The following is a 252,400-nucleotide window of genomic DNA, read 5'->3' as shown; positions in this document are numbered from 1 at the left end:
TACCGCCAGCGACGGGGAGTCAGGCCGAGAGGACACTCAGCGAACAGACTCGTTAACGTGACTCTCACCTCCCTTCGCCTCCCAGACAGTTAGTTACTCCCCATGATGGTCTCTCTCTACCAGGTAGGAAGGTGTTTTGGTTCTGCTGTGCCTTTGGGTCTTCCCCTCCTTATGCGGCTCCCGTGTCCCGTAAAATTTGTCTTAAATAAATCTACTGTTGGTCTGTCTCAGTCAGTCAGTCCCCGGGCCCAGCCGGGCACCCTCAGCAGGAGGTAACAGACCGACCGCTTTCAGGGCCGGACCCCCCTCGGACTCCGCGGTGTTTGCCTGGGAGCAGCTCCTGGTGGCCCCATCCTGTCCCCTCTCTCCTGCAGGTGATGTGGCCCCAGCAGGTGGCCAAGGGCTTAGCTGACGTGGCCACTGCCCGCTCAGCCCAGCTGTGGTCCAGCCGCTGCGGCTCAGTGTGACCTGCTCCAGGCCAGGAGGGAGGGAGGGAGGCGAGAAGGGAGGCCACCCCTGGCCTCTGCCACCGTGTGGTCCAGGCTGTGGCTGGGTGAGGACAGTCTCTTCCGGGTCTGCAAGTCCACACTCGTGGGGCTGGTGTCTGTATTTCTGCCAGATGTGTCTTATTCTCCTCTTGGAACGTGAGGGAGAGACCTTCTGGGACGTTATTTCACACAGACTCACGTCTTTCCGTCCACAGAGCCGGCTTGGGGCTTGAGAATAGAAAGTTCTCAAAGCAAGTTTGTGACAAGTTGAATTATCCTAATGAAGCTGCTCACAGGGCTGCAGGGAAGCCCACCTTGTCACCCCCAGGTGGCCAGGCCTCCCCACCACCGTGCTAGATAAAAGTACAATATAGAAACTCTATTGCTAAGAACGTTAAAGAAATGTAATTTTAAGAGCTATCCTATATGTTAGCAGCAACATGTACAAGTACCCAGGGACATACATGACAAAATGAAAGATGCAAATAAAGAAAATTTTAAATGTGACTGAGATATTAAAGAAGACCTAAAGGAGAGAGGAACTCAACATGCACAGGGAGACTCAAAATCCTAAAGCCGTTTGAAGAGTCAAGGCGATTCTAACCAAAATCCCGTCATGACTCTTAAATGTAGGAGGAAAACACCTGGGCAAGAACATCAGATGCCCCTAAAGGAGAATAAAACCAGGGGCTCTGGCCTCCAGAATCAAGGATTGCGGTGAATCTGTGCTTGTGCACACAGTCTGGTACCTGGAAGCAGATGCGAGTGAAAACCGAGCTGCTTCACAAAGGAGACCCCCCTCTCGGCAAGGGTAGGTCCAGTTCCAGAAGGATGAGCCCTTACATGTCAGAACCAAATGGAAAACTTTGGGGAGAAAATGTCAGAAGATATTGATATGACCCCTGGGTAAGAAAGGAATTTGTCAAACAAGACTCAGAATTCACAGGCCACGAAGAAGAGATTGATAAATTTGACTCATTGAGATAAACATAAAAAGACACTGAAACTTTCCGGAACAAGCCACAGACTGGAGGTATAATTTCAGCACACACGACTAACGAACATGTGTGAAGAGCTCCTAAAGTACAGCGAGAACGACTAAGGGGCCAACGGGAAGATGGCAAGAACCAGGAACAGGCATCCCATGAAGACGAAACATGACTGGGGTTCGAACGTAGGGAAGGAGCTCAGCCATATTAGGAATCGGGGGAGCGCAATTAAAACCACAAGTGCTTGCACCCCCAGAGAAGACTGCGGAGGTGCCCCCCTCCCGAGGACGCCCGTCCACTGCCAGTGGGAGCAGAGTTTGGTGCAGCCGCCTGGGCACGTGACTTGGCAGGATCTGGCCGACTGCATTGTGTCTGTGCGTGGAGGGTCCCCCAGCAGGGGTGCAGCACCCTGGCAGCAGGTGTACCCCGGCGGGGCCTCCCTCAGGCCTCAGTCAAGCCCTGCCGCCTCTGGCCGCGAGTGTCTTCATTCACTGTGAGCGGGCGCCGTCCAAATACGAGTGTTTCCCATGAAATGCAAACCCCTGTGCCAGGAGACCCCAGAAGAATGTTTACACCAGCGATCTCTATAACAGCAAAAAACAAACAGAACTGCAGACAACCCCGATTCCCCCTGCAATGACCGGACACGTGTGACCAGATGCTGTTTGGCCCTAAAACGGTCTGGGCTACAGCCTCAGCAGCTGCACCCAAAGCTGCGTGCAAAACGCTTGTCGTAGAAAACGCATTCAGTACAATTCCACTTATTGGCCTTAAAAACAGTACAGAACTAAACAATGCAGTGTGTAGGGAGGAGACAAAATGTAAACGGCAATAAAATGGGCAAAGTCCAGGTGTGGGGCAGAGGAGGGGAGCTGGGAGGCGGGGCCCCGCCTTCAGAGGACACATAGGAAGCAAATACACGTTTACTGACTTTTTTATATTTACCCATCTGTTTATTATTATTAATTTTCTCTGTTTCTTTCTGTGGATTTGAGGTTTCATCTGCTGTCATTTCCAACAGGGCACCAGTGCCACTCCTCTGCCTGTGCCTTTATTATCAAGTATCGTACCATCATGGGTTAAAGGCCCAACGGTACAATTTTATAGATATTGTTTTCTGCAATTGTTTCTTAAGTCAGTTAGGGGAAAAAAGAAGAAATGTGTAATTATACTGTCTCTGTAATTAACTAAATACTTACTTTACTGGTGCTCTTGATTCGTAGGCATGTGTGGACTTGAATTACTGTCTGGGGTTGTGTGCTTTTAGCTCAAAGAAATTCCTGCAGTATTTCTTGGGCGGCAGGTCTACTAGCAACAAACCTTCTCAGTTTTTGTTTACCTGCAAGAATCTTTATTTTATCTTCATTTCTGAGTGATGGTTTTGCTGGATATAAGACTCTTGGTTGACAGTTTTTTACTTTCAGTTATTTTGAACGTGTCACCTGTTGGATCCTGCCAACTCACTGTTTCTGATGAGAAGTCAGCTGTCGCTATGATGGGGGCTCCCTGTGCGGGGCAAGTCATTGTTCTCTCACTGCTTTCAAACCTCTCTCTTTGCCTTTGGGCTTCCTGCCCACCTCCAGCCTCTGCAGAACGTGATTCCGGCACTTGGACAGCTTCCTCTTTCCTAGAATCTGCTTATCTTGTCATCTTGTGACACTCTAGCCCCCGTCTGGGGACTGAGGGCCTGTCCTGCGGGGTGGCACCAGGAACACAGCTTCTGCTCGAAGAATCAGGTTTCTGGCCCCTGGACATAGCCCGTCCCTCCCTTCCCTCAAGCTAGTTTTACAATTAAAACATTTTCTTAAAAAAATTGAAGCCCAAAATATTGGACTTCAGTATTTTGACTGTGATGTGTCTAGATGTGCATCTCTCTGTGTTTATCCTCTTAGGGACTGTGGAGCTTCTTGGATATGCAGATTATCGTTTTTCATCAAATTGGAGACGTTTTCAGCCATTATTCCTTTGGATATTTTTTCTGCTCTGTCTCCTCCCCTTCTGGCCGACGTTCACTGGCTGCCCAGAACCTGGGGACACAGGCGTTGCCACCAGAGTGGCTGCTCCCTGTCCCAGAGCTGGGCGGCTGTACCCTGACCTCGAAGGCCAGGGCCTCTGCTGTCTCTGAGTTTCCACAGTTTTTGTGGAATAAATGCTTCTTTTAGTGGCTCCTTTGCTAATTCTGACCAATGTGCTGGGGGTTTCCTTGGGGGAGAGGTTCTGCCGGGCTCTTCACATTTGACTTTTAAAATGAACATGTGATTGGGATTGACATGTATACACTGATGTGTATAAAAATGATGCCTAATAAGAACCTGCAGTATAAAAAAACAAACAAAACAACTAATACTAAACTTTCATTGGGTTATTTGTATGGAAATATGTTAATATAAATGTTTCAGACATTACATGAAATTTCTAAAAATCTTATATTTGTATTTGTATGGAAATATGTACGGAAATATGTTAATATAAATGTTTCAGACATTACATGAAATTTCTAAAAAAAAAATAAATAAATAAAACGAACATGTGCTTAAGTAATAGAAAATAAACAATAACATCTCCCTTGTAAATGTGGGAGCACGCGACGCGGAGCCGCCCTGGACCACCCGCCCCCGCGTGTAACTGCTGGCAGAGGATCCTGCCCCCGACGGCCGCTCCCCGCTCTGGCCCCGCTGACTGCGAGACGACAAGCCTCTGCTCGTGATTCTTACCCTCCGAGCTCCTGTGTCTCCTTGGGGACCTAGGCATCAGAAGGCGGGTCTCTGGCTGCCCTCCTCCTCCCTGCTGGACCCGAGGCCAGGTTGAGCATCTCTACAGCTCGAGGCCGCGGCTGTCCGGGTGTTTTCAGTTGCGTGGCTGGTGCTGGGATGCGAGGCCCCTGCAGGAGGCTCCCCGCCTTCCGGGCTCCGCTGAGGCGGCGGCAGGGCCCCCCAGCCCCCCGGGCGGGGCTCTCAGACTGGAGCGTTGGCCTCTCTGACCGCGTGTGCGGACATGCCCCGGCGGGTCCAGATGTTCCCTCTGCAGACACCCCCCTCTCCCTCCAGGGGAACAAAGGGGCCTCCGGGTCCTCGGTTGACAGGCTGCCTGGCTTGGAGCCGCCGGAAATAGGACTCAGCCCCCATGGGAGGAAGCTGCTGGCTCAGGCCCGGGCCCCCACCCTGTGGCCGGTGGGTGTCCCAGCCGTCCGAGGAGAGGCTCTCGTCTGTCTTCAGTCCGCCTCTCACTGGGTTATTTGTAAAGTGGTGTTTTCCTTCCCCGTCCTCCCCACATGCCCCTCAGACCTTGCTTGTCCGAAGGTCAGAAGCCCGCGCAGGAGACGGGGCTGGGCGGCGTCCTTCCTGGTGTCGGCTCACACGCTCCCCTGTGAGCTACGCAGCTGAAAGGGGCCGGCTGGGTTTTGCCACATTTTCCGACAAAGTCGGGCCCAGTTTCACAAGCTGGCTGGACCTCGTTTTGAATGGTCCTTAGGGCATAAATAGAAACTAACAGAGCCAGGAAAGCTTGTGAAAAAGGAACATAGATGATCCTGGAATGAAACAACTTGTAAAATTCTTTGCTCGTGACCTCTGTGAATTAACCAGAAGGACACGGGCAGGAGCGTTTACAGCCAGGAGCCTGATAGAACCTTCCGGGCGCCAGTGACCAAACTGGAAACCAGAAGCAGGCTGGACCCTGGAGGGGCCCCGCGGTGTGTACCGTTCTGCGTCTGGGGAGCTGGCCCTGCCCACGGCCAGGAGCAGATTTCCTGGGAGAGCGTCTGACCCCGAAGCAGAGAACATTCCACTCACGTGGGCAAGCAGGAGGCCACGCCCACCCACCCAGCGGCCCTCCCTCGTGGGGGGGTCCCTGCCCCTGCTCGGTCACCACTGGGGTCCCTGTGTTCCTCCCGGCAGCTGACAGAGCGCGGAAGTCTCCTCGACGGGACACGGCGCGACACTACGTGGTGGCCGCTGAGTCAGCCTGAGCCCAGGGCAGGAGCCGCGGATGCCACCAGGCAGGTCCCAACCCCGCATAGCAAAGCCCACCCGGACCCGGTGCTCCTGGTGGGCAGCTGGGGGGCCCCGGTGGTGAAGCGGGTGGGTGGGCTCTCATCCCTGGGCTTCTCTGGCCTCAGCGTATGGCTTGTTCGTGTCTGAAAGGGGGTGGGCACGAGCTGGGGGGCGCAGGGTCCACTCGGAGGGCCCAGCCAGCAGGCCCAGCACACGGCCTGGGGCCAACGGAGCAGAGGCCAGCCAGCGCCCTGCCCCCTCGTGCATCCGGAGGGGCCCCGCAGGTGACAAAGACCAGCCACCCAAGCCCCAGGGAAGCAGGGAGGAGCTGCCCGCCCAGGAGCCGCACTGGGGTGGGCACGGCGGCCGGAGGTGGCAGGACTGCGGCCTCGGCCTGACGCAGCGCGTTTGGGCAGAATCCCCGCCCCTCCACCTGCCCCAGATTTCCCATCAGATCCCCCAAGACTGGGCCTCACCCTGAGCAGTTGGGTGGCTTGGCCGGGCTTGGGCACCTGCCTGCCCAGAGGGTGGCGGGGGCCACGTCCCTGCGCCTCTGCCCACCTGGGCCGGCTCGCCTGCCTCGGTGCCAGCCCCTCCCGCCATTGCCACCTGGGAGAGAGCCAGGCCTCCTCGGCGGCTCTGTGTCCCCTCCCCGTCCCTCCCTGGGAGCCCTGGCCGCACTGCCCGGCCGCTCTTCTCTGGTGTCAGGCTTGGGCTGGACCCCGGGTCCTCTCCAGAGGCCCTGCCAGGTGGAGGTGCTCACGGGCACCTCCGGGGGCAAAGCCCCCTCACAACCACCCGAGGGGACACCGTGGCCTGTGGGGCTCCCCGGCCTCCAGCCGCACGCTGCCCCTTCCCACCCGCCTCACTCACCCCGCCCCCCGGGAGAGCCCGCGGGGACATGGGCCCGGCCTCACCTCGCATGGAGGGGCCGCCTCCACACTTTCAGGTGAGCCCCTGGGGGCCCGGTGCACCTCAGGCCCCTGTCTCGAGGGGGCGTGTGCAGCCTTTAGGACAGACATAGCCCCCAGGTGGCCCGGCCTGGTGGTAAAAATGTTCGATTAGGAACCAGTGAGTTTCACATAAAAGTCCAGTCTCCAAGAAGAGGCGCTGCATGGCCCCTGCCCTGTGAACGCGGGTGTTCCTGACACCCCAGGGCCCACCTGCCGCCGGCACCCGAGCCTCCCCTGGGCTAGGATGTCCGGGTCGGCCTCACATCCTCCGCGCGGGCTCTCTCTGCAGTAGACTTTGTCCCTGAGTGTGTGCAGCCTGAGGGTCCCCCTACAGGACCCTGGGCCCCTCCAGAGGTACAGGGCCCTCCAGGAGAGTCCCCTGGGGTCTGCCTGCCGGGCACTCTCGCTGTCCGGGGTGGATAAGCTGCTGTCAGGTGGGTCTGTGTGTGGTGTCGATGAAAGTAATCCAACAATCTGTTAATAGGAATAGAAAAGAGTTTTATCTGAGCCAGACTGAGGAGTAGTCTGGAAGACAGCCTCTCAGATAACTCTGAGCAACTTCTCCAGAGAAGCAGGGTTTTCAGCACAGTTTTATGTCTTCTCAGAACAAAGAATATCGAACAAGTCAGGGATACCTTCCTTCAAGGTTTGCAAAAAACCAGGCCAGCACGTACACAGCAAGTCAGCGCGGCCTTGACACCTGGGAGGGAGGCTTATTGTCAAAGGACCAGCATTGGCGTCGCAAGGAGGGAGGCATTTCATCCTTTTTTTTAACATGGACATTCTTTACTTCTGGACAATGTGCCCTTTTCTTTAATAATTAAAGCAGATGTACAGTGTATGTTTGACAGGCCATAAACAGGCTGTTTTAAGTTAGCATAGAATTCAAGTTAACTCGTGTATAAGCCAGAATGACCTCCCCAGACCTCAGTGTGTGAAGTTTCCTTTCCTGAGTGGCCTCAGGCAGAGGCTGAGGGTCCAGGGCCCTGGGGACCGGCCTTTGGCTGAGCCACCCGGCCACTTTTGGAGGGATGGGAGGCCAGGGCACCTGCAGAGGGGCCACTGTCGGGGGCTGGGCAGACAGAGCAGAAACGTCAGGGGGCTGGGAAAGGGCCCAAGCCGGCTCCGTGGACCCGGGCCACCCACCTGCCGACCTGTCTCGCCCAGCCCGGCAGCTTCAGAACCGCAGACGCTGAGAGCGTCCAGGCAGCGTGGCTATGACCAGGCCGCGGCTTCAGGTCCGGGGTGTGCGCTCTGGTGACCGTCACTGGGACGTGGACGGTGCCCATCCGACCCACAGCTGGAGCCGGTGACCCCACGGAGCGGGGGGACAGGCGATGCCAAGCAAACTGGTCCATGGATGGCAAGTTCCTGCTGAAGACACTGGGGGTGAGACAGAGAGAAACCCCCTTCCCCAGGACACGGAGTGGCTCGGGAGGCGTGAATTCCACGATAATCCAGCTTGTTTTTCCCAAAGAGGGCCGGCGCCAGGGTGGGGTTCCCAAAAGGGAGGGTGTGCCAGGAGGGGGCAGGGCCCTCCCACGAAGCCTCACGCGGCGGGGGGCCGGCGAAGGCCGGAGGGCAGAGGCAGAGAGTGGAGGGCCTGGGGGCGACGCGACCACTGGCGGCCACACCGAGAGAGGCTCACCCCTGGCCCGGGTCCCCAGCCAGGAAGGACCCTGCCTGCCTGTGTTTGGGGGGGTCCTGTCACACACCCCGAGGCTCCCGGTTTATTCCATAAAGGACTCACTAGCCACACCCGCCCATCGTTGGGCCCCTGAGCCGAGCTGTGAGGACGGATGTGGTGAAAGGACCCAGGCTGGCCCTCCGGCCACTTGAGCTGGGCTGGCGTGGCCCATCTCCCCGCTGCGGACGCAGGAGGACAGGACAAGCTGGAAGGGAAGCGGTGGCTCCTCTGAGCTCGCAGGGGTCCCGGCTGGGCGGCCCTGACTTCCTCAGCGAGGACCCCCAGGCCCACCTGGCTAATGCCTCCTGGGCTGCAGGGCGGGGGCGACACCCCAGGCCTCCCAGGCTCCGCTAAGGGCCTGCGTCCGAGGGGCTCAGCCCGGCACTGGCTGACAGGGGGCGCCAGGAAGCTTCATCCAGGTGGTCAAGCGGGGATGATGGCCCAGCTCCCGCCAGCTGCTCGCCGCCTGCACGTCCTGGGGTCTGAGGACACGCCTGAAGCCTCAGATGCCCCGGTATAAGGACGAGGTACCCCGACCCCACCCCCTGTGCTTCAGATGCCCCGGTATAAGGACGAGGTACCCCGACCCCACCCCCTGTGCTTCAGATGCCCCGGTATAAGGACGAGGTACCCCGACCCCACCCCCTGTGCTTCAGATGCCCCGGTATAAGGACGAGGTACCCCGACCCCACCCCCTGTGCTTCAGATGCCCCGGTATAAGGACGAGGTACCCCGACCCCACCCCCTGTGCTTCAGATGCCCCGGTATAAGGACGAGGTACCCCGACCCCACCCGCTGTGCTCCATGCCCTGTACCCCCCCCCCCTTGGGCCTGGGAGGCAGGACAGGACAAGATGGTGACCAAGTTTGAGGCCACAGGGACGTGTGTGGGTCTTGTCTGCGGGCTATCCTCGGCAGTTCAAGGGCTGCCTGGAACCTTGGTCCTGGAGGGGTGCCCACCCCGCCCCACACTACCCCCCTCTCACATCGAGGGGACAGAACACAGGTCTGACAAAGCCAAGAGAGGACCAGCATGCTGAATTTCTCTTGTCCTCTGTGCAGGGACAACAGCCAGGTTTGGGCATTTGTCCACAACCAAGAGCTACTGGCACTGAAACCCTCATGACCAACAGCACGCGGCAGAACTTGTGAGGACACCCTGGCTGGGGCATCACTGGGAGAACGAGGCACCCACGGTCCTCCCCGAGCAGGAAGCTGGAGCCGGAGGGTGGGAGAGCTGCCTCAGAGGACGTCACTGGTCTGCAGCAGGGGGTTGTAGGGACGGGTGGGCACAGGCCTGGGGCTGGTGGGGGCCAGGTGGGAACAGGTGAGGCCAGGTAAGAATAGGTGAGGCCAGGTGGGGTCAAGTGGGGTCAGGTGGAAATAGGTGGGGCCAGGTGGGGCCAGGTGGGAACAGGTGGGGCCAGGTAAGAATAGGTGAGGCCAGGTGGGGTCAGGTGGGGTCAGGTGGAAATAGGTGGGGTCAGGTGGGAACAGGTGAGGCCAGGTGGGGTAGGTGGGGTCAGGTGGGGGCCAGGTGGGGTCAGGTAAGAATAGGTGGGGCCAGGTGAGGTCAGGTGATGCCAGGTGTGGTCAGGTGGGGTCAGGTGGAAATAGGTGGGGCCAGGTCGGGTCAGGTGGAGGCCAGGCTCAGTAGTGAATATAATTCTCATGCGGTTGGGGACCCCCCCAGAACTCCTTTCAGACACTAGCCACTGATGGGGATTGAGGGTGTCCTGGTCTGGACACTGGGGTGTGCCCAGTCCAGTGGGACTGAGGCCCTGTGGTGAGGTCTGGGTTCCAGATGCCTCATCCATCCCTCTGGGTCCTTCTCAGGCTGTGAGGTCCCCACCTTGCTGGTGTCCCTCTTCCCGTTCAACACTCGATAGAGAAAAACATGCCTCAGGGTGTACGGAGAAGCACGTGTTTCTATAGGAAGCACGGCTCCAAGGAGGCAACAGGTGGAGGTTGGACACGACAGGACAGCACACCCAGGAGGAAAGAACAGGTCACAGTAGCCGGGTCCCGTCAAGGAGCCACCTACCTGGTCAGGGGGCAGCCTCAGCGGAAACAGCCCCAGAACAGCAGTGCCCCAGGGAACAGTGTCAAAACGCACGAAACAAGAGCAGAGTGAAGAGGAGACAGAAACACAGAAGTAACGAAAGACCCCATTCTCTCCTCTCAGTCCAGGGCAAGTGCAGGTGAAAAACAAGGCAAAGTTCTAAACTGTGACCTGGTGGATCTTTCTCGGTAGTGGTGTCCTTACCAAGAGCAACGGAACCTTGTGCTCTTATGTTAATGGCTCCATCAGACCTTTGTGATTAATGGTTTCACCCGAGAATTCCTCACTCTGAGAAAAAGGGTACATTTTCCGCTGGAGTGTTTGAGGAGACAAAGAAAACCTCAGTAAATTTAGAGAACATATTCTCTAGTTGAAGTGCAAAGTTCCTTAAAAGCATTCATAATGAAAATAGGGAAACAAATTCTACCAGGAAAAAAACCCCCAAACTCTCCAAGAGTTACTGCTTCTAAAATGAAACAAAGCCTCAAAGATAGGCTATTTAGAAAATAATATATAATAAAACACTAGAGCCTATGGGATATGGTTAAAATACGAACTATGGTTAAAAATAAAATATATATTTAAAAAGCATATTTAAAAATATCTACATTACTAAATGTGAAAAAAATGGACATAAACAAAACTGGTTTTTAATGTGATATGTAAGAAAACAAATTTTAAAACAGAAAAAAGAATTAATAAAAGTAAACATGGAGTAATTGAAATAGAAAAGTAATAGAATAATAAATAAACCCACCAGCAGGTCTTTGGGAAAAAAACAATAGAATAGATAAGAACACTGGATGACTCCATTAAGAAAAATAGAAAGAGAAAGGAAACACAGAATTTTAAAAAGAGAAAAGGAAATAAGCACAGAAGTAGGAGAAATGAAAGGATTTGCTCAATCCAATACAAATAAATGGATGAAGTGGATAATCTTGCAGGAAAACACAAATGGCCGAAACCAGCCCAGAGAGTAGCATCTAAACGGGGCAGCATCCACAGGAGGCCCAAGCCCTGCGCCTCTGGCCCCTCCCCACACCCAGCTTCCTCTCTGCAGGGGCCAAGGTCCTGAGTCTTCAGTCGGTGGAGGTGCCAGCCTTCACCGCAGGGTCAGGGTCGACCGTGGCAACACAAGGACCAGGACATGAACCATGGTGAGTCTGGCAAGGGATGCTGACCAGGCCTTTAGAATGAAGGGGAGGAGCTGGGAGGGTCAGGGGTCCATGTAGTGGGAAGACTGTCTTTCATTCTATGTCCTTTTGTTTTACCTAAATGTTTAAAAATCTAAGTACGTGGTCCATCCACACACAGTGGAATATTATTCAGCCTCAACAAGGAAGGGCATTCTGACAGGTGCTACCACATGGATGAATCTTGAGGACATTATGCTCAGTGACATAAGCCAGTCACCAAAGGACAAACACTGTGTGATTCCATTTATACGAGGTCCCTGGAGGGGTCAGATTCATAGAGACAGAAAGCAGGCTGGTGGGGGTCAGGGGCTGGGGGGGATGGGAGTGAGTGTTTCATGGGGGCGGAGCTTCAGTTCGGGAGATGAAAAGGGTCTGGAAGTGGTGGTGGTGATGTCTGCACAGCAATGTGAATGTGCTTCATGCCACTGAGCTGTGCTCTTAAAATGGTTACGATGGTCAATTTTATGCTATACTACACATATTTTACCATAAAAAGATCACTTAAAAACTTCTGTAATGAAAAATAAACTGAGTGCCAGTGCAGCCTGGATGGTGACTCTCCCAGGAGCAGTGCTGGGCCCTCTGGTGGCCACGGCACTGTGGTCTGGCCACCTCTCCTGGCGTGACTGGACCCCCATGGCGAGGGTCCGCGTGGCCCCGGGGACATTCACACTGGTGGTACACTGGTCACTGCTTGAAAACCGGCTCTCTGGGGGACAAGCCCTGATGGGGAGCATTTCCCAGCTTCTGTGATGTAAATGCCCCCTGGGAGAACGTCAAGCTAATCACGTGAGCTCGCCGGGCGTGGGGCTGGGGGAGAGTCACTGAGCTGGACTGACCAGCCCTGCTGCCCAGTGCCCACATGCAACCGGTTGCGTCCTTCACCCTTCGTCCAGCGAGCAGTGACGGAGACGCCACCACCCACACCGGAAGCAGCTCCCCACCCAGCTTGCCACCATCCCCAGGGAGCGAAGCCACTCTTCCCACTGCGTTAGGGACCAAAACACACAAATACAACATTTTTGAATATGAATTCTTTTATCATCTTTTTGGCTTCAATGTCTGCATTTTAACCGTATGGAAACGATCAGATTGTGAAAGGAAAAGAAAAATGGAGTCAGTGATGCCCAGAGGGTCTCTCAAATGGAGCCGGGAGGCCACCGAAGATGAGACTTTCGCTTGTCCCAGCCCGGACGGACTCTGACCCTGTGACCTGATGAAGTCAGTCTACTTGCCGGACCCCTGCCCTAAAGCAACTCGTGGTCCCTTAAGGACAAGTGTTTTCCAGCTCCTGTCAGGACCAATTAGTTCTCACCAGGCAACTTTTAACAAAAAGGCCTCTTGGCTTTTTGTCTTCAGAAGCCCCTGACTCTTTCTCTTCCCTGGACACTTTCGGGGTTATCCGCATCTGGGTCTCCTGAATTGCAGACCCCAAGTAAACTCTTTTCTTACGTGCAGCCGCTTGCGTTATTGTTTTGGTTGATAAGATCTGGGATATGGGATATTCTACAAGATACTTGTCCTGGAGTCAAAGTTACAGAATTCCACACGAATCACCAAAAAGAACAGAATTCTACGTGAACCACTACCCCAGCCCGAGACCAACCCTGGAGCTGCACCTTTGCTGGGGAAACTCAAACAGCAGAGCAAAGGCTTTGAAAACTGGGCTGACGTTGGATCGACCACACACAGCAGGTAAGACGGGACTTCATCAGGTCACAGGGTCAGAGTCCGTCAGGCTGGGAGAAGCCTAAGTCCCGTCCTTGGTGGCCGCCCGGCTCCATTTGAGAGACTCTCTGAACCGACTCCAGTTTTCTTCTCCTTTCCATCAGGTAAAAGTGAACACTTGAAATGAATGGAAAGACAGAAGCTCTCAGCAGAGAAAAAGAAATCATAAAAAGAACCTAATGGAAATTTTAGAATTCAAAAATACAATGTCTGAAAAAGATTTGCAAATCACCTATCTGACAAAGGACTTGCACCCAGAATGTATAAAGAACTGTTCACACTCAACAATAAGAAAACCACCCAGTGAAAAATGGGCAAAATATTCTAACAATCACCGAAGAAGATGTATGCATGGCAAATAAGCACATGCAAAGATGCTCATCAGTAGTCACGACGGATTTACAAATTAAAGTTTAAGCTACGCTAGGAATCCTCTAGAATGACTACACACAAGGGCTGTAGCTGCCGACTGGGGTGCTGGGTGCCCCCCTGCAGTGTCATGGGAACAGCACAGACACTCTGGAAATCTGCCCGTAATTTCTTTAAAAATTGAAACTATACCTACCATAAACCTGAAAGTTATGCCCTGGGCATTTACCCTAAAGAAGTGAAAACTTACCTACACACAAAACCCGCACGTGGGTGTTCATAACACCTTTACTTGTACCACCAAAGGCTAGAAACAACCCAGTGTCCAGTGTATGTTTGAACAGACGGGTCCACACAGGCCCAGAATGGAAAGAACAAACCGTGAACAGGCACTGCGGCTCGGCTGGGTCCCGGTGGTTTCACGCCAAGGAGACCTTCCGCGGTCACATGTTGTCTGGCCCCACACCTCCCCTAACTGCACTTGGCTTCACTGAGCTTCCCAGACACTGCGTATTTTACAGATTGAAGGTTTACGGCAGCCCCGTGCTGTCAGATGACGGTTAGCATTTTTAGCAATGAAGTAGTTGTTAGTTAAGGTATGTAGGTTGTTTTTTAGACATCATGTTACCGAACCAAACTCAGGTCTGCTGGTCCGACCTGCAGCAAACCCATCTACTGACCCGGGCTGAGGTGAAGGAGAGGGCGGTGTTCACTGCAAGGTGCCCAGCGTGGGGCTGAGCAAGGAGGACGGAACTCACGCTCTAGAGACCCGAACTCCCCGACGGCTTTCGGGGAAGAGTTTTTAAAGGCAGGGTGAGTGAGAGGGTCGCAGGGCGTGATCAGGTCCTGGACATTCTTATGACTGGCTGGTAGTGAGGTAATTGGGAGTCAACATCACCAGCCTCCTGGTTCCATCCGCTCTGGGGTCTCCGTGCTTGAGGGCAGCATACAGTTAACTTCTCCACCTGGTGGGAGTTTCAGTCTCTGCAAAAGAGCTCAAAGGACATGACTCAGAATATCATCTACAGTCCATGAGGAGGAACTAAAGGCCCTTGACTTAGTTTTATGGCTAAACTATTATTTTTATGTCTTGCTTGACTGTTTTCCTTTGTTTCTGCATTTGCTCTCTTCTCTGATTAAATGTGCTCTTTGGAAGTCAGGGGATCCCCGGGAGGCTAAGACTTTTCTACAAACGAGAGGTGGGGAACACGGGGGCAGTGGGGTGTCCCCGGGAAGGCCCCGCAGAGTCCTGCTGGGTTTCAGTAAAGCTCCTGCACAATTCATAGACTACAGTATGGTATAAACATGACTTTACATGCACCGGGAAACCAAAAAATTCCTGTCTCACTTTATTGCGAGTTTTGCTTCATTGCTATGGTATGCAACCAAACCCACAGCATCTCCGAGGTCCGCCTGTAGGTGACTTTCCGGCAAAGACAGGACCATAAAGACGGATCACAGATTCCTGGTTTCCGTGGACTGAGACCAGGGGACGGGCTGGACTGAAGGGGCAGCGGGAGGGGGTTTGTGGGGGTGATGATCTGGCTTGAATCTTGTGTGACGGTGAATTTGTCCAAACTCACAGAACTGAACATCACAGAGGGTGGATTTTAGAGTCCTAAACTAAATATAAAAATTTAGAGAGTCACTGTTGTCGAGGAACCGTCGGGAGAGCTGCTCCAGACTGAAGGAGACCAGGAAACATGAGACCATGTGGTGGGTGGACCCAGAAACACAGCTACACGTGACGTCCTCGGGGTGACCAGGGAAGGGGGACGTGGACTAGGGGCTGTGTGGGCTACACGCTTCTCGGCCACGACGACCATCCTGTGGTTTTGTACGAGGTCGCCCTTGTTATTAGGAGAAAAGGAGACTCACGCTGACACAGTTGGGGAGCAAATCCTTTCAGATACTGGGAGAGAGAGAGATTCAGGGACAGAGACAGAGGCTGGCATGATGGTACATGGGTTTTCACTGCATATTTTTTCAAATTTTCTGTGCATTTTAAATTTTATAATAGAAAGTGTATATTTTTAATGCCATGGGGAAAATAACTCTAGACACACCTTATCATCTGGGACTGAAGTTAAATTCTGAACTCCTAGGCCAAAATAATTCAACAGCATTTTCCAGTCACACGCTCCAAGCTGGAGGGACGTGTTTCTTGTTGATAGGCTCAGCATCGGTTTGGAAAGTTCTAGAAACCAAACCAAGAATGCATTTTGCTCACAGACTTGCTCTTGTCCTTTGCAAGGAAGGCTGCAAGGCTCTGAGCAGGAAGCTTCTGCAGGTGCAGATGTGATCTGGGCGGCTCCTGGTCCCAGGGGGAGGGCTGGTGGGCAGTCCCAGAGGCAGGGCCCGCCGAGGTCAGTGGCCCCAACCACAAAGCAGGCATGTCACCCTCTCCCCCGCAGAGGGGAACCCAGGGGCTCACGGGAAGTAAGCAAGTAGGAGCTGTTGGTTTCCCCCACTGAGTTGACCTCCAGACACCAGCCTCTCACTTGGCTTCACCTTCACTTTTAAATGCGCTGGAAAGATCAATGATTTTACTGTTTGATTTAAATTTCACCAGTGATTCCAAAACCATGAACATATAAACTCCTATGGTCATCTCAAGTGTGCAATTTGGAAGATTTCTTTTTCTTGCAAATCACAATTATCCATAAGAAAATACGGTGCCTTTTCTTTAAATGACCTCCTTTAAATCTCCCCCCCACACAGGACTCCTGGAGGCATATGTATCAATAAATGGACACTAGTCATCTGAGCATCACGGTTTGTATAATCGGAGCTGCACACTTACAGTGCTGGAGGCTCTGCCCAGATGGCCGAGAACTTGCTTTCTGGGCTGACTAGACTCTCGAAGCCCAGACACACCTTAACTTGGCTCCCAGAGTAAACTCCACGGGGTGAAATAAACTCACTTTCACTGACTCTCTTCTTTGGATTCTGTGTCGCTCTTTTTGTTTCTGGTTCTTGGCCAAGTTTGGCTGGTGAGGGTGCCAGGTGGGGTCAGCTGAAACACGGTGCAGCACCTAGGGCCCTTAGGTGGCCGGGGGGAGGCGGTGGGGGGCCCGTGGGAAAAGGGTGAGGGAAAATTTTAAACAAATGAGTGAGGAATGGGACCCAGCAGGCACCACGCTGACCCCAGAGGCCCTGTCCCTCTGAGCAGCCCAGGCCTTTCCAGCGCTTGGCTGGCGGCCCGTGGCTCCTTCTCAGGTTGTGCTCTGGGAGAGAACCTGACGGAGGACCCCTGCCTGCTGCTGCTGCACAAGGGGGTGGCCAGGGCGTGACCTCCCTCCTCCAGGGTGGCCCCACAAATCCCTTGGGAGTAGCAGTTCCCTCCAAGGCTGCTGTGCATTGCCCGCCCAGGTCGCTGCCCCTGGAGCACTGTGGCCGGGTCACCAGCAGGACTAGGGCATCGGACACTCTCCCTTCCGCCACGGGCTCGGCCCCACGGTGCACCCAGCCGTGCTGCCAGGCCATCCATCCAGCCGTGAGGACGTGAGGCCATTTGTCCAGCCGTGAGGACGTGAGGCCATTTGTCCAGCTGTGAGGACGTGAGGCCATCTATCCAGCCGTGAGGACGTGAGGCCATTCCGTCCAGCTGCACGGACACGTCCCTCCCGGGGCCCCACCTAGCGCCAGGCGCCTCCCTCTCCCCTTGGGACCCTGCCCACCCCTCGGAGAGCCTCCTGCTCCGCTAACTTGTCCTGTGAGGGGCGCGAGGTTCCTCAGCCTGGGGGCGGGGGGAGACACTGGTCGCATTCAGCATAAATCCGGGCAATTCTGGAAATTCATAAGGAACAGGGTTGCTCTACAGCAAAGTGTAAAATCTGAGTGATAAGTGCATTAACACGTTTTTCAGTTTGACATGGAATTATTTTCTCTGATAAGTAACTATTAAAAGGCCGACTGGAGCAGGACCCCGTTGGTTGCAGACCTGGTTCTTACACCGCTTGCAAAGACGCTTGCTTTCCTTTAACTTTCCACAGCGCCTCCTGTATCCGAATTCATTTACTTTCGCAGGAAACCGAGCAGGCGCTGTGTCACGAGCAATACATTTTTGGGGAGTGCCTCATGCTTTGCTCTCATGTAGATCAAAACGCAGCTAGATTCACTCCACAAAGTTCTAGAGAGCCCCAGAAACTAACGCAACGTGAAGATAGGGGCAGGCCTGTAATTACAAGCATGTTCACGGGAAGATTCATTCATCCCTTACACAATTGAAGCAGTAGCCCGTGATCTCCTAGTTGGTCTTCTTCTGCTTTCTCAGTTCTTCTGATGCAACAGAAAGTCTGGACCGGGGCTCTGCTCTGGCCAGGAGTGGATCTCGCCCTGTGAGAGGGACGGGCTGCGGCCGTGGGGGACACGCGTCACACAGGTTGACACACTGTGTCCTGAAGCTCTGGCCCTGCAGACACACCTGCGCCTCCTGACAGGCATTTGCTGGGTGTCTGCCGGGATGGGGGCAGGGTGGGGGGCGTGTGGGCAGGGGCTGCCAAGGCCCCCACACTGTTGGCAGGGCCCTCCGGAGTCGCTGCTCCTAGGGTCACAGCCCTTCAGAGCCTCCAGCTTCCCTGCAAATATTCTTCCTGCCCACTCTTCACTCAGCGGCAAAAGAACAAAGTGAATCCCCTCATGATGTGGGGAACGGAGCCCCGGGCTAGGACCAAGCCACCCACCAGGGTTCTTCTGGAAGGGCTGGCCCGGGGCCCAGGTCTGCAACACCAATGTCCCTTTCCTCTTCTGCCCGCCCGTCTTCGGGGGACACCCAGTGGAGGAGTTTGCCCCCCACACTGACCATGATGTTGGGAGAGGTCAGGGCGGCTGAGGCTGAGTCATCCTGGGAGGGGCCTGCTTGCTCCTGGACTTATTTCCTGATCTGGGATGGGCTGGACTGGACCCTTCTGGGATCTCGAGGTCCTATAAGTGTGAGAAAAAGAAATACACCTAAAACTTAAGGGGGTTCCTTAACGACGTGAAATAAGAGCAAGAAACCATGAGAAGTGGCTGCATATTAGCCATCCCAAGTGTGATGGCTGAAGAGCGGACAGACGGGACCCAGAATAGGGCGGTGTCGGCTGAAGAACTGACCAGAGTGCCGGGGGATCGGATGCAGGCCCCGGAGACAGAACGCTGGGGAAGAGCTAGAAGGAGAAGAAAAAGCCACTAAGAGGGGTGCCGAGTGGAGGAGACAATCAATTCCAGAAGATAGAAGTTACAGAATGAGAGAAACACACAGACAGAGGAATTATCTAATGAAATAATGAAAATACATTTTCTAGAGCTACAGAAAGGTGAACGCCCTGCCCTGAACAGTGCACGTAGAGGTGCCAGTGGCATGTAGAATGGAGGAGTGGAATGTGGGGCGCTTGGGCCTGGATATTTTGGGGTGAAGTATGGACATTCCAGAGGGAGAGCACAGATTCTCCAAAGAAACAAGAACCAGGTTCACACAGCTGACACACAGCACAGTCAAGTTTAGGGGGTGCAGCACAGTGATGTGACTTCCATGCATCATGAAATGATCATCACAGCAAGTGTAGTGAACAGCACCATCTCATATAGACACGACATTAAAGAAAGAGAAAACATTTTTCCTTGTGATGAGAACTCTTAACAACTCTCATAACAGCACACAGCAGTGTTAATTATGCTCATCACGTTGTGCATTACAACCCTAGGACTTATTTATCTTATAACCGGAAGTTTGTACCTTTTGACCACCTTCATCCAATCCCTCCTCCTCCCACCCCCACCTTTGGTAACCACAAGCTTCATCTTTTTCTATGAGTTTGTTTTTGAGGTATAGTTGACCTAAAACACTATATTAGTTCCTGTTACACAGCATAGTCATTCAAGATTTCTATACATTTCAAAATGATCACCATAATAAGTCTAATTCTGATCTGTCACCACATAAAGGTATTCTGTAGGAATTGACTATATTCCCCACACTGCACATTTCATACCTGTGACTCATTAGTTTTGCAACTGGAAGTTTGTACCTCTTAATCTCCCTCACTATTTCTCTCCTCTGCCTACCTCCCTACCCTCTGGCAACCACCTATTTGTTCTCTGTGTCTATAACTCTGTTTCTGTTTTGTTATGTTTGTTCATTTGTTTTGTTTTATAGATTCCACATATAAGCAAAATTATACAGTATTTGTCTTTCTCTGTCTGACTTGTTTCACTTAGCAAAATATCCTTTTGGCAAATGGCAAGATTTCATTCTTTTTTATGGCTGAGTAATATTCCATTATATTTATACACATACACACACACACCCTCACCCACACACCACATCTTATTTATCCATTCATCTATTGATGACCACTTGGGTTTCTTCCATAACTTGACTATTGTAAATAATGCTGCAATAAACATTGGGGTGCATATATCTTTTCTAATTAGTGTTCTTTTTCTTTAGATAAATACCCAGGAGTTGAATTCCTGGATCGTATGGATCATATTTAATTTTTAAAGGAATCTCCATACTGTTTTCCTTAGTGGCTGCACCAATTTACATCCCTACCAACAGTGTAGGAGGGTTCCCTTTTCTTCACATTCTCACCCACACTTGATAGTTGTTGTATTTTTGATAATAGCCATTCTGACAGGTGTGAGGTGATATCTCATTGTGGCTTTTAAATAAAAATCTCATTCTGGTTTTGATTTGCATTTCTCTGATGATTAGTGATGTTGAGCATCTTTTCATGTGTCTCTTGACCATCTACATGTCTTCTTTGGGAAAGTGTCTACTCAGATCCCTTGCCCGTTTTTCAATTGGGTTGTTTGTTTTTTTGCTATTGAGTTGTATAAGTTCTTTGTATATTTTGGATATGAACCCCTTATTGTATATTTTGTTTGCAAATATCTTCTCCCCATCAGTAGGCAGTCTTTTCCTTTTGTTGATAGTTTTCTTTGTTGTGCACAAGCTTTTTAGTTTGATGTGGCCCCAATCCGTCTCTTTTTGCTTTTATTTCTCTTGCCTGAGGAGACATACCCCAAAAAAATTACTAAGACCGATATCAAGGCGCATACTGCCTATGTTTTCTTTTAGAATTTTTATGTTTTTAAGTCTTACACTTAAGTCTTTAATCCATTTTGAGTTTATTTTTGTATATGGTGTAAGAAAGTGCTCCAACTTGATTCTTTTGCATGTATTGAATAGCTGTCCAGTTTTCCCAAGACCATTTATTGAAGAGGTTATCTTTTCTCCATTGTATATTCTTGCCTCCTTTGTCAAAGATTGATTGCCCATATAGGGTTTATTTCTGGGCTCTGTACTCTGTTCCATTGATCTATATCTCTTTTTGTGCCAGTACCATACTGTTTTGATTACTGTAGCTTTGTAGTATAGTTTGAAATCAGGGCGTGTGATACCTCCAGCTTTGTTTTTCTTTCTCAAGATTGTTTTGGCTATTTGGGGTCTTTCATGTTTCCATAGAGATTTCAGGATTATTTGTTCTAGTTCTGTGAAAAATGTCATTGGTATTTTGATAGGGATTGCACTGAATCTGTAGATATCTTTGGGTAGAATGGACATTTTAATAATGTTAATTCTTCCAATCCATGAACACAGTGTACCTTTCCATCTGTTTGTGCTGTCTTCTGAAATTCTTTTATTAGTGTCTTCTAGTTTTCCAAGTAGAGGTGTTGTTACATCCTTAGTTAGATTTATTCCTAGGTATTTTATTCTTTTTGATGTAATTGTAAATAGGATCGTTTCCTTAATTTCTTTTTCTGATAGTTTGTTGTTAGAATATAGAAATGCAACAAATTTCTGTATATTAATTTTGTATTCTGCAACATCACTGAATTTATTGATGAGCTCTGCTAGTTTTTTGGTGGCATCTTTAGGATTTTCTATGTATAGTATCATGTCATCTGCAAGCAGTGATAGTTTTACTTCTTCCTTTCCAATTTGGATTCCTTTTCTTTCTTTTTCTCGTCTGATTGCTCTGGCTAGGACTTCCAATACCATGTTGAATAAAAGTGGTGAGATTGGGCATCCTCGAATTGTTCCTGATCTTGGAGGAAATGTTTTCATTTGAGTATGATGGTAGCTGTGGGTTTGTCATATATGGCTTTTATTATGTTGAGATATGTTCCCTCTATACCCACTTTGGTGAGGGTAATGAGGCTTCACCTTACACTGGTCAGAATGGCCATTATCAAAAAATTTAGAAACAAAAATGCTGGAAAGGGTGTGGTGAAAAGGGAATCCTCTTGCACTGTTGGTGGGAATGTAAATTGATACAGCCACTATGGAGAACAGTATGGAGGTTCCTTAAAAAACTAAAAATAGAGCTACCATATGACCTAGCAATCCCACTACTGGGCATATACCCTGAGAAAACCATAATTCAAAAAGAGTCATGTACCACAATGTTCATTGCAGCGCTATTTACAATAGCCAGGACATGGAAGCAACCTAACTGTCCATCGACAGACGAATGGATAAAGAAGATGTGGCACATATATACAATGGAATATTACTCAGACATAAACAGAAAAGAAATTGAGTTATTCGTAGTGAGGTGGATGGACCTAGAGTCTGTCATGCAGAGTAAAGTAAGTCAGAAAGAGAAAAACAAATACCATATGCTAACATATATATATTGAATCTTAAAAAAAAAAAATGGTACTGATGAACCTAGTTGCAGGGCAGGAATAAAGAGGTAGACGTAGAGAATGGACTTGAGGACACGGGGAGGGGGAAGGGTAAGCTGGCACGAAGTGAGAGAGTGGCATTGACATATATACACTACCAAATGTAAAATAGCTAGCTAGTGGGAAGCAGCTGTACAGCACAGGGAGATTGGCTTGGTGCTTTGTGACCACCTAGAGGGGTGGGATAGGGAGGGTGGGAGGGAGGCTCAAGAGGGAAGGGATACGGGGATATATGTATATGTATAGCTGATTCACTTTGTTGTACAACAGAAACTAACACAGCATTGTGAAGCAATTATACTCCAATAAAGATGTGTTAAAAAAAATGCCCATGGACTCTCAAAAAATGAATAAATAAAACTCAATAGTAAGAGAACCAAATTAAGAAACGGGCAAAAGGTTTGAATAAACACCTCAGCAGAGAAGGATAGAGGGCAAATGAGCACATGAAAAGATGCTCAACATCATGTTATAAGGGAAATGATACTTAAAAGCACAGTGAGTTGCCACTGCATACCCACTTGAACGGCTAACATTAAAAAGACTGAGCACCCCACATGCCGCTGCGGATGCGGAGCGACTGGAACTTCCCTGCAATGTGGAGAGAACATAAAATGGCACAGCCACTGTAGAAACCAGGTGAGCAGATTCTTAAGAGTTAAAGATACACCCGTCATGTGCCCCAGTCACTTCGCTCCTAGGTATTCACCTCCAACAGAGACTTGTACACGCAGCTCACAGCAGTCGTATCTGTGGACACGGAAGGGTGGGCAGCTCCGTAGGGGCCCCGCTCCTCCGGGTGCCGGGCATCAGCCAGGGCTGGTGATGTGCCTGGAACACGAGCATCTCCTCTGGGCCCCACGCCGGGCCCCACGCCGGGTGGCACGAGTGAGGCCCCTCTTCTTGACTCTGGGGGCATCCCGCGTGGCGCCCTCGGGGCTCCTCCAATGGCGCCTGGCCTCTCCCGCCTGGACCGTGGGGCTGGCATATCTCCACTGACACGTCCAGAACCGAGCGCCTGTCTCCCCAACCCTCGTCCGCAGCCTCCCCGTTCATGGAGGGCAAACCGCCTTTCCCGGGCTCAGAGCGTGAGCTTTCGTTCACGTGGCCTGGACCCTCTTTCTTCCACAGCACACTTCGGATCCGAAGGGAATCCTGCTCGTTTTTCCTTCGGAAGCCTCCAGAACCAAGGCACCTGGCTGAGCCCCACCTCTGTCAGTCCCGCAGCCTCCAGGGCTCCCCTGGCCCCCGTCACTCCTGTGCCCTCCTGCCCTCCTGCCCTCCTGCCCCAGCTCCAGCTGCTCCGGCCCCGGCCGCCCCTCCACCGGCTCTTCCCCTCCAGATGCGTGCGCAGCGGGGCCCGCACCTCAGCCCCCCCAGCCTGCACCTCCCGGGGCCCCACGGTTACCGCTGCACTTCCCACGTCCTCCTCACGGCCGGCTCTGCCCACGGCCGCTCTGGCTCTCTAAGGCACTTCCTCACCCTGCCTACCGGCCACCCGCTGCCCCAAAGCTGACCGAGGTGCCCAGAGGAAGGCCCGCGTCCACCTCGTCCCCGCCACCTCCCGGGCCCTGAGCGAGGCCGGCACGTGGCTGACGTGTCCGGTGGGTGCGTGAGTGAACCGCAGCCCTGAACCCTGGGCTTGCGGTGTGGCCGGCGCCGCTATGCTGTGCACCCAGCCTCGACCAGGGGACTCCAGGGAGGGCGGGGGAGTGTGCCTGGGCGGCCCGAGCACCGGAGGCCTGGCCGGAGCCCGGGGAGCGGGGCAGACGAGGAGGGCCTCCTGCCAAGGGGCGGGCACCAGGGCAGGCCCTCTGGCCACGCGGACTCCCAGCGATGCGGGGAGGGTGATGCCCCCTGCGGGGCTGGCCCGGCCTCACCGCCCGGCCGCCCACCTGCTCGGGGCCTGTGAGCCCGCATCTGACACGAGCAGGCAGAGCTGTCTGCCCCGGGCCTGGGCCCCCCAGGGCTTCAGCGCCAAGAGGGGTGCAGCGGGCTCCCGGGGTGAGTGCAGGCGAACTGAGCCGGGAGGAGGGCGCGTGCGGGCTCCCGCTGGGGAGCGCAGGGCCACCGTGCCCGGGGCGCGGCGGGGCAGCAGCCTTCCTCCCCGACGCTGGACTGGGATTGGCATCGCTGCCCCCCACGCAGTTTTGTAAAAGTAAAACCAGAAGAGTCGTGGAAGGCAGACAATGACTTGTTTAAAGGTGGGAGAGGGTGGGAGCGCGATTTGGGTGAGAAGGAGCTGCTCCTTGGGCGGCAGGCGGCCGCACGAGCATCGGGGGGGTCTGAGCGCAGGGGGCACAGAGAGGAGCCAGAACCGAGGGGCAGCGCACAACGTTTATTGAGCTGGGACGCGGTGCGGAGGCACCTCCGGCCGGTCCCCACTCTCAGCCCCGAAGACGCCCGGGGCCCAGCACCCCCGCTTCGCCCCGCACCCCGGGTCAGGACCCTGAGCCTTCCTTTCTCCTGCCCTCGGACAAAGGGAGACGTGCACCCTGCCTGGCGCTGACCCACGTGGCCACGGGAGCCGAGGCCGAGGGATCAGGGAGGGGCAGCTCCCTGCGGCCACAGCTCCTGGGGCTTGGAGGGGACGGCTGCCGGAAGCGCCGTCCAAACGTCAAACCAAGTCTTAAAACAGTTACACGGACACTAAGGAACAACGTTTCTAAAACGTCACAGATGGGAGTGGCCCCAAAGCATTTAAAATAATGAACACGGCATGCCAACGCGTGAGGAGACGGGCGTCAGTGAACTTGAAGCAGTGTCGGGGCGGAGCCGGGGGCTCACAGACACAGATAGAGCGCTGTGGGTGCATCTCTAGGGCACAGACACCTTCTGTAGTAAAGAAACCTCTATATCTGCAAGGGGGTGAGCGGTCTGCACAGGTGGCGAGCGGTGGGGACGTCGGCGGGGTTAGAGCGCGCCCATCCCGGTGACCTCGGACGTCAGCCTGGAAGAGACAAGGGCACAGGGCACAGGTCACCACGTCCTCACAGACGGAGGAGTCCTTAGAGCCTTGCCCCTCCCTCTTCATTGCCATGGACGGTCCTGGCTCACAGCGCAGTGGCCACTAACTGAGGATCAGGGACCAGAGCCACGGGGCCTTCCTTCCCGGCCACAGGGGCCCGTGTACCTGTCACCACATGGTGGGGTGACGACAGCCACCAGGACAGGCCCAGGCTGCCACAACCGTTTCTACGGCCACTGCCGGGAGGGGCATGGGAGTGACACTGCCGGGGAGAGGGACGCAGGGCCCTTGTGCCGCGCGGCTCTGGAGGCTTCCTGGGTGTGGTCGCCCTCAGCAGGGAGGCCGAGGGTGGGGCCCGCTATGCCCAGGAGCTCCGCCCTGGCTCTCGGGCCACAGGACCTCCGTCTGCCCCAGCGCGTGACTTCAGATCCTTGCACGGTTCCCTGACAGCCGCCCACCAAGCGTCTGGGTGGGGGGATCTTTACAACCACAGATGTGTGAGAGCAGAGAAATGCAGTGACCTGTTCCCTGAAACTACGGAGCCTTTTATGCTGACCTTCAATGACCCCAGACCCAGGCCTCTGCCGAGCAGAGAACGTGGGGTGGGCACAGGGCAGGTGCTGGCCAGGCCACCCCCAGCTTGTCCCCGTGGGCAGAAGGCCAGAGGTCCCAGGAAAGGCCAGTGAAGCAGCCCCTCCTCAGCTCCAAAGCCCAGGGACCTCCCCGGGTGTGCGGAGCTGGCAGCACGGCTACGAGGCTGGCGGTGGCATCACAGGGCCCGGACCCTCCCACTGCACAGGGACAGGCAGGAGGCAGGCTGGCCCTCACACCTCCCTGTGGCTGTGAAGAGTGAGGCCCAGAGGCTTGGCTTCAGACGCCCCGAGACGCTGGCCTCCCCACAGTTTGCCGCCTGAGGCGCCAACGCCTAGCGACTTGTCTGGGGCCGTGCGGGCACCACTGGAGGTGAAAGGTCAGGTGTGAGAGTGCAGAGGAGCGTGTGGGCCCGCGTCCACCTGGAGACTCTCCCCGTCACGCTCCACCCCCCGCGCCCCTGCACAGCCGGGAGAGAGAAGCCCCGGGAGGCAGCCCCGTGCAGGCCGCCCCGCGCAGGCCCGAGCGGGCTGGCCGGCCTCACCTGGCGTTGATGAGGTACTGGGCAAGGCTGATGTTGGCCGGGGTCCCCGTGATGGTGATCTGCCGCTCTGACGACCCCTCTGTGGCATTGGCGATCTTGATCTGAGCTCCAGACATCTGTCGAATTTCATTGATTTTGGTCCCCTGGCGTCCAATTATGCAGCCTATTAGCTGGAAGAAAGGACGGAGGAGCTTCTTAGAGGAGAATCCACCGCAGCCCGTGTGCGGTGCGGAGCCGCTGGGGAAGTTGCAGGAAGCACTGCTTTGGGCCGCCCACCCCCAGCACATCACAGGCTCCAGAGGGAAGAGGCACGCCCACCCCCCTCCTGCTGGAGGACGGGAGCCGCGGGTGCCTGGCCTCTGCTTGGCCTCGACCGCAAGAAGTCCCGACAAATCAAGACACAGCGGTTATGCGGCCGCATCACCTGGCCCAGCGTCCTCTGTGGGCCTGAGGCCGTGTTAGCCCCTCTAGGCCACGCCCTCGGGCTGGAGGGATGTATGTTTGAGTGGACACGGGAGCTGGAGAGGCAGTGTCCCCAGCCATCACCATGCCTCACCCAGGCAGCTGCCCCTCTAGGACACGTGCCCCACGCCTGCCCTGTTGTCTTGGTTTGGGGATCGGAGTCAACATTCTTAAGATAAACCAGGGATCCAGAGGATGGCTGGGAGATAACTGAGTGTGTGAGAGGAGTGTGTGAGGCCCTCCGAGGGCCCATGGGGCACTTCTGGGCCACCTACTCCCAGGGCTGACCCTGAACCAGGCAGGGCCTTCAGATGGGGGCAGCCGCGGTCCCCAGGCAGCTCCGGCATCTGAATTCCGAGTCAACCCTGAAGCACCACCAGCTCCTTCCTTGGCTGGTATCTCGGGGGTGACATCACCCACCCCCATGGGCACTAAGCTGCTTAACCAGGGCGGGGGGGGGAGGGGCACACACGGGCTCAGGATGGGCAGGGCCGGCATACTCACATCATTGGGAATGGTGAGCTCATGAGTGCTGGCTGGGGGGCTGGCGTCCAGACCTGGGCACAGCGAGGGGAGACGGTTAGGCGGGCAGAAGGCTGCTCCCGCTGCACCCGGCGCTCGGCCCCGCTGGGCCGGCAGGCAGGCAGGGCCGGGGGCTGCCCAGGGGAGGGTCTGCACAGCCGGGGGCCGGGGCCTGTGAGCGCTCAGCCCCAAACTGCCACCGCCCTCCTGACCCCAGCGTCTCTCAAACAAGGAAAAGGAACCCAGCAGGATGCAGGTTCACGTTTTCGTTCTGGGCATGACATGATGTCACTTGTCTGCTGTGTTGTGCAGTCTCTCGAGACACCCTTCACAGACACCCTGGTGGCTCTGCCTGGCGCCCCGGGTACGGGCCGCACTGGTCACGCCAGTCCTGGGTGCCCACCCTCCCTCCCCCAGACCCGACAGCAGGCCTCCTCGGCTGCGCCTGTTCCCTCCCACGCTCTGCGGCCCCCGCCCCCGGGCAGCGCTTCCGGTGGCGGGCAGGGAACCCCAAGAGCCAGGCAGGGGAGGCCGTGCCTTTCCACAGGGCATCCTGGGCTGAGACCCAGGCCCAGCTCATCACACGCCCAGCTTCTGTCTTCACAAATGTCAGCTCAGCACCCACCAAATCAGAGCCAGCCTCTCAGGGTTCAAGGACAAGATCCACACTTACTTTGGAAACAGTGACCACAAAACGCAGGGGGCTGTGAGGGGCCCAGAAGGGAGGGAGGGTCTGCCCTCGCGGGTGAATGCTGGGGCAGACACACTCCTGTGTACGAGGTGCTTCCATCCCGTCAGGAGGCGTCTCAAACTCAAAACCCACAGCCGAGACCCTGCTCTTCCTGCCCCGGACCCGTGTGTCCCAGTGTTGTGGGTCCCGCAGCTCAGCCCAGACCCGGAGCCCCCAGCTCCACCCGCCTTCCCTGTGGCACACTATCGCAGGCCCGGCTCACGCACCTTCGGAATATTCCGGAACCTGAGCCCTCTTCCCACGCCATGCTCCTCCCTCCCTGGCCCCTGCCCCTCAGGCTAATCCCCGCAAGGCCCCGAGGGTTCCCAAGAAAGGCGACTGCCCGGCCCCCGGCCCCACAGGCACCCTCCTCCACGGCATGTGTGTCCCCGGAACCAGATGTGCCGTGGCCATTGGTGTCAAGGACACAGGGACCCGATGAGACCGGGCCTGTTCTGGGGCCCGCGGCGCACAGGGCTCAGCTATGCTGAACGAACTAACTCACCCCAGACCATCCATCATTTTTCTGTTACGCAGCTAAACCTGGAGTTTCTGTTCTTTATCTCTTTTCATAAAGGTATTATCAATAGTTACTTAGTTGTTCAACCATCTATATACATTCAATCTTTAGTGACACTTAAAAATGTCACTTAAGAGATTTCCTTGGTCCCAAGTCCCGTGCGGTGCCTCCTGGTTTGGGTGACACAAGCTGGGGGTCACAGCCGCTCACCTAGCTTATGACTTTTCATCAAGGGGACTTTCTTTCAAAAGGTGCCGAAGTCAAACCCAGCGGTGAGCTTCCCTCTCATGAGTTGTGAACGCTGCTTCCCCAACACAAACCCCAGCTGCCTGGGAAGCGGCGTGGCGTGGCCTTCAGGGTGAGGACGACCAGCAGACACCTCTCGTCACCGCCCAGCCTCCCTGACCCGCGGCTGTGGCGGGAGCGTGCGCGTGCGTGTGCAAGTGTGGTGTGTGAGCGCTCTGGGTCCACGGGGCCTTGGAGAGGGAGGTCGTCACAGGGGCATGTGAACACGGGTCCCACGTCCCCGAGGCCGTGCTGGGAGGGCCGTGTCGGGGTGGGGTGGGGGCCGTGTGTCCCGGGTAAGCCCGGCGCTTGGAGTCCCCAGGTCGTCTCCTGGAGACGATGGCTGGGCAATTATCTGCAATCACGTTATAAACTGTACAGACACCCAAACGTGTGTTATCCCCAGACACACAACTTTGTAAAGGTTGGTATCCAGTTCCATAATCAGAAACACTCTATAAATGTTCTACTCTAGTTTTCACTCATTCAGTTCTGCACTAGCTTAATTAAAGGCTGCGCTGAGAAGAAACCCACAGTGAGAGCACGGAGCACCAGAGCTGGGGTCCCAGCTGGAGAGACGCCTCCTGAGCCCCGTGGCCTCAGCTGGGCCCACGTGGTCCTGAGGGATGGGTGAGGGGCGGACGCACCCTGAGGCCCGGAACACGCCAGCGGGGGTGACAGCTACGACCCCTGCCAACAGTCCTCTCCCGCATTTCCCCTTCAGCCGGCACTCGCTCTTCTGCTCTGACCCAGGCTTTCACGAGGCCCGTGTGGGTGGGGATGGGAGCATGGGGGGCGCCTCCCTCCCAGGGAACCTGGCAGGTCCGGGCCACATGCCTCCAGTGGCTTTGCTCCCCAACGGCCTGTCAGCGGGCCGCGACCACTGCTGCAAGCCTGGGTGACAGGACCTGCGGATCCACGCCCTGCCCCGCCCTGTCCGGGGAGCGTTTTAGTGCAAATCCAGCCCACAGTGATCTCATCTCCCATGAAACACATTTCTGGAAGGCACACAGCGTGGTCAACCCTTCACTCCAGGCCCCCACACGCTGTGCCACTGGGAGAATAAGTGACACACAGGCGGGGCCTCTGGATGACAGGGCAGCTGTGCCCCGAGCCCAGTCAGAGCCGACCCACCACGTTCCCAGCAGGAACGGGGCGGAAGCTGGGAGCCGCGTGTGCAGACCTGGGGCAAGCCACTTGGGCCCCGGCCCTGGGTGGCGCCGGCGTCCCTTCCCCGAGGCGCTTGGCCAGCAGGCCCCTCGCCCCCTCCTCCCGCCAGGTCCCTTCCTGGCCTGCTTGCTCTCCCTTTAGCGTGGTTTTCTTTTACCTGACGACTGGCCCATCAGATTTTGAGCTTCTTCGGAGGAGTGTAAAGGCAGCTTTTCTCCTGGAGAGCAAAGAAGAAACAGATTTAATGTTTTGCCCTCAAGGAGAGAAGCAAGGTCACTTCAACTAGGGAAGCTCAAAGTCTGACTGGTGTGCCGCTCCGAGCTACGGGGGCGCCGTCCCGGGCGAGCCGCCCTGCGGGTGCACCACCTCCTGCAGGAGAGCCCCCCCGATGGCCGGTGGGCAGCACAGAGCAGGGTGGACCCTCGGGGGGGAGTGTCTCCTTCAGGAAGGCCAGCTGTAGGGTGACTGCCCCGTCACGGAGACGCACAGAGATACCCCCGCCCACCCGCGGCAGCGTGCACAGTGCCGCGTCCCTGGCCCTCACTCCAGAGCTGCGCTTGGTCCGCTCACTGCCCTGAACACAGACCGCTCGGAAAGAGAAAGGCCCCAGGTGAGAAGAGAGGAGGTCAGAAAGGGCGGCTGGGTACGTACCGGGGAAAGCGGGGTTGGTCTGTCCGAGGGGAGGAAAGGGGGTTTGCTGCATGGCCAGCTGGTGGAGCTTGGTCAACTGCTGGGGTAGGAGGGACACGAGAGCTAAGAAGGTTATTGTCATTGAGTACAAGTCACACCAAATTAAAAACGCGTAACGGAAGTCTGCACAGATAGATAGAAAGGGGGCCATGCGACACATGGCAGACGCAGCAGCACGCAAGGACTTGGCCTGGGATAACCAATGGGCCGCGGTTGGTTGGCAGGCACATTGAGTCCTTCCCCCCCTCGGCCCCTGGCCAGGCGGGCCCCCGGGCTCCACGGGGAGGGTCTAGAGCCACAGAGCAGGACCCGCTGGGCCCCAAGTGCCTCAACGTCACGCTGTCACTCACGGGACCCACTCACGTCGGTGGGTTGGCTTCCTTCTGCAAACCTGGGCCTGGCCCACTCCACGGCCGGCATCCTCCCCCGCAGGCCCTCGCTCTACCCATGGGGCGACTTGGAGGGGCCACCTGTGGGGCCCACCGCCCGCCCCCTGTGGCCTCCAGGATTACAGGAAGCAGTGCTGGAAGGCTCCACTAAGGGAGCTGCAAGGGCCGCCAAGAGGGTGCAGGGCTCCTACGGGGGGGTCCCACGCCTATACCCCTTCCCCCCACCCCCTATGCCCCATCCGTTGTCACCTGTCCCTTGGCCCCCATCCCCCAGCCACTAGACATTGGTGGGGGCTTTGAAATGCAGTTTCTTTAGTTATTTTATCTGAGCTTCATTTCTTAAATAAACACTACAAATAACAGAAGATAAAGGTAAACGTGGTGCGCCTTGGCCACCTAATAGGGGCTGTCTGAATGCTGGGACCCCCCCCCCCCCCGGCCTTGGAGACTTCTGGGCACATCCTCAGCCCTGGCTCACCCACTGGTCCGGCCCACATCTTCAGCCAAGCGGAGGGAGGGCCAGGACATTCCAGGACGTGCACTCAACTCCCAACCTTCACAAAGGAAGCCCAGCCCGAATGCTTCCAGAGCCCAGAGGCCAGCATGGGGCCTCCACGGAACCCCTGTGGCTAGCAGGTGTGGGCACCCAGGGAGCGTCAAGGGCATCCCCAGGTGAGACGAGGGTCTGACCAGTCACCACGTGGGTCCCATTCTGCAGAACGTGTCGGGGGTGGGGGCAGGTCCGAGCGCTGGGATCTCCACGTCCCTGGCCTTCACGGGCGAGCCCTCGGGCGACAGAGGAGTGGGTATGCTGTTGGCCTCCCAGGGGCCAGGCGCGCTCTCCTAACAAATGCCGAACACCCCTTCCCAGTACGTCGGGGATCACGGCTGCCCCACGGGGGGCCCCTCCCGAGAGCCCGCCACCCTGTCACGTGTCCGGCAGGTGCGGCCGTGGGACAGGGCTGGTGGCACCCTGGCCGGCCAGTCCGGCCTCCTCCTGTATCCACAGGTTGGGGTCCAGGGGCTGAGTCGTGCCCAGCCTGTGGCCTCCGCGCACACCTTCCCGTTACAACCTCCACTGTGCAGCCGCTGGGATGTGGGTGGGCTGTCGCTGTAGCCAAACTTCGGTGTCTCCTGGCCGCTTCTGTAGCATCTGCCAGCGCAGCGCAGGGCTGTCTCTTCCCTCCCTCCCTCCCTGGAAGCGGTAAGCCCATCATAAAAGCAGCCCTCCCCCACCCCAGGCCTCTCCCCACGCTGGGGGTGGGCCTGCTCGGAGAGAACCGGCCTCATCCCAGATTCAGCTGTCATGCCTGGCAGCTCTGGGGAGGGGACGTGGTGACCTGGGGTCAGATTCAGCTCTGAGGGTCCCCAGTGAGGTGGGGCCGGGGGCTGACAGCACACCTGCTGCGCGGCAGGTCGCCCTGTGACTGACACCGCTGGGCTAAGCGTGGCCTGGGCAGACGTGCACAGAAGCCTCCTGAGAAAGGTGTCAGAAGAGCACACCCGGGAAACACCGCTATGGGGACACCAACCCAAGTCTTGGGGACAAGAGGTGTGAGGGGACCTGTACCTGCCAAGCCACGGGTGAGATGACCTGCAGGGAAGGCGCTGAAGGGTGGGAGACCCCGCTGCGCGGCTCGGGCACCCTAGCTCCTCTTTCCAGGGGCCCGTAAGAAAGGTGGCAAGGACCCATGGGCGTCGGGGCATGCGGGTGTGTGTGGGGGGCACCGACTGGGTCCTGCCACCCCGCCTCCCCTGAGCACGTCGTCACCCCGAGTTACGGGGACACCGGGCGGGGTCTGCGCCCCGAGCCCACCCACACGGAGCGCTGGAACCGGGTCTAAGGTCTCCTCACCAGGAGGTAACACAGGTTCCCAGGATGGAGGAGGAAACCCCATCTCTGGAGACAACAAACATCCAGCGGGCTGTCCAGAGCCCAGCCCGGGGCAGGCAGGCCACCTGCTCTGACCGTCACTGGGATTTCGTGCAGACACCGCACTGGTGCAAGAAGCGCCGCCTGGCGCGGGACTGGCGTCCTGGGGGCTCCAGCCCTTCACCCGGGGGCCGGGGGCCAGCGAGGAGCCCGAGGGGCGGCCCTGCGGCACCGGAAGGGCCTAAGGGGCCTTGGCCAGGCTGCTCTCTGCTCCTGGTCTGCGATGTCACCCCCGTCACATGCTTATGTGTCCGATGGCCGGGCTGGCATGGTCCCCATGAGGGCAGGGCCCTCTCCTATCTGTCCCCGAGTCTCCAAGAGTGCACTGCTGTGCATTGGTCAAGATGGCAGGGGAGAGCGGGGCTCTGGGGGCGGGAGAACTGGTCGGAGTCAGCTCCAGCATTGACCAGCTTTGTGGAGATGGGCACATCTGGTCTCCGTGGGCCTCGTGCCCCCGCCTGCGAGGCCCGCTGCCACGTGAGGGATGGGCAGGCTGAAGTGCTGCCCACGTGAGTTGGGGTGAATGAACATCGCAAACTAGCGGGGCATCCCCACCTGGCCACCCACAGCCCCTGCACCCGCGGTGCTCCTCCGGTCCCTCCATCACCTGCTCACGGTTAAACGGATGAGCCCATTGGCCACGCGTGTCACGGGCACAGCCAGATAACCCGCGAGGTGGGCTCCGCTCACACCTGGCGAGTCTGGCACTCAGAAGTTCAGTGATTCAGGCCCTGACCTGTCCCACTGCAATGGATTTGCTGCTTTGTATGAAACAGTGGCCACACCAGCAAATAGATGCCCTCTCAGGCACCCACGAATATAAAGTGACATCTTGGGAAGGACTGACCGGACGGTGGGGCCTGGAGGAGCACCTGTCCCGCGAGTGGGTGGGCGATGGGTGTCAGCTGGCATCTCTCTGTCTTGGCTCTGCCCTTAACTTTGCCTCCATTTCTACATTTGTAAAGGAGGGAGCAGCACAAAGTGCTAAGGGCACTTCCCACTTTTTGAGATATTTCTGCCATAAAACAAAACAAAACAAAACAAGAGAACCAGACTTTCTAATCTGGCCAGTGCCTACAAACCACTGGGAGGGAAGACTGGAGGGGAGGGTGGAGGGCGAAGCCAGCGGGCAGGCGTCACGTCACGGACATTTCTCCATAACTGCCTTTTCCACTTAACTCTGTGTCAGAACATAAAACATAGACAAATACTCAACACGGACAAATACTGAAGTCAGAAGGATTCACAAGCATACAGCTCCACGAGTCAGCACCAGATGGACATGCCACGCACCGGCACTCACATCTAGGGACGCGCCACCTCGTGGTTTAGTCTGCAAGTCCTGTTTCCTCTTCTGTGAAATGCTTATGTCTTTTGCCCATTTTGCTATTGGGTTGTTTTTCGCTGATTCACGTGAACTTATGTATTTCAGATACTAATCCTATTTCAGTTATATGTGCTGAAAAGATCTTTTCCCCACTCTCCTTATGGAGCCTTGAGAGAAACAGAATTTAAAAACTTTAATGTAGTTGAATTCATCACTATTTTCCTTATGGTTTGTGCTTCTGTTTTAGGAAATCCTTCCCTGATCTGTGAACTGAAAGATATTGTTTTCTTCTAAAAGTGTTAAATTTTTCTCTCTCGTGTTGAAGTTCTTGGTACATAAGGAGTGTTTTTTTTTTGTTTACGTTATAAAGACTATCCTATCAGATATTGTCTGCATAACTAGCTTGATGATTCTTGGCTTTTGCTCTTTCACGTAAAATTCAAAACAGCCTGCAGGGATTTTGTGTGCAATTGTACTGCATCTGTACCCCAACCTGGGAAGATCTTTGGTGTCGTTTCCAGGAGGATCGTGTGTCTCTCCATTCACTGTGGTCTTCTGGTCTTCTTTAACTTTCAATAACGACAAGATTTTTTAAAAAAATTCACCTTTTAATTATTGATTTCAATTTACTTGCTTTATGGGGAGAGAGTCATCTATCTGATTCCAATTTTTGAAAGATGGTGAGTCTTCTTTACGGTCTAGTGTGTGATCAAGCTTTGTAAACGTTTTCATGAATTCAGTAGCTGTGCTGGGGGAGTGTTCGGTGCACGTCGGTTAACTCGGGCTCACGTTGTACTGTCAGAATCTCTTTGTACTTGTCTACTTCGCCTTCATTGAAAGAGGTCTGTTAAGGTTTCACTGCAACATCTGTTAAATTCTCTTAATGGTTTGTTAATTTTTTCCTTTATATATGTTTGAGGCTATGTTTTAGGTGCAAACTTAAATTGTTTTATCTTCTAGTGAAGCATTTATCAATAAGTAATGACTAAGTAATTTCCTTTAAAGTTTTTTTTTTCCCCACTAACAATAATAATGGTGTATTGTGTCATTGGGTTAGTATTTTCCTAGAATAGGTTTTCTATTCTTTTAATTATTCTAGGTCCTTATTCTTTAGGTGTGTCTCTTGAAAAAAAAAATGATTTTTTTTGTTTTTGTTTGCTTGTCTCTTTGTTTAGCTTTTCTTAAAAAACTTTCTGATAGCCTTTGTTTTTTAACTGGAAAGTTTCTCCCGCTTTGATCACAATTACCCACAGATGTAGACTAATTTCTGTCATCTTCTTTTAATTGCCCTGATCTTCAAGGGTTTATTTTCTTTTTTTTCATTCCCTTTGTTTTGTACTGATTAATCTTTTCCTGTCACCCACTTTCCCCTCCGTACCTTTATGGAAGTTATGAAAGTGAACATGTTTCTGATAGTCACCACTTTGAAATTTTAACACGTACATTTAGTCTTAATTCAATATCTTTGCCTTCCTCCTGAACGATACAACGACCTACAGGATGTTTTAATCCCCTCAGCCACATCCTAATCTTACGTATGCGATTGGTGCCCATTTAGTTCTGTTATGTTAATCCCAGCAATTAGATAGCATTGATTTTGATTTTACAAAGTTTGTTTTCATTGACCCAAATGTTTAAATTTTAATGTAGTCAAAAATATCAATGTTTTCTTTATGATTTGTGCTTATGTTAAGGAAAGAAATGGTAATTTTTTTTGCTCACCATTCTTTCTTGCATTTATAGTCTTCCTTCTGGGATCATTTTCCTTCTACTGACGGGCATCCCTTAGAAGGTCACAGTTGTTTGTCTGAAAACATCTGTAACTTGGGAGATCCTCTGGAGGTTGAATTTTAGGTTGACAGTTGTTTTCTTTTATTTTGCCACCACAATTGCTCCTTTAGAATATTCCTTCTCTCTCTCCTCTTGGAAGATACACTTTTGGTCTTTGGTGTCATGTGGCTTTACTTGGACACGTCTAAAATGGATTTTGGTTGATCGAGTTGGGGATTTGTTGGGATTCCTGAATGTGAGGATTTTTTTGTTTATTGATTCTGAGAAATTCTCTGTGCTCATCTCTTAGAAGCTTCCCTCCCTCCATCCCATCCGTTAACCCTGGGACTTCAACTGGATCTGTGTTCTTCCTTCTCAGTCCTCCTTATCGGTGTTTCTCAGACTTTCCATGCAAACAAGTTACCCAGGGTCTTGTGAAAATGCAGATTCTGATTCTGGGAGGGGCGGGCTGAAGGCCCGGCCACTGAAGAGCTCAGCTCCGAGGAGAGGGTGTGCAATCCCGGGGAGAGGGGCGGGGGCAAGAGTTAACCTGCCCGTTTCCTGCTCTGCGGCAGGTGGGGCCGGGGCACCTCCCCACCACTCCGAGCTGCGAAAGGAGAGGATTGAAGATCCTCCGATCTTGGAAGAACAAAGAGCCAGAGGTGCGGGCGTCAGCAGGGTGGCCGTGCAGGGCTCTCACTAGACGATGCTAAGAGCAGCCTCAATGGCACCTCCCTGCGGGCTCCCGGAGGGGGACACCGAGGAGGTGGGCGGGGAACGCACTCCATCCCCGGCTGTGTCCACTGTGAGCAGAGACCCAGGGACCACCGTCTGCACGGGATCTAGCTGTGCGCTCCCACTGGTTTCTTCTACTTACTATGACTCACTCGCTTCCAGTTTCCCCACTGCTACCTCTCTAAGTAACGAGCTTCCCGGCTAACATGGCGTCCATCTACCCCCAGATACTCAACACCCTCTGCTGAGACCCAGCGTCGCGGGGACCGACAGCTCTGCTGCTCCTGGCCCCCAGCTCTGGCGAGGGCCCCTCGAAGCCCCATGTCCTCACCAGCCCAGGCTCCAAGGGAGGCCGCCGGCCCAGCTGGCTTCTGGTCTCGATTCTGCTCGCTTCCAGCACCCCTTTAATGAGGGGATGCTAAGTAAGGGAGTGACTTGGAAACTTTGAAGAGTAGAAATAAGATTCACATGGGAGGGCATGCTTGACATTGACTGATTTCTCCCAGAAGAAACCAGTTTCTTCCCGGTGTAATCAGTACAGGGACAGAAAGAGCGGAGGTGGGAGAGAGCGGTGGTGGCCATGCTGTGTCTGTCCAGGCTTCGCATCTGCTCCTGCGTCCTGAGTTGTGGCCACCATGGTCCTTCCTTGTGTCTGAAACTACACCCGACCCCTCGGGCAGGACACATGGGCGGCCGTCCTGGAGCATTCTGGCCGCCAGCCGTGACCAAGGCCTGCAGCTGTGACAGGCCCAGTCATCCAGCAGTCCTTGGCCTCTCCGAATGCCCAAGAGCTATGAGCTTCCAGAAGGATTCTGGTAAAACAAGGGCCGAGGCAGGCAAGAACCTGGAGGGAGACTGGTGAGGGTGGGGCCCTGATTCTTACGTAGGTTAAACCAGAAAGCAGGAAAAACTACGCACATTTTAGCTCTAGATGAAGAAATGCTCAGCTCTAAGAAGTGTATTTTCTCAAAGTCTGTGCCTGATTTAGGAAGGAATTAGCTGCTGAGATGACAGTGGGTTGTGTGTCAGCCACTGGGGTTGAAATATTCAAATGGTGTATTCAGTTACCTTATAAAATAAATTAGTACTTCCTGTAATTATTATATTTGCGTTCTAAGAAATGAAGCTTTTAAAAAATTCCTACTGAATATTAAGCTCAGATAAAACTGCCTTCCTGGCCATGGTCACTCGTCACCATTTAATTTTGTTTTGAACGATTCTTAGTGATGGTCCAAGTCTTCAAGTTTCCATTCCTGCAAGAAAAGCATTTATCAAAGTCCTGCTCTCTTGTCCTAACAGCTGCTCCATCACACGTGCGGCTCTGGAGAACGCAGGGTCCTGCACAAAAGTGCTTTCACGATAAAAAACCAAGTGTTTCAAATCTCTGTCAAACTCAATGAGGCAACCATGTAATAGCTAGCTATAAATTAGTTTAAAATCCGAAAAAAAACTGAAACTACCCATTTTTAAGAGATACCGAGACAATCACATGGAAAGAGCAAAACAACCAATTGATATAAAAACCAATCAACCACGCCAATCAAAGTCCCTCGGCCTCGCTAGGTGCGTGTGCTCTAGCCGAGGGACTTCAGACCAGGAGCTCCAGACCAGGAAGTCGGGCCTGGAGCGCTGAGACCTCGGGCAGCAGGGAAGCACAGGTCTGCCGTGGGCTGCTGGTCTGAGCCTCAGCTCAGACCTGCTCTGGGGTAAACCGTCCCTCACGGCCCAGACCGCCGAGCGTGCTGAGTTCTGAGTCTGCTTTTGCACAGAAGCTTGCACAAGACCACCAGCCATGGGGAGTGAAGGCTGTGCCACCCTGTAAACCGGCTTCTCCTCTGATCTCCGTCACCCCATGCGGGCGCTCTATTGGGGCCCACGGAACCCACACGCCACAGTGCCCGTCCCGACCCCACCAGTGCTATGCTTGCTCACTCCACATGGGTGACGAGCCCCCTCCCCGGGTTCCAGCACCTGCCGTCCCCTGGGTCACAGCCAACTGTCGTCTGGGATGGGCAGGGCAGGCATCCCCCACGTGGCATCAGGACGGCCCCCAGCCCCGTCTCCATCAGCTTTCTCTGACTTTTGATTCATGTGTGTTGCTTAATGAGGATTTTTTTAAAAAGGAAAAGCCGTTGGTTTTCCTTTTCTATTCAACAGAAATGTCCTGCAATGATAGTAAACTGAATCTCTGTACTTCCAATACATACATGTGCTCAGTGTCAGTGAATTCTTACAACTCTCCCTGCCCTGACTTTACGTCTTAAGGCGGCCGGCTCTTCACCTGCCAGTTCAAAAGCGAGAGCGTCTGCACAAGGTGGGCGGGCACTGCTGTCACCTGCAGTCCCTCTGCCTGGACAGAGCCCGCCCCCCACTGGCTCTCCGAGAGCAGCACACGTGGACCCGCCTTCCCAGGACAGAGGACACTTCTCGGGTCGGACCTCAGCTTGCTGTGCCTGCGGCCGTGGCACACAAACCCACCCACCTCTTCCCTCTCTTCCCCGCACCCTGCTGCCCGGGCCAGCAGCGCAGACCTCGCGGCCCAGCCTATCTACAGCCCTGTGGCCTGCGGCCCCCCTGCAGTGTGCTCGGGGCGTCCAGTCCTCCAGCACCAACGCTGCGCTCAGCCTGGAACCCAGTCCGGAGCGGCCCCGGGCGTGGAGCGCGTCCCAACGCTAGACCAGAGCCTCGCCTGCCGCACGGGGCCCCGGCAGCCTGGGTCCCGTGCACGCGTGGACCCTGCCCCGACCGGGGCCTGAAAGGGAGCATGTAGCTTCTCCAGGTGTTCAAACGCCCATCCAGGGTATCCCGGCAGACCTGCTGATGGCACATCACCTGCCTGCTCAGGTGCCCACGGGGCCCAAGCTGTCCCCGCCCACCAGGGCAGGCGCCGGGGACACAGCAGCCCGGTGGCCCCCGCCCGAGGCCCCATGTGCACAGGAATAGCCGGACTGCAGCCACAATCAAAACAATTGGACATCAGGCCAAGTCCTCCACAGGAGCAGAATTAGTGCTAAGAGATTCAAGGTTATTCAGGGCCATATGGATATGACACAGGTCAGGAACACTGAGAACAGTATTAATATTATAGTGTAATATTAATATTAGTAGCGATTGACAGCAGCATGCAGGTAGGAGGGAAGTGGTGACGAGAAGAGAGGTGAAGGGACAGAGTAAAAACTCACATCTGGGTGGGGGATGGCGTACTGTCCCTGGATCGTGTAGGCCTAGAGAGAGAGAGACACCGTCAGCTCGAGAAGCGGCAGCCACGTGTCCCCCACCGCGGCCTCCCCTGCGGGACGAGGGCCCTCCTCAGGGAGGGCTTTCCTGTGAGCAGGCCCCGGGCCCTCTGGTTAAGGCCTTGCCCCTTCACGTAGGAGAGGCGACCCTCCCAGGGCCCGGGGTGCCGAGATGGGGGGCAGGGTCCTGGCATCGAGCCTCCCGGGTCCCTTGGTGGCTGGAGCTACAACCAGACACACGATGGGGCGGGGCGGGGGGGAGGGGAAGGACCAGGCAGATGGCTTCCGACTCTCACCCCCCTTGCTCCCCAACTGACAGTATCTAAGAACGATCCGCTTGACCGTTGCCATAGATTCACTGATTATTAACCTTTTGAGAACTGAATCGGTTATCAGAGTAAACACTTTCAGGAAATATTTACTCCAAGAAACCCAAACAACAAAACAGAAAACTTTAAAAGGTGACTCAAAACCAATTTTGCGAACGCCAGGTTAAGTAAGAAATGCACCCAAGTCAGCCACAGGTTGGCCGATTGTCCTCCAGCCTCAGAGGACCGGGTGGCCGTTGTGACGTGGGGGCAGCGTGCTCGTGGTGGCACAGCTCCCAGAGGGGGCTTGTTCTGCCGTCACCGTGTCACTTGCCTTCAAGACAGTGACTCGGAGCAGCCGCAGCGCATGTGTGGGCCCCGGAGCCTCTCCCACCGCCCGCCCCACCTGCCTCAACAGTCCCTCAGCCGAGATGCTTCCAGAAACTCACAGCCAGAAAACAAACAAACCACACAGAGTCGAGGGAGAGTAAAGACAAAGACCTGCCACTGGGACTCGGAGAGGTGGAACGTGTGGCACCAGCCACGCTGGGCCTGCAGGTGGGGCGGGCGCAGAGCCCCCGTCTCGGGGAGGCCCGGGCACCTCGTGGGGAAGGAAAGGAACCTGATGAGACACAGCACGCGCCGGGGAGGCTGTGCGTGCTCGGGGCCGTGGGACGCCACCAGGCACTGCGCCAACGTGTCCCCGAGTGTGACAGGCCCTGGGACAGTGCTGCCCATGTGCTCCCCGGCTGGCAGTTCTTTAGCCCAGACACTTTCAGTTTCTGACTTATCTTTTCATCTCTCAGGTGTTATGGTTTCTAGTTCTACTGGAAGTGCACGGGCCGCCTACCATCATTTCAGGGCAGAGGTACAGACAGACGACAGGTCACAGGTTCCGCCTGGATGAAATCTTTACGGACCGAACCTGCTGGGACGGCAGGAAGTGCGTCTCGGCAGCGGGGACGTGCGGGCATCTTCACGGGGACAGGGCGAGGCGGGAGGCTCTGAAGCCTGGGTGTGCAGCGCGTCCTGCACACGGGCGGGGAGGGCCCTGGGCCTGGTACAGTGGCCCCTCTGCCCGCTACCTGCAGCGCCGCAGTGACCCTCCTGTGACTCTGTCCCCCGCCAGCGACCAACACTAGTCAGTCACTGGCCACACTACCTGTCCCCAGGGCACAGGCGCTGGGTTAAGGTGCTGAGCCCCTGCGAAGCCCACGGTGGTGGTGACCTCGCCGTCCTGACTGCGGGGTGGGTGACGCCCTGCTTTCCCGGCCGGGGCTGGGCTGGGCCCGGGAGGCTGCCAGGCTCTGGCTCGTGTTAACATGCCTCCCCTCTGAATAAAGCCCGCACTTCTCCATGTGGAATCATCGTGGGCTTGCTTGAATGTTGGGGCTGAGGCCACGCAGGTAACTAACCTGCCGCCGATCACGGATGTGTGGCAGGAAAGGAGCTCTGAACGAGGCGGGCCGTCTGCGGCTGCCCTGAACCACGGGGGCCGCTGGAGCCGCTGCCCCCCTCTCCCCGGGGATTCGCCACAAACGCTGCCGCAGGAGCTCAGACCCTGCCCTCACCTCATGGGGCTCAGCGGGAGAGAAACCGGACGAGGTTCCCTTACAGAGCAGAGAAAAACGTGGAGAGTGTGTATTTGCCTCTTTTCCTTCACGGCCCTCCCGTCCTGGGTCATCTGGGAAGTCTCTGTCTTAACTCTCCCTTGAACAAGGCACACAGCACTGCCGCCTGGACGCAGAGCTTCTCCTGGCACACTGGCCTGGCCTTTTCAAAGTCCCTCGACCGCGGCTGCCGTGACCCTGCTGCGAAGGGACAAAGCGAGCTCCTGGTGGACGCCTCTGAGCCCGGTGCCCAAGGGCAGAAGACAGGGCACGGCCCCCCTGTCGGCCCCTCCAGGTCCCGCTAAGCCAACCACTGGCCTCAGACAGAAATCTCCGTGACCCCTGGTTCCCAGGCCCTCCCTGGCGGGAGAGAAAGCTCAGGGGCACCCACCAAAACAGCAGGTGTGTGAAGTGGCCGTGGCCGGCCTGCGGGGCCTGCAGCCAGGCTGCGGCAGGGAGGAGAGAGAGGGTCGTCCCTGTAACGGGACGCCCAGCTGGCCTCTCCTTCATCCTTGTCTCGTCCCTCACGTGTTCCTGGGGGAAACTCGTGTGTGGGAAGTTGGGAACGTGTATTTCAGGGGAGATGGGGCCAGTTCTTACAGCCGTAGTTGCCTCAACCAGGAGTCATAAAACCCCTGGTAACGCTCCCGGCCCTTCCTGCCTCTGAGCTTCCTAAAAACACCAGGAAGCTAGACTCGGGCGGTGCTGCCCGGCTGAGCAGGCCTGAGCCCGGACCAGAGTCCTCCTGGGCCCAGCCTCCACAGGGCGTCCGCCTCGGCCCTTTCTGTCTGCGGACGCTGCCTGGCGGGTCTCTCTCGCGGTGGCCCGCGTCCACCCCAGGGGCCGGCTGCGGGCCGGGAAAGCTCTGCGTCCAGCGTGCGCGGGGGACACGTGCACGTGAGAAGGGAGAAAACCTGAGTGCACTAACGGGCAGCGGCGGGGGCTGCAGTAAAAGGCTGAGGTTGGCAGTGGAGGCCGAGAGCGGGTCGGCTCTTACCTGACCACCTGCAAAAATGACAGGGGTGGAGGCGGGCTTTGGGCGGTAGGGAATGGTGGCACCTTTCGGTGGGGACTAGGAAAAGGGACAGGAGAGGGAGAGAGAGCGTTAGAGCAGCTTCGCAGCCTGGCAGTCGTGAGGCCTCCTTCCGAGCCCCCCCGCGCCGCCCCGCCCTCCCCAGCCCCCAGGTCCTCCAGGGACCACGGCCCTACACACAGCCCCAGCAGGAGGCGGCGGGTGACGGGTGAGGCGGGCGGACGCGCCCCTGCCCGCGCACGCGACCCTCCCCAGGCGCCAGCACAGGTGCCGCGTTCTGAGAGGGGCGCGCCCCCTCCTTCAGTCCTCGGGAAAGATCCCCCGGGGACTCGGTGCCAGTGCCGGGGCTTCGCGTGGCCTGGGCTGATGTTCAGTCGACATCGTCACAGGAAAGTTAGAAACATCCAACTTTACTATTTTAAAAAAAAGCCATCATTTAATGCACCTTAGAGTCCAAATGAAATAGTCCACAGTTGTGATGAAATTTGCTACAATTTCCTTTCATTATTCTGTGTCCAAAAGTATAGGATTCATATCTTGGGGTGAACGATATTCTCAAGCACCAGAAGTCGGCCAGATTCTGATGATGTCAACCTGACCCCTTGGTCAGAAGCCATCAGGCCCTCCCCTGTCCCCTTGCCTGGGTGGCCGTCTTCCCTGGGAGCAAAGTCCACGGGGCTGGGCCCGGGCTGTTGTCGCGAGTCCTGAGTCAGCAGCACCACCAGCCAGAGACAGAGCTCAGGGACCAGGGCAGCCTGCCTTGCTGGGAGTTCCTGAGGCCATTGCCCACCCAGGCCCAGCCACCAGGCGGTGTGACCTCAGAGTGACCCAACCCAAGACACACACAGGGAGGTGGGGACAGCAGAGGGGTTGGCAGCTTCAACTCTGCAGCCCAGGCCACACCATGCGACCTTGTCCATGCTGCGTGCCCTTGAACACACTGTGTGACCTTAGATGTGTGCTGTGTGACCTTGAACACAGTGTGACCTTGGCCTACTGTGTGACCTGGAACACACCATGTGACCTTGGCCTACTGTGTGACCTTGGATGTTCTGTGTGACCTTGACACGTTGAGTGACCTTGGCCTGCTGCGTGATCTTGTGGAGAGCAAGAGGGGCTGCTTCGAGGGCCAGTGTGCTGACCCCGTGTGGGTGACGCTGGGCTCCCGTCCTCCCGTCTCCGGCTCGTCTGAGGTCGTGTCCAGGTGCCTCTACAGCCGGGTTCTCTGTGGTCTCGGGGCGATTAGGGGTCACCGTGCAGGAAGCGTGACTACCCTGAGTGACCGTTTCCGCTGCGAAAGGAGGACTCGGTCCAGCTGCTGCCCCCACTCCATCCCTGAGCTGGGGGGTGGGCTCCCCGCTTCTCAGCCTCAACTGTCACCTTGCTCCATGGTGCACTCTGACCCCGCTGACGGCAGCGCCTGCCCTCCACTGGCCCTGATGGCCATGACATCCAGTTCCCTTCAAGCTGACCTCTGGTGGAGGGAGGACTTCTGAGCACACGCCCCCAACCCAGGGCTGCAGCCCCGACCCTCGCGTTCTCCACCGACCCGCCACACCTCGAGCAGCCCCTCCCTCCTTCGGTAGTGATTTCATGGGCGGAGCCCCCCACCCCAGAGCCCGAAACTCCAGTCACTCTTCATTTAACATCGGACCAGGGGCTCCTTGCTGCGGTGACGCTTCCTCCCCCATAAGTGGCTGCTCCGGCCTCTGGGGGCTTCGTGACACCAACGGCAGGAGGCCTCGTCCCCGTCCCTCGAGGACCGATCACGCCTGCCCGTGTGCTTCAGCGTTCGCCGTTTCACGGCCCTGGGGGCACCAGCGCCCCACAGCCAACGGGGTCAAGCTCTCCTGTGGGGTCACGTCTGACCACAAACGTGGCACAAGCAAGGCCACGTGGGAGGGGTCCTGAGGAGCCCACATGTCCTGTTCTGACCTCGTCAGGGACATCGGAGGCGGCGTCCCTCCTGGAGTGGTTCACGCCACCCCGCCTCGCCTGGGCACTGCCACCCACCAGGCCGCTTGGGCATCTGCCACACTAGGGGTGCCGGGCCCTGCTCGCTACCCACCCTCACGGCCCCTCACGGTCCCAGCGCCGGGACTGAAGAGAACACTCATCCTCACCGTGACCAGCGTGTGGGGAAAGCTTCAGAACGAAATATCTAGAAAAATAGTTTTGATTTCCCAATATCATACTTCAGGAAAATAAAAACGATACAAATTCTTTTTTAAGGAGTTGGACATGGTGCTTTAACACCATGTCAAGTACAAAAGAGGGAGAACCCACCGCTGCCCCCCCCCAGGCTAATTCCTGGGGGAGACTGCTGTCACCTCAGGCAGACCCTCCGTCAAGAGCTTCGGGCATGGGGGGAGGAGGGCCCAGGTGGCCGGGCCACCAGCACAGGTATTGAAACCTTTCGTCTGAGGCACGATGACTTCATTTTAGCTTAAGAAAGACCAGCAACTGTTATTGATAGCTTCAATTAATCTTGTAGCAGTTTGGGTATTGATTGAAAGTTAAATCTTGGGTTTTTTTCCCTCAGATTTTCAAGAGAGGTTTTTCCTGCTCAGCTGTGCCTTCCTTGCTTCTCCTTTGGTTAATCCTTTTGTTTACTTCTTTCTGTCTTCACAGTTGGGGCATTTTCGTGTGCTTTCCCTAAGTCCTGCCCATTGTACCTCGGCAGCGTCTCTGAAGCCCTCAGGCTGGTCCCATGCAGTGGGGTCCTGTCCATGGCGTGGGCCTCTTCACTCCATCTGCATCTCCAGCCCAGACCTGGCCCCAGGGCACACCTGCACCACTTTTAAGGACTGACCCTTTGCTGAACGCCCCTCACACCATGGGCTACTAACTCTTGATCCAGCTCCAGAAATGAGGGGAGGGGCTCATGCCCCCCACGTTCTCCGTTCTCTCCGCAGATCCCCAGTGAAGACGACCGACCCACCCGAGGCGGCAGGAGCCGGCGGCTGCCCTCCCACGGAGCCTGCACCCAGGCCGTCCCTGAGGCCCGCCCTCACGCGACCCTGACCACCTGAACCCTCAGGGCCCCGAGGCCTCCAGCGCTCAGAAGCCCCGGCTGGCACGGAGTGCGCGGCAGGCTGGCGAGGGGCCCTGGACTTGCTGACCGACTGTACCTCCAGCATGACCACACAGATCTGCTTGACACACTGGATGATGGCGTCGGGGGTCCCCGAGATGGTCACTGCCCGCTCCGTGGAGTTGGGCAGCATGTCCCCGGCCACCTGGACCTGGGCACCTGTGGACTGGAGAGAGCAGACGTTGGAAGGGGCCCCACCGAGGGGGGCAGTGTGCACTGCAGCGGCACTTCCTGGGTGCCCCCGGGGGCGTCGAGGGCACAGCACGCCTCGGGACGCCCCCCGACGCTGCCCCAGGTCAGCCCCCCACGCCCTTCCTCAGCACGCTCCGTCTGGAGCCCCCGGGGCAGCCCCATCCAGCTCAGCCCGCTGCTGCCAGGGCACCGCGGACCTGGAGCAGGGCGGGCGATGCTGGGTGCGGAAGCGGCATCTCAGGAGACAGAGGTTTTTTTTTCAAATATGTGGAATTCTCTCTCTCTGTGGAGTTTGAGGTCACAGAGAAAGCTGGATCCCAGTCATGGGGCCTAAAGCGTGCGGCCGTCTTTCCTGGAAGGAATCAAGCCTGGGGGCTGCCATCCTTTGGGGAAGGAAGGCCTCGGGCTTTCCTTGGGAGATGAGCTTGTGAAGGTAAGGTGGGCACCTCAGGCAAACCCCACCCCAGCTGGGACGGCGCAGCGACTCTCAGGAAACGGGCCCGGCAGTGGGAGCGGCAGCCTCCCGGGGGGCAGAGCCTGGGCCCTGGAGCCCAGGACTGGGTGGGGGAGCCACGGCCGCGTGCCGGGAGTCAGGCCTGGGCTCCTCTGCGCGACGCCCACAGCGGGGGCTCCCACGGTCACTCTGCCTTGTGGCTCGTCCCTCCCCTGCTGCAAGCTCTGTGCTGCAGGGTCTGCAGGGACCCGGCTAGTGCTCTGCCCTAGGGACATCCTGACCCGCCCGGCGCTCGGCTCCCGGGCGGGGAGGGCTCGTTACCTCCCTGATCTCCTTGATCTTGGAGCCGCCTTTGCCGATCAGGGACCCGCACTGGCTGGCGGGGACCACCAACCTCAGCGTCACCGGGGGCTTGCTGGTGGCTGGGCTGTTGCTCATGCAGTTAATGATGTCCTGGGGAGGGAGAGGCACTTGTGTCGGCCGCGAGAGCCTAGCAGGCTCCCTGTCGGGGGTTGGGGAGACGAGGACGAGGGGGAGGCAGAGGCACGATGGCAAACGGCTGAGGGTGAACAGCGGGAGGACACGGTGGCCGGGCTGGGCTGGTCACAGGGGCTGCGAGGCCAGGCCAGGCTCAGGGGACGAGGAGGGGCGGCTGGAGAACACAAGGGGACCCCCAGACGTGCACGTCTGGGCCGTCGCGCTGCTGCCGCAGGGTGGGGCGCAGACCCCCAGGGTGCCTGGACGCAGGGTCTGACCTCTGTCCCTAAGGCCTGGCGGGCAGAGAGGGGCTTGGACAGAGGGTGATCCATTTGACAGAAGGACTTACTCCCCAGCTTGATCACCCTTCAAGTAAATAAAGACACCAAATGCATCTCCAGATAACTTTTAGCAATTTCAAAAATATCAGAAACACATAAAAATCTTAAGGTTGAACTCTGACAGACGTACACAAAAGTGCACAGACACATAAATGCATGTAGATTTCCCAGGCCTGGGTCTCCCTTTGTCCATCCACATCTGAGCCAAGCTAAACACGCTGGGGGTCAGCTGCTGTGGACAGGGCTGAGGCCTGGACGTGGCCGCTTCACTGCCGGCGCCAGGCCTTCCCTGAGGACTCGTGCTCTGGGGGCAGGCCCCGAGGGACCGCTCAGTGAGGGAGGGGGGCCTTGGGGGAGGAGGGACCCTGGCCGGTCACCAGGTGGACCGGAGGGGGCAGTCCCCGGGGAGGCAGAGGAGGCAGAGAGGCTGAGACGTCCCCTCTTCTGGGACAGGGCTTCCCAGGGGCGCCCCTTACCTCCTCAAACTTGTAGGCAATCATGGCAAAGGCCTTGAAGATGGCGTCTGTCGGGCCCGTGATGGTCACGATTCTTTCTGGGCAGTTTCCTTCCGAGATGTTGATCCTTGCCCCGCTCTGGGAGGGAGGTACGCAGACCCCAGAAACTGGATTAAAGCCTTGGGGCCGGCAGTGGGCTGGATCCTACTGACCACCGGGTACTCCTGCCGGCTGGTGGTGCCCGAGCCTCGGCACTGATGGCCGGTCCTGTCCTACTGGGCTGGCTGTGACCCGGTCGTGACCGGGAGGCACCTGAACTGCTGGTGTGCGCTTCGGGGCTCCGCATGGCCACCCCTCGCTCACATCCCTGCCATGCGGGGCTCCCGGCGGGTCCCGGCCGCATGGGGCTGGGCGCAGAGCTGCTAGGAGGCCCTGGCCTCCTCCCTCCCGCCCTCCCAGAAACAGCACGTGGCTCAGGGTGCCAACTCACCTCTTCACGCATCTTCTTCACGGTCTCTCCTTTCTGGAACAGAGGTTCAGACAAGGGAGGGGGTCACTTGGGCTTCCACCACAGGCACGGGAGGCCGGGCGCCCCAGCCCTCGAAGGTGGGCTCTGGGCCCGACATGCGTGACTCCCTGGCCCGCCCGCCACCTCGCCCAGGGCACAGGCTGTGGGCTGGGCAGACCTGGCCCCAGGGACCTGATGCGGCTCCACGCTTGGCCTGGGCACCTGCTCCACGGGGCGGGTTTGCACCCGTCCCCCAGCCTCACAGCCGGCAAAGTGGGGGGACGAGGCCCTCGGGTGATCCCACGAGGAACTTGTGAAAAGAAGCCTGACTCTGAGCTCCGGGGGTTCCCCCACCATTCAGGGACCACGAGGAACCAGCGAAGCCATAGACGGTTGCAAGGCTTCGTCTTGGGGGTGCGGGGTCCTGGCCCACCTCCCTCCTACACGCACCCAGCTTCCAAACCAGCGCTCACTTTCCCCAGGGGAACGTTTCTTTGAGAATGGACTCACCACCACTCAGGCCGGAGGTGGGAGACTGCTCCCAGGAATGCACGTGGGAACTGGTACTGAGCTCCCAAACCCGGGAAGAAGGACTGGCCACCAGGGCGGCAGGGCTCCCTCGGGGGATGACTCCCCAGCTCCCACAGGGCTGGACAACGGGAAGCTCTGCGACCAGCCTCGTGGGGGTGCAGCCTGAAGGCGACGGGGCAGGATTGCAGTGGGATCCTCCCTGCTCACCTGGCACACACCGCGTGCGGCTCACCCCCCGCACAGGAGTGCTCCAGACCTCACTGTCCCTCTGAGATACCCCGGTAGAGGCAGAGTTCACTCAATAATTACCTTCCTGGGACTTCCCTGCTGGCGCAGTGGTTAAGAATCCGCCTGCCAATGCAGGGGACAATGGTTCGAGCCCTGGTCCGGGAAGATCCCATGTGCCGCGGAGCAACTAAGCCCACGCGCCACAACTACTGAGCCTGCGCTCTAGAGCCTGCGAGCCACAACTACTGAGCCCACGTGCCGCAACTACCGAAGCCTGCACGCCTAGAGCCCGTGCCCTGCAACAAGAGAAGCCACCGCTCACCGCAACTAGAGAAAGCCCACGCGTAGCTACGAAGACCCAAGGCAGCCAAAAAAATAAGAATAAAAAAAATAATTACCTTCCCGATGATGCTGCCAACTTCCTGTGGGAAAAGAATCACAGAAAGATGACGTCACAGAGCAGAAGGAGCAAAACCCCTGCGACAGGCGCCACAGGAGCGCCCACCTTCCGGGTCACGCGCGCGGACGGGAGGCTGGGCGGTCGGGAGGGAGCGGGCAGACAAAGAGAAAGAGAATGGCCAGCTGCTGTCCAGATAAGCATGCCAACAGGTATCACCTGTGCACTTAAGCCCTCAAGGAAACCCTGCAAGAAATGGATGAAAGATAAAATCTCCCCCAATGATTTTGTGATGTATAAAAATTTAGCGCTGCTATTGCTGTTTGACTTTTTTAAAAAAATGTAGAACACTGAAAAACTCTGGAGCACACCACCATGGTTCTAAAGCCTGGGGCCCGCAATGGTTCAGACACGCTCCCGGCCAGGACTGCCTGTCGCAGCACTGCCCAGCCTGGGACAGACCCACAGGCTCCGCCACGGCACCTCAGGGAGGCGGGGCCAGCCTGCTTCTAGCTGCAGAGAGCGGCTTCCACAATCAAACTCATCTTCCTCATTACAGTGAAGCCCTCAGCGATCACAGTGTCCTGGGAAACGCCTCAGTTCTGCGAGGCCAGGAGGGCGCGTGTGCAGCAGGGGCTGTGGCAGCAAAGGGCAGCTGGGCACGGGGTGGTGGCCCCTCCGGCAGCCAGGGCGCCTCACCTCCCAGGGGCAGGGTTTGGTACTTGCTGTGGCAGCAGCTGCTGGAGGGGGGGCCGTGCATCTGACCTCAGACTGTCCTCCACGGTATACACCCAGCTTCTGACAACCTTGACCAAATGCTACCCACCCTGGGAGTGGGAAAGGCGGTCAGCATCCCTCCATCACGGAAAGGGAGGCTGTAGGTGTGAGCACCAGTTTCCGGAAATCTAGGGAGAGCAGTGCCCCAGGCACTAACTATGCCAGCCTCTGCCGTCCCCTGGGTTTCTCATGGTACAAACACCAGACAGAGGAGCCAGGATGAACCCTGTGCTATTGGACTGGAATAGGGGGTGTGAACTCGGAGCCCAATTTAGAGATAAATATGGAAATAAATAGTGCGCAAATGTGCACAGACATAGGTGTGTATGATTCTACACACACCCACACCCACACACACAAGCGCGCGCGCACACACACACACACACACACACACACACACACACACACATTCCCTAGCTCTGTCTGGGGCCCACAGCAGCCCAAAAGCCATAAGCACCCCACGTGCCCACCTCTGGGCTCTAACACCATCCCACCATCCTCCACTCAAGGGAGTCGGGTTCTCTAGAGAAACGGCTGATTCCAGGACCAGCGGGAAAGTAAGGATGAGCGACAGCGGTGTGCAGAGAGGACGTGCAGTCAGAACGGTGGTCCCCCAAGAGGACGCGGGCCAGCTCGGTGGGGCGACCATGGCCAAGTCAGGGACAATGTGAGCACCAAAATCAATAATGACAGTGCGGGGACAGCGTGGGGACAGCATGGGGGGTGATGCGAGCAGAACAGCAAACCCTGCGTCTAGGAAGCCACGAATGAAGCAAGGGTGGCACACAGGACGTTCACGCAGCACCTAAGGACCCGCCAGCAAAGACGCCCTGATGACTGTGGAAGAGGAGTTGGGGAGACGCCCAGAAGGTGCCCCCCACCAAGTGACACCCTGAAATCCGGACTACCTGATAGGAAAGCTTCTGTGACACTCCTGCCAACGGTGAGGAAACGTCAGAAAAAGCCAAAGTGAGGGACATTCTTTCTACAGAAGAACTGGGTGGGAACTTTGCTTTCAAAGCAAAAGGCAAAGGAAGCGTGGGGAGCGCCTGTCTGAAGGGCAGCCCTGGGATGACCGGTGTACTTGAGTGGGGCCCTAGCCACCTGGCCGGCACGTGTGCATCAGTGTTAGTGTGCTGGAGGAGAACGCCCTCACATGTAGAAAATACACACTAGGGCATAGGGGATGGGGGCAGCAGGCGGGCAGCTCAGTCGCGAAAGGTTCTGGGAGAAACGTAATCTGGACGGCACTGCAGCTGCTTTGTAAGTCGGAGATTGCTTAGAATTTAAAAAGCCTAATATGAAGCGAAGACCCCTGCGGTGGGCGTGCCCCCCCCCCTCCCGCCCCCGTACCTTTCCGTGCATCAGCAGGCGGATGGTCAGCGTCACGTTCAGGCCACCTTCTGAGACCTTGGACTCCATCTTTCTTCCAAAATGTAGCTGGGGGTGGTGGCTCAAGGTGCCGAGGGTGCCGTGAGGAAGGACAGATGGGGCCCAGATGGTGTCACCTGGCAAGGGAAGGCACACGTCAGGTGACCGGGCCTGGGCGGGCGGGTGGGTCGGTGGGCTGCCGCCTTCAGCATCGCTGCTGGGGAGAGGCAGAGGCTTCCTGGGCACCCCAGTCAGCACGAGGAAGGGTTGGCCCCGGGACTCACGGTGTGGCACCTGTGGGGGCCTGGGGTACATGGCAGGGGGGATGGGCCTCAGGGAAAGCCCGCCAGCGAGTGACCTGGCCTCACTGCTGACTAACGCATGGTCCTGGGCCTCAGTGTCACCTCTGTGATGAGGGACACCGGACCAGCTCCCTCAGCCGCTGGAGGGGAAAAGGGGTGACCAGCAAGCCTGGGGACCCCCGTGTGTCTGCTCTGCTGTCACCTTGGATCTGCCCATTTCCCACCACATTGGTGCCAGAATCCTCCCCTTCACCCTTAAAAAGCCAGGAGATTACAGATCTGTGTTCCCTTTATGTCTAGAGTCGAGGTTCCTTAGTTATCCTCATTCTAAAGTGGACTCAGTCTCTATTAACTAAACTGACAAACAGCTGAGTGTCCCCCTTTATAAAGTTTTCAGAAAATGCTTTACATCCCATATCACGGGTCCGCTTATTGTATGACTTCTGCAGTGTGTCGGTTCAGCACTTCGCCCTCCAGGCAACATTTAGGCTCCGTTTTAAGATTTACAGGCAAGGACTGGTCACAGTAGCGGACCTGAAGGACGGTTGGAGAGCGAGGTGCGCGTGCGGGTGACTCAGCCTGACTGTGTGGAGGACAGAGCCGAGAGGCCCCCGCCCAAGGTCCGCACAGCATCCAGGTCCGAGTTCAAACGATCGGAGTGGCACCAAATAGACACGGCTCCCTGCCACGCAGACACCCTGCAGCAGCCCTGCAAAGCCCTTCCTAAGCTCAGGGTGCGCGCCAAGGCTAAGGTGCCTGCACCGATGAACCAGACGGCTGGGGGTCCAGGCGGGGATGCCACGCCTCCTTTTAATTAGAAACATCTCCGCCAGGGTCTGGGGCCATCTGTTATGTAAATGTCTCCAGCCCACGGTGGAGAAAGTGGGTCAGCGAGCGCCAGAGGTGCTCCAGGCTGCAGGCCGTCAGCCGCCATCAGTCACACGGGCCAGTGAGCGCCGGCCTGCTTCACGTGGCCACGAGTGGGCAGCCCAGGCCTCCGTGGACCCTGGGCATGGAAGCAGCCCCGGGGGCTGTTCAGGTCAACCGGACTCAGTACCCCCGACCCTGAAGAACCCACCCTGAGATGGCAGGCGAGGGGCGCCGGGAAGGCGGGGGCATCCTCTGGCCATCCCACCAGGACCCGGGACACCTCCCATCAGAGGCCACCCCAAGTGTGCTGGGCCCGCTTCCCACCTCTGTGGCGGCCAGGGATGCCCTGCAGGAAGCAGCAGCTGCACTCCTGTGGGTACAGCCGTCCACACCACGCCAGGCGGCCAGTTCATCAGAAAAACCTCTTCCTGTGACTCACTCCTCCCCACACTTGGTGTCCAGAAACCGGCAGATCCCTCTCGCCAGCGAGGACCCCCCCATCTGTCCTCCTCATGCTGGGGATTTAATGTATTTTACTCCACTTGATGAGAGGAAGAGGAGAAGCAGACATGGTCCCCCGATGGGGCCTGGCAGGAGGCCCCCCCCTTCTCGCCTCCCCCCCACCCCCGGAAGCCCGTCTAGTCCGTGGTTCAAATGCCTCTCTGTGCTGACACCATCCTCAGACGCGCCTGAGCCTAGATCTCACCCTGCACCCCACTCCCTGGGCGCCCCGATTTCTGACGGACGCCCCCAGTCCACGTGCGCAGAGATGGGCTGTCATGTCTGTGTTCTGCTCAGGCCCAAGACCTGGCACGATGACCCCTTCTCCGACCCACCCCATTTGTTACCAAATCCTGACACACGGGGGCAGCGCCTGCGATTTATTCCTCTTTTCTAGTGTCTTGAGGAAGAAGCTGGTGGCATGGGTTTAAACTCTTACTTTTGGCCTGATACAATGTTCAGTTCTATAAACTTCTCTCTACACGTGGCTTTTGTTGCGTCCCACACATTTCTATATTTGTGCTTTCTGTCCACTCATTTCAAAAGACTTAATTTCTCTTCTGATTTCTTTTTTGATTCACGGGATATTTTGAAGTGTGTTATCGAGTTTTCAAATATTTGGAGATTTTCTAGATAGCTTTCTTCTGTTGATTTCCAATTTAATTCCATTACAGTTAGACAGCATATTTTGTAATACTTGAGATATTTTAAATTGATTGAGAATTGCTTATGGACCAGAACGTGGTCTATCTTGTGTGACTGGGTGGGATGTTCTACAGATGTCAGTAGAGCAAGATGGCTGGGCATGCTTTTCTGTCTGCTTATCCCAATATTGAGTAGGAATGCTGACGTCTCTGTGATTGTGGATGTGTCTGTTTCTCCTGCAGTTCTACCTTTTTTTTGCTTCATGTATTTTAAGCTCCATCGTTAGCATCGTAACATCTAGCGTTGTTATGTTCTGTGGATGAATTGACCCCTTTACCGTTATGAAAGATCCTTCTTTATCTCTGGTAATATTCTTGACTCTGGAATTTACTTTGACATTAATACAGACACCCGACCTTACTATTGGTTAGTGTTAGCATGGTGTCTCTTCTTCCATCTCTTATTTTTAATTTATTTGTGTCTTTATATTCAAAGTGAATTTCTTGTAGGCAACATATAGTTGCCTACAAGAAACTTTTTAATCTTTTTCGACAATCTGCCTTTTAATTGGGGGTGTTAGGACTATTCACAGTGATTGTTGATGTGGTTGAGTTTAGGTCTATCATTCCACTATTTGTTTTCTGCTTTCACCATCTGTTCTTCGTTCCCCCGTGTCTATGTTTCCTCTGCCACATTTCGGATTAATTGCATACACTTTGTGATTCCACCTTGTCTCCTTCATTCACTAACTAGTCTCCACTCTGGGTTTTGTCACCCAGGCAGTGGCTTCAGGGCTTAGGCACAGACCTCTAACCTGACTCAGCCCGTGAGCTGCGGCCTCGCTGCCTGACGGGTGCAGGACAACCCGACAGCAGGGTGTTCTCCTTTCTCCTCTCGGCCTTTGCCCTGTTACTGCCACACATTTTAGTTCCACCTATGTTATAGATCCTACAGTACTTTATTTTTTAAATTTAATCAGTCAATTCTCTTCTAAAGGGATTTGGATAATAATAAAAGAGTCTTTCATGCTCAACCATGTGGCTCTGCTATCATTTTTCTTCTACCGTAAGAATTTCCCTTAATATTTGTGTAGGGCAGGTCTGCTGGTGATGAGTTCTCTCAGCTTTGGGTGTGTCTGGACAGTCACCTTCTTTTGAAGGCTGTCTCACCTGGTGCAGAATTCCAGGTGGGCCGTGGTGCCCTTCCCTCCTCACCGCACTGTGTCCGGAGGGGTCTACGGCAGTCTCCCCTTTGTCCTCTGAACGTAACCTGCTTTTCTCTAGCATATTTAAAGGTGTTTCTCTTAATCACTGGTTCTGAGCAATTATGTTATTATGCTGTGCCTTGTGTTTTTGTTCTTGGGGCTTCACTGAACTTCTTGGATCTGCAGTCTTAGAATTTTCATCAAATTCGGAAAATTGCAGCCATTGTTTTCTCGAGTATATATTCTGCTCCCATCCCCGCGCGGGGAGGGCCTCCACCTGCAGGCATGGCAGGCTCTGCCCTCTGTCCCTGTGCCTCACTCCGTGAGGTGCCATTCTCCTCTGCCTCACTGGATGGGCCGCTCTGCTGCTGACCAGCCAGCGCCCTCGGCACCTCGGACGCTGCAGTGTCACCCCCAGAAGCCCGGCCCGCGTCCTTCTCTGTGTCATCCACGTCTCCACTGAACACGCTCGACCTTCCTCTTGCTTCCTGAACACAGGCTGTACAGTCACAACGATGACATCAGTGTCTGTGTCCCCTGGTTGTATAACTGTCGTCGTTTCTGGGTCGAGGGCCAGGCAGTGGAATGCAGCCCTGACACCGCGTGACCGTGACGAGAGTGCTTCCTGTGTGGGTTACAGAGTGAGCGCCGGCGGCGCCTGGTCACTTCCGGGGGCAGCACAGCCACCAGCCACCAGCCAAGGGTGGAGGAGACCCAGGCGCTGCCTCAGACGAGCCTGAAGGCCTGGCCCGTCTCTGAGCCGCACGGCTCTTCCCGATTCCTTGGGCGGGATCCTGCACGTGGCCAAGGTGCCCTCCTCGGTTCAGTCCCATCTATAAGGAAATCATCCAAATCTGACCACCCGCTCCCAGTGCACGGGAGACACAAATCCATTTCGACCGCTTTGCTCGGCTCCTCGGCTGGAGGACACGAGTCACCTCGTCCCGCTGACACAAAGCCTGAGGCTAGAGTTAAGGGAAGGGTGGCCGCAGGGACAAGGCCCGGGATGGGAACCCGCAGCCCTTGCCCCGCAACCCAGGTCTCATGTTTGCTCTGATCTCTCCTGTGCAGAAAGCCTGCAGGTGCCCTGCCACAAATCCCAGTGTCCCCGGCCGATGTCGCCCAGCACCGGGAAGGGACACTCAGTCCACGTCTGTGGCGTCCCGAGGAAGGACTCCAGCTGCCCTGGTGTGGGTCCTGCACTGAGGTCACCGGGGGAAGCAGGGCTGGGAGCTGGCCTCAACGCCCAGGCAGGGCGGAAGCAGCCACGTGCTACATCCACGTGTAAGAGCGCCCCCTGGTTTTCAAGGGCATCTGCCCCAGGATGCCAGGCTGGGTAGATCTGGGGGGATGGAGGCAGGTTTTGTGACACTGCAATCCCCTGTGTCTATATGAAACCTCGTGTCCTTCCCTCAGGGACATTGGGGCCACAGATGGGTGTACACTCAGAGCCGAGGGGCACGTCCAGCAACACGTATCTGTGGCCATTTCCAAGTCCTGCCGCCTGCGCTTTGGTGGGGAGACTAAGATCCAGGCGAGCGGCGGGGAGAGCGGGTCTCCCGGCGGCGCTGCGATTCCCTTGGGAGGGAAAACGGGCTGATGTGACACTAGGGGGAGCAGATGCAGCCTCACATTTGCTGCACGGCCGGTCCAGGCTGCGGAGTCCGCCTGCAAAAGAGACCAGCCTGAGTCTGGAGGAGCCCCGCTGAGCCCAGCCGACAGTCCCCCCACTCAGATCTGGGCAGGATGGGGTGGAGGGCAGAATCCTGACGATTTCTAAACATACCCCAGGCTTGCGTGACTGGACTCTTCTCCAGTCACAGGAAACACACACAGAGGGCGTGGCGTCTGTGCTGCTGTCCCTGGCAGTCGAGGGGGTGCTTGCACCTGACGAGTACGCTCCGCTGGCCCCGCAGCGCCTCTGAGCTTTCCGGCCTGCACTCTGCTGCCCCCTACCAGCCACCACCTCCCGGTGTCCAAAGAGGAAGCAGGAGAGAAAGGTACATTCAGGAAGCAGACATAAGGGCTATTTGACAGGCAAACTCTATAATCATCACATGTACAGATTCTGTTCACGTGTGTAAAATACACTCATTTACTTTTCACTTAAAACTCCTGGTGGATTTAAGAAGTCAGCATCAATGGGTGGCTCTGGGTAAACTGCTGAAGCTGCATTTAGGAAGCTGGCAGGAGGGTGAAGTTACCTGTGATGCCAAATGCCTGGTCACTGCAGAGGACTATCCTGCCGCTGAGCAGCCAACCCCCAGGGGAAGACTCCTGAGAATGCCTCTGATGGCCCCTCCAGGGACATCTGCCTGGTGAAGCCACATGGCTACCCCTGCTGTGGCACAGCCCTGCTGGATAGGGCAGAGCCCTCCTGGATATGGCACAGCCCTCTTGGATAGGGCACAGCCCTGCTGGATAGGGCACAGCCCTCCTGGATAGGGCACAGCCCTGCTGGATGGGGCACAGCTATCCTGGATAGGGCACAGGAAACAGGGCGTCAAAGACCAGTACCAGAGCCAGTGCTAGCTGCTCCCGCCCCTGTTCTTTCCTACAAGAACACATAAATGCAAGACGCAGGTTGAAATTTGCCTCGTAGGTAACTGGTAATAAATAACTTTGTTAATTCAACAAATATTTCCTGGGCAATTACTAAGCTCCAGGCACCGTGCTGTCCTACAAAGAGAAGTAAACAGGGCACCTTCCTGAGGGAGGGACAGGCCTGTCAAGAAATCCTTATGGTGATACAGGAGCCAGAGGAATGGGAGGAGCACTGGGCCCACGTGGGAGACAGCCCCACCCAATGTGGAGCGCTCTGGGTGTCAGTCACAGGCCAGGCTGAGTCCTCAGGCAGCAGCACTTGGGGGCTGTGAGCGCTCCTGGGGGGAGCTCTGAGAAGGACTGTTGCCCCAACTCCCAGAACTGCCCTTAGGGCAGTGGCTACACAGTTCATCCCATCCCAGGAGGGTGGTGTACCTGCAAGATTCAAGTCTGGGAAAGGAGATGCTGCCGCACCTGGTATCCCAGGGCTCAGCTGGTGGCCTAGGGCTCACCTGGCCGTCTTACAATGACAGAGCATGGAGGCCTTGGCACTGAAGTCGAGGTGTGTGTGTGCCACCCCTCGGGGCCTGACTCAGGAGACCCAGGTGGTCCTAGAAGCTGCATTTAAGGTTCTCCAGACTCCTTTTGAGCAAGGCCATGTTTGGGAGCCACTGGTCCTAATCCCCACCCCAACTCTTCCCCCACTCCATCTGTTAGGAATTCTGGGAGGCTGACAGTAATAGGAACCAACCAACCACATAACCCCAGGCCTGCTCTTCTCCTTTTGTGAAAGAAATCTGGAGGAGGCAGTGAGTTGGGGGCAGGGCAGACGTGGGCGGTAACGGTGAGGAAGTGAAGGCAATGCCTCCTTTCACGAGTAGAACACCTACATTATATGTATATAATGTAATATCTGGGCAACACTGAAAAGTTGCACAAAGGGGATACTCAAAAACACTGTCAGTAAGTCAAAATGGAATTATTAAAAAAATGTTGAGTAACCCACAGGAAGGCAGGAAATAAGGAAACAGAGAAACAAAACATAGGGAGAACAAACAGAAAACAAAAGATGAAACGGCAAACTTAAGCCCTAACATCTCAATAATTACATTAAATGTAAATAGTCTAAATTTACCAATTAAAAAAACAGAATGGCAGAGTGGATTAAGAAAAATGACTCAACCATATGCTGTCGATAAGAAACTCATTCACTTCAAATAGAAAGATGTAAGCAGACTGAAAATAAACTCATCGGAAAAGATGTGTCACACAACCACTAATCAAAAGAAAGCAGGAATGGCTATATTAATATCAGATAATATTGACTTCAGAGCAATGAAAATCATCAAAGATGGAGAGAGGCATTATATAAAGATGAGTCAACCCATGAAGAAGCAATAGCAAGCAATCCTAAAAGTGTATGAATCAAACACTAGAACAGTAAAATATGTGAAGACTGACAGAACTGAAAGGAAAAACATAGAAATCCACAATTACAGCTGAAGATTTCAACAGCGTCTCAACAACTGAAAGAACAGCTAGGCAGAAAATCAGCAGGGATATAGAACTCACACCACCATCAATCAACTAACTGGACCTAGTCAACATTTACAGCACATCTGGCACCAGCAGAACACACACAGAATATATACCAATGCAGAACATATCCTTGGCCATAAAGCAACCCTCAACAAATTTAAAAGACTCAAAATCGTATGGTGTGTTCTCAGGTCACAAAAGAATCAAACTAGAAATCAATAACAGAAATAACAGAAAAATCTCCAAGCACACGGAAACTAACACAACACCCATTTAAATAATCCTCGGGTCAAAGAGGCAATCTCAAGGGTTATAAAAATATGTTGACCTGAATGTATAATGTATACCTGAATAAAAATACATACCCGAATAAAAATACAACATATCAAAAATTGTAAAACACAACTAAAGCACTGCCTAGAGGGAAATTTATAGCACAAAATACATATATCAGAAAAGAGAAAAAGTCTCAAACCAATAATCTAAGCTCTCATTTTAAGAATCTAGAAAAAGAACAAAATAAATTCAAGCAAACAGAAGGAAGGGAATAAGACAGAAATAATTAAAATTGGAAACAGAAAAACCAGAGAAAATCAATAAAATAAAGAGCTGATTCTTTGAAAAGGTCAATAAAATTGACAGACCTCTAGGACGACTGACAAAGAAAGAAGACAAAACATCATTATAAGGAAAGAATCAGGAGCTATTGTTAAGAACCTTGCATACATCAAAGGGATAATAAAGGAACACTAAGAACAACTCTACACAAATAAATTGACTTAGATAAACTGACCCACTCTTTGAAAAAGACAAACTACCACAACTCATCCAATATGAAACTGATAATTTGAATAGCCCTACATAACTGTGAAGGAAATTGGGTTCATAATCTTAAAACTCCCCTGCAAAAATTCTCCAGATCCAGATGGTTTCACTAGAGGATTCTACCAACAGTTTTAAGAAGAATTAATACCAGTCCTACATAATCTCTTTCAGAAAACGGAAGAGAAGAGAAATAGTTTCCAATTCATTTGATGACGCTAGTATTAGCCTGACACAAAAATCAGTACAAAAGATGGTACAAAACACAGTACAAAAGGAGAAAACTGCCCTCAAGAATACTGGTGCAAAAATCCTTTAAAAACATTAGCAAATAGAACTCATCAGTATATGATAAGAATTATACACTATGCCCACTCTTCCTGCGATGCAAGGCTGGTGCAGTATTTAAAAATCAACTCATGTAATCAATCATATTGACAGACCTAAAGAAGATATCACTTGATTATATTGTGCAGAAAGGCACTTGACAAAATTCAACACCCACTCGTGATAAAAACTCTCAGGAAAAAACACAGGAATAGAAGGGAACTTCCTCAACTCGATAAAGAGCATGCACAAAAAGACCTTCGTCCAACATCACACTTAGGGTTAAATCCTTTCCCCTTAGAACAAGGCACAACATCTCTCCTTTCACGGCCATTACTCACACAGTCGGGGAGGTCAGTCAGTGCAAAAAGGCAGGAAAGGTAATGAGAGGAAAAGATAAAATTGTCCCTATTTGCAGATGACATGAACTACTTAGGTGTAAATCTAACAAAACGTGTAGGACTTATATGCTGAGAACTACAAAATGTTGAAAGAAATTAAAGATCTAAATAAATGGAGAGACAGAACACAGATTGCAAGACTCATCATAGTAAAGATGTCAGTTCTCTCCAAGTTGACATACAGCTTTAATATAATTCCTATTAAAATTCCAGCAAGAATTTCAGCGATACAGACAAGATCATTGTAAAATCTATACGGAAAGGCAAAGGAACTAGAATAGCTAAAACAATTCTGACAAAGGAAAATAAAGTAGAAGGAACTGGTCTCCCCAATTTCAAGACTTATTATACAGCTGCTGTAATCAAGGCTGTGGTGTTGGTGGAGAAAATCAATGGAGCAGATACAGAATCCAGAAACAGAGCCACACAAATATGCCCAACTGATTTTTGACAAAGATCTAAAAGCAGTTCAACGGAGGAAAGACAGCTTTTTTCAACACATGGTGCTGGAGCAACTGGACATCTGTAGGCAAAAATGGACTTTTTGAACTAAACTTTATACCTTATATAAAAATTAACTCAAAAAGGATCACAGAGTTAAATGTAAAACGTAAAGCAATGAAACTTTCAGAAAAGAAAAGGAAAAATCCTAAGGGTCCATGGTAAGGCAGAATTCTTAGACTTGACACTAAAAGCGTGATATACAAAAGGGAAAACTGATAAATTAGATGTGTCAAAACTAAAGACCCGTGCTTTGCCAAAAAACATATTAAGAGGATGAAAAGACAAGCCAAGACTGGGAGAGAATATTTGCAAACCACACACCCGACACAGAACTAGTTTAAAGCATATATAATGATCAAACTCAACAGTAAAAACGAAACAATCCAATTAGAAAACGGGCAAAAGACATGGACATTTCACCAAAGAGGATAGACAGGTGGCAAACAAGCACATGAGAAGATAGATGTTCAGTATCATTAGCCATCAGGGAAATGCAAATTAACACCACGGGAGGGGCCATCGCTCACTTGTCACAACGGCCAAAATAAACAGCAGTGGGCACACCGAGCCCGGAGAGGATGCGGGGCAGCGGGCAGGCCACTCAGATGCTGCGGGGATGTGGCCTGCTCACTTGGAAGACGGTCTGGCAGTTTCTTAAAAAACTAAACACGCAACTACCATTCGACCTGGTGGTTGCACGCCTGGGCGTTTATTATAGAGCAATAAAAATTTATGCCCTCACAGCAGGCTGTGATTTTATTTGTAATTGCCAAAAACAGGAAGCAGCACCTTCATCCAGTGGTTGGTTAGCCAGTCACGGTGCATCCCTGCCAGGGGCAGCGCGACAGGGACCGCACACGCGGCACCTACTCCGCCACAAAGCGGAACAAACTGCTGACGCTCTCAGCAACGGGAGGAACCTCGGAGAATTAGGCTGAGTGAAAAAAGCCAGTCCCCAAAGGTCACACGCTGTATGATTCCACTTACACGACATTCTTGAAATGACAAAATTACAGAAATGAACAGATCACTGCCTGCCTCGGTCCAGCCTGCATGACCTTACCCTCCTCCCTCCCAGGCTCAGGCTGGTTCGCAAACCCCCCAGTTCCCGGGAGAGGGCAGAGGAAACACTCACGAAGGAACATGTCTTGTGAGGCCAACAAAAGGATGCAGAAAAGTACCAGGAAGCAGAGCGAACCGCGGCCAACCAAGCTGCCCCTCTCTTCCACATCCTCTCTTCATCTGAGTTGGTCCAATTTGAAAAGTGAGTTTGTTTTCAATTTCATTGGTTTCTGGTCTTGTTTTATTATTTCCTCCCTTCTGCTTGCCTTTTTTTTTCTTTTAGTTTCTTAAGGTAAAAGCTTGGATAATTGTTTGCAGACGTTTTCTCATGTTAGCATTTCATGCCATAGGTTTCTCTAGAGGCACTGACTTCCTTGATTCCTACCAATTTAGAGATGTGCGTTTATTATATATATTCTATTATTTCCCAATATTCCAAAATATTTCCTAAATTCCTTTGATACAGCACATTGACCGCATTATTTAGAGGTGCGTGTTTTGATCTTCAAGTATTTGGAAAATTTTAAGTTACCTTTGGTTACTGATTTCTAGTTCAGTTTCACTCTGGTCAGAATATATACTTTTTGTGATTTCAACTGTTTTAAGTTCGTTAGGCTTTTGTGTTTTTTTACACAGAGCACAGTCCACCTTGGGAACACCCTGTGTGCCACGAACATGTCCCTCCTGCAGCCAGGTGTGGCGTCCTGCAAGGCCACTTGTCCCATCAGTCACTGAGAGCGCAGTTGGATCTCCAACTACAATCGTGAATTTATCCTCCTCTCTGTTCTATCAGGTTCTGTTTCTTGTGTTTTGAGGCTCTGTTAGGTGATGTATGTACATTTGGGGCGGATGTGTCTTCCTGGACAATTGACCGTTTTATATTCACACAATGTCCTTCTTACCCCCGTCACCGTCTCGTCCGGAAGCCTACTTCTTCTGATATGAGTGTAGTCACTCCAGCCTGGTTTTGATCAGTGTTCACATGACATACCTTTTTCTGTCAACCTGCCAAGAGCATTATATTTCATGTTGGTGTCTTGCTGGCTGCACACAGATTGATCTTGCTTTTTTTTCCACTCTGACCATCTCTTACATTTAACTGATCTGTTTACACAATTTAGTTTTTATATTTCAGATTTAATAACTGTCCACTCTAATGTCTGTGTATGTGTATTATACACGTGTGTTGTATAATTATGAAATAATTTCAGATTCATGAGTAGCTGCAAAAATAATACAGAGTTTCTGTGTACCCTTCACCCAGCTTCCATTTGACATAACTACAGTGCATTAGCAAAACCAGTAAGGGACACTGGTCAAGCACTATTACCTCAATGGCCCCAGTTTGTACATGCCCTTCTTTTGGTGTATGGGTCTATGGAATTTTATCACGTGTGTAGATTTCCCTAACCACGCACACAAGTGGGACCACCATGCAGAGCTCTGTACGTGGTCCCTTCATAGGCTCACTCTCCTAGGCAAGCCCTGATCTGTTCTATGTCACTACAATTGTATCATTTCAAGAACTTCATATAAATCCAATCAAACAAATGCTACTGCTCTTGAGGTCTAGAACCCAAGTTGCTGTACCTAACAGAAGTCTGTTCCTCTTGGTGGCTGGGGGCCATGGCTGCACCACGACTCGTGCATCCAGTTACCCCATGAAGGACATCTGGGCTGGTTTCGGCTCTGGTGGATTACACATAAAGCAGCTGGCAGCAACAGGGTGCACGTTTTTGTGTGAACACAAGGTTGCATTTTTCTGTGATAAGTACCCAGGACTGTGATTTTTTTTTAACTTTTTATTTTATATTGGAGTATAGCCGATTAACAATGTTGTGATAGTTTCAGGTGCACGGCAAAGCACGACTGTGATTATTGAATCATATGTTAAGTGTACCTTTAACTTCTTAAGAAACTGGCAAATTATTTGCGGGAGCAGCTGTGCTGTTTTCCACCCCTCCAACCGCCCCCCACCCCACGCCCCTGCCCAGGGCAAGACAGACCCAGCACTCTGTTCCCGTCAGCACTTGGGGGTGTCAGTGTTTTACTTCGGCCATTTTTATAGACGGTGGTGACGTCTCCTTGCGACTGGACCTGCTTTCTCCTAACAGCTAACGGTGCTGAACATCCACCCAGGTGTGTATTTGCCATCTCTTCACCCTCTTTGGAGAAGTGTGTGCTCAGGTCTTTTGTCCATCTTCTAATTAGACTGTCTTGTTTTCTTTCCATGGAGGTTAAAGGGCTTGGCCTGTATGCTGTGGACACAGCCTTTTGCTGGATATGTGATTTACAATGATTGTCTCTGAGGCTCTGGTTTGTCTTTTCATATCTTAACAGGATCTTTCATGAAGCAAATGCTTCTAATTGTGATGAAATACAAGTTCTCAATTTTATCTTCTATGACTTTTGTTTAAAATTTTTATCTTTTATGAGCGAGCCTTCTTTTCCTATATTTTCTCCTAAATAGGTTATAATTTTAGATTTTACATTTGGATGTTTGATCCATTTTGAGTTAATTTTATGTAAGTTGTGAAGTTCAAGTCAAGGGTTTTTTTTTTTGTTTTGTTTTATGCATTAGCCAATTGTTTCAACACCACGTTTTGAAAAGACTGCCCTTTCTGTATTAAGTTGCTTTATTACCTTTGTCAAAAATCAGTTGTCCATATGTGTGTGGGTGTATTCTTGACTCTATCCTGTTTGATTATGTAAGTGCCTATCCATCCACCAATACCACAATGTCTGGATTACTGCAGCATTATGGTGACATAAAATTACTCCAACTTCAATCTTTTTAAAAATTCTCTTGGTTTAACTAGTTCCTCTGTGTTTTCACATAAATTTAAAAATCATCTTGTTTGCATCTGCAAACAGTCCTGCTGGGACTCTGACAGGAGCTGCGTTAAACCTGCAGACCCACTTGGAAGCACTGGCACCGTTACGTTGAGTGTCCCAGCTGTGAACACGGAGGTCTCTTATTTAGATCTTTGATTTCTCTCATCAGTATTTTCTAGTTTTCAGCACACAAATTCTGTGCATATTTTGTTACACATATAGCAAGTATATAACTTTCTGGAGTTCCCGTAAATGGTGTGTTTTGAATTCTGGTTTCTGATTGTTCATTGATGGTATATAGAACAATATTGACTTCTGTATGTAGACCTTGCTTTCTCAACAACTTGCTAATTATTACTAGTTCCAGGAGTTTTTTTGGTAGCCTTAATGGGATTTTCGAGGTAGACGATCGTGTTTTTTACAAATAGAAACGGTTTATTTCTTCCTTTCCAATCTGTATGCCTTTTCTTTTATTTACTTGTCATATTGAACTAGCTAGAGCTGTGTCCTCTGTTCAGCAGGAGTGGTGAGAGCAGACATCCTTGTCTTGTTAATGATTTTAGGGGGAAAGCAGTAGCTTTTCACCATTAACTATGATGTGAGTTGGTGGGTGTCGCTTACTCCATTGCTCCAGAACCAAAACCTCATTTGATCTTTTATATTGATTCAATTGGCAAAATCTATTTATAACCAGTACTACTTAGTGAAATTCTGATAAAACAAATTTTCCAATCATTCTTTTTTAAAGGAATATTCAAATCAAAAGAATTCTAGTACAATGACTACTGTCCTAATAAGACATGTAGCTATAACGTGCAGCCAACCGCACACGGTACACAGGCTTGCCCTTATGCAAATGCACTCTGTCCTAACACAGGAGGGCCAGTCCCAGCCCTGTTTTACATATGAGTCCCACAAAACTGAGTGACCACAAGTTGGCTCCAGAGCTCATGCTCCTGACCAGCAGACAGGTGAACTAGTCAAACATAAACCACTGACAGCATTTGTTTCAAATGTGAAGAGAGGAGAGCCACGTTTGAAAGTGGCATGTGATGCCCGAGCCCTGAGGCACTCTTCTGGGGGGAGGGCCAGTAGACTTGGACATTAAAGCAGAAGCCGTTTTACAGCAGTCACACTGCCTACAGGTGCAGCATGCGTCAGCGCGGGATTTCTCGCCCAGAGACGGGAGCTGGAGGAGTCCCGCCAGCCAAGAGCCATCTGAGGCCCGCACGGCTGCAGCGAGCGCACGGCGGCTCTGCCCCGTTAGCTGTGCTTTGTCCAGAGCTACACGCGGGGCCTCAGCTGTGCCAGGGAGAGACCGTGGAGGGGCCCTGGGGGGGAGGGCCTGCACACTTGATTTATCCTGTTTAACAGCTCACTGCCCCATCAGGCTGCAGGAGGCCAGGACAGTACAAACCCACAGAGCTTCTTGGCTGCTTTCGGCTCCTGGAGGACTCACAGCGCAGAGCACGTCCTTGAGGCCGGGGAGGAGGGAGATTTCTGCAGGAAGATGCTCTCGCCGGTCTCAGGTAATGTTAGAAAGACGCTCGGGCCGACACAGCCTGACTTCAGTGAGCGCTGCACACAGCCTGCCGGCTCCTCACTCAAGTGTCCGGACAGACAAACGTGCCAGGCTGGGAGGCTGGCTGCCTGCTCACCTCCCTCCCTGCTGCAGAGGCCGTGGAGCGCGGGTCTTTCCTCTTGCTGGGAAGGTGTGGGCTTCACCCAGGGATACTCCTGTCCTACATCTGGGGAAGCACCCAGGGTCCAGGGTGTCACCTACATCAGAGCGTATGGCTTGCAAACATTCCGATTATTTCAAACACACTGTTTCAAGATTGATAACACCTCTGTTGCGGAGATGGCAGGACTCCCTTGGATCCGACTCTGGTCCTGCGGTGAGGCCTGGGTGTGGACTTGACCCTCCCGAGGCCGTGGCTCCCGGAGCCCGACTTCTCTGTGCACCGGCCACTGCACACAGCAGGTGCTCAGCCTGTCTGTGCACCGTTTGCCTTCCCTGGACCCTCAGGCCACACTGGGAGGCTGACCACGGCAGGGACCGTCCATCTAACACTCGGTTCCTAGCAGGGGCCTGTGCTGGGGACGCAGGACCAAGCAAGGAGCAGCCCTCACCCTCCAGGGGCTCAGTTTGGTGGACAAACAGGCTGCAGGCTGGTCCGCTGGCCGTCCAAAAGGCTGAGTCCACGTTCGGTCCCTCCCCCGCCCCTCGGCCGTGTGCTCCAAGTAGGTCAGAGAGGCGAAAGCGCCTCTTCTGGAGAGGAGAGGACAGTCGCTCACGGCCTCCGGGCCAATGGGATGTGACGGTCGAGAGGCTGGGGAACGGTCCCCACGGGGAGCGTGGGCGGCCTCCCTCCTGCCCTCGCCCTGGACGGGGGATGGGACATCTGGACGGGGCGCCAGGTGCGGGCGAGCCGCGCGTCAGGGGAAGTCGGAGACAAGGGCAGGAGCGCACGGAGCCCGCCCCTTGGGCCTGCAGACTTGGTGCTCTGCAGGCGTCGGTCCAAGAACAGCTTGGGTTTTCTGATGTTGCATGACTTGGCCCAGTGCAGCGGACTGGAGGCCGGCGGGAGAGAAGCGGCAGGGATGGAGCCGTGCTTATCCACCCCGCCGTCCGGCGACGTGTCCCTGCACGTGTGTGTGCTGGGCGTCCGCCCAGGACATCAGGATGAGCCGGGTGCGCGGCACAACACGGAGGGTAGAGGCGGGTGCAGCCCAGGCAGAGCCCCCGGGAGCCTCCAAGGCGGAGGCACAGCCGCAGTCATGCGGGCAGCAGGCCCCTCACTGGGGAACCGGTCCCGCCGCGGGCCCGCAGTTCCAGCCTCTGATCAGCTAGGAACTCCGAGTCAAATATTAACAGACAGAATCGGCAATGTTGGAGGACTACTAATCACAACACCTCAGGGAGGTTTACACCTGGAATAGACAGGTAATTTAATACCGGGAATCCTGTCAACATGATTAATAAATTAAATAATCATACAAACAATAACAACACCAAAAGCTGATACAACGTTCACCGTGTGCCAGGCACAGTCCTCCCTGTAGCCCCGCCAGGAAGTGCCCCTCCACCTCACAGACCGGATGCGGGGCAGGGGGCTGGGGGCAGGCAGGGGGCTGGGGGCAGGAGGCCAGAAAAGCCGAGGCCTCAAGCTGGGAAGCGCAGAGCTGGGCCGCAGCCCCGAGGCAGGTGCGGGAGGCACTGAGCGTACTGCTCGGCCTCCCTGGCAACACAAGACAGAAGCGCCTTGAGTACGCTCAAGACCATCTGCCCAAAAAAAGCAGAGCGCTGGTTTCAAGCCTGTGCCCCGGGCACCATTCTTTACTGGGGAAAAGGGGGACACAGAGCTCTTATTTCCAGCTTTTATTACAACAAAGGGACATAGATGGTAATTTATACCAAGAAAAATGCGGGAATCAGGGAATAACTTTACATAAACGTAACAAAAGAAAGGGTGTTGCCCTGTTAGCGCGAAAAGCAAAAGAGGCCAAGATTAGTTGAGCTCATGAGATTTTTAAGGAGAAATAAACCCAACCAGTTATGAGGAAAAAGGCTGGCTGGGGGCACCCTGGTCGGGGTCCCCTCCCGGAGCTCATCTCGGATTTGAGGTGGCGCCCGCCACAAGGCAAGAACAGAGCAGGGCCCCGCTGCCCGACGGGAACAGACTCTTTCACTTAGTAACCGGGGCCCAAAGAGTGCCCTCGACCCTCCCAGGGCCGCTCCCCGGGCGGCAGGCAGGCTGGCCAGTCCAGGACTTGCCTGGACAACGTCCTCAGAGGAACGCACCCAGAGCCACCCCTCCTCTCCCGGCTCCGAGGAGGCGGCCTGTCCTGGGAAACCCACCTCCCACCAGTTCACACCAGGAGGTCGGCCTCCCCGCCACACAGGGTCCCTCAGGGCAGCACCCCCCCATCCTCAGGACCCCGTCAGGACCCCGGAGAGCAGGCGGGGAAGGATGCTGAGGGCAGGAGGCCCGAGGCCGGAGCGGGGGGTGGGGTGGGGGGAACCAGAAACGTGAGGACTCAGCCCTCGCAGGAGCTGGGCCCTTTTCTGGGTGCTGTCCCCCCAGGGCTGCCCGGGTGAGGGTGCCCCAGGTGCCAACGGGGTTCCCCTGTCAAGAGGGCGGCTCCTCTTTCCTAAAAAGACCCAGGGTCACCTCGGCCTCCAGATGAGAGCAGCACCGGTGGCAGAATCGCCGACCGGGAGGCCCCCCTCCCTGCAGCTGATGCTCCTGATGGAATTAATCCCCGGGGCTTCAGTCCTCCGAGGGCCCGTGAACCCCGCAAGCCCTGCGCGGCTCACTCCCTGCAAGGCCTGGCGTGCTCTCTGAGCTGTGCTGGCGGAGCACAGGCAGGCGCGTGCACGGGGGCGGGGGGGGCTCCCCATTCCCACCTCCCAAACACAAAGGCGGATCTGTAAAGCCAAGTACAGACACGGCGCAGGTAACCCGCACAGCACCCAAGCGGGGTCTAGCTCCCGACCTCGGCCGGGAAGAAGTGGGTCACACGAGCTTCGCAAGACAAGGGCTGTGGGCAGCACGACCTGAGCCGCACCGGACCGAGCTGCCGGAGCCGACCGCCACCCCACCCCGAGGGTCCCGACAGGGCGCGGCCTGCGAAGCCTGCGGGCACCGCCTCCGCGTCCCGGCACCCCTCGCCCATTTCCTCAGCACCGGCGCCGGGTCCTTGCTGACTGGGGGCTGCGCTTGGGGCACGGGGACAGGGGTGATGCTCTGGGCCCGGGCGGTCAGCTCGCCGTGCTTCTGGAGGCCAGGCCAGGTGGCTGTCCCGGAGGCAGACCGCGGACACAGCCGGGGGACAGCACCCTGCCTCTTCCCTGCCTGCCCAGCCCAGTCTGAGGCACGGAGCTCTGGAGCCGAGGGTGTCACCAGCTGACACCAGCTGTCCGGCCACCCACGGGCCCCCAGATGCCACTCCGGAGGCTCTGTGGCAATTTAAACCTCAGAAAGTCAGAAAAACAAGTTTCTCAGTCACCCAGACGAGCCGCTTTAAAAAGATCTGATTATAATAACAGTGGGATCCTTTTTAAAACGAGCAAAAAGGACAGAATAAAAAGGCAAAACAAAGGGCAGCAGAACTGTCCCTGCTGAGGTGTGAGTGTGACAGGGTGGGCCGTGGGCGGACCCCTTTCAACTGGGACACAGGATCCGGGGGCTGGGAGACAACTGCCTCAGAGCAGACTGAACCCCACTCCTGGGGGGGTCGCTCTTGTTGGCCCCTGTCCTGAGCATTTCCTAGGGACACACGTGACCTTTTGCATAAATATCACAGCACGTGTGCGCCTCAGCTTGACTTCAAAAGCAGTATGATTAAGAGGCTGTAAAACGCGCAAAGCTTAAATCACAGCTGGATTTCACACCCACATTTACCACCGGGAGGTGTGACCACCAACTCACGACAAGGAACAACTCCGCATCACGGCTCAGCCCCATCTGGAGAGCTTGCTTTGCGCCCAGGGCGCACTTTGGGGGCGGCCCCCCTGCCACCAAGGTCCCTGGGGTTGTCCGAGCTCTGAGCGTGGCAGGTCGTTGCTCTGTCGTTCCTCCCCTCCCGAGTGGGACTTCAGGGTGCAAACGTGGTCACGTGAGACTGACCCTTCTGTCACCGGCATCGGCCTCCCGTTTGGGGCGAGGCCCTCGGTGCCTCCTGGGCCGAGTGCCTGCGGTGCCCGTCCCCGGAGAAGGCCGTTTCCAAGTTGCCACACGTCCTGTCTGGGTCCTTCAGCTCATCATCTCGGCGCAGAGGCATCTATGTTTGACGTGAGGTCAAGTTCTGACTTGGGGTTCAGCTTTTTTTAATAGATACCTGATGGACCCAACACCATTTACTGAATAGTCTTTCTGTTCTACCACTTTTATTAAAGCAAACAAAACAGACCCACCTCCCTCCAGACCAGTCTCCTCCACCGACATCCATCACCGGCTTCCTTACTCCTGCCCGGCGGTGTGTTTTTATACAGGTTTCTTTCCCTCTCCTTTCTTGCCTTCTTCTGGATTGTTCTTAACAATACCTCCCCCCTCGGCGCGGGGGCTGCCTGCTTGGGGAGTGAGCCCAGCCTCGGCCCTGCCCCCGCCGGTCCCCGAGTCCCGGGAGTCGCGACCACCCAGGAGCAGGCCCAGGGCCGTCCCTCCTGTCCTCCCTCCACCGGCCGCCGCCTGGGGCTCGGCCTGGGCAGCAGGGGCGGCCGCGTCTCCTCTGGTTTCCATGCTGCGGGCAACACTGTTGGCAGTGGGGTCTCCGTGCAGGAAGGGCACACAGGGAACAGACCCCGTGTCACCTCAGGACAAGAGACTCCGCTGCCAGGTCACACGCGGGGAAGAGGACACACACGGCTCAGCTGTGACCTTCCCCGTGCCCACCCAGCCGCGGGCACCAGCACTGCCCGCGGCTCTCACACTCACACGGGCACCAGCGTCCCCAGGAAGTTCTGTGGATCACAGAACCAGGCTCAGCCCAGAGTTCCTGACTCAGGCGGTCGGGTGGGGGTAGACAAGACTGCCTCTCCAGAAGGTTCTCAGGTGGTGGCGGGGGTTAGGACCCTCTCGGAGGCGCACCGACGGGCACCGTCCTCTAGAGCGGCAGGGGCATGCCCCAGAGAAGGAGCCGGGCCCTTCCCGGGGGACCGCCTGGAGCACCGGCTCCACCCCGACGGGCTGCCCGTCCTCAGACCCTGACCTCTGAAGCTCCCCCTCGGCCAGAGCCAAGACGGCTCTTCAAAGGCTCCAGCCCCGGGGGCGCGCGGGACCCCAAGCCTTCCTGAGGCTGCCGGACCCGGCGACGTGCCTTTCACGGCGGTGGGTTTCCGCGCCTCCTTCCGCAGAGCGGGGGCCTCGCAGAGACAGTGGGGCACTGGCGGGGTGGCCCGGGGGGCGCGTGCAGAAGGCGGCCCAGCTCCTCCCGCAGTCCTTTTGGTCCCCAGACGAGGCCAGACCAAAAGCCAAGAACGTCCGTCAGAGACCGGCCCAGGCCAACGTGAAGCACAAGGACGAGCTGCTGGCCGTCAGGAGCTTGCGAGGGGTGCCGTGGACAGAGGTTGGCCCTCTGCTTAGGGCACCTTCCTCTGAGATTGTGTTGTTTCTGGAAAAACAATCTTCTATTCCGCTGGTAAAAAAGGGCAAGTCAGTGCTCCTAACACTGGCCGGGGTGCAGGTTTACTTCCAGGTCTTGTTCCCCCCAGAGCCAATTATGGGGCATAATTTACATGAACGCACATGAACCTGCTACCCACACAATGACCGAGCCCCATCCTCCCAGCCGTGAGGACGTAGGTCAGGTGGAACAGGAAAAGGAGACAATGTGAAAACTGCTTTGAAATACTGGGCACTTTCCCAGGCACAAAGGAAGCGTTTAGAATCATAAATACAAGAACGATTGAAATTTCCTGCTCTATCTTAAGGAATAGTAGAAAAATTTCCCTTTCTTCAAGATTGCAAAATGGATAAAGAGCCCTTTAGATATAGTTCATGAGACTCTTTCAAAGGCTGCAGTTGGAAGGAACTGGGTATCACCCTAAATGCCTAATATTTCTACAAGAGAAAAATCTTATTTTGTTACCAAGGGTGCAACTGTTATTTTTACATCTCAAATGTGGGGGAATTAATCATCTACAGTGTCCACATTCACTTCTATGGACTTGGCTATAGACCTATGTTTCCTGGAAAGCCAGTTAAGATACACATTTTAAATATTTTATTTCTGAAAAGCAAAACCCTTTTCTCCAGTAGAACACACTCAAATCAAATACCATACAACTTTGGTTTCTGGCAAACCACTCTGGAAACATTTTTTTCCCAGGAAATCCTAACAAGAGCATATAGTTTGTCTAAGTACGGCACCAGCGGCCAGCCAACTACACAGATATTGCAAACATTTTATCGTCTACTCATTACCTGCAAAATATGTTCATCAGACACCTTGAACTAATGGAATACTTCGATTTACTTATAGGACAGGTAAAAGAAAATTTTTTTGTTACTTATAAGCCACAAAGCTCACGTTAGTTTTACAAACACTTTTAAAGTACTGTACCTTTCCCCGCTGCCTCACAGAGGATGCATGCTCACTGGCCTCCCAGGGACAACAGAAGGGCGTTACTTCTCATCTAGCATCAAGCTCCGAAAGTGCGTGTGCTCCACACGCCGCAACACACACGCATCGACCTTACTCTAACATGTGCATTTCACGCCAGTGGATGCCACCGGCTCACCTGGTCACCGCAGGCGTGGACATTCCCCAACAAAGGTGCTGGTCCCCAGGAGGGAGCAGAGCCCTGGGCCCCGGGGATGACCAGCCTCTCTGAGGGGAGGATCACATCCCCACACCTGCCCCAGGAGCACCAACAGCTGAAAAATGACCTGTTTGTTTCCTACGTAATAGCTCACTAACACTGGAGTGTCAACAGTGACCCTGATCCTTAAAGAGGAGCCGTGTTGTCAGACCAGGGGAACGTCTGGAGCTCTCGGTGAGGACCCCACGCTCCCGCTCCGTCAGCACCGGGCACAGCCCAGCTGGATGGCCCTGGACACCCGCTGTCTGGGCTCCGCATGGCCTCGGCCGGGCCCACAGCCCCTTACCTCAGAACAAAGCCACGCTGTGCGGTCGGGCAGGGCCGGATGGATGTGGCTATCAGACAGATGGTCACTCTCCCCGTTTAGAGAAGATAAAAATGTTAAAGGAGAAAAATTAGAGTGCGGTTTTGTTCTAAACCAGAGGAGGCTACAGATCCCATTGGCCTCAGGTTGGAGACCTCGTGACATGGGACCAGGCACATGTGACCTACTTTTCGCCCGGCTCCCCTCGTTCCGTTGGAGGGGTGCGCCTGGCGGATGCGCTGTCATTTTAATGACGCCTTCCCCCAACAGGGGCCACCGCACAGACCGCCGTGCCTGCGGGACATCGGCCACGACAGCTCAGGCCTGGAGAGGGAGGGGGGCAGAGACCTCGGGCCCACGTCAATCGAAACACAGCTCTGCAGAGCCGAGCCACTGCCGCCCCTGTCAGCTGTCTGTGCGCTCGGGGGCTGGGTCCTCCCCAGGACGAGGCGTCTGAAAGGGCACCACCCGCAAACCCTCTCCTTCTCCCAGTTTTCTCTTCCTCGTGATCTAGGGCTTCTAGGTGCTGCCTTGGAAGCCAGCTGCGTGCAGGAGCTTAGGCAGCACTGAGCGCTGGGCGTCCTGAGAGGAGTGAGCCCGACAGTGGGGCTCTGGTCTGGGCAGCGAGACGGAAGGACCGACCCAGACCCATGAGAGGACGTGGAGGACGCAGCTGGTCCCCCAGTCAGAGCGGGCACTGCCACCAAGCAGGAGGAGGTTGCCCTGTGACTGCGCTATCACCTCCACCTCTCGCCATCTCTCACGAAATCAGAGGCAGATCCATGGAAAAAGCCAAACACCCACCGGGTGGGGAAACTCCGGCGCAGAGAGGACCCGCTGTCCGGGAGGACGAGCCTGGCTTTGCTGGGGGCGGTGCCGAGCTCCCGCTGCGAGAGCCCGCAGAGCGCGGGGCACCTTGTGACGCCAACTGGGGTGGCACCTGCCAAAATCAGCCTGACTGTTCGTTACGGGAAAAAACGGAAAATGCATATAATGCAAAAGCCCTGTAACTTCATCCCCCAGAAAGACCACCAGTGAGAGTGGGGTGTTTGGAGGTCGACCTCGTCAGACCTTTTTCCAGTAGGTGTGTGTCATTATACTTTTTCACAAAAATAGGCCCAAACCACCCAAGTTTGTCCTTTTTTTCTCACTTAACATTATATACAAAATATTTTTGTGTGTCACTATGCTTAAATCTACACAGTAGTGATCAAATTCCCCATGGTATCCCATTTTATGCATAAGATTTTATGCATTTAATTTTACGCATTTTCATGCATAAGGATATAGTCAACTGCAAGGACTGTATATTCTGGGTGTTTGAATTGTTACATTAAACAGTGTTTTAACAATACTCTTCGGGTGGACCTCTCTCTGTCCGTCTTTTATTGCCTCAGAATATTTCTTTATAGAAGGTCAAAGGACACACGTGCTTGAGGCCCTGGATAGGGTGACAAACCGACCCAGCCAGCGGCACCCCCGCGAGGAGGGGCCCTTCCCTGTGCTCCAGCCCACACTGGGCAGCCTGTCATCAGTGCCCACGGGGCCCAGCGTCCTGGGGATGCCAGCGTCAGTGGCTGGCAGGGGAGGAGCCCTGCCATGTGTCCTGCACTGTCAGCTCGTCCAGTCCCCGCAACAGCTCTGTTAGGGACAGAAAAGGCAGCCCTGTCACTCGGGCTCGCTCACGGTCATAGGGCACAGGCCGCTGAGGGCCCCCTGTCGGCCACTGGGAGGGTGCTGGGAGGACTGGGCACTGGCCTTTGGGTCTGGTGGGGGCAGGAGGGGTACAAGGAGAGCAAGTGGCCACGCGAGGCCACCAGGGTTGGGAGGTGGTCACGGCAGGTGGATGAGCCCCCAAGGCTCCCCGCCTGATTCTGCGCGGGGAGAGGTGGCTGGGAGAGGAGGAGCCGAGTCCTTGAAGAAGTGACAAGGAGAGGAACAGCGAGCAGAGGGGCATGAAGGACCAGAGTCACGGGCCGAAGAGAAGGAGCTGAGGGCACGGGAACCAAATAGGAGGCCAGAAGGTGCAGCCTGGACATCGGGGGGAACCGAGGATGGTGGCATCCAGGGTGTCTGGGGCTGACAAGCCCACAACCAGCTGAACGCGGCTGAGGGGCAGGGACAAGGCCAGGGCAGCACAGGACAGCCTTGCCAGCTGTGCCTGCTAGCTGTTTCAGCGTGGGTGTCGGGAAGGGGGGGGGACCCACACCGCTGAGCACTATGCCTCCTGCCTTGGGGGGTCGTGTTCATCGTGCTAAGTGGCCGCTCACTCGCTTGCCCACGGCTGGGGCTTCTCTGTCTCACTGGACTCCACCCATCACCCCTGCAGCCTGCCCTGTGCCCGACACAAGGTCAGGCGCGCAGGCCTTGGAGCACAGGGGCACCTGGCAAACGTGGCCGGGCAGAGGGCAGGCCCACAGGCCGGACAGGGGCCCCCGGTGTGGGGCTGGGTGGCGGGGGGGCAGGCAGAGAGCCTGGTGGGGTCCCTCGGCCCCCGCCTTTGCTGAGCTGCAGCCTGGCCTGGGGTTGGTCCGGGCCTGTCCTCCACCTCCACGTGGTCCTGAAGAAGCCCGGTCAGACGGCTCTGGTTTACATAACCAGCCTCGCTCTTGACAGCAGCCTGGGACGTGCCAGCCGTGTGGAAGGAGCCGTTCCTTCCAGCTCCTGCCCAAAACCAGAGCCGCCTCCAAGTGACCTGTCACTGACATTCACGCAAACAGACACCTGGAGGCTGAAATGATTTTAACCTTCCTCCATACAAAGCAAAGATCAAAACAACACAGCGTGCAGGCTTATGGAATTGGGTCAAGCACCACAGGATTAAAAATGCTGAGCTGCAATTAAAAGAGCAAAACAAAGCCAGACAGACAACATTTGGATAGGGCAGAAGAGAAGCTGCCGTGGAGAAGAATGAAGAAGAATTTCATAAAGTCGGTGAGGGGGCCCTGTACCCCTTATTTATTAGTTTTGTGACCTTTTAAAGATGCACGTGTTTCTTTGACAACCACCTGGGAGATAGGTTGACTCAGAACCTGTACAATGTGTATGGCGTGAACCCGGATTAGTAACTCCCACAGCTGGAAACAGTTTCTCAGTGGCCACCTCTGCGGCCCCGCGTGAATAAGGCACCCTAGAATGTACTCTTCAGCCTTCGGCAATGCCCCTGTAACCTGAAATGCACGGGTGAATAAACTAGAACTGGCCTGGAGAGGACCAGGCATGAGAGCTGAGCAAGGAACCTTGGAGGCCTCCATTTACAGTGAGACACCGAGGCCAGGGAAAGTCAGTACTGCAGGCTCAGGACCCCTGAAGCCCCGGGCAGAACTCGGACCTCAGGGTGCTGGGTGGAGTGCACAGCGGCACACAGGACACACAGGCTCCGGCACACCCCGTCCTGCACACGTGCACCCAGGCTCCTGCACCCACACCCACACGGCAGGACGGTCAGCAGGGCCAGGCCGCCTGCAGCGCTAGCACGGGGCGCTGCATGTGGCTAGTGTCCCTCACAGACCCAATGAGCAAGCAGACCACAGACCCAGCTCTTCAGATTCCCCACCTAGTGGAATGAGGCCATAGAGGCCTGAAAACAGGGAACACATAGGCGAACACAGTTCAAAGGCATCCCACGTTCCTCAAAAATTCAAGGGAAAAAGCCAGGGAGAAACATTTCTGCCTCAGCTTAAACCTGCTTCTTCAAATTCTAGACGTGCCTTTTCAAGAGCCGATCAGGAATGATGTTCCTGCCCGATCACATTATTGCATCGACTTCCTTTCTTAAAGTTTCCTTTTTCATGGCTCGTCTTCACTTCCTGGCACTACTCCCGGCTGACACCACATCACGGACTAAAGAGGGTAAAATACAGCATGGGCCCTTCAAACACATTCCATTGTTCCATGGTGAGTCTGACTTTGCTACACATTCTTGGTAAACAGACAAGCAGACAAGGGCCGCTTCACAGCCACTCACCTTCCCCCATAAGCAGGCTGGACGAGTCAGAGCAGGCCCATAGATAGCGTGTGTTCACACTCGTTGTGACCTAGAGCATCACAACCAGAAATGGCGATTCACGGGAGGACCGGCTTTGGTCGTGGAGCCCACCGACCTGAAACACAAAACACAGGGGCAAATGAGCTGACGAATTAGGACCTTGTGCATCGGGACTGAGCTTCAACAGAACTGCTTTCTTGTGTTCAACAGAGCAGCAAGCATTTCTTAAGATTCAGGTGTGAGACGCGCGGGATGTGATGAAATGCCAGTGAGAGCTCATCCTGGGACCCACCCTACGCGGCCCGGAGGGGGCCTCCACTGCACAGATGAGCAGTCCAGAAGAAGTGCTTGGTAAAACTGTACACACTTTTGAGAACATAAGTGAACAGTCAACTTTCTACTTGTAATATTTAGTATATTTATATGTATATATACTGATTTTAAAAGTTATGAAACTATATATTAACTTAAACACACTGCTGGTTTTCTACTTTACAGCTGGTATCATCATTTCACTCGAACCCTTCCATTTCAGCATGCAATCTGTCCACCTAGTCTTTTCCAGAGTGCATCATTTTCTCCTTGGTCTAAGTTTCTTGACTCTTCACTTTTTGAATTCACATTGTTGCCCAAACAGGAAACTTCATCCCCAGGCACAAGATGTTTATAACATACCCTCTTTGCTATTTTTCAAGTCCAGGTGTAACGACCTCTGCACGTTACTGTCAGGGATGCCTTAAAAGGCTCTTTACAACAGCATCCAACATTTGGAACTGTGAGGTCAGAGCACCAAAAATAATGAGAAGCCCATGTTAAATGTGTCTCTGTCTTTCTCCATGTCAATCAGGTAACCATTTTAGGCAATAAACAACATCACTGAGTCTGTTTCAAGCTAAAATATCTTACCCATATAATATGTTAAGGTTCAAAATGAAATAAATGAGAAAATACGAAATGTAAGGAAATGCCATGAAGGTGACATTGAGTAAAAGCCTCCCTCTTTCACAGGGGCAGACGGTGTCTCCACTGGTGCAGGAAAAGGGTCAGCGTGTTACTGATTGGAGGATCGGAGAGGGCTGAAGGTCACGTGTGGGAACTCATCAGAAAGCAATGGAAGAACAAGGGATTGTCTTGGCTCCCTTGTCAATTAGAACAGAACAGTCTTACAGACGTAGAGAACAAACGTATGGATACAAAGGGGGGAAGGTGGGGAGTGGTGGTGGTGGTGTGATGAATTGGGAGAATGGGATTGACATATATACACTAATAAGTATAAAAGAGATGACTAATGAGAACCTGCTGCATAAAAAATAAATAAATAAAATTCAAAAACAAACAAAAAAAAGAACAGTCTTATATGTGCAGTGCCAGGAAAACTGATAGCACACACCAAAGGGTGCACTTGAATCCTTACCTTACACCACATGCAAAAATTAACTCAAAATAGATCAAAGACCTAGACTTAAGAGCTAAAACTATAAACATCTTGAAGAAAACACTGGAAAAAAATTTTTCATGGCATTGGATTTGGCAATGATTTCATGGATATGACACCAAAAAGCACAGGCAGCAACAAAAAGTAGATGAACTGGACTTCATCAAAATTAAGAACTTTTGTGCATCAAAGGGCACTAATAAGAAGGTGAAAACACAACCTACATAATAGAAAATATCGGCAAATCAGATACCTAAGAAGGGATTAATATTCAGACTATATATAAAACTTCTACAACTCAACAATAAAAAACAATTAAGAAATATACGAAGGATTTGATATACATTTCTCTAAGGAAGATATAGAAATGGCCAATAAGCACAGGAAAAGTAACTCAACATCATTTGGCATTAGAAAAATGCAAGTCAAAACCACAACGAGCCACTTAGGATGGCAATAATAGTAATAATAATGAAAATGATAATAATAAGAAGAAGAAACAGAAAATAACAAATGTCAGCAAGGATATGGAAAAACTGGAATCTTCATACACTGCTGGTGGAAATATAAAATGATATAACCCCTTTGGAAAACAGGCTGGCAGTTCCTCCACAAGTTAAACCTAGAGTTCCTATATGACCCAGCAACCCCACTCCTAGGCATATACCCAAGAGGTTGAAAATATACGTCCACAGAAAAACCTGTACATGGATGTTCACAGCAGTGTTGTTTATAACTGTCAAAAAGTGGAAACAATCCAACGTCCATCAATTGATGATGGTGGATAAACAAAACGTGGTGCATCCTTATAACGGGATGTTATTTGGCCACAAAGAAGGGGATGAAGTACTGACCCGCGCGGCAACGTGGATGGACCTTGAAGACATTACGAGAAGGGAAAGAAGCCAGACACGGAAAGCCACATGTTGTGTGCTCGCATTTACAGCAAACGTCCAGAACAGGCCAACCCACAGGGACAGAAAGTGGACCCACGGTTCCTAGGGCTGAGGAGAGAGGGTAACGGGATGGGCGTGGGGTTTCTTTTGGGCGACGAGAACGCTCTGTGATTAGACAGTGGTGATGGTTGCACACCTTTGTGAATACGCTAAAAACTACTAAAATATGCAGTTCTAAAGTATGAATTGTATGATAGGTGAATTACACTCAATTAAAAAGAACAAAGGTAATAAATACTCAAAAGTTTTTTTAAAAAAAGGCAATGGAAGAGACCTCGTATTAAACATCACAGAGTTAACATGTGTTTACTCCACCCTTACAGAAACTGCACTGAAATGACGCTCACAAAATAAAACAGCACAAACCCACAAGCACTAAGAAGTCAGGAGGAGCGAGAAGAACCAACAAAGGCTTTCAGCACAACCCTGGGATCTGGGAAGTGGGTGAAAATGTGGTAAATAAGGAGCAAAGCAGAGACACTGACACCGCAGCCTCTAAGGGAAGAAGCCACCCGGAAGCCGGCCGTTCGCCCCCTGTTCCAGGGAGAGCAGGGCCTGCAGGCACCGAGTGGCTCCACAGGTCAGAGGGGCAGGGAAGTGGGTGGAAACAGCAGTAACAATTAGAATTGTCTGTGAGGAAGCATTAGGGCCTCAAGTGCCACGGCACCGTTGTCGCCAATCAAGTACTCCTGTTCCCAGGGACACCCAGAGGTTTCCTCTTGGGAAAGGGTGACTCTTCAGGACAGAAATGCCGACATCACCCCAGGAGTGTTACGGGGATGAGAAGTGAAAGAACGAGACCTCATGCTCCTCCCTGAGGCCCGCGGCGCCCTAGCAGAAGGGGTACCCCTCACTGTAAGTCACATAAAGGAGAACGAGCACGACAGCACTTTCTGATGACAGCGCAAGAAAGCCAGAAATTAATGCACTAAAAGACACTCCATTTGAAATTTATATCACCCCAGAAACCTCTGAAGGGAACTCGTTTACTAAACATACAGCCTGACGTGGCACTGGGTTTGGTAAGAAGCGCCACGAGACCAGCGACACAGAGAGTGATGTGACAGACTCGCTCGCGCAGTGACCCACTTCTCCCAGCATCGGCCACCGCTTCAGGGAGCGGGACACCGAGCTCCCCGTGGAGCGAGAGGTGAGCGACGGGCACCGTCTCGGAGGGAAGGCTCTGCCGTTCTCTTTTCAAAACTCAACTGGTGCTGGAAAGGGGGGTGACGGAGGAGACAAAGTGGGGTTCACGACTCCCCTTTTCACCTCTGCGGCCGCCCCTCGCTGTGCGACCCACTTAGTGACAACAGGAGCAGTGGTTTTCAGCGGCTCGCTGAACAGCCCGCCACAATGCATCAGTTTCAAAGGACCAGAGCCCGAGGACGGCGCATCCCCTCCCAGGCACAGTGCAGACAAAAGCAGCCCATCGAGCCGCAAACGACACACATGCGCACACAGGCAGACACTCGCGTGTGCACGCGGGCGTGAGCGGCTCCCACTGCCGTCCGCACCCTCACGTGGGGCCTGGCTTCACCGGAAGGTCGGAGACATCGGACGACCGGGCGCAGGGCTGTCCTGCTCTCCACTGGGCGTCCTCTGTGAGCCCTCCTGCCGGGAAGCTGGGCAGCAGGAGAGGGTGGGGGCAGGCGGGCAGGGTGCTTTAGGCCACTTGAAGAGGGGGCAGGTGGAACCTGCGGGAAACAGGGCTGTGAGAGGATTTTGATAAATCACGATATTTTAACACCGGCAATCTGGCTGCTGGTGTGGAAACCAGGCTGAAGGTGAAAAGCGGCAGGAGAGGAAGCCGGGAGAGAATTCAGGAGATTACCCGCTAATCCAGCCAAGAGATGATGGTGAGGAAGTGCCTCGATGCCCCAGAGCCCGCGAGGGGTTAATCTGAGGAGCGACCCCAGGGCCAAACCAACAAACCACCCAACTGGCGGGGACGCCATGGCACCCCCGTCACAGTTCACACAAGGACAGTGAACACGGAGCGAGTTGTGGACTATCATGTGTGTGCGTAAAGCTGCACCTGACATTTAGAGGTTGTACATTCTCCTAAAACTCTCAGAGAACAAAACCAAAATTGACAATGTTCTAACTCATAATGCAAGTTTCAACCAATTTTGAAGACATGGAATCAACAGACCATGCCTTCCACCCGGTGGGCGATTAAATTAGAAATCATTAGCAAAAAGATAACTCTATAACTCTCCTGGACTCCTAACACTTTTTAAATGATTCTAAATAAGAAGTGGATGGGAATGACATGATGAAATTAGAAAATCATGAGACCTCAACAATAATAAAAGTGCTGCATGCCAAAATTTGTAGCATTCAGCTACAATAGAACTTACAGGAAAACTTACAGCTTTTAAAAGCCTATACTAGGAATAAAGTCAGAAAACTAGTGAATAGAAAATCCAATTTTAGAAGTTAGAAAAATAACAGAAAGTATCCACAGAAAATAGAAAGAAAGTAATTATAATAAAGAATAGATCAGAAGTTACAAAAAAAGAACCAATTGTGAAAATGAACAAATATAAAATTTGGTTCTTCAAAAAAGGTCCCAAAATATACAACCCTCTGATGACGCTGATCAAGAAAAATAATCCAGAAGGCACAGATGACTGGAGTAATTAAAAGGAACACCAGGCCTTCTGGTTCTGGACAAAATGAAGCAGACGCATTTTTCCCTACATTCCTGCTGAGAACAACTAAAAACCCTGTGTTAAACATGAAACAAGCCGAAGAAAAATGGGAAAGGTGGAGAGAAGTGCCTGGATGGGTCCTGAGGTGTGAAGGCTGACACAACAGTGAGTTCACCTTTGTGTTTTGTTTTGATTCCCTCCTGTTTATTCTAGGCTGGTCACTGGAAAAGCCTGCGACCGAAAAATGCCAAAGAACACTGTAAAAAAGCCTCAAGAAAAGCCACCCCCCGCCCCCCTGGAGAACACTGCCCCCCAGGCGAAGCTGACAGGGGACGCGTGCCACACACACGTGCCCACATCAGAGGGGCTCCCACCTCTCAGGAACGAGGAGCTCCTCCCTCTGCCCAAGGTATCGGGGAGGCCAAGGGCTGCCTGGGCCTCCACCCCAGCCCACTGTGAACAACATTCCCCCACCCATGTCAGTAGAGGCTTGCTAAGACAGGAGATTTTTATAAGATCCAGAATATCATAACATTGCAACCAAAATTTCCAGGATACAAACAAAAATCGCTTGCCATACCAAAAATGAGACTAGGAGAATCTCAACATGAAAGAGTAAAGAATATCAATAAATGCGAACACTGAGATGACAGAGATATTAGAATTCTCTGACAAGGACTTTAAAGCTGCTGTCACAAAAATGCTGCAGTGAGCATGTCTGAACATGCTTAAAGCAAATCTCGAAAAACCTCAGCAAAGAAATGGGAGAACTGAACAACCAGCAAATTACCAAAATCCAATCAAAATGAAAGAGACAACCTCAATATGCCTATAGCCATTAAAGACATGAAAACCTGTAATAAAAACTCCAGAAAAAATAAATCCCCAGGCCCAGATGGTTTCACTGGAGGATTTCACCAAACATTTAAAAGAGAATGAACATAAGCCTTAGACACTCATAGAAAATAGAAAACTTCCCAACTCATTTTGTGAGGCTACTGTTACCCTGATACCAAAACTGGAGATAAGACGGTACAGAAAAAAAAAAAAATAGACCAGTCTCGCTCATGAACATCCACACAAATAGACTCAATATTTTTCTTAAATTAGCAAATGAGGGACTTCCCTGGTGGCGCAGTGGTTAAGAATCCACCTGCCAATGCAGGGGACACGGGTTCGAGCCCTAGTCTGGGAGGATCTCACATGCCGTGGAGCAACTAAGCCCGTGCGCCACAACTACTGAGCCTGCGCTCTAGAGCCCATGAGCCACAACTACTGAAGCCACATGCCTAGAGCCCATGCTCGCAACAAGGGAAGCCACCGCAATGAGAAGCCCGTGCACCATAATGAAGAGTAGCTCCCACTTGCTGCAACTAGAGAAAGCCCACAGGCAGCAACAAAGACCCAACGAAGCCAAAAATAAATAAATAAATTAATTAATTTTAAAAAGTCTTAAAAAAAATTAGCAAATGAATCCAGCAATGTGTAAAAGAGTTACGTACCATGGCCAAGTAGGATTTATCCAGATATGCAAGGCTGGCTCCATGTTAAAGAAAATCAATCAGTGTAATCTACCATATCAACAAGCGAAAGCATAAAAGCCATATGACTATATAAACTGATGCATTAAAATGCATTTGACAAAATTCAACACCTAATTCATGATAAAAAATACCAGCAAGTTAAGAATAGAGGGAAATTATGTCAACTTGATAAATAGCATCTATAAAAAACCTACGGCTATCATCATACATATGGTGATAGAATGAATGCTTCCCACTAAGATTGGGAACAAGCACGGCTGTCCACTTTCACCACTCTTATCCAACATGTTACTGGGAGTTCCAGCCACTGCAATAGGCAAGAAAAAAATCAGAGGCATTTAGGCTGAAAAAGAAGAAGTAAAACTATCATCTCTATTTGCAGACGATCAGATTTTCTGCCTAGAAAATCTTGAGGAATCTATAAACAAAACAAAACTCCTAGAAATAATAAGTGAGTTCAGAATGGTGCAGAATATGAGTCATACACGAAAAGTAACTGCATTTCTGTATACTAACGGTGAACATACATCAACCAAAATTTAAAACAACGATTTAAAATCATTTAAAAATACAATGAAACACTTAGGTACACACTTAATGACATTTATGAAGGCCCTGTCTGCTGAAAAATGCAAAATGCTGATGAAATAAATCAAAGAAACATAAGTAAGTGGAGAGACAACGCTATATCCACGGATTGGAAGACTCAACGTAGTAAAGACATCAGCTCTCTCCAAATCGGTCTGCGGGCTCAACGCAGTTCCTGCAAAAGTCCCAGCAAGGTTTTGTAGACACAGACAAGCTTATTCTAAAATGTATATGGAAAGAGAAGAATAAAGCAGGAAAAATCCCTCGATTTGATAATAAGGCTTACTTTGTAGCTACGGTATTCAAGACAGTGTGGTGTTGGCATCGGGGGGTACACACACCAGAGGACGAGAAGAGAGAACCCAGGGGCAGACCCAGCACAGAGGCCTGGCCCCTCTCCGACAGCGGGGAAAGGAGTCCCACTGAGAAAGGTGGTCTCCCAACAAAAGGTGCTGGGACAGGGGACCCTCGCCCTAAGCCTCACACCTCACACAAATACTTACACAAAATGGGTCACAGACACAGGGGTAAAGCAAGAAACTACAAAACTTTTAGGAAAAAAACAGAAGAATCTTCAGGACCTAGGGGCTAGGCAAAGAGTTCTCAGACTTGACACAGAAAGCATGAACCACGAAAGGAAAAACTGATAAACGGGACTTAATCAAAATTACCGACTTTTGCTATACCAAAGACCCTGTTAAGAGAATGAAAAGCCCAGCCGATGCTCCCCACACCCGGGGCGCCCTTCGCCCACATCCCCATGTCACAAGCTTGGCCACCACTCCTGGCCTCCAGAGCCCGCTCCCCTGGCCCCAGCAGCCTGGCAGCCCTCACCCAGCAACTGGCTTCCAGAAGTCGCTTCTCTCCACTTGTGCACCCCCTCGTTGCAGGCCTGGAGTAGAGGCACAACGCAGATTTTGGATGAGTAAGAATATACTGAGAGCAGGGGAGGCCAGCACGGTGCCTCGGGCAGGACACGGGTCAGACCGTCTCACCACGGCCCAGCCCGATGTGCCCGGGACCCCCAGAGCGCCCTGACTCGCCACTCCCTCGGGGGTGGGGCAGAGCATTGAAGGGGCTAGGCCATGTCTCCCGACACCTGGAGGGGAACCAGAGTCCACCGGGGACTAAAGAGGGGCACCAGGCAGCCCGCAGACCAGCTGCGCTCACCCGGCATGGGGACGAAGCCCGGCCGACGCCCGCACCCTGCAGGGTCGGCAACAAACTCACGCAGGTGGCCCTCCAGCCGAGGCCCTCCAGCGGCCGCCCGGAGGAGGCGGGCAGGCCCCAAACCAACAGTCCAGGGACAGGAAAGACGGAGGAGGAGGGCTTCTCTCCGGGCTCACGGCTCTGGCCCTCAGGTCAGAGGGTCTGCCGGGCACTCGGCAACACCCTCGGCGTCGCCCTCGGGCAGAGATGCTCCCAGTCCCACCGGGCATGCTTGGCCAAGTACTTGCTCTGCCAGCCAGATGTGAGCAGGGTGACGCGTGTCACTCCTCTGCCCTGGTGACAAGCATCCGGAAGATGCCAGAGTGACTTCAGCTGACGCGTGGCCTGTGCAGGCCACAGAGACCCAGGACTCACGGTGACTGCAGGGCAGCTGGGCCACGCTGGCCATTACAGAACCTGCCGGTGGGGCCGGGCGGGGCCGCAGGGCGGTGCACCGGGCAGAGGCTGCAGAGGCTGCGGTGGTACCGAGCACAAGTGCCGCCTGCACGGAGAAGCAGACAATTTCCGCGAAGAGATTACAGCTTCAGGCAAGAGCCCGAGGGAGGAGCACTTAGGAGCACATCTTTATTCCGACACTGAGCTCAGGAAGGTCCGAGGAGAAGAATCCGGGGAGAGTGGGGAGTGGGCCGGGGCCGGGGGGTGCAGCTGTTCTGCCCCCAGAGCGACCCTCAAGCTCCCCGTCTCTAAACCTCTTTCCTGCCTTATACTCACTGGGGACACCATGGTGCTTTTTTCCTTCTGGGGGGTGTGTATCACCATTCACCTTACTGGACATTGAAACTGAGCAACCTTAAATATTTTATCTATTAATTCATTTTAAAACAACGATAAGAAACCTGACACAGGTTAACAAACGTAAATCTTCATGAATAACTAAATTTTCCCAAACAAAAAAATTAGTGTGAAGTGTGGCCTTGTTTCCTATTTTTGTAAGTCTCTTTAGGGTCTGGCTTCGTAGAAGAAGCTGGATTCTCATATCTGCTCCTGTGTTTACTCTGTTGTGATTGCTTGTTTTGGGTGAAGTCCGTGCAGACAGCGGGCCTCAGGGAGACGGGCAGCTGGGAAAGGCCTGCTCAGATACCCGGGAACACGGTCTTCCTCATCACCATGCCTAAACTCAGCGATGGTAATTTCTTAAAGGTTAGCTGCAAACTGCAATCTGAAACCACATGAAAAACCACAAGGAACTTTCTGAACACTGTCACACTGTAAAAGCCTTGGTCTGCCCTAAACTTTGTTTGTCTTTTACCCAAGCATGATTGGTCATATGGAAACTGGTTCACTGAGTCATGCAGATCTTCTAAATGTGGACAGATTTTATCACTCAATACCAAAAACAATCACACTTGTTAGTATCACCACTAAGCACCACAGAAAAGTCTTAAGGTCTGAGGGAGCAGTGGACAGTGGCAGATAAAAATTTTGGACAATTCTAACTTTGCTGAGCCCTCAAGGGTCATAGTTGGCAGCAAAACCCTCGGATGTAACCCCGATCATTTCTGAGAAAGTGCCTGTCCAATACCCAAGTCCAGACACCTGTCCACCAGGCGTCCCCCCAAGTGGCCATGTTTCCTGCACGGCGTGGTGCACAGGCGGGGCAAGGGTGGCGCTCGAGGCTCGGGATCTATCGGATACAAGGAGTAAGCACGCTGCCCCGAGAGGACGTGGTTGGGTGAGTCTGGCTGAGAACGCAGGGGCCACTGGCAGAGCCTCCAGGGGCTCAGGCCCCAGCAGTAGAACCACCCCAGCTCAAGCGGCACTCAGTGAGAGGGGAAAGGCACAACCAGCACTATGGCAATAGTCATTTTTGACCCTGCAGGTCCCTTGCAAGGGTCTCGGGGACCCCTAGGGCTCCCCGGGTCATGCTCTGAGGGCCACAGCAGTCAGTAGAGGGTAAGACTGAGAATGTCTTTGGGTGACAAGCACTTGTTAAAATTCAACTTAATGACAAGAATCTGATTAAGGAGGCGGCCAGCACACCCTCAGTCGGCTTGGGAGGTGGCAGGTCTGAGGTCAGGTGTTGCAGGGCCGGTCCCTCCTGCGTTCTCTCTCCTTGGTGTGCAGACAGCGTCTTCTCCCTGGGTCCTCCCGTGGCCTTTCCTCTTGGGGGCTCACTCCTAGTATCCCTTCCTCTTCTTATCAGGACACAGCCCTATCGGGTTACAACCCCACACTTATGACCTCATTGAACCTCCTTAAAGGCCCCGCATCCAAATTCAGTCGTGGTGGGGGACAGGGATTCAACCCATGAATTCTGGGGGGACACACCCAGGCCACAGCCTCCTCCATCCAAACTGCTGAGTGACATTTCCAGCTGGGAAGTGGGGAGGCCTGAGGCTGGAGCCCCCTACGGACGGCTGCAGCAGGTCCGTCTGGAGAGAGGGGTGCCCAGGAGGAACCAGGGCTGAGGCTGCCAGCACTCCACCAAGTGAAGTTCTGTGGGCACTGCCTTGGCCAAGGGGCCACGGGAGGGGCAGGCGCAGGCCAGGACACCCACCCAGCCCAGGAGCGCAGGGACCTCTGAACAGGGTCTGCACACTCCAGAAACCCAGCCCAGACAACCGTCTGGTTTCGTAAAGGAAGTCCTACCGGCACCCGGCCGTGCCCACGAGCGTGCGTACCGTCTGGGGCTGCTTTCGCGCTGCGATGGAGGAGCTGGGCGATGGACACAGCCCTCGCGGAGCCCACAGTGCCCAGGTATTTACCACCTGGTCTGATACAGAAATCCAGACCCCGCCCTAGAGGACAGAGGTGTGGGGAGGCGCAGAGAGAACGCGGGACAGCGGGCCGGGAGGGACCCCAGGGCCGGAAGTGGGGCCTGGCGAGGAGGTCGCGCGTCGGGCCCTCACATCTGTGGGGTGCGGGGCGCCAGGCGCCTCCTGCTCCCGCTCCATCGAAAGGGACCTGTCCGAGTCGCCGCAAGCTGCGCCCACCCATGGATGCTGCGGCAGCTGGACAGTCAGCAGCCCCTCCGTCCTTAGGTGTCCAGAGGAAGAGGGGGCAGCTCGGAGCTGGCCGAGAAACGGGCTTGAGAGCCTGGCCATGAGGCCTGTGCCTGCGCTGGTGGCGGGTGGGCTCCGGCCGTCTCTCCTGGGCAGGGGACAGGAGGGCAGCAGACGTCTGTGTGCTATTTGTTCTCCTGGACACGCCCCGCCTGTCCCCCGGGGGACTAGCCTCGCCCAGCGCTGAGGTCAGACCTGGCCACCTAGTGCTCCTCTGGGAAGAAGCTGCACGGCCAGAGCAGCGTTCTCCGCGTTCTCTCCTCCCCCTGCCATCATTCTGGAATGTTCCAGAGAGAATTTGCTCCATTAGCCTGGGAGGGGGGTGAAGTCAACACAGAAAGAGCCACAGCCGACCCAAGAGAATGAAAAATAAACTGTGCATTTATACGATTTGAGGATCATTTGTTTCTGCAGCTCAACCCGGGCCCTGCGCGGCCCCCACCGGGGTAGGGAAAGGGCATCTGCTCCGTCTCCCCAGGAGCAGAGGTCTGCTGACAGGCTTTCTGTCCCTGCGGCCGGCCTGTGCTCCTAGGCACGTAATGAAAGCTGCTTTCATGGCCGTCCACACAGCTGTGTGAACCCGTCCCTGTGCGTGTATCTCTCAATAGCCAAGTTCACCCACTCAGGTTTATGGCTATGACTGACGCTCCCTGGACTTGTCTCATCCTCCTTGTTTTTTCTTTTCCTACCTTCAGTTACACATTTTCTGTTAAAAGGTCCTGTGCTGTTTTCTTGAGGCACCTGACACACACACAGGGTCACCTGTGTTCCTGCAGAAGTGACAGACGGAGCAGAAAAGAAGGTGGATGGGAGATGACGAAGCAGGAAACCAGCGTGGGGCCCGGACCCTGGACTCTTCACAGGAACTGTCCTTGCTGCGGATGCCCCCTCAGGGATCCCCCCTCCCGCCACATGCCTTGACAACAAAGCAGCACAGAGGGCGACAGCTCTCTGTTGTGGAGGCAGAGTTTCCCGCACGACCCCAGGCCCACTCGGCACGCGCTGCTGGGAATCAGCAAACCTGATTTGAAAAATCTCATTACAGGGCATGTGGCCATGACGTCAGGGTGACCCTCCGCTTCCATGATCGAGTTTAAGAACTGGATGTGCCTCTGAAAGCTGTTCTTTCTGGTATGATTTGGCTTAGTGCCCTACGGTCCTCCTAGAGGATGGCAAGATTGTACAAGAATAAGGGAGCAAGAGATCCAAAAAATTCAGCAAGACTCTGAATGTTTCAAGCTCCCTGATGCTCTGTAGACTAATTTGCAGTTCAGTGCAGTGATCCTTGGAAATGTCTAAAATATTCTAGAGAAATAATGAGGGGGATGGGCTGCAGGAAGGTGGAATGAGGAGCTTGGTGAATGCTGTCCCCCAAAAGCAATCACAAAACTAGACAAAACCGTCCAAAATAACCATTAGGATGCTGGAAATCAACCAAAGGCATAGGACAAATCGAGGGGCGTTCACACTCGGAAACCTGCTAAGCCTCGGGTGGGTGGCACCAGCGCTGACGGGCACGGTGAGGGCGAGCGATGGCGACGTGGGCGCAGCCTTAGAAACAAGAACAAGCTCCGGGGCAGGAGCCCAGGGCGGGGAGCAGACAGGCACACAGCACTCCGGGCTGCAGAAAACTCCTAAGTGTGCAGTTGGTGAAGAACAGTTGTTCCACTTGGTTGTGCCTGATGAGGCCCCACTGCTCACCGACGTGGTCAGACGTCACCCGAGGCTCTGGACCACACGTAGCGCGTTACCTGCTCTGGTCGCTTGTGGAGACACCCGTGCACGCGGCTGCAGGTGCACACAGGCCTGCCGTGGCTGCTCACAGAGACCAGACCTCCCGCCACCTCCTGCCAGTCCTCAGGGCAGAGAGCACCCGGGCAGCGGGTACCGCAAAGGTGGTCCTTTTTGGTGGAAAGGAAATTTCAATCTGCAGGCAGCAATCCAACTGAGGAAAAATGCAAAATGAAGCAGTATTTTTGGATGGGACCTAACCATGCATTTATTTGCACGCTGTCCACTCCTGGGCCCACGGCCCCTGCAGGGCCCCAGCCTGGCCACCTCTGGGGGCTGGAGGGTCGACTTGCTGTCTCAGTCCTGAGCAGGGTTTCACCTCAAAGACACGTCATCAGTGGGGGCTAGAAAGGACATCTGGCTCGCCTCGAACCCCAAACTCATCTTGCCAGCCCCCTTCCTGCACTGGATATGTGCGGACAAAGGTGTCTCGGGGTGGGGGAAATTCAAACTTGAGATGCCAGAAGTTATACAGCTGTTCAGCTTCAAAATGGACTCCTCTGAGAAAAACCCATGCCAAGAGATCTAGAAACACATGGTAAGAACCCCCCAGCCCCCCTCAGCTGTGGGTTTAGACGCTGCTTCCAGCCCATCGCTGCCGGGAGCACTTGGCACTCCGAGCGCATCCAGCCCGGGCCGCAGGCAGGCAGCGGCTGCACTCCTCTGGGGAGGTCTGGCGGATCACAGGACAGGGCCCCAAGCCCGTGGGTGCAGCAGATGAGGGGCAGAGAAACCCTCTAGAAGGAAGGGCCAGGGGCCTGGGGTTAAGTGGCCGCATTTCCACCGTGAAGACTCATCACAATTCCAACCCAAACCCAGCTGGACCTGCATGAACCCTCACAGAGTGGGTGAAAGGTCACTTAAAAGAATAAAGAGCCAATTTTAAAAGACACTCACTGAGACTATGTGCTCCTGGTACAGCCATGCGGTGAGATGGATGGACCCAGTCAGAGGATGGGCACGTAAGGCACTGGAAGACGCCGTGACATTAGGACCCTTGGGGAACTGAGATGTGGTTTAACAAAGGTGCTAGCACAATTAGTGTTAGACCAAAAAGTAAAAGATTAGACTGATCTAACCTCACACACTACACCAATATAGATTCTAGCACAATTTCAAGAGTAAAACTATATTCTTATTTCACTCTTTAGGTGTGGGCTTCACATGGCGATTTCCTACCACAGAGGACAGTGTGGGGAAGGGGACAAAGAGCGACTTCGCAGTGGAGAGAGTGACAGACACACCTGGGCCAGGTGACCAAGGTCAGTGTCCACAGTGTAGGTCATGAGACGGCACGGACCCTGGACCCCTGGACGGGATGTGATGAGAAGGGCCCTTCCCCTCTGTGCTCTTCCAAAAACCCATAACCCCAGTCCAGTCATGAGAAAAACATCAGACAAATCCCAATAGACGGACATTCTATAAATTCTCTGACCCACCCTCCTCAAAACTGTCAAGATCATCAAAAACAAGGAATGTCTAAGAAAGTATCACAGCCAAAAACAGCCTAAAGAGACAAGGCAATTCAATGTATTCTAGGACAGAAAAAAGACGTTAGGGAAAAACTGAGGAAATCTGAATATAGAATGGACTTTACTTTGGTGATAATGTATCAATATTGGCTCCTTAATTGTAACCAGTGTACCACACTGACATAGGTGTTAATAACGGGAAACTAAGTGCAGGGTGGGTGGAAATCTCTGTGCTGTCTTTTTTAAACATTTCTGCCAATCTAAAATTGTTCTAAAGCCTTTTTTCAAAAAGCTATTATCAACAAATACAAGGGCAAATCATCTGAGAAAAAATTTGCAGTATATACTTCAGAAAACAATATGTAAAGGACTTTTACATGATAAAATAAGACGCTGGCAATGTGCGACTAAGATGTGTGCAAGCTCTGTGACAACCAGAGGTGCTGCCAGAACCCTCGTCGGTAGCCGGTGAGACAGGTGGGGTTTAAGGCACCCTGTCGTGGAAGCCTGGCCCGCCCTGGGGCTGCCATCCTCACAGGACATGGCCTTCTGAGAAAGCCGTCGGTGCAGAAGCACCAGAATTTATGTACTGAACATTTTCCCACGTTCTTAAATACCCTCTCCAAAACCCTTTTAATGGCATCAGACTAATCCCTCATATTTCACCAATCCTCCCATAATTTGGCCACTTTGGTTAATGACGATATTTTTACTTTTATTACTTTGAGAAACAGCAACACCCGTAAATTGTGACCTGCCAATAGGTAAGTATAGGTGACTCAGTGAGTGCCAAGTTGCAATCGCAGCAGTGTGGACGGCAGGACGCCAGCTTTCCTAACAATGCTACTGGCTGCACACAGCCCCCTGTCCGGCGTTGGTCAGGGACCACGGCTCCCACACTGGGGCCTGGGACTACCGGGTGGGACCCGGGGCCCTGCTGCAGAGCGAGCTCCGTGGTCGGATGGGGCGGGGCTGGCGGGGAAGGTCTGCCCCCGCCTGCTCCCCTGCCAGGAGGGGAGGGGCCCAAATGCCCATGAGCACTGCCCCTGGGACAGGCTGGGCCCGGGAGTGATGCCCACGGCAGGCTAGGCTGTGGGCCAGCCTGGGGAGGGGAGCCCGTGCCTGGCCACAGGCCAGTTGGTCCTCGATCCCACTGGGGACGGGGCAGGCTGGCCGCCATCCTCGGCAAAGGTCACGTGCCTGCCTCCCAGCCAGAGGCCCTGTGCCAGGTTCGTGTGGCCCCTTCTCCACCCTGCTTCACTGGCTCTAAGACACGCCCCTGGCCTAAAGGCCTGCGGGTGGCAGGAGGGGGTGCGGGTGCAGCCCTCTGCCTCTGCCCATCCCTGGGCGCTGCCCACTCAGGCCGGTCTTTCTGTAACAGGCATCTGACTTCAGGTCAACGCCGCCAGTGAATTTTTCCAGGAGGCACAGGCCGAGGGGTGAGGTGGTGTATCACCGTGCCTTGCTGTGCAGTGGCCTCACTGCCCACTGCCTTGCACTGAGGGCGCTGCCCCTCGAGTCACAGTGTCCCCCTTCCAGTGGCCTGAAGCCCCTTCTCCTGCTGACGTCAGCCCAAGCCCCCTGGACGGGAAGCCTAAGGTCACCGAGTGGGCCAGACGTACGCAGCCCAGGCTGGCCTCCACCCGCTCCCCTCCCGAGCTCCCACCTGCCCTTCACCTGAAGCCTGTGCACATGCCCTACGGTCCCGCCAGGCCGCAGGTGTGTTGGACCAGGCGTCCTATCCTTCACACCTGACCAGCCCGGTGGGCTAAGGAGCTCTGGGAGGGTAGCGGCCACAGCAGCCCTGGACCACCCCGTGTCCCCTCCAGGGCCATTCCCTGCACTGCCGCCTGTGTCCTCACGGCTCGCCCGCCCTCCCTGGAGAGGCAAGATACCTGAAGCACGGGAGGACGACGGCCATAGGCAGGCGGGGAGGCTGCAGGTGGAGGCGAGGACGGGCAGCCACTCCCGCCCTCCGTTAACATCCCATGTTTGCAGACCCTCAGCCCCGCTCTGGAGCCGGTCTCGACGCGCCTACGCGGGCCTCTCCAAGGAGGCCGGGAGGATGTTGGTCAACAGAACCTCCTGAACTCAACCGGGGTGGAAAACGCGCTTCCCATCTGGGTATTCTAGAAGCCTCAGTCTCTCCTTCACTGGAAGGCGGCCCCGGAGATGAAAGCGTGTGACTTGATCCAGCAAAATTACCGCCACTAGGAGGCAGCAGAGCTCTACTGGCCAAATCCCAGTTCTTCAAAATCCTTCTCTGAAGGATTCACAAAAACAGACCAAACCTGCCCCCGTGGGTTTCGGTTCGAAGCCATGCCCACTACAAGGGCAGAGTTGATTGGATGCTAATGACTGCAAGGCCCTCACAACCGAAAGCGTCTCTCACCTACCCTTCCAGAAACACAGGCCGAACTTACTCTAACTCCCGGCTACGCGGCCTCCCCAAGCGCCCTGACGACAAGCAGCGTCCTTGTCTTCTGACCACCGGCCCCCGGGTGTAGGGGGAGGCGTGACCCACACGCACCTTCTCCCGGGGCAGGCAGCTCAGTGGGACGGGGAGGGAACCCCCTCCCGCAGGGTTAAATCTCTGGGAGATCCCACAGCTTTTCACTCCTTTCAGAAAACAAAGTCCCTGGTCACTGTGAGTCTCACCTGAGTTGACGTGAACACTCCCCCATACCCCCAACCCCCCACCCCCCTAGAAACAGTGCTGGACAGGACCCGAACGCCCACCTCAACGAGGCTGTGTTTGAGTGGACAAGACAGACGACAGGCAAGACAAAGATAGGCCAAACAGGGCGCTGGGCAGTGACCAGTGCTAAGCACAGCCGGGAGGGCGCTCAGGACAGGGTGGGGGTGGGCCTCACAAAGGGGCAGGGAAGGCCCACTGTGGTGACTTTTGAATAAGGACCTGAAACACATGAGGGAGCAGAGCGCCCAGCCCACAGGGCACGTGCAAAGGCCCTGGGGTTGGGGTGGGGCTGAAGAGGGCAAGGGCAGCAAGAGCTCGGTGACGGGCCTTCCAGGTCATCCCAGGACTCCAACTGGCGCGAGAGCTGATTCCACCATTGCGCAGCCTGTCCCGAGGAGGGGTGAGGATGTTGGAAGTGTTTTAGATTGGCAGCCTGGACTAAACGTGTCACGCCCAGATCTCCAGTGGAGAACAGCCGGTTAGCTGGTTAACGGGTGGTTCTGCGGCTCTTCCCAGCAGGACAGTGTCCAAGCCCGTCCTCCTGCTGCACACTCCTGGCAGGTGGAGGCCATGCCCGATGCTTCTTGGTCCAGCAGCCTCGGCCAGCATGCGGGAGACTCTCAGGACCCAGTGCCCAGCCGGGACACTCATCGGGAAGGCCTCACCCTCGGCTTCAAGAGCACTCCCTCCCCACTCAGCCACAGTGCCGGAAATTATTTTAACAGGGGTGGACAGGCCCCCAGAGTGTGCAGCTCCACAGGGAGCCAAGCACACAGACCCCCGGGCAGCCCCGCTGCCCCATGCAGCTCCTGACGCATCAGGGAGAAGCTGAAGGTCAGCGCGGGAGCCCATGTTCGCAGGTCCTCGGGGCCGGACCTCAAGTCCCCCTGGGTCCCCGGTTACGTCTGCCTTCCTCACTCGCGATTTGTCCCTCTTTGTCATCCATGCTTTCCAGCTGCTGACTTCTGTGCTCAGCTGTCCAAGGCAGAGTTCAAACACAGCTCGCTGGGCAGCAGCCCTGCCCACCTGGAGGCTGTGCTGACCCAGTGCTCCAAGGGTCCCACTGCCTGGCTCCCAGCTCACTCCACTCGGGGGGTCGGCCAGATCACCACGCGGCCACCCAGACCACAGGCTCATCTTCAGTCCTCACGGTCCCAGGCCCCCTGCATGGTCCCCTGTGCCCGCCCCAGGAGGTGACCACACACACGTCTCCAGCACTCCCAGGCACACCTGGTCACACGACAGTCTCTTCGAGACGGCGGGTGGTTTTCAAGCTTCTCTGAGCCACAGAAACCTTTCTCCAGACACAGCTTTCTGCAAACGCTCTGCGTGTGAGTCAGTTTGAATGTGCCAGGTGCAGACACCCCTGCACTTCCTGGAACGTTCCAGAAAGCATCAAAGGGCGAGGAGGAAGTGAGGCCCTGCCACCCCAGGCCGGGGTCACGGTCCCAGCACCAGCCTTCACTAGCCGAGGCCCCAGGAGCAGCACTGCCGCGTCTGGAAAAGGTGTGGTTCCACCCACAGTCCTCCAGGGAGGTCTGTGGGGCGGAGCCTACGAGGCAAGGACGAGAACGTGCTCTGAAAGGGGGAAGTGCAGTACCAACATCGGTGCTCCCGCTACCACGTTCCAGCTCATTTCTACATAAATTCGACAAGGAAAGAAAACATATCTTAATTACCATGCAAACTGCTTACTGTCAGTGTTTCTTGCTACCATTACTAACATTCTAACAAACTGCCCTTTTCAAAATGCTTTTGTGAAAATGTTTTCCGCGAAGATGCAGGCAAAACACGCTGGGCCCAGCCAGAGCCTGGGGCACTGGAAGGGCACAGCACCCCACCTCCACTCCTCAGCCACGGGCCTTGGTGAACACAGGACAGGAGGCCTGCTCTGTGTCCTGCAGGCTGAGGGCTCGCTGTTTCAGCAAGCGGGGTACCAGGGCTGGACCACAAGGCAAAAAGATGTGACTGCCCCACCGCCACACCTCTGCCCCATTGCTGTTCAGCTCCTTGCTCAGCCTGCAGACACTGCCACTTTAAAAAAATCTGTACAAAGAGATACACTCAAAAACGTTGTAGATGAATCAAAATGAAATTCTAAAAAAAAATGGTCAAGTAATCCAAAGGAGGTAGGATGAGTAAACAGAAAAACAAAACCCAGAGAGAGGGACTTCGCTGGTGGTCCAGTGGGTAAGACTCTGCGCTCCCAATGCAGCGGGCCAGGGTTCAATCCCTGGTCGGGGAACTAGATCCTGCATGCATACTGCAACTAAGACTCTGCATGCCGCAACTAAGAAGTCCGCATGCCGCAACACAACTAAGACCAGGCACGGCCAAAATAAATAAATAAACAAACAAATAAATAAATAATTTTAAAAAAGAGAGAACAAACACAAAACAAACAATAAAATGACAGCCGTCAGCCCTAACATGGCAATAATTATTACATTATGATATAAATGGTCTAAACACCCAATTAAAAGACAGGGATTGGCAGAATGTATTAATGAAAAAAATGACCCAACTATATGCTGTCCAAGCAAATATTATTTTTTAAAAATCAGGAATGATTACATTAACACCAGACACAGCAGACTTCAGAGCAAGGAAAACAATCAGGGACAAAGAAGGTCATTACATAATGATAAAAAAGTCTCTCCATCAAAAAGTGAGCAATCCTAAATATGCATGCATCAAACAACAAAGCCACAAAACTCATGAAGTAAAAACTGGTAGAACTAAAGGAAAAATAGACAGATCCACGGTTACATTTGGAGACTTTAAGACCCCCTCTCTCAACAGCTGGTAGAACAACTAGACAGAAAACCACCAACAATATAGAAGAACTTAACACCAGCCCCCAGATGAGGTGGTTGACATTTGTAGAACTGTCTACTCAACAACAGCAGGACACACATTCTTTCCAAGCACCCAGGGAACATTCACCTAGACAGCCCATATCCTGGGCCATAAAACTAATCTCAACAAATTGAAAAGAATTCAAATCACACAGTGCATTTATTCTCTGATTATAATTAAATCAAATGAGAGATCAATAACAGAAAGATAACAGAAATGTCTCTAAACATTTGGAAATTAACACACTTCTGAATAATCCATGGACAAAGAGGAAACCTCAAGTGAAGTTTAAAATATACAATGAACTGAATGAAAAAGAAAATACAACATACCAAAATGTGTGGAACACAGCTAAAGTAGTACTGAGAAGGAAATTTCAGGACTAAATGCTTAAATTAGAAAAGACAAATGGTTTCTACGTTAAGAAGCTAGAAGTAATGTAAACTAAAGCCAAAGTAGGTGGAATGTAGGTGTGGCAGCAGAATAACCCCTGTCCCCACCCCAAAGATGCCCACATCTGAGTCTGAAACTGTGAATGTGACCTCTTGTGGCAAAGGGATTCTGCAGATGGGATTAAGGTTACAGGCCTTGAAACAGGGAGACTTCCCTGGATGATCCAGGTGGACCCAATACAACCACAGAGTTCTTTCAAGTGGGGAGCCTCTCTGACTGCATTAGAGAGAAAAGTGATGAGGGAGGAAGGGTCAGAGAGAGATGCAGTGTTGCAGGTGGGAGGGAAGGGAGGGAGGCCTCCAGAAACTGGAAAAAGCAAGGAAATGCATTCTCCCCGAGACTCCAGAAAGGAACACAGGTCTGCCACACCTGACGTTAGCTCAGTGAGACCTGTGCTGGAATTCTGCTCTACAGAACTAATTCTAAGATAAAAAATTTGTGTTGTTTTACGTCATTAAGTTTGTGGTAATATTTTAAGGCAGCCATAGGAAATGAATACAGTGGGAAATAATAAATATGAATGGAAATTAATGAAAACATAGACAAACAATAAAGAAGAATGAAATAAAGTTAGTAATCTTCAAACTGGAAAACGCTTAAAGAGAAAAGGAGAGAAAACAAACAAGAGATATGAAGATAAGCCACCACTACAGAGCCTACAGATGTCAAAACAATAATGTGGGATTATTATGATGAACTACTTCAAGCCAACATATATATCAACTTAGATGAACTGGACAATTTCAAAAGCCACAACTTCCAAAACTGACACAAACTAAGAAAGGAATTTGAATACCCCTGTAAATATTGAAAAAGTTGAATTTGTTGTCAAATACCTTCCCACCAAGAAGACTCTAAACACTGGGAAATTCTGCCAAACATGTAAAGAAGTGATAACGCCAACCTCACACAAACTGCTTCAGAAAAACAGAGGAAGAGGAAGTAATTCCAAAGGCATCATACAAAGCAAGCATAACTCTGATTTTAAAATCTGACAAAGATGTGAGAAAAATGAAAATGGCACACCAATATCTCTTATGACCATAGATGTAAACTCCTCACAAATATATTAGCAAGAAAAATTCAAGAATCATGAAGAACTAGGATTTACACCAGGAATGCAAAATATTCGCAAAATCTGTCAATATAATTCACCACATTAAAAGGATCTAGCAGAAAGTTAAAATTTCAATAGATGCAGGAAAAATCGTTTGACAAAATTCAACACCATGCATGACAAAACCCCTCAACAAACACATCTTTTTTTGTTACACGACAACTCTTGCTTTCCAATAGCATCAACCTGATTGCTGACTTGCTTGATCCTTCAAGACACAAGTTGTGGCATTTAGGATGGGGCCATGATGCAGCCACTGGTGTTGACCTAGCCTCAGGCAGGAACCCGTGGTAAGAGCTGGATGACAAGCAGAAGCCCATGACCCTTGGGGAAGGTAGAGGCTGGAGGTGAGCCCCACACTCATCCTGCTTGTCCCTGAGGGTGTTCTCCAGGTGGGCTGCACAGACCGTAGACAGGCACTAAGAAGGAGCACCCAAAACCTGTGTGAAATCCCCCTTGGGTCTTTGGTGAATCCTGTGTCTGCATAAAATGAGCATCTGGGACTCTGGGCAAGGGTGGGGTGGTCAAAACTAACTGGGAAGTGGGGGTCGCACTGACAGCTCAGCTCAGCAGGAGCCAGTGTGGGGCGCTGGAGTGAAGGGACCCCAGTGAGAAGACCAAGCTTTCCGCAGCAGTTGCACGTAGGTGACGGGGACTCTGGCAAAATGGAAATAGACCTGCCCTAACAAAGCCGAAACTCGAGTCTTGAGAGGAACAAGGGGACCACTGACCACTTCATTCCCTGCCGGAACAAAGTGGGAACCCGTGGGAGCCCTGCAGCACTTCATCCGTGATGCTCAGCACACAGAAGAGAATTCCCAGACTCACAGTGAGCCACGAAACAATCAACAGGATCTGGGCGTGATCCAAACATTAATGTTGGCAGACAAAGACCTCAAAATAGCTGTGATGATTCTATGATAGAAAATAGGGGAAAAGGTAGACAAAAGGGACATGGAGTATCTCAACAAAGAATGAAAAGTTAAAGAAAAAAATGCATTCTAAAACTGAAAATTACAAAATATGAAAGAAAAAAATCACTGTGTGGAGCTACCAGGAGACTGAACACAGTAGAAGTCCAGGGCAGTGACCCTGAAAAGCATCAACAGAAAAGGTACAAAATGCAGGACAGAGAGGAAGAAAGAAAAAGGTGAGCAAAAAAACCAAAAAACAAACAGAAAATCCAGAAAAGAGCATAGGATGGAGACATATTGAAAGGGTTTACCCAAATATACATAACAGTTTAAAAATAACAGTAATAACGTTGTTACTAACAATTAATCTATGGAACTATTTTTTTTCCCTTAGAGAATATTCCACTTGGAATATAGAGTTAAAACTGCCATGTTATGAAGTTACTTGAAGTAATCTTTTCCTATTTGGTTATATCACCAACTTGACATACATTTATATATTCAAACTAATTAATTTCCATATAATTTCAATATTTAGGAGTGGCTTTCTCATACTTTCTTGATTTAGATGTTTATTGATTATCCAAAAACCTTTACATGATGCCATTGTCAAAATTATATAATAAGATTTTCATTCACAAAAATCTTCCCATTTCTGTCCACTTTGGGTCCCTCCCTTTCAATATAAGTAACCAAAAAAACTGGTTTGGTAAATGCTTCCATTGTTTGTTGTTAAACATATAAATGAATACATTACATACATACACATCTGTATATGTACATATCTGCCTTCCAAGGGTAGAATACTATGAACAAGTCTGCACCCGGCTTTTCTTTTTACTTAATGTATTCTGGAGATGACTGTAAACTGCAATACAGAAATACCCTTCATTCCATTTCGATAGTTGCAGAGTACTCCATTGTATAAGTAAACCACAACGTACTCAACCCATAGATGAACATACGGATCATTTCCCATCTTTTGCTATTAACATAGTGCTAAAATGAATACTCATGTGTATACCTATTTCCTATACCTATTGGTCATGCCTATTTTTGCCAGTGATGCTCTGGGATAGAGTCCTAGAAATAGGACCATGGGATCAAAGGGTAAACGCAAATGAAACTTTTCTAGACATTGACAAGTTCCCCTCCATAAATACTGCATTAGTCAGCTTGCGTGGCTGCAACACAATACCACAGACTGGGCAGCTTAAACAACAGAAATTTATTTTCTTGCCGTCCTGGAGGCTGGAGGTCTGAGAGATCAAGATCTGGGCAGGGTTGGTTTCCCCTGAGGCCTTTCTCCTTGGTGTGGAGGTGGTTGCCTTCTCTGTGTCCTCCCACGATCATTTCTCTTGTGCATACACGTGTCTGCATCCTAATTTCCTCTTCTTATAAGGATGCCAGTCATGTTGGGCTAGGGCCCACCCTAATTACCTCATTTTAACTTAATTACTTCACCGAAGACTCCCATCTCCAAATATGGTCACATTCTAAGGTACTGAGGGCTAGGGCTTCAACACATGAAATTGGAGGGCACGATTCAGCCTTGTGCTGCAGCACTGCTCTACACCCCCAGCAATGTGTGTGTCTGTTTCCTCACACAATTCAAGAACTCTAACCTTTATTTTAGGTCTGTCTGCCTTAAATGTCATGTGGTTGTTTCCATTTCCCAAATCAATCTGAGAACCTCTGTTCTGAAATAGAACAGTTTAATTGCTGCTTATTTTGAAGTAGGAGAGTTTAATAATTTCCGTTTATTATCAGTAGTTAAATAATTAATCCTACCTGTCAACTCTCCCTCATGGCTTTTTTCTGTTTCCTTATTTAATGTTGTTGGCTTATATGAAATATATTTTCACTTACATTCAGGTATAAAAATGCTGAGCTAGGTCTTAGACATTTTGTTTGTTATCTTCTTCAGTAACTTAGAAGATATTCATCTTCTTTCCTTCTATCCCTTATTTTAAGTAGGATCTAAAATTGAAACAGAATCGTTTCCCCCCATCATCGAGAATCAGGAAAAAAAGAAAACTATATCATGTTTGTGCCACCATACCAGCTAGCATTGCCTTAACTAAGCCCATGAGTCCGAATACTTTAATTACTATAGTGGCTACTTTGTGACTAAAAGTGACCAGAGCACTTGTTTATCTGAGAGCCAGAAAGACCTTGGGCCTGATGTCATCCCGGAAAGCTGGTCCCTCTGGAAACGGTGCACCGTTCTTCCCAAACCTCCCACAAGTCCCGCTCACTGGCGCACCTCAGTGAAGGGCCTGATGTGACACCACATGCCCCAGCCTTAAATCAGCTTGCCCAGGGCTCAGGGGCACCGAGCCCAGGTCTTGGCAGCATGGGGCCTTCTCGTGGGAAGGGGGCAGAGAGTAAGTTCCATGAGCACCTGTCCCTGGATCCTGTGGACCATCTCGTGTGTGACTCACGGGAAGATTCTGCTCTAGGGAAAGACACACCAAGGTGCTGGGGAGGGAGGATGGGCCCAGGCTCTGGGCGCGGGGCCCTGTCCCTCTAGGGCCACAGAGCCCCCCCTGCCCCCACTGCCGCTCCCACTGCCTTTGTGGTAACTGGACGCACGTGTGGTCAGCGGCGGCGCCAGCTCCCGGGAGGGACGCGAGGCTGTAAAACGTGCAGCTGCTTGGGCTCTAAACAAGGCTGGCTCTGGTCCGTAGGGGGCGGGGGTACGGAGAGGTCAGCAGGAACCCAGGTGGTTCAGGGACGAGAGCGGGGAGCAAACTGAGGCACAAAAGTACCTTGCACCTGGCTCCGCATGCCCGGCCATCGTGACAGCCCTGACCGGCCCAAGTTGGGTCACGGGGAGAGGCGGGGACCCCGGCAGCAGAGGAAGGGAGCAGAGAGTGAGAGAGATGAGGAGAGCCCAGAGGGAGACAGTCAGACTGACGGATGGAGGAGGGAGACAGAGGCTGAGGGCGAGTGAAAATGAACCCAAGGGCCAAAGAGGCAGAAGCCCCGAGGTGATGCGGGGCCTGCAGCCCAGGGTCCCTGACAGGCGCCCCTGCGCCATGCTGCCTGGGCCCACAGGACACCGGAAACAACCTTCAGGCTTGCCGCGGGGACACGGCTGCTGTCACAGGGCAGCGGGGCGGGCGGGGAGGGCTCTCTGAAGACTCAGGTCGGCGCTCACCCGGCCCGGCTCAGCCATCCCTGCACAGAGGGCTGGCATCACTCGCTACATGCCCTCTAACTTCTAAGGGGAAATGAGGTCGGCTCCCCCCTCCCTCCTGGGAAACTGTGTGACCCTCAGGGTGATCATGTCCACACGTATGCACTGACCGTGGGGAGAGAAGGGCCCGTTCAGAGCCGCACTCACCATCGATGGCGGACGGAAGGGACGTGGTGCCTTGTAACCTCCAGGCCTGCCCTGCAGAGGAAACCTAGAAATGCTCCAAAAGCGGGCAGCCAAGTCTGCCAGCCCTGGCCAAGACCAGCTTCTGGCCTTGTTCGGTGGGGCATCCTCCCTGCTCCTGGGGGCCCACCCCCGGGTACCATGGTGACCCTTTCAGACTGGACCCCCCCACCAAGGAAGGGAAGAGCTCAGGGAAGAGGGTCCGCCCAGCTCAGTGATCCCCACACCACCAGGCCTGGGCTGAGCGGGGCCCTCCGGGAGCTCCTGGTGACGTCCCTCAACCCACGGCCACAGGAAGTCCACATCTGGGTCCAGGGACAGAGCACCGCAGGCCCTGAGAAGCCTCCGCGCCCAACCTGGGCTTGGGACCAGGCCTGGTGGAGCTCTGGGACCCTCAGCCCCGGAGCGGTGAGCGGGCGTGAGTCCCGTCAGGACTCCCTCTGGGGAAGGGGCGGGCTTGATGCAAGGCTCCCTTCATGAGAGGCTCGTGGGATCTAGTTTGAAAAAAGTTTTAATTTCTCACTACGAAGTATTTCAAACCCAGAGAAACTAAAAACTCTGAGACAGCAGCGCACTGGATATTGAGAATTAACAAATGCGAACACTGCACTCTATTTGCTTCGGCTTATTTTCAAATGAATGGAACACACAAAAGACTAAAGCCACTGTCCCAGCCTCCTGGCCTCTGCGCTGTGCCCTGCAGAGGCCCTGCCGTCGCGCTCCCGCCAGGCTGCACAGCGCCCCAACAAGACCTCCCGTCGCGTCTCGGGTGCAGAAAATGGGCACCAAGGGCACCATCCGCACTGCCCCTCTGCCGCTTACACTCAGGGCTGTGCCATCAGGGTGGCCCCGCTGGCGCCTGCAGATCAACGCTTAACTGTGCCCACGGTGTATTTACACATCCAGCCTCATCTGGCCGGCACCTCCCAGCGTCTGACAAGGAGCTGCTCACGTCTGTCTCCTGGGCGCGTGGGCCTGCTCTTTCTCGAGTGTACCCCGAGGCGCGGGGCCGCTGCTCCCTGGACACTGCCCCGCTGCTCTCCCAGGTGGGAGCCGGGTCTGGCGCCCGGGTGGCATCCGGGCACCCTTCAGCACACTTGTCGAGCCTCCCCGAGTCCGGCTCCGTTTGCCTGGGAAGGCAGGTCCCTTATGTGAACACCGGCTGGCACTTCGTCCCGGAGGCTCTGGAGGCTTCTCTACCGTTCCTCGTCCTCTGCCTCCCTGATCTGTGGCCTTCTCTGCCGTCTGCATGCAGGCCGAGGCATGAGGAGGTGCCTGGAGCACACCGAGGACCCTGGGCTCGTGGTGGATGTGGGGGGGGGGTGAGGCGAGGGAGCAGGGCTGGCGGCTCCCCGCAGTCAGGACAGGAGCCAGTCCAGGGTGTGGCTCTCCAGGTGCCCAGGACGCGAGGGAGGACGTCTGGCGGTCCTGGATGCGTCTCGGGAGGGGGGAGCCCACACGCACGTCTTGCGAGTGGAGAACCCAGGACAGTGGGCAGAAGAAGCGTGCTCGCGGACACACGGACGAGGAGAGCCCACGGGGCCCAGGAAAGGAGCGTCGGGAGGCCGTGTGGGCGGGGTGGCCACAGCCCAGGGCCGAGAGGTTTTCAGAAAGGAGCACCAGAACAGTCAATAATTCACTGCTGTTAGAACCCGGCAGGTCGGGCGTGAGCTGCATCCGGCAGCTTTGGGGCAGGGAGGAGGTGGAGGTCTGGCCGAACAGGAACAGGACGGGCTGCCATTCAATGTTACTCCAAAAATTCAGGCCACGCGGTTAGTAAATTAAACATAACGAGGAGCCACAGATACTCAAAAGGGAAGGGCATTAAAATTATTATTTGTGATAATGTAATTCTCTACCTAACACATCCCAGCTTATGAGATCCAATAGCACGTAGTTTACTAAGATGACAGATGATAAACTAAAGATGCAAGAGTAAGTATCTCTCCTATACATCAGTAATACTTACAAAAGAAGCCAAGGATAACCTGAATAAGGACCACGCAACACACTGAGGAGACCACGGGGTCTGGTGAGGCCTGGGTGTGGGCAGAGCCTGCCACGCCCCCACTTGGAAGGACCTCCCTCCCAGCCTGAGTTGTGACTGAAACGGGAGGCCACAGAATCCATGACAGAAGGACTGCAATGTTCCTCTGGAAGCACAGAGGTGAGGAATAAGACGGGGCATAAGTTGGCTTTTTGGCAGGGACAAATTCTGAGCTGCTATGGATCACTCTGTGGGGGGAGGGGGAGCGTGGACCGTAAGTGACTGGGATGAAGGCGGCATCTCTTGTCAGTAGGGATTTGGGTTAATTGTAAATGGCCCTGAGACTCCAGCTAATCCTTAGAAACAGAACGCAGCCCAGCACAGCGTCACCCCGCTGGGCCCCACTCCTGCTGGTCTGTGCAGCTTTCTCTACCACTGGAGAGCAAACCCCATAACTTAGGGCTGAACACAGTGCCCACTGATCAGCTCACGGCCAGGAGGGGCAGAGGCCTGGGCATGGGGTGGCTGGTCCTCATTCACGCAGGACTCAGCCACTGCTGCGCTCTCCCTGGGAGCCGGGCTCGTCTAGGCGGAGGGTGTCTCTGTGATCATCGGCCGGGCCCTCTTGGCTCCCAGACGCCATCTGCATCTCCTGGTCTCTCCCGCTGGAATCCCCCTCACCTCCCATCTCTGTCTTCTTCCACCTCCCACTTCCAGACCCAGACTGAAGGGCTCCTGAGATTAGGTCAGGGCACCTCCCTCTGAGTCACTCAGTCAGGTGACTAGAAACCTGAATGACATCCACAAAATCCCTTTGCCAGGCAACGCGACACAATCACACGATAACGTCCCACATGCCACCCACTCTCAAGGGGGGAATTCAGCAAGGCCTCTAGGCCAGGGTGAAAGCCTACAAATCTGCCCACCACACCTTGTCCTGGGCTGACTTCTGGTATGTTCCCCAGCGGGAGGTCCTGGAGGGAGGTCCAGGCGGCTGCCAGGGTGACAGAGGAGGAGGGGTGGGGGCAGAGAGTACCGTGCAGTGAGGCGGCTCTGCAGGAGGACTTGGTGCCCATGCAGCTGCATCAGCTCCTCCAACCCCCAGGGACACTCTCTGGGGCCTGGTGACTCCCGGCTAGTGACATGGCTCCTGGGGGCCTGCTCTGCAGAGGACCCTGAGTTCGACCCCCAGGCTAATGCCCAGACTCGGCTGCTCTCAGCCTCTGTTCCTCATTCTAAATACAAAGGAGAAAATACCCACCTCTCAGCGACATGAAAAGCACTCTGTAATTTGCAAAGTGTTATACAAATGAGGAACTTGAAGCCTGATTTTGCCAGGATAATTCTAGAGTAAGAATAGGAGATAAGAGAAAGGAACAGAGGAAGGTGAGGAATGCGTTTACTGTATTATTTCTGAAAGCGTCCGGGTCCAAACAACGCCAGGACCCAATTATTTGCTGGGGCTGGGGAGAGAGGAAGGTCTGTGCTCTGGGGAGAACACGTCTGGCCATCCCCGTGTGCGCGGGGCCAGGAGCCCGCGGGCGGGCTGGGGGCACGGCGGGGGCGGGGGGGAGAGGTGGGCCTTGTGGCTGGGCCGTCTCCTCCAGCGGGAGACAGCAGGCAGGCGGGCAGCACTACCCCCACGGCCCCAGCTTAGCTTCAGCCGCCTCTGTGCGCCCTTCTCCACGCTGCTGCCCTGGAGGCCCTGAGCGGCCCTAAGACTCAGGGACAGTCGGCACCGCAAGACGACCGACCAGCTCCGTCAGCGTCACGAACGGACACGGGAGGGATGCGCACCACAGTTACAAACGTGGCTAGTCTGTGTAACGTGATGACTTTGAACTCCGGTAGGCGACGGGCACAGCGGTGTGGGTGCTTCGCCGTTTCCCGGCTGGGCCGCCTCACCTCGTCTGACTGCACGAGCCTAACGTGTGCTAGCGCAGCCCAGCAGTGGCTGCAGCGCCGTCCTGAAAGCCGCACTGTCCAGAGGAAACCGCAGCCCAGGGCAGAGAATGAGCAAGAAGCACACAGCAGGGGGCGCCTGCCGAAGTCCACCACCAGCCGCGTGGAAAGGGCGCTTCCAGGGCGGGAGACAAAGCGACAGCGAGCAGCCCGACACCAGACGTGGAGCCGTGTGGAGAGGGGCACGCGCAGGGGGGGCCAGCCGAGGGGGGGTCGTCTGTGATCCCGCCTGGGGGACCCTCTGCCCAGGCACCTCCTTTCCCACCGAGGGGCTGCCACAGCCCGTGGGGAGGGGCGGCCGGCCTGGGGCCACACGCGGCTGACATCACCCGGGTACGGCTCTCCTCGGGCAGCGGTCAGATCCGGGTGGTCGTGCTGGAGACCAGCGGTGGGGAAGGCAGGGCCGCTGTGTGCAGAGACCTCCCAGGGTCAGGCGAGGGGGCATGGTGACGGGAACCGGCTGGGCCCGGACCTTGGATTCCAAAGGACGCCAGGGCCAGATAGGCGCAGGTGCGGGAGGGTGGATGGCAGGCCGAGGGCGGGGCCGCGCGGGGGGACCCGGGGGCGCAGGGGCGCGGGCGCCCGGCCCTGGGCACGGGGCAGAGGCCTGGGGGGGCCAGGGCGACGGAGCCGAGAGTGAGGGCGGGGCGGTCAGGCCCGGCTGTGGGGGTGACGCAGAGGGGCCTCGAGGTCACCACGGAGCCCACATCTCAAGATGAGCCTCTTGGGCACGAAACGGGCACAAGTGTCCCTGGTGAGCCGCCGCGCCGCCCTCGGCCGGCTGGGGTCCCTGCTCCCCGGAGAGTGCCACAAGAAGAGGCATCATGTTCCTGGCACGGGGCTCACGCGGCCCCAGGGTTCAGAGCCCCGGGCGGCTCCGGGGTCCTGCTCTCCACAGCCACGAGGCGGGGCCGCCGCCGGGACGGGATGGGGATGTGCTCGGCTCGGGTGTGAGTGGAAAGCCCCGGGCGACAAGCGCCCGAGCACCTCCCCGCGCCCCGGCCCCCGCCCGGCTTCCCCACCACGCGGCCCGGCCGGCAGCGCTGCACCCCGCGAGTCCAGAGACCCAATCCGGGCGCAGCCCGAGTCGGCAGAGAACCAGCCGCGCACAGCTTCATCGGTTTGCGCTTGGTGACAGGTAACCTCGGGACAGTGGGAGGCGCCCACCGGGCCGAGGGAGGAGCTCTCACCAGCCGCCCTCTGGGCCTCCTGGGCCCCGAAACCCCATGTCACTTCAAGAGGGTGCTTGTCCTCTTCTCATTAGATTTTTAAAATTATATTCTGAGGCATTGATTTTGTTTTAATTAAAATTCCAGTTTGAGAAAAGTGTTGAGACACTGAAACGGCAGCTCCCGCATCGGCCCAGAGCCCGGCGCCCCCCTTGGCTCACCTGGGACCCCACCTGCCGCCCCCTGGCCTCCCCCTTCCCGAGTCTCCCAGGAGATCTGTCCAGAGGAGAAGGGCCACCGTGTTTCCCACTGAAGAAATCGTTTTACTTACTTATTTGACAACTTTTTATTGGGAGGTAATGTGGAACCTTGAGAAAAGTTGTGTGAACATTACAACAAACTTCTGCAGGTCCCTTAACTGTCCCCCCATTGCTCAGTCAGGCCTGCTCGGTTGTCGCGCACGTATTTGTTCCCCATCAATCCACACCGGCTGAGAGTGACTACAAGACAGCACTTGCCTTGACCCCAAATACTTTAGAGCATATTTTCTAAAAACAAGGGCATCTGGGTAGGCAAAGTACAAAACCAGTTATCAACACCGGAGCACTTCACGGCGACACAAGGCCTTTACCCAGCTTCCGGCCCCCCCAGCAGCTCCCACCAGACACACTCTAACTGCATCAAGTCCTCATACGTCACCTTCATGAAAATAACAGAAGAGGGCCTTCTAGAGCCGTGAAATTAGCAATGCTGTTATAACAGTACCTCCCTTCTTAAAAGTTCAGCAAAACAAATTTCATGTGATGTTAAATATCATACAAAGTTTTTTGTAAGACAAAAGAAAATAGGAAACAAAATAACAACCCTACTGACAATAAACACACACATCATAAAGCCATGCTGACAAAAATAGAAAAACTATAATCTAATATCTTTAAGTTGATTAAAAGACATTAAGATAATGATGCAAGAGATGAAAAACTATAAATCAGAATTAGAAAAACTCAAAAATTAGGTCATAGAATTCAGGAAAGAATCAAGAATAAAAGAAAAAATATTTCAAAATCAGGATGAAATTAGAAGACACACGAGACTGAATAAACACAACAGAGGAAAATAGAAGAAAGAGAACATTTTTAAGAGTCAAAAACAAAACAAAGCAATGAGAAGAATTCAAGAAGAGTGATACACAGAGAAGGAAACAGAGAACACCAGACAGACAGGAACAGAGCAGAGAGAGGACAAAGGCACGACCCGGCACCTCTCCAAACCACAGCTCCCCAAAACTCCTCTTAAATCAAAGAGGTACTTAAAACTAGAGAGGTACTTAAAACTGAATGCATTGCTGGATTCGACCTGCTAACATTTTATTTAGGGTTTGCACATCTGTCTCAGAAGGCAGAGTTACCTATAGATTACTTTAGGATTACTTGCGTGACTTTTATATCACAACATTGCTGATCTCATAAAATGATTCGGGAAACTTCTGACTTTTTCTGTTCTCTAAAACAATTGCATACCTTAAGAATTATGTTCCCTTTTGGATGAGTGAGAACGTGCTGTGGAGTAGGACCCCAGTGGCACGTGAGTGCACACTCTGAGCACCGTTTCAGTCATTCCCATAGTTATCCAGACTTTCTACATCATGTGTGGCAATTTTGTTGATTTACATTTTTCTAGAAAATTATTCATCTCATCTATATTTTCCAATTTTGTTGCATAGAGCTGTAAATAGATATCTCTGCAAGTTTTAATAGCCTCCACATCTGCAGTTACATCTACTCCCTGGTCACCCAAGTTTCAAAGTTTTGCCTTTTCCCCCTTTGTCAGAGTTGCTAACAGTTTAAGTGTTTTACGTTCCTTTCCCAGTGTTTACTGCACCTAACGCCACGTTTTCACATTTTGCTGTATTCATCTCTACCCTTATCTTCATTAATTTTTTTCCTACTTTGTCTTGAATTATTTTGTAATTATTTCTCTAACATTTAGTCATAGGGTTGTTTCATTTATTTTAAGTGTTTCCAGTGTTCCAACATTTTCTCCTAAGAAGTGTTTTGACAGTATCCTTCATGTTTTGACGTGCAGTATTATCTCATTTTCATTACTTTTTATACAGTTTATGCTTTTATTTAAAAGCATCCCCAAATCTCTAGATATGTAACGGAGTCTGGGTTACTTCTGATTATCATTTTGTGGTTAATTTCCATTTTTATTGTACTTAATGATTTCCGCTGTTGAAAAATTAGATTTCCTTTAAAGTAAAATACATGGTAAATATATTTGTGAATGGTCCCGGTGTGTTTGAAAAATAGAAAGGAAGAAAGTAGGGAAGGAAGGGAGGGAGGAAGGGAGGGAGAAAGGAAAGTAGGAAAGTATATCCTGCGTTTGGAACACAATTTGTTAAGAATGCTATTCAAATTCTTCATAACCATATGAATTTTTTCGTCTTCTTGATTTTTCAATTAAAGTTTCCCATTATGGTACTGGATTTGTCCATTTCCTATTCTTAGAAGTTCTTCCTTCATAAATTTTACAGCTATGTAATTATATACATAAAAGTTCATGAGTATCATATCTTCTTAGAGGATTATAACTTATCAAAATGAAGTATCTTTGTCCCATTTAATGCTTTTTATCTTTTTCTTGAAAATAATGTTGCTTGGCCTGCTTTCCAGTGATTACCATTTGCTTAGTACCCTTCCCATTAATACATTTTCTGTTTCTGTGTCAATTTTAAGACAATCTGAGTTATGCCTTTTAATAGAGAAATTTCACATATATTTGAACTAATGCCACATGATGTCTTGCTTTATACATTTACTTTGATTTCTAATTTTTTCCTTCGTCTCTACCTTTTTTTTTTGGTGACTTAATCAGGTTTTCTTTGTTCCAGAGTTTTTCCTCTACAATATTTGAAGCTGCACAATCTGTGCCTGTGACTGGTGGCTCCTGGTACATTGTTAACGTGTTTAAATGCACATTCACACACTATAGGCTTGAATAGTCTCTACATATTCCCCCAGAAAAAGAACTGATGTTTAAGAAACTTTCACTCTTCTCCTTCTCGTCACTATATAAATACATATACATAAGAGTTTTCGGTTTGTAGGACAGAAACAAGGTGGTGGAGTCGAAGGACGTGAGCTCACCTCTTCTCAACGAAAACACCAAAATTACAACCAACTGCTGAACAAACCACCGACAAAAAAAACGCTGGAACCTACCAAGATTTTTTCAACTATTATTTTAATCTGCATACCAATAGGCACCAACAATTATTTAGAGTAGCTACGTGCTACCCTGGATTCTTTCCCACCATTATCAGTGGAACCAAACGCTAATCTCTTTTGTCGATCGCTATCTTTCTTCATTTTCTCAGAGTCTTAGGGGTGAGGCTGGAGACCTCTGAGTCCTTGACTGTCTGAAACACCCTTCCTTTGCCCTTCGACTTGAATCCTGGCTGTGTCTCAAATTCCAGGTTTGGAATCCTTTTTCCCCAAGTACTTTGAAGATATTGATCCAATTAATTCTAAAATATACATTTGTCATAGAGAATTTTGATGCCAACTGATAGCCAGACCTTTGCTCCTCCTGCCAACCACTTTGGGGGTTTCTCTTTGGTCCTATCCCGAAATTCTGTCCCACTGTATTCGGGCCCTTGTGGTTTCTCACCATCCCCTCAACCCCCAAAGCCCACCCCCTTCAACACTTTACCCCCGACACGCTCTGTGCCCTGAGAGGCTTCTTCCAGGACGTGTTTCATCACCCTCCTTCAGCCTTCTCTGCTCTCTGCTTTTCAGACTCCTATCAACAAAAAAGAGAGCTTCTCAAACTCCTCGCGGTCTCACCCTTTTCTCTCACACTCTCCACCTCTCAGTGGCTGAGACCTGCATTCTGGAACAGCTCTGGTCCTACAGGCCTGCATTCTGGAACAGCTCTGGGTCCTTTAGGTTTGCATTCTGGAATAAATCCTTGGTTCATTTGTCCAATCACTAATTCCTTCTTCTGTCTGTTCTGCAATTTAAACAGTTATCATTTTGATAACATTTCTTTCCAAAATTTTTGTTTGTTTCTTTTTTTTTTTTTTTTTAATTTTTATTTATTATTTATTTATTATGTTTATTTTTGGCTGTGTTGGGTCTTCGTTTCTGTGTGAGGGCTTTCTCCAGTCGCGGCGAGCGGGGGCCACTCTTCATCGCGGTGCGTGGGCCTCTCACTATCGCGGCCTCTCTTGTTGCGGAGCAGAGGCTCCAGACGCCCAGGCTCAGTAGTTGTGGCTCACGGGCCCAGCTGCTCCGCGGCATGTGGGATCTTCCCAGACCAGGGCTCGAACCCGTGTCCCCTGCATTGGCAGGCAGACTCTCAACCACTGCGCCACCAGGGAAGCCCCTGTTTGTTTCTTTTGAAGGAGCTGTTTCTTTTATGACTATTCTTGTCTTCATGCCATTAAGTCTTCGCTTAAATATGTTCTTCTGTTGCCTTTGGGACTTCTCCTGCTGTTTGGTTCCCCTCAGGTGCATGACAGCTCTCGGCTATGCCCACAGTTCTGCTTTTGAGAGGCTTGACTCACCTGCCGTGGATACTGGTTCTGGGCCGCGCGTCTGAGTCCTCATACTTACCTGCAATAGGCTCTCCACGAGTCTCCTGTGATGTTTTCATCCACAAGCATTAGCTGCTTCTACCTCTTAATAATTAACCAAAAGTCTGAGCCTCTGACTCAGTTACCCCTGTTTCAGCATGGATTCTACTGTTGCTGCTGTCTTAAAGTTTCTGTCTTTGGGGGGACTCTGGTATAGGTGACAGCAGATGAATGTTCTCAAGTAACCGTCCTGTTCCAATCTGCAAGAGAATGATTTGTGTTCAAATCTGATTTGAACACAAATTTGATTCTCCTGTCTTTTTACCGTATTTAGGGTTTCTTTCATAGCCGGTTGATAAAAGGTCTAGAAACACCCGTCTTAAGTTCTGGTTGATAGATTCATCTCAACGGCCACAGCCTGGGGCCCGTGTGTGGCCTCCACCTCTTCCCAGCCTGGCCCCGGGAAGGCCCCGCAGAGGCACAGGTCAGGTGGGCCTGGGGAAGACTTGCCTGAGGCCCCAGCGCAGAGAGGGGAGGAGAGCGGACTCACAGGTAACAGAGAGCGTGGACAGAGGGCGGGCCGTGCCCCGGCAGTGACGGCCCGAGGACAGGCGCTGGAGCAGACCTCCGGAAACAGCCGCAGCCTTGCTTCAGGAGCAGAAGCTAACCATGCAGCCACTCTGTATTTATGTAAGACACACCCTGCAATTTCCCTGTTGTCTGTAATTACCCTGTCACCACGTAACACTTGCCCTAGTTAAATGGTTGGCAGTTACCATGGAAACCAAGTACTGTTCTCTAACTTGAAAAGGTGGTTGTATTTTTTAAATTTTTCTAACATATTCTACTTTGATAGAGATTAATTTACAGCTGCCACCAATTTGGAGAGAAAGCCAACTGCGGCCACTGGCCGTGTCTGTTGTCCCAGCCCCTCCCACCAGGAAGGTCCACCCGTCCCTTTCCCCATCCCGCCGTGGAGTCACCATCCGTGGGCTCCTTGCCTGCGCTTGGCTCCCTTCGTCCTCGCTCGGCGAGCTCCACGGCCCCGTGAGCTCTGCCTACGCCACGCCTCTCCCCGGGCAGCCGCTTCGGCTCCCACTGCAGACCACACGCAGGCCGGGGCTCCTGTCATCCCGCTGCCCTTCCCTGGCCCAGCCAGGCCCCCAGTCTTCCAGGCATCCCTGCACAAACCTCATGAACCGGAAGACGTTCAACCGTTAAGTTGACCCACAAGAGGTTCTCTTTTCCTGAATGCCACAAACGGGTGAACACTGGCCGCTCATGAGGACGACACGCATCTCACCCCGATTTCTCCATCTTCTCACCTCCCGGTTCCCCCCTCAGCTTCCTGGGACAGACCCGCCGGCCCGGCATGTCCATCGCTGCCAGACGCCACCCTTGTGGCTGGGTGGTCTCTCTGTCCACCTCCCGCCCGCACGGGACGGGGCCCCCGTTTCTGCTCATCGACAACACTCTCCCGCATCGCCCTCTCTTCCCACTGCAGCAACTCGGTAAAGCCCTGTCCTCGCTGCCCCAGCTCCTCCCCTCTCTGCCCCTCCATGGGCGCCCACTTTCGCTCTTGTCCCCTCCAGGCCACCTGCTGGAAGCCCAGTTCTCCCTCCCCACCAACAGCAGGGACGGAGTCTGCCCGGCTCCGAAGACTTGCCCGGGACCCCCCTGCTGGTTCCTGGGGTCCACGCCAGGCCTCTCTCCTCCCGCAGATGCCCCCTTGGTGGCGCCAGCGTTTCCTGCACGGCATCCGCACGAGCCCACACCCCCAGCGCATCCCCTCTCCCAGGCTTCAGTGCCATCTGTCCAGCTGTGTGCTTGACAGGTGCACGAACGTCAGCACCTCGCCTGCACGCGTCCAGAGGCCAATCACTCCCGAACCGATGCGAGCACTGGAGACGCTCTGTCCTCGCTGCCCCTCAGCCCTAGTCCCCGCCGCTGTCCCTGCCCCTCAGGTCACTTCCACTCTCTCAGGGGTTCACACTGGCTGTACCTTCAAAACACAGCCCGAGTCTGGCCAGCCCTCGCCAACCCCTCACACTACTCTCACCTGGGCGCAGGTAAAGCCTCCTCATTGGTCCCTGCTTCCAGCCAGGGTCCCCTGAGCGTCTATTCTCTGCCCAGAGCCAGAGGCATATTCTTCAAGAACCAAATTCCGCTCAGGCGCCCCCCTCCACCCAGAGTGTAAGCTCCTACCAGGCCCCAGCACCCTGCCCCACCCCGCTCACGGCTCCGGCCAGGCTGCCCCCCGCTGCTCTCCAGCCTCCTCACCTACGACCCTCGCACTGGCCATTCCCTCTGCCTGGAATGCTCTTCTCCATCTGTGACTCACTCCCTCACCCTCACTTAAATGTCACCTTCTCAGTGAGGCCGATCCCAATTGCGTGCACGCGCACACATGCACACACGTACACGCACACATGCACACGCACTCGCTCCTCCTGCTCTCCCCTTTCCTTTATCCACGGAGCTCATCACCTTCGCACTTCTTAGGCATGCGGTCTACCTTTGATGCCGTCTCTGGGGACGGAGCCCGTCAGTGTGTTTGCTGTTGGATCCGACCCTGCCCAGAACCAGACCTGGCGCAGAGCGCGGGTTTGATCTGTCTGCCCAGTGAGGCTGTTGCCTCTGGGATGGCACCCCTATCTTCCAGCCTCATTTAAAATTATTCCTCAAATCAGCTCTGCTTCTGAAGCATGTCTTCACCTTCACTCTGTTTGTAACCTTTGAGACCCGCGTGGGGCCAGCGGCAGGGTGAGCATTCTGCGTGGATGAGGAGGGACGGCACCACACACTCCCGACCGCATCACTGCAAGAACCCAACGCTCCTTCTCAGTGCACTACAAACCACCCTGTTAAGGGAAACGAACACACAAGAAGCAGGTCTGCGAGGGTACGAACGCCAGCAGGGGGAGCCCGACCCCGTCAGGGCCTCTCCACGTGCTCCGTGGCCGAGCGAGGGTAATGGGAGTCAGGGTGCAACTCGGGGTTAAGAATCTCCAAAGAAGTGGTCAAGCGAAGGGGCAACCAGAAGCGAGGACCAGGCCCCGCGCCGGGTGGGAGAGGGGAAGGTCAGGATCCAGGCTGAGGTGGGGCAACCAACAGGCACTGGGGTGGGGCGCAGGCAGGGCACAAGTGGCAGAGCAGCCAGGAGGGGCACGGGTCACTGCTGGAGCAGGAGGGGCCGGGCAGGCAGGTCACCAGCGGGGTAGACGAGAGTACCTGGGAGCGTCTCCTCCTCCCGGCCCGTGGACGCCTGTCCTGCCAGCCCACCTGCTTCCCCCGCGGGTGAGGACACTGTCCATCTACCAAAAAGCAAGGGAAAAGCGTCATGTTACCCAATGAACTCGGCGCGGCCCGAGATCCCGCTCGGCCCCGGTTCCTGCTCATTCTCACGTCTGGAGGCTCACAGAACACCTTTATACTTGAAATTTATTTTGCATCCATTCTCAATTGTTATAACAGAAATACGTTTTAAAGAATGTGGTGCCACATTTAAAGAGTCAGAGATGCCCAGGGTGCTGTGGGCCCCAGCCAAGCACCGCTGCTCCTTTAATGGAGCAGAGCAGCTGAGGAGGGCCTGCCCCGGACGCCTGGTACCCACACCCGGGAGGCTCCTCAGTGGGCTTCAGCCCCAGCGAAACTCTCCCCAGATCTCAGATGAACCTCAAGATCTAGCTATCGTCCTAAGCATACCTAACGAATTGTGTTCCAGAAATACAGGCTGGCTGATGAAAACGTGCAAAATCTTTAAAAGGAAGAGACACTAACACTTCTTCAGCACTTTGTTACTTCTAAGCACTTTCACGTTTATTCACTTACACGCACTCTTCACGGGATTAGGAAGCAGATGTCATCGTCACCGCTTCATAGAGGAGGAATCAGGCTCAGAGAAGGAAAGCACCCGGCGGGGTTGCGGGGCTGGCGATTCCCAGTGACCTGGCGGAATCCCTCCCGGACTGCTGGCTGCTTGGGGACACGTGTGCTCGTGGGGAGGGGGGTTATTCCTCCTGAGGGCACGGCACGTGTAGGGCTCACTGCTCTCTACAGCACTTGAAGTGACCGTACTCTGTGTCCCTTCTATGTAGGAGCAGTAATGGTGCCAGAGCATTTTCCGCCCCGCTGCGTTCTCCAGAGCGATGGGTGAGTTACTTCATGTTTCACGTTTCGATTATTAAATAATATTATCGTACCATGAGTTTGACATGAACTTGGCAATGCATATAGATTCTTTTTATTCATAATAACTATTAAAACTCTTCTTGGTCTTGGGTGGTTTTCATAACTGTTCACAACTATAGATATTTGAATGTAAAGAGTAAAAATTTAAACAATGAAAAATAAGACTCTCTGGTAGTATTTCTGAGCTCACAGTCACCGTTAACATCCCCTGGTGGGTCCATCCAGACACATTCTGTGCACATGGAAGGAAAATGCATGTCTTGTTCTGCACCTGGCATGTTATTCTTTACCATCAGTACATCTTAGATTTTTTTTTTTTGAATCAACACATTCAGAGGCACCTTGGCATGAGACTAGAAATACTGTACACTTTTGATTTCAGAGAAGTTAACCAAAATCATCTCCATACAGGTCTCTGCAAATTATATCCCCATCAGATTCCTGAGTGCTCTTTCTCCAGCCACTGGATTCACCCTCAAACACTTCGATCCTTGACAAACTGCAAGATGAAAAATATTACCACATCAGTTTAATCGTTTGACACTTCAAAAATGTAACCATCTTGAGTGAGGCTGAGCTCTTTTTTAATTTGTTTACGGAGTATCTGTACTTTGGGTGTGGCGGGGAAAGCCCTGCTCAGGGCCCCTGTCCATTAAGAGGATTAGTGATGACTCACCAAGGATGACTCAGCAGTGACCACATTTACACCCGCCCCCACTACCCGGTGTGAGTCCTCATCTAGCTAGTTTTGGTTCTTTTGCTGGTAACTCTGGATGATGTTCTTAAATCCCTACGCATCGATCAGTTGGCCTGAAGAGCGTGAAGTGCGCGGCTGGCGCCTCTCTGTCCCCTCTGCGAGCCCCACCCCCAGCTCCCTCCTTGTCACTACTGTGAATACTGCTGCTGCCGCCTCGTGAAGGTCTGCCATTCGAGAATCCCGTCCTCGACGTATCCCTGTGCACCGTGCTTGTGGGTCCCCCCCATCCTTCCTGTGCCCCTTCACCCCTGAGTCCATTGCGCTGTCCAGAGTCCAGCGCCATCTTCAAGGAGCCCTTTCAGCGAGGGTGCATAAGCATCACTTTTCCCTAGGTCCTCACATGTTTGAAAATGTATTATTGAGAAAATTCTTTCTTTCCTAAAGATTTTGTATACCTTGCTACAAGGTATCTAGCATGCAACCTGCTGTGGAAACACCTGGGGCCAGCCTGATCGCTCTCCCTTATAAACGCTGTAGACATAAATAGCAAGATGGGTAAAAACTGAGAAAAGCACTTCATAAAACAAGAGGTCCAAATGGCCAATAAGCACATGAAAAGGTACTCAGTTTCACAGTAATCAAAGATATGCAAATTAAAACCAAAAATAGATATAAATACACACCCACTACACTGCCTAAAATATAGCAGTCTGACAAATACCCTGCCCAGTGCTGGCAAGGGTGAGGAGCAATGGGAACTTTTAAACACCTTCCAGTCACTTAGGCTTTATTTTGTTCTGAAACTCCTTCTACTATACAGGAGAAAAAATGTATCCACTAATTATAATAGAAAAGTTATGATGCATTCAATCCCAACCAAAGATAACCAAACCATTTTTACAGGTAGAAAAATACTTCAATTGAACAGTGAAAACAAACTTATAACAGTAATAAATAGTTCAGAAGTAAACAAGCGGAGTTTGCACTTGCACAAACGTGATATAAGCAAGGCTGATGGTCTGAGCCGGAGGAGGGCGGGGCTTGCCAGGGCTCCTGGCTGGAGGAGAGCGGTCCAGGGGTCACTCTGGAAGGCACATCCTCATTTCTGCACTATTTTCTTCACCAATTTATAAACCTTTTTGAGGCGCATGGTTGTTTTGCACTCCGAGGGCTTTTACAAACAGAGTTCCAGCACAGCAAAGTGTTGTCCCGGCAGGAGGACACCTCCAGATGCACGGAAGCAGACAGCAGAACAACGTGTGGCGAGAGGTGCTGTCTGTGCATCTCTCACAGACGGACACACGCAGGCTGCTGGCTGCTCATCCAGATACAGTGCACAAGGACACTCGTTCCATGTTTTCTGGTGGAAAAGGTCATATCAAGGAATTGGTGAATGTCCCTCTTTCGAAGCCACAGTGCTACAATACCACTCCATATAGTTTGTTTACTTCATTTGTTTTTGGGTAAAAAAGTCATTGTATGGAGGGGGAAAAAAGATGCTGCTCTCTAAAATCTGGTGTAGTTTTGAAGAGCAATGGGAAAAGGTGATTGCCTGAACCGTCATACCAAGCGGTAGGTCTGTATTTTGCTGCTGTGAGTACAGACTTCGGGGCATCAGCCAGCAGAGCAGAAGACGTGTATAAGCAAGGACGCGGCAATTCCGTTCAGGATGCATACCCCACAGTGGCGTGTGCACGCACAGGCCACCAGACACGCGCCACATTGCAGACTCTGAGAATGACGGGCCATCTTTAATTCTGGTTGCTCTGAAGATTTTCTTTGCTGTAGTTTTCAAGGGTCAAGCAATGATGCCTAGATGTGAGAAGTTAGTTTTGCTTATTTGTTTGCTTGCTTCTTTATTTATTCATTTCAGGGTCAGCTGTTTCATGATTCTAGCATCAATATCTTCAATGCTTTTGAAAAATCCATGGCCTTTATATCTTCAAATATTTTTCTGAAATCTCCCCCCCCTTCCTGGGCCACTCATTACATGACATTAGACCTTTTGACTCTGCTCCACAGTCTCTCACATTCTGTTTGTATTATTCTGTTCGCTCTTCTCTTGTGCTTCAACACAGACATACTTCACTGAAGTGCCGCCCAATTCACGAAGCCTGTGTCCAGTCTTCTGTTACAGAGTCCAGTGAATTATTCATTTCAGATCCTATATTTTTTAAGTTCATAGGATTCTTTTCATAGATTATGATTTCACTTAAAATTCTCTATTTTTCATATATTTTTATAACTATTCTATTTTTTAAGACAATAATCTTCATGACTTTAAAGTTCTGGTAGTGCAATTCTATACGTCATCTGTGGTTTTATTTCTCATCCGTTTTAGCTCTTGTTTTTGGTCCTGTTTTTAATTTTTCACTAAATACTGGACATTGTGATTGAAAATAACTTAAGCTCTGGACGTTATCTTGCTCCGAAAAGGGGTCCTCCTTTCTTTCTTGCAAAAAATCAGTCAGTCAATCAGCTTTGAGATGTAATTGACATATAATAAAATGTACATGTGCTGTGTACACGCTGAAATGTTTTATCATGTGTACACACCCACGAAATCATCGCCACAGCCAGGATAACGGACAGGCACACTCCAGAGCTGTCTGTGGCCGTCTGCAATCCCTCCCTCTCCCCTTTGCAACAAACACCTTGCCCCAAGGAACCACCGACGTGCTTTCTAGCACTACAGAATTTGCTTTCTCTAAAAGTCAATAAATAGAAGCACACTGGGCACATACTTTTGGCCCGACTACTTTTACTCAGCATAATTCTTTTGAGATTCCTCAATGTCATTGTGCAACCATATACCATAATTTGTGTATTCATTCACTTATGGATGGACATTTGAGATGTTTCCAGTATTTCAGCTATTAAAAACAAATTTCTGCAAACATTCTTGTTCAAAGCTTTGTATGGATATATGCTTTCATTACTCTTGGGTAACACCTAATAGTGGAATGCCTGGTGGAGGTACATTGGATTAGCTTCTTGGCTTAATTGCCAAAATGTCTTCCAAAGCACATGTACCGCTTTGCATTCTCACAGGCAGTATGAGATGGTCTCCATCTCTGCCAGTGCTCAGTAGATGGGCCACACCAAGTAGTGTCTCACTGTGGATTTAATTTGCATTTAGCTAATGACCAATGCTGTTGAACTTCTATTCAGGTACTAACTTGCCATCCACGTATTTTCTTTGGTGAAGTGGATGTTCAAATCTTTTGGTCATTTTTAATTATGCTGTTTGTTTCCTTAGTACTGAATTTTAAGAGTCCCTTATACATTCCAGATAAATTAGATTTGCAAGTGTTTTCTCTCAGTCTGTGGCTTGTCTTTCCATTTTCTTAACACTGTCTTCTGGAGAGCAGAAAATTTAAAATTTTTTTAATTTAATGAAGTCCAGTTTATAACCTTGTTTCTTTTATGGATAATGCTTTTAATGTCATAACAAAGAAAACTTTGCCTAGTGCAAGGTCACAAAAAAATACATCATGTTTTGATCTTGATGTATAAAATTTTAGATTTCTGATCTACTTTAAGTTAATTTTTATACATGATGGGAGATATGGATCAAAGGTCTTTTTTTTCTTTTTTTTTGCATCTGAATGTATAATTATTCCAGCACCATTTTTTGACAAAACTAGCCCTTTTCCCACTAAATTGCCTTGGCACTGTTGTTGAAAACTAACTGACCATCTATGTGTAAGTCTATTTCTGGACTGTCTATTCTGACCCACTGATCGATTTGTCTGTCTTAACACCAACATCACACTGTCTTGATTACTGTACTTTATAATAAATCATGAAACCAAGTAGTGTTAGTTGTCAAATTTCTACCAAAAAAAACCTACTTGAATTCTAGTTGTGAGTCCACTGAATCCATAGACCAATTTGAGGAGAATTAACATCTTAATGATACTGAGTCTTTGAGCAATGGTGTAGCTCTCCATTGATTTGTCTTCAATAATTCCACTCAGCAATGTTTTGCTATTAGGTATAATGTTTTATCAATTTCTAATTATTTGTTGATATTATAGAGAAATACAATTGACTTGTGTATCTTGTATCCTGTAACCCTGCTAAATCCAATTATTCTTGAAGCCTCTTTTTGATGCTATAGGATATTCTACATAGACAAACATGTCGACCAAGAATAAAGATAGTTTTACTTCTTCCCTTCTAATATCAATGCCTTTTATTTCCTATTGAACTTGCTAGGATCCCCTGGAAAATATTTAATAGAAGAGGTGAGAACATGTTTCCTTGATTTATTCTCGATTGCAGGGGGAAATATTCAGTCTTTCACCATTACTATGGTGTTAGCTGTGGATCTGTCATAGACGCCATTCATTGGAAGCCTCCTTCTATTACTAGTTTCCTGAAAGGTTTTATCTGCAATGGGTGTTACATTTTATCAAATACTTTTACTGCATACACTGAAATGATACTGTTTTTTTGTTTTTAGTCTGTTAATATGGTGAGTTATATTGATTAATTTTAGAATGTAAAAGATACTTTGAATTCCTCGGATAAACCTCAACTAGTTTTTCTATATTTTGTATTTGATTTGCTAAAATTTTTTAAAGTTTTCATATATGTTCATGAGGAATATTTGTCCACAGTTTTCTTTTCTTCTGATTTCTTTGCCTGGTTTTGTTATTAGAGTAATACTGGATTCAGAATGATTTAGGAAGTACTCCCTCCTTCTCAATTTTCTGGAAGAGTTTATATAGAATTGGCATTATTTCTTCTTTAAATATTTAATAAAATTCAGTAGTAAAGCCATTTGGTCCTGGAGGTTTTTTTCTGGACCAGAGGAGGTGGTTTACAACAAAAATTCACTTTTTAAATATATATAGAATTAGGATAATCAACCTGTACTTGAGTTAGCTTTGGTACTTTCTCTCAAAAAATATGTACATTTCATCTAAGTAATTTAATGTGTTGGTATAGGGCCGATCATAGTATATCCATTTTTTCTTATGTCTGGCTAGAGGTTCATCAATGTTATTGATTTTCTCAAAGAATAACCATTTGCTTTCACTGATTTTCTCCATTGTTGTTTCCAGTTTCATTAATTTCTGTTTTGATTCCTACTATTTCCCTTACTGTGCTTACTTTAATGTGATCTTTTCCTGGTTCCTCAAGGTGGAAGCTAAAGACACTAATTTGAGACATTTCTTCTTTACTAATAATGTGTTTCGTACTCTTAAGTTTCCTTTGAGTGCTGCTTTAGCTACAGCTCAAATATTGTGATATGTGGTGTTTTCATTTTCATTCATTTCAAAATATGCAGTTTTCATTTCTTTTTTGGTTTCTTCTTGACCCATGAGTTATTTAGAAGTGTGTTGTTAAATCTGCAAGTATTTGAGGATTTTTGAGATAGCTTTCTATAACTGACTTCTAGCTTGATTCCGTCATGGTCAGAGAACATACCTGGTGTGATGTGAAATCATTTAAATGTATTTTATGGCTCAGATTGGTTCTATCGCAGTAGATATTCTGTGTACACTTCAAACATGAACCTCCTCCTAATTAAACCCTCCTTCAAACACTGCGTCCCCCCCGTGCTTGAGTCCCGGCACCACTGGTCCTGGACAAGAAGTTTAGAGGGCGAGGAGGCATGTTTAAACGCGCCTCTATGGTGGTGATGACAGCGGATGACCACGGCCACTGCCGCCTCCGTCTCAAGTAGCAACTCCTGCGAAAACCGAGACGAGGAAGGTCGTTCATCAGGGTTTCCAGGGGATGGGTGATGGGTGATGGGTGATGGGTGGACGGAGCAGAAATGCACTGGGAAAACTGTGTATCCCAAGGGGATGTGAGGGAAAATATGACCTCTTCCATAAAAGTTGGACTTCCAGAGAAAGTATGAAAACCGGGTCAATTTGGCCTGGAGGAAGGCTTGGTTGTTCCAACATCTAGGGTTTGCACCTGTCTTGACTTAGCCAATATTTAGAGACTAATGCAAATCTTAAAAGGAAAACCTATTTCTTTTTTTTTTTTTTAAACTAATAGCTACTTAATTAATTAATTAATTTATTTATTTATAGCCGTGTTGGGTCTTCGTTTCGTGCGAGGGCTTTCTCCAGTTGCGGCAAGCGGGGGCCACTCTTCACCGTGGTGTGGGGGCCACTCTTCATTGCGTTGCGCGGGCCTCTCACCATCGCGGCCCCTCCTGCTGCGGGGCACAGGCTCCAGACGTGCAGGCTCAGCAGTTGTGGCTCACGGGTCTAGTTGCTCCGTGGCACGCGGGATCCTTCCAGACCAGGGCCCGAACCCGTGTCCCCTGCATTAGCAGGCAGATTCTCAACCACTGCGCCACCAGGGAAGCCCGAAAACCTATTTCTTAAGCTAAAGAGTTCAAGCCACTTATGAAGCCAAGTGAAAGGGAAGGGAAGGGGATTCTGGGGCAATTCACCCCAGTTTCTGTTGCTTAGTGAGAACACCCACCTGGAACATTAAACATACTGAACTCTCTCCTGTACTAAACAGGACTGACAGTACTGAACTGAACTGTCCTATTTCCCTCAAATATAACAACTAAACTCAGAGACATTTTACCAGACGAAACGAATATAGCTGAATTTGCCATCTAAAATAGTCCGCGTGATGACATGACCTAAGAACTGAATGGCGATCCTAGGAGTCCTCTGGGTTCACCCCACGCTTGCGCACGTCCCTGTGTCATCTCTGACGGTGGGCCATCCGCACGGCCCCTCAGCGCCTCGGCCCACAGAGAGCTCGCCGCCCACGCCTTTCACCATCTGCCTCTGCAATGCTTACAGTGTTTCCTCACCCCGAGCCTCAGCCTCACCCTTTCCTCAGCCTCACCCTAACCCTAAGCCTGGCTCCCTCGGTTTCCGCCACGGGCTCCAGTTACACTGCATTCAGCCCCAGAGGCCCGGCGTGGGGCAGCCCCGCTGTCTCCCTGCTCTCGGCCCTGCCACCCCTCCCCACACACCCCCACACCCTCCAGGGTCAGAGCCACAGGCTCAGGGCCTGGACCCGGGACACTAACGCTTCACGGGACCCGCTGTGCTGGCCGCTGCCGGGTCTCACCGCTCTGCTCTGCCTGGCACAGCGGGTGGATCTGCACCAACAGTGGCTGTTATCACAGCCACACTCTTAGGGACACTGCCCCCTCCCCTGTTAGGGACAACGCGCTGCTCAGAAAGCGCTCAAGACTGACGTCTCCTCTTTAGCCACCAGCCACACTACACGGCTAATTGAGTTTACAGTCAACCCGAATCTCTGCACCTCCACTGAATACTCACCACGTGCTCCGAATAAAATTGCAGTGAGTTCACTGACCATGTCACCTAGGGGACCCTTTGTGGAATTATTACTTAGCCCAGCGTCCTGGCCTCAAAATGTATCATCTGTTGGACACGGACGTGGGAAAAGATTAATGTTACAAAATCCGAAGCCTGGTTCAAGGCGACAAGAGCAGCAGTGTCATGAGGGCAGCAACACAGACCCCGGACTGCACAGGAGCAGAGAATGAGCCCTCTGAGTGGCATGGGAGGGCAGCGAGGGCACCTTTTACTCTCCACCGCCCCAATTTCTAATGAATCAAGCAAAGAAATCAGGCCAACAAACACACGCACACACGGGGAGGCCTTTCTGCCAGCTCTAAGATGACAGCACGGGTGGCTGGGAGTTTTGAGGACCCTCTGAAGCCCTTCTAGAAGGGCAGTGTGTGTGGAGGTTGGGGGTGGGGAGATACGTGTCCCAGCCAAACGGGGTGCCACGCAGGAACCAGAGGCCACAGAGCCTCCTCTCAACACCCTCCGGGCTGCTGGTTCCCAAAGTGATGTGAGGCCCAGCCCAAGGGAACTGTCACCCAGCTCAAAGTCCAAGCACCCAAGAGAGGATGCAGGTGAGCGATGAGGGGCTTGCAGGATATGGCCACACACCTTGGGGCACAGGTGAGACAGGCCTGACTGACTTCTCCTCCAGGGAGGTGCAAACGGAAAAACACTGAAGCCATGAAAAAAATTCTGCCACATAAAGAAAACACAAAAACACAGCAAGAGGTAGAGGAAGAACATAGGTTCAGAAATATGTACAAAAAGTAACATAAGTGATTTTAGTCAGCAGCCTGCCACATGCTTTCAGAGAAAGAAAACTAAAACTCATGAAACAAGAGATCAGAAAATTGTAAGATGGCATTCTAAAAAGCAAGGGCAATAAGAATATCAAGAAACAAAGTTATAATAGAATTTAAAATAGCTTTAGACAAAGTAAATTCTAGACAAGGTGTAGAGAAGTGTAGGGCTTTGGGACCCGAATGAGAACTTTCAGCCAGAGGGGAAGCAGCGCCAGGCCCACTGCATTTCTCTGGGCACTCGCATTTTCTAGCACTTTCAAGAAGTTACCAAAATCCTCCAAATGCCAGTTCCCTCTCTGCTGACGCAAATACAGCAGCTGCCAGGGTGGTGGTTATGGGATTAGCATGCCCGCCCCGAGGCGCTCCCTGGGGGACCCACAACCAGCCCCGCACACAGGGGGCTGTGCCCTTGCCTGGGCCGTCGGGTGGGGGGCACGTGTGGCATCACCCACACCCCAGGCATGCGTGTGGGAGGACCAGAGCCTACCCCAAGGAGACGGTGGAAACACAGACCCCCTGGGTTCAAATCACAGACTAAACGCAGCGGGCCGTGTGGGAAAGGCCTTGCCGCCCCGGGGCCCCGACACCTCGCGGGGCCCCATGAAGGAGGGAGGAGACGGCGGGGCCCGCAGGACGTCACCCAGAGCTTCTGGAACAGCCCACGCCCGCTGCGTCCTGCAGATTCGCGCTCACCCCCCAGGGCGGCCACGGTGGCAGAGCCCTGCCACGCTGGCGGGGATGGGGCACTTCTGCCTGCCCCTCTCCGCTGGGCAGTGAAACTACCAGCTTCTCAGCCACGAGCACATGAAACGGCAGTGTCTGAGCAGCCTGCACTGTCTCCTCTGCTAAACAGATTTAAATCCCCACAACTTATAAAGAAAAGTGGAGCTGATATATTTTACTAAATCAAGCTGAATTACCAGGAAACTATCACACAAGAATGTGATAATGATATACTGGAAAATGTGAATAAATCTCCCTTCAAATGTATCTGCTTTGCACCGTCAGAAAGCATGATTATGCCCCACAGTCTGAAGCTAAGTAACGAGCATTCTGCTAATGATTTTCACTGTGTAACTGAAATGCCTTCAGCAATTTACTGTGAGTAAAAGCGAAGTCAAGCAACAATATTCTAAAAGTGAACATCTCCACCCGCAGGAACCTCCATCTCGAGGAAGCGTTTCTGCTGCGGAGCACGAGGCCAGCCCAGGGTGGGTGGGGGAGACAGGGAGCCCCCTGAGCCCTGCACCTCATCGGAGCCTCTGGAGGGGACACAGCTGTTCTGTGCAGTTGCTGACTTGGGTTTAACCTGAGCACTTTTCCCTGTTTATGTGTGTTATCCTCCTAATATTTTAAGCTGTTGTCTCTACCAACTTCTTCGTTTCAGGAACATAATTTTTCTTAAGAAAGAAATCTGATCACATCATTCCCTGCTTTCCACCAGCCAAAGGCTCACGCTAATCCAAGGGTGCAGCTGCTGCTGGGAGGGTCTCCTGGGCCCAGCCTGGCTCCCCTGCCCTCAGCCCGCACGGCATCCCAGCAGCCCTGCAGTGGTCACACGGGCTGTCGGCTCACACAGCTGCGTCCACCTGGAGTACGCACCCCGCCTCTCACCACCCCAAAGGGCCGGACCTCTGCCGGACAGCACCGCACGCCGTCCCAGCCCCCAGCAAAACGGGCTGGAGTCAGACTGAGCCTTCGAGAGAGCAGTAATTAAGACGGTTCCTCCAACGGGGCGGGCACAGGCCGCTCCCAGGGGTGGCAGAGACTCCAGGGCAGGGGCCATTCTGGATCAGGGTTGGGGGCGTGCGGGAGAAGTGTGTGCATGCCAGGGACACACGTGGATCTCCACACAGATTGCTGTTTTATTTTACAAACAAGATACGAACACACACTTATTTCCGGTTGGCATCTGGAAACCTGTTTAAATCTCTAACGCTCATCAACTCACTTAATGCACATAAAATGTGCACGCTAAATGTTTCTCCTAATTTTTCTTTTAAAAAGGAATCTTAGCAGATGACAGAGGTTGCTTTGGCTGCACGAGTAGCAGCTCCCTGAGTCCTGGCACCAGCCCCTGCAGAGGTCAAGGTCACTCAGGACACATGGGGAAGCTGGGATTCATACGGAGGGAACTGGCCAAGGTTAACTGCCAACTAGACAGAAGCTACTCCGCTCCCCTAGTCAGCAGCGCCCTGGATTCTCCCAGCATTCATCTCAACCAACACCTGGGCCGAGCGCCAAAGCCTGGGCCAGCCTCGAGGACACAGGCGCACTGGTGGCCCGCAGAGCAGCCGACGCTTCCAGGAGGGGCAGAGCCACACGGTACTGCTCTCCCACAAGGGCTCAGGAGGGACCCGCGGGTTCTACTGGGAGCTGTTCCCGTGACGAAGTGGCCGGGAGGGGGACAGGAGCCGCACCGACGGCACCTTCTGGGCCAGGTTCTGGGCCAGGCGTCTGCCTACAGCCTGGTCCCTCCCCACAGCCCCAGGGCGCTGGCAGATGACCCTCAACTTGGAGAGACTGAGCAGGTTGTTCCAACCACATGGGGCCGGTGCAGAGGCCCCATTCAACCACTGCTGGCCCACCGAGAGGCAGGGCTGACCCAGCCACGACGAGCTCAGCGTGAGTCAGTGCAGGACAAACACCAGCAAAGAGGCCACAGGCACCTCCAGAGCAGGTCAGCCCTGGCAGTGGCCCGAGGCCTCTCTCCAGCAGGAGGAAGGCCCTCACCCAGCCCAAGTCCTTGGCCTCCTCGGGGAGCTGCCAGGACAGGCCGGCGCTGGGCCTGCCGTGCCCACGTCCCCATAGTTCCCTGGGCTGGGCCCTCCTTGCAGCTCCTCATGTTCAGGGCACGTGCACGTCTGGGGAGGAGGTGCTCCAGGCAGGCCAGGCTGTGCCCAAGGGGAGCGGGAGTCGATGCCCTGCCCAGCGCGCCCTGGGCCTGTGCCACCCTCACTGCCTGCGCAGAGCGAGCCCCTGGGGCCCCGGCGCAGCCACAGGGCTAACCTCGACCCCCCCGGCCCCTCCTTCCCGGGGCACCGCATCTCTGGCTCGGCCCCAGCCTGCGCCCGGGAAGCTCGCATCTGTCTCCACGTTTGCCATCATCACTTAGCAAACACGGAACGACGATACCGCTCTCCCTCACCAGAATGTGGCAAAGAGAAGCGAACATTTTAAAGCTCACTTTTACGTTCTATGACTTTGTTTAAATTAAAAGCACCCTCAGGGTGGCTGACTCCGTGCCACGCCCCACCCCCAGGCACTAACCACATCCGCCTGTCCCCTCCCAGAAAGCTCTCTGAGGGCTCCCATCTGCCGGGCACGTCCACGTCCATGTCCACGTCCGGCACAAGCTGCCCCGTGAATGCCTGCCACCCGCGAAGCCCGGCTTCCGAGAGGGGCTTCGGCAGCAAGATGAACTGGAACAGAAACAGGGTCGGGACACCCTGCCGCCCACACACGGGGCGACTAGGGGACAGCCAGCTGCTTTTGCTCAGCGCCGTCATCTGTGTGAAAGTGTATCACAGAAACAATGATTTCAAGAAGGAAAAAAGCAGGGGGCGGGGCCTAGAGCTTGTTTCACAATAATAAAGCTATTTCTCTGCAGTGATTTTAACGGTGAAAGCCATGTACAGCATTAGACACATTATATGATTAGAAGCTAAGCTAATTGGTTGTTTGATGCAGACGAAATCAAGCCTAATGAGCAAATCCTGAACGAGGTAGGACTGGACCCCCAGGAACCCGTGACCAGATGAAGGCTTCCAGGAGCATGACAAACGGAGAAGAGCGCGTGTCCTCTGAGAAGCCCTCGAGGAGAAGAGCAAGGCCGTGTGTTGGATGGATGTGCAGAGCTCGTGACCCACAGCAGCCCAGGGAAAGCAAACGACCCGCACAGGGCTGACGGCACTGAGGCGGGGTCCGGGGTCAAGTGCCCACGCGGGAAGCTGTGAAGGCACCTGAGCACCAGGTCGCCAGGGCCACTGCGGCCACACCGTCCACATCTGGGACCGCCCCTCCTTCTGATCCTCGGCTCTGACCGGCGCTCAAGCAAACACTCTCTGCAGTTAATCCTGCCTCCTTCTACCTGCTCATCTTCCAAGGACTCTCTGCAGAGAGAGTTCAGGGGAAGAAGAGGAAGGAGAGCAGACGTGAAATTCACATGCAGACAGCCCTCGATCGAGGCTCTCCCCACGACCACAGACACCACAGTGCCAACACTGAAGGGCCTGTGTCCCCCTTGCCTGGAGCCTCGGCAGGTGGGGAGCTGTGGCCGGAAACTGTGCCCAGAGCCCCGCACAGCGCCCAGGGCGTGATCAGAGCACGGTGAGACGCGAATGAATGTTGAATAAATAAATCATCATCCAATATGTCATCCAACCCAGAAATAAGGAAATGCGATTTCACTCCACGACGGGAACTGCAAAATGTGCCTTAAATAATAGAAATGCCCTTGCTATTTGTACCTTGTCTCCGGCGATGCCATGGGTGAGAGGGAGGAAAGATTCAGCACCCGCTGCAGCACTGTCTGCCCAAGAGTGACCCGCTTGGAAACTTCAAAGAACGGTGTGTCAGACTCAACAACGCAAGAAAGAAAGTCAGACACGTACTGCTTTTTAAATGAAACTACGTAGACAAAAGCCTATAACCAAAGACAAGACGATGAGAACAAGCACAACAACTATAGGACATGAAAAGCCCAGGCTCGTGCCATCGTGGTGAAGGTTTGTGACTGGTCTGCTCTACGAGGGCCACGTGGAGATGGACCTACAGACCATGAGGACACGGGAGAGCTTCCTCAGCGAGAGGGAGGGGGTTTCAGACGTGTCCACAGTCTCCCTGAAAAAAGTAGAGAGCAGTGTCCCTCCCACCCCAGAAGGGATGGCACAGAAGGGACACTGTGTGACATCCAAGGCGAGGATGTGGCTTCCTCCTCACTCCCCCTCTTGGATCACTCGCTTCGGGGGAGTGGACCAGAGGCCAGAAGGACACTAGCCACCCTCGGGAGAGGCCCGGAGCTGAGGAGCTGAGGCCTCCTGCCCGAGGCCACACGACAAGGCCAGCTTGGGAGAAGCTGCTCCAGCGCAGCCGACCTTCAGGTGACACAGCAAGGCCAGCACCTGCACCCTCATGACAGACCCAGAGCCAGAACCACCAGCTAAGTCACCCCTAAGTTCCTGAGCCACAAAAATCCTGAGGTAATACATATTTGTTGTTTTAAGCCACTCAGTTGTGGGCTATTTGTTACACAGCAACAGAAAACAACATATAAAGAAAGCAGAGGAGGAAAAGTCTATGGAGAAATGACTGTTCCGAGAGAGTTCCACGGAGGAGTCAGATGGCGAAGCGGACACAACCGCGAGCAGGAGCCGGGAGATGCTGTCAGGGCGGCTGCCTGCACAGCAACTTCCCGCCAGGGCAGCGGTGGTGTCCACCCCGCACGGGCCAAAGAGGAGAGAGGCAGGATGGCCTGGGACAAGCCACACCTGGCCACACACCCCTCAACTTCTTACCAGACTCACCAGAGACAGGCATTCTCAAAATGCAAAACTCATCAGCCAACAAAGAAACAATATTTGAAGAAAACCAATGTGATGAAAGAGAGACACCAAGCTCAAAATAAGAGTGGTCATCTGAGAAATCACCAAGCAAACAATAAGCACTCATGTCTATGTTCAAGGCGATGGATACATTCCCTATAGGAGAGAGAAACAAGTAGACACCTTGAGAGGGAAAAATATTGTCAAAATAAAAACCTATGGACACATACTGTGTAAATAGACACAGCTTCAGAGTGAAGCAGAAGGAAGATGAAGCCAAGGAACTTTCCAGAATGCAGAGTGAAAGGAAAAAGAGAAAGTGTGAAAGATATGAAGAAGAGGTCCTTAAATCCCAGAAGGAATGAACATAGAGGACCCAAAGAACAATATTCTGATTAAATTTAGAAAAATCCAAGGATGAGGAGTGAGCTCTAAAGCTCCACCATGGCAACACCCAATGCTAAGACAGTGGAGCTCTGAGGGAACATTCTTTCAGTGCAATTCTTTAAAGCATGGAGCCCATTAATATTTATGGAAGGTTTGGTATATATGGATTTATGTGCCATTTCTTGTTGTGTTTCCTACCTTCCTTATGTTTCTTGTAAGTCTCCTTTATTGTCATCTTTTAGATTTTTCCCTCCACTACTTTATACATGTTTTTCTTTTTACTTCTTACCTTAAAAATGATCACATAAATCCCTAACTTATCAAAGTCTGATATCCTCACACTCCACCCAAGCAACCCCCGGATCTTAAAACCCTGTAACTCCACTCCCTCCCCACTGACGTTCCTGCATTTCAGTTCTACTCTTTGTTGTTAAGCCCAGCAGACATTTGCCTCATTGCTTTAAACATTTAATGTGTGTTTGGATTAACTGAAACACACACAATTTGCTCTGTTTTTAACTTCTTAAATCTCGGAACTTCCATATAGGCAAACGTTCTTTCTTCTTGATATAGATCCTTTAGAAATGCTTTTAATGAAGGCCTATAGTATCAAGCTCTCTCAGCTTTTGTTTCTATGAAATGTGTTTATTTTGTCCTCATTCCTGAACAACTTATTCAAGAAGTACAGAATGCTGGGGGATTTCTTTTCTCCCACCACATGGAAGAGCCAACCATTTTCCCGTCTCCATCGGTGCAGTTAAAAGTCAACTGATGGCCTTAATGTTCCTTCTTCAAACAATTTCTTTTCTCTATGTTAAGACCTTTTACTTGTCTTTGGTATTCTAGAGGTTCAGCATGATCTGCCGAGACACAGATTTCTCTTCATTTCACCTGACTGGTATTTGTTAGGCTTTTTGAAACTATACAGTGGTGGCTTTCATCAATTCTGTAAAACTGTTAGCCATTAGCTCCTCAAATACTACCTCTACCCCACTCCTCTCTCTTCTCCTTCTGAACACCTGTGAATTCCATTATGTCTTTTCAATCTCTCTCTAAGTATTTTATCCTCTCTTTCACTGTTTATATTGCTTTGTCTCTCTGGGCTCCCTTCTGGATAATTACTATAGGTTACAGCAAAAGACCATAGACAAATGGTGAATTTGGAAAAGAAGTTAAGTGACACAAAGTATAGAGGAAGAAAGTCTGACAAGATGTAATTGGGGTTCTTGAAGAAGAGTAAAATGTGGCAGAAGTTAATATCAGATAAATAACATGAAATGTTAAAGGAAGCTGCTCCAGTAGAAGGATGATGACATCAAACGGAAACTTGGATCCACACAAAGAAGTGAAGAGTCTCATAACAGTGAAAGAAATTGAATTCAGTTTAAAACTTTCCAACAAAGAAAACTCCACACTCAAATGGCTTTAATGGAAAATTCTAATAAACAATTAAGAAATACAGAACACGGATTCTACACAAACTCCTCCGGAAAATAAGAAAGGAGGGAACACTTCCCCACTCATTTTATGAGGTCAAAATTAGGTCAACAACAAAACCACAAAAAGCCATTTCAAGGAAAGAAAGCTACACCTCCAAATACCTCATGAATATACATGCAAGAATCCTTAACAAAATCCCTTTCACATAATACATCATAACTAGGTAGGATTTGACCCAGTAATGTTAGTTCAACATTTGAAAATCAAACACTGTAATTTACCATTTATATAGATTAAAAATGAAAACCATTATTTCAATAGAAAAAGCATTGGACAAAATTCAACAAGCATTTCATGATAAACATTCTTAACACGTTCCTAAACCTGATAAAAGGCATCTATGAAAACCTATAGCCATCATCACACTTAATGGTGAGAAACTGAATGCTGTTCCGCCAGCATCAGAAACAAGGCAAGGATGTCCATCCTCACCATCTCTAACCAACATCACAATGGAGATCCTAAGTAAGTGCAATAAAGGAAGTAAAAGAAATAAAGAGTATATGGATTGGAATCTGTAAAAAAAAAACAAAAATAGTGCTAATAAACAAGTTCAATAAGGTTGCAAGACATAATAAGATCAATGTACAAAATTCAGCTGTATTTATATACACTAGCAAGAAAAATTCAAAATGAAAGTAAGAAAACAATTACATTCATAATAGCATGGAAAATAATAAAACACTTAGGAATAAGTTTAACAAAAATGTGAGACTTGTACCGTGAAAACTAAAAAAAAAAAAAAAAAAAAATCACTGAAATAAATTACAGGAGACCTAAATAAATGTAAAGACATCCTCTGTTCCTGGACTGAAAGACTTCATATTTTTAACAAGGCAACACTCCCAAATTTATCTACAAATTCAAGATAATCATTGTCAAATATCTATCTGTCCTTTTTTACATAAACGGGCAAGCTGATCCTAACATTGATATGGAATTGCAAAACAAAAAACAAAAAAACAATATCCAAATACCCAAAACAATCTTGAAAAAGAAGAACAAAGTCAAAGGACTCACCCTTGCCAATTTCAAAACCTACTACAAATTTATGGAAGTCGAGATTGTGTAGTACTAGCATAATGATATACGTATAGATAATGGCTTCGAATTGAGAGTCTAGAAATAAATCCATACATCTATGATCAAGTGAATTTCAACTAGGATGCTAAGACCATTTACTGGAGGAAGGAATAGTTTTTTCAACAAATGGTGCTGGGACAGCTGGACATCCACATGCAAGAGAATGAATTTGGACTCTTGATTTACACCATATACAAAAATTAACTCATAATGGATCAGAAACCTAAATGTTAGAGCTAAAACTATAAAGCTCTTAGAAGAAAATAGGGCAAACGCTTCATAACATTGGATTTGGCAAGTTTTTAAAACACAAGTAACCAAAGAAAAAATACATAATTGGACTTCATAAAATTTTAAAACTTTTGTGCACCAAAGCACACCACCAAGAAAGTGAAACGCCAATCCAAAGAATGGGAGAAAAATTATATCAATTATATATCTAAGGGTCTAGTATCCAGAATTTATAAATCAACAATAAAAAAGACATCCCAATTAAAAAGTGGGAAAGGAATTTGAACAGACACTTCTCCAAAGAAGATATACAAATGGCCAATAAGCACATGAAAAGATGCTTAACATCACTAGTCATTAGAAAAATGTTAGTCAATACCACAATGAGATACCACTTCCTACCGTCTAGAATGGCTAGAACCAAACAACTGGAAAATAGCAAGTGATACAGAGAAATTGGAACACTGAAACCTTGCTAGCGGGAATGTAGCCACATTGGAAAATAGTTCGGCATTTCTTCAAAAAGTTAAACATAGAGTTACCATGTGATCCCACAATTCCACTCCTAGATATCAACCCAATAAATTAAAACATATATTCATACAAAAAATTATACGTAAATATTCATAATAGCCAAAAGGTGGAAATGACTCAAAATCCATCAACTGATGAATAAATAAAGAAAATGTGCTGCATCCATACAGTGGAGTATTATTTAGCCTCAAAAAGGAATACAGTACTAAAAGATGCTACATTATACACAGACCTTGAAAATATTATGCTAAGTGAAAAAGCCAGACACAAAAGGTGGTATATTGTATGATTCCATTTATATGAAATGTCCAGAATGGGCAAATTCATAGAGACAGAAAGTAGATTAGTGGTTGCCAGGGGCTGGGAGGAAGGAATGAATATGGAATGACTATTAATGGGTATGTCGTCACACTTTCCTTTAAGGGTGATGACGACGTTATAGAATCAGATAGTGGTGATGGATGCACAAGCTAAAGAACAGACTGAAAACCACTGAACTTTACACTTTAAAATGGTGACTGCCATGATATATGAATTTTATCTCAAAAATAAAGAAACAAAAAAGATGCCAATTATCCTCAAATGGATCTCTAGATCCAATACAATTCCAATCAAAATCCCAGCAGTCTTTTGTACAAACTGACAAACTGATCTAAAATTTATATGGAAAAGCAAAGGACTTAGAATAGGAAAAGAAATGACATGATACTACACACAGAAAATCCTAAAGACGCTACCAGAAAACTACTAGAGCTCATCAATGAATTCGGTAAAGTTGCAGGATACAAAATTAACATACAGAAATCTGTTGCATTTCTACACGCTAACAACGAAAGATCAGAAAGAGAAATTAAGGAAACAATCCCATTTACCATCACATCAAAAAGAATAAAATACCTAGGAATAAACCTATGTAAGAAGGCATAAAAAGAATGAAGTAATGCCATTTGCAGCAACATGGATGGACCTAGAGATTATTATCCTAAGTGAAGTAGTCAGAGAAAGACAAATATCTTATGATATCTCTTATATGTGGAATCCAAAAAAAAAAATGACACAAATGAACTTATATACAAAACAGAAATAGACCCACAGACTTAAAAAACAAACATGGTTACCAAAGGGGAAAGGGGCAGGACGGATAAATTAGGAGTTTGGGATTATCATACACACGTTGCTATATACAAAATAGATAACCAACAAGGACCTACTGTATAGCACAGAGAACTATACTCAGTATTTTATAATAACATATAAAGGAAAAGAATCTGAAAAAATAGATATATATGTATAACTGAATCACTTTGTAATACACCTGAGACTAACACAACATTGTAAACCAACTATACTCCAGTTAAAAAAAAAAAAAACCCAACAATTTTGAAAAAGAAAACTAACATTGGAGGACTCATCCTACTTGATTTTGAGGCTTACTGGAATATGCTGCAGTAACCAAAATACTGCAGTATTGGTGAGAGAACAGGTGTATAAAGCAATTAAACAGAACACAAAGTCCAGAAATAGATCCACCCATATATGGTCGACCGACGAAGAAGAAAAGACAATCAACAGAGAAAACAACAGTCCTTAACAAACCATGCTAAAAGAAATGTACATCCACAGGGGAAAAAAGAAACTATACCTATATCTTGCACCATATTTAAAAAAAATAGCTCAAAATGGATCAGAGGGGAAAAATGTAAAACCCAATATTATACAATTTCCAGGAAAAAAATGGGAAGTAATTTTTGTGACCTTGAGGAAGGCACAGAATTTTTGGCCAGGAAATAGAGCACTAACCATAAAAGAAAAAAATTTGACAAATTTTACTTTATCAAGATTAAACACTGCTGTTTTGAAAGACACTGTTCAGAAAATAAACACTCAAGCCACACTTTGGGAGAAAATATTTGGAAAAGATGTACCTCATAAATGACTGGTATCCAGAGTATGCAACAAACCCTCACAACTCAATAATAATAACACAATTAGGACAAAATTTTTAATAGGCAAAATATTTGAACAGACATTTCACCAAAGAAGACACACAGATGGCAAATAAACATAGGAAAGATGTTCAATATCATCTGTCATCAAAAAATGCGAATGAAAACTATGAGATACCACTATACACCCACTAGAAAGAATAAGATTTTAAAAACTGACGTCCAGAGCTAACATTTCAAGAGCAAATGCTTGTGGGGATGCCAAATAGTGCAGTAACTTAGGAAAACAACTCTGGCGTTTCTTACAAAGTTAAACACACACTTCTTATATGACCTAGAAAAGCCCACTCTTAGGTATTTACCTATTAAAAACGAAGACATACATCCACATAAAGGCCTATGTTAGAAAGTTTACAGCAGGTTTATTCATGATCTCTGAAACTGTAAATCTCCAAATGTCCACCAATCAGTGGATGGATAAAAAAATTGCGGTACATTCATTAAATGTGACAACAACAATATGGATGCATCTCAAAAGCATTATGGGTAAGCAGAAAAAAAAACAAACTCAAAAAGCTACATACTGTGATTCCATTTATAGAATGTTCTGAGGAAGTAAAATTGCAGATACAACAAACAGATCAGTGTTTGGGGCTTGAGGTGAAGGGAGAAGGTGCATGAGGGAATTTGGGGGTGGGGAAAATATTCTATATTATGATTGTGTTGATAGCTAATATCTGCATATGTTTGTCAAAACTCATAAAACTGTATCCCTAAAAAAAAGTGAATTTTATACTACATAAATTATACCTCAATAAACTTGATGTGAAAATAAAAAAATAAGATGACTCCCATTAAGGATAAACACAAAGAAATCTATACCTAGATACACCATGGCAAAACTATATAACACCAAAGACAGAGAAGATCTTAAAAGTAACCAGTTTCAAAAATTCCTTGAAATGAGTATCATTTAGATTAAAAGGTAGCTTCTCTACAGCAATGGAAGCCAAAGACAGCAGGATATTATGGTTGCCAACTCCAAGAAAGTAACTTTCCTCCCAGAAAGTTAAGAAATATCTTTCTTAAATATCTTTTAAGAATTAAAGTGAAAGATAATTTTAAAGTTATTTCAAGACATTTTTGTTTTATTTGCTTTCAGCTAAGAGTGGGAACTGTTACCAGCTGCTCTGTTACTGAATTTTCAGCCCCTACTAAAGCCTGAACTAGGATCCATGGCAAGTTCCATCTTTGCCTTTAGGGCATTGAGAGATGATATCATGCTCAACATAAAACTCAGGATTTTCAAGCTGTAACAAGAGAAAAAATGAAAATTTAAAAAATGCTACTGAAAACTTAAAATAATTTCTAGGAGTCATAAATAGAGACACTGGCAGATTTTGGTAGATTTGCAAGCCAAAATTAAACAACCACAGAGAAGGAAATAAGGCAGTGAAAAAATAATCACAAAAAAAAAAACAACAAAAAACTCCCACTGGCAAGGATCCAACAAGTAAGTCAACACACCAGACTTCCAGAACAGAACTGAAAAGATATGTTGGTTTTTCAACATTAACTTTTTACTAGATATTTGAACTATTCCTACGATACCCCTTTTCATTATGGCAATATCATATATGTATTTAACAAGGCAAAGATATATCACTACTCTTGAACACGTAAACAAAGTTTTTCCTAAAGGAGAGTATGTTGCATGCCAATTTTTCCCATTAGAACTGATTTTCATTTTGAAAGCAATCTTAGGTAAAACAACTTCAGAATGACTTATTAAATAAAATATGTTCTGAACATTAAAAATAAAACATAAAAGGAAAATAAAGAAGGTTTTCAGTTTAAAATTGTTTTCTACTAACACTCTCACCATGATGCACTTTAGAAGCAGCAGCATCTAAAGAACAAGAAGAAATGAAGAGCAAAGACAGTGGTGGGGCGTGAGCCCATCTAAACGGACAGTGATGTGTAATATAAAGAGGGCTGCATGGCGTTAAGTATACAACAACAGAGAATGAAAATAGCATGTGAGTCAGGAGAGGATAACCAAAGATAAAGTATTTTAAGATTCTTATATCATTTGGGATATGGTTAAAGATACTGATTAACTTTAAACATTGATAAATCAAGTACACATGTAAGACAAACATGAAAATAAGAGAAGCCAAAATTATACAGTGAAGGAGAAAACTGATGAGGAAAAAAATAATCTGTCAATCAAAAATGTGAGGAGTAAAAATAAACATTAAAAAGTTGAGCTAAACAGAAAGCCCAAATTAAGATTGTAGGAAGGAGTCCAAATCTATAAGTAATTAAAGTACATGAAAGTAAACTAAACTCTCCAATTTGTAAAAGACAAAGATGGTCTGAGAGGAAAAAAAATTCCACTGGATACCATCTTGAAAGATACAGCTAAAACATACAAAGAGACTGAAAGAATGAGGAAGAAAAATATATACTGGGCAAATATATCAGAGAAAATTTACTTTAAGGCAAAGATGCAAGACCAGATATAGACCACATCACGTACAGATAAAAGGGCTCAATTTATTAGTAAGATATTACAACAGTTCCAGACGTGCATGTACCCTCCAAGAAAGTGTCAACATTTTATACAAAGCAGAAACGAACAGAAATATAGGAAAAAGACAAACTTACAATCATACTGGCAGATTTAAACACAACTCTCACAGTGATTGATGTATCAGAGAAAAATATTTAAAAGGATAGAAAAAATGTAAACAAGATTTCCAAGCTTCATCCAGTGGACATACATAGATCTTACACTCCAAACCAGCGGAATATGTTCTGCTTTGAAGCACAGAACATTTCTGATGCTCGATCACACATGAGCCATCCTCCATGCACGTGAAAGACGATGAACACAGAGACCACCTTGTCAACAATGCAGTGAACCAAGAAATTAAAATATTCAAAAATATTGTATATATAAATAACAATGTATATTTTTAACATAATATATATATTTTAACAAAGTAATTCAAAATTTTATTGATTATACTCCATTTAAAGTTATAAGATAATGGCTGTATTTCCCTATGCTGTACAATACATCCTTGTTGCTCATCTATTTTTTTTAACTTTTTATTTTATATTGGCGTATAGGTGATTAACAATGTTGTGTTAGTTTCAGGTGTACAGCAAGGTGATTCAGTTATATATATACATGTACCTATTCTTTTTCAAATTCTTTTCCCATTTAGGTTGTTACATAATATTGAGCAGAGTCCCCTGTGCTATACAGTAGGTCCTTGTTGGTTATCCATTTTATATATAGTAGCGTGTCTGTGTTGATCCCACACTCCCTAACTATCCCTCCCCCACGCCCTTCCCCCCGGTAACCATAAATTCCTTCTCTAAGTCTATGAGTCTGTTTCTGTTTTGTAAATAGGTTCATTTGTGTCATTTAATGTTATTAACATATTTTTAAAACTCCATGTGTTTGGAATTGAGAAACACTTGTTAATAACTCATAAGTCAAAAAAGAAGTCATAGTAGAAACATAACAAAATTAAGGATTATAAAAGTACTATATATCTTAATTTGTGCACTGCAACAAGCTGTACTTAGAAAGAAATGTTTCATTTTAAATGCTTATCTATATGAAAAGAATGCTGAATATCAACGAGCAAAAATCGAATATAAATTAGGAAAAGAACAGCAAAATGAACCCCAAAAAGCAAAAGGAAGGAAATAAGAACAGAAGTTAATAAAATAAGAAAATAAATATCCTGTAGAAAAAAAATACTGAAAATTTTTTAAAAAACAAAAAATGAAACTACATAAGTACTAAATAAAATATGAGTGATTTTCTCTTTAATTTGAATGTGGGAAAAAACTATCCAGCTATGACTAAAAACCCCAGATGCAATAAAAGATAGATAAATTGAACTTTATAAAAAATAAAATTATTTGGCACAGCAAAATTGCCATGAGAAAATATTTATGACAAATAAATGGAAAAAAAATCTGCAATATATATCGCCATATTCTTCACAATGCCAATGTCAGAAAATTTACAGGAAAGCTGTGAAAATGTTCCACATTAAAGGAGACTAAAGACCCCAGACAACCAAGTACAAGTGGATCCAAGACCAGACCCTAGACTGGATCTGGACTGGATTTGGACTGAAAGGAAGCCACACTGCCAGAAGGCACTGAACCCACAGAAGATACTGGAGCACAGTCTGAGGGTCAAAGCCTGGTACCTGACTGCGTAAGAGAACATCCTACTCTTGGCAAACAGCAGCCCCTGTGCTCTAAACCCAAACGCCACTGCCGGACTCCTTGGAGACCAGCATCTCAGCAGCATTCCAGGCTCTCTCTGTCTCCTTAATCTTCAAAATTTGTTTCTTTACTAACGCCCTTTCAGGTTTTAAACATATTCAAATAGTTCCTGTTAAAAAACAAGCAGACAACTCTCCCCTAGACCCATGTTTTCAGAGTCAGACATTTAAACAGCCACCCACATGCTCCCTCTCCAGTGACCCTGGCCTCCTCTGGCAGCACTGAGCTGAGTTTCCCTCTCAGTCACACCAAATCCAACGGACAACTTCAGTCCTCACCTTACCATACTTTCTTCCCTCTCAACCTGGAAAAAAGAAATACGTTTTGCCATTCTCTGACATAAATCCTACTAATGTTTTCTTAGGTCAGTCTCCCAAGGTAATAGAAATAAAAACAAAAATAAACAAATAGGACCTAATCAAACTTTCAAGCTTTTGCACAGCAAAGGAAACCACAAACAAAATGAAAAGACAATTTACAGACTGAGAGAAAATATTTGCAAATGATGCGAGACAAGGGCTTAAATTCCAAATATACAAACAGCTCATACAACTCAACAACAAAAAAACAAACAACCCAATCAAAAAATGGGCAGAAGAGCTAGAGAGACAATTCTCCAAAGAAGAAATACAGATGGCCAATAGGCACATGAAAAGATGCTCAACATCTCTAATTATAGGGGTAATATAAATCAAAACTACAATGAGGCACCACCTCACACCAGTCAAAATGGCCATCATTAAATACTCTACAAATAACAAATGCTGGAGGGGATGCTGAGAAAACGGAACCCTCCTACCCTGTTGGTGGAAATGTAAGTTGGTGCAGCCACTCTGGAAAACAGTATGGAGATTACTCAGAAAACAAAAAATAGAATTACCATGTGATCCAGCAATCCCACTCCTGGGCATATAACCAGACAAAACTCTAATTCAAAAAGATACATATACCCCAATGTTCACAGCAGCATTATTCACAATAGCCAAGACATGGAAACAACCTAAATGTCCATCGACAGATGAATGGATAAAGAAGATGTGGTACATATATACAATGGAACACTACTCAGCCATAAAAAAGAACAAAATAATGCCATTTGCAGCAACATGGATGCAACTAGAGATTATTATACTGAGTGAAGTAAGTCAGAAAGAGAAAGACAAATACCATATGGTATCACTTACATGTGGAATCTGAAATATGACACAAATGAACCTATCTATGAAACAGAAACAGACTCACAGACATAGAGAACAGACTTGTGGCTGCCAAGGGGGAAGGGACTGGGGGAGGGATGGAGTGGGAAGTTGGGGTTAGCAGATGTAAGCTATTATATATGGAATGAATGAACAACAAGGTCCTACTGTATGGCACAGAGAACTGTATTCAATATCCTATGATAAACTGTAATGGAAAAGAATATTTAAAAAGTAATGTATATATATGTATAACTGAGTCACTTTGCTATACTGCAGAAATTAACACAACATTGTAAATCAACTATACTTCAATTAAAAAAAAACAACTTCAACTTCACTGATAGAGAAAAAAACCAAACAAACAAAAAGAAAAACCTTTTGCACCAGCGCACAGTGTTACCTTGGGCTATAACAGGCACTCTCCAAGACTGCTTGTGAAAACAGAAAATGGCCCAATTTCCTGGAAGATAACCTGGCCACGAGACTTGAAGTCTGAACTTCATACCATTTAATAGTGGCGAAGTGAAGGGGTTACGAGAAGGTCTGGAAGGGGAGCTCTGGACTTGACTCGGCTCTGGTGCTGACTTCAGTTTCTTTGCTGACAAAACAGGCTAGTCAGAGGCCTTGGAGAATTGTGGGGACCCAGGGAGGAACTTCTGCCTGGAACACAGCAAATACTATGACCATCTTCTCATACGGTCACACATTTACCCCTGGAAAGACCCTGACGCTCCCTGCCCTCTCCGTAGAAGCTTAAATGGCCTGAACCTCCTGCTCTGGGACTGGGCAGGACAGGTAAGGAGATCCAGTCTCACAGATGGAGAAGCAGCACAGACGGGGACAATGACCTTGCTAAGGTGCCAAGATCACAGGGTGATCCGGGAGAAGGGCTGGAAGCAGAACCAGTCTCCAGACCCCCAGGCTGACTCCACTGGCCCAGGAGGGCTCCTACTAGAAGGTTCTCTTCCCATGACTTTCACCCACACTCTGCCGAATTAATACAGGGGACGATGAGAAGAGCTCACTGCTGTGCGTCCAGGAACAGCTGCGCTCCAGCTGCACCCAGCCTGCTGGGTCTGGCCTGAGGCCCCGGCTCCACACAGACGGAGCACGTGCGCTCAGTGGTGCGGAGGCCTTTCATGACAGGCGTGCTAGGATGCAGAGCTGGGAGACAGGCGGGTAAAATCAAGCACAGGGACTCGGTTACAGGGTGAACAAAGCTGCAGGGTGATAGCCTTGTGCCCTGAAAGAGTGAAATAGCCAGAGCTCTTGGAAAAGGTGAAGGCCCACACTGAAAACCTCTCTCCAGCTCAGTGTTACTGGAGCGTACCAATGGTTACTCCTCACATCCAAAGAGAAGACAGCCTCCCTGATGCCAAAGTGCCTGGGAGCGCACGCTAAACCGAACGGTATCACCCATAAGTGCCACTTGAGTTTTGGAGAAAGAACATGGAGGCCTGAATAAGCAGAGCGAGTGTGTTTAACTGGAGAAGTAGAAGCATCCTTGGCCCCTGTGGCCGTGCAAGACACTCCCCGGGACAGAAAACACCAGGCCGCCCTAACCAGGGCTGAAGGTGGGGCACAGCCCTCCAGCCCGGGGCACACCTAACCCACTCTCGCCAGAGCAAGGGTTAAGCCGCCAGCTGCTTACTGAACGCGCGGCACGTTTGTAAATAAAGCACACAGAGAGGCTGGCTCCTGCTTGTCTGAAGTATACCTAGCGGCGACTCGTCCTCCAGCCCCGCACGCCTCCCCGGCCCCACGGGCCAGCCACACAGCTCCAGCTCCACCACTGTTTCTACGCGCAGGGCCGCCAGACAGCCTGGCCACGCGCAGGCAGTGGAGGGAGGAAGGAATGAGTCACCCCGTGAAAACCTATCAGCCCTTCACGCCAGGCTGCTCTGGGGCAACAGCACTCGCCAGCGTCTCCAAGAGCAGAAAAAAGAGCCCAGACTGAACATGCTCCACGGAAAAAGAAAGAAAAGCCAAGAGAAGGAAGGAAGGGAGGGAATGGGTGCCTTAAGGCCTCGGTGGGCCCAGTAGGGCAGCGCCCCAGGAGAGGTGCCAGGCCTGTGAGACACCTGGCGGAAGGAAGAGCGAGTCAGAGCCTTGGAAGGGAGGCGGGGGAGCAGCAGAGCCCCCGCACTTCTCCTTCCCTCCTCGAGCTCCTCCAGAGGGTGTGGAAACGCCTTCCCTCTCGGAGCACAGAGCTCTGCGTCTCCACGATTCCACAGTGGCTGGTGCGCACCGCCGCCCCGTCCTGCAGGCCCTGCTATCTTGGCGTGGGGTGGGCAGGAGGACGCACCACAGATGCCAGAACCGCTGCCAGCGAGACCCCAGGACAGGGCCCTGGCAGAGCTCCTGGGGGCGGGAAGCGGCCAGGTGGGGCTCCCTCCCTCCCGACATCCCGCCCGCACAGCCGGTGGGCTCCTCTGCCATCCTGTCCTGTCCTCTCACACTTCACACGCCTCATCCCTGCCTGTGCAGACGGCTGGCCGTTCCCCAGACCCCTCTCCCTCCTCCGTGGCAGCAGAGCTGTGGCTGCACGGGGCGGGCCCAGCCCCCCGGGGTGTGGGGCCACCGCATCACACGGTTAGCGCACACCTGGTCCTCGGACCGCCGCTGGCACACAGCTGTCCTGCGTTAACACTGCCGCAATCCACTGGGTGCCCCATAATGCTGTTAGCATACAGCGGTCCTGTGGACTGTGACACAGCTAGTACAACTCGGGCTTCTAACCCTGAAACGGCAGTTGCCTGCCCTCCATCGTGCCCCTTCTGCTTCCCACCGGCTGAGTAGCTGCAGCTAGAGGTCAAGGGAGGACCACAGAGTGACAGGCCTCCCAGGGCGTGGGGTGGGCGTGGCCTCTGGGCAGAGGGCCTCGTGGAGCCCAGCCCATCCACCCCAGGCCTGTTACAGCCAAGGGAACCGACCTTGCCCGCATTAAAGCCACCGTGTTTGGGGCGCTCTGTGTGCCAGCAGAGTCAAGTCCCCCATGGGCTCAGCTGCTACTCTCAGTACTCACGGCTCCACAGTAGCTGCCCTCAGGTCGGAGCCAGGTTCCCTAAAGCCCCAGGGCATTTCTCCCCTGGGTCCAACACAGAAACGTACAGAGCATATCACCCTGGTCCAAACCGTAACCCTCACACTAACCTTTACAATAACTAATGCTCACACGAACCCAATTCTAGTACTAACGTTAACTCCAGCCCTAACCCTATTATTAACCCTCATTCTAGCCCAAATAAAATACTGAAAAGGTATTACAATTGGAAGAGATTCAAAAGTATCAATAAGACCTAACAGGATTTATTCCAAGAATCAACACTTGGAATTTCATCACTGGAATTCTCTACACTAAGAGATAAAAGGAGGAAATCCTGTGACTATCGTAATAACAGCAATGAGCATTTAGTAAAATGCAACTTTTATTTTTGATTTCAAAAAACAACTTAATAGAAGAGCAACAGAAGGAAACTTGTGTAACTTGATGAACACGATGTACCGGACAGACAGTCACGGCAAGCACTGTGAAGTTCACGGTGAAAACATCTGGGTCAAGTCAGGAATAAGTCAAAATTCAACTGACAAACCTATTGCAATTAAAAGCATGGCTGCATGCAATACGTAAAAATTGACCTCCTGCCTATACATTATTAAACATTAGAGAGACGTAACAGGAAAAACTCCAGTTACAATAAAGAGATAATGTAAATAAGTTAGAAAAGAGCTCAAAAGAGAAAACCTACAGCAAGAAAGCTATAAAATATAACTGAAGGCTAATAACGGAATAAATGAAGAAACACAATATCTTCCTCTTTTAAAAACTGAATATTGCTAAAATATCAGCTGTTTGCCATTTAAATTATAGGTTGATGCATTTGAAATGAAATCCCAATCTGATCAGCTTTCTAACTTGAAAATCATCCTAAAGTTCATCTAGAAATTGAGTAGCCAAGAATAGCCAAAATAAATATACCATAAAACTAAAATAATTAAAGCAGTGTACCAGCACAAGAACAAACAGATCAGTTAGAGAATTCAGAAATAGACACTAATATATACAACGTTACCATATAAGATGCACACATAGGACAAAAGTAGCAGCACAAATCACTGGGAAAATGAAGTAATTTTTAATAAATAGTGTTTTCAATATCTGTAAGCAAAAATAACATATATTCACCCAATAACATATATCAAATTAAATCCCAAGTGGATTACACATGTCAATGCAAAAAGTAAAAGCAGAAAAGAAAACAGAAGTGACTACCCACATTTCAGGAGCGGAAAGGATTTTCCAAATGTAAATGCCATAGAAGGTGATATCACAGAGGAAAATACTGATGTAATGGCTCCAAACGCCAACGTCAGATTAAAAGGTGAATGACTCTTTGGGGAAAATAAAAGCCGCAACATAAAAGCTGAATGTCTTCAGTAAAACATGAGGAAGGACACACTAGCTCTAGTCGAAAAGCTCAACCTGCTTGTACTTCTTTTCGGCTTTTAGAGACGCATAAAGCCCTAGGTTTTCAGGGGCCAGGAGCCCAGGCACTCACGCTGCTGTAATCTACCATCTCGAGAGCAACTGGGCAATCGCACATGACGCCTCTTTTAAAATGTCCCTCTCCTCTGACCCAGAATTCCACGTGGACAAACACCGCAATACTGCCTCGGGAAGGGGGAGACGGACGTATTATGCACAAGGAAATTCACCTCACGACTACCGATACTACTGCCAGATCTGAAAACAATCCAAATACATTGAACAGAAATGGAGTGATTTAACAAAATAATACCTACATCCATATAGTGGAAACTATGCAACCTTTTAAAAATAATGTTTTCAGATGGTAACGTGGAACATTTTGCCGTATACCATTCTGTTTAAAAGCAGGGCACAGAAGTATGCATGCAGCTTAACCCCAGAGGCAGAACCTGGAGTGAAACAGACCAAAATGTCTGCAGCAGCGCCTTGGACCCCGTAGTCCCCAAGCACCGACCACCAGCAGGGTCCTCTCTGAGCACGGAGAACGTGCTGTGCGTCAAGGCGGGCTCACGCGTGGTGGGGAGGCGGGGGAAGCAGGAGGACGTGACGCACAACAAACATGCAAAACCAGGAGAGCACAGGGTCCTGGAGCCTTTGAAAGAACACAACACCAGAAGGGGCGGCTCTGCTGGCCTAAAGCTGCAGAGCTCAGCTCCCCAAGGAGAAAGATATTCTACCGGATTCGGCAAGGCAGCGGCCACACGATCTGGCCAAGTGGTGAAGACACAGCCCCGCTGGGAGGGCCAGATGGCCATGCAGGGGAGCTCGGCCCGGCAGAAGCAGAGAGCGGAGGGGCTGGGGGGCTGCTTTCAAATTTTGGGGTGTGAAACAGCATTTGCAATATAACCTTTTACTTTTTATTTTTAACAAAATTATAAACGTACGTAGTTTTAACAGTCAGAGTTCCACGGAGCTGATGGGGAGCAGTGGCGCCTGCCCTCTGCCCGCCTCTGCCCCACAGGCGTCTTGCTCTTTTTCCCTCTTTTGCTATGTCTCTCCTCAGTTCTAATGACCGGCTTTGTATGGCTCTTCTTGACTCCAGGATCTTGTGTGTCACCCACTAGCTTCCACCTAGAGCCTGAGGAGGAACCCTCCTCCCCACCCACACCCTCCCCGCATCCCTCCAAGTGCTACACCCCCGTCCACCCGCTGTCAGCAGGGACCACAGGAGGCGCCGGAGCTGCTCTTCACACCTCACGCTGCATCTCCCTCTTGTACGCGTGTTTCTTGGGAGTGAGTGAGAGGCTTGCTTGTTAGCTTACTTTTCTATGTACTTAGTGTTAATTTACCTCCAAACTCTGAGGCAGGGGCCCCCCGCCTTCTGACCCCTCAGCCGCAGCAGGAGGCAGCCCACGACCCTCTCCTGGAGCCTCACCCTGCCGCTCCACCAGCCGGACGGCAGCGCCGGAGGCCGTCACCCTGCCTGCTCCACGAGCCCGCGCCCGAAGGCCCACCCCAGGCTCCCAGTGCTCTGCAGGCCGACTGGGTAGGGGCTGGGGCCACAGGCTGCAGGATCCACTTGAGCGCGGCCCCGCCTCCTGTTTAGGACAGTGCCCTCTGCTGTGCCCACGCTCCCGCTCCACCCTCCAGTCTGCAGCCAGGGTGGGCAAGGGGTTTGTCCAGGTGTGGGAGCGGGGCTGAGAGTCTGACTGCTTTTTAATCAGGCTTTCCACAATTTTCCTATTTCCGCTTTTCTCCTTGAATTACGAGGCGCGGTCATCAGCTGAGACTGAAACCTGATTACATCAGAAATCTGAGGAAGAAAGATCAGATGCACAAGAAGGGCCTCAGTTCAAAGCAAACCTGCTAGGGGTTGAGGCGAGGCTGGGCTGGGGCGGGCTTGGGGTCCCCCAGGCCCTCGGCCAGTCTTCAGGGCTGCACGGTCTCCTGGGCACCACCACACTGCTCTTGCGCGGAGGGGACAGTGGCGGGACCGGAAGGACCGCGGGTGTTTGTGGGAAGGTGATCACAGGGCTGCCCCACGAGCCACAGGCTGCAGGTGGAGGGCCACCGAGAAGGGCACAGGTAGTGCGGGGGGAAGGAGGCCCTGAGGGAGGAGTCCCGGTCGGGGGGCTCTGTCTGCCCTCACTATAGGTGAGCTTTAAAGTTCTTTTTCATATTTTCCAATTGTGTAGTGAAAGTCGTTATCTTAATGCAGGGTGGGCGGAAAGCCTAGAAAGCAAATAATCTTTCCCAGTATTACAAAGAATAAAAGACTTAAAAGTAAATAAAATTTTCAACTAGGTTTTCGTTATCACTATTTGCTGATTCCCTGATCTTAGTGCGGTTGAAGGCCCAGCCCCGAGCTGGGCGGGGGCGTGGGGCGGGCTGTGGGAGCCCAGGTCCCCGCTGAACAAACCGGGGTCAGGGTCCCAGCCGGATCTGAGCACAGGCACACACGGAGGCGGGGAAAGGCCTGTCTGCGGCTGCTCCACGGAAGACTGCCCCTTGCCCGACTCTAAGAAGTGTGGAAAGTTCTCAGAAGACGTGCAAATGGAAAAACAAGTTCTTCCGGATCCAACACGTCCTCTGGGGAACATCCACTGCAGATGAGTTCAGTTCTGGCTCGTCACCCCCCACCCCCGCCCAGGAATCCCGCAGGAAGACTCTGCAGGGCTCAATCGAGACTGAGATTGCCAATGGAAGCGGACTCATCTCTGTTCCAACCAGCTCAGTGCTCCTAACAGCTCCCTCCCTGCTCACAGAAGAGGCCACAGGCGCCCTATAAAAAGCCTGCTGCCTTGCCTTAACCAAGCCTCAGGGGATTCGCAGTCCCGTGGAACCACAGTCCTGCCAGCTCGCACTGCCTATCTCTGCCTCTGCCTGGGTGCCGGGGCCTCCTCTAGCGCCCACACTAGGCCCTTGGGGCCATGCACACGCACAGGGGGAGTAGCCTGGGCCAGCCCGCCCCACCCAAGCATGCTGGCTGTTTCCAGAACTGCAGACCGGTCAGACTGCCCTGCTTGCCAGGGGGAGGGATGTGGGCAACACCAAAGTCTAAGGGAAAGAGGCCCAGCACACACAGGGTGTTGTTTATATGCCTGAGTTCCAGAGGCCCTTCCCTCGGGATTTCTGTGAAAATTAGATCCAGATTTGCACAATTACAAAGTTGGTCCCAAGCCAGTTGGGATTTGGATGTCCTCTAAGAAGCAGGTATTATAACAGCTTTAGTTTGAAAAAACAATCCAACACAGAGAAAAAAGACTACCCACTCGCCGCTCCCACACTCAGCATCATTGTCCGCAGTGAGCAAGGGCCCCGATGTGTCCCCGCTGCCCTCGTCTCTGGGCCCTGCCCCTTTGCTCGCTGGCTCCCCTGGGCCCGCCACCACCCACAGGGGCCACTCTGGTGCCTCCAAGGCTCTGCTCAGATGCCCCTTCCCAGGGGCCGCCCTGACCCCCATCAACTGCCCCCGCACCCCCGACCCCGACCCTTCTCTGTTCCTCCCCGGCAAGCTCACCACCCGGCACACTATGTGATGCATCTGCTTATTACTTTTATGTTGTGTGACCCCCACAGATGTAATAAAGGAAGCTGGGATTCCAAAAGCGTGGCTGGCCCTATCAATATTTGCTGAATGAATGAAAGAGCAATTAAGGTCTTTGCTCAAGCAATTTGTAACCTAAGAAATTTCCCCTTCAACTATCGGGCGTCCAGTTACCCACCCGCCCTACGTCCCCGTGTGCACATGCTCCCTGACTCCCGCCACTGTCTCTCATGTCTCCTGAGGGGACTGCTGGCGACGAGGCTGGAAGGTCACTGTGGTGCTCATAGCGAGCGCTCTCCGATCAGGATCGGCTGAGCCCAGGACCCCATGGCGGCCACTCGGGGCTGCAGTTAAGGCCACCAGGAAGAGAAGGGCAGACACCGAGTCTGGAGCCCACATCCCGTCATCAAGGCAGCTCCCACTTATCCTGCCGTCGCGATGTGGACGCGGGCCCATGAGGTCGGAGGCCTCGGCTCAGACCCCCGTCTCACCACCCACAAGCACAGAGACGTCGTCTCCCCGAGCCTTGAGAAGTGGGCAGAACAACAGCACCTGCCCCGCAGGGCACGGTGAGGGGCTCGTGTGAGCAGAGCCGGCACTGCATGACATCAGCCGCCAGCCTGAACACACCAGCCTTCCGGGCAAGACCACTGAAAACTTTTAGAAAATAACATTTATAAGCTTTAGAAAAACAAAGGCATCTTAAGGATAAATTTAAAAGGAATCCTTTCAAGGTAGTTTTGCAAAACTGGAGTCACGGCCACAAAGAGGTGTCCGTGGGGCCTGGACACGATGCCATCACGGCCACAGCACACACTTGTCACTGCTGGAACACGGGACAAAGGCACTGTCCACTCAGCCCATGCTAACAACTGGCTCCCAGGCCCCTGCTGGACAGTTTAGTCAGGTTGACTCTGAAGAAGAAAGGTTAGAACGAAAGGAGGAAACTCCCTCTTTTTAAATATTGGTTCTACAGAAGCCAGAAGGGATAACGTGCACATCACGGACACTGCTGCTGCACCTGACCTGTAACACATCCCTCATGTGACATGAAACCAGGCCATAAGGAGAGTCAGCAAGACACATGGCTTCATATGCAAGCAAGACTTTACAACTCAGCTGACGTGGAAAGAATCACTTAATTTAAAGACATACCTCTCCAACGGCATCATAAGAAGCACTACTTACATGGAACCATGTGAAGAGCTTCTGTCTGTCTGTAGGCAGCCCTGTAAACAGGTTAAAAAAATTATTATAACTGGAAATCATAGGTAGAAAATAACCCAAAGAATGATCTATCACCTTAGATATCAAGTCTTATCAAACTAAATAAATTTTTAAAAGAATGTAGTCATAAATCAGTTATTTGGAAGGACAAAGGCAGTCTCCCAAGAGAAAAAAATTCCATGAAAGGTGGTTAGATTCTAATCTGAGTCTGGAACTTAAAAGATATCAATAAACGCTCAGAGCCCAGGCTCCCCTGAACCCTGGCCCACAGTCCTAAACCTGATGGAAGTCTAGGGCAGCGTTGACTCCCAGACCCCTTTAAGTCTGTGGGGAGTAGTAAGGAGAAGACCACGATGAGGTGTAGGTAGGACCCCCACCCAGATGCCCACCCACATGGTCTCAGTTCCAAGTCTGAAGAGTGCTCTGCCCAGACAGCAGGACCTCCGAGCCCGGCCTGTGCAGACTCTATGGGCAGGTAAATAGCTCTGCCCGAGCCTCCTCCAGGCAGCCCAGAGGCGTCTGTCCAGTGAGGACTGAAAACCAGGCGAACGTTAGACACATCCACTTCCAGCCATGACAGAAGAGGAGGAACTCTCCAGCCTCAAACAATGAAGAACCAGCCAAAAGACATGAGACAAGGGTGTTCAGACGTGGGACAACAGGGAGCACAGGACGATGACCCTGAGGGAGGAAACGCATGTGATGCATCCTGGTTGCCCAGCCTACAGCTCTGGGAGGGTTATGAGGCCACAGTGCAGGAAGGGGGAACCTAGGCAAACCTGGGGGAGTCCTGAGATGAGGAAACAGCTGAGGTTCAAGGAGGCAACAGCAGCGAGAATCAGCAGGGCAGAGGACCAGAAAGGAGAGAGCTGAGAAACGCTCCCGAGACTGGTGGGGGTTCGCTTGGGTCTTTGCCAGGACACTGATCAGCACATGTGCCTGAGGCCAGGGAAGGCGCAGCACTGAGAAGCAGGACAAAGGATCGCTGTGACTGCCGCAGCTCCAGGAACGGACCACACTCCCGACAACCGGACTAAGGAACCTGTGACACGGGGGCCACTGGGCTTGGCACTTGGAAGAGCACAGCCCCGGTGGCAGGGCCACATGAGCACCAGACTAAACTAGGTACTGCCTAACAATGCTCAACAACAAGCCACTGAAGGGTCTAAACTTTCCAAGTAACAAATACATTTGAAGAGGAAAGTTTAAAATATTTAAAAGGATACAGAGCCCAACAATATACAATCATGATGTCTTTCATTCATTTAAAAAATACCATGGATGCAAAGAAGCATGAGAATATATCTCATAATGAGGATAGTTGATCAGTAAGAAAAAGAACCAGAAAATTACCCAAGGAAATAATTAGCACATAAGGTCCTTAAAACAGCCATTATAAACACATTGTATATGTTCAAGAAGATAGAGGAAAGCATAACATGTAGGAGAGACATGAAAAGCATTTTTAAAAAGACCCAAATCAAACACCTAGAGATGAAAAATATATCTGAAATGAAAAATACACTAGATGGCATTAACATCACATTAGACACTAGAAAAGGAAAGATCAGTCAATGTGCAGACAAAACTATCTGTGCAGACAGAAATGATCTAAAATGAAACATAGGGAAAGACTCCCTCTTCCCTAAAAACACAGAAATATTTGTATAATTTAACACTCAGGGGGGAAGAACAGGATGGGACAAAAATGTATTTAAAGAAATAATGACAAAAAAATTTTCAAAAATTGATGAAAATTATGAATCCATAAATCCAAGAAGGTCAACAATCTTCAAGCAGAAGAAAACATGAAGAAAATCAAATCAAGTTACATCGTAATCAACTTATCCAAAGAGGAAATCTTAAAAGCAGCCAGAGAAAAAAGAACATTATGTACAGAGGGACAAACACAGACATGGTGGACAAGGACTTCCCAGAAACAAGCCAGAAGTCAATGGAATGACATCTCTAAAGTAATGAAGGAAAAAACTGTCAACCTGAAATACCATAACAGTGAAAATAACTTTCAAATACAAAGACAAAATGAAGACTTTTTCTAATAAACAAAAGCTAAAATAATTCATCACCGACCCTTCTGAACTACAAGTAATATTAAAGTAAGTCCATCATACAAAAGAAAAATGATATCAGAAGGAAATCTAGATCTACAGAAAGAAATGAAAAGCACTGGAAACAAAATTCATGAATAAATATGAGCCTTTTTTCTTAATTTGTAAGATTGTTTTAAAAGATAATGGACTATTTAAAGCAAAAATAATGACGATGTATTGTGGGGTTTATAGCAGTGTAGAAGTAAAATGGCATGACACAGTAACATAAAGGCCACGAGAAGTGAGATGGCAGTATATTGTTGTTAGGTTTTACACTATAAGTGAACTAGTATAATATCAATTGAAGACAGACAGTGATAAGTTAAGGATATATGCAATGAATCCCAAAGCAACTTCTAAAAACAAAGTGATATAGCTAATAAGTTAGTAAAGGTGATGAAATTGATCATAAATAGTACTCAACCCAAAATAAGTCAAAAAAAAAAGAGGATCTTATAGCAAATGGGACAAGTAGAAAACCAATAGCAAAATGATAGATTTAAATTCAGTCATATCAATAATCATATTAAGTATAAGTGGTCTAAAACAACCTAATTAGAATACAGAGATTTTTAAGATTGGATAAAGAACAGGACCTCACTATACAATATTTATAAAAAACCCATTTTAAAAATATATATACAAATAGATTAAAATAAAAGGGATGGAAAAAGATGTACCATGCTAAGCTTGATCAAAAGAAAGTTGGAATGGCTATATTAACATCAGAAAAAGTAGATGTCGGTGCAAAGAATATTATCAGAAGTATATAAAAAAAAGGCATTACATATTAATAAAGGGGTCAAAACAACTAGACAGAAGGTCAGTAAAAGCTATAGGGAACTCAAACAACACTGTCACCCAGCATCACATAACTGACATTTCTAGGGCACTCCATACAATAACAACACAATATATGTTCAAGTGTTGGTGAGGACATGGAGAAATAAGCACCTTCATATATTACTGCTGAGAATGTAAAACTGTGCAGCCTCTGTGGAAAACAGTTTGTCAGTTCCTCACAAAGCAAAACACAGAATTATCATATGACTCGGCAATTCCACTCTTAGGTATACATCCAAAAGAACTGAAAAGAGAGAATCAAACAGATATTGTTCATAGCATCATTATTCACAATAGCCAAAATGCAGAAACAACCCAAATGTCCATCAACGAATGAATGGATAAACTAATTGTAATATGTCCAAACAATGGAATATTCTGTGACTATAAAAAGCAGTGAAGTGCTGATACATGCTACGACTCAGATGAACGTTGAAAACATGATGCTCAAAGAAAGAAGCCAGACATAAAAGGTCACATACCGTATGATCCCGTTTACATGAAATATCCAGAATAGGTAAATCCACAGAGACAGAAAGCAGATTAGTGGTGTCCAGATGATGGGGAAAGGGGAGTATGGAGAGTGATTAATTAGTGGGTGTGGGGTGTTTCTCTGGGGTGATGAAAAAGTCTCAGACTTTGAAAAAGTCTAAAACTGGGTGGTGATTGCACAACACTGTTGAATTCACTGAATGTCACTGAATTGTACACTTTAAAATGATTAATTGTGTAGTATGTGAATTTCACTTCAGTAAAAAGAAAATAAATATAATATAATAAGGGAATGTTAGGAACTATTGCATGCCAATAAATTTAACAACTTAAATGGAATTCTTAGAACAATAAAGCTATCAAAACTCACTCAAGGAAAACCAGATAACTCTAAATGTATTCAAGTTAAAAACCTTCCCACCAAAAAAAAGAGCCAATCCAGATGGCTTCAATGGAAGAAACACTCAAGGAAGAAATAATATCAATTTCTTAGTAACTTGTCCTGAAAATTGAATATAAGAGAACACTTTCCAAATCCTTCTATGAGGCAAGAATTAACCTGATACCAAAACCAAAAAAAGACACTACAGGTAAACACGCCAATACTCCTCATAAATATAGAGGCCAAAACTCTTAAATTTTAGCATATCCAATCATACAATATAAAAAAAATACATCATGACAAAGTGGATTTCAATCCAGAAAAGCAATTGATTTTATACTAAAACAACAAAAAAAATCAACATACAGGCAACGTCATTTTATTGCACTTCACTTTATTGCGCTTCACAGATATTGTGTTTTTTACAAATTGAACGTTTGTGCAACCCTGCGTTAAGTAAGTCTATCAGTGCCATTTTTCCAATAGCATTTGCTCACTTAATGTGTCTATGTCACATTTTGGTAATTCTTGCAATATTTCAAACCCTCCACCAGCACAAAGATTCCAACTCGCTGAAGGTTCAGATGATGATTAGCATTTTCTAGTAATAAAATATTTGTAAATTAAGGTATCATTGCTTTTTAGAAAGAACGCTATTCACACTTAATAGACTAAAGTATAGTATAAACATAACTTTTATATGCACTAGGAAACAAAAAAAATTCATGTGACTCACTTTATTTCAATATTTGCTTTATTTCTGTGGTCTGGAACCAAACCCACAGTATCTCTGAGGTATGCCTGAAACCGTTTATATGCATGGACCATATAGACAGAAAAAAAGAAAAACTATATAATGATCTCAAAAGATGCAGAAAAAGCATTTGACAAAATTCAATACCACTCATGAAAAAAAATCCTCACCAAACTTGGAATATAAGAGCACTTTTTGAACCTGATAAAGGACCTCCAGTAAAAACCTACACCTAACGTCACACATATGGGTAAAAGACTGAATGCTTTCCCCTAAGATCAGGGACAAAGCAAGGATGTCCCCTCTTAGCACTTCTGTCCAACAAGATGTCAATTGCACCAAGCTGATCTATCAATTCAATGCAATCTCAATCAAAATCAGAGCAGGCTAAGCTGATTCTAAAATCCATATGGAAATACAAAGAAAATAAAACAGCCAAAACAACTTTGAAAAAGAACAAAGTAGGAGAACTTATTCCAAGATTTATTATAAAGCTACAGTCATAAAGATAAATAAATTGATCAAAGGAACAGAATAGCAGGTCCAGAAATAGTCCGCATGTTGTTAACCATGTTTTGTTTTGTTTTTTAACTTTTCGTTCTCTTGTGCTTTGACATCTGGGCCTTGCTGATTCTGGAGGAACAGCCCTCCTAGAGTTAGCCAATTTCTAGAGATAGGATAAACAACTCACCCTGGGGGCACCTTTCAAATACAAACCATCCAATTCAGAGCCCACACCCCAACCACCTCCTCTATGGGGCCCTCACTCTCTGGGCCACTATCCACCTGACCTAATCACCCTAGGGTCAGGTACCAGACATCATGCCCTTGGGCCTGCTGAAATTATTCAAACTATCCAATCTTAAATCTGCTGACCCTGCCTCACCTGTTCTCTGACTCCTCATTGACCCTGGTGCTCCCCCATGTGGCCCTGAATGCCCCACCCTGCCTCCTATTTCTAGGAGTATAAAGATCTGTGAGTATAAACTTCTTCCTTCATGCCAGTCATTTCCATATCTGCCTGTCTTACCATTCCCGATGAAGTCAAATCCCAGGTTCCCTTAAAACACACAGCTATATGGTCAATTGACTTTTGACAAAGGTTCCAAGGCAATGAATGGGTAAAAGATACTCTTTTTAATAAATGGTGCTAGAACAACTAGATACCATATACAAAAAAGAAAAGAAAAAAAAAGAACTTTGACATTTTCTTCACATCCTATATAAAATTAATTCAAAATATATCATAGACTTAAATGTAATAGCCAAAAACTTCCAAAAGAAAGAAGAGAAATAAGAATAAAAATCTTACAGACCTCCAGTTTTACAAAGAATTCTTCAGTATGATACAAAAGACATGATGTATAAAAGAAAAAAACTGATAAGTGGGATGTCATGAAAATTTTAAACCTCTGATCTTCAAAATATACATAAAAATGAGAAGTCAAGCTACAAACTAGGAGAAAATATTTGCAAAACATGTACTCCATTAAGGACTGTATCCAGAATATATAAAGAACTCTCAAACTCAACAAGAAAACAAACAACCTAATTTTTTAAATGAGCAAAATGTCTGATCAAATCCTTCACCAAAGAAAGCATGTTGATGGCAAATAAGCACATGAAAAGATAGGCTGGTGGGAAAAGAGGAAAGTATGTCATCCAGACCAGCCAGAACCCAGCACAGGAGTGGGGCATGCGTGCAGGTCACATGGAGACACTCTTCCAAATCCTGAATGTCAAGGTGGAAGAAATCTAAAGAGAAACAAACTTCCCAGAGGGAGACAGTGCACCAGGGACAGGAAGCCCAGGTTGGATCTAGTGCTCCCAGCAGCTTTCGATGCACAGAGGGGAGGAAGCACAGGGCCCCGGGCCCACTGCTTTTACCCAAAACTAAATAGGCCGTAGCAAAGATCTGACTTCAAGAGGACCAAATTTCCCCAGATTGGGGGATGGAGTGTCTCATTAACTCACCCCCTCCAACAGAGCACTTCCAGAGTCCTGCAGTGCCAACAAGAAGTCGGGGTAACTAGAGTTTAAAAGAGCTTCTGGGGGGAGGACAGGCAAGGATGATTCAGCTTCATTCCTATCACAGAATCCACCAATTCAATTACTGTTTCTAAGTAATTACACTCCTGGTGATGGTCTCAGCAGAAAAGAGAAGGACGCAGCCAGGGGTTGAATTTCTTTACTCCTCCACATCAAAAAATAGCATCTCAAGGCCAATGCATGGTGGTGACATGATCACCAAGGAACGCAGAGGCCAAGAGCCCAAGAGCCCCTCGCCTGACCTCTGGCCTAGCATCATCCTGCATGCCGTGCCAGGCACGCTCCCTGGCCTGCGAGAGCAGGTTTTCACCCGTCCCCACACCCGACTGCAAATTTCCTCCACTTAGAAGTTCAGTGTCGGGCTTCCCTGGTGGCGCAGTGGTTGAGAGTCTGCCTGCCAATGCAGGAGACACGGGTTCGAGCCCTGGTCTGGGAAGATCCCACATGCCGCAGAGCAACTGGGCCCGTGAGCCACAACTACTGAGCCTGCGTGTCTGGAGCCTGTGCTCCGCAACAAGAGAGGCCGCGATAGTGAGAGGCCCGCGCACCGCGATGAAGAGTGGCCCCCGTTCGCCGCAACTAGAGAAAGCCCTTGCACAGAAACGAAGACCCAACACAGCCAAAAAATAAATAAATAAATTTATTAAAAAAAAAAAAAAAAAAAAGAAGTTCAGTGTCATGCTCACAGCAGCCACCCACGTCCCGGGATGAGGTAATTTTTTGTTTCATTTTCCTATTTACGATAGATCACACTCGATGTATATGAATACAGATGTGCACACCCATGTTTCAGTCTTTTTAAGTTATGCTGATGAGCTTTATTCACTACCAACTTGCAAGAATTTACAAAAGGATTTTGTTTCAATCTCAGTACAGGGACTTATTAAATTAAAATTTTAAACTTTGTTATTTTTACTCTCTCAGTTTTCTGAGTGGGTCACTCTCATTACCAGAATCAGACACAAGAAATCTGCTTGGCCTTTCACCAGGGTATTGAAGTTGCCTAAAGTACATCTACTAGACTTTCTAGACAACTGCCTGAATACAAGCGTTTGACTCAGTGGTAAAGAGTCAGTTGTGCACGCCCCTGCCCTGGACCTCCCCGCGAGTGCAGGTGCTGAGCAACAGCAGGTCCTGGCAGGGACAGAAGCCATGTGCTCAGCCCTGCTCTTTACGACAACAATTGTAGACCCTTCCAGGACATGTGCTTATTCTCTGTGCAGAAAATTTAGAAAGTGCAGAAAAGCACAAGAGACATATTTAAAAGTACTTCCAATTCCCAGACAGAAGCACTGACAGCAGTACAGTGTATTTTCTTCTGGTAGTTTCTCACTGTAACATGCACGTACATATATTTTTTAAAAAATGAGACAGATTACATATGCTTTCAGAACAACGTAATATATCTGTCTGTAATATTTGCAGAAAATGTTCATAACAGCTTGTTTTAGCTTTTAATACTGTTTACCGATATTCAAAGAAACGTGTCGATGAAAATCAAACTTATCTATTATTTGAAATTACTTGCACTGCTTTTATGCTTAGAACAATGTTTCTGCATATCAAAGATCGGACTAATTTTCACATAATTCTTCTCTAATATAAAAAATCTTATTTCTCCTATGACTATAAAAGCAGTGTATGTTCATTTAGGAAAATTTAGAAAATTCAGAAATGTGTGAAAACAGGTTTCAGCTGTGATCCCACTTCTCAGAAATAGATACCATAAACCTTTGGTTGTACCTCCTTGAGGCCTTTAAAATACACAGACACACACACACACACACACACACACACACACACACACACCCCTATATTTTACATCAAATATGCTGTTTTTACCTGTGTTTTGACTTCATATTCTGGGCTCATTTTTCCATGTCATGAATCATTCCTATAAACACTAATTGCTGCCTAATATTCTACTGTGTGTAGAAGTACAATAACTGATTTACTAAATCATCTATTATTGGGCATTTGGGGTGCTTCCAATTGTTAATTATTTAAATTAATGATGTAATGAACATCCTCTGTGCATAAATGTAATGCTTATCTGATTGTTTACTGAAGATAAGCACTTAAGAGTAGAATTTTAAGCCAAGTGCCTAAATGTTTTTAAAGCTTGTGATACACAAGGACAAAGAGCCCTCCAGAAACTATCTCCCTTCAGTCACTTTCTGAGACACAAAATACTGACGTCTCAGAGTCTAGTCTCTGTGATTCCTTGCCAAAACTCCTTTGTATAAACTTTCTCAAGATATATGCCGACAGGACGGTCAGAGAAGGATGTGCACGCTTTTGTCCACTAATAGGGAGGTTTGGCACCTTTTCGTGGTTGTTGGTATCTGTGTCCCTTTTGTAAACCACCTGCTCAGTAGTCACCAGCAAAGCATCTAGATGAGAGTCAATGGAACACGTGAGGATCATAAAAAAGGACACATAACTAATTTATGGCCAAAGATTCAACAAATTTAAGTAAACATATTGTAGAAAATAAGAAATTCAGGTGTTTTTAATATTCGAATTAAAAATTTTAATGACCTAATAGTAATCGAATTAAATTGGGAGGGAATCAATGTGAACTCAGGGCCACCACAAATACTTATGTGTAGCCCTGGAGTCAAGATTTTAGCCTCTAACACTACTTTCCACAAAAAGAAAAAAAAAAATTCTTTGTCGTTTCTTTGTTTCTATGACTTGAGGCAGGAGATAGCAGAGGGCCTGAAACTGACAAATGAAAGAGAAATTAAGAAAACAACCATATTGGGCTTCCCTGGTGGCACAGTGGTTGAGAATCTGCCTGCCAATGCAGGGGACACGGGTTCGAGCCCTGGTCTGGGAAGATCCCACATGCCGCACAGCAACTAGGCCCATGAGCCACAACTACTGAGCCTGCGCGTCTGGAGCCTGTGTCCCGCAACAAGAGAGGCCACGACAGTGAAAGGCCTGTGCACCATGATGAAGAGTGGCCCCCGCTTGTCACAACTAGAGAAAGCCCTCGCACAGAAACGAAGACCCAACACAGCCATAAATAAATAAATAAATAAATAAATTTATTTAAAAAAAAACAAAAAACTCCTTGCATTGAAAAAAAAAAGAAAGAAAACAACCATATTTACAATCAAATCAAAAAGAATAAAATACCTAGGAATAAATCTAAGGAGGTAACTGACCTGTACTCAGACAACTATGACACTGATGAAAGAAACTGAAGATGACACAAACAGATGGAAAGATATACAGTGCTTATGAGTTGGAAGAATTAATATTGTTAAAATGACCACGCTACCTAAGGCAATCTACAGATTCAGTGCATTCTCTGTCAAAATATCAATGGCATTTTTCACTGAACTAGAACAAATAATCCTAAAATTTGTATGGGAACACAAAAGATCCCGAATAGCCAAAGCAGTCTGAAGAAAGAAAAACAGAACTGGAAGTAGCATGCTTCCTGATTTCAGACTATACTACAAAGCTACAGTAATCAAAACAGTATGGTACTGGCACAAAAATAGACATAAAGATCAATGAAACAGAACAGAGAGCCCAGAAGTGAACCCACACTTACATGGGCAATTACTCTATGACAAAGAAGACAGAATATATTGTATAATGGGGAAATGACAGCCTCTTCAACAAATGGTGTTGGGAAAACTGGACAGCTACATGCAAAAGAAACAAACTGGACTACTCTCTCATACCATGCACAAAAATAAATTCAAAATGGATTAAAGACTTAAATGTAAGACCTGAGACCATAAAACTTCCGGAAGAAAACAGGCAGTACACTCTTTTACATCATCTTAGTAATGTTTTTTTTTTGGATATGTCTCCTCAGGCAAGGAAAACAAAAGCAAAAATAAACAAATGGGACTACATCAGACTACAAACCTTTTGCACAGTGGAGGAAACTATCAACAAAATGAAAAGGTCACCTACTGAATAGGAGAAGATATTTGCAAATGATATTAATACGTCTGATAAGGGGTTAATATCCAAAATAGATAAAGAACTCATACAACTCAACATCAAAAAAACTCCAAACAACCTGATTAAAAATTGGGCAGAGTTTCTGAATAGACAATTTTCCAAAGAAGACATACAGATGGCCAACAGGCACATGAAAATATGCTCAACATCACTCCTCACCATAAAATCAAAACCACAATGAGATATCACCTCATATCTGTCAGAATGGCCATTATTAAAAAGACAACAAATATCAAGTTGGCGAGAATGTGGAGAAAAAGAAACCCAAGTACATTGTTGGTGGGAATGTAAATCGGTGCAGCTACTGTGGAAAACAGTATGGAGGTTCCTCAGAAAATTTAAAGTAGAACTACCATATGCTCCAGCAATTCCACTCCTGGGTATTTATCCAAAGAAAACAAACTCACTAATTAGAAAAGATACATGCATCCCATGTTCATTGCAGCATTATTTACGATAGGCAAGGTATGGAAGCAGCCTAAGTGTCCATCAATAGATGAATGGATAAGGAAGACGTGGTGTATATACACAATGGAATATTACTCAATCATAAAAAAGAATGAAATCTTGCCATTTGTGACAGCATTGACAGACCTAGAGGGTATTATGCTAAGTTAAAAAAGTCAGACAGAGAAAGACAAATACTGTATGACTTCATTTATATGTGGAATCTCAAAAAACGAAATAATTGAACAAACAAACAGAAACAAAATTACATATACAGAAAACAAACAGGCGGTTGCCAGAGGGGAGGAGGGTAAGGAGAGGAGAGAAATAGGTGAGGAAGATTAAGAGGTACAAACTTCCAGTTGCAAAATAAATGTCACAGATATGAAATGTACAGTGTGGGGAATATAGCCAATAATTATGTATATCTTTGTATGGTAACATATCATAACTAGATTTATTATGGTAATCATTTTGAAATGTATAGAAATATAGAGTCACTATGTTGTGTAACAGGAATTAACATAGTGCTGTAGGTCAATTATATTTCAAAAACAAACTCATAGAAAAAGAGATCAGATTTGTGATTACCAGAGGCAGGGGTTGGGGAGGGAGAATTGCATGAAGGCAGTCAAAAGATACAAACTTCAGGGGGGTGGGGGGTGGGATGAACTGGGAGATTGGGGTTTGACATATATACACTACTGACACTATGTATAAAATAGATAACTAATGAGAACATACTGTATAGCACAGGGAACTCTATTCAATGATCTGTGGTGACCTAAATGGGAAGGAAATCCAAAAAAGAGGAGATATATGTATATGTATAGCTGATTCACTTTGCTGTACAGCAGAAACTAGCACAACATTGTTAAGCAACTATACTCCAGTGAAAATTAATTTTTAAAAAAGATACAAACTTCTAATTATAAGATAAATAATTACTAGGGATGTAATGTACAACATGATAAATATAATTAACACTGATGTATGTTATATATGAAAGTTGTTGAGAGTAAATCCTAAGAGTTCTAATCACAAGGAAAAAAATTTTTTTATTTCTTAAATTTTGTATCTATATGAAATGATGGATGTTCACTAAACTTATTGTGATAATTATTTCATGATGTATGTAGGTCAAATCATTATGCTGTATACCTTAAACTTGCACAGAACTGTATGCCAATTTTATCTCAATAGAACTGGAAGAACAATAAATAAATAATAAACATTTAAAAATAAATATACAAAAATTACAAATCACACACACAAAAAAGAAAAAGAAATTGGACTTGATCAAAATTTAAAAGTTTTGTGCTTCAAAGTAGCCTATAAATAAAGAAAGGGAAAATACACGCCACAAAATGGGAGAAAATTTCTACAAATCTGATAAGAGACTAGCATCCAGAATATATAAAGAATTCTTACAACTCAACAATAAAAAAGACACATAACTCAATTAAACAATGGGCAAAGGATTTGAATATACATTTCCCCAGAGAATGTATATAAATGGCCAATAAGCAAGTGAAAAGATTTGAAACATCATTAGTCATTAGGGTAACACAAATCAAAATCACAGTGATATACCACGTCACACCTACAGGAATGGCTATAATCAAAAAGACTGACAATAACAAGTGTTAGTGAGGATATGCAGAAATTGGAACCCTCATACAATGTTGGTGGGAATGCAAAATGGTGGAGCCATTTTGGAAAACACTCTGGCAGTTTGTCAAAAAGTTAAATATATTGTTGCCCTGTGACTCAGCAATTTCACTACTTACTTAAGAGAATTAAAAATATATATTCATACAAAAACCTGTACATCAAGTTCATAACAGCATTATTCACAATAGCTACAAAACAGAAACAACCCCAATCCATCAGTGGACGGAAGGATGAACAAAATGCTACATCCATAGAATGGAATACAATTCAGCCATAAAAAGGAATAAAGTACTAATACATGCTACAACATAGACAAACCTTGGAAATATTATGCTAAGAGAAAAAATCCAGACACAAAGTATCATGGACTGTATGACTCCATTTATATGAACTGTCCAGAATGGGCAAATCCATAGAGACAGAAAGTAGATTAATGGTATTGAGGGACTGGTGAAGGGAGAATGGGAGGTGACTGCTAATGGGTACGAGGTTTCTTTTTGGGTTGTAGAAAATGTTCTGAAATTAGACAGTGGTGATAGTTGCACAGCTCTGTGGATACACCAAAAACCACTCAATTATGCACTCTAATGAAGTGAATTTCATGGTATGTGAATTAAATCCCAAATCAAAAAATAAACATAATGAGCATCTATGTACTTACCATGAAGAATAAAGAGTTGTCAACATTGTGCTTTATTTGCTTCAGATCTCTATTTAAAATGAAACATAATCTAAAGATGACACATCATCATTCACATTCAGGTGTTTATACCTTTACTGGCTATGTAAATATCCAAAAACAAAGATACCATACAGCACCCATACTTTTATAGCTTGGTTTTTCACAGTCAACACTGTTACTGAGATTTATGCATCCTGATATACAAAGATCTAATTCATTCATTTTAATGCTGAATAACTTTTGACTGTGTGAACAAAACAAATGTCTGGGTCCACTTACTGAGGCCAATTAGGTAGTTTCCACTGTTTTGTTACTACAAACACTGTAGGACCATATCCTCAGGTACTCGTGACAGCTTCTAGAGCAAATGCTGAAAATGGCATTGGTGGGTCATATTGTGTGCACATTTTCAACTTTAATAATGTAACCAAATTGGTCTCCAAAGTGGTTATACCAACCTGTACTCTCAAGAGCAAGGTGTAAGAGTTCCCATTTACCCACAGCTCACCGATACTTATTAACTGACTTCATGCTTGCAGATCGGATGAATAAGAAATGGTCTCTCATTGTTTTAATTCATATTTCATGGATTACTGGAAAAATCAGTTTTCATACATTTATAACCTTTATGATTTCCTCATTTTTTATAGCCTTTATCCATTGTATGCTTATTCTTTTAGATCTTTGATATTAATCCTTTTCAAGTTATATGACTTTCAAATGTATCCTCCTGCCTGTAGTGTGTCTTTTAACTCTATAAATATCTTCTACCATACAGATGATTTCTCTATTTCATATAGACAAATAAACGAGTCTTTTTCCTTACAGTTGGTGCTTGGTTTAAGAAATTCGTCTTCACCCAGATGTCAAAGATAATCTTCTGTCTTCTATAAATTTTAGTTCTGCTTTTCACACTCAGGATTTGATTACGTCTAGAATTCAGTCTCATATATGAAGCATGAGGTATGATCTAATTTTATCTTTACATACAGGCAGAAGATTATCCCAGCAATATTTATGAAACGATCCATCCTCTGCCCATGGACTTGTAATGCAACCTCCAGCATTATGAATTCCTTTGGTTGTGGGCGTGTGGGGGAGTGTGGACGCGGGTGGGTGTGGGTGTAGCTGGGTGGGGGGGTATGTGGGTATGTGTAGGTAGGTGGGTAGGTGTGGGTGCATGTGAGTGTGTGTGGAGGGGGGGTTGTGAGTGTGTTCCCAACTCTGTTGCACTGGCATAGTTGCCTATCCCTGGTCTAATAATGCAGATCCTAAATGTTACACCTTTATAATAAGCTTTAACATCTGAAATGGTTAAGTCCCTCTTATTTTTCTTCAAAAGTAATTAGTATTTTGGCTTCTCACTTTCCTACCCGTATTTTAGAATCAGCATTTCAAAACCCATGAGAAGCCCTGTCAGGATTTGGTTTTGCAGTTAATTGACAAATGTCATTTAAAAATATTGATTATTCACATTATTAACAAGATAGAGCTAATATTGTTTATTTATGCCTTCTCTTTTCATTTTTTGATCAATCTTACCAAGGGTTTGAAAATTTGTTTTTCTTTACAGCCAGTTTTTTATTTTATTACTTATACTTTTCTTTGTTTCAAAAATTTCTGTTCTTACTGCTATAATTTCCTTCCTTCTACTTTCTTTTGCTCTCCTAACTTAACTTGGACACTTATTTGATCAATTTTCAGCCTTTAATCTTTTCAAACACATAACTCGCAGGATATACATTTTTCTCAAAGTACTGCCACATTCCACAAGCCTTAATTTACATCGCTGGAGTCAGTCAAGCTGAATATTCCCATTGTCATTTCCACTTTAATTTGAATGATTTTTAGAGTTTCTTAAATGTCAAATATATAAACTTTCTTTCTCTGTGCTTTTATAATTGAACTCGGACTTAGCTTCATTTGGTCAGAGAACATAGCCTGAAAGAATGTGAGACTTACTTTGTGACCAAATACAAAGTCAGATTTTGAAAATGCTTCACATGTATCGAGAGCTTACATATTCCATAATGGCTGCATTTTTTTTATATGACCAAGAGGTAGAGCTTGTTCAAACCTTTTATTTATGTGTTTGTATTGGATCTATCAATTCCTGAGAAAGGAACATTAAAGGAGCCTATATGATTGCAGATTTATCAATTTACCCTTGCAAATCAGACAATTTTCTATATAATCTGAGTTTTAGTTATTATAAATATATAAATTTAGAATCATTCTGTCTTTATCAGAATGATAAATGATCTTTTTAATCTTATATTAAAAAACTTTCTGCCTTTACATGAGTTCATCTGACGCTAACAGTCGATACCAGTTTTCAGTGCCTAGTATATTTACATTATATAAATTATCAAACTCTCTCCCAGATGGTATTATTAAAAGCATTGGAGTGGATTTTGTCTTGTATCACTTAAATCCAACCTTAAGAGCCTCATGTCCTCATCAACTCGCTGGGCACCCTGAAACACAGGATTTCCTGGAGGACTGGATGTGGGTTTGAGATAAGAAGTGAAGTCAGGGCGGCTCCAAGGCTTCAGCTCCAGCAATGAGACATCGGGGCTGTGGTGGAAGCGCAAGAGTTCAGCTTTGGACACGTGAAGTCTGAGATGCTCATAAGCCTTGCAAGTGGAGATGTCAAAGAGGCAGAGACAAACTAGTCCAAGGGTGACGGGGAAGCCTCGGTGCGCATTGTCAGAACAGAGAGTAGGTGAGACCCCAAAGGAGTGAGGGAAGTGGGGGCACCATCAGCCCCACGGAAGAGACTCGAGACACACAAGCAAGGGCAGCACATTCCCGACAGGTGTGGAGGCCACCAGCCCTTCGGGAAAAAGATAAAGCAAGATGGCAAAACATGATACATTTACACCCTCCCAACCCCAAAACTGAGACACCGTACAAACACAGCTGGAGTTTAACCATGTGGCCCTGGGCACGTCCCACCTGCAGCTGTCCTGGCAACAGGCCCCCTTCCCCAAGTGAACAAGGAGCATATAACACACAAAGGAAGAAAACAGAAATCGGGACGGAGCCAGGACAGTGGGCTTGGGAGGGGTTTAAGAATCAGATTGCAAAGAAAAGCATCTGCATATGATGACAGGGCACCCAGGAGAACCCTGGGCTGAGCTGGCTCAAGGGCTTCTGCTGCCCCTGGCCAGGTCAGTGTGGATCAGAAGTCACATGGCTGCCCATCTTTAGTGTCATTCTCATTGCCACTGTCGTCTCTAAGAGACCACCACCTAGGTAATACACACCCTCACCCCAAGGGCCCCTCATGAGAGGGCAGGATGGCAGCAGCCGATAGGGGTCCTGCTGCGCTATGTTCCAGAGAGGCCCGGCACAGGGCCCAGCAAGGGGCACAGCCTCGAGGAGCCCCCACTGTGCTGGGGGAGAGGATGCCGGGAGCCCCACACTAGGGGAGAGGACTCGCAGAGCCCTCATTAGCGGAGAGGACGTGGGGACCCGACAGCCATAACGCAAGGTGGGCAAAGGTCTCTCGCCGCCCCCCACCTTGCCAAGGTGATCAGCAGAGAGCTGCAGTATCCAAAAGGACACGACGCTTCCTCCTGGGCAGATAAGGAAAGCTGCGTGGATGCACGAGGCGCGCTCTGCCAGGCCCGTGGGCAGCACGGACACGCAGAGTTTAGAGGGGCAGTCCTGACAGACGGAAAGCAAGGATAAGGTCAGGGCTCCGCCCAGTTTGGCTGGAACATAAACAAAGGGAAAAGGAGAAGTGGTGGGTTCAGCTAGAAACACAGGTTGCAGCCGAAGCCAGAGGACCCAGAATGTGTGGCGCAAGGGCTCGAGTGCCTTGACCTTTCCTGAAAGATGCAGGATGCCAAGGACAACTTCTGATCCGTGGTGGCATGTTGAAATCTGGAATTACATTGCTATTGGAGGAATCTCCTAAAGTCTAGATAATACATTCAGCCGCAAACTCCACGCAGTGCGAGAAGACAACCTGTGTATTTCACTGCAAAGGCAGCAATATTTCAACATAAATTATATAGAAGTAACTCTCACTAAAACGGATCTTCATAATCAGTATATGAATGTAGATTTCGAAAACAGCTCAAGCGAATAAAATGCTGACCACAAACCAATGTTCACACTGTCGATAGAAGACTTGGAAACAAATCATTTGGAAAAGAAAGAGTGCACAGCCGTCCCCCCTTATCCGCAGTGGATACGTTCCAAGACCCCCAGTGGATGCCTGAAGTCATGATAGTAGTGAACCCTTTGTATACTATGTTTTTTCCTAAACATACATACTTATGATAAAATTTAATTTATAATTTAGGCACAGTAAGAGATTAATAATAACTAACAGCCTCTCCAGTAATTTTTATATTTTTCAGCCCAAACCTATTCCTGAATCTGTGTAACCATTCTTCACTTGCAGTAAATGGCTGGTGTCACTCGTTTTGGGGGATCTCTTGCTGAAGGCTTCGTACAAGCGCCATGCTTTCTGGCCCAACAACTGGAACACGTTTTCTATTCTTGTCTTTCACCCACAAACTTAATGCCTTTTCCATGTTACCTAAGCACTTAGCATGCACTGTGGCCGTAACTTTTGCAGTTTGAAGTGTGACAGCAAAACTAGCATGAATTTCTTTTTCCTTCTTCACAATTTCACGGGTAGAAGATTCTTTCTTACCGTAGATCTTAGCAACCTCAGCATACGATTTTTTTCTTTCCTTATTAAGATCAGAACTTTCACCTTTTCACTTAAAGGAAGCACTTTACAGCTTCTGTTTGGCATATCTGAATTGTCAGCATCACTACTCTTGTGCTTTGGGGCCAGTATTAAGTCAAAAAAGGGTGACTTGAACACAAGCACTGCGATACTGCGACAGTCCACCTGATAACAGAGAGGGCTACTAAGTGACTGAAGGGCGGGACACGCTGGACAAAGGGATGATCTATGTCCCAGGCAGGATGGAGCAGGACAGTACAAGATTGCATCACACTACTCAGATTCATAAAATGATGAATTGTTTATTTCTGGAATTTTCCATTTCATATTTTTGGACCTCAGGTAACTGAAACTGAAAAGCAGAACGGCAGATAGCGGGGGCTACTGTATTTGCAAGTGGTAGAAGAGAGTCAGTCTTCAGAATTGGCTCACCAAATGAAAAACAGCAAAATTGCAACTTTGGGTAACTTAGGGAATTGCAAATTAAAACAATGAGATACAACTACGCACCTTTTAGAATTATTAAAATCTTAAAAAACCTGGGCTTCCCTGGTGGCGCAGTGGTTGAGAATCTGCCTGCCAATGCAGGGGACACGGGTTCGAGCCCTGGTCTGGGAAGATCCCACATGCCGTGGAGCGGCTGGGCCCGTGAGCCATAATTACTGAGCCTGCGCCTCTGGAGCCTGTGCTCCGCAACAAAAGAGGCCGCGATAGTGAGAGGCCCGCGCACCGCGATGAAGAGTAGCCCCTGCTTGCCGCAACTAGAGAAAGCCCTCGCACAGAAACGAAGACCCAACACAGCCAAAAATAAATAAATTAATTAATTAATAAATTTTAAAAACCTGACAGTACCAAATGCTGGCAACGAAGCAGAAAACCACTCTCATTCATTTCTAGTGGGACTAAACACAGTCTTGCCATGTGATCTAGCAATTGTGCTCCCTGGTATTTGCCCAAGTGAGTTGAAAACTTAATGTCCAAAAAAACCCTGCACACAAACATTTATAGCAGCTTTATTCATAACCACCAAAAGCTGGAAGCAACAAAAACATCTTTCAATAGGTGAACAGATAAGCCATGGTACATTAGTACAATGGAATATTATTCAGCAATAAAAAGAAATGACCTATCAAGTCACACATACACACAAAATAGATGAATTTTAAATACACATTGCTAAGTGAAAGAAGCCAGTCTGACTAAGCTACATACTGTATGATTCTAACTATATAACATTCTGGAAAAGGCACAACTGTAGAGATGGTAAACAGATCAGCGGTTATCTGGGGCTCAGGGAAGAGGATGAATAGGTGAAGCACATGAGATTCTTAGGGCAGTGAGGCTATTATGTATCGTGCTGTAATGATGACTACAAGACAGTAAGCATTTGTCAAAAGCCACAGAACTTGACAGCACAAAAAGTAAGCCTTAATGTATGCAATTTAAAAAAAGCATTTAGGAAGTCAGGATAATCCCGAGAGGGAATGTGGAGTGTGACAAAAGACTTCAACAGTACCGCAAATGTCTGAAACAGCCCCCCTGAAGGGGATGGGGAATAAGGTGCTGGCGTGAGTAACTCTGGAAATGAGTGGAGTCTGTAAGAGAAAAGGCAAAGGGACTGTACTTGAGGCTGCGCTCTAGTTGATAAAGCTGTTTCCCAAGGGATGAAAGTTGACAGTTCCGATACTGCTGAGCATGTGTGATGCAATTAAGCCATTAAGTAAGCGGATGGGACGGCGGGAGCCAGGTGTCTCGTTGTCTGAGGGGCAGGTCACGCCTAAGGAAGGGGATGAGGTTAGAACAACCCATGCTGGGCGAGCTGCAGCTGGAAAAGTCAGCATGAACTGATGTTTAGCTTGATACAGATACAGCTGGTTACCTACAGAAGTACTGGCAGACATGTCTGGATACACAGGCTAATATGTACACACGTCTCCCCTGCGCTGTCAGCCAGGAGAGCCTAGAAGTAACCATACCTCAGTAGCAACATCAGCCCCCAGACACTGGACTCTTACACCATTTTCTGATCAAAGGTACCAGGCTCCTGGTTTCTAGGACGGGGGCAGGAGCCACACAAAATGAGCCTACAGCATCTTGCAGTACCAGAAAGGAAAGATACGCTTAAAAACAAAACAAAGCAAAGACACGCACTCAATGATGGGGGCATATCAAAGGGACACAAGAGCCAGTGAACGAATTCCCATTGGCCAAAACTGGAACAATCTGAGCAATAAAATAAAGTAGCACAGGACTCTAAACCAAAGGCTAAATAAACACCCACGGGTCCAAATGGACATAACTAAGTGATTGATAAGGAAACGGGGAGAAGAGGGAATCTGCTCTGCGGGAGAATCCACGTGGTTCTGCAGACACTCCGTCCTCGGGGAGGGGAGGGGAGCGTCCCCCCTCCTTGGGTGCGGGGTGTGCACGGTGACCTCCTTCCAGAGGACAGTGGGGCAGGGGGGAGCAGCTGCACAGCGGAGAGACCTGACAGACACACCTCCGTCAGGTGACCAAGGTCAGCGTCCACAGTGTAGGTCACGTGACAGCACACACCCCGGACGGGACGTGATGAGAAAGGCCCTTCCCCTCTGTGGACTTTCTCCCAAAAACCTACACCCCGAGTCTGATCATGGGACAACATCAGACAAATTTCAATAGAGGAACATTCTACAAAATATTTGACCAATACTCCTCAGAACTCTATCAAAAACAAGTAAAGTCTAAGAAAATATCACAGCCAAGAAGAGCCTAAAAAGACATGACAATGCAATGTATTCTTGGACAGAAAAAGGACATTAGGGAGAAACTAAGGAAATTGAGAGCATGGAATAATCGTGAATAATAACATATCAACACTGGTCCATTAATTATAACAAATGTACCTGATTAATGTAAAATGTTAAACTGGGTGTGGGAATCCTCTGTCCTATCTTTATAATAATTCTGTAAATCTAAAACTGTTCTAAAGAAAAGTTTTATTTCTTTTTTATAAAAACAGCAATTAAAGGAAAAAAAGACCAAGGTCACCAAGTGTTCAGTAGTCTGGTCATGGTATTTCATTAGTCACGTTCAATAGCAACTTTCTTACAGTACTGTCAAATTCAGAAAGCTTGTCATGGATCTTAGGACACTGACATTGCAGAAGTCAGAAGGTCTAAGTTTACAGGAAACGCTCCAGATTTTATCGTCTGGGCACCTTGTAACTGGCAGTGTACCTAAGACGCAAAGTGTCTCCCCTCTCACCAAGGTATGTGATCTGCTTAGTTGTAACGGAAGCAGAACAAAGCGTCTGCTTTGCTTCAATAATATTTCAAATTCTTACACTGAATAGCGGCATAGGACACCGACCATTCTAGAAGGCAGGCTATCAATTCTGGACACTATTAAATGCTCCTGGCGCTTGCTGGCCACTGCCTTATCAGCAGCCCCCTTTTGCTGAGCACTCCCAACCTGCCAGGCCCTTCTCACACCAACTCAACAAGACAGGGACTGTTACATCCATTTTCCCGATGTAGAACCTGAGGCCCAGAAAGGCTGAATGGTTTGTCCAAAGCTCCACAGCCAGCAAGCAAGGGAGCCGGTCTTTAAACTCCCACCTGCCAGGCACTGCAGCCAGGCCAGGTTCTGCTCGAGGGCCCAGGGACACCACGGCAAGGTGGCTGACACCCAGGGCCTCGCCCGGCCGTGGGCAGAGCCCCCGGTCAGGTCGACATTTTCATGAACAGCGCACATGCTCCTGGGGGAGCAAAGGATTCTTCCTACATGGAGAAAGATCAGGAGTCGTCTTAAATCTGTGCCCTTGAAACAGAGCCAGGGTCTAAAAGCTTTTACGGAACCACATGCATCACAGTCATCAATATGCCATTAGATCCTGGACATTAATTCCCTAAAAGTATTTCTGAACCTTTGAAAGGATTAACCCTTTACTGTAGTAAATCCACCCCTCCTCCCATAAGCTCCAGCTGCTGGCTTTTCTTTTCCTGCTTCAATGAGACACTGATTTTCTTTCTTCATTAAGGTTACTTGGATAAAGCTCTGTCTTGCAAGGGGTCCCTTTCACTTTATTTCCCGGATGTCAGGAGGATTCCCTTCAGCTGACAAAAGTTCTGTGGTTCCTAAATGTCACGCAGCAAAGACAGTGGCGTTCCCTCCCTGGCTGCTTGATCCACGGAGGGTGGCACGAGGGTTCAGGGAGTCACAGGCCACAGGTGCCCACAGGGTCCCCAAGAGTCTCCCCAGGGAACCGGACGGGGTGTTTGGACATCACCTAACCTAACTGCCCCGGGCACGGGGACTCCCTGTGCCGGCCTCCCGCTGTCACCTCCTCCCCCAAGGTGGCCGGAGCCTCTGTGGGGGCACCTTCCTCGGCCACAGCCCCACCCTCACTGTCAGGGCAAGCTGCCTGTCGCCTCCCCACAGCGACACTGTGGGCCTAAGTATGCTCCTTTCCCACTGAACCGGTCTCAGCCATTTCCAAATCGGAGCCTTTCAAGTCGTCCGCCTTCGCCTTCGCCTTCGCCTTCGCCTTCGCCTTCGCAACCCCGAGGAGGAGGGGAAGGGGGAAGGGCCGGTCCTCCTCCCGGGCAGCTTTTACCAAGTCAGGTGAACCTTCCCCGGCCCCGGCCCACTGGCCTGTTACTCAAGGTGAAGCAGGACCCGGCTGTGCGGCTGCAGAGGCCTGGGCTGAACCCCGACACGTTTACTAGTAGAACGACCTTGGCGAGCTTCTCGACTCTTCTAGGCGTCAGTGTCCCCCTCGCCTGTGGCAGCCACTTCCCAGGGCGCTCGGCGGAGTGCACAGCACCCACACAGCCCGCTCCTCTGCCAGCCACCGGCCTGCACAGCCCACCCGGGCCCCCTCCCCCAATCCCTCCCTGGAGCCTAACGACGGGCAGGCAGAGGGCACGCAGTGAAGCTGGAGATCACCGCCGGCATTCGGATGCCACGCTCCCAACGCTGCAGCCTCTCCCTGCCAGCTGCCCTCAGCCATCGGCCTGACGATGCCCCAGGGGCGGCTCACGCGCGCTGACTGAGCCTCTCCAAGTGCGGCCAGAGGAAATCACTGCGAATGAAGATGCCCAGGGCTCGCGTCTACTGGATCATACTCGGCATTTTAAGAATCCCAGTGACTCACGTGCACGGTAAAGTTTGAGAAGCACTGGCCTAGATCCCTAGAGACAGAAAAGGATTTCCATTCCAAGGTTTCTGTCAGGGAATATTTGAGAATAGAAAGCATTCTTTCTTTCCCACTCCTGCTATTACTAACGTGTGTGCACATTCAGCCCGCGTGGAGAGTGAACAGAGACTGCTTCAAGGCCCTGGAAATAGAAGTTGGAAGAAAGAACAAATAGGTGCGCTGACAGTGACAAGTCTCATAGCCGTGAGATTCTGTCATCTTTTTAACCGACCTCCCTCTAAGCACTTTCTCCTCTATTTGATCCAAGTTTGCAAAGCTAAGTACTGATTTTTCAAAAATAAACACATACCCTATTCCTAGAGTTAAGTCCCCCTGGGAACTGGAGCAGTCTCAAGTTGAAGAAGAAAAGGAACAGGAATTCACTGGCGTTTTCTGACATCTTCTGAAAGCCAGGAAGCCCATCCCTACGTGTCCACGTGGACCAGCACCGTCTCCTCCATCAGGCTGGAGCTTCTTAATCTAAGCTGCTAAAAGGCCCTCCTGTGCCATTTGGGATTTGTGCTAACTGAACCAGCACTTGCTGATTAAGCTAAAACCTCTCCTCATCCTAGAGCTTTTACTGCACGTGGGGTGAGGGACAGGGTGGGGAGGGGGGAGAGGAGGGGAGGGGGGAGAGGAAGGGTGGGGGGAGGGGGGACCAACACCAGTGGCAATGATTAACTCTTTTTTTTTTTTTAATCTTTATTGGAGTATAATTGCTTTACAATGGTGGGTTAGTTTCTGCTGTATAACAGTGAATCAGCTATACGTATACATAAATCCCCATATCCTCCCTCTTGCGTCTCCCTCCCACCCTCCCCATCCCACCCCTCTAGGTGGTCACAAAGCACCGAGCTGATCTCCCTGTGCTACATACACCCTGAGAAAACCATAATGATTAACTCTTATCACACACCAGCGTGTTAGGCCCTGACTACGAAAAAAACAGCCAAAGGAAAGCAACAAGACTCCAGGGGAGCCTTGTGTCAAAGACGCTCCCAGGAGTAAGTGCCAACAGCAACGTCTCTGCTCGGCCCCAGGGGCCAAGCTCCCCCATGGTTAACCGAGGCACATGGCTGATGGTGGGGAAGGACGTCAGCACGCAGAGTGGCCGATGGTGGGGAAGGTCGTCAGCACGCAGAGCACACGAGAGTGATTCGCACTCAGGAAGCAAAGTCGAGAACCTCGCCATGCAGACAGCAACACGGTGCTGATGAGAAAGGCCAGCAGAAGCCTTCCTGCTGGGCCAGAGCACCTGGCCACCCCTGGCCCAGGCGATCCCCGGCAGGCTCTGCAATCAGCTCAGCAAAACCAGAAAAAGCGGCACACTTCCCAAAGACGGCCTCCAAGGAGCTGATGAGAGAGCAGCAGCCGGGCCCCGGGAACCGAAGAAAGCAGCCTTCGTTATCTCCAAAATCAATTGTCCTAATGTATTCAGCAGACAGGCGTGCTCGGCGCACACTTGCACTATATCACATCCCTCTGTAGGTCATTTGGCTCACAAAATTGATTTAGGAGAGATTATTCAATCCCATTTTACATTTTCATGTTCTGGAACTCTGCCAGCAGCAACTTCTGTTCTTGCAGAGGTCAGGAAGCTATGGACAAGGCAATCTCCTGCTGCTGTAACTGGAACTCCATATTCCCTTTATGAATTTCCTGCCAATCTTCAAATTACTTCAAATACGACTGCCCTTCACTGAGACAGTGTTTTACGCCCCCATGTCTACCTTCCTCCCATATCCGATTACCCGCCGGCTGCAGAGAGCTCCTCCCAGGGCCCCTCTGGACGCCTGCGTCAGAAGGAGCGCATGCAGACGGGGCAGGGGGTCCCTGCAGCCACTGGTTTGCAGCAGGACCGCTGACCGCCGCCAACAGAAGCCAGAATGTCTTGCATTTCAAAAATCCCTGCTCTTGGCCCCACTCACCCCCGCCACCACCACGTGCCATATTCTTTTGGTGGGAAAACATGGGAACAATCACGGCTGTCTCCTCTCACTCCCGGCTTTGCCTGCCCTTCTCCCAGCGCCAGCCATTCCACACCACCCAGTCCTGCTGCCAGCGTCCCCCTCGAGCATCCCCCGCGTCTGACACCAGTCACCCGCGTGCTCAGTGTTCCCTGGGCTCCTCCCACGCCTGACCTGCTGCTTTCCGCAGGTCTCCTTGACCTCTTGACACTGGAGGGCCCAGCCTCGGTCCTAGGCCCTTGTCCCTCTCTGTACCCTTTTGGAAACCCCACTCACCCATCCGTGTGATCGCGTACCAGTCCCACACCTCTGTCTCCGCAGCCCAGTCCCCTCCCAAACCCCGACTCACCTGCAGCGAGTGGCCTGCTCCACCTCCAGTGTGACACGTCCACAGAGGAACCTCGGGCCACCCACCACTCCCGCCCGGGGTCCTGAGGGCTTCCCTGCCGTAACCACCGAATGCCCCCCTCCCAGGCTAGCTGGCGCCAAATCACTCCTTTCCACATCTCCCGTCTGACTGTGAGCTACCGTGAGCTCTACCGACCAACAGGATCCAGAATCAAAACATCACTCCCACACGACCCTGGTGCGAACCGCCACTGCCCTTTCCCTCGGTTAACGGGATGGCCGCCTAACGGGCTCCCCGTCCTGTCCTTGCCCTGAAAGAGCAGGCAGAGTCAGCCCGTTAAAGCCTATGTCCGTTCATGTCACCGCTCTGCGCGAAACCCAGCAATGGCGCCCCATTTCCCGAAGAGTAAAAGTCAAATTCTTCCATTGGCCTCCAAGGCCCGACAAGCCCTGCTCACCGTCGCCCTGCCCACCACAGCCTCCAGCCCCAGCTGCCCTGGGCTCTCAGTCACCACCTCCAGCACACCTGGCTTTCCTGCCATCTTGCCTCTGGGAACGCTCTTCCCCAGACAGCCACCTGTCTAACTCCCTCACCTGCTCCAAGCCTGTCCTCAGATGTCACCTGCTCAATGACGGCAGCCTTGCACTCCATCCTCCCCCACCCCCACCCGGCACTACCCTCACAACACGCCAGTGGCTCCTTTATTACAATCCCTGTTCACAGTGTCTGTCTCTCCCGACAATGTGAGGCTCCTTGGGGCGGGGGTCTCCATCTGGTCTGTTCACTGATAGTGCCCAAGAGCCTATAGGGCCTGGCACTTGGTAGGCACTCCATAAATTTGAATTTAAAATTGTTGGTCTCGAAACCCGAGTTCCCTAGAAACCAAAGTAAAAAGGGAAGTAAAATGAGTTTCAGTTTTGACCATGTTCTTGGTGTCTGAGGAACAGCAAGGATGCCAATGTGGTTAACAACATCAGCTGGGGCGAGTGGCCGGAAGTGAGTTTGGGAGCAGGCAGAGGCCAGGTCATGTGAAACTTGCGACCACTTTGCCTTGTATTATGAGGGGCACAGGGAGACTCGAGAGTTTTGAACAGAGGGATGGCACGATCTAACTTATGTTTTTAAATTAAACTTCTGGTTTTGAAATAATTATAGATTCATATGCAGTTGTAGAGATAATACAGAGACAATCCATGCAACCTTAGCCCAGTTTCCCCCAACGGTGACATCTTGCAAAAACTAAAGCACAATACCACCACCAAGATATTGACATTGATGCAGTCAAGGTATAGAGCATTTCCATCCCCGCAAGGATCCCTCATGTTTCATTTTCATAGCCACAACCACATCCCTCCCACCCCCATTTCCTCCTTAACCCCTGGCAAGCACTAATCTGCTCTCCATTTCTATAATTTTCTCATTCCAAGAATGTTATACGTATGTAACCTTTGGGATTGGCTTTTTCCACTCAGCCTAATTCTCTGGAGATTCATCCAGGTTCTTTCGTGGGTCTGTAGTTCAGTCCTTTTTGTTGCTGTGTAGTGTTCCGTGGCTTAGATGTGACAGAGTTTGTTTCATCATTCATCCACTGAAGAACATCTGGGTTGTTTCCAGTGTCTGGCTGTTGCAAATAAACCTACTATGAACATTTGAGAATACGTTTTGTGTGAACATAGTTTTCTTCTGAGATAAATGCCCAGGAGTTTTATGTTGTGTGGTAGTTACTAGTTGTTTTTTTTTTTTAATTGAGAACATTTTTTAAAATTAATTAATTTATTTTTGGCTGCGTTGGGTCTTCGTTGCTGTGCATAGGCTTTCTCTAGCTGCGGTGATCGGGGGCTACTCTTCACGGCAGTGCGCGGGGCTCTCATTGTGGTGGCTTCTCTTTGTTGCGGAGCATGGGCTCTAGGTGCACAGGCTTCAGTAGTTGTGGCACACGGGCTCAGTAGTTGTGGCACATGAGCTTAGTTGCTCTGTGGCATGTGGGATCTTCCCAGACCAGGGCTTGAACCCATGCCCTCTGCATTGGCAGGCAGATTCTTAACCACTGCACTACCAGGGAAGTCCACAAGTTTAGTTTTATAAGAACCTGCCAAATTCTTTTCCAGCATGGTTGTACCATTTTACATTCCCACCAGCAATGTTTGAGAGATCCAATTCCTCCATATTCTCACCATCATTTGCTACTATCACTCTTTTTTTTAACCTTAGCCATTCTGATGTCTGTGTAGTGACATTTCATTGCAATTTTAATTTGCATTTCCTGAGTGGCTAATGACGTTGAACATCGTTTCATGTGCTTATCTGCCATCTGTATCTCAGTGAAATGTCTCACATCTTTTGCACAGTTTCTAGTTGAATTGTTTATTTTTTTAAGTTGAGTTTTGATAGTTCTTCATATATCCCATTACCAGTCTTTTCTCAGATATGTGATTTGCAAATATTTCTCCCAGTCTGTAGCTTGTCTTTTCATCCTCTTAACAGGTTCTTTGTGGACAAAAAGTTTTTCATTTTGATGAAGTTGAATTTATCAATTTTCCTCTTACAGATAATGTTTGGTGTCAAGTCCGAGAACTATGCTCAGCCCTTGCCCTAAAATGTGAAAACTTCTCCTATTTTTTCCTAAGTTTTATAGTTTTACATTTTAGATCTGAGTTTGAGATCTATTTTGAGCTAATTTTTGTATAACGTGTGAAACTTAGATTGAGGTACATTTTTTTGCCTATGGATGTTTGATTGCTCCAGCACCATTTGTTGGAAAGGTTATGCTTCCCCCATTGAGTTGCTTTTGCAATTCTCAAAACTGTTTGAGAAAATAATTTCTCAAAAATCATTTGGGCATACTTCTGTGGTTTTGTATGCTATTTTTTATACTGGGTTCTCTATACTGTTCCACTTATCTCTGTGTCTATCCTTCCAACAATACTACATAGTCTTGATTACTGTGGTTATAAAATAAGTCTTGAAACTGGGCGCACTGGTTCCTCTCATTTTTTTCTTCCTTTTCAAAATAGTTTTAGCTACTCTGGTTCCTTTGTTTTCCACATTTACTTTGGAATCAGCTTGTCTATATCTATAAAAATTTTGGCTGTAATTTTAGTAGAAACTGCATTAAGCCTGTATGATAATTTGAGAAGAACTGACACCTTCACTGTGTTGAATTTTCCAATCCATGAACATAGTATGTCTCTCCATTTATTTAGGTACACTTTGATTTCTTTCACCAGGATTTTGCATTTTTCAGCATAAAGTCTTGTTAGATTTACACCTACATGTTTGTTTATTTTTCAGGAATTATACTGCATTTTTAATTTGAGTGTCCACATGTTCAATGACAGTATACAAAAACAAAATTGATTTTTGTGTGTTTATTTTGTATTGTGCAACCTTGCTGAACTCACTTATTAGTTCTAGATTTAGGGGGGGGATGTTTGTTTTGTTTTGTTTTCATAGATTCCTTGGGATTTTCCACATAGATAATCATGTCATCTGCAGATATGAACAACTTTATTTCATGTTTTCTGATCTGTAAGCCTTTTATTTTCTTTTCTTGGCTTGTTGCACAGGCCAGAACTTCTAGGACTATGTGGAATAAGACTATACATCGTTGTTCCTGATCTTTGGGTAAAATCATTCAGTCTTTCATTATTAAGTATAATATTAGCTGTAGGTTTGTGTAGATGCTGTTTATCTAATTGAATAACTTCTCCTTTATTCTTAGTTTTCTGCGAGTTTTTAATTAGATGTTGGATTTTGTCACATGCTTCATTACATTGAGTGATATGATTATTTGATTTTCTTATTTATTCTGTTAATATGGCATATCACACTAGTTGATTTTCAAATATTGAACCAGGCTTGCATCCCTGGTACAAACCCCACTTGGTCGTGGTGCACACTTCTTTGTATGTATTGCTGAATTCTGTTTGCTAATATTTTGCCAAGGATTTTTGCATCTATATTCATGAAAGATGTTGGTCAGTATTTTTTAATGTCTTTTTCTGGCTTTAATACCAGGGTAATAGTAGCTTTATAAAATGAATTGGGAAGTGCTCACTCCTTTTATATCTTTTGGAAAATACAATAACCGAAATGAAAAACTCAATGGATGGGCTCAACAGCAAAAAAGGAGGAGTCAGAAAAAAGGATCAGTGAAACGGAAGACAGAATTTTTTTTTTTTTTAATAAATGTTTTCTTTTTTATTTGTTTATTTATTTATTTTTGGCTGTGTTGGGTCTTCGTTTCTGTGTGAGGGCTTTCTCTAGTTGCGGCAAGCGGGGGCCACTCTTCATCGCGGTGCGCGGGCCTCTCACTATCGCGGCCTCTCTTGTTGTGGAGCACAGGCTCCAGACGCGCAGGCTCAGTAATTGTGGCTCACGGGCCCAGCTGCTCCGCGGCATGTGGGATCTTCCCAGACCAGGGCTCGAACCCGTGTCCCCTGCATTGGCAGGCAGACTCTCAACCACTGCGCCACCAGGGAAGCCCCGGAAGACAGAATTTTATAAAATTACTCACTCTGAACAACAGAGAGAGAACAGACTGAAAAATAAATATATACACAGAAGCTCAGAGACCTGTGGCACCATGACAAAAGAACTAACAATCATGCCATCAGAATCCCAAAAGAAGTGGAGAAAAATAGCAGAACTAAAAAAGTACTTGAAGAAATAATGGCTAAAATTTTCTGTGCTGTTTGTTTGGAGTAGGGCAGTTATTCTCTGAAAGTTTTCTTTTTTGCTAGGCTGTCTCTCTCCTGGTCCTTTGGCTAGAGAGAGCAGGATTCTGTTGCATTTTTTCTATGCCCACTAGTATTTATGGGTTGCCAGCTCCTCAGATTGAAGTCTGTGATATATATGGCAAAGAGAATACCCAATTAATTCACTGCCATGTCACCCTTGGGTCCTGAGGCCCCTAGTGGCCTACTTTTTTTCATCATCATCCAGAGTCCATATTTGTTTAATATAGAATGTCCAGGGTCTTTAGTTGTACTTAGAAGGAGGAACAGGAAAAAGCACATCAACTCCATCTTCCCAGAAGCAGAAGTTCACCAACATTTTTAGAAAGATCATGTTGACTACTATGGGAATAATCACCTGTAACTGGGCAAAAATTGAAGCAAGAAGACCTGTTAAAAAGCTAATGAGATTATCTAGGTGAAAGATAATTGTGGCTTGGAGCCAGGGTGATAGCAGTGGAGGTGGTAAGAAGCAATTGGATCCTGAATGTATTGTGAAGAAAGTGCAGACAAAATTTGCAGATATATTAGACATGGGATATGAGAGAAAAAAGTCAAAGATGAGTCCAGGGTTTTAGCCTGACAAGTGGAAGAATGGAGTTGCCATCAACTTATATAAAGAAAGCTGAAGGGAGCTTCCCTGGTGGCGTAGTGGCTGAGGGTCTGCCTGCCAATGCAGGGGACACGGGTTCGAGCCCTGGTCTGGAAAGATCCCACATGCCGCGGAGCAACTAGGCCCGTGAGCCACAACTACTGAGTCTGCACGTCTGGAGCTTGTGCCCCGCAACAAGAGAGGCCGCGACAGTGAGAGGCCCACGCACCGCGATGAAGAGTGGACCCCGCTCGCCTCAACTAGAGAAAGCCCTTGCACAGAAACGAAGACCCAACACAGCCAAAAATAAATGAATAAATATTAAAAAAAAAAAAGAAAGCTGAGGAAGAAGCAGACTAGGAGGAAAGAACAATGATTGAGTTGTTTTTCAAATATGACATAAGAGATGCCCATCATACAACCAAATGGCAGTGTTACATAGGCTTATGCACATGAGCCTGGAGTTCAGGCTAGAAAGATATATTTAAGATTCATCAGGGTACAGGCTGTATTTAAAGCCATGAAATCAGATGAGATCACTGAGGGAATGAGGTAAAAAGAAAAGAGTACCAAGGATGTAGCCCTGAACTCTCCAGTGAAGATTGGGATATGGAAAGGAACCAGCAAAAAGATATTCAGAAGAAGCAATCAGAGATCTAAGAGAAAAGCTAGGAGAGAGGAGTGTCCCAGAAGCCACGTAAAGAAAGTGTTCTGGGCTTCCCTGGTGGTGCAGTGGTTAAGAATCTACCTGCCAGTGCAGGGGACACGGGTTCGAGCCCTAGTCCAGGAAGATCCCACATGCCGTGGAGCAACTAAGCACGTGTGCCACAACTACTGAGCCTGCACTCTAGAGCTCATGAGCTACAACTACTGAGCCCACGTGCTGCAACTACTGAAGCCTGCATGCCTAGAACCCGTGCTCTGCAACGAGAAGCCACCGTAATGAGAAGCCCGTGCACCACAACGAAGAGTTAGACCCCACTCGCCGCAACCAGAGAAAGCCCGCAGCAAGGAAGACCCAACACAGCCAATAAATAAGTTAATTAATTTTTTTAAAAAAGTGTTCTAAGGAAGAGGGATCAATGACTCGAATCAGCTGCTGCTGATAGGTCAAGTAATATGAAGACTAATACTTGACCACTGGATTTAGCAAAGTCAAAGAGGTCTTTGGTGATTCTGACAAAGTTTTTTTGTGGAGAAAGAGGGAAATCCAGATGCAGTGGGTTTAAAAAAGAATAGGAAGAAATGAGAGATAATAAATAAGACCTGAGACAGGTGAGTCACTGACTTCACCTATAATTGAGGATAGTGATGACTTTTCTTCCTTAAATTAATCTTTACTGAGTACCTGCTTTGGGTTAGAAACAACAAAGTAAGGAGATATTAGGGAAATAGGACTTGTAGGGAGAGACATAAACATAATAAGCATATTGGATTCTGAGAGAAGATTACAGACAAATATATGAAATACCACAATGGAAAGGCAAAATTATATACTGGAGGGAAATCAGGAAAGAATTCTCCCAGGAGGTAATATTATATCTTGAAAAGGGCTATCATGAGGATAAATGAAAACTTTTTAAAAATAAGATCATATAGAAGTAATTAAGAGGATATGAGGTATTAATGAAACTTAAGCAATTCTGATGGTGGCACTGGTAGGAAAAGATCTAAGTTTAATTCTTAAGCAAGATGGAGAATTACTAGTTCAGTGAACATACAATGTCCTTTAAACCAAAAGAATATGAATGGGCAGTGCTATAGTTTAATTCTCTAACATCAACATTTATAAAGTGTCTTACATGAGGTTCAGTTTATGTCAAGCTATGAAATAAAAACACACAAAAGTCTATTCCCCTACCAAAAAAATCCAAATAACAAAAAAACACCAACCAAAAAAACACACCTCCCACTCTCCCCCATATCAGCTTGCTAGCTAAATATTCTGAGTATTGCAAGCTATCATCCTAACATTATAAACAAAGACCAAATGATATACTTTTTTAAAAAAGAACAAAGGGAAGTTCAATAAGTCAGTCACAAAAGGACAAATCCTGTATGATTCCACTTACATGAAGTACCTAATGTAGTTAAATTCATAGAGATATAAAGTAGAATGGTGGTTTTCCAGTGTTGGGGGTGAGGAGAGAATGAAGAGTTATTGTATAATGGGTAAAGAGTTGCAGTTTTACAAGATGAAAAGCATTCTAGAGACGGGTGATTGTGATGATTTCACAACTATGTGAATGCACTTTTTTTTTTTTATAATTATAGACTTTATTTTATTTTTTTAACACCTTATTTGGAGTATAATTGCTTTACAATGGTGTGTTAGTTTCTGCTTTATAACAAAGTGAATCAGCTATACATATACATATATCTCCATATCCCTTCCCTCTTGCATCTCCCTCCCACCCTCCTTATTCCACCCCTCTAGGTGGTCACAAAGCACTGAGCTGATCTCCCTGTGCTATGCGGCTGCTTCCCACTAGCTATCTATTTTACATTTGGTAGTGTATATATGTCTATGCCACTCTCTCACTTCGTCGCAGCTTACCCTTCCCACTCCCCATGTCTTCAAGTCCATTCTCTACATCTGCATCTTTATTCCTGTCCTGCCCCTAGGTTCTTTAGAACCTTTTGTTTTTTTTTAGATTCCATATATATGTGTTAGCATATGGTATTTGTTTTTCTCTTTCTGACTTACTTCACTTTGTATGACAGACTCTAGGTCCATCCACCTCACTACAAATAACTCAATTTCATTTCTTTTATGGCTGAGTAATATTCCACTGTATATATGTGCCACATCTTCTTTATCCATTCATCTGTCGATGGACACTTAGGTTGCTTCCATGTCCTGGCTATTGTAATACCACCGAACTATACACTTAAAAATGGTTAAAGTAGTAAATTTTATGTTATGTATATTTTACCACAAAAAAATTAATAAATAAAACAAAGAGAGGAGACTTTTGCTTCTGCACATGATGAAGTAACCAGGGTAGGACTTATCCTCTTGCTATGAACAACCAGAAAACTGTAAAAAACATATATATGAAACAACTGATTTCAGACATTGGACAACGGGCCACACAAAACTGTGATAAATGCAAGCCCTATAATTGCCCTTTGTCCGTGAAAGCACTTACCAGACTGCACGACAAGGAGGGGAACCTAAGAAGAAAACCACAGCCTATTGAGGTGGTGAAACATATGAGAGCTCAGGGAAGCTGAGGAGATATGAGGGAAGGCTCTGAAGACAAGAGAGCCACATAAAAAGAGCTCCAAAAATCTGCACTGGGGTGGGGGGGTCACCTTCATCTGTTGCCAAATTCTAAGCAACACATGAAACTCAGTGAGGCAAAGCAAAAATTGAACAATTTCCAATGTTCAACAGAGAGCTGGGAGGCATTTAGAATTTTGACCAGCAAGAGCAAAGAGTTCCAGTTGAACCACCAAGGCAATAAATAGAGACGGCCGAGGATTGCACCTAAATAATGGCAGAAAATTTTCCAAATTTGATTTAAAAAACTATATACCCACAGATTGAAGAAGCTGAATGAAATGCAAAAAATAAAAGATAAACATAAAAGAAACCACACTAAGGCACCAAAGAGTGGGAGGAGAACTTTAAGCACAGAAGAAGAAATATAAGAATGATGCTGTACACCTGATATAAGAATAATGCTGTACACCTGAAACTAACACAACATTGTAAATCAACTGTACTCCAATAAAAACTTTTTAAAAAAGATATATAAGAATGAGCATAGTTTCTCATCAGAAATTATACAGCCCAAACACAATGGATCAAAAAAATTTAAGTGCTGAAAGAAAGACTGTAAACCTAAAATTTTACTCTCAAAAAAATGTCTTTAAAATTAAGGAGAGGGAATTCCCTGGTGGTCCAATGGTTAGGACTCCACACTTTCACTGCCGAGGGCATGGGTTCAATCCCTGATTGCGGAACCAAGCTGCACAGCATGGCCAAAAATAAAATTAAGGAGAAATAACTTTTTTAGTTCAATATAAGCTGAAAGAGTTTGTCACCAGCAAACTTAAGCAACAAGATATGTTAGAGGACTTTCTTCAGGAGGAATTAAAATGATACCAGGTGAGTAGCCACCAAAATAAAGAAGATATAAATAAAAAAACAAGTAGCAAGACAGTAGAGTCAAACCTAACCATATCAAAGTTACAATAAATGTAAATGGTCAAAACATTCCAATCAAAAGACAAAGACAGGGTAAAAGCAAGACCTAACAATAAGCTGTCTAAAATAAAACCCAGTTTAAATATAAAGGTAAAAACAGGTTTAAAAAAAAAAAGAATGGAAAAAGATAAGCCACGCAAACACTAACCATAAATAAAGATATTTCATAATCATAAAAATGTCAACCTATTAAGAAGACATACCAATACTACATGTATATGCACACAATAACTGACAAAATTAAAAGTAGATATAATACTCCTCTCTCTGTACTTGATAAATCAAGTAGACATGAAATCAATAAGAGAACAGAAGATCTGAACAATATCATCAATCAATTCGTCCTAACTGAAACTTTTGGAACACTCCAGCCAATAACTGAATAATACAAAATAATTTCAAGTGAACATGGAAAAGTTTAAAATAATACAAAGTATATTTTCTGAATTAAATTAAAAGTCAGTAACAGAGAGTTATCTAGAAAACCCTAAATATTTGTAAATAAAAGGCCACATTTCTAAAAGACTCATGGGACAAAGAAGATACCACAAAGAATTTTAGAAAGCATCTTGAACTGACTGAAAATGAACATACAAGATAGCAAAATACAAGGATAGTCATAAATTTCCAGTGGCAATATAAAATGATATGGCCAATCTGGAAAATCATTTGGCAGTTTCTAATTAAAGTTGCAACCATCACGTGACCCAGAAGTTGTACTCCTGGGCATCTGTTCCAGCAATGAAATTTTATGTTCACAGAAAAACGTGTACATGAATGTTCATAGCAGCTTTATTCTTAGTAGCAATACTGGAAGCAATCTAAATGCCCTTCAACAAATGAATGGTTGAACAAACTCTGGTACATCCATACAATGAATACTACTCAGCAATACAAAGAAATGAATTACTGATGCATGGAACAACCTGGAAGTACCCAAAGAACATAATGTTTAGGAGAAAAGGGCTAATCCCCAAAGGCTGCATACTATATAATTCCACTTACATAACATTAGCAAAATGACAAAAACTATAGAGATGGAGAACAGATTAGTAGTTTCCAAGGGTCACGGAGAGTGGATGGGATGCAGGAGGGATGAAAATACAGAAAGGTGGCAAAGGGAGTCCTTTTGGTAATGAAACAATTATGCATCTTAACTGTGGTGTTGATTACATGAAACTACAACTGGGATAAAACTGCACAGAACTCTACACACAAACACACACAGAAATATGCAGGTTAAAAATACAATGAAAGCTGAGTAATGTCTGTGTTCTAGTTAACGGTATGCCAATGTCAATATATCCATGTCAATTCCCTGAATTTGATATTGTACTATACATATGTAACATGTCACCATTGGGGGAAAGTAGGTGAAGGATACACAGAATTCTTCATACTATTTTTACAACTTCCTGTGAGTCTATAATTATTTCAAAATGAAAAGTTTAAAAAATACGTGGGATACAGATAAAGCAGTGTTTTGAGGGAAATTTAATAGGTCTAAATACTACTATCAGAAGAGAAAAAAAAATCCAAAATCATTTATCTTAGCTTCTACCTTAAGAAGCTAGAAAAACACAGGCTTCCCTGGTGGTGCAGTGGTTAAGAATCCGCCTGCCAATGCAGGGGACACAGGTTCGATCCCTGGTCCAGAAAGATTCCACATGCCGCAGAGCAACTAAGCCTGTGCACCACAACTACTGAGCCTGCACTCTAGAGCCCACAAGCCACAACTACTGAGCCCGCGTGCCACAACTACTGAGCCCGTGAGCCACAACAACTGAGCCCACGCTCAGTTTATCGCTGATAAACTTGATATCACTGAACTTGATAACTTAGAAAAATCAGTACCTTACAAAACACAAATTACTAAAACTGACTCAGGACACAAAAATCTGAAAAGCTTAAAAAGCTAAAATCTTAATTAAAAACCTTCTCACAAAGGAAATTTGAGGCCTGGATGAATTCTATCAAAAATTTAAGGAAAAAAATAATACAACTGAACACAAACTCTTTCAAAAAATAGAGAAAGGAACACTGCCTCATACATTTAATGAGGCCAGCTTTATCCTGTCACAGAACCAGGCAAAGATACTACAAGAAAAGAAAACTACTGAACAATTTCCCTCATGATCACAGACATAAAAGTCCTTTACAAATATCATCAGGGACTTCCCTTGTGGCACAGTGGTTAAGAATCTGCCTGCCAGTGCGGGGGACACAGGTTTGATCCCTGGCCCAGGAAGATCTCACATGCCACGGAGCAACTAAGCTGGTGTGCCACAACTAAGCTGGTGTGCCACAACTACTAAGCCTGCACTCTAGAGCCCATGAGCCGCAACTACTGAGCCCACGCACCACAACTAGTGAGCCCACGCACCGCAACTACTGAAGCCCACATGCCTAGAGCCTGTGCTCCGCAACAAGAGAAGCCACCGCAATGAGAAGCCTGCACACCACAACAAAGAGTAGCCCCCGCTCGCTGCAACTAGAGAAAAGCCCACGCACAGCAACGAAGATCCAACGCAGCCAAAAAGAAAAAAAAGACTGATTAGCAAAGTCAAACCAAAAAAAAAGTACCAGCAAATCAAACTCAGAAAAATGGCTAGATATATTTTTCTTTAAAAAAAAACAGTCCATCAGGGCCAAGCTGAGTTCAACCTAGGAACGTAAAGTTAGCTTAACATTCAAAGTTCAATCAATAAAATTCAAATATTAACAGAACAAAGGAAAAATAATCTACAATTATTTCAATAAATGCAGAAAAAGCACTTGACAAAATTCAACAAACATTCACGATAAAAATTTTTTTAATTTAGGAAACGAGAAGAAAATTTCCTCAAGCTGATAAACGAATCTATGAAAAACCTGTTAACATTATAAAACATTATAATTAATGGTGAATGACTGACTGCTTTCCCCCTAAGATAAAAAACAAGACAAAAACATCCTTTCTCACCACTTCTATTTAATATTATACTGGAGGTCCTAGACAGTAAGGTGGGAAAAAGAAATAAAAGGCATACATATTGGAAAGGAGTAAGTAAAACTATCTTTGTTTGCAGATGACAAGACCATGGAGAAAAAGGTTATTAAAATTAATAAGTGACTTTGGCTAAGTAGAGGATATAAGTTCAGAATACAAAAACAATTATATACTAGCTAATAATTAGAAATGAATATCTTTTAAAACTACCATTTATAATAGTATCCAGAAACACAAAATGTTTGAGGGGATAAATTTAACAAAATACATGCAAGAATTATATACTGAAAACCCCAAGACTCTGCTGAGAGAAATTAAAGACTTAATAAATGGAGAGATTACAATATGCATTGATTGGAAGGATTCAGTATTGCTAAGATGTCAATTCTGTTTGAATTGACCTACAGATTCAATGCAATCTCAATCAAAATCCTAGTAGAATTTTTGGAAGAAGTTAAGAAGCTGATTCTAAAATTAAAAAAAAAAAAAAGCAAAGACCTAGAATTGTCACAACTATTTGGAAAAATAAGAACAAAGTTGGAGGATTTAGTTTACCTGATTTTGGATATCCAGTAATCAATACAGTGTGATATTAGTATAAACATAGGCTTATAAATGGAACAGAAAAGAGAACCTCAAAATAGGCCCAAGCATTTATGATCAATTGATTTTTGATAAAGATGCAAAGACATTTCAATGGGGAAAGGATTTCCAAAAACTGTGTCAGAAGAACTGGTTATTTATATACATATATATAATATAAATGAACCTCGATCCTTACCTAACACCATACACAAAAGGTAACCTAAATATAAAAGCTAAATCTGTGGAACTTTTGGAAGAAAACTAAGAAAAAAATCTTTCTTCTTGGACTTTGGGGTAGAGTAGAATTTCTTAGATGCATCAATAAAAAGCAATATACCAATCAAAGGAAAAAATGATAATTTCTATTTCATCAAAATTTTAAAATTCTGCTCTTTGAAAGACACTATTTACAAAATGAAAAGGCAAATAACAGATGGAAAAAAGATTTCTCATACATATATATGAAAAAAGAACTCAGAATTCAGAATACACAAAGAACTTTTCGTAACTCAATAATAAGGAAACAACAACCCATTTAAAAAATAGCAAAATATTTCAACAGATACATCATGGAAGACATACAAACAGCTAAGAAGCATATGAAAAAGAAGCCTGTCATCATTAGTCCTCAGGAAAATAATTAAGATCACAATGAGATACTAATATCTATCATTAGTCTTTAGGAAAATAAAAACTATAGTCAGGATGAGATACCAATACACATTTAGTAGAATGGCTAAAACAGAATGACTGACAATAACAAGTACTGATACAAATAGCAGTAAACTGGGACTGTCATACGTGGCCACAAGGAGTGTAAAATCATTCAACAACTTTGGAAAACAGGTAGATCCTTGTAATAGCACTTCCATAGCACTTACCATTCCACCTAGCCACTCTCCACTCCTAGATATTTACACAAGAGAAATGATAACATATTCTCACACAAGGACATGTACACAAGTACCCATAGCAGCTTTATTTATAATAGCCAAAAACTACAAACAATCAAAATGTCTATCAATAGGCAAATAAACAAACATATCTTACAATGGAATGGTACTCAGCTGTAAAGGGAACAAAACACATTCACACAACATGAATGAATCTCAAATGCACAGATGCTGAAAGAAAGAAGCAAGAACCAAAAAGGAAGCCAGTACACACTGTATGATTCCATTCACATGAAATTCTGGAAAAAGTGAATCGTATCAACAGTGACAAAAGAATATCTGAATGGAAAGGGGCACCAGACCTTTTGGGATGATGTTCTATACCTTGACTGTGGTGGTAGTTACAAGAAATATACATATATCAAGATTTATTAATCTGTATACTTAAAATAGATGCATTTCATTGTATATAAATTATTCAAAGGGGAGGGGGATTCTGCTTTCTATTACAATGTTGTGGTCAGAGCGGGCCAATACCACCAATGGAGCAAGAAGATTTTTTTTAGTTATAAGTTTCAAAAGCTGTATTTCTAACACCATCAAAGCAATGAAGACTAAATGAATTAAAATTCCTCACAAGGAAGAGTCCTTCTAGATAAGCTAAAAATAAGCTGCTAATTCTGAACACTGGCTAAGAATGAGGCTTGGTCCAAGCTAAGGGATTCTATGGTTGGAAAGAAAAACCAGCAGAGCTTTTTTGTAGCCTCAAGGCCTGCAACAGACTGGAAACTAAAGGAGCATCCAACACGAGGCGTGTTCTCCCCACCAGACAACTGCTGAGTTCTGGGACTATGCAAAAGGCCAGGGGACTGGGCCAGCAAGACAGACTGATGTTTCTCCCCATATCTTCACATGTGTAGGGGACCAAGTCACACTAAAGGAAAAGGGCCTGCAGTAAGTATCCAATCCATCTCCCCCTCAAGTCATTTGCCAGATTTTGCACCCATCAGTGTGTGGCAGGAGCCCAAAATCTTTTAACTGGTTGAACTTTCAGGGCTGAGGAGACAGGGACGTGTAAGCGTTTTGGTCAAGAACCCAGGAAGGCCATTCTCAAGATCAGGGACAAACTAGAGATTTCTAAACAATGGTCTTAGAGTCCATCTCAAGGAGCTCAGAAAAAAAAAAGAGAGAGCAATGTAAACCCAAAGTAAGTTGAAAGAAAGAAACAATGAGCAGAAATCAACAATATTTTTTAAAGGCATGGAGAAAAGTATCCAAGCTAAAAGCTGGTTCTTTGAAAAGATCAACAAAATGTATAAACGTATAATAACTCACAGTTAGAATAATCAAGATAATAATATAATGAGGGTATAAATCATCAATAACAAGAATGACAGAGGAATTATCTCTACAGGTGCTACAGACAATAAAAGAATAATAAGAGACTATCCTGAACTACTTTAGGCAATAAATTCAACTTAGAAGAATTGGTAAAATTCCTTGAAAGACAACAACTACCAAAGCTCATTCAAAAAGAAACAGATAACCCGCACAGGGCCATACTGATTATATAAATTGAATTCCTAGTTAAAAACTCTTAAGATCTGAGGGCTACACTGGTAAATTCTACCAAACATTTATGAATGAAATAACACTAATTATAAACCAACTCTTCCAGAAAACAGGAGAGGAGAGAACACTCCAAATGTATTTTATGAGGCCAATATTATCTTGATAACAAAACCAGACATTATAAGAAAAAAATCTCCAGAACACTATCCCTCATGTAACTAGAAACTAAAATCCTTAAAACATTCTCAAATCGAATCCAGAAATATTTTAAAAGGAAAAAGATCACAACCAAATGAGGTTTATCCCAAGAATTCAAAGTTGGTTTAACATTCATCATTCAATGTAATTTACCATATTGACAGAATAAAGGAGAAAAACCAGATGATCATCTCAATAGATGCAGAAAAACCTTTGACAAAATTCAGCACTCACTGATGATAAAAATTCTAAACAAACCAGGGACAGGAATTCTCTCAACCTAATAAAGGGCACCAACTAAAAACCTACAGCTAACTTCATACTTAAGACTAGTAACAAGGCAAGGTTGTCCACACTCACCACTGCTATTCAACACTGTGCTGATACCCACAGCATGAATGAATCTCAAAATTATCACGCTGAGTGAAAGATGCCAGACAAAAAAAGAGTACATAGTGTATGATTACATTAATACAAAATACAAACTACTCTAAAATGACAAAAATTATGTCTGTACTTTCCTGGGACCCAAAGGGAGAACAAGGAATGGACTGTAAATGGACACAAGGAATCTTTTGGGGTGACGGAAATGCTCTGTCTCATGGCTGTACACAACTGTCAAAACTCATCCAACTGTACACCTTAAATGGATGTAGTGTATTTATGTAAATAAATTTTATAAGAAAAAACTGATTAAAATGTTTAAAAACAGGAAGAGAGAAACAAATGGATGAAAAGATGAAAAATTTCAATAGTCTTGGAATCTATAGAAAAGTAGTCATATTGACATTCTATAATTGAACAATATTAAGAACTTATTGGATGTCTTTAAAAGAAAAGCAGCCAGAAGTAAAGACACAATTAGAGGAACTCAGACAGGTCCAATAGAAAATATCCAAACTTTTGGATATTTGGATCTAAAACTGAAATTCAGAGAGAAAAAAATATAAAAAAAGAATGAAAACAGTACGAAGCATAAGAATGTGTGGGACACAGTCAAAAAGTCTCACGTACGTGTAATGAGAAAGAGAGTGGAAAAGAACAGGGTAACAGCAGCATTTGAATGAATAATGGCTGAGAATTTTCCAAGCCTTATTAAAGACAATGCATAATTCAAAAAGTCCCATGAACCCCAAGTAGGATAAACACAAAACACATGCACATGCATGTATACATGCACAGACACAGGCACGATGATAGAAAATCTTAAAATCAGGCAAAGAAAAAAACACACCTTTTCTTTGAAACAACAGCAAAACAAAAGGCTGACTTTTCAACAAGCACTATAAAAGCCAGAAGACTTAGAGAACATGTTGAAAATGCTGACATATTTAAAATGCTAAAAGAAAACAACTGTCAACGTATAATTCTATACCCAGTGAAATTAATTTTCAGAAACGAAGGGAACCTAAATGTGTTCTCAGGCAAAGGTCAAGAGAATTTGTCATCAATAGACCTGCACTACAAAAATACTTTTAGTTCTTCAGGCTGAAAGAAAATATTCCCAAATACAAGCATAGAACCACAGGAAGGAATGAAGAATGCCAGAAAGGGTAAATATGTGAACAAATATTTTAAAATATCAACTGCTTAAAACAGAAATAATGTCATGTTGGACTCACACATAGAAGCAGAAATATATGACCGTATCAGAGGAATCTGTAATAAGTCAGGATGTAATTGAAATCTCTTGGGTAACTTTTAAGGTAAGAATAAATAAGAATCCAGAAGATTAAAAGAATGAAATAAAAAATACCTGATTGATCCAAATGAAGGCAGGAAAGGGGGAGTAAAGGAATAAAGAACTGGTGGAACAAAAAGAAAACAAACAGTAAGATGGTAGAATTAAACCCAACATTTCAAAAATCAAATTAAATGTAAATAGATTAAACACTCCAACTAAAATGAATAAAAATTATTATATTCTGTTCAAAACAAGCATAATTTAAAAGTAAGGATGCAGGGACTTCCCTGGTGGTGCAGTGGTTAAGAATTCGCCTGCCAATGCAGGGGACACGGGTTCGATCCCTGGTCAGGGAAGATCCCACATGCTGCAGAGCAACTAAGCCTGTGTGCCACAACTACTGAGCCTGCGCTCTAGAGCCCATGAGCCACAACTACTGAAGCCCGCACGCCTAGAGCTTGTGCTCCGCAACAAGAGAAGCCACCGCTATGAGAAGCCTGCGCACTGCAAGAAGAGCAGCCTCCGCTCACCACAGCTACAGAAAGCCCGTGTGCAGCAACGAAGACCCAACGCCGCCAAAAAAAATAATAAAATTTAAAAATAATAATAATTTAAAAAATGAAAGTAAGGATACAGTCCTTACTGTAGGTTGAAAGAATAGAAAAAGCTGTACCACATGAACACTAAGTAACGCAAAGCTGCAGTGGCTTTATTATCATCAGACAAAAATACCTTAAGGCAAAACATAAGAGCAGAGAAAAAGAAGGACACTTCACAATGATAAAAGGGTCAATTCAATAAGAAACCATAAGACCCTAAATTGGTATGCAACTAATATTGTCTGTTTAAAATATACAAAGCAAAAACAGAACTAGAAAGAGGAATAGATAAATCTGCAATCATACTTGAAGATCTTAACACACCATTACACCAACATTTCTTAAGTAAATTTAGCAAGGTCACTGGATAGAAGGTCAATATGCAAAACCCACCTGCATTTCTATATAGTAACAGCAATATCATCAAAAAAATTTTCAGAAATAAATCAAACAAAACCTATGCAAGACCTCTACATTAAAAACAACAAAACATCATTGGAAAACATTAAAGACAACATACAAGAAGGAATAAACCATATTCTTTGATTTAGAAGACTCAGTATTATAAACATGTCAATTCTCCTCTGAACTGATCTACGGAACCAAAACACACCAATGAAAATCCTAACAGATTTTTTGTAGGAATTGGTACGCTGATTCTAAAATGATAAAGATATGCAAAGAACTTAAGAGTAGTGCGGCCACTCTAGACAAACACAGGTGGAGGACCCCACCAGCCATTATCAGGATGAGAACTGTAAAGCTACAGTAATCAGTATAGTGGCTCTGACAGATGGAGAAATACATCAATGAAACAGAACATAGTCAAGAAACAGACCCACACATGGAAGGTGTGCCCATTATCTATTTATTGCCTCTCGGCCCCAAATCACCCATCTTTGCTCTGTTTTTGTGGTACTAGTGCTGGACCCTAAGAACATTTTCTCCACGGCCAGCTGACACAGTCATGGCATTGTCAGGAGAGAGCACTGCAAGAGGAAGGGGGTTCTCTTTCAGGTTCCAGGGTTTTGTTTTTTTTTCTTGCTCTGTAGCATGAAGGCCAGGGGGCAGTTTCTCAATGAGTACAGCAGGCATCCCTGCAGGTGACTTCCTAGTGTATCACGGGCACCACAGCAGCCAACCCCAGCTTGAAGAACCTCAGTGAATTTCTCCAGTGGGTCACAGCCATGACTTCTCCAGCAATGCTGAACCTTAGACTTGTTGGGGAGACCCTCTTCTGAGTCTGTTCCATCTCCAGGTACTTCCCCTCAGCTCCAGAGGTAGCAGCTGCTCCCTACATCTGCTATTCCTGTATTCTTTACAGCAACCTTACTCTTTACCCTGATTGATAGTCAACCCTTTGCTAGTTAACGATTCTTTATAATAAATGTTCCCTATTCAAATTACTGGTGTAACTACTGTCTCCTTACTGGACCCTGATCCATGAGGGCACTTGATCTTCTGCAAAGGTACCACCTGTAATTTGGCGGGGAAAATAGTCTTTTCAGTAAATGAGACTAGATGAACTGGATATCCACATAGAAAACAGGAACCTGGACTTATATCTCACACTAGACACAACTGGACTGGACCTAAATGTTAAAGGAATATAATAAAGGTTCTAGAGGGAGACACGGAAGAATATCGTCATGGCCTTGGGGTAAACAAATTTTTCTTAAACCAGACACACTAAACATTACTCATAAAAGAAAAGATGGATAAATTGAACTTACTAATAAGAACTTCTATTTATCAAAAGACATCATTAAAAGAGTGAAAAGACAGGCTACCCACTGGGGGAAGATGTTTGCAATGTATATATTAAACAAAGAATTTGTCTCCAGGACATACAAAAACCACTACAATTTTAAAAAAAAGAGAGAACAAACCAAAAATGGACAGGAGACTTGAGCAAGCACTTCACAAAAGAGGACCTTCAAATGGACAGTAACATACAGAAGTGCTCAATGTGATTTACCACAAGAAATACATATTTGGTCTTTATCCCCATTCTTGGCAAAGAGCTCCTAAAACCCTTGGAATTTCCTGAAGTGAAAGAGGGATAAAGGTATCTTTTGCTATGTTAATGAAATAACTTTTAGAAAGTCCCTAGGTAACCCAAGGATGGGACCTGGTGGCCAGGGGATCCAACCACATGATTAGAGGGCTGGACCTTTCCAGGGAAGGGAGAGGGGCTGGAGATTGAGCTCCATCATCAATGGCAAATGATTTAATCAATTATGCCTGGGTAACGAAGCCTCCATAAAAATCCAAAAGGCTAGGCTTCGGGCTTTGGAGACCTTCCCAGGTAGAGCTGAGGGGAAAGCGGTGGACCCGGAGAGCACAGAAGCTTCAAGCCCCTTCCCACATACCTTACCTTATGAATCTCTTCCATCTGGCAGTTCATCTGTATCCTTTACAATCAACTGGTAACATAAGTAAATGTTTCTCTGAGTTCTGTGAGTCACTCTAGCAAATTAATCAAACCCAAGGAGGTGGGTCATGGGAACCTCCGGTTTACAGCCAGTTGGTCAGAAGCACAGGTAACAACTTGGACTTGTGATTGGCATCTAAAGGGGGACAGGGATGGCCTGGTGAGACTGAGCCCTTGGCCTGTGGAATCTGATGCTGTCTCCAGGTAGATGGTGTCATAGTTGAGTGGGATTGCAGGATATACAGCTGATGTTGAAGAATTGCTTGGTGGTGTGGGAAGAAACACACGTTATCAGTCATCAGGCAAATGGAGACTAAAGCCACAGTGAGACACCAGCACACAACTCCAGAAAGGCAGACGTGAAAAGGACGGAAACCAGCAAGTGTTGTGGAGGGTGCAGAGCAACTGAATTCTCAGGCATCTTTGGACAGGTTGCAAACTGGCTTTACCACTTTGAAAAACTGTCTGGCAATTACCTACTAAAAATAAACCGACACCAACCCTATGACACAACAATTCCACTTCTGGATACATATGCAAGAGAAATGTGTATCTATGTTGGCCCAAAGAAACCTACAAGAAAAGTTAGAGAAGTTTTATTCTTAATAGCCCCAAACTGGAAACCCCAGATGCCCGTCAGTGGTAGAGGAGTTGAATGGAGAGCCGATTTGTGGTGTGTGCACTGCGATCCCACAGAGCCAGGAACAATTCCTTTAAACATCTTTTTGAATTCCTGCTCTGGCACAAACTTTTTGAGAATACCCTCTCTATTGATTTCATTGTTTTTACTTTTTTACTTTCCCCCTTATCACACTGAACACTTTTCAAAAATCACAAAGAGGTTGTTTCCCTACTTAGAGTATCTTACGAGTAAGACAGAGACAGAGCATGTCGCTGCCGCTCTTTCTTAATCAGACATGTACTATTCATTTCCACACGCTACAGGGGGCGCTTCCTCCATCCACTCTGGCAGCAGAAGTGGCAGAGGGCGGACAACACCCAGGCTCTCAGACACCTCGGTCGCCGCGCACCAGCCGCCAGGTGCCCACCCTGCCTGGGCGCCTTCCCCAGGTGGCTCCCTGTCATCTCACAAGCTAGGCCCCGGCAGATGTGCAAGACACTTTTTTCTATTTTACTAGTTAGAAAACAGAAGTGTAGCAATAAAGCTAGGACAGCTATCACCTACTGCCGACCTCCCACGTGCCAGCCTGCATTCCGCAGTCTCCAAGACGCAGATGAGATGCCCATCCTCTCCAAGGCCTTCTTCCATCCTTCCAAAGTGCCTGCCTCCCCATACAGGAGCTCCACGTACTTTTCGTGCTCTTCTCTGATGATGTGTGGCTGGCACTTCATGGTACTGAGGTCACATGTGTTCGTGCATCATGCCCCACCCCCAAGCGGATTACATGCTCCCTGGATTACACGGAAAGACTCTCCCCTGTACTTACATCCTCGGCAGCAGTCAGGACAGGGCTTTTCAGTAAATAATCTGTTGGGCTGAATTGCTAGCATCACATCTCAGAGCCTCAGCCTGGGAAGACCTTCTGGAGGAGAAGGGGCTTACGGCTCATCTGATGAAAGCAAAGGCCAGCATATGACACGGGAAAAGGAAGAGCAACCTTTGCAAGGACCCTGCTTTGCTGCAGTGACACTATTAATTCCAGTGGAGCTCTTGGCCAGGAGTGTAGGAGCCAAAAGCCTGACTAGCTCATTGCTGAAACGCTGGCAAACATGCTGGTTCTTGGCCTGGCCCCAAAAGAATGTGATGTGAACATTACACGCCATTAAGCTGACTCAGAGAACAAATGACTAAGTTTCCGATAATCAAGGAGATTTTGGCCTGGCCATTCTTCATCCTGATGCAACCTGAGTGTAACGCATTGTGAGGGATGATTCCGGCCCAGCCCAAAAGAAACGTCTCTGATACGGTGTGTGTGTTCTCAGCCCGTCTTGCCTCACGTAAGGGACGGGGTGAGGAACATTTTCCTGCCTTTCTAATGCTCCAACAGCCATTCAGAATCCTCTGGGAACAATCTTCTTCAATACCAGGCTGTAAAAGAGGTGATTCTGTTTATAGGAGCTGTGCTATTTAAAGACCAGCCAGCTCATTAACGTCAAGTGCCACAGCCCTGCGCTCCACATAGCAACTCAGATACGGCCCACAAATGGAGGGAAACCTTCATGTGCCAAGGAAATGAAAGACGTCAGAGGGAACTAAGACGGGCACAGGTCACCTCATCCACGCGTCAGAGGCATCGGAAGCTAAGTCTCCAGACGGGGTGGCCAGGGCTCTTCCAAGTGACCTGAAGGCTAACAATTCCACATCGTTTCCCACACTGTCATTATTCCTTCATTCTGGAGACCATGCCTGTGTGCCTGTGTGTGTGTGGTTGTGTGTATGTGTTGGCAGGGGAGGGCAGGTGGACAAGGGGGCTGAGTCTCCTGTGAGTGACTCTTATTCAGCGAGAGGTGATGATGGCGTTCAGAAAGCAAGCCGAAGTTCAAGGTGCCCTCCCTCCACTCAACTCCGGCAGAGATCTCAACCACACACCCATCTTCCTGTTGGTCACTAGACACCAAACTCAGTGACACCCAGTTTCCGGAAAGAGACAGGCTTTAAGGGAGTTCAAAGGCACATGCAGCTTGTCATATCGGGGACAGGAAGCCAGGTTTCTGACTTCATTTCTACTAGCAAGGAGCTGGGGACAGGACCCACTCGTCCCAGTGACAGTGTTCCCTGCAGGCACTTCTACTCTGAGACAGGAGCTCTAAACCAGGTAAGATTTCTCAGGGACTTGAGAATAGTCATATTCTATGGTCAATGATGCCTTGAGGCCCTGCAAAATCCTGTCTTTTTAGAAAGATTCAATCACGTTTAACATATTCTAGGTAATAAATTAGAAACTTAATCTTAGGGTTTAAAATTTTTTTTTCCTGATGGTCTGGGAACTGAAAGGGAAATGCAATTAATCAGAATTCCCTACTCCCCAATTCTCATTAGAAGAAGCTTTACTGTTCTTCCCATAAAAAGCATGGAACCAGCCCAGAGTTACCAGCCAGGGAGAGGTGCTAAGGCAGAGCTAGGGGCGCGCACAGGGCACACCTCCACGCCCCAGGCGCTGCCCCCAACGACGATGACCACCCTGCAGCTAAGAGGCATGCTTCTTCACCTTCGATCCTCCACTGGCACCCAGAAACCACAAGTGAGCCAGCCAACAGCTCTGCTTCCTGACACCAGGCAGTGAGATGTGCATCTGTGTCCAGGGGACCTAACCTGCCAGACGGCTCCAGGACCAGACCCAGGGTCACTCCCTCCTCAGCCACCCAGAGCCCTGCAGCAGAGCAGCTGCTGCAGCCAGGCACAGCTTTCCTGTCTCCTCTGTCCTATATCTTCTCACGCAGCTTTTCAGTTGAGAACTTGTCCTACCCACCTTCTCTCCCTCATAAATTACTGGAAGAAAAAACCTCTTAGCATCAGAAAAAAACTATCTATAATACCTTTGGTCTCCCTCTTAGCACTTAGCACAGAGGTCTATACCCCACTAATAATGCTGGTACTAATAAATGTTGTTGAGTAACTGAACAATCTGGGTTAGATAGATTTTCCATCACAGAGCAGAATTGCCTGTAGGGCTTTTGTCTTTTTTTTTTTTTTTTAGAGAAGTAAGCCTTTATTTCCGTATTTCACAAATAAAGCTGGCTCAGTTGGTTGCTTTTGTAGGGTTTTGTCTTGAAAATCAAATTCTGATGTTAATTTCTAAAATTATTTACAATATGGAAGTTGAAATGAATCTCTGTTTCTTTCCAGTGTCAGTCTTTCAGTTGAACCCACTTCCCTGTTAGCAGTCACCTAAAGAAACAAACAGAGAACTCAGTCTTCTCAGTGCTCGGTGACGGCTCAGCATCTCAGCAGCGCCCGGAGGCCCTTCACCAAAACCACCCGCGTTTCCACTCAAGCACCACCGTTTCCTATGACACCAGACCAGTGGTTCTCAAACTTTTTGGACTCAGGACCCCTTTCTTTCCTCAAATTATTTCTTAAATGGATTCTATTTATTGATATTTACTTGAAATTAACACAGAGAGATTCGAAAATTATTTATTTAGTAATTCATTCACAATGAATAATAAGCCCATTATATAACAATGAAAATAACACTTTTTAATAAAAATAACTATATTTTCCAAACAAAAATAAATTAGAAGAATTTCTGGAACTCTTTAATGTCAGGATTAATAGAAGACAGCTGGATTGCCACACCTGCTTCTGCATTCAATCTGTTGTGAAACGTTGTTTTGGTTAAAGTATGTGAAAAAAGCCCATCCTCACCCAGACATGTGGCTGGAAACAGGAGTATCTGCATAGGTTTATCAGATCATCATGGATATTCTTTGATATGACATCAAAACTCAGGAAGTGGTCATTTCTTAAAGGTTACTTGCAACATGGAATCTGAAACCCCATCAATAAACTTTTATTAACATTAAAACCCATTATCTAGCAATCTTGCGCCCTAAACATATATTTCATCCGTGCGTGGTTGGTGTGACATCATGCATCAGTCATTTTGGAAAATACCGGCTCAGTGAGTTATGCGGATCTTCCTGAATACATTTCAATATATAATGTCAAAAAATCACATTTGTTAACATCACCACTGAGTTCATCAGAAACATCTTTAAGTACTGGGAAGCTGTCAAGCTCACCATAGCAGACACAAGTTTTCAAAATTCTAATTTTTGACTGAAAACTCAAATTTTGTCAGTTGCAACAAACACCGGCAGTTATTTTCTTTGAAGTCACAGGCTCACTTAGTCCAATTTTCAGACATTGTCTGCCAAAAACACAAGTCTGAATAACCATGGTTTGTCTGTCAGTTACTCTTTAAAGTAAAAACAGTGTTCCATGAGAAGAGGGGCGAGTTCAGCTCCCCACCCAAAAAAAGCATAAGCGCTTGCTTTTCCTCGAAACAACTGTCGTGATTCCATCTGCAGACGTGCATTGTGCAAATTCCCAGTCTGTCTCTCAGAACATTTAAAAGACATGTGCCCAAGGGTCAAGATTTAATTAAATTACTCATTCTTACTGCTTCATCGAGGACATTCTCTTCACACGCAAGTGGCTCTCTATGCAGTGGTGGTGCTGAAGGACTCTATGAGAGTCGGCCCGACGGCTGCCCCCCCGCCCCGGCCCCCAGCGCGATGGTGCTCAGGTGCCAGCAGTTTTGCCAGCCATCACTTCTGTGCCATCAGCTCAGGGATCAGCACTGTGAGAAGGGAAATCCTGTTTCCGGATCTTTATGAAAACATGGGAATCATGTCTCCCCCCGAAGGGGTCTTGGAGAACCATGAAGGTCCACAGATCACAGCTTCTGTTGTCATCCTCTGGGTGCTAGAGGGCCGACAAGGGACTGGGAGTCTCAGGTTTGCCTTCACAGGCGAAGCGACAGGCCTATGGCGCCGGCCCCGCGCCTGAGCCTTATGGAGTGGGGGGTCGTAACTGAGATCCTGGAGACCCCTCACCAGAGAGTCCTCGCCTCAGGGTGGAATTTAATCCTCTGTTCAGTAAGGACTTGCGGCTTGCTTCCAGCTCGGCATTCCAATCTGGTTCTTGGCCTAATGGGTGCCGCGGATAACAGTGCGGGGCCTCGCCCTCGGGCACCCTCGGTGGAGCCCAGCTGAGCCTGGGCCGGTCTGGAGGGTGTGCCCAGCTGAACGAGATCTGACCGCAGGCAGACAGCCCCGGCCAAGGACCCCAGCCTCACCAAGCTGACCCGGGGCCCCTGGCTCCAGGCGCTTCCTCCTGGGTCTGCAGGAAGGGGGCTGACAGCTAGGCTCCTCTCACATGTCCAGCAGAGCACAGGGCCTCAGCCCCGCCGTGCTCCGTCCTCCAGACAGGAGAGACTCGGAGCCCGGCCACAGAACGCTGGGGCAGTGGGCACACTCTGCCAGCTCCCAGGCTGCCCCGTCCGCCCAGGAGAAGCTGTGCCCAGAAGGTGCAGTGATGCCCAGAGCAAGTAAAAGAGAAATAACAGACACCATGTGGGGTGTAGCTAAGAGCAAGAAGCCCCTCAGAGCCAAGGATGCCGGGCAGCGGGGAGCTGTGTCCCCAGGGGCCGGAGCCCAGTTTCAGGAACTCCAGGAAGTAGGGAAGGGAGATGGCAGAAGCCAGGGTCACAGCCCCTGTGGGGACCAGTGGTCCACATGTCACCCCAGTGCCCTGAGATAAAATAACACCTCTGTCAATGTCAATCTCCATGCTGATCACATGGATAATACATGAATTTGAAAAGACCATTAAATGAAAAATTCCAGCTTCCTAAGTGGACCTAGAGAAGTACAGCTACCTCAAGATTAACAATTTCTCAGTAAGCAAAATAATCTACTTCATTATTTGGCTGTTTAATTAATGAGGTAATTAATCAAGTCTAGGAAATTCAGCAACAGTTTAATCATAAGGGGTTATGGAAGACATCAGTAAGAAACATGGCTCTATTACAAAATCTCATCTGTTTAAAATTCCATGAAAACTCAAACTACCAGTCTGGGGCACTTAAGTATCATGGGCGATTATTAACTGTGTCATGCTACAGACCCCTGTAAACTGCACTCTGTGTGAAGGGGCACCACTTCGGACTGTTTCTATTTGCTTAAGGACAATTATGAATATAGCTCAGAACTCCCTGGAAAAGCACCCAACTCAGTAAAAATCACAGAGGGACATGCCCGCTGGCCCTCCTCACTCTGAGATGCTATAAGTTTCCAAGGTTGGCTTGGGTACATTATCGTAGGAGCACCTGGCCTCAGAGGATGAACTTAGTGTGCCAATAAATTATTTACCCCCAAAAGTACTTCAGGATGAAATAACGCCTTTTATACCCAGAGAGCTTTACTATCCAACATGTTTGCATGTCAGTCATCTCATTTTGCTTCCACAAGAGAATTCCCCAAGAGGATACAGGCCAGGTACTCATATCCTCCTTTCTCCAAAGCAGAGACAGACTCAGAGCAAGGGAAGGGCCCCAGGCTTCAGCCACCACAATGCAAAGAGGGAGGGGTGCCCTGTGAGTTTTCGACATCACTGCAACTTGGGTTCAAAGTGGTTTTCTTTTTTTTTTTTTTTTATAAATTTATTTATTTATTATTTATATTTATATATATATTTACATTTATTTATTTATTATTTTTAGCTGTGTTGGGTCTTCGTTTCTGTGCAAGGGCTTTCTTTAGTTGCAGCGAGCGGGGGCCACTCTTCATCACGGTGCGCGGGTCTCTCACTGTCGCGGCCTCTCTTATTGCGGAGCACAGGCTCCAGACGCGCAGGCTCAGTAGTTGTGGCTCACGGGCTTAGTTGCTCCGTGGCATGTGGTATCTTCCCAGACCAGGGCTCGAACCCGTGTCCCCTGCATTCGCAGGCAGATTCTCAACCACTGCGCCACCAGGGAAGCCCTCAAAGTGGTTTTCTTCACTGATTTTATTTATCTTATGTATATCCCAATTTAGTCCCCCAAAACTGAAGCATCTAATTTTTTCTTCTTATAAGAAATCAGAAAAGGTTGATTAAAAACAGCCTTTAAAACTTTTTAACTTTTAAAAGTTAAAAACAAGAAAGATGAACTTCCAATACTGTGCCCTTATAATGTCTGCCTAGAAAACGGCCACGAATGTATGGCTTCACATCCAAGTGGTAGAGAAACAGAGAAACAGAAAATGGTTCAAACAATCCCCAAAGAGTTTGGTTCAGAAATTTTCCTCTTTTAAATTCTCTATCATTCAATACATATTTCAACAGAGATGAATTAAGACACAAATGGCTTCTTTGAACTGGGGTGATGCCATAATAAAAACCGTTGTCACGCAGCTGGTAATGAGGAAGCCCTATTTTATGCATTGCAAAGCAGTGATCATCTGAAGGCAGACCACACTCACACCCAGCCTCCAGCTCAAGGACAGGAGAAAATGGAGTGCCAGCAGCCTGGGTGACTGTTACCCGCTCTGCCGAAACAGGCATCACAGCAAGAGAAGAGCTTAGGCAAAAACTGGCCTACTTGAAAGACCAGAAAGCACCTAGAGACAGTCCAGAAACATGGGGCTCACCTCGTGGGAAAAGCCTCCCCCTCTGCACCCCAAGAGTAAGATGTAAGGCTGAAACTGTTCTGAGAAGCATAGGCCCATGAAGACTCCTTGGTTAAACAGAGGGCTCAGCTGTACACACAGATCAGATAATAGGGTTTCTCTCCCACCCACAGCCATGCCTTCAAGATACCCTGAGCAGAAAGAGACACAGGCATGAGAAAGCAAAGATAATGACCAGGCCAGAGGGTCTTGACTAGGAAAGAACTTGGGGTGTAGTGACGGGCACATGGAACTGCTGAAAGCAAACAGATCAGAAGCTACTAGAATTTGGGGGGAATTCTACTGCCAAAGAAACATAAGTCTAAAATAAGTCAGTGACTGTCAAAACAATCCCCGGCCTCCAAACTCCACAAGCAGAAGCAAGCTCTGGAATCTGGGCAGACCCCACCCATCAAGGGAGAGATCCTCTCCAAGGTCCCAGGCAGCTGTGCCCACAGAGGACAAAGGACAAGGAAAAGCCTCCCATGGTCAGGGCAAGGAGTCTGGGCAGACACTCCCAGGGCAGAGGTAAGAGAATCAGATGAGACCACAGTAGAACCAGGATGGATCAAGACAAGACCACGCCATCGCCATCATCACATCAGAGCACAAACAAAACATGAACTTTGTCCAAGCCCTAAAACACCACATGTGGCCTCTCCCGGCTAACATGTGGAAGGGCTGCTTCCTTACCAATTGCAGCATTAGCCTCGCCCTAATCCACCCTGCCTTAGATAAAATTTGTTAAGATACTCATTCATAAAATGGCCCCTGCCTATTGACAGCACTCTACTTTCTTCGATCCTCCCCAAAATCATCCAACCAAAGCCCAAATCCTGTAACAGATTCTTTCTAACACCCTCTCACATCAATGCCCCACAGTTCCCCATGGTGTATGGTCCCAACCTGTTCCATCACAGGTGCCAGGTGAGTTCCTGGTGGCCTCTGTTTAATAGTCATTGACAGACGCCTTCATAATACCTGTCCTCAGGGTGTCACTCTTCCTTTGAACCAAGGACTGATGTTTATCTTCCATTTCTCCCCTTTCAAATGGAAGGTTTTTTCCATTGCAGTTGTCAATGGTTTGGCTCCATTACTGAACAGTATGAGCAGCAGATAGCCTTTGTGTTAGTTCAGTCACCAAACCTCAAGAGCCATACCTGGATTTGTCTCCCTGGGGAAGATGAGTACAGCTGCAAAAGAAGAATGTGCACAGATATTTCAGGGCCAAGAAGAAGGACTGAGGCAGAGGTAACTGTCCAGCAAGCAGACATGCAGCTGCTAACCATGGACTACACTTCGCCCACTTCACACTTGCATCTAAGCAGGCCACGTGACTAGCTCTCCCCAGTGGAACATCTACAGTTACTGTACATGTCATGTCCAGGCCAACATAGGTGAAAAGCATGTGTGCATCCTCTGCACTGTACTCCCCATCTGCCAGCTGGACAAAAAAGGAAGTTCAGGCCCTAGATGATGCTACCAACCTAGCAGATAGCAGAACCACAGCGGCCAAAAGCCAGGCCCGAGTCACCATGCAGAGGAAAACTGATCATTGGTGAGGAACATCCACAGTGGACTATTACATGAAGGAGAAGTAAATTTTCTGTGTAAGGTCCTAACATCTGGGAGTTTTACTATAGATGCTGAAGTTACCCGAAATAATCCAGAAATTGGGGGCTACAGGCACAGAGTAAAAGCATGAGTCAGACTCTGAGAAACCAGCCTTCAACTTGTGTTGGAAGCACAAAGGGATAAACCCTAAATGTGGAGAAGTCCTGAAAAGCAAACCAGCCTTCCCATGCACCACTGCCTTGTTTTGCTCATCTGGTTGGCTTCAGGCTTGCACTGGGATTAAGGTGGTTTCTTTAAGAATAAAGAACCTTAGCGATAACAAAATAAAATCTGTCCAAAAATGATACAATCATCCTAGGTCTCATATTATTCCTCAAAATAATTCTGCAGATACAATGTCTAGCACACACAAAGAAATTAGACACCATGAGCAAGAAACAACAGAAAACAAAAACAGATGCACAAAGACATGAGAAGTCAGAATTACCCAATACGGACTATCAAAAAACTGCACTTACAATAATGCAAAAACATACAACCCAGTTAAAAATGGGCAAAAGACTTGAATAAACATTTCTCTAAAGAAGATCTATCAATGGCCAATAAGCACATAAAATGATATGCAACATTACTAATCATAAGGGAAGTGCTAATCAAAGCCACAGTGAAATATCACTTAATGCCCACTAGGATATATCAAAGAAACAGAAAATAACAAGTGATGGCGAGGATGTGGAGACATTGGAATCCTGTATGTTGTTGGTGAGAATGTAAACTGGTGCAGCTGCAGTGGAGAATGGTATGGTGGCTCTTCAAAAAATTAAATATAGAATTATCACATGATCCAGCAACTCCATTTCTGGAAACATGCCCAAAAGAAGTGAAGACAGGGCCTCAAACAGATACTTTACAACTATGTTTAACAGCATTATTCACTATAGTTAAAAGGTAGAAGCAATCCATGCATCCATCGACAGATGAATGGATAAACAAAATGTGGTTTATCCATAAAATGGAATATTATTCAGCCTTAAAAAGGAAGGAAATTCTGACACATGCTACAAAATGTATGAACCTTGAAGACATTACGCTAAGTGAAATAAGCCATTCACAAAAGGACAAAATTGTGTGATTCCACTTCTATGAGGTACCTATAGAGAAGTCAAATTCATAGAATCAGAAAGTAGAATGGTAGTTTCCAGGGGACTGGGAGAGAGGATTATTGTTTTTTTTTGTTTCTTTTTTTACATCTTTATTGGAGTATAGTTGCTTTACAATATTGTGTTAGTTTCTGCTGTACAACAAAGTGAATCAGCTATAGATATACATATATCCCCATATCCCCTCCCTCTTGAGCCTCCCTCTCACCCGGGATTATTGTTTAGTGGGGACAGAGTTTCAATTTTGCAAGATGAAAAAAGTTCTAGAGATGGATGGTGGTGATGGTTGCACAACAATGTGAATGTACTTAATACCACAGAACTATACATTTAAAATGTAAATTTTATATATGTTTTATTACAACCAAAAAACACTACATTCTGTGTAAAAGAGTATCAGTTCCTCAAAAACTTAAATGTAAAATTACCATATGATCCAGCAATTCCACTTCTGGATATAAACCCAAAATAATTGAAAACAGGATCTTGAAGAGACATCTGTATACCTATATTCATAGCAGTATTATTCACAATGGCTAAAATGTGGAAGAAACCCAAGTGTCCATTGACAGATTAAATGGATAAGCAAATATGGTATATATATACAATGGAATATTATTCAGCCTTAAAAAAGGAAGGAATTTCTGGTACATGCTACATGGATGAAACTTGAGGACATTATGCTAAGTGAAACAAGTCAGTCACAAAAAGATAAATACTATTGATATATGACTCCACTTATATGAGGTACCTTAAAGCAGGGGTCCCCAACCCCCAGGCCACAGACCAGTCTGTGGCCTGTTAGGAACCGGGCCACACAGCAAAAGGTGAGTGGTGGGCGAGCAAGTGAAGCTTCTTCTGTAGTTGCAGCTGCTCCCTATCACTCTCATTACCACCTGAGCTCCGCCTCCTGTCAGATCAGCTGCAGCATTAGATTCTCATAAGAGCTCAAACCCTGCTGTGAACTGCACATGCGAGGGACCTAGGTTGTGTGCTCCTTGTGAGAATCTAATGCCTGATGATCTGAGGTGGAGCTGAGGTGGTGATGCCAGTGCTGGGGAGTGGGTGCAAATACAGATTCTCATTAGCAGAGAGGTTTGACTGCACAGAGACCATAATAAATCAATTGCTTGCACACTCATATCAAAACCCTATCAGTAAGTGGCAAGTGAAAACAAGCTCAGGGCTCCCACTGATTCTGCATTATGGTGAGTTGTATAATTATTTCATTATATATTACAATGTAATAATAATGGAAATAAAGTGCACAATAAATGTAGTGTGCTTGAATCATCCCAAAACCATCCCCCCCACCCCCGTCCATGGAAAAACTGTCTTCCACAAAACTGGTCCCTGGTGCCAAAAAGGTTGGGGACTGCTGCCTTAAAGTACTCAGAAATCATAGAGACAGAAGTAGAACCAATCAAAGGTGGTTGCAAGGGCTGGGAGAAAGGGGGGATGAGGAATTATTGTTTATTAGGTATAGACCTTCAGTTTTATAAGATGAAAGAGCTATGATTAAGATGTTAAATTTTATGTTACGTGTATTTTACTACAATTAAAAAATTGGGAAAAACAAACAAAAAACACTACATTTGCTATGGTCAAAAACACAAATGAGAGATTAGGAGTTATAAAAAGTAACTCAGTTTTGAATATTTTTTTTTAAATCTACAACTGAAAATTTAAAAAATCATGAATGAGATTTAAAGCAGATTAGGTGCTACTGAAGGGAGAACTGGTAACTGGAAACTAGTTCAGAAGAAAATATTCAACTCAAAGTATGGAGAGACCAAACCCTGGGTAATACAAAATACAGGGCATGAGAATATATGGCAAAAAACACACATCTACTTAGAGTCCTAGCAAGACAGAAGAGAGAAGATGAGACAGAAGCAAAATCTGAAGATAATAGCAGTGAATTTTCCAGACTTGTGAAAGACATCATTCCATAATAGATACAAGAAGCCAACATGCCTTGGGCGGGGAGGGGATACATGGAACTTCATCAAACTATATAAACCTAACGCCAATGGGAAAATCCTTTAAAAGCAATAGGAAACGTACAAAGTACAACCAGAGGAATAGCAGTTATGTTGACTACTGACTTCTGAACAGGAAAAATTAAATCCAGACACAGTGGAAATATATCTTTAATGTGCTGAAAGAAAAACAATGCCAACACAAAATTCAATATACAGGAATAAATTCTTTTAAGTATAAAGGTGAGGGACTTCCCTGGTGGTCCAGTGGTTAAGAATCTGTGCTTCCACTGCAGGGAGCATGGGTTCAATCCCTGGTTGGAGAACTAAGATCCCACATGCCACACAGTGCGGCAAAGAAAAAAAAGAAAAGAAAGAGTAAAGGTGAGAGAGTGATATCAGTGAAAATAGCAAAGTAAGGACCTCCAAAAAAATCCCTCTTTGATAAAAGCAATGAAAATACAGCAAAAATTGTCAGATTCAACTTTTTCAGAAATCTGGGGGTTTAACCAGAGGCTTGCCACAATTGGGGAGCATGTGTTAAAGAAAAATGGTTGAATCTCAAGAACAGCAAATTTTGGTCTTTTAGCTTGCCCTACTCCCATCATTTCTCCTAACCCCCACCTCAACTCCATAGTAGTCTTGAAAACCAACAGCCTACAATCATAGTGAAAAGCAGGAGCCTGGCAGCCACAGAAGGGGACAGAACGGGGCTGGAACTCCTTCAAAGACTTACTCCCAGAGAACTGTCATTATCTGACATAGCTAATGGGTTCCACTTGCCAGGCTCTCTTTGACCTGAGTCAGAGCTTGTGCAGAGAGAAAAGCATTTTCCTTAGAGGTACATGTCAAAACAATTAGAGGCAACTGTTTAATTTTGTAACTGCTTGAGACAGTGTACAACTGCTGGGGCAAACAATTAACCAAAAGCTTAAAAGCAAAAGCTGGGGAATAGGCTGTCTACAGGGGATTTGAAAACTCCAATATATCCCTGGAAATCTAGAAGACCACATCATATATGGAGAGCTGTGCACATACCCAAGGTTGTGTGAATGCCCAGGAAAGACCTGAGAGGCTGTAAGTGCTCACACTGGGCTGACTTTGAGGCTCTGCACAAGCAGGAGGGGAAGACTAAGATAGAGTTGTAAACTGTCTGATTAAATGCTGAAGCATGCCCCCAATATACACAAACACACAGAGCCCCTCAGGAAAGACTAGGAGACTTACTGATTCCTGGCATTTAAGGAAATCTCCATCCAATCATTAGCTGACCACCAAGCTAGCCAAACTGAGACTTCAGTGGAAATATATGACAAAGAATATAGACTTTACAGAGTTAGTTCAGGAAAGTCACAAACAAACAAAAACTTCTATAAAAAGCAGCACCACCAAATATCCCAGACTCGAATTTTCAGAGTTGCCATATATATTATTTAAATGCTCAGTCTTCAACAAATCATTATAAGACATACAAAAAAAACAAAAACAAAAAACAAGAGAGGGCTTCCCTGGTGGCGCAGTGGTTGAGAATCTGCCTGCCAATGCAGGGGACACGGGTTCGAGCCCTGGTCTGGGAAGATCCCACATGCCGCGGAGCAACTGGGCCTGTGAGCTACAATTACTGAGCCTGCGCGTCTGCAGCCTGTGCTCCGCAACAAGAGAGAGGCCGCGATAGTGAGAGGCCCGCGCACCGCGATGAAGAGTGGCCCCCACCTGCCACAATGAGAGAAAGCCCTCGCACAGAAACGAAGACCCAACACAGCCATAAGTAAATAAAAAAAAAAAAACAAGAGAATATGGCCTATACACAGGGAAAAAAGCAATCAACAGAAACTACCCTTGAGGAAGCCCTAATGTGGGACTTACAAGACAAAGACTGTATACAACCTATTTTAAATACATTAAAGAACTAAAGGAAACCAGGTCTAAAGGATTAAAGGAAAGTATGACAATGATGTCTGACCAAATAGAGACTATTAATAAAGAGAGAGAAATTATAAAAAGGAACAAAATAAAAATTCTGTTGCTAAAAATTACAATAACTGAAATGACATATTCATTAGAGGGATTCAATAGCATATCTGAGCAGGCAAGAAAGAATTGGCAAACTTGAAGATAGGTTAACTGAAATTTTCCTATCTAAGGAACAAAGTAAAATGTAGGAAGAAAAATGAACAGAGGAGTTGAGTCCAATCTCTCTCCCCTACTACAAAACCCCATTGCTGTAGTCCCCTTGAATAAAGTCTTCCTCACATACACACACAAAAAAGAACAGTCTCAGGGACAACATCAAGCAAACCAACATGTGCATAATGAAATCCTCAGAAGGAGAGAAGAGAGAGAAAGGGGTACAATGAATATTTGAAGAGATAATGTCTAAAAACTTGCCATATTTGATTTTAAAAATTACAAATCCAAGAAGTTCCATAAACTCTAAGGATAAACTCCAAAATACCTATACATATGTATGTCATAATCAAACCATCAAAATACAAAGACAAAGAGAATCTTCAAAGCAACTCACCATACAAAAGGTATCCTCAATTAAAGTAACAGCCCATTTCTCATCAGAAACCATTCAGGCTAGAGGTTGTGAGATGACAAATTCAAAATTATAAAAGAAAAAGACTGTCAAACAAGAATTCTATAACCAGCAAAATTATCCTTCAAAAGCAAAGAAAAAATTAAGATATTCTCAAATAACAAAATTGACAGACTACATCACTAGAAAACTTGCCCTACAAAAAATATTAAAAGGGTCCTTCAGGTTAAAATAAAATGACACTCACTAGATAGTACTTCAAATCCAGGTGAATAAATAAAGAACACTGGTAAAGGTAACTACAGAAGTAAAAAAGATAATATAAGTGTAACTTTTGTTTGTAACTTTTTTCTCCTATCTGAAATAAAAGATAACTGCAAAAGGCAATAATTATAAAGCTGTGCTGATCTGCACAGAATGTATGAAGATGTACTTTGTAGAACAATAACAGTATGGAGGGGCAGGGAGGAAATGGAGATATACTGAAGCAAAGTTTTTATATACTATTGAAAATAAATTGGTATTAATCCAAACTAAATTGTTATAAATTGTTAATAGTAAGAAGCTCCAGGCAACCCCTAAGAATATGACTAACAAAAAATAGTAAAAGAGGGCTTCCCTGGTGGCACAGTGGTTAAGAATCCGCCTACCAATGCAGGGGACACAGGTTAGAGCCCTAGTCTGGGAAGATCCCATGTGCCGCAGAGCAACTAAGTCCATGTGCCACAACTACTGAGCCTGCGCTCTAGAGCCCATGTTCCGCAACAAGAGAAGCCACCGCAATGAGAAGCCCGCACACCGCAACGAAGAGTAGCCCCTGCTCACCGCAACTAGAGAAAAGCCCGCACACAGCAACAAAGACCCAATGCAGCCAAAAAATAAATAAATAAAATAAATAAATTTTTAAAAAACACCATTCATTTTTTAAAAAAATAGTAAAAGAAGTGACAAAGGAATCAAAGGAGCACCCGAGAAAATATCTATTTCACACAAAAGAAGGCAGTAACAGAGGATAGAAAAAAAAAGATAAGACATAAAGAAAACAATTAGCAAAATGGCAAGAATAAATACCACCTTATCAAAATTGCACCAAATGTAAATTCATTATACATCACAATTTAAAGGCAGAGATTGTGTTAATGGAATTTTTTAATGTTTTATATGCAGTGCACAAGAGGCATTCTTAAATTCAAAGGCACAAATAGACTGAAACTGAAAAAATGAAAAAATATTTACCTGTAAACAGTAATCAAACAAGAGCTGAAGTGGCTTTACTAACATCAGACCAAATGGTCTTCAACACAAAAATTGTTACTAGAGACAAAGAAAGAATATTTTATAATGATAAAAGAGTCAATGCAACTAGAAGATATAACAATTATATACATATACCTAACAACTGATCCCGAGAATGAATGAAACAAAATTGAAAGAAATGAATGGGCAATTAGACAATTCAACAATAATAGTTGGAAACATCAATATCCCATTTTCAATACAGGATGGAACAAGACAAGGTCATCAAGTAAATAGAAGATTTTAACAACATTATAAAACAATTACACCTAACAGATATCTACAGAACAATCCATTCAAAAAACACAAAACACATTATTTTATTTTATTATTTTAGTTATAAAAAACAGAAATTTATTGCTTACAGTTCTGGAGGCTGAAAAGTCCAAGATCAAGGTGCCAGCACAGTTGCCTTCTGGTGAGGGCCCTTCCTGGGTTCATAGCCAGTGCCTTCTTGCTGTCCTCACATGGTTGAAGAGGCTAGGGATCTCTCTGGAGCCTCTTTTATAAGGCACTAGTCCCATTTGTGAAGGTCACAACACCATGACCTAAGCACCTCACAAAGGCTCACCTCCTAATACTACCATCTGGGGGATGAGAATTTCTATTTTTTATTTTAATTTTATATATTATTATTTTTAACTGAGATACAGTTGATTTAAAATATATCAGTTTCAGATGTACAACATAGTGATTTGTAATTTTTATAGATTATACTCCATTAAAGTTATTATAAAATATTGGCTCTATTCCCTGTGTTATACAATATATCCTTGTAGCTTACTTACTTATTTTATACATAGTGGTTTGTACTTCTTAATCCCCTCTTGTTTATTTTGCTTTTGTTTCCTCTCCTTTAGGAGACAGATCAAAAAAATAAATATTGCTGCATTTTATGTCAAAGGGTGTTCTGCCTATGTTTTCTTCTAGGAGCTTTATGGTTTGGGGTCTTAAATTTAGGTCTTTTATCCACTTTGAGTTTCTTTTTGTATATGGTATAAGAAAATGTTCTAATTTCATTTTTTTACATGCAGTTGTCCAGTTTTCCCAACATCACTTATTGAAGAGACTGTCCTTTCTCCATTGTATATTCCTGCCTCCTTTGTCATGTATTAATTGACCATAAGTGCATGTATTTATTTCTGGGCTTTCTAATCTGATTTATGGGCTTTCTATCTGATCTTTTCCACGGATCTATGTGTCTGTTTCTGTGCCAGCTCCATACTGTTTTGATTGCTGTAGCTCTGTAGTATAGTCTGAAGTCAGGGAGCATGATACCTCCAGCTCTGTTCTTTTTTTCTCAAGCTTGTTTTGATAATTCCAAATCTTTTGTGTTTCCATACAAATTTTAAAATTAGTTGTTCTAGCTCTGTGAAAAATGCTATGGGTATTTTGATAGGGATTGCACTGAATCTATAGATTGCCTTGGGTAGTATGGTCATTTTAATATTAATTCTTCCAATCCATGAACACAGTATATCTCTCCATCTGTCTGTCATCTTCAATTTCTTTCATCAGTGTGTTATAGTTTTCTGAGTACAGGTTTTTACCTCCTTAGTTAGATTTATTCCTAGGTGTTTTATTCTTCTTGATGAGACTGCAAATGGAGTTATTTCCTTAATTTCTCTTTCTGATAGTTCATTGTTAGTGCATAGAAATGCAACATATTTTTTGTATATTAATTTTATATACTGGAACTTCACCAAATTCATTGATGACCTCTAGTAGTTTTTTGGTGACAACTTTAGGATTTTCTATGTATACTATCATGACATATGCAAAAATGACAGTTTTACTTCTTCCTTTCCAATTTGGATTCCTTTTACTTCTTTTTCTTGTCTGCTGTGCCTAGAACTTCCAATACTATGTTGAATAAAACTGGCAAGAGTGGGCATCCTCATCTTGTTCCTGATGTTAGAGAAAACACTTTCAGTTTCTCATCATTGAGTATAATGTTAGCTGTGGGCTTGTTCATATATGACCTTTATTATGTTGAGGTATGTTCCCACTATACCCACTTTGTGGACAGTTTTTATATTAAATGAATGTTGAATTTTTTCAAAAGCTTTTTCTGCATTTATTGAGATGGTCATATGATTTTTACTCTTCAATTTGTTAATGTGGTGTATCACACTGATTTGCAGACGTTAAACCATCCTTGCCTCCCTGGGATAAATCCCACTTGATCATGGTTTATCATCCTTTTAATGTACTGTTGGATTCGCTTGCTAATATTATAATGAGGATTTTTGCATCTATGTTCATCAGTGATATTGGACTATGATTTTCTTTTTTTTTTTTTTTTATGATATCTTTGTCTGGTTTTGGTATCAGGGTAATGCTGGCCTCATTGAATGAGTTCTGAAGCATTCCTTCCTCTGGATTTTTTGGAAGAGTTTGAGAATGAAAGGTGTTAACTCTTCTCTAAATGTTTGGTAGAGTTCACTTGTGAAGCCATCTGGTCCTGGAATTTTCTTTATTGGGAATTTTTTTTATTACTGATTCAACTTCATTAATGGTAATTGGTCTGTACATATTTTCTGTTTCTTCCTGGTTCAGTGTTGGGAGATTATACATTTCTAGGGATTTTTTCCATCTCTTCTACATTGTGCATTTTATTGGCATATACTTTTTCATAGTAACCCCTTATGATCCTTCGTATTTCTATGGTGTCAGTTGTAACTTCTTTTTCACTTCTGATTTTATTGATTTGGACCCTCTCTTTTTTTCTTGATGTGTCTGGCTAAAGGTTTACCAACTTTCTTTATCTTCTCAAAGAACCAGCTCTTAATTTCATTGATCTTTTCTATTTTTTAGCCTCTATTTAATTCATTTCTGCTCTGATTTTTAATAATTTCTTTCCTTCTACTAATTTTGGATTTTGTTTGTTCTTTTTCTAGTTCCTTTAGGTGTAAATTTAGGTTTATTTGAGAATTTTCATGTTTCCTGAGGTAGGCTTGTACTGCTATATACTTCCCTCTTAGAATGCTTTTGATGAATCCCATTGATCTTGGATCATTGTGTTTTCACTTTTATTTGTCTCCATGTATTTCCTGATTTCTTCTTTGACTTCCTCAGTGATCCATTGGTGGTTTAGTAGCATACTGTTTAGTCTCCAAGTGTTTGTGTTTTTTGCAGTTTTTTTTTTCTTATAGTTGATTTCTACTCTCATAGCATTGTGATGGGAAAAGATGCTTAATATGGTTTCAATTTTCTTAAACTTAACAAAACTCATTTTATGGCCTAGCATGTAATCTATCCTGGAGAATGTTCCATGTGCACCTGAAATGAATATGTATTCTGCTAGGTGGAATGTTCTACATATATCTATTAATTCCATTTGGTCTAATGTCATTTAAGGCCTGGGTTTCTTTATTGATTTTCTGTTTGGATGATCTGTCCATTGATGTAAGTGGGGTGTTAAAGTCTCCTACTATTATTGTGTAACTGTTACTTTCTCCCTTTAGGTCTGTTAATATTTGCTTTATGTATTTAGGTGCTCCTATGTTGGGTGCATATATATTTACAATTGTTATACCTTCTTCTTGGATTGATCCCTTGATTATTATGTAATTTCCTTCTTTGTCTCATATTACAATCTTTGTTTTAAAGTCCATTTTGTCTACATAAGTATTGCTATCCCAGCTTTCTTTTCATTTCCATTTCCATGGAATAGCTTTTACCATCTCCTTGTTTTCAGTCTGTGTGTGTCTTTAGATCTGAAATGAGTCTCTTATAGGCAGCATATAGATGGGTCTTGTTTTTGTATCCATTCAGCCGCACTAAGTCTTTTTTTTAAACTTCCTTCCTTCCTTTCTTGGCTGCATCGGGTCTTAGTTGCGGCTCATGGGATCTTTCACTACGGTGCGCAGGCTCTTCATTGAGGCATGCAGGCTCTTTGTTGTAGCGGGTGGGCTTCTCTCTAGCTGTGGCACATGGGCTCCAGAGTGTGTGGGCTCTGTAGTTGTGGTGCATGGGCTTCAGAGCATGTGGACTCTGCAGTTGTGGCATGCGGGCTCTGTAGTTGTGGTGTGTGGGCTCAGTAGCTGCGGCACGCAGGCTTAGTTGCCCCATGGCATGTGGGATCTCAGTTCCCTGACCAGGGATCGAACCAGCGTCCCCTGTATTGCAAGACGGATTCTTAACCACTGGACCACCAAGGAAGTCCCTACCCTAAGTCTTTTGATTAGAGCATTTAGTCCACTTACATTTAAAGTAATTACTGATAGGTATGTACCTATTGCCATTTTGTTAGTCGTTTTGAGATTGTTTTTGTAGTTCCTTTTTCTTCCTTTCTTCTTCTTTTGCTCTCTTCCCTTGCGACTTGGTGAATATCTTCAGTGTTATTTTTGGATTGCTTTCTCTTTTGTGTGTGTCTATCTATTACAGATTTTTGGTTTGTGGTTACAGGAGGTTTATATACAGCTATACACATATGATTTTAAGTTGCCTAACATATTTTAAGTTGCTGATCTCTTAAGTTCAAACGCATTTTAACAACCCTGCATTTTTACTCCTCTCGCCCTATGATTGCTAGTTTTGATATCGTATTTTACATCTTTTTGTTTTGTGTATCCCTTAACTACTTATTGTGTATATAGACTATTTTACTACTTTTGTCTTTTAACCTTCCTACTAGCTTTGTACATGGTTGATTTACCACCTTTACTGTATTTTTGCCTTTACCAATGAGATTTTTCCTTTTGTAATATTCATGTTTCTAGTTGTGGACTTTTCTTTTTTGCTTAAAGAAGTCCTTTTAACATTTCTTGTTAAGCTGGTTCGGTGGTGATGAACTGTTTTAGCTTTTGCTTGTCTGTAAACTTTTTATCTCTTCATCAAAATGAATGAAAGCCTTGTCAGGTAAAGTATTCTTGGTTGTAGGTTTTTCCCTTTCATCACTTTAAATATATCATGCCACTCCCTTCTGGCCTGAAGTTTCTGCTGAAAAGTCAGCTGATAGTCTTATGGAAGTCCCTTGTACTTAACTTGCTGCTTTTCCCTTGTTTCTTTTAATATTCTCTTACCTTTAATTTCTTCCAATTTAATTACAATGTGTCTTGGTGTGATCTTTTGGTTGCTCCTGCTTGGGACTCTCTGTGTTTCCTGGACCTGTACATCTGTTTCCTTTCCCAAGTCAGGGAAGTTTTCAACTATTTTGTCTCTAAGTATGTTCTCTGCCCTTTTCTCTCTCTTTTCTCCTTCTGGGACTCCTATAATGTGAATGTTACTACATTGTATGTTGTCCCAGAGGTCTGTTGAACTTTCTTCACTTCTTTTTATTCTTTTTTCCATTCAGCTTCAGTCATTTCCAATACTCTGTCTTCCAGCTTGCTCATCCATTCCTTTATATCATTTAATCTACTGTTGATTCCTTCTAGTGTATTTTTGATTTCTGTTATTGTATTCTTCATCTGTTTTGTTGTTCTTTATATTTTCTAACTCTTTGTTAAAAACTTCTAACTTCTCACTCTGCTCATCCATTCTTCTCCCAAGTTCTTTGATCATCTTTGTGATCATTATTTGAACTCTTTATCAGGTAGACTGCTTATCTCCACTTCACTTAGTTCTCCTTCTGGGGTTTTATCTTGTTCCTTTGTTTGGAACATGTTCCTCTGTCTCCTCATTCCGCCTAATCTTCTGTTTTTACTTTTCCCAACCTTGGAGATGTGATATGTCCTATGAGTCACAGCAGAAGACTCCCTTCTGGTGAACAGAGCTATATGATCTAGATTTGCCCCCAGTGTGTGTTACATGGATCCTTCTGTTGTGGTGGGCTGACTACTGTGGGTGGTCTGGTAGACATGGTGACCCCCACTGTGGTTGGTTGCCAGGCCCTGCCTAGTGCAAAGGCTGGCAGCCAATGGTTGGTGAGGCCAGGTCACAAGGCAGATGGCTGCAGAAACCAGGGGTTTCCCAGGGCTAATGCTGGCTCACTGGTGAGTTCTAGGGTGTGTGCTTGTGGGGCAGGCGTCCCCAGATCTAGTGTCCACCTGCTGACGGGTGGGGTTAGAATCCAGGAGTTCCTGGGGCTGGTGCCTGCCCAGTGGTGGATGAAGCCAGTTCCTGGGGCTACTGCTGGCCCACTGGCAGACAGTGCTAGGTCCTAGGGTCTAGCTGCATGGCCCAGGGGTCCCAGAGCTGGTTTTGGACCACTGGTTGGTGGGGCCAGTTCCTGATACAGCTGGCTGCAGAGTACAGGGTATCCCCAAGTTTGTGTAGGCCTTCTGGTAAGTAGGGCCAGATCCTGAGGGGCCTAAAGTGTCTCAGAGCTGGTTTTGGCCTGCTGGTAGGCAGGGCAGGGGCTCAGTGGGTCCCAGGGTTGGTGCCAGCCTGTTTGTGGGAGGGCTGGATCCTGCCATGGCAGGCTGCAGGGCTGTGGTGGTCCTGGTGCTAGTGTCTTCCTGCTGATGGGCAGGGCTGGGGCCCAGAGGTTTCTGGAGCTGGTACCTGCCAACTGGTGGGTAGAGCTGGGTCCCAGGTTCTCTGGCTACAGGGCCAGAGTCTAGTGCCTATGTGCCAGTGTGTTGGGCTGGGTCCTGGGTCCTCTGGTGAACAGGGCAATATCCAAGGGAGACTGTGGGCTCAGGGGGGTCTTACGGCAGTCTGCCTGCTATTGGATGAGGCTGTGTCCCCATCCAGCTATTTGCTTGGCCTGAGGTATCCCCTACAGGCTGGTGGGCATGGGTGGCGCTGGGTCTCAAGGCTAATAAGCCAGAGAGAGGATTCCAAAATGGTACTTGCCAGCAGCAGTGTCCAGGTGGTAGAACAAGTGCCCCCAAATGGCTGCCTCCATTGTCTATGTCCCCAGGGTGAGCTCCAGTTGCCTCTTGCCTCTCTGGGAGACTCGCCAAGATCAGTTGGTAGGCCTGACCCAGGCTCCTTTCAAATTACTGCTTCTGCCCTGGGTCCCATAGCATATGAGATTTTGTGTTCACCCTTTAAGAGTGGAGTCTCTGTTTCCTACAGCCCTCTGGCTCTCCCAAAAGTTAGCCCCCTGGCCTTCAAAGCCAAAAGTTCTGGGGGCTTGTCTTCCTGATACAAGACCCCCAGGATGGAGAGCCCCACGTGGCACTTGGACCTCTCATACCTTGGGGAAAGCCTCTGAAATTGTAATTATTCTCCTTTTCATGGGTCATCCATCCAGGGGTATGGGTCTTGACTATACTGCTACTCCATCCCTCCTACCCATCTCACTGTGGTTCCTTCTCTATATCATTAGTTGTAGAAGATCTTTCCTGGTAGATTTCAGTCTTTCTCATAAATAGTTGCACTGTAAGTAGTTGTAATTTTGGTGTGCCCACGAGAGGAGGTGAGCTCAGGGTCTTCCTACTCCACCATCTTAGCCAAGCTTTCAAAACACATTATTTTAAAGTACACATGGAACATTCTCCAGGAGACACTAGACGTTACACTTGAGAAACAAATCTCAGTATCTTAAAGGATTGAAATCATACAAAGTATGTTCTCTGACGGCAAGGGAAAGAAATTCAGAAGTCAATAACACAAACAAAAATTCACAAGTTTGTGGAAATTAAACAACACACTCCTAAATAACCAAGGAATCAAAGAAGAAAGCACGAAGAAAATTATAAAATACTTTGAAATGACTGAAAATGAAATCACAAGATACCAAAACATATGGTAGGCAGTGAAAGTAGTGATTAGAGAAAGTTATAGGTGTAAATACCTATATTAAAAAGGAATAAACATCTCAAATCAATACCCTAAACTTCCACCTTAAGAAATTAGAAAAGAACAAACTAAATCTAAAGCAAGCAGAAGGAAGGGAAAAACGAGTATTAGAGCAAAAATAAATGAAATAAGAAAACAGAAAACAGTAGAGAAAAAAAACAGTGAAACCAGAAGTTGGTTCTATGAAAAGTTTAAAAAAAAAAAACCTTTATCCATATGCACCAAGAAAAAGACAGAGAAGACTTAAATTACTAAAATCAGAAATGAAATTAAGAACCTTACAGAAATAAAAAGGATCATTAAGAAATATTATGAACAATTGTTTGCCAACAAATTATATAACCTAGGTGCAATGGCCAAATTCCTAGAAAGACAAAAACTATCAAAACCGATTCAACAAGAAATAAAAAATCTGAATAGACCTAAAACAGGTAAAGACATTGTCTTAGAAATTGAGAAACTTCCCACTTTTCCCAAGAAAAAGTCCAGGACCAAATGGCTTCACTAGTGAATTCTGTCAGACATTTAAAGAAGAATGAACACCAATCCTTCACAGACTCTTCCAAAAAATAGAAAAGGGCACTTCCCAATTCATTATGAGACCAATATAATACTGATATCAAAACCAAAGATATCACAAGAAAAGAAAACTAAGTACCAATATGCTTCAAGAATACATATGCAAAAATCCTCAACAAAACAATAACAAACTAAATCGAGCAATACTGTATATAAAAAGGATTATCCACCATGACCAGCTGTGATTTATCTAAGGAAGGCAAGGTTGATTCAACACATGAACATCAATCAATGTAATGCACCACCTTAATGAGGGACAGAAACCACATGGTCATCTCAGTAGATTCAGAAAAAGCATCTGACAAGAACAATACTCTTTTGTGATTAAAAAAAAAAATTCAACAAAATAAAAATAGAAGGAAACTTCCTCAACCTAATAAAGGGCATCTACAAAAATCCACAGCTAACAACATAATTAATGGTGAAAGGCTGAAAGCTTTCCCCCTAAGAACAGGAAGAAGACAAGGGTGTCCACCTTTGCCAGAACAATTCAACATTATACTAGAGGTTATAACCAGGGCAATTACACAAGGAATAAAAATACAGGGCATCCAGATTAGAAAGGAAGAAGTAAAATTATCTATATATACATAGAAAACTTTCAGAATCCACAAAAAGCTATTACAGCTAATAAATCCCATGTTCATGGATTGGAAGACTTAATACTGTCAAGATGGCAATATTCCCAAATTGACCTACACATTCAACGCAATCCTTACCAAAATTTCAGCTGCCTTTTATGCAGAAATTGACAAGCTAATCCTAAAAATCATATGGAAATGCAAGGGACCAGGAATAGCCAAAACGATCTTAAATAAGAACAACAAAGTTGGAGGACTCGCACTTCCCAATTTCAAAACTTACCACAAAGCTCCAGTACTCATGACTGTGTGGCTTTGGCATAACGATAGATATATAGATGGATGGAATCAAATTGAGAGTCCAGAAATAAACCCATATTTTATGGTCAACTGATTTTCCAAAAAGGTGTTAAAAGACCATTCACTGAGGAAACAGTCTTTTCAACAAATGGTGCTAGGACAACTGGATAGCCACATACAGAAACTCCTCTCTCATACCATATATAAAAATGTACTCAAAATGTATCAAAGACCTAAATTTAAGAGCTAAAACTTTACAAGAAAACACAGGCGTGAATCTTTGTGACCTGGGACTAGGCAACGTTGTCTTAAATACAACACCTAAAGCACAAGCAACAAAAGAAAAAACAGATAAATTGGACTTCATGAAAATTAAAACCTTTTGTGCATCAAAGGACACTATCATGAAAGTGAAAAGGCAACTCACAGTTGGAAAGGAAATATCTGCAAATCATATATCTGATAAGGGATTGGTAAACAATATATAAAAAATTCTTACAGCCCAACAATAAAAAGACAATCCAATTTAAAAATGGCCAAACGATCTGAATAGAAATTTCTCCAAAGAAGATATACAAATGGCCAATAAGCACACGAAAAGGTGCTCAAAAGCATCAGTCTTTAGGGAAATACTAATCAATACCACAAGGAGATATTACTTCACACCCACTAGGATGGCAATAATCAAAAAACTGAAAATAAGTGTTGGTGAAGATGTGAAGAAACTGGAACCCTTATGCATTGCTGGTGGGAATGTAAAATGGTACAGCATCTTTGGAAAACAGTTTGGCAGTTACTCAAAAAGTTAAACATAGAGTTATTATTTGACCCAGAAATTTCACTTCTAAGTATATACTCAAAAGAACTGAAAACATGCATTCATACAAAAACTTGTACATGACTGTTGACAGCACATTATTCATAACAGACAAAAAAAAAACAGAAAAAACTCAAATGTCTACCTACTGATGATAAGCAAAATGTGATATAGCCATCCAGTATAATATTATTCAGCCATAAAAAGGGATGCACTGATACATGCTACAGTGGACCATGGATGGACCTTGACATTATTATATTCAGTGAAAGAAGCCAGGAACCAGAGGCAACATATTTACGACTCCACTCATATGAAAAGTACATATTAGGCAAAACCTTACAGACAGAAAGTAGATTAATGGCTGCCAGGGGCTGGGGGAAGGGAGGAATGGGGAGTGACTGTTAAGAGGTTATGAGGTTTCTTTTTAAGTGATAAAAATGCTCTGGAATTAGGTAGTGATGATGGTTGCACAACCTTGTAAATATACCAAAACCACTGAATCTAAACTTTAAAAGGGTGAATTTTATGGCATGTAAACTATATCCCAAAAAATTTTAAGTAAATTAAAGGAATTTTAAAAATAAAAAAAAGTGAAATCAAGATACTTTTAGAAAAAAATCAAGAGTGTCTATGTACTACCAGCTGATGAGCAAAAATGGAATTTCTAAAGAAGCCTCTTCAGGTAGAAGGGAAATGACCCCAAAATGAAGTTCAGAAATGTCAGAGAGCAATGAAAAGCAAAGAATGGATAAAGATGTGAATAAATCTAAATGAACACTGCCAGTATGTTAAATACTAACACTGTTTTTTGTTTGTTTTTTGTTGTTTGTGGTTTTTTGTTTGTTTGTTTCTTTTTGGGCCATGCTGCGCAGCATGTGGGATCTTAGTTCCCCGACCAGTGATCGAAACTGCACCCTCTGCAGTGGAAACACAGAGTCTTAACCACCGGACCACCGGGGAAGTCCCAATACTAACACTGTTAATATTACTTAGTTGAGTTTAAAAAGAGCATACAGAATTAAAATATACAATTACAATCACACATAAATCTGGAGGGGTGAATGGAGTTCAAGTATTCTAAGAAAATGATCTCTGCATGGTCCAGGAAGAAGGCATAATGGCATTATCTGGATAAGTTAATAACACATTATCTAATTTACACGGTAACCACAAAAAGAAAGAAAAATAGAATATAACCTCCAATGTACTAGAACTAGTGGAAAAGTAGAACGATTTTTTAAAATCGTAATACTAGTTTCAAATAATACAAGAGAAGAGAGAAAAATAAACACAGAAAATGTAGGATAAGAGTGTCATATAATAGGTTTGTAGATTTAAACTCAAATAGATCAGTAATTACATTCAATGTTAATGAGTTGAATGTTCCCATTAGAGGGCAAAAATTATCAGATTGGATGGAAAAAAATCTAACTGTATAATCTTTACAAGAGGCATATCTAAGGTGTAAAAATATAGTAAGGCTGAAAGTAAAATGATTTAAAAAAAAGAAGATATCGTGCAAATATGAGCCTAAAGAAATCTGGTATGGCTATATTAGCATCAGACAATTACACCATAAAGGCAAAGATACATTACTAAAGATACATTACTAGAGATAAAGAGAACCACACATAATAATTAAAGTCTGAATTCAGCAGGAAGACATAACAATTTTAAATTTGCATTCCCCTGATAACATGGTCTCAAAGTATATAAATAAAAATTGACAGAACTGAAGAAGAAATAAGACAAATCCATAATCATAATGAAAGTGTGTAATTATCTTAGTAATGGATATAACAACCAGACAAAAAAATAGTAAGAAAACAGAAGATGTGAGTAATATGCTTATCAAGTTAGCTGAATAGAATATATAGAACATTGAACCTAATTCTTTACAAGCACACAGGAACATGTGAGAAAACTTATACACCATATTCTGCTATAAGGCACATCAGCAAATTTCAAAAGATTAAAATAAAGAGCAAGATCTTTGGGCAATGCCATTGTGATGGAAAAGAACAAAATAAGAAAATATGCATGTCTGGAAATGTTAAAATATTCTTCTAAATGACCTACAAATCAAAGAAAAATATCATAATGGCAATTACTGCCTTAGCTTAGGCTGCTATAACAAAACACCATAGACTGGGCGGCTTAAACAATAGACATTTATTTCTCATTCAGTTCTGGAAGCTGGGGAGTCTGAGAGCAGGGTGCTGACATGGTCAGGTTGTGGTGAGGGCCCACTTCCTGGCCTTGCAGGTGGCTGCCTTCTTGCTGTGTCCTCACATGGCAGGGAAAGGCAGTGAGAGAGCAAGCCCTCTGGTCTCTTCACATAAGGCACTAATCCCGTCATAAGAACCTCACACTCATGACCTCACCTAAACCTAATTATCTCCCAAAGGCCCCATCTCCAAACACCATGACTTTGGGGGTTAGGGCTTCAACACAGGAATTTGAGGGAGGAACAATTTAGTGCGTAGCATATATTAAATAGTAATGAAAATACCTCAAGTCAAACTCTGTATGATGCAGCTGAAGCATTATTTATAAGGAAATGCACCACCTTAAATGCACATTATTAGTAAAAGATAAAAGCTTCAAATTAATAAACTAGGCATTCATCTCAAATTAGACAGTGAACAACTGCAGGAAAATTATGGGCCAATTTTACTCATAGACATTGACTCAAAAATTCCCCCTAAAATATTAGTCATCAGAATCTAATCAATACACTATAAGAATAGGCTAGTATGAACAAGTTATGTTTATATAGTGGTCATCTGTGGGTGGTGGAATTAAAGATTTTTATTCTGCTTTTGATGTTAATCTTTATTTTATAAAATTTCTAAATAAGCACTCATTATTTTATGAATCAGGAAAAAATATTTTTGAATTAATAATTAATATTCTTCTGATCTCTCATCTTTTTGAAGTCAACTACTTAAAGAATGGTGAGAAGAAAAGAACAAGGGCTCATTCAGAACAGCCATTTCATCTGAGTAACCATCAGAGCTATAAGACCTTATATGTTTCAGTGTCTCTATTTGGTTGAAAACAAAGAAAGGGAGGATAGGAGTAGAAAAGGATTTACAAAGATAGGGATGTGATAATAGCAATTCATAGGCTTTTTGCCCAGACATTAAGGGAGCGATCTCATACACAAATGTGTCTATAAATAGAATACTGCACTTTAATGAATAATTTAAAAGCACTTTGCAAACAGGGTTAAGAAAACATGAATCTAAATGCTCAAAAATCAATAGTTCTGTCTTATCCCAACCTGGTGAGTTACAGAAACAGATGCTTGAGTTGTATCCTTTTAAAAGAAACACTGGAAGCTGGATGGTTAAATATCAAAAAGCTTAAAAACACCTACAAGTTTTGACATGATAATTCTGCCTTTAGAAAGTTATCTTTCAGAAATAATTGGTGATACACACCATGAGTTTTGTATAGGATACTTATTAAAGCATTATTTATTACGGTAAATATTTTAAAGAAGCATAAATGTCCAGCTATAGGAAAGAGGTTCAATAAATTGGGACTCCCACTGGAATATTATGCAGCCATTCAAAATCATATTTTAGAAGAATATGATGACACAAAAAATGCTCACTATCTACAAAGAAAAAAAGTTGTTTATAAAACGTATTATGGAATGAATCCCAACTTTAGGAAATACATATCATACATATATAAAAGTAGGGAAAAAATTGGCAATCCTTGAGTGGTAAGATTATAGATGATGTTTATTTTGTACTTTATACTTTCTGCCTGTATCTCAAATAGATTCAAACACTCTTCATCAGCCTAAACCCACTTCTAGTGAGGGTAACTGGGAGGTCAGTACAGATTTGGTACACTACTCTTCTACAGCTGCATAACAAACCATCACACACTTAGCAACTTGAAACACATTTATTATCTCACAGTTTCTGTGGGTTAGGAGTCTGAACAGGCTTAACTGGGTCCTCTGCTTAGGGTCTCATAAGGCTGCAGTCATGATGTTGGCTGGACTATATTCTCATCTGCAGGCTTAACTGGGGAAGAATCTGCTTCCAAGCTCACTCGGTTGTTGGCAGTCGTTTCCTTGCTATAGGACTGAGGGCCCCTGCTTCCTACTGGCTGTCTCTGGCGGTCGCCCTCAGCTCCTAGAGGCCACCTGCAGTTCTTGCCACGTGGGCTTCTCCAACATAGGCACTTACTCAAGCCAGCAAAGAGAATCTCTAAATTAGTTTCTAGCAAGATGGAATAATGGAATTGACATCCCATCATTTTTGCCTTATTCTACTAGTTAGAAGCACATCACAGGTCCCACCTCAATGGGGATGGAGGTATTATACAAGGGCATGAATACTAGGAGGAGGGGATCACGGTGGGGTCAACTTCATTCATACAGTCTGTCCAGTTCACCTAGCTTCCCAGTGCAGAGCTCAGACAAAGGAGGGAAGCTTACACTTGGATGTGAAGACTCTTCTGATCAACCAACCACTCATAAACGCAACTGAACCCTGCCCTCTGCACCTTTGAGGCAGGACAGTACTGTAACAAGTGCAGGGAGCATTCACCACAAGTCGGGGTTCATGTAGAGAACTTCAGCAGGTCCTGTGCCAGCCTTGAAGGATGGTTGAGATTTAGATCCGTGGGAAGGAATGAGAAAGGGAGACTTTTCCTCTGCAATAAGGAGAGGTGGAGAGGCAGGAATTCCCAAGGTGGGTTCTGGAGAAAGTAAGCAGGACGGTTTGTTCAAAAGAAACACAAACAAATATGATGTCTAGCTTCATATTCTAACCGGTCCCTTGATAGACAACATACTTGCAAAAACTACGAACAAGACCTAGAGAGGAACACAGTTTTAATTTTGGCTAATTCAGCAGCACTGACATCAATTCGCCTCTATAGTGTGGTAAATATTACTAATATTTACCAGTATTCAGTGGTCCTAAACTTCCAGAACATGGAAGACTCTACCTCCCTGCCCCATTTGAAACTAAGCATGTCCAGAACGACTCCCTCTAGCCAATGAAATGTGAGCAGAATGGACCAGCTTCTAAAGTGATTAACTGCAAGAGTCTCCATGTTCTAAAAGGGTCCGGATCTAGAACACTGAAGAAGCAATACTGCCAAACTTCCAAGGAACAAACATCCCTCCCTTTCAGAAATTATTACAGAGATGATGAAGCATCATAGTGATACCAAATCTGATTAAGAGCAATACAAGAAAAGATTATTAGTCAATACTTCTTATGAAAATATATGCCAAAATCAAAAGTGAAATATTACCATATTGGATCCAATAATAATCTTTAAATGTAGTACATTGTGACAAAGTAGAGTTTATCCCAAGAAATCAATGATGGTTCAAAAGTAGAAGATTAAAGTATTTCACCTCAGAGTTCAAAGAAGAAAAGACGCAAAATTATCTAAATAGGTAAAGAAATCATTTGATAAAATTAAAAATCTATTAATGACTTTAAAAAATCTTTTATCAAGCTATTAGTAGATAAGACCATCCTTAACCTAGTAAAAGGAATCTACCAATATATAGCAAACTTCATATTTAAGGCTTTGAAAACATTGCCTTTAAAGTGAAAAACAATATTAGGATAGCCTTACCACAATTTCTATGCAACTTTGTCTAGTGGTCCAAACAAAGGGAATAAGACAAAATAAAAAATAAAATAAAAGATTTAAGGACTAGGAAGGAAGAAATCAAATTATCACTATTTACTTGGAGAAATTAGAAACAGATCCACACTTTTGTGAGGTCTGGTATGTTTCAAAGGCAGCACTGCAGATCACTGGGGAAAGGATGGTACTCAATAAATAGTACTGGTAGAATTGGTTATGCATTTGGAAAAAATCTAAAATCATAGCTCTACCTCATGCCTCACACAAAAGTAAGTTCAAAGTAGAATATGAAGAGAAAATATTTCTTTTAAATTTTTAGGAGGAGAATATCTTATGACTATGGGGTAACAAAGGATTTCTTAAATAAGACTTAATAACCACAGACAATAAGAAAAAGATTGATAAATCTGACTACATTAAAATTAAACATCTGTTCATCAAAATAGCAATTTTAAAAGGATAAAAAACAGGACACAAATAGAATCCAGAATATATAAAGAACGTCTAAAAAGCTATAAAAGGAACAACCCAGGCAACAAACAAACAATATAAGAATACAAATTATAGACTTGAAAAGCCAAGTGGCCAATAAATGGGTAAAAAAAATCCTCAAACTCATTAGTAATCAAGGAAATAGAAATTAAAACAGTGAGATATTTCATATCTACTCAACTGACAACAATTAAACATCTGAATGTATAAAGGATTAGCAAGGATGTGAAGAAACAAACCTTTGGAAAATACTTTAACAACAGCTCTGAGGTTGGAACTGGGCCTGCCCTATGACCCCACAATCCCATGTGTAGATGTATACCTGATCCACTCTCCCCTAAGTACGCAGCACAGAAGAAAAGTGGACCAGTGGGACATGGCAATTAGCAGGGGTGGAGGCTGAGAGGCTGCTTAGAGGAAAACTTCAACTGGGACTCAGGCCAGGTAAGGCAATGTCAGAAGCCAGTCTTGTCAGGAGATGAAACTGGGGATCAGAACCGTGCTTACTTAGGGCAACTTCCTCATAAATAGCACCTGCATCAGTTTATCTTCTACAGCCAATCTGACCATGTGACTTCCTCCTTAAATTTCACCAGCTAAAACTTTCTAGAGCAGAATCCCAACTTACGTCAGTTTTCTGCGGCTGCTCTAAAAAACTTTCCATTGAATTTAATGGTTTAACACAACACAAATTAATTATCTTACAGTTCTGGAAGTCAGAAGTCAGACACAGGTCTCGCTGGGCTAGAATCAAGGTGTCAGCATAGCTGTGTTCCTTTCTGGAGGCCTGGCTGGAGAACCCATTTTCTCGCCTTTTCCAGCTTCTGGAGGCTGCCTGCATTCCTTGGCTCAGGACCCCTTCCATCTTCTAAGCCAGCAATGAGGAGTAGAGTCTTCCTCATTTCACATCACTCTGGCACTGACTCTTCTGCATCCCTCTTCCACATTTAATGGCCCTTGTGATAACTATGGGCCCACCTGGGCAATCCAGGATAATCTCTTTGTTTTAAAATCAACTAATTAGCAATCTCCATTCCAACTGCTACCTTAAATCCTCTTTGACATGTAAAATGTCCACAGGTTCTGGAGATTAGGATGTAGACAGCTTTGGGAAGCCATTATTGTGCTTACCACACCTCTCCTCAACTCTACCCCCCACCCCACACCTCTAGCAGAGTCCCAACCCTTTCACAATGTCCCCCACACCTCCAGCCTCAGCACCACCATACACCTTGTCCTCCAACGACACCAACCTTCTGGGCTTTTTCTAATCAGTGTGTGCCCATCCATGCCCAAACAATTACAACCCAAACTCCAGGGCTCAGCCCAAAGGCCACCTCCTCTCTGAAGCCTTCTTTGATTCCCAGCCTAAATGAGTCACCTCCCCTCAACACACCAACCCAGCTTTCTGTGTATCCCAATTGCTGTACTGAGTGTGGCCCCCTGTAACCATCTGTTTTCATGTCCTTTCCTCAGTCCAAAGTGGTGAGTCCTTCAATGATATGAATCATAGACAGCTGTCTCATTCCCCTGTGGGTTCCCAGATCATAGCACAGGGCCTGGGAAACAGTAGCACTCAGAGAGTATTTCTGAAACTTGGAGGAGGCAGAAAGAAGCTGCCCTGGGTTTCCCTCAACAAAACAGATGTCAAAGAATAACCTGGGTTAAGTGTATGGCTAACAGGGCCAAAGAACTAGTTCAGATGTTCATAACAAAAACACCTCAACAATCCACTGCTTCGTTTGATGTACAATTTACTATCACGTGGAAGAATCTCTGTACCACAAGGGACACCCATTATTTTTAACTGCTAACCTGTGGGGCAATTCTAAAGTAACAGACCACCTCAAGAGAAATAAAGGATTTATCTAAAATGATTTACAAAGATGTACTCAAAATTATAGGCAAGAGAGAAGATGCTGCTCCAACACAGCACGAGGGCCTGGCAATTGCCCAACAGCCCCACCACATTCTCAGAGGGCTCCAGTCCCTCTCCAGGAAGGCTGGGAAGCACCATGCCAGCGAGGCTGAGGGATGTTACAATCAACCCTGTTTAGGGGAAAACAAATTGCCTCTACGTACAAATATATGTACATACTATAATAAAGAGAGCACGTTTTTAAAGAGGGCGTTAGTTAAGCAAACAGGGTCTCGTTTAATTTCAATGGTTTGTTACTTGATGTCCATACTCCAGCAAGGAAATTCTCACCTGGGGTGAAGGAGACTAAGCAAAGCAAAGTACATGTTGACTCAGCACAATTATCCACTTTAGAAAAAAAGAGAGACATTAACATGCCTTGAGTTTTCAAAAGGCATGCTTCCATTCAGGTTTAATAGAATTCCCTTGTTCAACTCTTGTTTAAAAGTGTGAATTCTGAAATTCATTTTAAAACTTCAAAAACTACTCTCACACTGGAAAGGAAATTTGAGACGGAAAAACAGAAATAAATGACATATTCAGCACCATGGACAGTGGACCCAGGATACTTGTTAAGAGTCCTTGCAGCAAGAGCTGAGAGCTAAGAGACACCAGAGCCACGCAAAAATCTACAGTATTCATCCTAATGTTCAATGTGGGAGTGACTCCAATACATGAGCAGGTATTTTTCTTTGTTATGGCCCAAAGGACAGCCTTCTTCACCAAAGGGTTGTACAACTTTCATCTACCAAGATCTGCTTCAGTGATCACTTTTACAATAAAGCCCTGGGATTTCTGTGAAAATAGGAATGACTCTGCCATTGACACATGGCTACAGGTCCAGGAACTGAAACTGTTGAAATAGAAACAGTGTTCAGCCTTGAATGGCTAGATTGTTTCAAGGAGCTCACGGAACTTCTGCAAATATAAACGTGGCATGCTCTCAGCCTCCCCTGAACATCAGAGGAAAAAATAGCTTCTTTCTAAACATCTAACAAAATGAACCCATGTGGTGAAATTTTCTCATAAATACCTTTAAAAATGTAATCATAAAACTGTGTATTTTCTCCAACTCTGAGTATTAATAAAGATATCTGGAAAAGTGATGTTCTGAAGTTCAATATCACCACTAATCAGCACCACCTGTGGCAATACCAGTCCCAAAGCCCTGAATTCTACACAGGATATCCAATCTTTTCAGTTAAAAAAACTCCTTTTACCATCAAACCTTTTTTCAAGATCTTATAATATTGAATATTAACTAAGAAAATGCATGAAGTTATATAAATTCTAACACACTTGTAATGAACTTTCACTGTGTAAATAACAGCACCTACATACAAGAGAAAAACATCAGTGCTCAAAAGTGACCAAAGTCAGTCAGTCAGTGACTGCACTTGTATTTGAAGACCCCTTCATTTCTGGTGGATCTCCAAGTCTGAACACACTACCCACAACTACTCCAGCTCCTCTGATGGGAGCATCAGTGAGATCACTTTGGATCTTGTCAACAATCCCTCCAGAGTGTCACTGTTCTGCAAACAGTCTCTGGGCCAAAATGCACATCTCTGAGACATTCTAAGATGGTGAGTTGCTCTCGTGCACGAGGGGACTGGAAATCAGTTTTCTTCAATAGGAAAGCACCTTTGCACACTTCCTTTGGTTCCCAATTCTAAAGCCAAGTTCAAAGAACAGAAAAGGGGCAACAGTTCACCCGCTGACAGCAAGTTAAATTTCGGAAGGATGTGGGCGCGCCTGTGCCAGAGGAATAGTGTGAACTGGAGGGTCTGTTTACTACCCTGTCTAGTCCGGAAAGGTCTCTCATCCAGGCCCCGCTACCCTAGCTTTCTTTTTCGTGAATTACGCATCATAAATCCTCATCACCCCGGAGTGCTGTTAGCTCACACGCAGGGCCAAAGAGACCCAGAAGTCCGCGCTGCCTCAGAGGAAGGTGGGAGGAAGATAATCAACCCTAGGCACGAGGTTTAAGACCTGGCTTTTTGTTAACTTGCAAATTTGCTATGCAAGTAATATACTTGAGAGTAGTAAGGAGAAAAAAAGTAGAAACGCCACCGGGCAAAAAGAAAAAAATAAACACTCTCAGTAAACAATACTTCCAGAGCGGAACACTTCTGGGAACAATAAGAAACACCTTCTGACTCGCCCCCAAATAAAAGAAGAAAATGCAGTAACTGAGGAGAGGAGCACGCACCCGCCCCATCTAACCTGCTCCTGGCTTTGACACGGGGTCGCAGAGAGACGCGGACACTAGTCAAGGAGGCAGATGCCGGGCGTGTGAGAAAAGGGGACACAAAGCGCGTCCGCACGGAACCCCATCCTGCTGCCGCGGGCGCCGCGGTCCCGGACGCCGCCCCCGCCCTCCGCGCGCCCCTCCCCTCCCCTCCCCTGCGTCCCGCCGGCCCCGAGCCGGGCGCCGACGACGTGCTTTCCCCAGATCTTTCCTCAGCCTGACGCGACGAAACTTAAACCGTTTTGAAATGTAAGCTTCATAAAGTCCAGAGCAGAACCGTGGCGGACGTTTGCTGACAGGCAAGCGTTAACTCCCCTGTTTCTGGAAGCGCGGGTCTTGTTTACAACTTCTGGATTTGGGGGGGGGAGGGGAGACAGGGCAGCCCAGGCGGGGTCCTCATTTCGCCCGAAGTCACTTCATCACTTCCCTCTGAAATCCTCCCCGCGTCCAGTTTCCGTCCTCGGAACATTTCGTGAGCTCGCAGCGCGGCCCGGGCGTTAACTTGAGGAGGGGGCGCCCCAGAGTCCCGCGGGGACCTCCCGGACCCCGCCTCCCGCCCCGCCCCGCCCCGCCCGGCAGACGACCCGGCTGCCGTCCAAGTTTGTCCGGGCCGGGCGGGGGTCTTCGGGGCTCTCGGCGAAGCTCGGTCGGGAGAGACCTGCGCCCCCCGCCCGGCCCGGACACCGAACCCGGCCACGGGCCGCCGATCCCCGGCTCCACAACGACCCCGGCCCGGGCCCCAGCTTGACCCCCCCATCCCCGGCCCGGACCCCGACCCCGACTCCCGACCCTCGATTCTCGGCCCCGATCCCTGGTCCCGACCCCGGCTCGACCCCGGCCCGGACCCCGACCCCAGACCCCGGACCCGAACCCCGGCCGGTCCCCCGGCTGGGACCCCGATTCCCCACCCCCGATCCCCGGCCCTACCCGCGACCACTCACCTGTCCCGCGGCAGAGGGCGTGCCCGCGGGCCGGCCCGCGGGAGGGCGGCCGGGGCGGGGCTGGGGGGGTGGGGACGGGCGATCCCGGCGGCGGTGGAGCCTGAGGCGACCGAGCCTGAGGCGACTGAGGCGACTAAGGCGGCGATAGCAGCTCCTCGCGCTCCTGGCGAGGCACTGCGCGCGGCGCGGGCCCGCCCCCTCTGCGCCGCCGACCAATCCCGCGCCGCGCGCCGCGGCTGACCCCGCCCCTCCGAGGAGCAGGTCCTCGCGAAAGCGGGCGCAGCGGGCCAATCGAACGGCGGAACGGCGACGGGCTCGACCAATCGGAGCTCAGGAAGCTCTGCAGAAAGAAACCAATTAGCGTGGAGGGGGCGGGGCGGGGCCATGGGCGGGTCACCTAGGGGGCGGGGCCAGAGCCGGGAGTAGCCCAATGCGGGGCGGGGAAGTCAGCGGTAAGGGGCGGGGCCAGGAGCTGGCGGTCCCCAGCCGGGGCAGGGAAGAGGGCGGGGAGAGGGGCGGGTCCACAGGTGGGGTGGGGTGGGACGGGTTCCAGAACAGGGCGGAGGGGTGGCAAGGCAGGATGAGGCCACCACTGGGGGCAGGGCAGGAGGCGGGCCACTAATCGGGGGCGTGGCCAGGGGAGTGTCCCAGGACTGAAGAGGTGTGGACAGGGGGAGGGGGACACTGGTGGGGGAAGGGCGGGTACCCTCAGGGGCGTGGGCGTGGCCTGGACGGTCTGAGATGCCAGCTGACCTGCACCCGCCGGGGGTGCGCGCCCGCCCCCGCTTCTCCCAGGGGGCCAGGTCCCCTGGTGAAGGTGAAAGCGGGCAGTCCTCCCGACCTGGGATTGCGCCCCGCCGTCCCCCGACCTGCCGCGAGCTGGACTCCCACCTGTCTCGGTCCCTCAGCAGGTGTCCCTTCTCCCTCCCGCCCTGCGGAATCCCTGAGTCTGGCCCCACATGCCCGCCTACCCGCCGGGCAGACCCAGGACGCCGTGGGCTTGCGCATAGATGTTTGCAGGTGCCCGGTCAGCACACCTGTCCGCAGGTGACAGAGAATGTCTCGGGTGTTTTTGTTCCGTTACCCTTTTTTCTATACCTCCTGGACTGCGTTATGCTTTGTCTTGTTTCTATTACGGTCATTTTCGAGGCACTGGACCCCAATGTCCCATCCCTGCTTGCGGCTGTACTTAGCATAGGATTATTTCTTGCAGCGCAGCTTCTATAGGCTCGAGCCAGGTCACAGGCACCGCGGCAGGGGGCCGGGCCGTGGAGGCGGGCAGGGGTTCTGGGATGCTGCCCTCCCCTGGAACCCCTGTCCAGAGCTGGACCCCCTCCTTGGATCTGCGGGGGCACGGCCCTCAGCCTTGCTCGGCCTCCTTAGGCCTTGGAGAAGAGGAAGGGTCAACCGGGTGGCCAGACACCTCCAGGACGGTGGGACTTCTGACCCCAGCACGCAGCAGCTCCGGCCACCAGGGCAGGGCTTGAGGACTGGCCTGGGGACACAGCTTTGTTCTCGCAGGCAGGCCTGCTCACGACCCCATTGGCACCCGTTTGCCCTGGACTGGGGCAGGAGGCATTTTCCAGGCCTCTCCTCTGTGAACTCATTTGTGAGCTGATGACCTGGTGGTAGGAGGGCCGCTGGAAGCCCACCCACTCAAAGGTCACCATTATGACCCCTTCTTTGTGTGGAAGTGACCAAAGCACCCGGAGCCTCACCACAGTACTCAAGGGGCCCCACTGGCACCCAGAAGCAGGCAAAGCTGGGCTACACTCAGAAAGTTCACACCGTCCACCCCAGATGCAGGGCAGCAGTCAGTGAGAGCATGGGGGCGGGTCAAGAAGAGCTGTGTGCTCGTTTGTCTTCACATGTCACTCGTCTAATTCAAAGACAAGCTTGAAGAAAGAAAGGAGCCAGGTGGGAGGGTGGAAGAGCTGTGGGTGGGTCCACGGAAGGGCAGCGGCCCTGGGAGAAGCGGGAGTGCTAGCCACACCTGGGGCGTGAGGCCGTCCTAAGAAGGGGGTCTCTGAGGCAGGGGTCTCAGGAGCCCGTCTCAGCCGTGCAGGGGCACCTGTCACGTTCCGTCCCAGCAGGGAGGCATGGCTAACCGTGTGCTCTGGAGGGGCCACTCTGGGGTAGGGAGGAGGGTGCGGCAGGAGAAAGAGGTGGCGGCCCTGGTTGGGTTGCCCCCACGAGACGTGATGCCAGGAAGTGAACAAAAGGGATGGGGGCAGAACTCGGACCCAGACGAGGGAGCCCCAGAGGCCCGGCCTGGAAGGATGTTCAGTGTCCCGACTGGTGGCCCTGGCTGGCAGCCTCACCTTGACTTTGCAGGCAGAGAGGCCAGAGGGACCCTGGGACCTTGGTTCAGAGGCCAGCGCAGGGTGGGGGTGCAGGCAGAGCACCCTCAGCCCCCCCAGACTACAGGCTGCCAGCCGCCCACTTCCCCATCCTCTGCAGGAGCCTCGGCCTCTCAGCTGCCTCATCGCCTCCTGAGACACAGTTAGTCATTAGGAAAGTAATGATAGTGTTTTGGGGACAGCATGTTGGACCCTAACAACTTTCAATTATTTCCAGTTCCTGCCAACCCTGGGAGGAAAAAAGCTGCTCATCGCATGCTCCCGCCCTTGACACACAAGACAATCCGTGTCGCCAGCATATTATCATAGGTTAGCAGACCTCTGACAGCCAGGCGGCTGAGGGGGGCAGCCTCCGCCCCCAGGCCACAGCAGCTGGGCCAGGGCCTGGAGCAGGCCTGGCCTCCTCCCCACTAAGTGGACCACCCAGCCTCAAATTCTGCAGTGTGCTCCGGGGGCTTCCCCTCCACCAGCGCCGTGGATGTGTGGATGTGCGTTGGCTGCCCTCTAGATCACTGTCGCTGGCGCTGTCCTTTCCGAGAGAAGCACACCCAGGGGCCTGTGTTTATAAATAACTCCCTGGTGTCTTGTTGGGGGCACGGGGAGCGGGGAGGGAAGGGGCCGCGTAATTATCATCTGCTTGGAATGATGTCAGATCTAGCCCTGGGAAGTCTCACAGCACTCGGCCTTCCTGATTGTCACACACACCCCTGCCACTAGAGAGTGGGGGCGTGGACACGTTATCAAGGCTGGAGCCTGGGCGGGGGCAGGGGCCCAGATCAGACGGCTAAAAGGGCGGGAACATAGCTAAGCACAGAAAGCAGTCCCAGGGTAATTTGTGCCAATGTCCCCCCAGATGCGTAGATGCCCCCCTCCCGGGTGGCCTCACACACAACACCCAGCACCCCCGCCAGGGGGATAGGTCTGGAGCGTTCGAACTGAGTCTGCTGGGGGTCTGGGGCGTCACTGGCCTTCCTCAGTGAGAACTCACATGGTCATCACAACCACCCCCAATGCTCAGCCTGAGCACAAGGACACAGTTTGCTGAGCGGGACGGAGGCTTTGCTGCTAAAATCCCCTTCACAAACACAGAGGTAGAAGGCCCTCTTCCCAGGACCACACCCCCGGGCCCTTCTGCCCTGCAGGGCTGCCACTGTCCCATCAAAGAAAGCCACCTGGGTGAGGCAGGGCTGGGTCACAGGTGACTCTGATAGCCAAGTGATGGAGTGAACATCATAAAGCAAGTAAACCAGTCTGTGCACGCGCTGCGCTGGTCAGGGGAGTACGCCCCGGGCTGCACACAAGTGCTTCCCTCGGGACGTAGAATCAAAGGTATGCTCCTGCCCTACCTCACCTCACTGCTGTAGCATCTGACTGTGACTTTATGAGGTGGGGCGATCCAGGGGGCCCCGTGGCCCGCCCCCCCCCCCAGCGTCTGCTTGCTGAAGGAGTAGCTCCTGACCAGTCACATCCCTGGCCCATAACTGGAGGGGGAGGGTTGCACCTGCCCACAGGCAGAGCTATGGAACCCCAGCTCGGGTGACGTGATGGCTGGAAGTGTGCACGGGAGGGAGAGGGGAGCGTGGAGGGAGCATCCGAGGGAGACACACAAGGAGAGAGAGAAGGGCTCGCAAGCCGGTGCAGCAGCCGCCAGGACTCCACTGCGCCCTCTTCAGGCCTGGCCAGCTGACCACACCCTACAGCTGCCCTGTGCCTGAACCACCGGCTGCCCAGAGACTGCGTGCCCGCGAGACCCAGTCCCCTCAGATCCGAACAACACCCAGCAGAGGACCCTGTGGATACAAGGGGCCGGCAGCCACAGCTGTCCGTGTCGTGGACATGGAAAGGTACCCCACTGCTGGGAAGCTGGGTTCAGAGCACGCATGGAAGCAGGGCTCTGAACCCCGAAGGGCACACACCGCGGAGGCGAGCAGGGGTCTTGCCTGCACCTGAGAGGAAGCACCAGCCCGTCGGCTTGGGTGTTAGCCTGAAATAAGCACGTTTGTGCTCCACGGTCTGTTGTGACAGAGGCTGGGGGCTTACCCAGCGCTCTCATCACCCCCAGGGCGCTGGGCTGGCTGCCTCTGTGCTCTCAGACCTGCACACCAGAGCCAGTGAGTCACGGCTGCCCTTCACTGCACCTCGCAGCTCGGGAGCACAGGCTCTGGGGCCAAGCCACTTCCGGCAGAGAGAGACAGCCAGAGACAGAGACAGACAGCCAGAGACGGAGAGAGACAGAGACAGGCAGAGAGAGACAGCGACAGACAGAGACAGGCAGAGAGAGAGAGAGACAGACAGAGACAGAGAGAGATACAAAGACAGACAGAGGCAGAGAGAGACAGACAGAGAGAGACACAGAGAGAGACAGAGGGAGACAGAGAGGGCGGGAGGGAGGGAACTGCTGTAGGCCCCCAGCCCCAGGCCCTCCGCTGCCTCTCCCCTTCCCCCTCCCCCACTGCAAGCGGAGCAGCGCACTTTTATTTTGCTCCTTTGTAAGGTTTCTGATATTTTGCGTAAACAAAAGAGTCTTGCCCCATTTTTCCTCTGAGAAGAAACACGCATCTGCACACACCTCCCTGAGCAGCAGTGACGTCATCCGGACTTTATTTTCGGAAGACTTCAGCTGCGGGAAAGTGGCAGCCAAAGTCCCACCCCTTCTCGCTGAGGGCACCTCAGGCTCTGAAGGGGAGAACTCTGTCTTTGTTCGGTCACTGGTGCTCTCGTTCCCTCCCGTGCGGGGCTCAGGGAAGAGCCTGGAGGGAAACCTCTGGGCCGGCGGCCGGGTCGGGTGGGCCCTGCAGACGCAGCTCTGTCTCCGCACTACATACACCTAAGGCTCTAAAACGACTCTTCATCAGCTGCTTTTTTGCTGAGGATCACGTGAAACTTTTCTGTTGACATAAATAATCATCTCTAATTAACATCAGTGGAGACAAATTTGAACACATAGAACTATGTAGTTGACTATTCTGTCACAGAAAGAGGGGGAGGGGACAGGCTCAACCCAGCCCCCCAAGCCTTTCTTTATTTGGGTCCCAATTTTCTTAGGGTTCCAGCTATGTCTTCTTTTCTCAATTGCACTGCCCTCTACCGTGTTGGACTTTACTCCTGCCATCAAAGACCTCTGATGACAATTTTAAGGTGAAAGTTCAAGAATGTAAATGTTGAGAAATTACCATTAAAAATTAAATTAAGGGGGACAAAACCCTTGCTATGCAGGGATCACAAACTGATCTGGCTCCCAGAGGAGTCTGTGAATCCCCCTCCCAATTACCAGCCAAGGGGGCAGGGAGGTGAGGGGTTGAGGGTCTGCAAACCCACGAACAAAGGCAAGGCAACCAAGAAATCATTGCAAGGTCCAGAGGGTGCCCTGCCAGCCGCCCACAAGATGAACAGCCGGGGTCCATGCTAGACCATGCGAACAGAACCAGAGCAGCAGAGGGGTTTCCTGAGCAGGCAGGGTGCAAAGGCAGGTCCCCAAAACTGACATCCAGACAAGCCTTAGGATGGTCTCCCTCCCTTACCCCGTGCCATGCTTGGTGATCCAGCTGATGGACAGGAGGCTCTGTCCCCCATCACTCTTGCTCCCTGCCGAGGAGGATCTTAACTCTTGGTCACTGGGCTGCAGGCCCCAGCTCAGGTCTTGAGGGTGGAGGCGGAGGGGTCTCTGCTTTCACATTCCCGAGTCCCAGCCATGCCAGGGGTGGAAGGTGGCCCCCTGGAGGACAGCTCCAGCACACGCATGAACACTGGCACATGACCCTGGAATTCTCTGGTGTTACCATGTGCCCATCACTCAGAAGCAGCCAACCTAGTGCAAATGATGGAAAGGCTTGTTAATGGCTCAGCTGAGGCGCTGGCTCTGGGCCAGCACCCTGCAGGGTTCAGTCACCATCCTTAGCATGCAGGATTTGTGCCGTAACAACGGTCAGTAAATGGTGCTGAGACCCTAGTACCTTGAATATGAGCTCCAGGAACCGAGGAACGGAAGCAAGTCTGGCCCCTCTCACTGTGACCCTCGGTGGACCGCTTGCACGTTTAGAGCTACTTGTCGCTGCTGGGTTAGGAGTCCTGATTCCCTGGTCAGTGGTGGGGAGTGCTTCTGCCAGGGTCTCCACTAGACGGGAAGCACCACTGCCTTTTGGCCACTTTGGGCTTCTTATGCCAGTGGACAAGCAATCAGAGAATGGGCTTACTGTACAGGTGGGGTAATCAGCCCTGAATGCCACAAAGAGCTCGGTTTGCTGCTCCAGTGGGGCCGGTTCAGTGCCTGGGCTGTGTGATAACTATACATGGGCAATTGCCGCAGCCGCAGCTCGTCAAAGGCAAGGCAACCAAGGGCTCAGCTCCTCTGGGCAAACAATTCCAGTTAGCCAAGTTCTGGCTGAGGGACAGCAAAGGAGAATGGGGTGGAGGGGGAGGTGATGGGCACGATTGCAGCCTGGGGTTTGCTGTGCAGCAGGGCCTCCTGCTTGGTTTGGTAACAGGTCTATAACTTTTTAGCAGATTGCGACTAGACTACACCTTGAAGAATTATACTTGCACGGCCCTCTAAGAGATCAGTAGGGTGTCTGTTCTCAGGTGGGACTGCAAGGGCTGGACTGTCACGGAGTTGGTTTTTAGACCCCTTCAGGTCCGGCTGGAGTGCCCTGGCAACCCCTGGCCTGGCTCCTGCAGTCACAGGCCTGGGTTGCTGTCACTGCTACTGCAGCCACTGTGAGTTGCTGTGTCCATGGGGTGGCTGCTTCCGTCCTTCATGCCACATGTAAATAACCCTCAGCAGCGCCTTTCCTCAAGGTCGTGATGCAGGCCCCCGGCCTGCGTTCTTGTCGCCTCTGAAGGGTGAGATGCGCCAGGATATGCCCCCCCCCATGCACATGCCATCTGAAAGGGAGGGATTAAACACCTATGGGGCAGACTGACCAAAGAACAAAGACAGGTCCGCTCTGCCCTCTTCTTTCCCTTGCACAGACCAGCCAGAGTCCCGGAGGCCACCAATCTCTCTGAAGACAGAGCAATCAGCTCGTGATGCACAGGGACCTCCCTGATGTGCTTTCCTGCCTTCCTGCCTCAGACCCCTCTTCTCTGGGACTGCAATCCCTAGGGAATGTTAGCACAAAAGCCGTTGCCTCAGACTCTACTTTAGGGAACCTGGGCTAAGAATAGACAACATCATTAATAAAATTTTAACTTTGCAGCCTTGTTCAAAGGAAAGAAAGATATATACAATGGAATACTACTTAACCATTAAGAAGAATGAAATTCTGCCATTTGCAGAATGGATGGACTTGGAGGGCATTATAAGTCCCTCCAAGTGAAATAAGTCAGACAGAGAAAGACAAATACTGGATGATATCACTTATATGTGGAATCTAAAACACAACAAACTAGTGAATAAAACAAAAGGGAAGCAGACTCATAGACATAGAGAACAAACTAGTGGTTACCAGTGGGGCGAGGGATTGGGGAAAGGGCAATATAGGGGTGGGGGGAAAGGCGGTTATAATGGGATTATATGCAATCATGTGTTATGAAAAACTATAGAGCACTATGAAATTTAAGGAATCTTTCGTTCAATAAAAAATAGAGAAATAAAGAAAAGAAAAAAGAGGAAGGAAGGAAGGGAGGAAGGAAAACTTTATCATGTCCAAAACAAGCGAGATGTCAAAGCCAGAGTTATCCCGGGAGCTGATGTGGGGCAGTCCTCGGGGAATGAGAGAAGAGACAGGCCTGGAGTGGTGACTGGTGAGTGGGCGGCCTCGGCAGAATCGGACAGCAGCCTCTGATGGTGGGGGGCACCTCATCTGTGAAAAAAGACTGAGAGAGTCCACCCGTGGCTCCAGGACCCCACCAAGGACGTCTTCCACTTGCCTGAAGACAGAAATGAAGAGAAAAGTCTCCCAAAGAAGTAGAAACGGACCATGTGAGACGTGACAGTGAGACCTGAACCTCCTCTCATCCGTGGCGTGTGGGTCTCCAGCTCAGAAATTACAGGAAAATGCGTCTAATGTGATTGGAATCCCTGGTGCCTGGGAAGAAGAAAGTGCTTATTTTCCTGCCAGGACACTTCTACAAACTGGAAGACAAGCTTAGGATGGAAATGTTCAAGCTGGGCAGGGGTGGAGACGGCACGAGAGGGTCGGCAACTGGAAGGAACAACGGGGCTTGTGTCCTGAGAACTAAAGGCAAACAAGAGAAGAGTGACAGTGATGAGACAAGGGCAGCGTGAGTGAAGAATAAATAAAATTTAAAAGAAGCAAGTAGTTTAGAAACTGCAGAAATGAAAAAATATAATCATGGAAATTAAAAATGCAAACGATATGAGACAGAGAGGAAACGAGAGTCAACAAACTAGAATATAAAGATGAAAATAGTATACAGAAAACAGCACAGGAAGATAAAAATTATCTGAAATACGGGCCATTCAGAGATACGAAAAATAGAGTGAGACAATCCGACATAGGCAGTGAGGAGAGAATGAGAAAGAGGCAATGGTCAAAGAGATAATGACTAAGAACTTCCCAGAATGGAAAATGTACCAGTCAGCTCGGGCTGCTGTAACAAGGAACCACAGATGTTCCTCCCTCACAGTCCTGGAGGCTGGACGTCCTGAGATCCAGGGGTCACAGGGCTGGTCCTTCCCGAGGCCTCTCTCCCGAGGGCCGTGTGGACGGCCCTCTCCTCCCTGTGTCCTCACACGTTCATCCCTCAGTGTGTGTGTATCATATCTTCTTATAAGGACAACAGTCAGATTGGATTAGGGCCCACCCTGATGACCTCATTTTCCCTTAATTACCTCCTTAAAGACCTTCTCTCCAAATGCAATCACATTCTGAGGTGCTGGGGGGATCAGGGCTTCAACATATGAATTTTGGGGACAACATATGAATTTTGGGGACACAATTCAGCCCATAGCAGAAATGACTAAAGGTTGAAAAAGATGGGAGCAGCCCTCTGAGACTTGAGCAAAATTAAAACACAGGATTACCCACGGAAGAGAAACCTCGAAGGTGACTAGAGAGGACAGGGCAGCCTGAGCTGGACAGATGGATCGTTGGCGAGTGTAGATGCCAGATGCGCAGGAAGTCACTCATCCGCCCCCGGGGGACTGAATGTGGACGGAGCACGGGGCCCAGCCGCACTGCCCTCAGCCGGAGGCCGAAGCGGTGTCTCGGACCCGCAGAGACCAGAGGGTCACAGGCCGTCCCCGACGCCACTGCAAGTGCCACAGCCCAGGAACGAGGACACTGAGCCCAGAAGAAGGACGTGAGACCAAGAAGCAGCAGTGAACTACGTCCAACAAGCCTGGATGTGAAACAAACAATTTAGTGACTAATCGGGGGAATCTGGCCGTAAGGGGGAGTTGAGAGAGCAGAGCTGTGGGCTTCCAGGTGAGGTGCGGGCACCAGGGACACACCCAAATGAGCCCTGGGCGCAGGAGGGACCCCACCCCACAGGGACCCCGCACAGGCTGCCTCCGCCCCGGGCTCCCTACCAGCGGGCGGCGCCCCACAGGCTCCGGCCAAGGGGGCAGGGGCGGGGCACCTCCTTTATTTGGCACGGAGGAGCCTGATGAACTCATGGCTCTGCTCCCTGGCCTCTCCCGGGGCGGTGGGGGTTACCGAGGGGGCCCAGGCTCCTCTGTGGCCCCGGCAGCCTTGGGCCCCTCCCACCTGCTTCTCTTCCTCCCCGCAGCAGGTCCCGCCCTCGGGGTGGACGACCCAGCCCGCCCAGCCGAGTTCTGTCCGCCACACTTTGAAAACAGCCTCCCTTGGCCCGCCGCAGGCCTGGGGGACGCACCGGCCACCGGCTCTGCCCCAGGGAAGCTCTCTAGGAAGTTTGGCAGGGGATCCCCGGGTGCGGGGCCCCAAGGTGTGGTCCACAAGGCAGGGGCGCGGGATCCGCGCGGACCCCTCCCCAGGCCCCTGACGTCTGGTTCTACAGGGAGGGGCAGTCTAGGGCCAGAGGGGTCTGAGGGGCTGCACTCCAGGTGACCTGTGCCCACTGATGTGGCCTCACAGACGGTGCTGCTTCACTTTTATAAGTGCTTTAGCAGATACACGTGCATGCACACCCGTGCACACACAGCCAGAAGACAGCACTGACACCACGAGCACAGGCGGGGCAGGACGGTGCTGCGGGCCTGGCCACTCCGCAGGCCTCACAGGCCACCTCAGGAGGCAGAACAGGGTGCACACCCACGTGTCCTAGTCAGGCCTGGGAGCTGGGTGCTGTCGAGCATTTTCAACAAAAGGCAGAAGAGCTCACGTAATCTGTCCCTTCTGGGTAAAAGTGAGGTTTCTAGGAGTTTAAAATAACTGCCCTTTAGGGAATTCCCTGATGGTCCAGTGGTTAAGAATCCGCCTCCCAATGCAGGGGAGGCGGGTTCGATCCCTGGTCAGGGAACTAAGATCTCACAGGCCGCAGAGTAACTGAGCCCGCGTGCCACACTAGAGAGAAGACTGCATCGCAGCGCAAGATCCCACGTGCCACAACTAAGACCTAACTCAGCCAAATACATAAATACATTTTTTTTAACTGCCCTTTAAAAGAAACAGGTGCTGTGCTCTGAAAACCAATATTTGAACTGTTTTTGATGTCATGTGACTTGGTAGCTAAAACCTGTTAAATTTGTCACTTATAGCGTTCTCATATTTGCTCATTTTAAAAATATAGAAACATTTTTTTCTAATCTGTTTAAAAATTTTTTCCAAATAAAAAGGTTCAGTGAGTTTTGAATCCATTTGTTAAAAATATACTGATGCAACTCTTAGTTAGTTTGCAAGAACTGCTATCAGTACCTGGGAAGATGGAAATTCACCAGCTGAATCTCACCAAAGTGTCTGGTGGATGGATGGAGACAAACAGTGTCATGCTTTTGTAAGTGCAGCCCATGATGCTCTCTTTTATTTGAATTTACATACTTCAGGGGGTGTCCTCTTTAGCTCTGGCAGCCGAGTATTCAAAGAAGCCCGTTTCAGAGGAGAGCCTGGAATCGAGGTTTCACAAGATGGACCAAGATGTTAGAAGGGACAAGCATCTTCGTTCACACTAGTCTCCCAAAATAGCATCACACTTATTCACTTTATATTAGTAATAATGTTAAATAAAGTGTTTTTAATAATAAATGAACATTTTGAAAGGTTATGTCATTTTATCTCATCCTTTCTCATTTTAGTATACGTTTTGTAGTGTATTCAATATTTTAGCACAGTTAATCATGTACATATTTTTAATTAGATCACATACATTGGGGGGAATTTGTTCAGATGCTTTTTACTGATTGGTAGGTGATCAAAAAAAATTTTAAGACCACTCATCAAATTAAAGAATTTTTTTTTTTAATTTAAATAGTTAAAAAAAAATACACAAAGTGCTGAGAGGAAAACTGGAAACAGCGGAGAAGAAAACGCCAAGAGCTGTACGTGGATGATGTTCGTTATTTCTCATTCTGAGCGCAGGACGGGACCCCTGCCTGTAAAGCGGGGACAGGGACGGCCCCTGTCTCGGGGGCTGGTGGAGGTGGAGTTAAGAGACAGAAGTCGGTGGTGCCGGCACACGGTCGTTGCTGCTGAAGGTTCCTCTTCTTCTGAGGCTGAAGTGTAGGAACCTGCCAGTATGCAACGGGGTCCCACCCCCGCCCCCCGGCGCCCGGGTTCTCGCCGTGGGGAGAGCGAGCACGCAGCCCACCGCTGTTCCCGCCCCCCTGTCCTTCCGGGACGGGCAGCTCGCCCGTGGAGAAGCGACACCCGTGTCCCCTCCGCGCGGCCCAGGCGTGGTGAATGGGATGTTCGCGATGCCTGAGGCCAGGTGGGAAGCCACGGCTCGGCCCTTCCCCAGCCCTCTCTCTAGGGCCACTTGCCCTGGAGCCCCGAGGCTCCGAGGGCAAAGCTCGCCCGAAGCCGCCGTGCTGGAGAGGCCCCGGAGAGACACATGGGCGCAGCGGGGGATCCGTGGAGCCCAGCTGCTGAGTCCTCCCGGCGGCGGGCTGGGCTCAGCCGTGAACGATGGTGGTCTCCCAGCCGTCGTCCGAGTGCAAGCGAGGGGGAGCTGCCCGGAGCAGCCCCGTCCGGTCCCGAGCCAAGCAGACAGGGACGTGTGATTGCTGTTGCTTTACGCCCCTACGTGTGGGGGGCACTCGTTCCGGCGTGGGCTGGCGGGCACCGGCAGCTCACGGGGTCTCAGCGCCCGTAAAGGTGCTGGACCCTGGGTTAGCGCCCATCTGTGGGCTTCCCAGTTCTCAGGAGAGCCCTGGGGAGGGCGGGGAAACAAGCATGGAGGCTACTCCCGCTGACCCCCAGGGTGCCTCTTGCAGCCACAAGGTGGGGGGGCCGGGGCCCCAAGCGTGGGTATCGCGAGGGCCCTTCCACAGTGGGCGGGGAGCGGGTATCGGTGGCCAAGCGCGTGAAGTCAGCGACCTCGGTCTCAGAGAGGGGCTGCTGGGTCCGTCCTCCCAACCTGCCCCCGCCTGCCGAGGACCTTGCTGAGAGCGGGCGGCTCATCGCGGCATTTTACTTTAAAAAAAGAAACAGCAACACAGGCACACATACCGAGCGTGTCTGCACCCTTAAAGCTCTGTAAATGCAGAATTTTAATCAGCCCAAAGCTGGGCCAGGCCCTCCTAAGCCCTGGGATTAACAGCTCCGCGTTGCAGCGGTCCCCAGATGAGGGACCGTCCCCCAGAGGGTCTCAGTCCTGAGAGCCCGGGAAGCGAGTCATCTTAGCAGAAGCTGGGTCCCTGCAGCCCGGGTGGGCTGTCACTCCGTGCGCTGCTCATGATGACGAATGACACTTACTCTGGGACAAAACTTTGCGTTAAAATGTTTGAGGGGGAAAATCTGTGGATGACTTTGACGGGGATGAAGTGACTGATCCTTTCCGGGGGTTTATTTCTCGGTGAGGGGAGGGCTCCGGATTAAACCCTCGCTTCTGGAAACACAGCACATTGTGCCCCCGCTGCCTGTCACTGGAAACTAAAGTATTTGGCTTAAGCTTATTTTTCCTCCTAAGCTGCCTGGCACATACTCTGCCCCGAGAGCGGCTTTGCAAAGCAAAGATGTTTATTTCCTGAGTTTCAGAAAATCCGTACCCCTCCAAGCGGCCTGCTTACTCGAGAAGTTAAGTAATGAAACGCAGGGCCAAGCGAATGGGGCCGCCGAGGGTCTGATGCACCCCAAACGCCACCGCCGGCCGACAGCTGCGTCCGCTTGTGGCCCACACCGCGACAGTGCTTACTGACCTCCCAAGGGCGCTTTGCTGGGTTTGTGTGGGACAACATGTCTGGGGCAGGTCACACTGTCTGCACAGCGGGGAGAGGCCAGGCCTTAGGCACCCCGGCCTCCTCCTCTCCCTTCCCCCAAGACGGGGGGCACAGTCCTGGGGGCAGCAAAACCCCCTGTGTCACCACCTCTGGCCGCACGGCTCAGGCATCCACTCTGAGCAGGGGCCATGGACACCACGTCCTGGCTGGGCTACAGGCTCACGGGAGAACCAGACAGCATCACACGAACGTTATGTGGAGGCACTTTAAGGGGCAGAGCATTTGCCGTCCCGGGAACGAGTGGCGGGCAGCCAGGCTGGGGGGTGCGCGTCTTGGGGGCAGCCCTCCTTGTCTGAAGCTCCCTCCAGCTGAGTGTGTGTCCGCAGGACCGTGAACCCATCCTGGGACCCAGATGTGCCGCCGCCCTGCTGTCCAGTAGGTTCTCGAGCCGGAGCAAAGGCCGGAAGGCGGGGGAGAGAGGACAGAGGCCTGGGGGGAGGGCTCTTCCACCCTCAGTTTGCAAACTCTGCACACGCCGCTTCCCGCCAGGCCTCTCCCCCAGCCCAGGTGACAAAACCCATCCTCCACCGGGGACGCTGGCGCACCTGGGGCCTTGCCGGCCTGGAGGGGCAGCTCGCTGGGACCAGACTGGACAGGAGAGGGGAGGAGGTGGCCAAACCCCAGCAGCTCCTTCCAGACAACAGGACAGAGCTGATGGGGCTGGTTCTCTGCAGGGTCTCCCAGCCGCGGACAGTGCTGTGTGAGGGCAGGTTGCCTGGCAGCCTCTCTGATTGGGGCGTTTTCCTCCTCTGCCCTAGGAGCCCCTCGAAGCGGCCTTTCCATCTCTGCCAGCAGGCCCGCCCCTTCTTCCCTCTAAGGTTGGTCAGTGGTGGCGACTGTTAGGGGCACCCAGGGGGTCTGACCCCCGCCCCACCCCCTTAACCTCAGTCACGGCCCACGGGGGTCCCTTCGCTGTCCTCATCACCATCTGCCTTTCTCATCTCCTTCCAGAATGGGAGCTCTGGGTGTGGAGGGGCTGGTGGGGAGCTCCTGCCCCATTCTCGACTGTGTGCCCAGCATCCAGAATGTGCCAGAACATGCTGGGATGCACCACGAGGCTGGAACAAGGCAGTTGGACCACCCAGGCCTTGGGATCCCCAATTGTAAAACAGAGTCTATGGGAGAGATGATATTTAGGGCACCTAGGACCCATTCTGAGTCTAGAGCTTTAAATCAATGAGATGAAAGTAAAGGGAGATGCAATTAAAACGGTGGCAGAGCTGCTGGGAGCAGGGCTAGGAGACGCTGGCTGGAGTTTAAGGTATTTCCATGGAAATGCACCACCCTGGACAGAGCAGGCCACTTGGCAGCCCGGATGTAGCAAGGAAGTTTCTGGAATCATGGTCTGTGCCTGCCCCAAGAGGGAAAGGTGTGGCTGAAGGAGGCCCTGGATATTGGCCACCCAAAGCTGTCCATGTCCTCATCTCTGGAGCTGTAAGTGTGACCCTATGTGGGAAAAGGGCCATGTGTCTGGGATTAAGTCAAAGATCTCGAGATGAGAGATCATTCTGGATTATCGGGTGGGCCCTACGTGCCCTTGTGCCCTTATAAGAGAGCAGTGCAGGAAGCTCTGACTACAGACAGGAGGACAGGGATGACCGCGGAGGGAGGGCAGACTGAGTGACGTGGCCACAAGTCAAAGAAGGCTGGTAGCCGCCGACCTGGGTGAGCCCAGAGCCTCTGGGGCAGCACGGCCCTGTCCCACTCATGGCAGGCCCGGGGGGCTAGTGCACTGCCCACGGGAGAAGGGCTGCTGGCTGCCAGGAAGAAGGTGAGTGATGGGCACTCAGTGGGGCCTGTCCCTCGACGATGAGAGCCCAGCGCTCGGTCCATCCCCTGAAGACGCCCAGCTCCTCGGAAGAGGAGGCCAGGCTGCGCCACGCAGATGCAGACCCACCTTGGCCCTGTTTGCTCAGGAAATGCTGAACAAAGCACCCCGCTG

General features: G+C 48.5%; 1 protein-coding gene across 18 annotated transcripts; it reads right to left on the bottom strand.

The window, feature by feature from the left end:
- Positions 1-24,325: 24,325 nt before the first annotated feature.
- PCBP3 (poly(rC) binding protein 3) lies at positions 24,326-236,954 on the bottom strand. Of its 18 annotated transcripts, XM_082461045.1 has the most exons (17): positions 236,782-236,951; positions 152,731-152,771; positions 116,991-117,073; positions 77,944-78,079; positions 51,773-51,927; positions 49,644-49,667; positions 48,469-48,501; positions 48,000-48,116; positions 47,027-47,158; positions 46,097-46,225; positions 42,861-43,004; positions 39,961-40,002; positions 30,586-30,664; positions 30,092-30,151; positions 27,212-27,264; positions 26,246-26,415; positions 24,326-25,092 (listed from the first exon to the last, which is right to left on the bottom strand). In XM_082461045.1, exons 4-17 carry the CDS (start codon positions 77,951-77,953, stop codon positions 25,056-25,058), a joined length of 1,185 nt encoding a protein of 394 aa, XP_082317171.1. In that variant the 5' UTR covers positions 77,954-78,079; positions 116,991-117,073; positions 152,731-152,771; positions 236,782-236,951; the 3' UTR covers positions 24,326-25,055. The 18 variants fall into 18 exon arrangements, with proteins under 18 accessions (XP_082317171.1, XP_082317175.1, XP_082317172.1 ...); XM_082461049.1 differs by lacking the exon at positions 116,991-117,073 and having other exon boundaries at positions 30,586-30,661; positions 236,782-236,952; XM_082461046.1 differs by lacking the exon at positions 116,991-117,073 and having other exon boundaries at positions 152,731-152,755; positions 236,768-236,951.
- Between the last annotated feature and the right edge of the window lie 15,446 nt (positions 236,955-252,400).

The sequence above is a fragment of the Balaenoptera physalus genome (assembly GCF_965194825.1).
Source record: "Balaenoptera physalus genome assembly, chromosome: 4".
In the NCBI taxonomy this organism is placed as follows: Eukaryota; Metazoa; Chordata; class Mammalia; order Artiodactyla; family Balaenopteridae; genus Balaenoptera; species Balaenoptera physalus.
The sequence above is the reverse complement of the archived record's forward strand: the minus strand, read 5'-3'. Positions and strand labels throughout refer to the sequence as shown.

Coding starts and splice junctions, on each gene's coding strand:
- PCBP3 (XM_082461046.1), bottom strand. Junction 48,117..48,468: donor TGAAGAAGATGCGTGAAGAG/GTGAGTTGGCAC, acceptor CCTCCCTCCCAG/AGCGGGGCAAGGATCAACAT. Junction 27,265..30,091: donor TCTGATGGGCCAGTCGTCAG/GTAAAAGAAAAC, acceptor CGCTGTGCCCAG/GTCTGGACGCCAGCCCCCCA.